Below are 284,070 nucleotides of genomic sequence, written 5' to 3' on the forward strand. Positions count from 1 at the left end.
GGTTTCCAGAGGAGAGGGCTCAGTGCTCACGGAGGAAGGAAACCCAGCCGGCCCCACTGTCTTCTGAGACCAACAAACTTTTATATAAAATAACAGTAATGACAGGTAATTATTTTGATCTCCATATTCAGATTCTCTCTCTCTTTTTAAAAAAGTTTTGTTGTTGTTGTTTTTGTTTTTTTAGTAATCTCTACCCCCAAGGTGGGACTGGAACTCACTACCCTGCAGAGTCGCTCCCTCCACCAACTGAGCCGGCCGGGTGTTCCCCTCCACCGCATCTCTCTTTATTTCTATGCTATAAATATCAAAGAGATAATAATATTTATATTCTATAAATATAAGAGAGAGAGAAATCATGGAAGGAAATATTCCAAAACATTCGCATCAATATGGGCTGTGGCTGCCCGGTGGTATTATAGCAAATTGTAGATTTTGTTTTGTTTTTCCTTTGAGGAACAAGAGCCAACTTTTTCATTTGTTCATTTCTTGCATTTGAAGTAGCCCTCGATGGCATCCTTGGCCTGAGATTCTTTGCCCTCGTCCTTCCCTATAACACAGCTGCAAGCCAGCCCTTTGCGGGGGGCTCTCCCCCTGTGTCCCTTCCACCGAGGCCTCCTCTCTCCCCTGTCTCTTGTTGTCATCAACCTTAATTAGGTTGATTTGGTGTTCAGCACAAAGGGCCTCCCCCAACTTGACATACACAGGCCCGTCACAGTTGGATGCAAGCGCACAAAGGTGGGCTTGGCCTTGTGGAAGGCTCTGGCAGCTTTTGTGAATTCCCGGGGCTAGGGCCATCCTGGACCAGGGCAGTCTTCCGCACCCCCTTATAAAACAGTATTAACGTCCAAGATGCCTGCAGCTGCAGAGCCTTCCTCTGGGCCAGGGCTGGAGCTGAGTCTTGAATGCACCAGAGTCCAGGCTTTGGATCTGCAAGGAGAGAGCTAGCTCTTTATTATACTTTTCTGTGTTTCCCCAAACTGTGCATAACAAGGACGATGAGCGTTGATATTTGGAAAAACAGTTATGAAAACGGTAAGTTATTATTTTTCAAGACTTTATTCATTGACTTGAGAGAAGGAGAGCAAGCAAGAGAGCGCATGATGTGGGGGGAAAGGCAGGCTTCCCACCGAGCAGGGAGCCCGATATGGGGCTCGAAACCAGGACCCCGGGATCATGACCTGAGGCAGATGCTTCACCTACAGAGGTGCCCCGTAAGTTATTATTATTATTTTTTTTTTGTAGATTTTCAACATGTTTCATTTTATCAATAAAAAGATTAATAATAAAAATAAACTTACTAGCTACTGTGTCTTTAATTTTGCGCAGAAATTTAAAGAACTTTCTAGATTAACCTTAGGCTATAACCCTTTAATTTGCATGATTTTTTTTCTAGTCTTTTATAGTTGTCCATCATCCTGATACCCAAAATATGAGAAAACGTTTACATCCGTTTTCTAATTTAACGTACACAAGAATGTTAATATGCCGTATCATGGCTATCTTGAAAATATATTCTGGAATCAGTCACTTCGCTACACCTCCTGTCACGACCTGAGTCCAAGCAGTTGTAAACTCTTATAACCCTGTAGGCATTTCTGGCTAAAACTGGCTCAACCCCCTTGAGTCCTAATCTCCTCAGTGCCTGAAGGCGCTTTTCTTGTTTTTTGTTTTTTGGGTTTTTTTTTCATTTAAATTGCATTACACCAAAATTCTGCTCAAAAGATTTTTTTTTTAACCAGTAGAAATTTTTATTTAAAATGCAGTTTATTAAGCATTATCTAGGGGCTCCATCACCTAGCCTATTTTTAGTTACCTAGCATCTTTTTATTTACCTGGTCTATTTTTTTTTTAATTTTTAATTTTTTTAATTTTAATTTTTTTTTTACCTGGTCTATTTTTATTTAGCATTTAAAATGTGCTGGCCTGGAGCTAGGCACAGGGGCGTAAGGAGATTCATAGGGAAATGTGTAACTGTTTCATTGAGTGCCTGTTATTTTGGTACATCTTTTAACTTATTTATTTTATTTTTTTTAGATTTTGTTTATTTATTTGACAGAGAGAGCACATGAGTGAGTTGGAGGAGGGACAGGGAGAGGGAGAAGCAGATTTCTCACTGAGCAGGGAGCCCAACCCTGGGCTCGATCCCAGAACCCTGAGATTAGGACTTGCGCCAAAGGCAGATGCTTAACTCACTGACCCACCCAGGTGCCCTATGAGGTACATTTTTTTTTCACAGTAATCTCTACACGCGACATAGGGCTGGAACCCACCACCCCGATATCAAGAGTCACAGGCCATACCGACTGAGCCAGCCGGGCGCCCCTAAAAGGTACATTTTTGATGCTTACTCATTTCATCCTCCAACAATCCTGGGAGATCGGTTTTTACTACTGCTAGATACAGATGACCACACTTGGGGTCCCAAAGACCATGTGCCATGGCTGAAACTAGACAGTAAGTTAGTGGAAATTCTGGGCCAGGAAAGCAGGCCCACCTGGTTCAAAGCTTGTGCTAATTATATGCCATTTTTCTCCCATAGTATATACACTCATACAGTATGATTCCTGGCCTTTTAGACCTTACAGTCTAGTTGATGATGAGATAAACACACACAACAATACCCAGCAGCCACTGGTTACGGACACTCATCACCGAAGTCCTCGTGGAGCCCAGCGAGAAGGTCCACTTCGTGAGTGTTTGGGGAGGTTGCTCTGGGCTGCAGTGAATTCGGCTTTCCTTGACCCCGGCCTGGCCTCGGAAGTGTTTAGGCTTGACCGTGGCTGGAACCACCGCTGCTGTCCCAGATCATCCAATTGCAAATGGAGGTTTTATTCCAGTCTGCCTTGAACTATTCAGGCAGGGCTTCTCCAGCCGGAATGCACATACCAATCACCTGGGGATCTTATTAAAATGCAGATGCTGAAGGAGGCGGTGTTGGAGTGGGGGCTGGGAGCCTGCGTTTCTTTCTTTTTTCCCTTTTTTTTTTTTTTTTCAAATAGCAGGACTTTTTTGTTTTGTTTCTGCAAGACTTTTTAAAATTTTTATTTACTTATTTTTAAAGTAAGCTCAATGCCCAATGTGGGGCTTGAACTCAAGACCCCCAGATCAAGGTCACATGTTCTACGGGACTGAGCCAGCCAGGTGCTCCTGGGAGTCTGCATTTCTAGGAAGTTCCCAGATGATGCTGGTAATGCTAGCTTGAGGGTTGGGGAGCAAACACTAAATGGAGTTAAACGGACTAACCCAGACCCAGACCGCCATCCTGTCTCTGAGCCCCAGGCGGAGTGCTGAGCTGCTCTTCGTCTCCCCACAGGCCAGAGGAAGAGCCCCCAACCTTGAGCAGCAGAGGGAGGGGCCTCCCTTCTCTGAGCCTCATCTCAGTGAAAGCGCAAGGGGTCGTCCAGGCTCGAGTTGGGGCTGGAAAGGCAGCCCTGTCCCAGCAGAGACGCCCAGCCTCCCCTTGGCCCACACGTGGACCGGGCCGGCTTCTCCAGCCCCTCCGCAGCAGGCTGCCATGGCCACCAGGCCACACACAAGGGCAAGGAGGCCGCCTCCTCCCTGGGGCCCTCCCTGGTGCATCTGGGGCGGCACCTGTTGGGCCGCTTCAGCTCTGTGCCCGGTGCCTGGCGGGCTGCTGGTCTCTGCCTTGACATCTTCAGCCCCCGCCTGGGTGGGTGGTCGCCTCCCGCACCCGCCTGGCCGCAGGGCACGGGCCCTGGCGACTCTCTGAGGCCCCTTCTCGCACCGTGACCCAATATTCCCGAGGGTCCCCCGAGCCCTGGGCGACAGGCAGGCGGCCTTGCTGGGACCCCAGGGGAAGCCGAGGCTGGGGGGCCACGGGCCCAGGAGGCGGCTAGGCAAGAGGGCACCGCCAGAACAGAGGGGCACCGTCTAGCTTGCTTCTCCTGATGCAGAACGGATCGTAATTATAATACTTGGAATGGGTGGGAGGCCTGCCTTCCAGAAGCTCCAAGCCCAATAAGAGTACTTGAGCTTCTCAGTCAGTCTCTCACACACAGAGGCACGCACACACACTTTAAAGAGCAGGCCAAAAAGTGTTATAAATAAAATTCTAGAACATGAGTGGGAGGAATAAACAGGAAAATTTCACTGTAAAAGATGAAAATGCACTAACTTCTTGAGGGATGGCATCGCTCAGCCAACCCACAACTGTGCTATTAACCAGAACCCAGGGGGCGCCTGGGTGGCTCAGTCGTAGGCGTCCGCCTTGGGCTCAGGTCATAATCCCAGGCCCACATCCAACACCCTGGGAGGAGCCCGCTTCTCCCTCTGCCTGCCGCTCCCCCTGCTTGTTGTCTCCCTCTGTCCGTGTGTCAAATAGATAAATGAAATCTTAAAAAAAAAAAGGAACCCAGGCTATGCATGCTGTTGCTCTGCTCGGGTTCTTTCCTTTCCTTGTCAGTATGTGCTAGAGACCACGTAAACCCTGTTGGTTCTCAGGGTAAGGCTAGCAGGAAGAGAAAGACGGCCTTTATGGGGACCCCCATGGCTCACACTTATGTTGCCAAGCATTCTTTTGGTCCGGCCGGACAGGGATCTGAGCTGCCAACCACATAGGTGTGGCTCTATGCTCTTCCCTCTCTTTCCACTCTTCCCCAAGCTGACTGTCCCTCACTATCCCCCCCTCTGCCCATCTCCCAATTCTCATCCTCTAGACCTTTGTGCGAGGCATGCTGTTTATCTAACAGGCCCACCTAGCCCTTTGAGATCTTCGGTGTGGCTATCTCCCCTCGCCTGGACCCACCCCCAGAAGGCCCAGTGACCTCACCCCTCCACCGATCATGAGGACCCCCAGCTATCTGGAGCCAACACGCCCTGCCTGCCTTGTGAATTAGTGGTGTGGTCCCTGCCGACAGTGGATGCTTCTGGATTACAGTCCAGCCCTGTGGCTTTTTCCCTGTTCATAATTATGTACTTGACACGTGACCTTTTCCAGAACTTTAAAAAGCAGAGTTGTCCAGGAGGCAGTCCTTGTTTTGATGACTTTAATTGGAGACGCGTAATTCACTAGATAGCTGTGTAGATGGTTCATAACTCCTGTGACCTTTCTCCATCAGCTCATTCTCCTCTTGGTCCCCCCCCATTTTTGGTTTAGTGTTTGTGATGGGTTAATAATTCATATTTTGGGGGCCAAGGAGTATTCTCCAGAATAATATTCATAGTTCTAGAACTGCTTTCGATTCTTCTACAAACTCAAGAGACGCACACACAGAGGTTGCTAGGAAGGAAGGAAAAAGGCTTTTGCATTGGCCTCCACAAATTAGAAATAAAAGAGCCCTAGAGAAAAGATTGGTTCTGAACAGCTCAGAAGAACTCTTAGAGAATCTGCTAAATAATATTTTTGTCTGCTGTTTGTAAATGTGACTCGCTTTGAAACCATCTGTCATGCAGTCCTTTGCAGAGAGCTGAGAAGTATTTAAATCTGTGAAAATGAGTATATTTTTGTATATACCAAAGCAGGATTTTAATGGGTCCCTGCTGCACGCTGTCCAGTGCATTCTTTGAAACATGATTTTACCCAATTGTCAAGTAACATTGAAAATGGAATTCAAAGAAGGGATGTGGCAGTGAATGGAGAGGGTGTGGTGCAGTTTGTAGCTGTGTTTCTGCACAGAGGAGCCGAGAGGCTGCAAGGCAGGTGGGGGAACAGGGTTTCTTCATGAGTCAAGGGGCCGGGTTGCAGTTTTTGCTGCTTTTCCTCCTGCTTAGGGAAGCGGCCCTTCCCCAGGTTGGGCGGGGGGCTGTGGGGGGGGCGGGGAGGGAAGTAGGGCGGGACACTATGGCCAGCTGCTCCTCATTTCCTAGTGAAGTTCTAGCTTTGTGCAGCCGGCTTTGGGCATTACTGGCAATTCAGTGCCCCCACCTTTAATGACATCGCTGTTTTCACTGTTGCCCTTGGTCCCTGTGGCTAATACCCCAACCAAGCAGAACCCAAGACGCCTAAATGACTGGCAGTGGCTGCAGCTGTTGCAGCAAAAAATTGGAACATCATTGAAAAGGCTTCCTCATGTCGAATGGAGAAAGTAGGCTCAAAGGAAAACTCTCTCCAAACAACTGTGAGGCGAATCACTAGTGTTTCACATGTGCTGTTGTGGGTCATGAGTTGTCTCTCGGGGGCTATGTCTTGTCTGCCCACTAAAATTGTAAGTTGCAGGGTGCCCAGCTGGCTCAGTCAGTAGAGCACACGACGCTTGATCCTGGGGTCCTGAGTTCAAGTCCCACGTTGGGGGGGGTACTGTTTACTTGATAAAAAATGTTTTTTAGATAAAATTGTAAGTTTCCTGAGGGCCAGGATCTTGTCTAGGGCAAAAATCAAGTATCAGAGCTGCAAGGAACTGCAGAACCCCAGTCGCACAGGTGAGAAAATTGGAGTCAAGAATAGTAGCAAAGTTAGGACTCAGTTGGAGGACTCTGATTCACAGCTCAATGACTTCTTACTGTGCCATTCTCCAAGTTCTGCCAAAGACAGCCTGCTCCACCACTGCCATACCAAAAGCAACAGGATAGAACCTTCTCTTAACAATACCCAGCCATGGGGCACCTGGGTGGCTCAGTCGGTTAAGTGTCTGATTCTTGGATTCAGCTTCGGTGATGATCTCAGGGTCATGAGACTGATCCTGGCATCAGGCTCCACACTCAACATGGAGTCTGCTTGAGATTCTCTCTCCCTTCCCCTCTCCCTCTGCCCCTACTGCTTGTGTGAGCACAAGCTGTCTCTCTCTAAAATAAGTAAATAAATCTCTTAAAAAATAGTAGGTTAGGGCGCCTGGGTGGCTCAGTGGGTTAAGCCTCTGCCTTCGGCTCAGGTCATGATCTCAGGGTCCTGCGATCGAGTCCCACATCGGGCTCTCTGCTCAGCAGGGAGCCTGCTTCCTCCTCTCTCTCTGCCTGCCTCTCTGCCTACTTGTGATCTCTCTGTCAAATAAATAAATAAATAAAAATCTTTAAAAAAAATAGTAGGTTAATACCCAGAAGAATCGGAAATCAGAGGATGAATGGATTAACAGATTATAGTATATAAACACACACTGAATAGCCTTGTAGCTAATGATTTATGCATCTGCTTGGTTATTTCCTTAGGAATTCCTGGGTATGCAAAAAATGGAAACACAAATATCCACCAAGCAATAAATGGATAAATAAAATGTGTGTATCCATATGAGAGAATACTATTCCGCCATAAAAAGGAATGAAGTATTGATGCCTGCTACAACACGAATGAACCCTAAAGGCATTGTGCAAAGTAAAATGAGCCACACAGGGACCAATACTGTAGGATTCCACTGCATGAAATGTCCAGAACAGACAAATTTATAGAGACCTGAAGTAGATTAGAGGTTGTAAGGGGCTGCTGTGGGGCAGGGGGAGGGGGTGAGGGGGAGTGACTGCCTAATGGGGATGGAGTTTCTCTTTGTGGTGATACATATTTTTTGCACGTTAATAGAGGTGGTAGTTTTAAAACCTTGAATGCTTTTATTCATAGTACCTAAAATATCAATTAAAACCAGCAATTTTTCAAGATCATACCATTTGTATACATTTATTAAAGATAAACAAATTAAAATGAATCCAAACTCTAAAGGAAATAAAGTCAGGAGTATAGAAATTAGATTTGATTATTTAAAATCAGAAATGGGACTTCTGAAAATTAGTTTTCTTTACTTTTTTTCTTTTTAAAAAATTTTATTTATTTATTTGACAGAGATCACAAGTAGGCAGAGAAGCAGGCAGGCTCCCCGCTGAGCAGAGAGTCCGATGGGGAGCTTGATCCCAGGACCCTGGGATCCTGACCTGAGCCACAGGCAGAGGCTTTAACCCACTGAGCCACTCAGGTGCCCCTGACTTTTTTTAAAGTAGGCTCCACACCTAGCACAGACCTCCCCAGTGGGGGTTTGAAATCACCACCCTGAGATCAAGACTTGAGCTGAAATCAAGAGTTGGAGGTTTGACTGACTCAACCCTCCAGGTGCCTGAACTTTTTTTTTTTAATGTAAGGTCTGCACCCAATATGGGGCTTGAACTCATGACCCTGAGATCAAGAGTCACATGTTCCACCAACTGAGCCAGCCAGGCACTGCTACAAGTTTCTCTTGGTAAATTTTTCTTTTTAAGCTCTCTCCTTCCCTTGACCCTGAGACGTCAAGGGGAAGAAAGTCAGGGTTCTCTTAGACATGGTGGAAGTGACCAGGCATAAGCCCCTTCCTGGGGTCTGCCCGCTTTTGCCATCCCCCCCGCCCCGCCCCTGGCCCACGGAACCCTGTATGCTGGAATACGGACTGGGTACTCTGAGAATTAAGAGCATGACGGTTTGAATTATCCAAAGTCAGGCTGGGTAGCAGAAGTGTATATACATGAGCATGAGCAGGGAGCGACATGGGAAAACCCAACCCCCACCCCCATGCTGTGTGTACAGCCTGGATTCAGCTAGATGCTCAGAAAGTCTGTGCAGGTTCCTAGTTTCCTCGCTCATTTGAATTCATTATTGTTATAGCAACAGTGCTGTAGACATCACCCATCAGTGGTTAGAAAATGACAAATGTCAAACTATGTCTGACCCTGACTCTCTTCAGCTCTTTTTATCTGTGGTATCTCTTTGGAATAAAAATGCCTACTCCCTGCTGGGTCTTCTTAAAAATGCACATTGTCTCTTCACATAAAGGCAGGGATGGTGGTGCTATGGAAAAAGAAGAAGAGAAAGAAGAGGAGGAGGAGAAGAAAAAAGAAAAGGAATGCCATCTGACTTTGCAGGTTTAAGCTGCAAGTCTCACTACCTGTAGGGCCCGATTGCCATTTCATTAAGGACTTTCTTATGTCGCTTAAAACGTTCTGTCCCTTTCTAACGGAGCCTGTGTTTTGTGGCTGGGTTTTCTGATCCTCACAGCAGGGCAAGGGGGTGGGGTGGCGGGCGGAGACAAGGTTTCATGATGTTCAGGGCCGGAGTTGGGGAGGACACCCTTCAGATCCTTGGAGTCCTGTAAGGGGGGGCAGGGGTGCTGCCACCAGATCGCTGGTTTGTTTTTCCAAACAAGGTAGAGAATGAACATAAAAAGCAGCTCATGCTACCACATGTAACAACGTGTCCTTTGCAATCTCGAGGCGCAAAGTGCTTGAAACCTAGAAACCCTTGTTCCCTCTGAAATCCTGACTAAAAGGAACCAGGATAGAAAACACCATCACTATTGCCCCCGTTCTAGTCAGAACCTATGTTTTGCCTCTGACCGTCTTTCCCCGGCTTGAAATTTCAAATGCAAAAGGAAAGGTCAAGGTTGAGGTGGATGGACCAGACAAATGTCAAGGTCCCTTCCAGATCTCACATTTGAATAGCTTCTGCTTGGACAGTGCTTGGCTGCCAGCCTCTCCTCTGTCCTTTTGCTCACGCAATTTTCTCATCGGCTGCTTGCGACGCGAACAAGCTGTACAAACAATTTTGAAAAATGAATGTTTCAGAAGTACCTTCGCGTGTACTGGTAGTTTTATTGAATCAAAAGGATATGAAGAATTAATTTTCTTTCCATGAATGTTCCATTTATGTCCGATGGGCAAATTAGAGAAGAAACTCTCCCAATTACATTGAAATGCATGTTTTATATCTAAAGCCTAGGTCAAATCGTAGGCCACAAGCTAGAGTAATGAATATCTATGGCAATTGTTTTTGCCGTTATCAGGAAATGCACCCAGTGCAAAGTGAGTCCTTTTTTTCAGTACTTAGAAATGCCCTTTATAAATAGACTATAGATAACAGCTTAAGGATGGAGAAGACTAACCAGCTTTCCATGCAGAGTTTGGTCTTTGTTCTCCCATGAGCGTGAGATATGAGTCGTCGTTTTTTTACAGAAGTTACAAACTTCCTGAAACCTTTGCCCCAGTAGTAAAGTATGAGAACATATCAGTACCAGTGACATGAGAATGTCCATTTTACTCTTTGGGCCTCTGGCATCTCACCAGGAAAATGGGCACAAGAAACATCTTTCCTGTAGTGAAAGGACCCTAGCAGATAAAAATAACTCGATCCCTTTGTGTTCAACAACTCGTATCATACAACGCTAACTGTGGAGACCAATACGGATATAATTCATGTGTTCCGATACAAAATTATTAGACCAAAGGGCGCCTGGGTGGTACAGCCCATTGAGTGTCTGGTTCTTGGTTTCGGCTCAGGTTGTGATCTCAGGGACATGAGATTGAGCCCCGCATCGGGCTTCACGCTAAGCGGGGAGTCTGCTTAAGTTTCTCCCTCTGCCCCTCACCACATCCCCCCCGTTTTCTCTCTCTCTCTCAAATAAATAAATCTTCAAAATTATTGGACTAGGGGGTGCCAGGGTGGGCTCAGTCGGTTAAGCATCTGCCTTGATTTTTTTAAAGATTATATTTATTTATTTGACACAGAGAGAGAGACAGCGAGAGAGGGAACACAAGCAGGGGGAGAGGGTGAGGGAGAAGCAGGGAGAGGGTGAGGGTGAGGGCTTCCTGCTGAGCAAGGAGCCCGATGCGGGCCTCAATCCCAGGACCCTGGGATCATGACCTGAGCAGAAGGCAGATGCTTAACGCCTTTGTCACCCAGGCACCCCCAAGCATCTGCCTTCAGATCAGGTCATGATCCCAGAGTCCTGAGACGGAGCCCCATGTCAGGCTCCCTGCTCAGCAGGGGACTCTGCTTCTCCATCTCCCTCTATGTGCTCACAAGTGCTCTCTCTTTCTTTTAAATAAATACATACATCTAAATATGCTATCATACTAAATAGCATTTCAATGCTGGCAGGGCTGGGTCTGAGCAAATTGTGAAGTGGATGGAATGTCTAATAACCATAAGGAGAGTATTAGCTAATATTTGCTCTATTGAGCCCCAACTTTCAGGCCCCATGAGAAGGGATACTGTTTTATTCATAACTGCGCTTCCAAAGCCTTAAAAAGTGTCGATCCCAATAAATACTTGTTGAGTGAAGGAATGATCAGATGGATAGCAAACGAGGGCTGTGTACCGGGCAGGGTGCTTAGTGCTTTCTGATTAAGTCCCTGTAGTTTCTACTCCATGCCTTGTGCTGAGGGCATAGAAAGCGCTAGGGGCCAAGAGGAATGCTTTTCATATGTTTTCTCTTGTAATCCTCGAGGAGGGGTAGGTGTGAGAAAAAAAAAACGAGGCTCAGGAAGGGTAAGTTACTTACCTAAGGACACATGGTCAGTAAATGGCAGAACCAGGGCTTAACTCTCGCGGTGGGTGGGAGGTAGCCCCACTGCCCCACCTCTTTCACTGCCTTTCCCTTTGTGTCTTTTATGCATTTGTTTTCTGGTCTTCATCTGGAATCCCTGGATGAAGAAATGCTGGGCCCTCACCATGGCTGTGGCTGCTTTCAGTCCATTCTGTGCCCCCTCGCCGCCTCCCCAGATCATTGTTTCTAAGGCACCACTTCTGTCTTTTCAGTTTATACATCATCAGTGTCGATGGGATCAAGATAGCACTGTCATCCCAGGGTAACGTGGCCCCGTTATCTGGCACCTTCTGACGTGATAGTCTTCCAGATGAACCTGGACTCAGCTAAAATCAGGTTTTCACTGGCCCCCACTGGCCCCCTACATCCCCACTCTTCTGCCTGGTAATTTCTCCCTGTTCTTCAGGGTCCAAAGGCAGTCCTACTCTCTCCAATCTTTTACCCATTAGCCTTGCACTGTCTTCCAAGTTTTCCTGGGTCTGTTTCGGGCTTGGGGCACAGTGAGAAGTGACTGTAATTGAACTTGGACTCAGAGGGCCTCAATTTAAGGCTCCGAACCATTTTCCTCACCCATAAATTATGGAAAATAATACATATTTCACAGATAATACATGTGGAAGCAATTCCTAAACTCTGTAGTACTAAGCAAATATCAGTTATTATTAGGAGATTGGCTTCCCACGGAAGAGTTTTTAGGCAAGGAGTGGGAAGCTTATAAATGATGCTATCAGGCTGATTTTGTGACAGCCCCTGCGTGGATGGATGGAGAGAAAGAGAGAGGTCAGAGGCCAGAGGCCAGAGGCCACCTGTTAGGAGGTTGGCTCTACAGTCCAGACAAGAGATAATGGAACCTGGACAGACCCTGATGGCCATGGAGTGAAAAGGAAGACTTGAAATGTCCAGGTGATTACAGAAGAAAAAGAGAGCACAGTGGGGACCATAGGCACAAACAGGAAGTAAAGTGGCTAGGTACCCGCTGCCTATGTTTAAAGTTGTAAACACAGTTGAACTCTCTGAGGGAGAAGGAAAGGTAAGGCAGACTTCAAGTGTTAAAGAAACTGAAGGGAAGTATGAAATTAGGAGCCAGGAACAGACTACACACATCAACTCTTTCCAAGTGACTGATCCTTCAATTACTGGTACTTCTGTAAATTTCCAAAGGGACCAAGAGGAGGCTGACAACCATAGAACAAGGAGTGACTTGGGATACCCCTCCCAGGGGACAGGCATTGCCCTGTGTTACCCTCACCATTGTCTTTCTGCACACGCATATAGATCCCACCTCTTCAAGCAGACAGTCAGCTCTTGAAATGCCTCCGGTCTTCCAGCTTTCCAGGGCCTTCTCGGAACCCACCTTGGTACATAGCAAGTGGTCAGCAGGTATTACTCTCTTGGCTTCTTAAAAAGGAAAGTCACAGCATTGCGGGGTGGGGTGGGGTGGAGAGAAGGTTACTTGATGAAATCTAGGCTGAAGAAGGGCATAGTTTATTTGGCAAACTTTCATCTCTTCTTAAGTGGTCACTAACATTTAAAAATCAGGAGATTTCAAATACATTTCTAGGTCTTTTATTCCCGTGGGAGACTGGCCTTAAAGAGTATGGCAGGTGAACCTGTACTCTGCAGGCAATAAGCATTCAAATAAAAAAGAAAACCTGAGAGAGGGCTTGCAGAGAAAACATGGACAACGCATGGTCGTGCTGGTGCTGAACTGTCTGGGAATTGATCTGGAAAGCGATGGGGTACCATGGGGGGAGGGGCAGGGCTCAGCAGCGGAGGGTTGGGGGGTTGGTGTCAGAGGCTCCCTCTGATGGCTGGGCAAAAGAGGGATGGGGCAAAGGGAGAGGCTAGAGGGCTCTGGGACAGCACCAATCCTAGGAAAGGAAGTCACGTTCTACTCGCCATCCCTGTGTTTGGCAACCAATCTAGCTCCCCAGCAGGCCAGGAGATGTACCCCCAGAGCCGAGAGAGTGGACCTGACTCGTTCTTGGCTTGGAGGAGCGCAGCGGGCAGTGCATACGTTGTTCTCTGCCCGCCAGCGAGCCTACCCCAGTGCCTTATCAGGAGAAATGCCTTGCCTGGGAGAAGCAGGTATATCGTAAATGTATTCTTCTTTTTTTTTTTTTAAAAGATTTTATTTATTTATTTGACAGAGAGAGATCACAAGCAGACAGAGAGGCAGGCAGAGAGGGAGATAGAGGGAAGCAGGCTCCCCGCTGAGCAGAGAGCCCGATGCGGGACTCGATCCCAGGACCCCGAGATCATGACCTGAGCCGAAGGCAGCGGCTTAACCCACTGAGCCACCCAGGCGCCCTCGTAAATGTATTCTACCTAAGAGAGCCTTTTCGTGTGGGTCTGACCCAGTGCATTCGACTGTAAACGCCTTGTGGTGTGTATGTCTTCCCTCCCTCTAGGGATGGGCAGCATTTTGGCACATAGTAGGTGCTCAGTGAACATTTAATTGTCTGAAATAGGGACGCTCCTGCAGGATCTGGGTAGTTAAACTTTCACAGCTGACCCTAAATGAGACCCATGGGATTTGGTCAGAGGCCTTAAATTTTCAGTCTTGGTTCAGCTACTCAAGATTTCCGTGGCTGTGAATGAGCCGCATAACCTTGCCGAGAACGTTTGCTCATCTATTTTTATTTATTTTTACTTTGGATTTTATTTTATTTTAAAGGTTTTATTTATTTATTTGTGAGGGAGGGAGGGAGAAAGAGAGAGAGAGGGAAAGAGAACAGGAGCAGTGCAGGGGAGAGGGAGAAGCAGGTTCCCAGCTGAGCAAGGAGCCCGATGCTTGATCCCAGGACCTTGGAATCATGACCTGAGCCGAAGGCAGAGGCTTAACAACTGAGCCACCCAGACACCCCTATTTTTATTTTTTAAAAAGATTTTATTTATTATTTGGAAGTGAGAGAGAGCACAAGCAGGGAGAGAGGCAGAGGGAGAGGGAGAAGCCGACTTTCTGCCTGAACAGGGAGCCCGATGTGGGACTTGATCCCAGGACCTTAAGATCATGGCCTGCGCCAAAGGCAGACCAGATGCTTAACTAACTGAGCCACCCAGGCGCACTTGCTAATCTATTAAAACACACACACACACACACACAGAAATTTTCTAACAGAGGAGTGCAGCTGAAGTCACTCTGCAAACGGTAAAGTACTATATGACCCAATGTAGCGTATCTGTAAAATGGAACACCATCCAGCCACAGAAAGGAAAGAAGTCCTAATATCTGCTCTCACATGGATGAGTCTTGAAGACCTGATGCTAAAGGAAAGTAGCCAGACACAGGTCACATATGGCAAGACTCCATTTATACCAAATGTCAGAGTGGGCAAATCCATAGATCCATACAGCAGATTAGTGGTTTCCGTGGGCTGGGGGGTGGGGAGAAGGGAATAGACTTTCCTTAATGGGTATGGTGTTTCCTCTTGGGATGATGAAAATATTCTGGAGCTACGTGGTGGTGATATGGCACACCTTTGTGAGTGTGCTAAATGCCACTGAGTTGTGTACTTAAAAATGGTGAAAATGGTAAAATTTACGTTTGCATCTTCTACCACAATAGAAAAGTTCCCCAAAAGTGATATAGGAGAGTTAATCACCTTGAGAAGCTGTTGGTTCTTATATTCTAAGCGCAGAATCCAATCCATTTTTTTTTTTTTTTGGTATTCAGATAACTTACAGAGTGGAGGCATCTCCACTAAGGAGCCTCTTCCTAAGAGAAAAGCTGGAGTTGGGGGTGGGGGGAGGAAAGGAGGAGCAAGGGGCCATCTGAAAAGGGAAGCTGGATGGTATTTGTTTCGTAGATTGCCAGTTGTTCACCCTGTTTGTATTTAAATGAAAGGAGGCTTTGAAGTGGGAGCCGCCTCTGAGCAGGGCTTGGGGTTCCTGTCTTGTGTGGTAAAGTTCAGACTTGTCCAGATCCGTTTCTAGCCAGGGGTTACTGTTTCTGGTGGAAAAGACTCAAGTTTTGGTTAATAATACATGAGCAGGAAAAACAGGAGTAAATTGGGCGGGACGGGAGGGGGTGGGCAAGGAAAGAGTTCCCCCTGGACTTGGGAAAAGCAGCTTTCAGATTTGGGCTCCATGGTTTTTGGGAGGATCTTTTTTCATTTACCGTCACTGGATTTCCTTTTGTTATTACCGTCGGCTGCATCTCAGATTGTATCATCTTTGGTAAAGAACATCTTTCAGTAAATGCATCAATCAGTGAAAGTTAAAAGTGCTGGGCTAAACCCTATCGATAATCTGAATGGTATCAGTTTGAGAAAAAGGCGGACTAATGGCAGGAAATTCACCTGGAGGGGAGTTTGCATATTTAGAAAAACTCCTCTGCTAGTTGCAGGGTTAAATGTTCTGCCCACCCACAGAAATTGTAAGTTTCACTAATAGGTCATGGATCTGTTTACCTTGATGATCTCCAAGAGTTAATAAAATCTAGAATAGTGTGCAGTGGGCATCCAAAACAATAGCTGACCTAAGTTTCTACAACTCCACAGAGCCAACATGTCAACGTGGTTTACAAACAGCAGTGGACGAAGTCTCAACAAACCCTATGAGGGTGATAATTGTAATGATGGTTCATATCTTCACCCTATGTAATTTTATGGGAATTGAGAGTCTAGCCAAATAATAAGTTCCAGCCCCTTTTATCTGCCCAGTTCCCAGCACACTCCCGAGGTGTCTGAGGCACTTCTCACCCTAACCTCTTAAAGCAGATTGTAACAATAACAAGGGTAATGACAAGTTCCCAATCTGCACAGTTCCCTTCATTAAAGGAGCCCTGGGAGCTTCAAAAACACTCATTAATGGAATCTGACAAAGCTGGGAAGGTGGGAAGACTCGCCCATTTCCAGTTTTCTGGTGGCTAAGTGGAGACTGGGTCCCAGAGAGCTGTGAGTCTCTCTCAAGAGGCTTGAGGGCAGAAGGGGCTTGGGGTCTTGGGCTACCTTTACTCCACGTGACCTGGAAGAGTAAATCAGGGTTCTGGACCCACACCCCAGCTGCATGCTATTAGCAAGTCGCTCCCTTTCTCTGCGCCTCAGTTTCCCTACGTTTACGACGAGGATTTGGGCCAGGTTTCCAAAGTCTCGGAGGTCATCCCTGAATGTCCCAACGCCTCTATCCTGGGGTGAGGGGGGAGGGCTCTCCCACTTCGGGGTTTGGTTAGACTTGTAGCAGAACCGGGCGTGGCAGGGGGAAGGCGGGGGAGGAGAATGCCTGCCGGGGTTCGGAACAAGTCGGTGCTCATGGAGCACCGTTGGGTGGAAAGCAGGTCTGAGAGGGCCAGGTGAGGGTCTAGTGCCAGCTGGGAGTCCGAAGTCCCCTGGTGCCTGCAGCGAAACAATGCGAGTCATGTCAGCGCCTTCCGCTCCTGGCCCAGGAGCTGTTAGGGGCGTCCTCGGGGCTGCGGGGCGGCTGGGAGGGCAGGTATCGAGGCGGGAGGTCTCCCCCGCCTTTGGCCCGCGGTCAACGAGTCAGGTGGCCGCGCGCAGATAGCCTGTGACTCGGCCGCGGGCTTCGGAACAAGTGCCCAGGCGCGCGGTCCCCCCAGGACTTCGGCCCTTCACCCGGGAGAAGTTAGCCCTCCCTCTTCGGGTAGGGGGCGGCTGGCATCTCCCGCCTCCCGGGCGAGGGGAGGAGGAGCGGAGGGAGGAGCCCCGCGGGGCGTGTCGCGCGAGGGAGCGCCGCGCGCCCGGTGCGGCCCCCTAGGAAGTGGATTTGGCCGCTCCGGATCCCAGCCCGCTTCCAGGTTTTCTCCCGTCCCGGCCCTGCGTGCTCCCGCCCGTCTCCCGGCCCCCACCCCCCCGCCGCCCGCCGCCCGCCCCCCTCCCCCTGAGTGCCGCCCGCTGGGCCAAGTTTGCCGAGCGTCGCCGCGCACGCCGGCCAGTCAATCAGCGGCGGAGCTGAGGAGGGCACAGCCGCGCGGCCGAGGGCAGAGTGAGCCGAGCGGAGCCGAGCCGAGCCAGGAGAGCGGACCCGCGCCGGGCAACCCAGAGCCGCGCGCAGCGAGCGCCCGCCGCCGCCCACGCCCTCCGCGGCCCCGGCGGCGCCTGCCACCTTCCCCTCCTTCCCCGCGCCCCTGTCCCGCTGCCGGCCGGCGTGCCCCGTCCGCCGCCCCGCGGAGCCCGGAGTCCACCGGCCCGCGCCTCCGCTCCCGTTGGCCGCGCATCGCCTCCACGCCCTCCGCCTCCACCACCCCCTCCCCCGGTCGGGCGCCTGGCACCGGGGACCGTTGCCTGACGCGCGAGGCCCAGCTCCACTTTTCGCCCCGCGTCTCCTCCCGCTGCTCTCCCAACTCCTACCCCAACTCCCTCGCCCTCTCGGTCCGCTCGCGAGTCCCGGCCCCGCGCCGCTCGGCCCGCGCTCGCCACTCTCCCCCGGTTCCCAGAGGTGGGAGCGCGTCAGCCCCGGCCCGCACCATGGCCCGGTTCGGCTTGCCCGCGCTTCTCTGCGCCCTGGCCGTGCTCTGCACCGCGCTGCTGGCTGCCGAGCCCAAGTCGAAAAGTTGCTCGGAAGTGCGACGGCTTTACGTGTCCAAAGGCTTCAACAAGAACGATGCCCCCACGCACGAGATCAACGGTAGGTGGGGGTCCTCGGGAGGCGTGCGCGGAGGCAGGCACCCCGGGGAAGGGGCCGCGGAACCCCCGCGCGGCCGCAGGTAGTCTGGGACGGCGGTGTGTGGGGGGAAAGCCGTGGGCAGGCGGGAGAAAGCGCGAGAGCGAGCCCCGGCGCAGCGCGGCCCCCCGGGACTGCGAGGCGTGGTGCCCCGCCACCGGACCGGGTGCCACCCCGCATCTGCTCCCGCCTCACCGCGCCTTCCCGGACCCGGGGAGTCCCGAGGACTCTGGCCCGCAAAGTGCGTGTCGCCGGCTCCGTCGCCTGTTCCGGGTTGAACTCTTTACTGGGCTCCCCGCTTTGTTGTGTGGGTGACGAGAGGCCGGGGGGGTGGTGAGGGTCGCCGGCGGGGTGTTTGTGTGTGTCTGTGTGTGTCTGTGTGTGTGTGGGGGGGTGGCGCAGCCTACAGCGTGCCAGCTTCCCGGGGACGCCAAACGTGGAACTCCAATGGAGGTTTCATTGATGTTCTTTTAAAAACCCTCTCCCCGCCTCTCCTCTACCGCTGACGCGGATTAGGAGTTTTAGTAGCTACAGCGGCTTTAGAAGTCGCGTTTAAAAAGCAAACGACTCTCTACCCCTCCAAACCCTGAATTTTGGGAACTCTCCTGCCTTCCGGAAGGTGCTGGACGGGAAGGGTACTTCCACTCCCCCCCCCCCTTTCTTTTTTCTCACCTCATTTTCAGGGTTAATTGCACATTCAATTACAAACCTTTGAAAGGACTGACTACAGGAAACCTGAATCGCAGTTTGGAGATGGTTATGCAAATGGAGAAGCCTTAGCCTGTGAAAAAGTTCACCGGATTTGGGCGCTGGGGGATGCGTGGGGTACTGGTGAAAGCCCTTCTCTGAGCTCCGGGGAGGCGGCTTTTCGGCGGGCGCCCTTCGCCCCTCCCTGCGAGGCGGTGGCGGCCGCGGCCGCGGGTCCCCTCCAGGTCGCGGTCTCTCATTCGCGGAGGGCAGCTGTTGCGCGCATCCCCGCGGGCCGCACTGGAGCCGGCGGCGGCGCAGGTAGCCCGTTCGCCCTGAGGGTTCGGAAAGAACCGCGGATCTAGCTGGCGGCTGGCCAGCGTAACCTAACGGAGGAGAGAGCGGTTCGAGCCCCCGGGGCGGGGGCAAGCCTCCATTCCGAACCTTTCATGGAAATGAGGAGAGTGAGCCTTTGCTCGCGGTGCTGGTCACCCGGGTGGGGCGGGCAGGGGGGCGGCAGCCAGCAAAGGAAATACTGTAATTTTAACCAGGCGCTTCCAGAGGCTTAGGAAGACGTGGGGGTCATTTTTTGGAAAGGCTATTAATAACCTTGGAGATTAAGTGCAGTCATCAATTACATATAAATTACAAAGGTAATTGAGGGAAGTCGCTGGGCACTTTCCCAGTGTATTCAGCATCCGTCTAGAAATAGAACTCAAGAAATTGCCGGAGCAGCCTAGGAGCCCGCTGCACCTTGGCAGTTATCAAATGACTCGCACACGACTGATTAGAGACTGTTTGCCCTTGAGCTGCTTGTCTTTTTGCGAACTCAAGTATGTCCTCACAGCGGCACGATTTTATTGGTTGTGGAGCCCTGAAAAGCCCTCTTTCTTTCCCCTCTCCCTCCTGCCCCGCCAGAAGAAGTAAAGTGAACCAGCAGCCACTGAAGCTTGGGGGCTCCACAGGTCAGACCTGGGGTCTTTGTGCCCTGCACGGTTTGGGCCTGGTCCCAGCAGAGATGATTGGCGTGAAGGTTACAGTTGTCATTCCCACATTTTGAAGGGATAGAGGCAGCGATGCACTTAATGGGAATGTGACAAGTTTTCATCTTCTGCTCCTGCAAACAATATGTGCCTTTGAGAGGGACTGGAGGCATTCAGGGAGTGGGCTGTGAGATTGCCCTCCCCGCTTTCTCCAACTTGGCTCTGGGCAGGCTTCTCATGGCAGGACACCTTCCTAGCCAGCATCTCAGGAAAAAGGAAGTTTGAAGGGTGCTCAAGGACTCTGCTAGGTGTTCCCTTCGATTGCCCTGGTGGCCAGCAAACACCTGAGCGATATTTTTGCATATATGTCTATCTGGATATTTCCCCCAAAGATGGGAGAGTTATTAGTGACCAGCAGCAGGAAATGGAAGCTAATGTGCTCACACCCAAAACATTTTATTCTTTTTGTCTTGTCCTTCATCTCCCTCCCAGGGCTGCTGCTTTTATTTCCCCTTTTGAATGACCTACTGGACTGCATTCTCCTGAGGAACAAAGGAAGTGCCTTTTTAGCTGGAATCCTTGGAAGACCACCAAGGACTTTAGCTCATGCAGTGCAATTTCGCACCACTTTCAACAATAACAAAAATGCATGACTGAATGGCTCAAAAATGTGGAGTGTTAGAGGCATTCATTGGAGTCTAGGACACTGTCACAACACAGACAGACCCAAGTAAATACCTTTAGACGGCCAGTATAGAAACAGGGGGTAATCTTTACCATCACCCTGGCCTGTCCAGATGCATATACATGAGCCTTGTCTTCCCTGAGCTACGCTCAGATAATTTTGGTCATTTTGGGGAGCGTAGTCCATACAGTGACTTGTGTACGACCCATGTCTGAATGAATTGCCAGGCACTTTCCCTGGCCAGGGGTCTTTGTATGTGGTGGTGGTGCTGGTGGAGGGGTGTGGGGTGGGAATGATGATCTATTTTTTTTTTCCTATGCAAAAAGTTCAGGATGGTTTTTCAGGCAAAGGGTCATAACACCTGGGTGCCTAGCACCAGCCTTAGCCCAAGTTTAAGGTTTTATTTCTGACAGCCTTGTACTTGCTTTCTAGAGCTTTGAACGGGCTTTAAGAATACTGTATTTTTAAGGAGGCTCAGTCTTTTGAGATCATAATTAAGGTAATTTTGATGTGCTCTCAAAGGTGTCAGGGAGCACATCATGCCAACAGGGCTCCGGGACCCAGGCGAGGTCCCTCATTGCCTATCTGCTTGACCCCCGACCTTCTCAAATAATGGGGAGTTCAGAAGGGATCTTGAACACAAAGGATAGGTATTTGTTCAGCTTTCAATGGGCATATCTTTTTGGAGCACCTACTATGTGCAGCATTCTGTGCTGGGCAATGTGGAGGCAACAAGAAGGGCTGGAGGGGCCTCCGGCGCTAGGACCTTTCCAGGCAGGAGGGGGACAAGCCACACGTGCAGAATCCGAATGCGACATGGAGTGAGAGAAGTACCATCTGAGTGGCACAGATCAGGAGTAAGGAGCACCCACAGACTTCCAACGGAGAAAGGATTTGGGACCAGATTACCAACTCGGTAGTGCTAGTTCACTAGTAAATTTAAAAATCTAACCATTTTCATTCTGCCTTCCATAAAGACAGGGTTAGAGAGAGGCAACCGTTGGCATTTAATTTTATTTGTAATTTTTAAAAAAAAGTTTCTATTTAAGTGATGTTTACTGCCAACATGGGGCTCGAACTCATGACCCTGAGATCAAGGGTCACGTGCTCTACTGACTGAGCCAGCCAGGAGCCTCCTCAGGCATTGGGATTTTATTACTAATCTAATTTTTACCAAAATTGTCTTTAAGTGCGAGACAGTTGGTTAGGGGTGTTCTGAAGCCTGCCATAGGTCTCTTTCAGAGGGACTTTGAAGGATACCAAGGAGAACTTTGTGCCATGGTGGTGATGCTGTTTTGTTTTTTTTTCCTGTTCCCATTCATATTCATGAGCAATGCACTTGCACACATCTGCACATGCACATATATGTGCCTCAGAGGGTTCCGGGAATGACAAGCTATGTTAGGGTTATGTGGCAGAAAGTGTTTGCGTGTGCTGGAGAGGTAGGCATCCTTTTTAATGTAGAGTTGCTTACTGCATGTAAGACACAACATATGTCCTCAAGATTTGCATTTCCTCTTTCCCACTTGAAGTAGGTGGGTTGGATTTTGCAGAGAACTTGCGATCTTCTATTCTGTTGGAATCCTCAGTTTGGTTCCCTTCGTTTTATTTAAGAAAGAGGGTCTAACTGAGCCAGAGGACCTGTCAGCATAGAGATCGTCTCAAGTAGTATAGGAACTACTTCCTGGACATGCTCAAAAAAAGACCTTAATAAAAAGTTCTGGCATATGCAGCTCAATCTCTAGTTAGAACATACAAATATAAAATGTTTGATTCAGCATAATTACTATTTTCCTTTTTTATTTGACTCACATTGGGGTGCATGCAATTTCAGGATTAGCTGGAGACTAGACTGAGGAATGAAAAGGAAGTTTCTTGTTGTCTCTACAAGGGAAACAACATTGGCGTTAATCTAAATCAGTTGGAAGGGAGTGTCTGGCTCCCCAGGAACGTTAACTGTTTTACCACTGAGATTTTTCCTGCATATGTTCACAAAAAATACATTTTGGCCTCAAGGAAAAGAGCTTGTAGCTATTGGTTGCTTTCTCTGGACCTGGTCCTAAGCTAAGGGCTTTACATATTCTCTCTTTTAAATCCACGACAACCATACGAAGTCAGAAGTATTATTCTCTTCATCATCTTCCCCCATTTTATGAGACGAGGAATCAAAGGGCTGTGGAAATAGATTCACTGGCTCCCAGCTGGTTGGTGGTGGAGGTGGGACCTGAACCCAGGTCTAACTTGGTCCAGAATAACGGTCCATGCATTGTTGTATAGGTCCTAAGACAGAGTGCCTTCCCGAATCCCATGGAGGGCCGGCTTCAAAAATAGAAGCTACGAGAGGACCATCGGCCAGCAAAAGACCATCCCAGCCCTATTCTGATGCCTAGGTAGAGCGCGGAGCCAGCCCTGTGCTTTGCAGCGAAGTATTAATACCCAGACACAGACAACCTAGTGTTAACAGTAGAAGGAATAGAAATTGTATTTCCTGGGCCTAGGGGAGCCGGTGATGGTTTCTGAGGGGGGGGAGTGTCCTTAGTGAGACTGTTTCAGGAAGAGAATTGGTGTCCCTGCATGTTAAGTGTCCGTGAGGCCGGGGGCATAAAGGCAGTGAGAGCTGTTTTAAGTACACAGTTCTCCTTAAAAAATGTTTTAATTCCAGTAGAGCGAACATACGGCGTTTCAGGTATACGATACAGCGATTGAACAGAAGGATGCAGTTCTTAACTGGCCTGCCTTCCTCTTGGCTTGTTACCCTCTCATTCCGTGCTGACCAGCACCAGCTTCGTTTCCTTGCCACGCGGCTCTGAATGGAGTCCTTCCTCCGCTTTGAGCTTCAGTGGCTTCAAGTATCACAAATGATACTTTCATTAAGTCACCTCTGAACTCCCCTTCCTCCTAGCTCTTTGCTTGAATCAGATCGATGGTCTTCGCCCGAACTGCCTCGTGTTCTAGTCAATGGTGCGTGTGGGCACCTGTGTGCCTTCTCGGCTGTGAGCAGCTGGAGGACAGAGGGGGCAGCTCCTGCTTTTCTGAGTACTAAGTGGGGCAGCTCAAGGCAATATTCGGTAAATGCCTGTGGGGTGAGGGGTGGGGGCTAGCAGAGACCGTTCTTTCGCTTTCTCTGCCAGGATCCCAGGGCCATAATGGGGTTTAGGCTGCCTTGATGATAGATTGTCATGCCATGGTCTCTTGCTGTCTTGGGGATCTTTTGGAGCTAGACATTCGAAGTGAAATAAATTTACAGTAAATCTCAGTGATAACAGCGGTAAAGCATATAATAAATGTTTTTTATTCCTTTTTGGGGGGGGTAAGATGGAGTGTTCCTCTTAACCACTTCATTAAAAACCAAGTGCTACAGGAATTTTTCGGCAAGATCCAGAATTGTTTTTCTACTCGCTGAGATCTCCTTTAAGGAATAGATAACTGAGACTTCCGTGTTAGGCAATTTGGAGCGAATTTAGAAGAGTGATTTAGCACATTGGATTTGGCATGAAGAGCTGTTCAGTGCACACTGGTTACCTTTTACAAAATAAAAGCTGAAGTTTATTGTCTTTACCAAGCAAAAGGACGCAAGCTTAAGGATATCAGGATATTTTATATAAGCAGACCCACTAAAGCACCCACAGGTAAGAACTAGCATTTCAATTCCACTTGGCTAAGCATCTGTTGCTTACTACAGAGAACATGAAAGTGCAGAAAATTCATGAAGCGATTTCCATCCTGGAGGTAATTTGAAATGTTATATTTAAGTTCTGATGCATTTAATTCAGCAATCTGGTGGGAGAGAAAAATCAAAGCGATCCATCAGGCAGGTATTCAACTTTTGAAAAAGAAACTCTAACAAATGTTAGAAATTAGGGAAAAAATTGAATGGAAGAGTTATCCAAAAAAAAAAAGTCCATAACCTCCAGGAAGCCTGGAAACTATGTAAAAACATCTTATTGGAAGCCCAGATAAATGTGTGCCAGACATCAAAAAGACCAGCTGCTTGGGGGAAGAAAAAAAGAAGGCGGCATGACTAACTGGCAGAGTAAGAGAGGCTGCTTCAGGGGAGAAGGAATCTTCCACAAAATGGAAAGAGCTTTGGCCAGGGGGATAGGGGGAAGGCCGCGAGGTTCGGCAGGGCAGGTACAGACTAGAAAGTGAGCTAGCCGAAGGAATTGGAGGTGCACCTTGCAAGAGGTTTGAAAGGAGGCCGGGTGATGATCATGGGGGAAAGGGTGGGTTGGGAAGTCCAGCCCATCAGAGGCAAAGCAGGAAGGCTTCTTTAAGGGGAAGCCATGCCTGATGAACCTCTCCACTGGCAGACATAGTTTAGGTTTTCACGAATTATGCAGTGGGATTCCAAGGCAAAGAATAGTCAGAAAACGCATTTCCTTTGGGATAGGTGGAAGTAGTTTTTTACACAAGGAGGATGTGGTCTCCTGGCAGGGGCAGTCCTAGTTTGGCCTTGACAGATTCGATGTCTGATACCTTTGCTCGGGTTCTCTCTCCTTTGTCTGAAAAATGGGAGCACGGATGTGAGAATGCTGTATTAGAGCAGAGATTGTCGACCCTGGCCACACCTTAGAATCACCTGGAAAGCTTTGAAAATCTAACGCCTGGGCACCACCCCCAGACAAATTAAATCATGCTTTCTGGCAGTGAGGCTAGGCCGTGATCATTTTTAAAAGCTCCCCAGTTGGGGCGCCTGGGTGGCTCAGTGGGTTAAAGCCTCTGCCTTCGGCTCAGGTCATGATCCCAGGGTCCTGGGATCGAGCCCCGCATCGGGCTCTCTGCTCCGCGGGGAGCCTGCTTCCTCCTCTCTCTCTCTCTGCCTGCCTCTCTGCCTACTTGTGATCTGTCAATTAAATTAATACATAAATAAAAATTAAAAAAAAAATAAAAGCTCCCCAGTGACCCAGCTCCCCAGTACAGCCCTGGTTGAGAACCACTGCCCTAGAATTATGCCTGAGTCCCTTCCATCTCAGATTCTACGATTCTAAATTTTCCAATGAAATTCATCATAAAGGGTTGTCTCAGAGGAGAGCTTTAATTTAGATGCAGTGCGCACTCATTTTAATTTTGGCTAACTTGGATTTAAGAGGAAGGTCTGAACTTGGAAAAAAAATATTTTTTAATCAAGATGCAAGTGACGCATAGCCTGGGATGCTTCGCTGCGGGCAGAGAAGTAAGCCGAGGCCATTGAGAGTACTTTGGAGAGAATTAGAAAGGAATCCAGTCTTGCTTGTCATTTATTAAGTGTCAGTGTGCTAGGTGATATTTCTTTCCTTTCTCTTTATTGGTAAAATAAAAAAGATCTCTTTATCCCTTACTTTAATGTCCTCTTTGCCATGTGTTTATTTTCTTCAAGTATCTTATCAAGAAATAGAAGTACAGTAAATCCCTAGGCTTCTGGCCGGCACAGCCATCCAGAACACAGCTGGGAATGTGGAAGTAAGCAGAAAATCTACAGGATGGAAACAGCTGTCATAAGGCCTGTGCATTCTACTTGGAGACAAGGCCTTTGGGAATTTATCATCAGCAATCGATGATGGAGTAGCTCTTCTATCAAGAGTAAAATGCTAGGTGCTCGGGATTCAAAGAGGTTTAAAAGGAGCCAAGCTTTTGAGGTGCTTGCGTTCAAATTGGGGGGGAATGGTGAGAAGATAGAACAGTTCTCTGCCTTCCCAGTCCCTGGCCGGTGAGAAGTAGCCAGTAGTGCTGGTTGGGGAGTGGAAGGGTCACGGGGTTGTGGGGGGGGGTGCGATGATTTTTAGAGGCAGGCAAGACTTCTGGGAGAACTGAGAGTGAAACAGGGCAGGGACAGACCCAGGACTTGCTGATCTTGGCCGTTCCTTTCGGTCCCTTGAGTGCTTCTGGGATGGGGCCAGTAGCAGAGGGAGCTCCCTAAGTCCTGGGGCACTAGGGTGTTTCGGGCAGTATTCAATCAGAGTGCTTGGTATCATTACCTAGTTAGAGAGTAGACCGGGGAAAGTACGCCTATTTGAAATCCAAACTTGCCCTAGAAAGAGAGGAAGGTTCAGTTCACTTACACATTCACCATGGTAGGGCACCTCGTTTCCCAGCACTGGATCGATAAGGAGTCCATTCTGTGTCATTTTGTCCTTTTCTTAAAAAAAAAAAAAAGTTAAAGACTGTGTATTATTAATTTAGTGGCTTACTCACTTCAGAGCTTTTGGTTGGTGCTGTCCTAAGTCCTCTAGAAGATCCAGGTTCCATTTGGTTCCTAACTCCTGCCACTGCCTGCCGGGCTCTGCTTGGGACATGGGCATTCTGACCTGAAGTCCGAAGAGGCAAGAGCTGGTTTTTGGTTGGAGGAGACAGGTTTAAATATTTGAATATTGATTTCCCTTTTAAACATTTACCAAAGTGAGTAAATGGATAATGATGATTAGAGAAGCACTAGAGGTTATGGATAGGGTTAGGACATTGCATGGTCCTTGTGTTGGACCATGTGCCTCATTGGAACCTTTAAAAAAAAAGAAGCCCTTCTTTGCCCCATCATGCCTGATCTGAGGCCATGGATCTCCAGTTTCTGTCACAGGGCAGGTGTTCGAGCCACATTTGTGGTTCAAAGATCAGTTCGAGCGAGACTTTTGACTTTGGTATATTTTGAATATTTTTCTGTTTCTCTCTTTTCAGTGAACTCAGGCGAAGCTGTTTATTTTAAAATTTCTGCGTTTAGTCGTAGATGCCTAACAAAAAAGGGCAAAAGACAGAATCCTCTTTTCAAACCTGGAAACTGAGTGTTACTTCTTGCTTGGTGGTGGGAGTAGATTACTTGATGTGGTTTGTTTTAATCCTGGGGGACAAATGGTTGCTTCTTCTACTGTCCATTCCCAATGTTAAGAGGAACCCCGCTGTACCTGCAGCAGTGCTTTTAGGAAAGGGAGGCTGCTTTTGCTCCTGGTCCTTGCTTCCACCTTTCTACCGGGAGCTCACTTCCTGCCACGTCCTCAGGAGGGGGGCAGCGGGCCCCTGGGCAGACTTGGTTTCATCTAGTCTACCTCAAGGGCACCTGTCCTCACTTCATCCCAGCCATCCTTTCCATTCCAGTCCTTTCTACCCCCAGCTACTCTCTCCTTTGGCTTTCGCCAGCCTCCTTAAGCCTGGCTTCTTTCTTCTGTGCGGGGTTTCTGGGCTGCAGGGAGCGTGGGCTGGAGAGTGGTGGCTTTTGGACCACAGAACTTTCCTTCATTCTCCAAAGCCTTGACGTGGGCATCCTAGCGAGCCCTAAGCCATAGAGTTTGTCTCCCATTTCTGTTTTCAGCCTTGTGTTTGGTTAGAGACGAAAACAAAGCTCCGTGTCTTTGCAGACTGCAGTGTAAAGCGTGTGGTTAACAGTTACTACTTGCCACGGTCCAGTCTGAGTGGGAGTGTCATTTTTCTTGGCAGTCACTTCACAGAAAGTCCTGCTGCTTTGGTGCCAGAATAAGCAGTCATTACATTCCTTACAATTTATAGTCCAATTATTATCTGCTATTGTTAAAATTGCCTTAATTATAGAATATTTCCCCATGCTAAGATTCTCAATTGCGAAACAAGACAACTTTTCGCGGGTGTACTCTGAGAACCCGTGCTTCACAGTGGCTCCCCGGCCGGGATGCTGGAGGCACTGAGGAGGAACAGTGTTTTGTGTCCATGGGGTTCGTGCAGGGGGTTCGCTTTCCACTGACTTTGAACCAAAGGCTCCCCCAGTTGGCTGTTTGGTTATTGGTCAGCCTCATGTTTTCCCCAGTTGGGAGCTAATTTTTTCTTTTTCCTGCCCCTTCGGGTCTGCGGGGCCTAGACACTGGGAAGAAGGCTCTGCTGGTTGTGGCAGACCCAGTAGATGGCCTTGTATCTCTCCAGATGGAGGGCAGATGAGGAAGTCACAGCCTTCCAAAATAAGGGACTGGGTCTGTTTTCTTGTGATCTGAGCAGAGTCAGGAGACTGGGTGGGAAGTGCGTTCTGTGGAGATGCTCTTGCACAAGCTCTACCTTTGGGCACCGCTTTCAGGATGTGCCCGGAGCCTGGCCTCCTCTCACCACCTGGGCGGCTACTGCCCTGGCCTCCTCTGCCATCCCCTCTTCCCCTGTCCGGTCTGTCTCCGCACATCAGCCAGTACCGTCCTTTTCTGTTAACGCTGACTTAGACCCTATCATTCCTCTCTTCAGAGGGCCTCAGGGGGGCTCCCCTTGCCATCCAGAGGGAAAGCCAAAGCTTATGAGGCCTTCTAGCGTCTGCCCATGGCCCCCTCCCATGCCAGTCCACACTGTCTTCTCTTCTGTCATTTCCCCCAGTGTCCCCCACATGCCGGCCTCTCTGTTTCTTTGCCCTTATCCTTGGCACCTAGAACACTGCTCCCAGATAGCAGCATGGCTCACTCCCTCAAATGTTTTGGGGCTTCGCTTACCTATTCCCTCAACTAAGAAGCCTTTCCTGACCTCTGTAAAGTTGACTCCCTACCCCAAACACACACACTTCGTCCCTCTCTGCTTTAGTCTTGGCAATTACAGTTGTGACAACTGTTTCCAAGGAGAAGGCCTTGGTCTTGGGAATGATGATCAGGGTGGAGCATAGTTTTTCTTCAGCGTTTATCCCAGTAGGGCTCTTCTCTTGGGGAAGCAGAGCAGGGGAGGTGGGCCAGGCTGGTAAGGCTCACATGCAACACTCTTCTCAGGTAATAAACCTCAGTCATCATTTTAGGGGTTGGGGTGGCACGGGCACCCCAAAATGCAGATGAACTCTTGTGCGTTTCTTCTTCCATCCTTGGAGTGGGCTGCAGAGGAACCATGCCAGTACTGAGAGTCCTGAAGCCTTCAGGTTTCTGGGAAAGTTTGGTGTCCATTTTTAAGCCCATAGAGATCACGGAAGTATGAGATTTTTTTGAATGACGAGTGGCCCAAACTGAAGCCCTCTGGGCCAGCTGTGATTGCTACAGGATTCTGGTTCAGCAAATTGTGGACCAGGTGCACCTGTCAATTGCTAGCAATATGCCTGCCCTCTCCAGGGCTGTGTCCGTGGTGACCAAGCATGCAGAAGTTGCCCAGAGGGAAGGAAGGAGCCAGCTTGGGGAGCGAGTGTCCAGGGAGATAGGATTATAAGCAAATACAGCCCCAGCAGTAAATTTGGGAAGGTGAATACCTACTGTGCACCTCAGCTCTGAGAACAGGGCTTTCTTCATTTCAAGAAAGATGGGTTTTTTCAGATGACTTATTATTTTAAGTAGGTTCCAAGCTCAACGTGGAGCCCAACTCAGGGTTTGAACTCACAACCCTGAGATCAAGACCTGAGCTGGGATCAAGAGTCAGATGCTTAACCCGACTGAGCCAGCCAGGTGCCCCTCAGATTACTTGTTTTTAAAATTGAAATAGGATTGAAATTTTTCAGAAGTTCACTTTTAAAAATAATCTCTGTGAATAAAATCTTTAAAAAAAAAAATAATCTCTGTGCCCCAAATGGGACTTGAACTCAGAACCCTGAGATCAAGAGCCTCATGGTCAAAGAGAAAAAAAAAGAGCTACATGAGCTAGCCAGTTGCCCTGTGATACTGTTCAGAAGTTTAGATTAACACGGTAAATAGGACCCTGTTTTTGTTAGTTTGTTCAGGAGCTTAGAGGCCTGATGAGGAACTGAGGCTTGGAGTGTATATGGGCTTGACCTGGTGAGTTTACTCAAGAGGGCTGGGAGGAGTCATGAAATCCCAGTATTTCAGTGTTTCCTGGTGACAAGCCAGTGTTTCTAGTCTTCTAAGTCAGACCCATCCAGTTGTGAAGGGCAGTCTGCGTGGCAGTAACACAGAACTGACGGCGTTGTAGTAAATTGGGGGCATATGTTTATACGCAAGGGCCAAGTCCTGCTTGGACACGGAGATTAAAGTTGCCCTATTGTACTTTATTTTTTTATTTTTTCAAGTAGGCTGTATGCCCTACGTGGGGCTTGAACTCGTGATGCTGTGATTTGAGAGTTTGCTCTACCAATTGAGCCAGCCAGCTGCCCCTAAAGTTTTTACTTTTAATATTAATTGATTACTGGAAAGCACACAGGTTGAGAAGCAAAGAGAAAATATTCAAAAAAAACTTTTTAAAAGATTATGTATATTCATGGGGCGCCTGGGTGTCTCAGTGGGTTAAGCCTCTGCCTTCGGCTCAGGTCATGATTTCAGGGTCCTGGGATGGAGCCCCCGCATCGGGCTCTCTGCTTGGCGGGGAGCCTGCCCCCCCCCCCGCCTCTCTGCCTACTTGTGATCTCTGTCAAATAAATAAATCTTTTAAAAAAAAGATTATATTTATTCCTTTGACAGCACAAGTCAGGGAGCAGCAGGCAGAAGCTCTTGCTTGCTGAGCGTGGAGCCCAACATCGGATTTGATCCCAGGACTCTGGGATCATGACCTGAGCCAAAGGCCGATGCTTTAACTGACTGAGCCACCCAAATGCCACAGAGAAAGTGATTTTTTTTAGAATGGGGATGGGACATCTGGCTGGATCAGTTAGTAGAGCATGTGACTCTCGATGTCCAGGTAGTGAGTTTAAGCCCCATGTTGGGCACAGAGTTTGCTTTAAAAAAAAAAAAAAAGTCTGAAAAATAAAATTGCCCTATTTTAAATATGAATTTAAATATAATGATTATGCCCTGTGCTCTATTTAAAATACTTTGGCTTGCTCTCATTATAAGGAAAAGTTGCCTGATTAAGGCTAGAAATAAGCATTTTTTTTTCTTGTGTGATCGATCAAATGATCTCTGTGCTGTCAAGTTCTCCTGGTACGGGCTAAGATGCATGAGTTCGTGATAGGGCAAGCCAGCCCTTATCGGTCTAAACATAGCTTTAACTTTGGGGAGGAGTGATGGTCTCTGCTTTTATTTTTTAATTTTTAAAAAATGATTTCATTTATTTATTTGACAGAGAGATCACAAGTAGGCATAGAGGCAGGCAGGGGTGGGGGAGAAGCAGGCTCCCTGCTGAGCGGAGAGCCCCATGTGGGGCTCGATCCCAGGACCCTGAGATCATGACCCAAGCGGAAGGCAGAGGCTTTAACCCACTGAGCCACCCAGGCGCCTCTCTGCTTTTATTTTTAAAGCAGACACAACATGTACTACTATTTTCACCAGTAACCTTTTAGTGTTTCTCTTGGAGCCCTGAGATTTCCTTGATTGCTTCTAAGCTTAAGAATGAAGTAAACCCACGTGAGATTCTGGGATAGTGGGGGCTGAAGCCGAGCTTGTTCAGCCCAGCTGGGTCTCTAATAAAAGGTTTTGCTAGGGGCACCTGGGTGGCTCAGTGGGTTTAAGCCTCTGCCTTCAGCTCAGGTGCCAGGATCGAGCCCCCCATGGGCTCTCTGCTCAGCAGGGAGCCTGCTTCCCCTCCTCTCTCTCTCTGCCTCCCTCTCTGCCTACTTGTGATCTCTGTCTGTCAAATAAATAAATAAAATCTTAAAAAGTTTTGCTAAAAGCACATGAATGGCCTAGATACAGTATTAGGAGATGTTTAACACCTAGAGAGGGGAAGAGATTATTTCCGAATATTTAGGAACTGTTTTAATTGAAACCGTTGTGTTATCACTATATCTCTGCTTATTAAAGTAAATCTTTAAGTTGCTTCGGTTGCCGCTGCTTCTGGGGCAGGGATCACTTAGTGCTTGAAAGTGATAAGTGTGCATTTCTTTTTTTTTTTTTTTGAAGATTTTATGTATTTGACAGAGAGATACAGCGAGAGAGGGAACACAAGAGCACGGGGAGTGGGAGAGCGAGAAGCAGGCTTCCCACTGGGCAGGGAGCCGGATGCGGGGTTCGATACTAGGACCCTGGGATCGTGACCTGAACCCAAGGCAGCCACTTAACGACTGAGTCACCCAGGTGCCTCAGACAAGTGTGCATTTCTTTGTAGAGATATTGTATAATTGTAGAGATATTGTAAAATATTAGATAGCTGAGCCCATATTCCCTTTAATTAGCCAAATGTATAGAAGGCATTTCTATAATTGACCGTATTAACACGAGAGACTTGTGGCACGTCTGCTGTTAGGATCGAGTATTTGCTTTCCTTCTTAAACTTCCAACAGCTGTTATGTCCTCGTATTTTGCAGAAAGGGAAAACAGCCCCCAAATTGAGATGTGTTTTTAATGTGAGAGGAATGCAAGCTGATCACTAAGAATATAGGGAAATGATTGCATTTGGCACAGTTATTAATTTCAGAAATGTCTTTGAACCTGTGCTATATGTTTGAGCGTTATGTCACTGCTTTGTGGCTTCCCGGGGTGACATTTAAGAACTGTAGATTTAGAGCCTACATTTCACCAAATAGAAATTGCCTCAAGTATTAAGTATTTTTCCTAACAAAAATTGGTTGTAAAGGCATTTTTTACCATTTGCAACAGTTATTTGATGTGTGATCAGAGAGTTATGTCAAACCTTAAATTTGTATAATGTTGTGTATTTAGTCGCGCTCTTGTGGAAGAAAGTGTAACCCCCAACTGCAGACAGTTTCCAAGGGACCATTAAAATGTACTTTAAGTATTTCGATTGTGATTATCATTCTTTGAAATGAAGGGAAATTTTGGTCAATTTAAATAAGGAGGAATAGCAGGGCATTTTACTCCAGATAAATGTGAAATGCTGGAAATTTCTTCAGATGCCATGTAACATAAGTGGTTTTTTTTAGTTGTATTGAATTTTGTCCACTGAAGTGTTCGGTTTGGTGCTGGTGTTCCTTTTTAAGCAATTTATCGTAACCCTGACCGGGCCTTTGTCATCTCTCTTCTCTTTCTCTCCTCATATTTGTTTCGTTTAATCAGTCAATATTGATCATTTTTTCCCATTTAACAAAAACAGCCAAGAAGAGACTGGCACGATTGGTAATTGCTTTACTAATGGAAATCTGTTGGTTCTTAAACATCAAGGGTGCAGTTTTAAAAGGAGCTAGTGACCCATCCGTCCACCAGATGTCTTTAATTTTTAAAAATCTGGCATGGCCTGACACTTGAAGAAGTCGTGTCATTTTCTTCCAAGGTTTTTGAATTTTTAATTGTGCTATAAACCCTACCTACCTGAAATTATTTGATCCATATTCAACAAGATTCCTACAGTCTGGCGATGAGGGTTGTTGATAAGGGTTGTTAATTATGATCTTAGGAACCATAGACAGCATGTACCGAGCCCTCGCCATGGGTCTTTTTTGAATTCATTATGTAGATGAACCTATTTCATATAAACAGAAAAGAAAAAGACCCATGGAGGGAAGATGGAATAAAGAACTTGAAAAACATTATTACAGGGAATGAACATCATTACAGGGAATGAACCATCCACACTTGACCAGAAGGTTTTGCAGTTAGCGGACGTAAGACATTAAGCAAGTTCTGCATTCTCTGTTTATCTGATCAAAAGGAACCTTAACAGCTCCTTAGGCGAGACATGTCCTTCTTCTTGCTAAATCTAGAAAGTATTTGTTACAGAGATTCTTAGGTCCAGCAATAAACAGTGTAATAATCAGTGTTGTCAGTGATTTCATTTCTTGTCCTGTAAAAACCCCAAGAAACAATCCTTGAGAAGTCCGGTCAGGCTTTCCAGCCCACGTCACTGTCTTCGGTCTAAAGAATCAAACTCTTCTTATCTTTATTGGTAACTGCTTTCTTTTTGTGTATGAATTCATATCTCTTGGTCTCTGAGTCCAAGCTCTCCTGCTAAGTAGCTAATAACCCCATGATAACCGCAAACACAGCCATCTGGAATGACCAGAAAACCAGAGTCGCACACCAGGGGAAAGGTGACCTGAACCCACGGGCTGAAGCCACTTGAGATCTAGGAATTCAAACCGTTTGGGGGATGTGGATAGTACTTCCTCTGCTCCTTCGGCCGTTTTTTTTTTTCCCTTGCCCCAGCTCTGCTCTCTGGACTTTGAACCTGGCACTGAGTTGCTGTAGTGTCATTTGGCCTCCAGAGATTATGGTTTATGGTAGGTTATGTTTTTTTCCAGTTGAGAAGATGGTATGATAACCAATGACAGGGAGTAAATTCTAGATCCTTTGCTTATCGCAGTCAGTTCCCTCGCACGTGTATCCGTTTGCACTTGGTTTGAAGTGTAGAACACATGATTCGGTGGATCTCTTCTTTTTTTATTATTATTTTTTTAAAGATTTTATTTATTTGACATAGACAGTGAGAGAGGGAACACAAGCAGGGGGAGTGGGAGAGGAAGAAGCAGGCTTCCCGCTGAGCAGGGAGCATGATGCCGGGCTCGATCCTAGGACCCCGGGATCATGACCTGATCAAGGCAGACGCTTAAGGGCTGAGCTACCCAGGTGCCCCATAGATTTGTTCTTTTTAACATGATCTGAAAAATGCCTCGATGGTTCTGTACGGTTACAGTTCGAATGGCTGCATAATACTCCCCAAAGTAAATCCACCGTCTACAATCCTCTATTTTGGGCTCCCCATATGGACGTTGAGATTATTTCTGGTGGTTTGTAGGTGTTCATGTTTGTGTGTGTGTGGTTTCATACCGATCACAACAGCGAAGATCTTTATTCCTCCGTGGTTGGCTTCTGTTGCATAACTTCTTGAAGTTCAATTTTATGATGAGTTTCTTGTTTGCTTTTTGTTTTTGAACTTCCAGAAGGCGTAAAAGCATGCAGCTTCCTCTTGAGCCCAAAGCCTAGTGCAGCCCAAGCCAGGTCTTGCAGGGGGAGAGAAAGGTGGAGGTGGGGGGGAAAATCTGAGGTTTCACTCAGGTTGTTGGTCAGCTCTAAGAGTTCGCTTTTTCCCCAGAGTTTCCCAGATGTACCCTCTGAGCTCTTGCCAGGAACCTGCACCTACTTTGGTTCCTAAAAATTTCATTCAGCAGTCTTCCCAGAAACAGATGAAATGTTGGCCAGTGGGAGGGGATTCAACCCGAAGGTGAGCACACATTAGTCGCCTGAAAGGCCTTTATTCTGTGCTTCTTCTTCCCTTTGCAGCAGAATTTCCCACATGTCTGTGTGTCTCCCTTTAAAAAACAAAACACAACAAAGGGGGAAAAAAAACCCAAACAAAACCCTTCCTAAAACATTTGTCATCTAAACAGAACTTCCTAGAAAGCAGTGTCATTGTTTCTAAAAGGAGGAGCTCGTAATAACTCTCCATTCACCCTCCTCTCCCACTTTTTTACAATGAAAAGATTTTATGACTATTAGTTGTGAAATGGCTTAATTCAGCTTCTTATTCTTTATGGAAAATAACTTTGCTATGCCTAATGTCTGCCTCTGGTCAAAGGGCGTTTCCTGTGTCATTGGCTTCCACGGTTTGTCTGCTCGCAGCTTTGTGATGGGTAGGGTACAGTCTCGCCTTTTAAATTGTCTGCTTCGTCTTTTATCTTTCAACAGGTCCTGGAAAGAAATCGTCCAACGGCTTCTTTCCAGTGTCAGTTTTTGAAAGATCCGTGGCTTGCTTTATTTTGACAGGTGGCTGGTGAAAGAGGTGCTTTTAAAGGGCAGGGTGGGGGAGGAGGGGCAAGCGGGAAGGGGGGTGGGTAGGGGGAGGGGAGCTGGGGTAGCTGCTGCTTTTGGGGCTGTCTGACAAGCGGCGGGTGATTAGTATGCTCCTTTCCCTCAATGCGGCCTTGAAAGAGGAGTTTGCCAATAAGGCCTGCAGTTGGAAGACAGCTGGACCCTTTTTAGGACCATTTCTGGCTTTTCTGCCTTTTACCGGGGGACCCTGTACGGAAACAATGAGGACCCAGGAAAGGCGACTGGGTAACTGAATTTCCTGTAATGCACAGGAGTGATAAGTCCTTCACAACCTCGGTATCCTTGTCAGGAGGAGCTGTCCCCTTGGGAGTCCAGGCCAGCATGGTATCCCACTTGGTCCCATAGTCCCCTGGTGTTCAGGGTCGTCTCCCAGTAGCCCTGACTGGGCTTGAGCTGTGCTCTTTCCAGTTGAGACTACCTACCAGGGATAGCAGACTGGCAAACGAGTGGCTCCTGGATGAGTTACCACTTCTTTGTGAAATGCGAAAGCACTCCCCACCTCTTAGAACCTTTGGTTGTTGGTAGCCTCCTGAGGTTGTCATAATTTGTTTTTAAAGATTTTATTTATTTATTTGACAGAGATCACAAGTAGGCAGAGAGGCAGGGATCGTGACCTGAGCCGAAGGCAGAGGCTTTAACCCACTGAGCCACCCAGGTGCCCCGACTGTCATAATTTTTCATGGGACTTAATGATGTTCTAAGAATTGCAGCTATGTAGGTATCCCTTTAAATCTTCCCTCCTGTGCCAGACTCCCCCCCTCCCACCCCTGCGCCTCTCCTGAGCCATTTATGTTCAATTTACGTCTTGTTTTATGTGCACAGCACAGAATTCTACAATAATAATCCAGGTGGCTTGAAGAAAGGTAAAATTTTCCTGATTCCTGTGTCCTTCCTCTGTACGCAATTTTTTTTTGGTACCGTGGACTACAGTACATTTAACAGATTAAAGCCTGTTAATAATTAAGAGCAGGATGTAGGGTGTGAGTGGAGTTAAAGAGGTAACCAGGAGGAACCACGGCAGCCACACTACTGCGTGATAACTAAAAGGATCTGGGATCCAGGCAGTTCTTTTCCAGACCCCCTTTTCTTGTGCTCTCCCAACCCTGGCTTACCGGCGGCCTCTTGGGGAAGAAATGGAATGATCAATGGGTGTGAATACAGGGAGTGAAAGCTGTCCACATTTGCCTTTTTTGTGCTAGAACTCGGTTGCAACAATGATTGGAAAGGGGGCCGTCTGGTGAGGCCGAGAAAGCTCTCTGTCCTTGAAGGGAGGCTTGTTGCATGGTGTTTTTGAATTCACTGAAACTTCTAGAGCCCTAATACTAAAGATGTCTCCATCTCGTAAGTGAGGGCAATTGATAGCAGTAATAATAAAAAGGTGATGGGGGGTGGTTCTAGGAACTTGACAACATATATAGAGCTTTTAATTCCTTGTACTGACGTTTGCAGAAGGTCTAAGCTACTGTCTTTCCAGTTTGATGATGAATTTCAGAATTGTTACACTCTGAGCAGGCTGATTTTTGTCTTGTTTTGTTTCCCTGTTCTTTAAGTGGACACAAGCTATAACACAAGAACATAAGCATATCCCTGCCAGGAAGCTTTGGGCCCAGAGCCAGGAGAGCTGGGTGCTGTTCCCTGCCCTGCCACTGACCGGCTGGGTGATGGTCACTATGATGGTCACATAACTTAGCTGGTCACTAAGATCCTGGCCAGCTCTGATATTCTGGGTTTCACTGCAAAGGCGTTGAGAGCTGATGAGATGATCTGGAAAGATAAGAGGAATAGAAGGAAAGCCCTTTCCTCATTGCATATGTATTCTTGAATACAATCAAACCTTGAAATGAGCAGTTCTGGGTAACTGAGCTTTCTGAATGGTTTTTGTCTCCCTCCTTGCCGTCAGCTGTCATTCTGCACTGCTGTCAGCGTGCCTGCTTTTAGCCACTTCTGTCCCTCCTTCTTGGCTGCTTCCCTTGTGGTCTTAGAAACCTTAGCATTAAGCTTGGCAGAACTCTATGCCAAGTAAGCGCACATAGGTTGTGAGGAAGGGACTCTCCTATGACTCCAGCCCTTGGACTTGGGCTGATCAGAGCCTTTGGGGGTTTATGTTTAGGCTCCAGATAGGCGATGGGTCACTATATCCTCATCTGTCTTAGGCTAGACATTAGTGTAGTTAATAAGCACATTTCTCCGCTGTGCTAATTAATTAAGGAGAGCAGGTGGATAAGAGGAGGCAGGGGAACAGACCCAGGAGAGGGGGCTTGGTGGGGGGAGCAGGGACGCAGCCTGTCCTTGGGGCCAGCCCTCCAGCTAGACCTGCATCAGAAGACACCTCGTTTCATAAAAGACTAAAAGAAGAAACAAAGAAGTTTGCGGTGAAGAGCTGGGCCAGGTTGCTCTTTGAGAAATCTGGAGGCACACTTTTGAAGCTTGGATTCTAAAGAGAAAGCTGGCTGGGGGTGCGGCTCTGCCTAAAGCCGGGCACTGGGCCCTGCAAGCTGCCGCAGCCAGTGTGTGTGTTCATGGTTTGCTTATCTGGCCGGTGCCTGGCCCTTCTCACGCAGACTTCCCAGAGGTCACGGAGACCCCATTCCCCTTGTCTCGGGTCATAGGCCCGAGTGGGAATTGGAGCCAAAGTCTTCTTTCTTCCAAAAATTATAAACCACAAAGCGTCAACATTCAGATATGTACCCTCATTCCAGAGTTTCTTTAAATTGCCCCTGCACGAAACCAAACTCAGATGATCAGCCACCGTGTTCAGAATAGTCTCTCCAGCCGACGGACGCGTCGCGGGATGGACCCACCGGCTGTGGTGCTGGCCACGTGTGTATTTTGTGGTCGCCAAAGTCGCCCTTTACCACCCCTCCCCACCCCTGATCTTCCTACCTTTCCAGTTTTATGTTCCCCTCTTCCCACACCTCGTACTCTGTCTACACGTAGCCAAGTCAGACTGCTCATTTCCAAGGACTAGCTAGGACTGTGGCCTCTTCCTGCTTCTGCCAGTGAAACACTTAGCTCTCACGTAGACCTTGGCCTCCCATTTTCTCTGATACCCCTGGGTGGACATCTCCCCTTCTCCCCCAGAGCATTCTGCTGTGAATGAGTAAGTGGAGAAATGAATGGACATCAGGATAGTGAATTGTTCGTTGATTCCGCAAAGATTTTATTAAACATCTTCTGTGTGCCCTGCTAAGTGTCCAAATAAGATATGTGCTGTATGTTAGCTGCCATCATTTAAATTTAAAAAAAATGAATAAGACAGACACCGTCTTGGTTCTCAAGGAAATAATACGGTATATTAAAATTGACTGTTGGTTTTATTGCCTCTACAGGATTGTAAGCTCCCTGAAGTTCGGTAACGCGTCTTGCTTCGCTTTATAATCCCGTTGTGCCTTGCGTACAGTGCAGGGACTCAATAAGTGTGTAGTAGCTTGATCTGAAAAGTATCCATCTTTTTTCCCATGACAACAAAGGGCATACATTCCCAGAAGCCCTTTCCAAGGCGACATCCTTGGCGGAGTGCTTTGATCTAATGGTGGGGATGTTAGACTTCGAAGCACGTTCTTCCCTCCATATCGAGCGGACTGAAAACACCGAAGATTAAGACTGCTCACTACCAGGTAGAGAGGCAGGGTCCTCTTCCCAGTGTGAAGCCTCAGAAGCAAGGACTTCTGCCCATTTGTGTTCCTGGATAAGTGCCTATTCCAGCCTGCCACCTACCTTGTTGCACCCACAGTTGCTAAAGTGCCTTTAGCTGCAAACCTTTATTTATCCCTTGAAAGGATCTGATGTCATCTACATAAGGAGAGCCCAGCCATAGAATCTTCCCAGGAAAACAGTGGCTTTTAGACCACACGTGCGTGTTGGAAGCCAGCTTCTGATCACCTAGCTCTTTTTTTTTTTTAAAAGATTTTATTTATTTATTTGACAGATAGATTGCAAGTAGGCAGACAGGCAGGGAGAGAGGGGAAGGGAAGTAGGCTTCCTCTGAGCAGAGAGCCCGATGCAGGGCTCGATCCCAGGACCTTGGGATCATGACCCGAGCCAAAGGCAGAGGCTTTAACCCACTGAGCCACCCAGGTGCCCCTGATCACCTAGCTCTTGAGCCTGAGTCTACCATGAAGGCGATAGAGCTGGGGATCATTCACACTGAGTGTAAGTGGATGTTCAGAGTTAGAAACCGACGAGCTTATTGGGGGAACTCTGTTAATGCATTTGAGCTTTCCTGTATCTGGAAAATGCAGGGCTGCAACCTCAGAAGTCTGGCGTACCATGTGATTAATAATCAACAAACATTTCAGAGTACAAATGATAAAATTAAATCCAGCTCTCATTTACAGGAAACCCTGCCTCTAGTACAAATTATAGACTTATTAGGTTTATCTGGCCGTGCCTGTCCTTTAAGTGGTGTATAATTATTCCTAAACCTTTCAGGAAAGAATTTGAGAATAACATTTTAAACCCATAAGCCCTAATTCACTAACAAGGTGGAAATCTCATTTAGTGTTCTTGGACTCTTATTTATTTAGTTGATATTCAGATATTAACCTTTACTCACCAGACTCCCTTCCCATTTGCTGCTGTTTCCACTCTGGTGGTGATAAACAACAAGGAATTAATATCACTACAAAATGCTTTAGGAGGGGCCCCTGGGTGGCTTAGTTGTTAAGCGTCTGCCTTTGGCTCAGGTCACGATCCCAGGGTCCTGGGATCCGAGTCCTGCATTGGGCTCCCTGCTCAGTGGGAAGCCTGCTTCTCCTTCTCCCAGTCCGCCTGCTTGTGTTCCCTCTCTCGGTGTGTCTCTGTCAAATAAATAAATAAAATCTTAAAAAAAAACCCAAAATGCTTCAGGAGAATTATTTGCAGTATATAATTGAAACCTACTGCTGTCTTTCATGCAGCAATAGTACAATAACAGGAAATACTGGGAGACCAAAGGAGAGCCTTTCAGCCCACCCCCGGGACAACTATAGGCTTCCGTCCATGAAGCCACTTTGCTCTTGTGAATGGAGGCTGATGGCCTTGTGAAAACAGGGGCCTGTCAGGATCTGGCTGATCATAAGTCAGTGTGGATTTAAGCAGCCTGTTCACTAGGGGTGCAGGGACCCCTCCTTTATGTGCTGCACGTTCCAACTTCAGCCGCCACCACTGTGCCACATTGCACGAGGAGTCCCTGGGTAAGGGGACTGGGGGCTCCTGGCTGCTTCCCCCTCCCGCCCGAGTATTAAGACAGAATCGGGTCTCTAATCACCATGAGAACGAGCTTGGGGTCCTGAAGCGCCGGGTAGATTAACATGTGAGTCATTTATTTTTTTTTTTCCTCTGAAATCTAATTCTGCATCAAATTAGCTCTAGTCTCAAAAACAAACTAAGCAGACCAGAAACTGGACGAGGGGGGAGTCCTTTGTACTCACAGAATAGGTACTTTTCCTTCAAGTGTGTCAGAGCGAATTAGGACTATTAATGCCTTAACAGCTCTGCCGGTTATTGAGCTGGTCCTTAAAACAAGGGAGGCAAGGGGGGTCTGAATAGACAGATCTCTGACTTAATAGCCACTTCTCAGGTTGTTCTTTAGTCTCTGAGTATATGCACCTGCCTCCCATTTCCATTAATGGCATTAAGAGCTGCATATCGTGTGTAATACAGGATCATCAGGGTCTTTATTGCCGCTCTTTGAAAGGGAATAAAATCATGTCCCTTTCATTCTCTCTGAAACATTACGTGTTAAAATTAAGAGCCCTTGTGCTTTGCCCAATTACTTTCCAGATAAAGTTTCTCGATAATGCGCCTCGAAGTAATTTTAATTTGAACAAGCAAATATGTATTCTTTGTTTAACCATTTTTCAATTCCATTTGTGTCCCTGCTAGAATCCCCTGAAAGAACTGCTTAGATTAAAAAAGAAAGAAAGAAAACAACAAAAAAAAACCCCAAGTAAAATGGACTCCAGTGTCCTCGCTGTTGTGGAACAGCTTCCCCTCCCCCTGCAAGGCCCTCGTGTAGGAAAAGCGGCGGCACAAAGGACCAGCATCAGTGCCCTCAATGCAGCCGAAATCCCAGTCATAGCCCTCTGCCAAGCTGGTATTATTTTAGAAATGTCCTTTAATTTTAGCATTAGCTTAATTATACTGATGCATCTATAATCCATCCACAAATCAAACATTAGCTTTGGCGGGGAGGTGGACAGTGGGGCAGCTTGGCAGTGCGAGGGCTTACGTTTTAGCTAGTACTGCAGTGCCCACCCTGGGTTGAGGCTGGGGAAGGTGGGGCGTGGGAGCGGGGAGTGGCAAGGGCGGGGACATTGCAGTATTTACCTCCTAAGCATCTTCTCCCAGCTTCACAAACCCCTTGGAAGACGATTGTCATCTTCGTTTTTCTGATTGGAAACCGAGCTTCAGTTTCCATGACTGTAAAAACAGGATCACACCTTCAGAGCTTATGGGGAGGCCAGGATCACCTATGCGAAGACACTTTCAGTGCCCTATGAGTGTGAGACGTCGCCGTTGTTAACACAGTTCCTTCTGGGCGCACCTGGCTGGCTCAGTCTGTAGAGCCTGAGACACTTCGATCTCAGATTTGTGAGTTTGAGCCCCACATTGCCCATAGAGCCTATCTTAGGGGGAAGAAAAACCCCAAAACTAGTTACTTCTGTTTTGTTTATAAGTACTTTTAAGTTGAATTCTAAACCAAAGAACTAATTCTTTTGACTGTTCCTGATGTTTAACAACTGAATTCCCGATGTTTAACAAACTGAATTCCTTAGTGTTCCCTAAGACCATGGCGATTATGAACAATTTTATGCTCCCTTTCCCTTGCCACCCCATAAAAATTGATGCGCAAGCGTTACTAGGTCCCCCAGGTTGCGAGTCCTCCAACGAAATGCTCTACCACCAAGTCCAAAAGACCATCATTCCCATGAGAAAGTGCCAGAAGTTGGTAAGAAAGGAATACTAGGCTCTCCGAGGCATCATTTACCCACATCAAGCTACATCTTGATATTTTTGTGCAAGCAGAGGTGCGTTCGGTATGAGTCTGGGCATAGGGTTCCAGGCCCTGGTAGGGGGCTCGGAGATCGAGAGGGCTTTGAGGGGAGGCTGAAGGGCTGTGCTTCCCGGCAGGGCTAGAGACTGTGCTGAGAAAGCCTTCGTTTTTAAGCCAGTCCAGATACTCTTCCTGTTTTGTTGGGAACAGAGCAAGTGGTGGGTCAGAGAGGGGAGAGCCGGCGAGAGCTGGTACCGGCTGGCGAGAGGTGGTACCGGCCGGCGAGAGATTTCAGGAGGGGCGGGTGCGGATGGGTGTGCGCGAGAGCGGACATTGGGGCCCGGAGCTCCTTAGGGCCCTTGGTTCCTGTTAAGTTCTTTGATGACACCCTTGGGAAGTGATTCCTGACCTGGGACCTTTCAAGGTCCCTGCTGGTACACACAGTTCACCAGCCCAAGGTCTGAAGCCTTCCGGAAATGCTTTACGTGTGCCAAAGACAATGCCCAGAGTCTGCTTTTGGCTTGGGCTCTCCCTCCTACTCAGGTAATTGTGCCGCCTTCTGTAACTTTTCAAACCGAAGACAGACACATTTATAGCAACCCTAAAGTTCCTCTCCTCTCTCTTTCCTCTTTCAAAGTTTGAACTTTGAGATCCTCAAAAAAAAAAAAAAAAAGCCTTTCTTTTAAAAGAAATAACTTTAATTCACTAGAGATTTAACAACAGGGTATGGCTCCACTCTGGTCTTCCGCTGAAGAACAAGACTGTGTGACAAGGATCCCTGAGACAGGCTTAACTTTCAAAAATTGGATAGTGCTATTCTCGCCATGGAAAAGAAAGAGAAACAGAAAGATTGTGTGGCTCCCTTTTACACAGGAGTCAAAATTGTCACAATGAGTTAGGCCTTTTACATTTTATCTTGTGCATGGCCATTTGCCCCAGATAGCGTGTTCATTTGGACGCATTAAAGTGCAATTCTTTGTGTATTTTGAGTTCTCTGGAGAGAATTCTCATGTTGCATTGTCACAGTGATGAGTGTACATGTTTCTGAAATGGTTTTCAACTTTTAACTTTGATTTTAACTTTGATTTAAGAGGTCTTAATATTTTTAATGGGCATTAGTTTTTAGAGAAATTTTCGGCTCCTAACAAACTTGAGCAGAAAGTACAAAGAGTTCCTGTGGACCCCCCACATAGCCTCCCCTTTCGTCAACATCCTGCACCAGAGTGGACGGATCTACAGTGATGTAGCCTCATCACCCAAAGCCCATTCCTTATATTAGGGATCACTCCTGGTGACGTACTTTCTGTGGGCTGGGACAAATGTGCAGTGACTTGTATCCATCACTATGCTATCACACAGAGGAGTTTCACTGCCCCGAAAGTCACGTGTGCTCTGCCGTTCATTCCTCCCTCCATACAGCCACTGGCAACCGCTTGATCTCTTTACTGGCTCCACAGTTTTGCCTTTCCCAGACCATCCTATAGTAAGAATCACGCAGTATGTAACTTTTTCAGTTTGGCCTGTGTCACTGAGTAATACAGATTTAAGCTTCCTCCGTGTCTTTTCAAGGCTTGATAGCTCACTTCATTTTAGCCCCGGGTAATATTTCCTTGTCTGGATTGCCACAGTTTATTTCTCCCATTTACCTGCTGAAGGCTCTGTTGGCTGCTTCCAGGTTTTGGCAATTCCATACAAAGCTATAAACATCTGTGTGCAGGTTTTTGTGCAGAATAAATTTCCAGCACATTTGGATAAATACCAAGGTGCATGAGTATCTTTAGTTTTGTAAGAAACTTCCAAGCTGTCTTTCAAAGTGGCTGTGCCATTTTGCATTCCCCCCAGTGACTAATGAGAGTTCCTGTTGCTTCACATTCCCAGCACCTTCGATGGTGTCAGTGCTTTGGATTCTGGCCATTGTCATAGGTGGGCATGCTATAGCATTGTTTTCACTGGCGATTCCCAGTGACCTATGATGTGGAGCATTTTCTCATATGCCATCTGTAGATCTTTTCTTTCTTTTAAGGTTATTTATTTATTTGACAGCACAGCTTCGGAGAACATAAGCAGTGGGGAGGGGAAGAGGGAGAGACTGAAACAGACTCCCCGCTGAGCAGGAAGCATTATATCAGGCTCGATCCTAGGACCCCGAGATCATGACCTGAACCAAAGGCAGACGCTTAACCCACTGAGCCACCCAGGTGCCCCCAGCTATAGATCTTCTTTGAGATACCTGCTCAGGTCTTTGCCCCATTCTAAAAATCAGGTTGTTTTCTTATTATTCTTAATACTGTTTCTTCCTATGACAGATGTGGACTTGGCCCCTTCTGATTGGCAGCTGGAAAGTGTGATTTTGGTTGCTTCTCCCACTTAGATACATAGGGTCTTGAGTAGACCGTGCCTGGTATGTGTTCCCCTGGTTTTGCCAAAGGGTTCACTTTATTAACCCGAAGTTCTGGTGAAAGGTCAGGTAAAAAGTTAGTGATCAACTAAGTGTGCAGCCAGCACTTATCCTGTGGACTGCACAGACATTGCAGGAAAGTACAGTCAGTCCTGTTGTAACACAACATACTCATTCCTAAAGATCACTGTGCTCTGCAAAATCGGGTAGTAAAACCACAGGTGTGGGAAGATTGGGGTTAGGGTACGGCACTAAAAAACTTGACTGGGGGCACATTTGAAAACTAAGGAACCTAATTAAAAACAATAGTGTAGTTTTGCACATGCTAGGTGATTAGGAAGTCCATGAATACTACAAATAAGGTGCAAGGAAGCAAATGTGAAATTCACATGCTCATGGCTTCCTAAGAGATTAATCATATTGGAATGAATTCACATTTTCAAAATGAGCATTAGAGCCTAGCAGACTCATGACTACCCTTTGATGTGTTTTTTTTTTTCCCAAAGATTTTATTTTCTGAGAGGGAGAGCATGCTGGGTGAGTGTTGGGGCATGGAGGGGGATGGGATGGGCAGGAGCCGAGGGAGGGCGAGGGACAAGTGGACTCTGCGGAGCTTGGAGCCCGAATTGGGGCTCAATCCCCGGACACTAGAGATCACGACCTGAGCTGAAACCAAACCAAGAGTCAGGTGCTTAACCAACTGAGCCGCCCCAGAGCCTCTCCTTGATGCATTCTTGAGCATAGTAGGTCCCTTTCATTCTAATAATAGCTTCTCACAAATGACCTCCTTTGTCGGTGCTTCCCGAAGTGCTGCTGTCCCTGACCACAGCTCTCCTCACCAGACTGTCCACTCACCAGGGGCCTCTTGGGCAGCTTACAGGGGGTCAGGTAGCATGCAGAGGTTTTATATTTGTTTACTCACAACTGCTGGTGTGATGAAGCATTGGCCGGTGCTGAAGGGGAGAAGGCTTCCTTGGAGGCAGGAGGACTAGGGCCGGCTGCCTGCTTGGACCCTCTGACGCACGGTCTTCACAGAGTCATTGGAACCGTATTAGCCGCAGTCTCTCCAGAGCTTGGCATGGATTTTTGCAGGCCTGGATTCAGTGGTGTCTGCATCTCTCTTCTGTGCATTTTTCCTCTGATGGATTATAGAAACCTTTTTCTTCCCAGGGAAACTTTCGATCATGTTAAAGACTCATTTTCAAAGGGAAAACAACGCCTTAGGGAGGAATTTGTTTTCAAAAATAGACATTCCCATTGCATATAAATATATAGACAAGCACTCTGACGACGACAACAACATGCTGCCCTTCTGTTCTGGGAAAGAAGTACCTTATTTTCTGTATGGAGAGAAGGGTTTCTCACAAACTGCAAATGCTCCGTTCTCTGTGTATCCATCCCTGTAACCCCCCTCCCCAAAAATGCTTTGGACTCGGAGTGACTCTGCTGTTCTCTGGAAGCCTTGGCTGAGATAGAGTCTTAGCTTTAAAACTTTTTGCCATCCAGAAGCTACATCAAATTTATGAGGCTGCCGTGCTTGATTGGGAAGGGGTCCTCGGAGGTGGGGTCTGATATTGTTTTAAAAGGTTTTGTAGAGAGCATTCTAGATTCTCCAGTCTCCAGGTCAGAGCAGTCCTGTTTTCATGGAGCCTCCCTCCATGAAAGGATTTGCTACTTAGGACCACTCTGCTAAGTAGCAGAAATGTTGACAGAAATGTCACTGTTCTAGGTAGAGAATAGGAGCTGGTATCTTTGCTCAGAGTGAGGGCAGTGGTTTTGATCCTTGGCTCACCGATGGCTTCTTTTACTTGAGAACTTTCTATGTGTCAGTACTGATTTCCATGTGTTCCCTCCTTAATCTCAGAAAAACATGGTTAAATCTATTTTGCACTTAATGGAACTGCGACGTCTGCCACTTGTGTGGGATTAAGCAACATGAACTTCAAACCTAGGATTTAAAAAAAATTTTTTTTTAAATGAAATCTCTACCCCCAGTGTGGGGTGCAATCAGACTCATAGCTGTGAGACCAGGAGTCCCACACACCACCAACTGAGCCAGCCAGCTGCCCAAGGATTTTTCCTTTTTCTTTTTAAAGATTTTATATTTATTAGAGCGCAAGTGCGCACGTGATTGCAAGACTGGTGGCATGGGCGGAGGGAGGGGGAAGCAGACGGCTTGCTGGGTGGGGAGCAGGACATGGGGCTCGATCCCAGGACCCTGAGATCATGACCTGAGCTGAAGGCTGACACTTAACTGACTGAGCCAGCCACCCAGACCCCCAGGATTTTCTTTTGTAACTTTTATTTTTTTAAAGCGTTAGCATCTTTTTGTTGTTGTTGTTGTTGTTAAGATTTACTTAATTGATTTTAGAGAGAAAGAATGTGAGCGAACATGGAGAAGGTTGGAGGAGAGGGAGAGAGAAACTTGAGCAGACGCCTTGCCGATCTTGGAGCCTGGCACAGGGCTCGATCTCATGAACCTGAGATTATGACCTGAGCTGAAACCAGGAGTCAGACGCTTAACCAGCTGTGCCACCCGGGTCCCGTTTTTAAACTCTTATTTATTTAGTTTTTTATTGAGGTAAATTTCACATAACAGAAAATTTACCATTTCAGCCATTTTAAAGGGTACAGTCGTGTGGTGTTTCGTGTGTTTACAAAACTGTGCAACTGTCAACAGTCAACACTCTCTAACTGTAGAACATTCTCGTCCTCTCACAAGTAAAATTCTGCACCTATTAAGCAACCATTCTTCATCTCCCACCGCACAGCCACTGGCAATTATTTTATTTATTTTTTTAAAAGATTTTATTTATTTATTTGACAAAGAGAGACCACAACTGGGCAGAGAGGCCGGCAGAGAGAGTAGGGAAGCAGGCTCCCTGCCAAGCAGAGAGCCCGATGCGGGGCTCGATCCCAGGACCCTGAGATCATGCCCTGAGCCGAAGGCAGTGGCTTAACCCACTGAGCCGCCCAGGTGTCCCACCACTGGCAATTATTAATCTTCGTTCTGTCCCTATGGATTTTGCCTGTCCCGAATATCCTGTGTTAATGGAATCCTACAACATCTGACCTTTTCTGCCCGGCTTCTGTCACTTAGTATATTTTCAAGGTTTATCCCCAATTGTTGCATCTTTTGGCACTTGATTTCTTTTTATGGCTGAAAAAGATTCCATTGTGTGGGCATACCATATTTTTCATCCACGTGTCATTTGGCAGACACCTGTTCCGGCTAGGGCTGCTGTGAACATTCACTGGACCCGGGACCCAGGGATCATGACCCCGAGCTGAAGGCAAACACTTAATCACCTGAGCTACCCAGGCGCCCCTGGCCTTTTGTGTTATCAGTGAGGTTTCTGGTCAAGAGTAGGCTATTAGTAGTTAAGTTTTCAGGGTATCTAGTATTCAGCAGATTTTTGACTGCGTTGTTGGGGGTGGGGGTCAGTGCCCCTAACCCCTACATTGTTCAGGGGTCAACCACGTACATGTAACTAGGAGTGGATGGTAATTCTACGTTTACCTTTTTGGGGAGCTGCCCAACTGTTTCCCACGGTGGCTGTGCACCATTTCATGTTGCCGTCAGTGGCGTGTGAGGTGAACACAGGTTTTCCCGACTCTAGAGGCTGGGCCCATTTTTTTTGGGCCATGCTGTCTCCCTACTAACTTCCCAAGGGCTCCAGCACCCCCTCCCCCTGGCAGATCTCCCCTCCAGCCAACAACAGAAGCATGTGCACAGGTCTCGTGTTTTGGGGAGAAATTGTTGGTTATAATATAGATTTGGCTTGGGGAAGGCCAACCCATATCTATATTATATGGTATATCTCGAACCCCCCATTTTGAGGGTTTGAGATTTGTCAGTGGACATCCTCCTCTTCCTCAATGTCCCGTGGTGGTTGAGAGTATAGGTTCTGAACCACACACTGTACGATTCCAGTTCTAAGAAAAGGTCCACAACGGGCAAATCTAGAGTGTATAGGAGCAGTGACTGCTGTCTAGCTGCTTAGGACCTAGGAAGTGATGTGATGACTGTGGTACGGGGTTTCTTTTTTGGGGTACTCTTGATTGTGGTGATGGCCACACAACTCTAAATGCACTAATAGCCATTGGGTCGCACACTTTAAATGGGTGAATTATGAGGCATGTGGATTCGATCTCACTGAAACGTTACAGAACAGCATAGGCTCTGGAAACTTCCTGCCACTTACTAGCTCCGATCTTAGGCAAGTTCCCTAGTGACTGTTCCAGGCTTCACATTGGTAGAAGGAGGTAAAATAATCGTTAGGTACCTACCTCATAGACTTGTGATGATCAGAAGAGCTTGACTTGGTGCCTGACACAACAAGGGCTTGAAGCATGTTGCTAACTATTAATGTTAGCATCATAAAATATTTTTGAAGGTCCAGCTGATAGATGGCATTCATGATAGTGCAACAAAAGCAGGAAATGGGGAGAATTCCTCTTAAAACTTAAATTCTTAGTTCAGCCCTGCTGCCAAGGGAAATGAACAATACAGGACAATGTAATGAGGCAATGATTCGGATAGTAATGAGAGATGAGGTCATGTGGCAGGGGGTGCTGGGTAGACCTAGGGGCTAGAAAAAGCATATCGGTGGTGATGCGGGAGAGGAAATTGTATTAAAAACGCTTCTCTGCCCTCACTGACAACAGATGTTGGGAGGTCTTGGGCTCTGGGCTCCAGGGCCTCTGACCCCCTTGAAATTCTCTCCAGTTCCTTTGGAGGTCATGATCCCACACTTGGAGGAGTCCTGGTGTAGATTAGCTTCCTTGGGCATGTTTTCCTCTCTCTCTCGAATGCCTCCCTCCCCAGGCTTTTGAGGACCTTAGAGGTAGGTGCCCATACTAGTAAAGAAACCAGCAGCTTTTCAAGGGAAATGGAGGAAAAGTCCAGGACGGGCGACAGGGATCTTGTAAGTGCCAGGAAAACAGAACAAAGCAGTCTGTCCAGGTGCTCTCAGGTTGAAGGCCCTCCCCACCAGAAAGGGCATGCCACCGCTGTCTGCGCTTGTCCTCGCAGGCTTCAGGTCTCCCCAGGATGTGTCGGTCAGCCTCCCACCCCGACCCCAGCTCCTCGAGGTGGCAGGCTTGCGGCACGCATGGAAGGGCTGGAGAACCCTTCCAGATGGCCAGCAGTGAGCGCAAGCGGACAGGGCCTGGGTGGTCAGGGCCCCCTCGAGCATCCTCGGGTCAGATCCGTCATCCAGGTGGGAAAGATTCCATCACCAAAGTGGGAAGGCCGTGTTGGCCTGGATGCGCACTTGGACGGTGGGGGCCCTCGTGGGTAGCTCAGGGCCTGACGGCCGGTGAGTGGGAAATGCCACTGGCAAGGAGCGGGCAGCCCTGTCCCCCTGGGGAGCTGTCTCTGGGCGGTGGGAGAAGGCCCCAGGGTCAGATGTGTGGCTTCTCCCTGCCCTCTCCCCACCCCCCATTCCCGGCCTGCTGTCTGTCCATCGGCTGCAGGGCTGTCGTCCGGAGCATGCGGGCTGCTCCTTGGCTTTGAGCCAGTGGCGAGCTGGGAGCCTGTGACTTTGAGACTTGGCCCTTTTCAGTTCTCTTTGTTCGGAAAAAAGTTTCATCCTGGCTCTCTTCAGTGGCTGCCGAGGATTAGGAGAACCCCGGGGAGACTTGGCTATAGGACAGCTCTCAGAGCTGCGCTGGGAAATTTGAAGAGGGGCCATTTCTCTCCATCTGATTTCAAGTTACATTCTTCTTTCCCTTCCTAAACGAGTTTTTACTGTTGCAAACTCTACGGCGTAATCCCCTGCAGCTACGGAGGGGATTAGACCAGTAACTGGACCAATAAAATATTTTAAGGACCGTTATAATGGACAATATGAAGGAAAGTTCAAATCTAGGCACTCGTTTTTTTCAATAGTCACACCAGTTAGAGCCACTGCTTGCTTTCCTGGGTTAGCATTTCTCATTCTTTGGGGGGAAAAAGTTCCGCTTTTCAGTGGCTGGAAAGCAAAAGAAAGAAGGGAGGCTTTGCTCTCCTGAAGAGAGCTTGGGAATTGGATTGCTAAAGGGCCAAGGGCAGTGGTATTCCTAAGTACAAGTGGGCCATTTTCAAGAATGTGTAACTACTTGTAGTTTTCTCCAGTTAATATTCTTCAGAAATGGAAATTGCCTCAACTGTAAAGTGGTTTCCTAGTAAGCTTTCTTTTTTTAGTGGCAGTGTTTTTTTACCTTTAAAAAATGTTCTTTAGTCTATGATTATGAAAAAATTGTTTTTGAGAATCTGGTCACCACAATAGATGGGCAGGATGGGCAGATTTTTGCATTTTCCTTAAACTGCCCTTTGGTATAAATCTACAAAAAATGCCTCTATCCATCTTGTTACCACGTTTTTTTGGTTCTCGGGGAGAACTTTGCTGTGAACTGCTTCCATTAAAATTATTTCCTTGAGGACACATTAACAAAGCAGAAAGCTGTGGACTACTACATATACACATACCAGGGGTGGGTAGTTGGGTTTTTGTAATCCCACAATACACAAATGTTGGCAGGATTTCAATGATCGTATTAATCCTGTGAGATTCTTTGTCATGCATGATAGATGATATTTACAAATTGAGGTCCGAAATGGTCAGAAGCTTTGAAGACACTTTATTATGCAGTATGTGGAAGTGTTTATATTACTTGTTTTAGATGATATTGGCCAACCAGGCAGCAAAAAATATACAGTCTCCTAATAGGCTGTAACAGTTTCATAACAAACCTGCAGGTTCCTGGGGAGTTTTTACAGCCTAAACCAACAAAGTTTGTCAAAGGTTTTGCCAAGGTCTTAAAACCCTGTGGATACTTGGAGGCTTTTGGTATCTCCTGTGAAATGCTAGCCCATTTATATGCCATCCATATGCTTGTTGAGTGACTTTCGTAGTAAATTTCTGTATTGGGAACTTAGAGTGGAATCTGATAGCCCTGCCGTGAAGAGCTCCTGGTTCTTTAAGGGCTCTGCTTGATTAATGGGAAAGGATTTGAGCATAATTAGGAATCACAGTGCGTTTGAAGACTGGAAGTGGAAGCCCAAGAAGGGTCACTGATTTGTTCGCAAGGTCCTAGAGGCAGATTGACTTGTTTCCTCCCAACATGTGTAACCAACTGTAGGTTGCTTTTGTTTTCCCTTCTCCGCAACCCCCCCATCTCGGCACCCCCCTCTCCATTTTGGGTACTTCCAAGCTTTTAAATGTTTCCATGATCAAAGAAGCTGGGTTCACCCTGGCCGTACTCTTTGTGACTTTGCACATTTTATTTCTCTCTTCTTTCCCTGTCTCTCCCACTGGGCTTCTACCTTCCTGTGACTTTTTTCTTCTTTTTTCTTTTCTTTCTCCCCACCGCCCCAGCCCTTCTCTAGAAAGTCTCTTCCATAGTGTTCTTGAGTTGTATAGAATAACATGGTACTCTGGACACAATCGAATTACCCTTTTGTAGAAAGAGTAGGGCTGTGGGGGGGGGGGAGGTTTTGGTCTTTTTTAACCCCTCCTTGTCATGCCAGGCACTTGCAATCACAACGGTATGATAGATTGGTGGCTTTTTCTTCCCCAGTTTTATTGAAGTATAAAGCATATGCTATAACACTCACTCCCAGTGTACAATTCAGTGGTTTTAGGATGTTTCCAGAGTTGTGTGGCCATCACCACAGTCTGTTTAGAACTTTTTTGTCATCCCAGGAAGAAACTTTGTACCTTTTAGCAATCAGGAGATTGCTTCTCTCGGGCCTAGACAGCCACCAATCTGCTTTCTGAGTGGAGACTGACGTCTTGGGAGCCCAGTAGCAGTCCTTCCCTGGGACGAGAGGAGTCCCTTGGCCGCCCACTTGCTCACCTTGGTGGTGGCCTTCCTGATTTTTGCCTGTTCTTCTCATTAGCTGGGCCTGCTGCTGACTGCTGTAGAGGCAAGTCAACTTGAATGAAGACGAGAGTATTCTGCCCTGCCATTCCTCTGCTACAGGTGCCAAAATAGGGCCTTGGAGAACCTTGGTGAACTTTGTCTCTGACGTCTGACTTCCTGCGACCTCATTTTTGTCAGAGGACTTCTTACTCTTTGCCCCTAAGCTCTGGTCATGGGAAGCCCCGGACTGGAAGCTTTGTCAAGGCACGGACTTCGTAACCCAAGCTCCAAGCTATTAGTACATTTCTGATCAGTGCCCAAAATGGGATGCAACAAGAATTTATTCTGATATCCGCTTTACAAAATGAATTCTATAGTCAGGTTAATGAAAGAAAAGCACCCAAAAAAGCACAACAAGAACAAAGAAAAGGACAACAGCACAAATGAGCTTGATTAGTTAACAGGGACAGGTTTGTGTCAAAAAGCTAGGGTAATTCTGGGGTGTCCGGCTCTTGGTTTCAGCTCAGGTCATGATTTCGGCCTGCCTGAGACATTAATAGACTCTCAGGGTGCACTGAGTGAGTGAACTTCCATAGTGATAGTAACAATCGAATTACTCTAGTTTTCTTTTTTTTTTTTTTTTAAAGATTTTATTTATTATTTGACAGAGGGAGAGCAAGGGAACACAAGCAGGGGGAGTGGGAGAGGGAGAAACAGGCTTCCTGCTGAGCAGGGAGCCCGATGCGAGCCTTGGTCCCAGGACCCTGGAATCATGACCTGAGCCAAAGGCAGATGCCCAATGACTGAGCCACCCAGGGGTGCCCCTAGTTTGTTTGTTTTAGATTTTATTTATTTATTTATTTTCGAGAGCGAGCATGGGGCTGGCAGCACAGGGAGCGGGAGAGTCTTAAGCAGACTTGCGTTGAGTGCAGAGCCCAACATGAGGCTCGATCCCATGACCCCGAAATCATACCTGTCCCTGTTAACTAATCGAGCTCATTTGTGCTGTTGTTCTTTTTTTTTTCTTTCTTTCTTTCTTTTCTTTTTTTTTTTTTGTCGTTGTGCTTTTTTGGGGTGCTTTTCTTTTATTAACCTGATTGTAGAATTCATTTTTTAAAAGATTTTATTTATTTACTTGACAGAGATCACAAGTAGGCAGAGAGCAGGCAGAGAGAGAGGAAGAAGCAGGGAGCCTGATGCGGAACTCGATCCCAGGACCCTGAGATCATGACCTGAGCCCAAGGCAGAGGCTTTAACCCACTGAGCCACCCAGGCACCCCACGTAGAATTCATTAAAAAAAAAAACAAAACACGTAAAGCAGAAATCAGAATAAATTCTTGTCATATCCCATTTGGGGTACTGATCAGAAATGTACTCTTTTCTCAATACCTTTTGTTTCCTGTCCAGGAGCCAACAACATGAGGCTCTGTGAAGTGTTGGCGGGGTGGGGGGAGAATAGTAGAAGGTTTAAAGGACCAGTTAGTTGTGTTTTTCCTTTCCTACTAATGCTGTAGTAATCTGTGTGGCAGGTAACCGCTTTGATTCTTCGCAGCTCTTCTTTATCTGCGGATGAGCATCTGGTAAGGAATGCTTGTACTTGCAATCGACAACATGCCTGTTGCAGTCAGAAAATAAGTGGGAGTGAACAGTTTCTATCCCACATTCCTTGGGTTGCTGTCCCCGAGGGCCTGGCATAGAAGTCAAGAAAGTCCCAGTAACTGTTAACGGGGCTCCCCCAAGAGCTCAGGGCGCTCTGAGCCACAGCACACCCTCCCCGCCCTCCGGCAGCCACAAAAATTCAAAAGTGAAGCCCATCGGGTCATTCGGTTTCAATGTTGCCCAACAATAGGATATTAAAAGCCGCACACTTAGGAGGAGAATATTGAAAATTGCGTTGAACTTTTAAAGCTGACTATCTAAAATATCCCGGCAACTTTCAAAAAGTGACAAGCAGCCAGTGCAACGGTTCCTAAGACATGTGCTTGCTCTTAAACAAATGCCTAAAATGTTCCTAATTTGTACCAGAGACCTTATCAAAGGGCTTTGCAAAACTTCAGTTCGGCAATTACGCTTATTAGTTGAGCTTAACCTCTTGAGTCATGGGGCGGGGAGGAAGGAATTAGCATTTTGTTCTACTTTCAGCTACGGAGGCAGGTGAACCTTTCTAAGAGTAGACAGTGGCCTAGTGGGAAAGGATTTGATAAGAAAAGGAAGGGAATTTGAGAGGATCCTCTTTTAGAAGTTGGCACGGCTCTCCTCCAAGAGCACTGTTCCAACTGTGCGCTGAAGACGCGCGCGCGCTCCGAACAAAAATGTTCAAACCCCAGCAGTGCAAACCACCTCGTGTTAAGCTTTGGATTTTCACTGCTCCCACCCTCAGGCCCCATTTTAGCTCTGATCCAACTAGGAAACGAGCCTTTTTGAAAAAATGGCTTCCACTGGCAATTCTTAGGAAAGAATGTTTAACAGTCCAGGAGACCAAACTGCGTGTTAGGAAAGTAAGTGACATGCATCTTGGTGTCTGTGGCCTTTATGTAATAATAACTTGTTGTCCCAGAATTAAGATCTGTTTTTCTTCAGGAGAAGCTTTTAAGTAGATTATAAAACAGAGGGTCAGAGAAGTATTTTAGGAGCTGCAAGGTATCTTTGTAAAGATAGCTGTCAGCAACCAGATTTTTAAGTATTGCAATCTTCCTTGGGAAAGATAAAGGGATAGTGGTTTCTTTATGGGTGAACGGAGACCATAGCTGTTTTTCTGTGACATGTGGCAGTAGAGCAGTAATCTTTTACCATATTTTGCCATTTAGGAAAACTTATAATTTACTTTTGGGGTGTGTGTTTGTGTCTGGGAGAGGGAGAGCGTGAGGGAGGGAAACATGTTCCCTTTATGTCCTGTGTCTTGATTTTTAATCATTTCCAGAAAATTTTAGGAACTGGGAAAATCTGAGTGAGCTAGTAAGTAGATGTTAGTATTGAACCAGAAACTGCATTTTCTGGTGTTTTCTCTGCGAACATCTCAGACTTGTGGTTCCCAGGAGCAACCCTGAAGCTGACTAAGGCCGGGGTGGGGGGCGCTGGTCACTAGTAGGTGTAGATGGTTGGAGAGCGGGTTCTAAGTGTTGAACTTTGGAGTGGTCAGGAGATTTCTTTCTAGAAAATGAACCCCAGGATGTTATGATTACCCTTAATATATACCCTTGGGGTGTATATTACAAAACAAAAAGACTTTCTGAAATTTAAAAGCAAAATTTGGGTTTCATGTAACCTCTTCCAGGCTGTGGAGTCCGGGTCTGGGTGCAGCAACTCGGTGTTTGGGCACAGTGATGAAGGAATGAATGCACTCATTTAGGCTAGGAACAGCAGTCATTTCTGTGAAATCACCTGCAGCCCCGCGGCTCAATTTTAGAATGACTTAATGACTTTTTTAGAATGTCCTGGGAAGTAAATTTCTTGTCTTGGGGCCTCGGTTTCTGTTGGGTGAGTTAACTGCCTTTTCCTATGAGAAACATGGTGACTGGTCGAGTGGCCTAAGGTTCCTTGTATAACCAATTTGGAAGAAGAGGAATCCACTCAAGCATACTTTTTTTTTTCCTTATCCAAGAATTGATACACCCGTTTGAAATAGAATTGATGCACCCATTAAGGACAAGCCTCGCGTTTGGCTTTATTTATAGTTAGAAGTGATGGTGGCAGGCTTTTATTTGATGTGCTTGAGATGACAAAGTGTGAGCTTGTTTTAGCTTTGGGGCATTCTAAAATTCTAAATTTCTTAAATTCACCCTAAGAAAACCGAGTCAGAGCTGCTTCTTAGCACTTGGTGGTTATGCCCTATCTTGTTTGTTCCCCTGGTCTTGACAGACCCTGAGAAGAAGATAGTGAGGCCAGGCTAGTCCTAAAAGTCAAGAATTAAAGTAGGCTTTTAATTAACAGTTTTTAAATTTACCCTAGTTTCCAATTACATTTATATTTGAACAGGAAGGCGGCTTAGGACTTGACTTCATTCCCTAATGCGCTCCTGAAATGCTGAATGGGAAGTCGCTTCTAAAGGCTAATTTCAGATGTGTGTAAGTGCACACATGCACGCCCGTCCCGACGCAGGGCAGCTACGCTGAGATGGCATAGCTTGATGAATTTTTCAAATATTTTAGCAAAGGTTTCAGAGCACTCATGGAACAAAAGCATTAAGGATTGCTTGTCATAGTTAATAAAGTTTGCTTGGATCTCACTTAATTTTTCTGCTTCACTTCACAAAGTAATTGAAACTTCCTTTTCGCTTCAAGCAAACCCCCCCCTCCACCCAGAGCTACAGTCTTAAAAAGAACATCTCTGTTGGTTAGCAATTCGGTGGAATTTTTCTGAATGTAGAACTAGGTCCTCAAATCGTTATTGAGCTAGTGGTCATTCAATCCTTGGAAGGGAAATGAGTTAAATCTGCAAGTGGCTTCTGGAGGCCAAAGAACATCTAAGGAGCAAAAGGGCTTATTACAGCTCAAGCACTGAAAGCATCTCTTGAGTAAGCCTGGAAATGTGATCCCAGATGAAAAGTAGAGATGATGGAACTGTCCCTCTGGAGCAAAGAAGTTAGGAAAAACTGAGCTCCAACTGGCAGCAAAACTGAAGATGGGTAAAATGACCAACTTCTTGTGCTCCCATGTCTAGCTGTTTGCTGCTTTATTTTAAGTGGTTCTCTAGAAAATTGCCTTTTCCAACAAATAAAAACAACGCTGGAACTCTTAACCGACTCTTGGAAAACCGCTCCCTCCTTCCTTCCTTCCACCCATGTTTTGTTCTGGGTTAACAGTAAAAGACAAAACAGATTGTTGACTTTACCAGAAAATTTTCGGGACAGATTTTGATGCCGTGGCTGCCGAGGTGAACAAAAACCTCAGATTGCACATCCTCTCTTCTCCAGGCAAAAGCTTATTTTTGGAGCGATGTGGGTGGGTTTTGAGGAGCTCTTCTGTTTTTGTTTTAAAGCATTTGGTAAGAAGACACTTGACTTTGAAATTTTATTTTCATGTGTACTGGCTTGAGAGACCTGACCTCCCACCTCCACTCAATCTGCCTTGTCAACTTTCATTTTTAACTAAGTAATCAGCTAGTTGACATAACTTGTGTATTTTAAAAGCAATCATATGGGAGTAATTTGGCCTTTTTTTTTTATCAAGTTGAGTGTTAATTATTTTGATCTGCCTCTTGAATGGTGGGTTGTTAATAGTAATATTAGTCGCAGCTGGGCTGTGAGTGCTCGTCCCAACATTCCTTGGTTGAATGTTTCATAGGTCACTAAACAATTTTCTGTTGAAATGATTTATTTAAACCCCAGTTCTCAACCTGTCTTCCCCCAATCCCTAAGGATAATTAAATAGCCAGTCCTGTATGTCTAACTGGTTACTTGCTGTTCAAGAATTCTCATTTAAATGTTCATATCTTATGCACAGAGAATGATTTATCCTGGGAAGAAAGCTTTGTAAATACTGGGTTTTTTAATTCAATTTAAATAAATTTTGAAGAGAATAGCTCCATGGATTGAGCATAGTACTTTTGTCATCTAAGAAAATATTGAGAAAATTTCTTCAATATAGAGTAATATAATATTGGGTGGCTGACACTTTTTTATTACTTTGACATGGCTTCTTTTTTATTTTTTATTTTTATTTTTTTAAGATTTTATTTATTTATTTGACAGAGATCACAAGTAAGCAGAAGAGGCAGACAGAGAGGGGTGGGAAGCAGGCTCCTCCATGAGAAGAGAGCCTGATGCAGGGCTCTATCCCAGGACCCTGAGATCGTGACCCGAGCCGAAGGCAGAGGCTTAACCCACTGAGCCACCCAGGCGCCCCGGCTTCTTTTTTCTTTTAAAGAATGTATTTAAATATTTGAGACAAAGTGTGCATGTGCATGTGCATGTATGGGAAGGTGGGTAGAGGGAGGGAGGGAGAGAGAGAGTGTGCTCCAAGCAGACTCTGTGCTAAGTGTGGAGCCTGACTCAGGACCCATGACCCCGAGATCCTGACCTGAGCCAAAACCAAGAGTCCGATGCTCAACTCACTGAGCTGCCCAGGCGCCCCCACTTTGACGTGGCTTTTTGATTTTGTTCATATATCCAAGTGCAGAATCCTACCTTACACATAGGTGTGCAGGCGGAAGGGGTCCTAAATTACAGTACTTTAAGGTATGCAAAACCAAGGAATTTCATTGTGACTGCATTATAAGTCACTATGCAAGCGAAGCACTTGAAAAATATTTTGACAGTCTTGACTAGGTTTTCTTGCCATTTTTTAACCAACTGCATCATAATATTAGGTTTCTTAGCTTAGCTCACACTGTCTAAAGGTTACAAGTTCAGTATCATTTAAGACAGACTTGAATTATCTCATGTAAATGATGGTTCTGTGAGAACTGTAACTTAACAGAAATATAAGAAAAATAGGAACTAGAGGCAAAAGCCCCACAGGGTATAAAAGGGTCATAACCTTTCTCTGAGCAGGCGAACTTAATTGATGTTATAGTTTTTCAAGAGCGCTCGATCGTGTGAAGGAATACTGTAACAGGATTGAAAGCAAACATAAAACACTAATAAGGATTAAATTAACTGTACATCCTACTTCTTGGGGGGATTAAGGCTGTGGTTTTCTATGAAATTATTTAATTGCAAGTGGAATAAAATGAATTCCCTGGTTTTGCCTGTCATAAAGTATTGTAATTTATGACACCTTCCATGTATAGACCCATGTATAAGGTAAGATCTTCTCTTAGATGTGTGAACAAAATCAAAAAGCATCCAAGCAGAGAAAGACATTACCTGGGGTGCCTGGGTGGGTCGGTTGATGAAGCATCTGCCTTTGGCTCAGGTCATGATCCCGGAGAGTCTACTTCTCCTTCTCCCTCTGCCTGCCACTTCCCCTGCTTGTGTGCGCGCTCTCTCTCTCTCTCTCTCTGTCTCTGGCAAATGAAAATTTTTAAAAAAATGTTACCTAATATTATATTACTTTATATTGTTCTCTCTCTCTCTCTCTCTTTCTGGAAATAAAAATCTTAAAAAAAAGTGTTACCTAATATTATATTACTTTATATTGAAGTAATGTTCTTTTTTTTAAAAGTGATGTTCTCAATGGTTTCTTAGATGATAAGATCACCGTGCTCTTAAAAATCTTAAGAGGGAAGCTGTAAATGAATTAAAAAAAACCTTCTTAGATGATAAGGAGTAGAAAACATGTCGACACACAGCTGATGTTTTTTAAAGGTTTTATTTACCTATTGGAGCAGGAGCAGGGATGAGTGGGTGAGGGAAAGGGAGAGGCAGAAGCAGACTCCCCGCTGAGCAGGGAGTTGGACCTTGGAGATGAGGACCTGAGCTGAAGGCAGATATTTAGCGAACCGCACCACCCAGGCGCCCCTGAAAGATGGCTGATTTTATGAACAGCCCTTTTGTGAATCGAAAATATCCTCTTAGACTTCGTTGTAGAGGATGGAAGGAATGAGGACCACAGTCAGTGTGGATGTTGGGAGCCCTGGGAAGTGTGCCATATTGTTGTCTCTGGAGTGCCTTGTTCAGGGAGACCTGCATTCTCGTTGAAGGGCCTACATGGGCCTACATTGGCCTTCCTGGTAACTGAGATGAGATTAAGACTTTGTATGCTGTCGGGAAAAGTACCGAGCACACCCAATTCTTCTCCATTTCAAGATGATTCACAGCTGGAAGAGATGGCAAGGAGTTATGTGGGTTTTTTTTTATTTCCTTCTTTTTCTTTGAAAGAATCTCAACAGAAGATGATTATAGGTAAGAGAGGGCTCTTTGATCCGGTTGGCCTGGTGCAGTTCAGGCTCACACCTGTTGTCCCAGCGTGATGGTTAGTAGGGCCCCCTTTCACTCTCGGATGTGTCCTGGTGTGGACTGTCACTCAAGGTCACCCTGAGGTCAGGAAATGGGATGTTTGCAAAAAGAACTTGAGTTAAAAATGATTTGAGATAGTTTTGCTTCAAGAAAAAAGGCTAAGTGAACTTTAAATTAGCCTAAGGTGGAATGAAGCACCAGCAGGTTGACCTCCTGGCCGGGCAGGTTATGCGAACTTTGGGAGAATGCTGCTCAAAGAGGCCAGAAAGCTGTACATACTGCTGCCTGACAAGGAGCCCTACTGAATAGAGTTGAGTCTGATTCTGACGGCATGCCGGGGCCATCGTTGTGAACATCCCTTATGGCCCTCGGCACGCGTGAGGATAGAGTCCCAACTCTGACTCTGTTCTGTTCTGTAGGATTCCTTTTCAGACATCAGTAGAGATGGTTTTGGCTCCCTCCATGGAGCCTGTGTGTGCAAGTTGAATGCATGGTATGCAGCCGTGTCCCTCCAGGGCCTGCCAACATTTTATTTTTGAAACGAGCGGTAAGGCAAATCTGCTCTATGCACCTCCTCCCAGGGCATAAGGAGGAGTAGCAATGAAGCGTTCTTTCCTGTTTTATTTGTGCACTTTGTTTTTTAAAGCTGGTTACAGTGCTGTAGGCTAAAGTGTGAATTATGGTTTTGTGCCCAGCGATCACATATCATCAGCCTCGGGAACACCGTAAGACCCCGAGCCATGCAGAAATGTCCAAATAGTGTAGAATAGGTGTTTTGGAATCAGATTTATGTGTTTATTGGTATGTCGTGTGGTTTAGTGGCCTTGGAGCTAGGAGACTGATTCCTGCACGGTATTAGATGACCATGGATAAGTCACTTAATCCTTCTGTGCCTTCGGTCCCTTTTCTACTTTCTGAAGCTTAAAGAGGATACAGAAATCCTCTTCTGGGGTTAAAGAAGGGAATTGCTTGCTTCTAGGAGATGGATGCACTTGCTCAGCTTCGTGTCTCACTTGCCAACATAGGGGAGGCCCCGAGCAAGCATAACGCGCTTCAGGGTGTGGAGGGTCCCTGGACAAGAATTAGCCCCCAAGTGTAGCGGCGGCTGGAAAGGCTTGCATGATTAGGTCTAGTTTTGGGGGCACTGGGGTGGGTCAACTCCCTTTCCAGCAAACTGGAGCCTTGAGTGGCAGGCCCCCCAGTGAATCCGTAAGCCCGGGCAGGGTGGGATCCCAGTCGAGCCCTTGCTGAGGACAGGAAAACCTCGTTATTTGGGCAGCGGTGGGTGAAGACAGTTAAGCTGCTTGCCAGCAAATATCTCCTGAAGATCACTCGATTCCCAGGTAGCAGCTGGTAAGTGCCCCCGAAGCAGTGCGGTTCGGAGGGGAGTCAGCGCAAGGAGGAAGGATGGAGCCACAGATCTCCGGGTTTTAAAAAGTGCCTGAGCTCATAATGTCCAGATTCATTACGTAGAAGTTTTGGAAGTTTTGGAAACCCTCTCGGCATGCACTCCAGGGAGCCGCGTGCCCCTGTGGTTCACGGTCGAGGGCTTCAAGTGTGGACTGTTATGGTGGTGTGAACAGGCTTATTTAGATCTGCTGACTTCTAGTTTCAGGGACTATTAGAACACTTATTAGGATTTTATTATTTCAGTCGATTGCAAGTGGTTTCCCTGGATTCCTTTGTATTGAAGTCTAGTTGACACACTGTGTTCCGTTGGTTTCAGGTGTACAACCTAGTGATGTGCCCATTGTGTACGTTAAGTGGTGCTCATCACGACAGCTGTAGTCCCCATCTGTCACCAGACAACAGTATTGTTATATTATTGACTAAGTTCCCCATAGGACGTATTTATTCATTTTGTACCGGGGAGTTTGTGTCTCTCAGCCCCATCACCTGTCTGGCCCATCCTGCACACCTTCTTTATCCATTCATTTTCTTTATCCATTCATTCGTCTGTGGATGGGCACTTAGGTTGCTCTGATATCTTGGCTCTTATAAATAATGCCGCTGTAAACAGGGCGCATCTGTCTTTTCCATTTAGTGTTTTCATTTCTTTGGGCAAATACCCAGTATTAGAATTACTGGATTATATGGTATGTCTGTTTGTAATTTTTTAAGAAGCCTCCATACTTTCTCCACTGTCACTGCATCGATTTACATTCCCACCAACAGGGCAAGAGGGTTCCCTATTCTTTTTTCTTTAAAGATTTCATTTGTTTATTTAGAGAATGAGCAGGTGAGCAGGGTGAGGGGCAGTGGGAAAGGGAGAGAGAATCTTAAGCAGCCTCTGGACTGAGTGTGGAGCCTGACATGGGGCTCGATCTTAGGGCCCCAAGATCATGACCTGAGCCAGACACTCAGTCAACTGAGCCACTGCATCACCCCGACAGTTCTAGTTCCTTACATCCTTGCCAACACCCATTATTTCTTGTCTTTTTGATACTAGCCATTCTGACAGGTGTGAGGTGATATTTCATTGTGGTCCTGATTTGCATTTCCCTGATGATGAGTGATGTTTTGCATCTTTTCATGTCCTGTTGGCATGCTGCATATCTTCTTTGCAGGGGGAGGGGGAGTCTGTTCATGTCCCTTGCATATTTTAATCAGATTATTGTGTTTTCTTTGGGTGCTGAGTTTTATGAGGTCTTATGTATTTTGTATATTAACCTCCCATCGGATGTATCATTTGCAAATGTCTTCTTCCATTCAGTAGGTTGGGGTTTCCTTTTGTTGATGGTTTCCTTGGCTGTGCAAAAGCTTACTCTCTTGATGTAATCCCAATCTTTTATTTTCCCCTGGATTCTTTTAATTGAAAAATTGCATAGAGAAAGACCCAGAGTACACTAGAACTGGAAGTAGCCTATAGGGCATCCAGTGTGAAAGGGCAAACTGAGATCCTAAAAGCTAAGTGCTTTGCTTGGATACAGTTTATGAAATTGGTCTTATGGCCTTAACCTCCATCCTGACAGACTTGCACTGAGGGTAAGTTAGTCTGTTAGTGGCCATGGGAAGAATGTTTTGCTTTAATTCATTACTGCTTTTCAGTCCTTCACCCTTTGATAGAATGGGAATCATATTCTGTTTGTCAGTTGTGTAAGTTTAAATTGGCTTCTAAAGCAAAAGTCTGCAAAGGGGCCCGTTTATTATCTCTACAGATGTCCCCCCCATTAGCTTTGGCAGGCTTCCAGCCCTGCAGACGTAATGGACTGAAACCTCTGCCGTTCCCAGCTTTTGGCATTCAGAGATTGGAATGTATAAACTGAACCACCCCGCGGAGGTAGACGTAGCTTTAGTCTCATAATCTATTAAAATACAGCTACCCTATTTAGCCTGCTACTAAATGTAGAATGTAGAAGTTGCCATTGAACTTGGAGAGGCAGGGTTAAGGAAGAGGAAGTACGCTCACTGCGGAAGGAATCAGAAATACTCAGATTTCTCTATGTATCTCTAAGTACCTCAGTCAACTAAGAAATGAAAGCTTGGGTCTATGTCTGTGGTTCTGAAACCCTTTCCAGCCCTCCCCTTCATCCCAAACAAGTATTTATTGAGGGCAACTCGGTCAGCTCCTGTGGCTCTTGGGGTGCTCAGGTGAGTAACAGAAAGCCTTGGCTGCTGGAGAAGCACTCAGTCTGGAGCTCATTTGGCGGCTGATGTTTAACCGCTCTGCCCTCCACGGGAGGCCCCTGGGTGCCCTTGAGCCACAGAAGCATGCGAACGTAAGATCTTAGAGCTCCTGTGAATGTTGGAGCCAGACAGGAGGTCAGAAGTCATGTTACAAGAATGAACTCTTTGAGAGCCAGAGGTGGGGAGACTCTTGCCCCCAATGTACACGGCCACTCTGTGGCCGCCGGTTCGAGGACCACGGTTTCTCATCCCTTCCTCACGGCTCCTTAAATGATACTGTGTGGGATTGCACTTGTTCTTTTGCGATCCAACAGAATGTGGTTTGGTGTCCTCTGTGATGACCATTTGCAGAGTACATAAGTGAGAAGGGATCACCATCCTTTTCTAAACCGTTTTGATAATTTGTCTTCAGTACGCTTGGCTCACTGAATTTTTACTGGCAACTTTATCTGCCCACACGGTCTCAGGAACTGGCTATGGTCTATTTTACCAATGATTGCCCCGCACGGTGTGTTCTGTAAGTGAGACAGTCTTCAGTGTGCAGAGTCCTTGGCGGACCTGTAAATCCACAGACTTTGGAAAATACCTCTAAGACCCACAGGGTGGGAACCACTGAACAGAACCATTGAAAACATATGTGTATGCTTTTATGTAATGATAACATTTGGAGCTTGGGTCTTGGAATTTGATATGATGAACTGAAATGCTTTTAAACTTGAATCATCTCCATGCATACCTGATTCGTGCCTTCACTGCATTTGACCTGAAATGCATGAAGCTGTAAGAACTTGAGAAGGCCGCTCTGATAGCACGTGAACACTCGGAGCTGATGAAGGACCTGCTACAGTATTTCGTCCTTTCTGCACAGCTCCCGAGGGATTGCTTGCGAACATCTCACTACCCAGCCATTTGCCACGTCTGATCTTATTGTCGAAAATGTATGGCCTCTGACCTAACATCTAGGGTAGGACGTGGCTCCATCTTTCTGCAGAGAAAAGCTTGCGAAACAGCTGCAACTATTTAGGAGAGATGAGTAATGCAGAAAATAGTGCATATTTGCAGGTTTTAACAGGCTTGTTTCCTTTTTCTACCAAAAAGTAAAGAAAAACTTACAGGCTGTGATTTAGAGAAAAAAAAAAAAAACCAGCTTTGAAAATAAAATCATTCCAACTTGAGCTTATTAAATAAGGGTAGAGATGCTTAATATTCTCATATTCTGAAGCGATTTCCCTGTCAGTGTTCATATCCCGTCGCAGAGGGTCTACTGGGAACAGGGAACCTCTAGATAGCCAGGTCTCAAACTCCACAGGCTTTCAAGATAGTTTTGATGGGGACACTTGGTAGGATGTTGTCGTAACTGGGATGGAAATGGGAAGGAGAGTGCAGGGCTAGCATGATCTGTACTAGACTCTGAGCTCCTTCAGGGCAGAAGTGGCTCATTTCTTGTCCTCGGAATTTGGCGCCATGCCTGTCATATGTGAGGTAGCCAATAACTGCTCATTGACTAGAGAAAGAAAGGATAGCTCATGGGAATATAGACAGAGCAAGCGTGGGAATGGTGAAAGGGTAATGAAATTGGGATGAAAAGGTGAAGTTGTCAAAATGAGGTGGAAACCGTGGGGGTGTGCCTTCCAGGCAGCCACCTAAACTATAGATGAAATGGAATAAAACGTTAAGAAACAAGAAACTGGGGAGGTTGTAAAGAATCACGTATTTGGCTTTGGGGCTAAAATTCTGCAGCTGTGATCAGGGAAAATGCTCTGCTTAACAGCCTGAGTAATGAATAAAAAGAATTTTCAGAATGAAAAGAAATCAGCAAGCTCTGTGACTTTCCATAGAAAGGCCCATTGCTGCCCACCTCCCCATCTTTGACAAGAATGACCTTTTACCCATCCAGGGTGTCCTCCTAAAATGAATTGATACTGTTTGCATTAGTAGGGTCTCTCAATAGAGAATAGGACGGTCTTAAATGTCTTAGTTACCCTAGGAAGCATAGTTTTTAGCTGTGTCAGAAACAGTGGATATGCTTAGATTTTCAACAGCATTCATACCTAGATCTCTTTGAGATCATTCACTGTGTTCCAATCCAGAAACCTATGTGTTCCTATTACCATTCCTGAAAGATGTAATTCATATGGGAGTTATTAAAGAAAGGTTCATATCTGATTCTTATTTACCATTTCATTTCCACTTTTACAATTATGATGCATGTGTATTGAAGTTCAGAATGTCTTGTCTAAATTTTAGGATGAAAACAGGAAGTAGTGACTAAATTTAAGTGTGTTTTCTTATTTGAGAGATTTAAACCCATGTTTTGGAGTTTGTTTTGTTTTGGTCATCACTCCCAATTTAAATGTCATTGTTGTTTCTGGTGGCCAGAACAGCTAGCTTGTGGAGACTAATAACTTGTGTTAAGCTCATATCTGAGGCCAGTTCGGATGGAATTCTTAACTCCAAAAGGTTGATGAGCGACAGATTCTCGAAGTTCAGCATAGAGTGGTCTATGTGACCCAGGGCTTCCACTGCTAGGTATGTATATACCTAAAAGAATTTGAAACCCTTTGGGCAAAAAAAGAAAAGAAAAGAAACAGAACTAAGGTTGGATATTATTAAGATTTTAGTGTTGCCAAGAGCGTTTCCGGTCAATGTCTGTATCCAACGTCAAAATAAAAATCAACTAGTTTAATAAATAACTTAACAATGATTGTGGCTGCATTATTCAGGATTGTGAAAAGGTAGAAACAGTCGAAATACCATCGACTGATAAACAGATAAACAAAACATGGTATAGTCCACACAGAGGAATAACATTCAGCCATGAAGGGAAAGGAAGCACTGAGACGCTACAACAGATGAACCTTAACAACTTGAGGCTTCACGAAAAAAGCCAGTACAGAAGGACTCCATGTTTTCTATTTCCTTTTATATAAGATGTCCAGAATAGGCAAGCCCACAGAGACAGAAGAGAGATTAGTGGTTGCCTAGACCTGATGTACGTGGGTGGGTGGAGGGGATGGAGTGGCAGTGACTGCTAATAGGTATGAAATTTCTTTTTGGGGTGATGCATACATTCCAGAATTAGATACTAGTGATTGCACAACTCAGTGACTAAACTAAAACCCAATGAACTGTACACGTTAGGTGCATAAGTTGGATGGCATGTGAATTCCGTTTTAATTAAAGAGTAGTTGGGGGAAGATATTAAAAAATATTTGGGGCTGGGGGATAAGCAACAGGTCTAGCTCCATGTTGCACTCATGAATTTCCCATTTGCTTTTTCCTAATGGCTAATGTCAGGGTTCACTGGATTGATAAGGGATACAAAAATTCCAAACTGGATGGCAGGAGACCCCAGGTAACTTAGTAAGCCATGCCGCCTTGGACAGTTTCACCCATATTTACAGGGAACTTAAGCTTTTCTTACATAGACTGAGGGACTCTGATCTCAGGGTCATGGGCTCCTTCCAGTTCTTAGTGGTCGGAAACTTTGATAGCCTTTACTTTACGTGGAACCTTGGTTCACTGTTTTCCATCCTCCAGAGAATGCGGGCAGTGTTTTGGCAGGTGAGGAGCGGGTAAATGGCATATTTTCAGAATAAAGGCCTGAGGGTATTTGGAGAAGTGTGAGAGAAAAAACTAGCTTGTCTTAGTCCGTTTTGGTTCCCATAACAAAATCCCCCAGACTCTCTAGCGTAAACAACAGAAGTGTATTTCTCAGGGTTCCAGTGACTGGGAAGTCCCAAGGTCAGGGTGCCCCAGAGATTCGGTCTGCTGTGAGGGTCCCTGGGGGCCCTTTTATAAGGGCGCTAATCCCATTGATGGGGGCTCCAACCTCATGACCTAACTACTTCCCAAGTCCCACCTCCAACTACCTACACATGTTCGGTGTCAACATGTGAAATCGGGGGTGACACAGGCATATTCAGCTGATACAAAGCTATGTGTTTGAAAACAAACATTATTTGTCAGATCACTGGCTGAGGGCGTGCACGTGTGGTTCATTCCTGCGACAAAATCGTTAATGCTGATGACCCTTACCCAGGCGCCTCTTGACATCTCTGCCGTGGCCTTCCCAGCTGGCTGTCCTGGCCCGGCTTGCTGTCCGAAGGGCGAACCACGATCAGCATTTGTTTTACCAAAAGGCCCCTTCCCCCTCCCCCTTCCTACCCTTAGCCAGGCTCTCCAGACTCGACTTACCTGTTTCTTGGGGTGGGAGACAGCAGTGCGGTTGGAAGGAGCTCGAGGGGGGGCCAGGCCCAACAGCAGCACCCACGGAGCTATGCGAGAGGAAACCAGGAGTTGACAAGCTTTCACTGAAAAGTCACCATTGTGGAGGTTGTTATGAAATAAAGATTGTGTGAGAGCCACTACAGAGGGTTGTTTTCGGGACAGCCCTCACAGAGGATGTTTATTTCTCTCCGAGCCGCCCGCGATATGGTAAGCTTTTCATCCCTTCTTTAGCAAGGCATTCCTCTTGGCGCTTTTAGTGTCTGATCCTGCTAAGAAGTAGGAAATGTTAAGAGGCCATTGTTCTAAAGAAACGATCTCTGAATATCAGTGCGAAGTGTCATCTGTGGCCACACACACGTTCATTTATGAAATGCCCCGTGAGAGACCGGGAGCAATGATGGGTTTCCATCAAAGTTCAGTCTCCAGACCAGGGCTATTTAAAATTGTAAAACCGTTCTTACCGCGTTCTGTACTGTGTTCTATGCAGGGTACGGATATGGCTTGTGACCTTTGTCCACTGGCATTTTTAGGGTGGAAACGAGTGAGCCGCCGTTTCCCCCTGCCCCTTCTCTGTCCAGTTTCTTTTTTCAGTGTCTTTGTTTCCATTATTGTATTTGATGTGTCTGGGAGTCTTTTCCTTACTCAGAGCCCTGCCTTGTCACTTTCTCTTTTCTATGAGAGATGGGTAGCTTTTGCATTTGGGTACTCCGATAGAAAGGAGAAGGAACGGTAGAATTTCTGCAGTTTAGTTTTCCAGAAAACGTTGCTATTTTGGCCTTCCATGCTGTTACCCAGTGTTTGTTCCATTTCATTTCCCAGGAGCAGTTAATACACGTTACAACGAAGGCCAGAAATGGTGCTTTTCTGGTGCGCACCGCGGCGTGTCCTGAGGCATGTGGTTTGAGAGCTGGCTTTCCTTGAGTATCTGGTTTTTGTTTTCTTCTCGGATACGTTGGCTCTTTTTCCTTCATCAAACCCAAGTTGTCTTGAGAGAAAGAAAGAATGGTGTAAAGTGCAGTTAGCAGAGTCTCTCTTCCCAAAGGGGAAAATATGTGTTTGAAGAAATAAAGAAGAAATAAAATAATAAAGAGAAATAAATGTTATTTGCATGTTTATTTAACTCTTTGCTCCTAAGAAGTCTTCTGGGATTAATGTTTTTGGTAATATGAATCGGCTGTTTGATGTCTTTTGAAAGGAAAAAACCGCCTTGCCGCCTGGGTCCGTTCTCTGGTCACTTGTGTCTCTGGCAAGGACACCATGGTCAGGTGGAAGGAAAATGAATGTTCTTTTTTGGAACACAAATTCAAAACATCTAAATATATACAACACAAGTGAATTTTCCTTAATAAATCACCCTGTTGACCTGCTCTCTGAATACATCTAGAACTTTTGTGAAGCTTTTGAGTAGCATCCTGTTCCAACTGTTGACCTTAATGCTTGTGGCTTTAAAATAACATCTTCGTTATCTTGCTTCATCTGAAAAGGAAATATTTTGAGTAAGAGATTTTGCCAGATAATTACCCTTTCACATATCAAACTGTTTTAAAAAATGTTCTAAACATCTCAAAATATTTCTGGAATATTTATTCCCCTGCCTTATAAACAGAAGGATTAAAAACTGTAATCAGTTAAGGAAGACCTACGGTCATCATCATGAAAATCTTGTAAGAAATGGTGCACTAAAGCAGTGATGTCCTCAGGGCTCTGTTTAATTCAGGGCAGAACTGAATGTCCAGAAGTCAGCAGAGTTGGTTAAATATGCAACTAGAATATTTGTGTGCAAAATAAAGGCTGTGTCTCGGAAGGTAGCTCCAATATTCTACAGTAAATTTCACAGATTTTGAATGTTTTTTCTTGTCCTTTTTTTTTGGGGGGGGGAGTGTAGACCAAGATTTCCCTTGCTTATTGGGTTGTTTCAGAAGTTGAAGCAATGTGTGAGTGAGCCATCGTTCTACTTCTAGGGTTGCTGATTGAATAAGTTCAGTGTATCAGGAGGCTATAAAAAGAACACTTTTAAAGCCTCTCCATATGCTTGATTAAAAGAAATAACATTCCCATCTTTCCACACCGAACCTTAATTTATTTTCCTTTGTCTCTGCCGCATCCCTTAAAGAATTGCGCCAGTCTTTTCAACCAACCTTTGAATTTTGCTGATCTCCCCTCTGTACCTTATAAGATTCAGTGCCTGGACATCGGGGCATAGGTACAGGGCAATCTTTTCTGTTGAGTTTTTAGCACCCCTGTACATTTTGTCTTCAGGGTCCCCTTTATCCAGCCGCACATTTTTCTTGGGCTGCGCACCCCAGGAGCTCGGGTTTATTAGATAAAAGTGATCTGTCTCCTTCGCCAAAATATTTGATTTTTCTCTTCCCCCATAGGCTTTATTTTTGTAAATGTGCAGTGATTGCACCTTTATTGTCAAGTTTGCCAGCCTGCTTGATATGGAAATGAGCCTTACTGGTTTCTACTTCCCAGGGTCCCTTCTGGAACCCTCCTCATGAATAGGAATCGAAGTGACAAGCACCAGTCCCTCGGGCACAGTGGCTGTTTGTAAAGACGGCCTACACATGTTGGCCAAAACAATTTCACCCTTGACTTACTTCAGAACTGGCTGGTGGATACCATCTGGTCACCGTGATTTATCTACTCCTGGTTTGTTGATTAGATGTGTTTACCACTATTTGATCTAGTACCTCTGACCTGCCGAGTTCAGTGTTCTGGTTTGGGAATGCGGATCTCCTTAGAAGACAAAGAATTCATTCAGTCCATCGACCATCTCCTCTTTAGTCCGGTGACTGTGACGGAGTGGGTCCGCCCATGCTCTGGATGGCTTCCGCCTTTTGACAGAGCGCGGCCTCGGAGGCTCTTGGCTCGCCACTCTCTTGCGAGTTGCTCCTGCCTGGTTTTTAGTTCTGCGGGCTTTTCTCTCTCCTCCGTCTGGACTAGCCCGTTACCTCCTCAAAGTATACCTTCCCTTCTTTTCACTCTGCCTTTTAGCCACGCGAAAGCTTCCCTTTCTTTTCTCTCTGCAGCTCTCTCGAAATCTTGAGGACTTGGGAGCACTTACTCGGAGGTAACAATAGGTGAGGCTTGTTTTTCTGTCTATTTTTAAACCAGTCTCCAGGCATCTTGCGCGTTGTTTACTCTTGGAACCCTTTCTCCCTCAATAATGCCTGGTTTTGCCAGAGCTTCTTAGCCTAAAATAGGAAAAACACATTGAATCAGTTTGGAACTTTTCTCTTTCTCATCACGGTGTCGGATTTAATAGTTCCGCGATCGCCCTCACGGGCCTGGTGCCCCTCCGTCCTATATACTACTCAGGACCAAGGCCAGGGTATCTCCCGGAGCACCTGTTCCTCCCTCCCTCCCCGCACGCTCCGCCCACACATTCTTCTAGAAACACTTGTTCAGGAAGCCCTCGTTTTTCATCTTGGCAGGTTAAGCGTTATGTTGATGAGTTTTCTTTTTCTTATTCATGTCTGTGGATCTTCTGTATAATTGTAAGGGGGTAAATGGAGGGAAATCTATGGTACCCGTCTAAAACCTAGCAGAGGAAGATGTATTTGACAGAAATATTTAAGAGATAGAGTATGAAGAGGTGATCAGGTGCTAAACTGACAGACGATCTGAGGTCGATACACTCTCATCAGAAACATCAAAAAAATAGGCACTTAAATGCATCACAATTGTGCAGGGAGCTGTCATTTCCATCTTTGTTCTTCCTTCCTTTGATGTGACAGGGAACAAACTCCCTTCATCTCGGGGTGGGTTCATTGTGGTTTTTCCCTTTTTTTTTTCTTCTCTAACATACGTTTATCCTCAGATATTCCAAATTTCTGAATCATCTACCTTTATTGGATAGAGCTTTTGGCCAAGCCACTGCCATGAGGGAGGAGCCAATTTTTTTTTGTCAGGACAGTGCAGAGGACTGAATGCTCGCCCCATACACACACATTTTCGGAAAAGCAAGATGCGTGTTTAAGGAAGGTAAATATTACTGTCGTTCACTCTTGCGAATCGTGAGTGCAGGAATTCTAGAATGCAAATTGTTCATAGTTGATAGGTAGAGATACTTGGATGTTGATACCAAGTTGAGTCCTCAAAATCCTTGGGCCAGGCTATATAAAATTGCTTGCTACCTGACCTTTTTGACCTAAAGCAATGGCAGTTTCATATGAAGCAACCTTTATTTTTCATTAATCTCAAGGTTAGAACAGGCATTTCAGAACTAAAGAAGAGATTGCCTAGCATGTAATCCCAGAGTGGTATTGCAGTAGTCTGGAGTTTTACCAACAGACAGTTTATATTTGGCTAAATAAAGCTAAATTGCTCTTTGGTGGGTAAATTTTAAAAATAAATGCTTCCGAAGATGACGACTGCTTGTAGTAGTAACAGTAATAAGAAAACAACTTAATTTTCCTTCTTTTTTTTTTTTTTTTAGATTTTTTATTTATTTACTTGACAGAGAGAGATCAGAAGCAGGCAGAGAGGCAGGCACAGAGAGAGGAGGAAGCAGGCTCCCTGCTGAGCAGAGAGCCCGATGTGGGACTCGATCCCAGGACTCTGAGATCATGACCTGAGCCGAAGGCAGCGGCTTAACCCACTGAGCCACCCAGGCGCCCCTTCCTTCTTTTTTTTTTTTTAAAAAAGATTTTATTTATTTGACAGAGAGAGATCACAAGTAGGCATAGAGGCAGCCAGAGAGAGAGGGGGAAGCAGGCTCCCTGCTGAGCAGAGAGCCCAACTCAGGACTCGAACCCAGGACCCTGAGACTATGACCCGAGCTGAAGGCAGAGGCTGTAACCCACTGAGCCACCCAAACGCCCCGAACAACTCTTTCTTTAAGTGTAGCCAAACCTGAAGCACAGAAAGGATCCCCCTTCTGGAGAATACAGAGTTCTCTTCTGAGGGCAGTATTTATACTGGCAATAGCTAGCATTGAGGCACCATATACATTTACTGCTTTTCGTGATTCTCTGAGGTAGGTTCTGGTTTTGTCCCTATTTTCTGGAAGACTAAATAGTTTCCAAGTGAAGAGACTGACCCAGAATTAACACAGAATTGAGTTCAAATTCTGTCCTTTTTAACTCTGAAGTCCTTATGCTCTCCGTATCCCGTGGAGCCTGCCTACCCCAGACTCACAGCAGGTACTGTGTGTAGAAAGCTTTTCTAGTCCCTTTATTTAGTGAGTGTCCTCTCCTACTTGCGACTGTCTTCATTTGTTTTTTTACTGAAAAAGCAGCTGGGCTTCTGTCTGCTCTCCCAGGGCCACCAAATTTGTCAGTGCTATTATAAGAGTTTTAACCAATAAGCAAAATGCGTCATGACCTTTTTTTTTTTTTAAAAAAGAAAAAAAAAAAGGTGCCAGGCTTATTTTGTAATAATCCCTGGCATAATTTGTGTTTCTGTTTGCTCCCACAAATCCTGAAATCATGAAAATCCTGAAAAAATCATCTCATAAGGATGAAACCATGCCCCTTTAAAAACAAGTTTTACTTGTTTGAGAGAGAGTGTTCTGGCACACAGAAGAGTGTGAGTGGGGCAGGGGGGAAGGGGTAAAGGGGTAGGAAGAGGGAGAGAATCTGAAGCAGATTCCCACCACTCGCACCGAGTGCAGAGCCCAAAGCAGGGTTTGATCTCCCCATCCATGAGATCATGACCTGAGCCAAAACCAAGAGGCAGACACTTAACCGACTGAGCCACCCAGGTGCCCCCAAACCATGCCTTTTTAGAAGTACGCCCTACGCTAACCCTTACCCATCCGGTCATTTAGGCAAAGTGAAAGCTCAGACTTGTGCTACCAAGCATCTCCCCAAATGTTTGTGAAACTCGAGATTGAACTGTGCTTCTTCCCTAAGCTTATGGTAGTATTATCATTCTGTATGATTGAGTTTATCACAGTAGAGTTACTCTTGAGTTAGGTTCATTGATGTTTTTATATTGGGCCAGGATGATATATTCAAAATAGAGATATCTATGGATAGAAACCTAAGCATTTTTCCCTGTAGCCTGGTCAGACTCATTCTAATTTAGGCCACTCATTTGCAAAAAGCAGGGCTCATAATGCTGGACATTTGCTTTTGCTTCAGCCTTTGAAATGGCCCCTTTCCCCCACATTGAAACTGATTTCCAGAATATGATTTAAAATCTTGCACTCGGGTAATATATGGGTTCCTTTAACCTTGGCTAGACTAGGGATTATGATGTAGTTTCAATGTAAGATTAGGAAGATTAAGAAAAGAATTAAGATGGGATCTTGCATGGTTTGTGATCCTGTAAAAGACAAAGAAAACAAAGCGAGCTCTTCTCTTTCATATTTCTAGTTACTGGTATCCATTTAAGTACATGAAAATATGTACTGAATTCCAACGGATAGGCACAGCACCACCCAGTGTTGCCTTTACACCAAGACTGACTGACTGTCTGTTGCCGATTGTTCTCATCCTTATAGACTTTTATTTTTATTATTTTTATTTGGTTCTTTGAAAGTAGTCTCTACCCCTAACACGGGGCTTGAACCCGCAACCCCGAGATCAAGAGTCGCACGTTCCACCGACTGAGCCGGACAGGTGCCCCGTGACCGTTTTAAAAATGACCTCTTGTTGCTTACTGTGGGAGCAGACAAACCAGGATCTTGTGCAAGTCACACATGTGCCTGCAAAGAGAAGTTTACTCTTTTATTATTTTCCTTTGAAGTACCCCTAAGTATACTCTTAAAATACATCATGGACCACATACCATTATTCGTTTTCCACATGGGATAAAACATCTTGAAGGGGAGAAACTGAAAGCAAGTATATTAAACTGAACGACCTTTTTTTCTGGCAGAAGGTCCTGGTATGAAATTGGTCCTTGAATTTTGCAAAGGAGGCTATATTTGCAGCTTTCCTTTTTCTAAGAAGGGCCATTTTAATAATTTTTGCTCTCACATCAAAGACTTTTCATAATTATAGCCACTAATTGCAGGAGTAATGGTGTGCCATCTGCAGGCTCTGTGTAATGGAAACAAGAGAGGAAAACATGTCCCTCTGCCTACTGAGACTCACCGCGGAACCTGAGGCCCCCGTGGCAGATTGCCACCCCTCGGCCCCGGGTCCGACAGCATCTTCCTTGTCCTTCTCCCTCACCCGGTTCTCATCCGTTCTTTCTCTCTCTCTCTCTCCTGTGGCCTTCATGATGGGTCACGTTCTGGGACTGGGGGGAGTGACTGGAGCTTCCCTTGGGGACCAGATATTCGACTGCATTAATTGCTTTACAAGTGAACAGTTGACCCATGACCCCCAAAATATACGGAAGGCAAGTTGGATACTGACGAAGTGAAACGAGCATCCGCTTACCCAGCCCAGGCCAGCTGTCTGATGTGGGACGATGAGCATCCGTCTCAAGCTTGACTCTGGCCCGGGTTTCTGAAGCTCTGCCGCCTGCCTTAAGTCCTATGATGGCACCGTTTTACAGTGACTCCAGTGTCCGCCCTGTGACAGCGACTTTCATTTCCTCTTAGAGGCTCAAACTAGAATGGCCTCTTTCCTTTCTTCCCCACCCAAAGCAGAAATGGTAACAGGCAGCCCTTCATTTTTGATTATCTGACAGTTCTGCACTCATGAGGGCTGGTCACCTCTGTTGCACTGGTGTTTTTCGGAACATTCGCATCTCTGTGGCCCTGGGGGTAACTGTGAGGTCTCTTATCTGGAGGCCTGCGTCTGAGGATGGCCAGGAATTGAACAGGCCTGTGGGGACTTGAGTGCAGAGCAAATGCCTGGTTTCTTTCTTTTCCTTGTCACTTGCTGGCAAAGCAGTAATCGCTGTTCCATCGTCTTCTGTAAGGAAGTCAATTTTTTCATGTCATCAATAAGTAATCACATTAATACTTGAATTTAGTGCTCAAGATCTGCCTTTACTTTTTGCTCTCTGTGATACTTAAGAAATGAGAGCCAAACAGTAGGTGGTTGGCATGGCAGCGGCCCAGCTGAAGAATTCCCTAATTGATACCTTACATTTTGCTTCAAGCACCTTTTTATCAGAGTTTCAGAGCCCAGAACAAACAGGGATTAATCCCAGTGTGGCGCAGAGGAATTGTGTAGTACCTCAGCTCCTTTGCTGTTTGGTGTGCTGGTCACATAAGGCATAAAAGCTCTCTCTTGAGACCTCGCTTGCAAAAATTGAATGGGGCATGTCAGTGATTTATTGCCTGTTGGAATATAAGTTTAGGGAAGCTCAGCCTTAAATGACTAGAGTCTGATACTTGTAAAAATTAAAGCATTAACACCGTCTGAGAGGTGGGGTGTTTTAAAATACATTTGAATGACTAGTGACCTGACATGTCACGCCAAGTAGCTTAAAAAAAAAAAAAAAAAAAAGCATTTGTGTGAGCAGTTTTCGCTTTGCCGATTTTGCTTTGTTGACCAAAAAAGGTAGCCAAACCCGATCCCCAAGGAGTCTGCTTATTCCGTTTGTTACGGGATCCTGCTTTTGAGTCCAGACGAACATCTCCTGTTTTGGACGCCTCAGAAAATGAACACAGCGCATCTGGCAATGCATGGGTTGTATTTGAGCGTGCACAAGTGCAAACTCTCCCTTCCAGTTTGTCCAGAGGCACCTCCAAAAAGCCCATCTGTTGAAGCCCCAGGGTGAGAAGCATGGGTTACGGTGGATTTCCCCGGGATAGTGTCAGCTCTCCTATCTTTTGAACTTGAGTTGTTCTAAGAGAAGATCAGAGGACCTTGGAGATTCTGAGGGTTAGGAGCTGCAGGAATTCTGATTATGGAGTAAGAGGGAGAAAGAAAATGCCTGCGGAGCAACAATTAAAATCCGTGTAACTTTCAAGAGTAGAGACCACGCCTTTTGCATTTTCTGCGCTGGTGGATGGCACAGTTTCTGTGTTGCCAAATTGGGTCAAAGGTTAGTCTGGGCAAAGTGAACCGTTGTTGATTTAGGCCTAGGGAAAGTTTTAAGGCAGCTTCCTCTTCCCAGATAATCTCTTGCGGTGGACTGTGGAAGTAACTAGTTCCGGAAGTGATAAAGATACTGCATTTTTTTAATCCTAAGGAACAGATCAAGTGTAATCAAATCGACAGATCTGATTGTAAAGGAAAGATTCTGAAATGGGGGATTGAGTGGTGCCAAGGAGCTAGTAGATTGCCATTAGGATAAATCCCGGTCAGACAGGGGCTTCTTTGCCTAACCAGGTAAGCTGGGAGGATCTCAGTAAAGAGTGGGACACCGAGAACTTAAGCAAAGTCAGTCTTCTGGGAAGGGCAACACCATTTCTCCAAGGCAGAATCTATGCTTGGCTAATGAATGACCTTGTGGTTTTCAGGGGACTAAAGCATATGTATGTGGACAAAGGGAAACCAGGGCACATGGTCTCCTTGGCCCTTCAAAAAGCTGTTGCACACCAAGCCAAGGAAACTGGAAGTAATGGGCATCACCACAGGAATGTGGGACTGTTCCATCAAACATTATGCAGCAGCCGACTCCGAGGAAGGAAGCAAAGGGTATGGGTAGAGAATTCTTTGGATAGCTATATTCGTGGTGCCTGCTCCACAAAATTAGGACCAAGACGTTTTACTTAGAGCTCCAAAAAATGACCTAGAAGAGGAAGTATACTCTGCAAACTGTCAGCAGAAGTTTTCTCAGGAGCAAAGAGCCTACTAAAAAGGAATAAATTCTAGGGTGTATGTCCCCAAAGACAGCAGGCCCCCAGGGGTTAGGGTATTTGATAATGGTGAGAAGAGGAGCTTTTTTGAGGGTTGGAGAGACTCAGCCTGGCAAAAGGTGGACCCTGCACCTCCTCCATCTGCCTGTGCTTAAGCAAGATGCCGAATTTTTCCTCCCGTGTTATGGAAGTTGACCCCTGTTCAGCTGTGGCTCATGTCTGTATGTGTGGAATGGAGACTAGTGAAGAGTACCTCGGTGCAGAGCTGTGTTAGAGTAAGCTGTAGCTCACTGTGACCTTGAGCAAGAATTTTGTGAAAGTGGATTTTAAGTGATGCCATGAAGTACAAACACTGTAAATGTAAATGTTTCTTTCCTCCTCACCATTTTATTGATGCCTGCCTAGAATTTTTATTTTTATTTTTATGTTTTTAAAAGGTTTTATTTATTTATTTGACAGAGAGAGAGCACAAGTAGGCAGAGAGGCAGGCAGAGAGAGAGGGGGAAGGAGGCTCCCTGCCGAGCAGAGAGCCTGAGCCCGATGCGGGACTCCGTCCCAGGACCCTGAGATCATGACCTGAGCCGAAGGCAGAGGCTTAACCCACTGTCCTGGCTAGAATTTTAAAGAATGTTCCTGTGGCATGAAATCTGATGTTGGGAATCATTTCTCTTTATGTGAGGCAGCAGACTTTGCTCTCACTTAGTGTAAAAAGCTGTCTAGATAGCCATTTGGAGAAATATCTTTGGGAGGATTCCTGCTTAAGGAGTATGTTGTTCTGCAGATATGTTTTTTGTAGGAAGTAGATTTACTGAAAACCTGTTGACATACTTTTGGAGGGAGGAATTTTAGGTGTGTCATGAAAGAGAGTTAAAAAAAAAGTTGAGAGGGACACCTGGGTGGCTCAGTTGGTTAAGCGGCTGCCTTCGGCTCAGGTCATGATCCCAGCGTCCTGGGATCGAGTCCCACATCGGGCGTCCTGCTCAGCAGGGAGCCTGCTTCTCCCTCTGCCTCTGCCTGCCACTCTGTCTGCCTGTGCTCACTGTCTCTGACAAATAAATAAATAAAATCTTTAAAAAAAAAAAAAAGTTGAGGGTTTTTATTTTCCTAGGCACCCAATCTGAAAGCAATTATGAAAAAAAGAGAAGCTACTTTAAAAAATGTTCATGACCCACATGACCCATGTAGCATATATGAAATGGGACATATTGATATTTGCATTAGGGGAAGTGTCTGTCTGTGAACTCGCCCATCCACCAGCTGCATTTTCTTCCACATCTGTGATAAACTTGGGACTCAGCTGCTGACTCTTTCTGATCTTGCTACTTAACCTAAATGGCTTTGGCAGGTTATCTGAGAACGGGGCTCCGGGGGGGGGGGTTCCTGGAGAGATGATTTAGGAATAATAAGGAAAATCACTCCCTGTTTTTCCAAGGACACTTTGCCCCATCCACTTTGTCTGTAGTTTTAAATGATTGCCTGCAGGAGACTGCTCACGGGGGCAAACATTAAGACTTGTGCATATAGGGGTTGTGCAGAGAAAGAGCGAGATGCTGGTGGCCAGCATTCCCCACACCCTGGAAGTCCCTGTGGCCCTCCAAGCCTGGCCTGACAAGCTGTCTTAGAGATGACCCCACCAAAGCCTCGGTCTGCCAGGGATTGTGATCCAGAAGCACTGTTGGGTGTCAGAGAACAGGGTGTTCTAGCCAATGAATGGGATTTTGTCTCTAGGCTACTTTTTTGTGGGTCGCTGAATATGTAACTGAGGCGTTCGCAACCCTTTACCTCCAAGCAGTCTGTTAAATTGTGAGTCCGGTGAAGATTACAAATTGGTGTTGGAGAGAAACTCCGGACAGGAAAGCCGTCTTTTTGTTCGTGGTCAAGCAAGAGAACTCCGACTTTTCCTGCCTGCCCCTAGCCAGCCCCCCAGCAGCTCCCACCACAGTTCTGTGAGCCTTCATTAGCACGGACTGCTTAGGTAGTGGGCATCAGAGTCCTTGAGTTTTAGGTTAATCCCCAGTAGTGCGGTTTCTTTTGTGAGTCCTGGCCCTTGAACAAAGGGGTTGTAAATGGGCAAAATCTGCCGATGCTCTCTCTGCTCTTAGTGACTGTAACCTAGGTCAGAGTTTGCATTTCCCGCCGCTCGCTCGCTTGGCTGATACTGCATTACTTTAGCAAAGCTTCGGTTTACTACTACTAAAAGGGGCTTCCAAGATGGCCCGATAGAAACTTTGGTTCCTAATTTGCTTATCATTTAAAAAGCGCTAAAAACCCTGCTGATTTCTATCTGGAGTGGACTTGAAAGTGGATCTGAATGCTCGTTGGGTGATGCATGGAGTTGGGAAGTAGCAACCTGACTCTTCCAACTGTACTTCTAGGAAGGTATTCTTGGAAAAATATAATACAACTGATTTTCAAAATATATGTGTTTCTGATTGGCCTTCTTTAGCCCACCTTGCAGGATTAGTGGACCTCACAATAATTGGCAGTCTTAAGCCCTCCAGAGCTGTATTTTGGCAAGGTTTTGCAAAATACTAACTAGCTGCATTTCTCCTACTGATTGGTAGGTGATCTCAAATGCTACATCTGCATAATAACTATAATTTATGTGCTTTCTTATGAAGGCTTGGGTCAAATGACTGAAGGCTTTCGATGTGCCTCACGCGTCCCATGTGGTAATTCCACTCCTTTTTGCAAAGGGGCGGGTGGATTAATGTATATGCTGCCCCCGCCCCCCTGGGAATATTAAAACCCTTTAGAGATTTTCTTTCTTTGTTCCTGTGAAGCAGAGCATTGTATATTCCTCCTGGGGTTCGTAGGTAGGTTGGAGGCAGTGGAGTTACACAGCAACCTGCTTTTAGGCTCACTTTGTGGCTTCATGGATTTAGATCTGAAAGTGAGCAGAAACCATTTTGGTAACTCTTGAGACCGACGGCAAGGAATTGTTTTACTTTTGGAACAAATAAAAATTAGAAAAAGAGTAAAGTAGCAATTGAGGGATTAGGAAAATCACCCCCAGCAAATCATAGCTTAATGTAGCTCCGGCTAATAAAATTACACCAAGTATTCATATTTTTTAAAAGTCTGATTAAGGCCCCCTCCCCCCACATTTACCCCTTTTTCCTTTGGAAACTGAAGTTTGCTTTTAAGAAATAATAATAAACTTTTTTTATTCTAGAATAGTTTCAGATTTACAGAAGCTGGGAGGCCAGCACGGGCGGTTTTCTTCTCACTAGCATCTTACCTTAGTGTGGTGCGTTGTCATAACCGAAAAACCAGCGCGGTTGCATTATTATTCTTTGAAGTCCCCATTTAATTCTGATATTCTGGTATTCTTAGTTTCTTTTTTATTTTACTAATGCTTTTACTGAGATATAATTCAGATCCTAACTGATTTGCCCATCAAATATATATAGGGGCTTTTAATATACCTGCAGAATTATGGATTCACCACCAAAAGCAATTTTAGAAAATTTTCATCATCCCAGAAAGAAATCCCCTTACCTTTTAGCTGCAGTCTCTCCTTACTTCCCGTTCCTCTAGGCAACCCACTAACCTCCTTTCTGTCTCTGTGAATTGACTTATGCTGAACATTTCCTGTAAATGGAATCCTATGTGTGGACTTTGGTGGCTGGCTCTCTCACTTAGCATAGTTTTGAGATTTTGTTTTGTTTGTTTTTAAGATCCAGCCGTGTTTTCAGACGTACCAACACTTTGTTCTTCCTCCTGGTGGAATGATCCATCATACAGATAGGTCCCGTTTTGCTTGTCTCCATGGATGGACATTTCGCCATTAGGTTGATACTGCTGTAAACATTCACATACAAGTCTTTGTGTGATTTCCTTAGCTTTCCCCCAGTGTCTTTTTCTGGTCCAGGGACCCACCCAGAATACCTTGTCTTAGTCCATCATCATGTCCCCGTAAGCTCCCAGGGCTTTGCTTTTGATGGCCCTTGAGATGTCTTGTGTTTCGATTTCATCCGTTCTCTCTCACTTATGCGCACCGTTCAACGCCTCTCATCTGGCTGTCTTGACTCCCCTCAGATCCACCCTTGAACAAGAAACTTTCCTGAACTAGCCAGAGGACAGAAGGTGCTGCCCTCCCGGCCCTTCTTCCCTCGGCTGGTACAAGTCTCTTCCTGGATGACTTCAGTAGCTCATCAGGGTAGAATAGATGTTCTTTCTTCCTGCGTTTCCTCATTGCACTTTTTACATTTCTGGAATGCTTCCTTGTTTACAAAGGGCTTTGCAAGGCTCTGGTGGGTGAGCGGCTTTTCTTGCAGTGGCCGTGCCTGCAATGAAGCATGCCTAGCTTAGACTCCAACCCGGGGCCTGGCTTCCCACGTCAGTCTTCTTATCCCGAGACTACCATTACCACCAGCCTTGCAGAATGAAAGATCCAAATTGCGTTAAGTATTTGGAACCTTTTGAAACTCAACTTCCTAAAAACCCCTTGTAACGAGCTAAGTTTTCTTCAAAGTCCAAGTGAGGCAGGCACTCCGTTTTGGCAAGAAGGAGCAATGTCAAATTATAGTCTTCTTACGTTTGCAGTTGACCGAGTGCTTTCCAGTCTGTTCTCAGATATTCCCCATGGCAGCCCTTCGCCTTAGGGTGCAATTTGTGTCTCTTTTACCAATGGCATCTGGTTGTTTTATTGGTGAAAACCAGTTGGGGTGCTGAGAATGCCCTACATATCATGGTGGTGCAGCCTGGGTTCTCTGCCACCATGTCCCGAAGAGGTTCCCTCCATTCACGGCTCTGGGGGGACCTGAAGACTAGAATCTCCCCGTATCTCCTACACATGCAGGAAGCCAGTGCCTGAGAGGTGACTACAGGCTTCCTCCTATCACCATTCCCCCCCAAATATGTGAGAATTGGAGAGACATGTTCTTGGCATCTGGTCGGACTTCTAAATGAATTTTCTGAGAAAGACGTAGAATATAATTGTAAGATATAGTGCAAAATAGCCGAATTGCAGGGTGCCTGGGTGGCTCAGTGGTTTAGGCCTCTGCCTTCAGCTCGGGTCATGATCTCCGGGTCCTGGGATGGAGCCCTGCATCGGGCTCTCTGCTCAGCAGGGAGCCTGCTCCCCCCTACACTGCCTGCCTCTCTGCCTACTTGTGATCTCTCTCTGTCTATCAAATAAATAAATAAAAATCTTTAAAAAAATAGCCGAATTGGTAGTAAATATAGTAAATAAGCAGCTCTCTGCTTATTTACAAGTGGTGAGAACTGCTCGCCACTTGTAGCACTTTCTAGAGGGAAGTGGGTCCAAGCAGCCGAAAATCCACAGACGTCGGCTGCTCCCCATTTGTACCTCGGAGCCGGCCTTCTGTGAGAGGAAGTGAGCGAGGTAAAGCGAGAAAGCACGTGTCCAGATTGTTTGCCCCCGAGTCTTGGTAAAGGATGGACTAGATTCCTTATCCTCAGGGTCTGCCTCTTTAAGCAGTGATCTGAAGAGCTTCCAAAAGGAACCAATACAGGATCGAGTAGTAATTGATGGTGATTGTCTTCGTTCAGCTTTGAAAACCAAGGCATTGATAACAAGACTAAAGAGAAATTACATAGAACTGGTGTGATTGAAAAAAGTTTGCCTCTTCCCAGGGATTTTATTTATTTATTTATTTTTTGGTTTTCAATGACCTAGAGTTAAGCTTTAAAAGCACGCTTCATTGACTCTCATCCAAGCCTCCGAGGACAGGGCTAGGGGACCTTTTTTCTTTAGAAGGCCACTGACCCACAAAGAAAAATCTAATCAAGGGCCATGTACAAAAAGCAACTTAATTTAGGTGCTTCCTTAGAAAACCATAAAGCATTGAACTTACCTGCTTTTTAAATGAAGATCAGGGAACTCTAAATCAACAAATTGGGAAAAAAAAAAAAGGAAAAGGAAAAAAGCCTCTGGGTTCATATTCAGGGCTGTCCGAAGCTCCACAGGAGGGTGACGAAGAACAGTCCGGGCAGAGGGAAGGAGTGAAAGCAGCCAGGAAGCGATACACGGACCGAAGCCTGCGCACAGCAGGGATCATGGAAGGAGGAGGTTGAGCTAGGGAAACCGAGGAATCAAGAATAGCTATGGGTCATGACCCGCTGTTCACCTGAGCCATTCTCTGAGCAGAGCTGTTCTCTGGCTCTGCTACTTAAGCCTTTCAGGTACTAATTCTTACGGCAGTGTCTGTAGCAGAATTACTTAGGGCCCTTTAAAAAAAAAAAAAAAAGCACATGCCTAGTACCTACCCCATACTGTCTGCCCACCTGAGCCACATCAGGTCCTCTTGTCCCTGTGCTCACTCTCTCAGCCCAAAGCAACCATCGCTCCATGTTTCGTGAGAAAGGATCACCAGCTTTAGAAAGATGATCTCTAGAAAGAATAGGCATTTGTCCTTCAGACACACCATTTTAGGAGCAGTCACAGACAAAGAGAATGTCTTTAAAATAATACTTGTGCCTTTTTAATATAAACCATTTGGGGCACTTCAAGTAGAAATATTCAAGTTCAAGGTCAAGAGTCCTCTTCCAACAGAGCCAGCCAGGTGCCCCGGAAGTCATCAAGTTTTATTTATTTATTTTTAAAGATTTATTTATTTCTTTAAGCGTGAGCTACTGTGTGGAGCTTGGGGTGGCTAGGGGCAGAAAGAGCGGGGATCCCAAGCAGACTCTGCATTGAGCACGGACCTTCAGACGGGGCTCGATCCCATGACGCCGAGATCGCAACCCGAGCTGAAACCAAGAGTGGGACGCTTGACCGACTGTGCCACCCAGACACCTCGATGTTTTAAAAACCAAATGAGTGGTTTTAGTTCTTACCAGAATGTGGAGCTCGGATTCCATTTTCAAGTGCACCAAGACTGACCCACCCACCACTTCCTCCTTGAACTTCCCATCAACCGAAAGGGGTTGCGGCACCAAGCCCCCAGTAGCCTACGTATGTCTAAGGATTTAGTTCACAAGTGTGTCTCAGACTGCATTTGTCTCAGGCAGGGCTTTGGACAGGGATGTCAGATTACATTTTCAAGTAATGCTTTTTAGAAATACAGACCGAATAAGTGGTGTGTTCCAGCCTACGTGGGCAAAAGTGGCCTGTTGGAGTGGGCTTCTTGAAACCAAGAGGAAGACAACTTTGCCAGAGGCAGCATTAGCCCAGTGTCTACCCTGTTGTCATCCTTTACCCAAGGTGAGCCTTTTACCATTAGACAAAGTCTTCCTGGAAAGACCTTCTCTCTGAAATGAAAGCGGACTCTTTTTCATTAGTTATTCTCAAAACAAACATGGACCCCAGTGTTCTGGTATAATCCAGAAGGTCCTGCTAAGGGCCCCTGATGGCTATGAAACAGGCCGAGTACCCCGGCTGTGCTGGGCTATCTATTTATTTATTTAAAGATTTTATTTATTTATTTGTGTGAGAGAGCATGCACACAAGCATGGAGTGGGAGAGGGACAAGCAGACCCCATCCAGAGTGCAGAGACTGACGGGGGACTCCGTCCTACAGCCCCAAGATCCGGTGGTCAGAAATCAAGAGTCAGCCTCCCAACCGACTGAGCCACCCAGTCGCCCAGATAGGCCGGACTTTTTAGATGCTCTGCTGGATACATGTGTCTGTGGAAATAGCAGGTTACTGGTAACTTTTATTGCTATTAGACATTTTTGAAAGGTGTCTTCTCAGTGTAAAATTCCTGTGGGTCAGTTTATACCCATCAATGTCTAGCACCTTCATAAGTATAGAAAATTATTCTTTCCTGCTGGCTCTGAATTTTCTGGTTTCAGGTTGTGTGGGTGTGTGTGTGTATCCGTGTGTCGCCGTGTGTGTTATGCATTAGGGGTGGGAAGGTGTACCTTTCCTTGGGTTTAGAATCCTTTGATAGCATCCATGAAGTGGCCCCTTGATTTATTATATGTGTGAACCCTATTAAGATTCGGTGAAAGTAGATTTTTTTCCAAACTCGTGAATTGTTTTGCCTTGGAAATTCAGTGTATATCCCAATGGAATCTTTGCAGGCGTTTGAAAATCAGCATGTGATGAATTTTAGCCTGTGACAAACTTAAGAAGTAGCTGCTCCCTTAACTATAATTCATTTAAATAGCCCTGTGGTGTCTTAAGCTCTCACTCTGAGCATTCCAATTAGTTTTCTGTGTGGGGTATGAGTGTGATGGATTATTTAACCCAACTATAGTAAGTTGGGGTCCTTCATGTTATTTCACATGTCAAGACCGTGTTGGGGGAAATCCTCAACCCTGAAATCTGGAGACGACTGGAGAGCTCTCTGTTAATTATGTGCCTTGGTACCAAGGGCCTGCTGTGAACTTGTTAAGCCAGGGAAGAGGGAGTTTTGTTTTTGGTTGTAACAAAGGTGTTTGCAGCAAACTGAGCCTTAGCAACCTGCTTCTTTGGCTAATGAGATCTGAGACACTCTGCAGCTTCACAACTCCTAAACTCTTCTACCCAATCTTACCCCCCCGCCCCCTGCCCTTTTTTAGTTAGATTGATCTGTTGACCAAGAGTTTCAAGAATGCCGAAAGAGACTTTCAGCAGTTTCTGGATGAAGTTGTTTGAAGATTGTTTCCCTCCACCTTTTCCTAACTAGTCCTTGATTACTGTAACCACCCCCTTTTTGTGTTGCAGCAATATTCTCCCTACTTTTTAATTGTCGAGAAGGAAAGATGATCAGGCACACGTATGATTATGTAATTATTTGCATACATGCCGTAGACAGTCCTAGTTTAGCCAGATTAAGTTGCTTAAGTCCGTTTCATCTGTAGTGCCCCACCTCTCCAAAGCCACTGCGGTATGTATCTTAGGTCAAGGTTATTCTTCAAAACACAGTCAGCCAGGAAGCAGCAATGGCCAGCTCATGGGCCAGTTCATTTCCTTGACTGGTGGTGGTTGAGTGGCCCCTCATTCTCCAACCCTTTATTTATTGCATCCACTTATGGGAGACAGGTGCATGTATCTTCAACATACTCCGTTCCTGAGTTCCCAAGGTCTCGATTTGTTTTCAGATCCTTTGTCTTACATCGACCGTGGATGGCAAGAGCAGAAGGGGCAATGGCAGTAAGTCCTTGTAAACGTCTGTACAAATTAGATCACACTAATTCATGGCAGTGTGGCTTGAGGGTTAAGAACTATTAGGGTGCAGGTTTCAGTGGCATCCCATCTCTTGGGCATTATGAGGGAGAAGTATGGTCTCCGCAAAGCACAGTTGTGTTCTGTGGCAGGAGGAACAAGGTGTGGGTGAACTTTGGGATCTTAAAAAAAAAAAAAAAAAGAGAAAGCCCTCTAAACCTTCCTGTCCTAACCACAAGCAGAATGTAGTTGGTTTAGAGGGAGGGAGATACACTGTGGGTTGAGCTGCTGTGGAGTGATGCATCTTATGGCATTTCTCTTGACTCCTAGGACTATATCACTGCGTGAAGATGACATTTATTGGAAGCCATTAGTCTATACTGGGATGAGTGGGCACTTATCCCGGGATTATAAGGTCAGATGGTGTCTGACAACTGCACAGGATGTGCTGAACGAGAACATCTGAAATTTAAGGGTCATTTGCCCTTACCCTTTGTGACTTATCATAGCCTGAAATTATCCAGTGTGAACTCCCATTGTTTTCTTTTGGCCACCAACCCCTTGAGATCTACTTACCCCTTAGCTTCCCCACAGTATAACTACTGCTGGTGTGTTCGCTCATCATGTATTTGGCTGTCATGTATTTTATTTATTTTTATTTTATTTATTAGGGGGGGAAGCACACGGGAAGAGAGAGAGAGTGAGAAGCAGGCTCCCCTGCTGAGCAAGGAGCCCAGTGTAGGACTCAATCCTAGGACCTGGGATCATGGCCTGAACCAAAGGCAGACACTTGTTTTTTTTTAAAGATATTATTTATTTATTTGACAGACAGAGATCACAAGTAGGCAGAGAGGCAGACAGAGAGAGAGAGAGGAAGGAACGCAGGCTCCCTGCTGAGCAGAGAGCCCCATGTGGGGCTCAATCCCAGGACCCTGGGATCATTACCTGAGCTGAAGGCAGAGGCTTTAACCCACTGAGCCACCCAGGCGCCCAAAGGCAGATACTTAACCCACTGAGCCTCCCAGGCACCCCTGACATGTACTTTTATAGATCATTCTTCATTAAGGGTACCCTCTCTTGGAATGTAAAGTCCCAAAAGCTAGAAAAACTTACGTGTCATTTGTTTGACTTGTACAGTATTTAGCATAGAATCTTGAATGATTTCTTTAATAAAAAAAAGAAAGAAAAAGTATGGGTCGATCTTGAATGATAGTGTTTATTGGCCACACCGATTTTCCTGTAGTGTAGCAGTCTTCTTGATTCACATGTTCTTTTGTCTGTTGTAGGTGGCTTTGTTATTTTTGCTTTCCCATAAGGGAATGGGGTGCTTTTAGTTTATTTATCCCCCAACATGGAGCTTGAACCCATGACCCTGAGAACAGGAGTTTCATGCTTTACCCGACTAAGCATGCTAGCTGTCTCTATGTATTTCGTTTTCCTAAAACTTTTCAGATACACACGATGCCTAGGCTTTTGCGGGAAAGGCGTGTGTGCACTAAAGCCAAACTCTTCCCTTTTGGACTTGATGAAGGATGATGGAGATTGATTGTCCTACAATTTTATCTTCCAGGTGATCATTTGAAGATCTGTCCCCAGGGCTATACCTGCTGCTCTCAGGAGATGGAGGAGAAATACAGCCTGCAAAGTAAAGATGATTTCAAAAGCGTGGTCAGCGAACAGTGCAATCAGTTGCAAGCTGTCTTTGCTTCCCGTTACAAGAAGTTTGACGGTAGGTACGGGAACTTTGGCCCAAGTAAGCAGCAGTGTGTGCTTTGTCCTTGAATCCATTTGACACCTTTTCTGCTAGTTATGGTTCAGAGGCGACAGTTCAGTTTCCATGACTGCTTTTTCGGAACTCCCAAGACTTTTTCCTTGTTGGATCCTAAGGGCCAGTTAGCCTTCCAGCTTCACTGCTGGGATCCGTCTGGATGCACTAGAATCTGTATGGTAGGCATTATGGAAATATGGTTGCAAGGAGCCAAAAAAGAGATTGAAGTAGTTTAATTTAAGGGCTTTCATTTATTTTCTTGGGTGAACACAAAATAGTGCTGTTGACGCAAGTCACTTAAAAAAAAAATCTCCCTAATAAAAAGCAGGCAGGCATCTGAAGACTTAGAATAAGCATAGAGATTCTGCAGATGCTCGACTTCAAATTAAGTTGCAAACTGGATTTCCCAGAGATAACTAGAATTCCTAGAAGCCCCATAGAACACAGATAGGGTTAAAACTCAGCTCTTGAGTTGGCACGCAGCAGTGGCCTAGGAGTAGCTACTATATTTATAATTGTTGTTAAGCTGGGCTTCATCCCTTAGCTGGCACTTGGGCTTAGTCTATCCATGTAAAACCACGACCAAACCCATTTCAGTCCCCTGTGCCAAACGGGAATTCTCATACACACGCTGTCTTCTAATAGTGAAGAAATTGCCCATCTGAGCCAAATGAGCGGCACGTCAATCATATCTAAAGCAATGTTACAGATGATAGACTTGAAAAACTCTGGAGTATGGGGTCCAAAACACCTCAGGATTCTCTTCTCTGGTGCTCTTCACTCAGTTTGAAGATTGTTATGAAGTAGATTTAATTTTAATAGGAATGATTTCCTTTGTGCCTGTTTTAAAGGCCATTCTAATTACATAGTACCTTTGAAGCATGCTTTTCTTGACATTATGTGTGGTGAAGAAGTACAAGGCAAATTTTCGAGATGTGAAATGTCTTTGAGTATTTCTGCAAAGGGCTTGTTACCATGGTGAGAAGTTGGACTAAATTAGATTTATATAGCTGATAAGGCAGTCCCCAGCTAAAGAACAGGTTGTATTTCAAATGTTGGCTTTTGAGATTCGTTATTTGAAACTTATAACCAATTTAATAGGTGTTAGGTTCCCAGGCTAGGCCAGGAGAGCATATTGAATTTGTAACGTAGTTAGACTAAAGTTTTCTCTATGTAGCATGTCCTTTATCATACCCATTTTGCCACCAGTTACCGTGCAAAATCGTATTCAGTCTTGATTTTATGTCCTTTTCTTCCTGGATGGGTGAAAATGTTCTATGTATCTATATATCCTGTTTATCAGTCCACAGCCCTCCACACACATGTGCTATAACCATTAAAAGTACTTAACAACATGTTAACACCCTGCGAAGGTGGGTGTTATTGTCAAAAGACATCATTAGGCCACCTCTGTCTCTCTTGGGCCCTAAACTGTTAGTGTAATTATTGAGTCTCTCTTGGTCACTAAACTGTTAGTGTAATTATTCAAAAGACTGGTAATTTACTTGATCTGGCATTTCTCATTCAAGACAGTAACCGTAGCATTTTCTTTGAGGAGAATACTTAGAAAGATAATCAGATGGCCATCTCTGAAAACTCGAGATGCTGAAATACAAAAATGATCCCTTGGGTTTAATAAGGGCATTTAGATGGGAAAAAGTCCTGCTCTTCACAAATGGCAGGCCCGTTGGTAGCATGATGGAGTGAAGATCAAGCTGTTTTCAAGTTCTGCCGCCTCCGAGTGGCCCCATTTCCTGTTAGACATGTCTCCTCCTATTGCGGAGTCCATGGACATTGTGACCTCTCTCACCTAAGAGCCTGCTGTTTAAGCTGTTCTTTCCCCTTCCCACTCCCCATGGTTTTCTAGCATTACTCCTATGATTCCAGTGTGTAGTTTTTAAAAAGCCATACAGAGAAACACTATCAGTAAGTGTTAACATATGTTTTTTAAAAACGGACGGAAAAACAGTTTCTCTGGCCTTTCCCTACCAGGTTTCACATTCAGTAAATGTGTTAACACTGTTTCTTTCTCAGTTTCAAAACTGGTCATGAAAATTGATTGTGAAACCTTAGTTTGTTTCTTCTGACTTCAAATTAAAACATGGCGTAGACAATAAAGGTAGTGAGCACAGAGTAAATTTCTTTTGAAGGAGTAGTAGTTGACATGTGTTTGGCCTGGAGATCAGAACAGAGCTGGGATGCATGGGATGCATTGCCTATTTCATGCCTAAAGAGGAGGTTGAGTGAAATTGTACAGGGGCTGTCTTGATGCTCAGAAATCCAAGGACAGGGTGCTTGGTCCAAGAATGGTCCAGGCCATTATAAAGGACAAGCCCGAGGTTATTGATGTGAATGAAAGAGAGGAGGTTGGGCCGAGCAACAAGATGGCCACTGGAGAACCAAGCTGGGGTGGCCAAGGGGCAGGAAGAAGGCTGACAAGTCTTGAGGAAATAGGAGAGGGTCACATGGGAACCTACAAGGTCAGGCAACTTCAAAGGAGCATCTTTTGCCATCTCTAAGCTTATGGTATAAATTTGAAGTGGTGACCCTGAGCCCAGGCAACTTCCTCTACCATCAAAACTCCAAGTCCTGTTGATGAGATACCACTTCTTTCTATGGCTGGAACAGGTTATTTATTTATTAGATAGAGCGCACACGTGAAGCGGTGGGTGGGGGCAGGGGCAGAGGGAGAGGGAGAAGCAGCTGGATCCCAGGAGCCCGAGATCATGACCTGAGCTGAAGGCAGACACTTAACCGACTGAGCCACCCAGGCGCCCTTATTAGAAACTTTTCAACAAAAATAAGGTTCATAGGCTTTTAGCAGGTCAGCCTTCTTTAACTAGAAACCATTCCAGGACGTCAAATTTCTCTCCTTCTTCCTCAAGGAGCTCTGGAGTTCCAGTACGAGTCTTGGCGTTTCGGAGCCAGTTCCCTTTTCTCTAAAGGCTTTCTTTTGTTCTACATGTTTAATTTTTTTTCCATGTTTAATTTTTTATTGTTTGCCCATCTAAAGAGATTATACAGTCTGTAAATCTATTTTCAAGTTATAAACTGTGTGCATGCCTGTGTTTTCAGACCTAGCTAAAGTACAGAAGCATGCTTCCTTAGGCCGCATCCCTCCCCACCAGAATTCTCAGGATTCTCCTATTTTAAACTTGTAGATCTGAGTTTAAGGTCTCACCTCTTTATTTTTCTACACTGTAATCTCCCTTATGTACGCTTGAACTGAGGAAGTTCCATACCAGAAGTGTGCTATCCTAGGGTAGAGACCTAGAGCAAGAAAGGGAAGCGGCAGAGCTAGCTGCTCCCCCTCTTGGTGGGTTCTGGGAAAAAAAAATTTTTTTCTTTTTTTTTGAAGTAGAACTGCTAATTAACATAGCTGAATGGGTTGTCTCATGAATATGCTAATCAGATGCTCAGTTCAGGGGGCTTTGAAAGAATTGCCAGGCAAAGGAGTAGAAATAATAGAAGTGGGGCATAATCCTTGTTTTAGGACCACAACATAAAGGCCCACCCCAAAATGTCGTGTTTTGTGAGAGACCAGTTGTTTTTAAAAGAAGCATAGTTCAATCAAACAACCAAAATAGATGATTAAAAAGATTAGAGCTGCCATGTTAAATATATCTCTGAATCACATAGTAAAAATGAAGTAACAAGTATGAAAATACATTTTTGCTTCACTTCCCGAATCAAATGGTTTGTATGCTGAGGAAATCTTAAGGAAATGGAGATATCTGAGGCCAGCCCATTGCAAAAAGTGTTAATTCCTCATTTTAGGGAACAAATGCAGTAACTTCAGGAAGCAGAGCACATTGAATTGTCAGCCCGGTTCCGTTGTGAACCCACTGTGACCCACGGCAATTAACTGGGTCTCAGTTTTCCCATCCATAAAATGAGGGGGTTGAGCTCGATGGTCTCTATAAAGACCCTTTCAGTTCTAAAACTTCTGTGAATCTTCTAAACATGTGACTGGACCAGCTGCTTTAGTGAAAGGTCTCACAAGATGTTAATTAGCCGCCTGTCTGGTACCCTCTATTTTCCTGCTATCATTTCTTAACTCCACTACTTTCCCCAGGTCTTTGAAAACCCTCCCATGAGCCTGAAGCTTGTTAACTCGAATAATAGTAGAAATTTTCTGAATTAGCTTAAAACGCACATAAAAGAAATAATTGTCTGTCCCATCTATCTGCATGGGCCAAGTGTAAATCAAAGTGGCCACCCTTCCCTTAAGCCCTCAAGCCCCCTTGTTTTCTATCACCTCACAAAGGCAGGACGCGTCGCACTCTGCAGATTTAGCCAAATCTGTGTTTTAATCACTGCCTGGAAATTTCCCAGAGTGCACAGCGGCCAGCCCTTCATTAGGCCGGTCGGGAAACCAGCGACCAGTGCGGAGGCGCAGGGAGCTGACGGCTTTCGCATTCACAGGCCCGTGAAAGCAGTGACCTCAGTGGGAGGAAGCTGGCCACTCACCTTAAAAGGCAAATGTGTCCGACTAAGCTTCATGGCCATTAGCTAAGCTGAAATTTCTGGAATTTTCCTGACCTCTGACCACCACTATTTCTTCAGCTACGTCCTTTTATTCTTGTGCTCTGCCCCTCCATGTCGACTGACTAAAGACCGCTGGGGAAGGTCTTTATGTATATTAAAAAGAGGATATATAAGTATATCCTCTAAAATAAACATGTAGTAGGAATGTAGTACATACATCCATCTTAGGGGTGACTTTTAATTTTTTTTAAATTTTTAAAATTTTTTTTAACTTTGTTTTTTCAGTGTTCCAAAATTCATCGTTTATGCACCACACCCAGTGCTCCATGCAGTACGTGCCCTCCTTAGTACCCACCAGCAGACTCACCCAACCCCCCAACTCCCGCCCCTCCAAAACCTCAGTTTGTTTCTCAGAGTCCACAGTCTCTCATGCTTCGTCTCCCCCTCCGATTTCGCCCCACTCCCTTCTCTCCATCTCCCCATGTCCTCTGTGTTATTCCTTATGCTCCACAAATAAGTGAAACCATATGATAATGGACTCTCTCTGCTTGACTTATTTCACTCAGCATAATCTCTTCCAGTCCCGTCCATGTTGCTACAAAAGTTGGGTATTCATCCTTTCTGATGGAGGCATAATACTCCATAGTATATATGGACCACATCTTCCTTATCCATTCATCCGTTGAAGGGCACCTTGGTTCTTTCCATAGTTTGGCAACCGTGGCCATTGCTGCTATGAACATTGGGGTACAGATGGCCCTTCTTTTCACTACATCTGTGTCTTTGGTGTGGGGTGACTTTAATCCTCACCTCAGATTTGATCCATTCAGATGTTTAAAAAAAAATCGTTGCTTTTTTTAAACCTCTTCTGTAGTGCAGTGGACAGCATTTCACGGGACAAGTATCTTCGGAGTTGGAGAGAGAGGCAGAGACACGTGCTAGGCCTTCTGGCCATCCTGCAAATGTTGCGCTCTTTCCAGATCCTAATGTCGGGGGTCTTTGATTTCGTTGGACGGCACTACTCCTCTTTTCTTTACCATTCTATTTTCTTTTCCTTCCCTGTGAAGGGGACTAAAATGCCAGGCATTTTGGCTAACTCTTTTGATAATCTCTCTGTAAAACTCAATGAAAAAGAGACATTGGCAGCTTACTGTAATCAAATCAAGAGCTCAGACAACACACATTTCCGTATTGTCAAAGGTTTTCTGTCCTGTGAGTTGTTATCTGAAGTGTGACCAATTGTGGCGCTGGCGTTGGCTATCTCGCCGGGTTGGGAAGGCTAGTGAGGCTCGAGGGGAGCCCCGAGCCCCAGCGCTGTGGGCCTCTGCTGTTAGCTTTGACTTCTTAAGGAGTCACAGCATCAGCAAGAGGCAGCTCCTCTGTTTGGAGGCAAGTAAATAAAATGGAAGAGCGTCAGCTGAAAGCCTTTTATCTACTTTGTTGGTTCACTGCACTTTGAGCCTGGGAGTGGAGAACGCTGTTGTTCCTCTCTGCCCACCTCCTTCTCTGTGTCTGTCTGGCGAGGCGAAGAAAAGGGCGTATTTGATCTAGCACTGCCTCCCAACTGATTGACTGGGGGAATTCTCCAGCCTTCCTTGTTTATTGTCCCGGCCCAGCTCCATCCCCCTCCCCTGGAAAGCCATCGAAACTCTCAAAATAAATATGACTCAGAGTGTTACGTTTACACACCTTTTTCAGAGGTCAGTGTGTCAGAAGTCTTGAAAACATTTATACCCTTTGAGTTAGTCATTCTACTTTTTGGTATTTATCTCAAGGAAAGAAAGATTTCTGTGCAAGCGTGTTCATCACAGCATTACTTCCAATAATGACAAACAGGAAATCTGTCTAAATGTCCCATGATGGCTCTGGCCCATCCACATGCAATTGTTACCGGCGAAGTTTCTGAAGGATCTCTAATCACACAGGAAACGCTAAGCTCATGGTGTCACCCGAGAACGGGGTACAGATACGATACGATCTCAAGCCTGTAACAATACATATCTTCATAGGAAGAAGAGAATTCAGTAAAGCATCATTGTTGTGCTTTAGTAGTGGGGTTATTGGCAGTATGTTTATATTTTCTTTGTATCTTACCAGACTTTTTAAATTGCTGCAATTTGAATGGGACACTTAAAATTGTATCTTTTTAAATGAAAGAATGTAAGAAATGCTTTGGTGGCGTTTTAAGAAAATATCTGGGTGGGGTTTTTTTTTTGTTTGTTTGGTTTTTTGCCCCCTAACATATCACACTGGTCACTATAGACCCTATGTAGACAGAAAAATGCATGGAAACCTCCAGCAATTAAGTTAAATGAATGGAATGAGGGAAATAAAGTACTTTGTGACTACATGAGGGTACAGTATTTTTCTGGTTATAAAATGTCACTGAAAAATTTGGGTGAACAAATTCGAGAAACGTCTGTTGAAAAAAATTACCCCAGGTCCGTAACACCTGTTATATTTGCGTCAACATTTTTGTCTCGTCTTTTTTGTGCAGGTAGATGCAAATTGGAATCCTAACAGATTACAGTTACCGTGTGTCCCAGTTTTCTCTTGATAATAGGTCATGAGCACCTAGACCATATGAGAAGGTTTCTGTGGGAGTTTGTAGAATAGATCCACATAAAGGTTAGTATAGGGAACCTCTGGGCTGGCTGCTCCAGCCTCCTGGCTTCCTTAACTTCTTGAGTCCACCTCCTCTGGGCACCTGAGTGAGAAGGAGTACGTGCGTCAAAGGGAACTGGCTAGCTGGTGCTGGTGTACCCTTGGTACGGATGACATGGGGTCCAGGAGAAGGCTTAAGAGCTACGACCCCATGTCTCCGGCTACAGTAGCCTGGGACGGGTGCCACGGGAGATACCATAAGGACCTTTAGCATTCGGAATGGATTACCCAAGAAAATGAGCCTTGTGGGTGTTCACAGCCCCTCGTGAGGACTGCAGTTGGCTGTGGCGCTGTCATCCTAGGGGAGGTCTGTGTATGTGCGGTCAGTCGATGAGCATTGGTCACGTACGTGTCCTCTTAGTACATCGCACCCTAGCAGGCACTTTGGAGGGAGTAAGATCATGCCAAGACAGAGGAAAGTGCCTGCCGGAAACTTCAGCAGACATTCCCGAAAAAGCAAGGCAGAGGGGGAAGATTATCAGAGACCGAAGTTGGCGTTTCTTTGCGTTTCATTTCAGTGGGTAAGATGCGTGTTTCATTTCCTTTTTCTCTTTCATTTGTAGATGCTTACGTTAGCCATTCTTGCTTAAATGCGAGATCTCCAATGAAGGGGTGACTAGAACTCGAGTTTTCTTAACAGGGAGAAAAGTATGATTCGTAGCACTTACAAGGAGCCCGCTTTTCTCAGGAATTTTGTCGAGGTGGTAACTTACTGTTCGCACGCCGTGCCAGGGCGGTGAACACAGTCTTTACAGTAAAGGAGAAATTAATCCTTCGACGGAAAAGGAGGTTTCCTAATAATATAAATACAAGGTGGCAGTTTATAACACGCAGCCAAGTGGATTGAGTAGAAAGGGCTTCCAGTCTCTTAAGGTTGTGGGTTAGTTCTAGAACGTTTTCTAGCTCATTAATCAATAGCCAGTCGATTGTTTATAATGGAGTAACTGATGGTGTTTAATAGTAGAACTGGGGCCTTTTGACCTCTGTCAAGAATTTTGAATGTTTATTTGATGCAAGACAAGTGGCTGGGGATAGAGAGGAACAGGATGTTCCTCTTCGTTGTTTTAAAAGACAGGATATTGCGTAGAAAACTTTTATATGGAAAAGGCGACCTCTCGTTCTAGTTTTTCCCATGTTAAACGGATACTACTGACATTCAGAATAATCCATTTTAGAGCTGGAAAATATTTGCAGTCCCATAGCTCAGCCCTTGTACTGAGCGGACTTCTGGCAGATGAAATACGTGGGGAGGGTTGGGGGTTGACCTGCCGCTTCATTCTTAATTTTCCTTTCCCCGTTTCTTTGCTTAAACTTTAACCCTGATCTGTGTTTATATGTGTGTGATGTGTGTGATACTCTCTTTTAATATAAAGCCTCTCCCATGGGCTGAGGTTTCTCCCTTCGGTGTCTTTCTCTTGGTGGTCGCCGCCACCCTTGCAGATGTCAGGGACATTTCACCGCATTGGAAGCTGGGGCCATTAAGCATTTCCTTTGCCTAAATTGCTCCCAGTTTTATACGGCCGTGGGTCTTCTCAACTGACCTCCAGCAGCTTTGGCTTAATTTATGTTCCCCGAGCTGGATACTATTCGACTCTGCCAAGAAGGATAAAAACCAGCCTTAAGAGATTTTTAAAGTGACTGTAGATAGGAAGAAACCCTTCTTCACTGAAGTGAAGAACACTTCACTGATTATAAGAATTACCATTTATTGAGATCTCTGGTGTGCTGGCCATTATCCATGAGGTGAGCAGTAACAGCCTTATGTTATGGGTGAGGCCCAAGAGAATCAGTGACGTTAGATCTTCCGTCCAAGGCCACACAGCTCATAGGTGAGGGATCCCACATTTCGCCCATGTTTCACGCCTGTTTCGATATGCACCCACGAGTCCTGGGAGTAGCAGTTGCTTGATCCTTAGAATGTAAATACTTTAGCTGAAAGCTGAGGGAGAAATACACCCTGATCAACTTTGACTCTGTCTTTCAGATACCTGTAGCATCCCTTGAAACAGACTCCCTCCCTGGCATTTTCCATGAGTACAAGCAGTTGTCACAAGGGAGATCTAATTCCCGATGATCTAAGCTTCTGATCGTTGTGGAGTCCTGGGTACACTGTTCTGGCGTGTCCTCTCTTAGCCACCAAGTGTCTTATAACTGGCTTCAGGCCGAATGATTAAGAAGGAGTCATTGCTAGGTATCTGGGGCCTGGACAGTTGTTCAGTTAAGACCAGACCCTAATCCTAAATTCTGAATAATGGGGGAGAAAAGTGAAGATGAATGTTACAGTGATTAGTGAAGTTGCTAATGATGGCCGGGGACGGGGACCAGGACCCGAATGTCTAATTCTGCTCTATTTCTCATTGAGAAGGAAGTATCCTAGTAGGAAAGGAGGAGTTATACACGAACCTGTGGAAGCTGGTAGTTTGATAGGAGGAGATCCCCTACCCCCTTTTCTCCTTTTTCCTCCTTACAGCAAATTATTATGCTTTGGGGGCGCCTGGGTGGCTCAGTGGGTTAGGCCACTGCCTTCGGCTCAGGTCATGATCTCAGGGTCCTGGGATCGAGTCCCACATCGGGCTCTCTGCTCAGCAGGGAGCCTGCTTCCCTCTCTCTCTCTGCCTGCCTCTCTGTCTACTTGTGATCTCTCTCTGTCAAATAAATAAATAAAATTTTTTAAAAAAATTATTATGCTTTGGGTGATATTGGACGTAACCAGTATGGATTTTGGAATTTAAATTATGTCTGCCATCCTTACATGGTCTCTGGGGCAAAAGGCATAGATCGAATATTCTCATTTAACAGGGTCAGTAAAAGTAAGGGAGTTTGGGTCCTTCAGGTCCCTTGGCTTTTGTTCTGTTAACTTCCATAGGCAAAAGAGATACTTTAAAACTCGCTGTATGAAATGACGGATTAAGGATTTTATAGGTGCTTTAAAAGTCTCTGCACGTGAAAGCATGTGTGGAGTGTAGTAAAGGTGAGCTGGATGAAGGAAGTAAGTCTTCTTGGGAATGTTGATTACAGCCTGATTGGACAAGAAGGTTAAGATGCATGATACAACTGTGTGCTTTGATTTGAGCCCATAATAGCCACTCAGTACGTACTTGTCAAATTGTGTGGCCATTAGGAGGGATTCATGGATCAGATTTTAACTTGTTATGTCAATTTTATAGAATTTTTGCATATAGCCCACTCAAACAATCTTTGTATTTGCAACTTATATGGCTATACTAAAGAGTCTTAAAGTGGATCAGAAAGGAAATCAATGTTCTGAACAATCAAAAGAATTAGAACATGTATGTAGCACCAAATTAACTCCTGTTTAAATTAACATCACGCACAGCACACACGCAATCCTACGTGCTTGCACACAACCCTTCCTAGACAGAATTTGAGTCATGGGAAACAGAACAAGTTCCCTGGTGGTACTGGACAGAAGGCATGCTGGTTTGAAATCCGTTCTCTTAATTAGATCACTTCTCTTACACTCCAAAGCAGCTACGTTACAGAGAGTAACAACTAACCCATGGGTTCTTGATCTCAGTGAGGAACTCTAAGACTTTTATTCCCCCCCCCCCCATCAAATGCTCAGTGTCTTGGCATTTCTTTGACCTGGAGCCCTTTGGAGCCTGAATAATGAACTCTGACACTGTACAGCTGTTTTAAATTAAAACACCTCTGAAATGCCTCCCTGCCCCCACCCTTAAAAGCTATACAATTGTGGGTGCCATTCCCTAGACATGCTAGTGTGTATTCAGAGTTCCTTATTACATGAGTCATCAAAGCACAAGGCAAATAATTTCCAACATCCTACTTCTACCCTAAATGATGTGTGCCTATTTTATGAGCAATATAATAAAAATCCAATATTAGGGAAGGACCTGTGGTTGCCTTTGGAATCCTCTCTTCTGGATTGCGAAATACTAATAGCAGGGGATTGACCCAAGGCTCGCGAATAGATCTCAGTGACCAGCCTTTAGTTTTCCAGCGCGTGCAAGCTACTTGTGCAGCCTACCAGGCGCGTACTGATGTGGCTCGGCATACCTTCTTTATCGTGTCCCCAATGAACCGGCAGCTAGGGCAGGGCTGCTAGGGAATCGAGCAAGGTATGGGAAGTGGACCAGATGACACTTTCATGTTGCTTCTTACCCCAACACGCCCCCAGCTTTGAATTCTAGGAAAGTGCTACCTGCCTTCTGGACACTTAGTTGAGAGACTTCTGTACAAGAAAATTTATCCCCCCACCCCAAAAATTATAAATGACACCCAAGAATGCAAGAAAAAAATGGAAAAACCCAAGTCATTGGAAAGATGTTTTCCTCTAATTAAAACGCTTAACGTTTACAGTGGTTCCCTAACATTAGGGGAACCGGAGTCCCAGATGGCTGGGCTCCATGCCCGGGGTCTCTGATCTGGTGGGTTTAGGGTGGGGCCCAAGAACTTGCATTTCTAACAAGGGCCTTGCTGATGTGGTGTTGCTGGTGGCCTGTTGTGGGACCGCACTTGAGAATCACTTTGGATTCTGGAGAGAATTAGAGGCCTCTCAGGTACCTGATTTGAGTAATGCTTTTCATATGGTGCCCCTAGCTCCTTGCCATACTTTCTGGTCTTCTTCCAGGGAGCGACCTTGGGTAAAAACACCAGGCCGTGCTTGTCATGGAGGACACGAGTTGACTTGCGTGCCTCTCCTCAGGATCCCCCCCGCCCCCGCCCGCCCTTTTTAGCCCTTCAGAGGGACTCCATTTCTCCTCTCCTCCTTGAAGAGCGCCCAGGAAATACAAAACAAGCAAAACTTCAACCAAAGGGAAAGGAAAGAGCCCTTCTCCCCACAGAAATACCCCACAGACAAAACACACATAGTTTGGGAAGCTGGAACCCAGAAGACGGTGGCCTTTTGGGCTCAAGGCACCATGTGGTAATGAGCTGCGGGCACAAGTATGGAAGCTCTTGGAAGTACGCAGAGTCACCCACACCCCTTCCAAAAGGCTTACAGTGTTTTCAGTGCAGGTTTTGAGAGACTACTGGAAAGTAGTTTTCAGCCTCTCATTTGCCTGCCGGACGTGAGAAGATAATGGATAATGGCTCTGCCACGCTATTGCATTTCGAGAAGATTGCTAATGTTCTTCTGGCTTCAAAGGAGGCACCAGATTTTTTCTTCTACTCCATGTTCTCTTGGAGGTACTTTCTTAATGTGGTCCTTATAGTTCGCTTTAGTATTTATTACATTCTCTGCTCGTAAACTTAATATCTTGAAGTGTTTATTTTTACACCAGCCATAGATTCATTAAGAATGATTGTTACAGATACACCATCAGCTCTTTCCTTCTTTGAACTGCCTCACAAAAGCTTCAGGAAAAACGAATTTGCCCTTTGTACTTAAGAGATTAAAATCTTTCAGCATTCAGGCCAGAAAGTAAATGTGGAATAACCAGGTATTCTTACGTATTTTTCTCCGTTATTTTCCTGTAGCCCTGTAAATGCACGAAATCCGTGGTGGAGTCTGCTAGGCATTGCGTGTCTCTCTCCCTCCTCTCCCCTCACTCCACCCTTTTCCCCCTCTTCCCCCAACAAAGAATCTCATGATGTTAGCATATGAATCCTTTAAGAACCCACATTCAACTTGGATACCCCAATTTGTGCTAATGTCACAGGGAACCCCCTGAGAACTTCTTTCCAGAAAACCTCAGCGCTAGCTTTTGTGGTATTTCATTATGTTTCTTGGCCTCCAGCATGTACTAGGCAGTGTTCTTGCGTGTCACGTAGATGTAAGGAGAAAAGGAAAAAAAATGGGTCCGAGTAAAACAACATGTTTTGAAAATACCTGTTAGGTGTCAGGTTTCAGTTAGGAGGCATCGTTAGCTTTGGTTTCGATTCTTGCTGTAGAAAGTACTTTTATCCAGCTCTTTATTTACCTTGTGACTGAACGAGAGATGTGTGTGTATATATGTGTGTGTGTGTGTGTGTGTGTGTGTGTGTACATACATGCATGTGTGTGTATTTTATATTGACTCCTGAGAAGCTGTTGGTCTAAAATAATTATTTTCCCCCTCTCTTAGGTGTAAACACGTGTCCATGACTTTGTGGCTTGTGACCTGGATTTCCTTTCACTGACATGAAAAGATATCCACCTTATATAGGAGTGTGTTTTCCAATTTCATTTTGTCATTTTTTTCCCCCAGCTTTCAGACTGACCTGAGAGACCCTTTGATACTTAATTACTGAAAATGTTTTCTTCCTTTTTTTCTTTTGTCTTTAGAATTCTTCAAAGAACTACTGGAAAATGCAGAGAAATCCCTGAATGACATGTTCGTGAAGACCTATGGCCGCTTATACATGCAAAATTCTGAGCTATTTAAAGATCTCTTCGGGGAGCTGAAGCGCTACTACGTGGCGGGAAGCGTGAACCTGGAAGAAATGCTAAGTGACTTCTGGGCTCGCCTTCTGGAGCGGATGTTCCGCCTGGTGAACTCCCAGTACCACTTCACAGACGAGTATCTGGAGTGCGTGAGCAAGTACACGGAGCAGCTGAAGCCCTTCGGAGACGTCCCTCGGAAACTGAAGCTGCAGGTTACACGTGCGTTTGTCGCCGCCCGTACTTTTGCTCAAGGCTTAGCAGTCGCGAGAGACGTAGTGAGCAAAGTCTCTGTGGTAAGTGCTCTCTGCATCCCATGCCTATGTTTCTGTTGTTTCATTTCAAAAGAAAGTTTGGGGGGTGTTAAGGGGGCGCATTCGATTGGGCGTCAGACTCTTATTTTTGGCTCAGGTCATGCTCTCCGGGCCGCAGGTTGGAGCCCTGGGTCGGGCTCCACGCTCAGTGGGGAGTCTGCATGGGGTTCTCTCCCTCCTTTGTCCGTCTTGCTTGTGCTCTCTCTTTGTCTCTCTCTCAAATAAATAAGTTTAAAAGGAGAAAGTTTGGGAGGTTGGAAAATCAGTAGAATTCCATGGGCTGGATAACCATTTTCTCCTGTTCTGCTCTCTTCTTTCTCTTGGCGTTTCCCTCACACACTTTGTTCTGATACAGGTACATCCTGGAGTTAGGGACCGTGCTGTGATGAACACCATCCCATAAATGTCATTCTTTCCAGTGCTTTCTCTGGTAGCGATTCTTGGAAGCAGAATGCATGTTCACTTTGGAATCTTAATTTTCCGAAGTGGGTCTACCATGGCCATGCTCTTCAGCTCCTGTTCTCCTTCCCCTCCAGAGAAAGAAGCAGGCGGGCTCCGTGTTTGTTTGCTTTGAGTGACTGGGTTTGGGGCCCCCGCCTTACAGTCTAGAGCCGTATTGAACATGCGTTAGTATGGGTTTCCTTGTTTTAAGGTGTACTTAGCACTCTTTAGAAGGCAGAGCTTTTTATGACAGTTAGTGGGTGCCCCATGCTCTTGACCTGCAGCTTTGTTTATATAAAGGGTTACCGATGGACAGAATGAAAATCGTACTGTGTAGGCAAGAGCAGGTGCAGTGGGGCACATTTCCGTCATTTGTAAAGTAAAAGAACTGGACAGTGTTCTCTGAAGCCAGTAAGGAGGTCGTTCAGGGGCCTCCTTCCAGAGACGAGAGGCAAGGGAGATGGGTGGAGCCTTCCTGGAATGGAGACTCCGCCTCTGTGCCTTTCCCTCCTGGCTGCACCAGAGGAGCTTTGCTATTCTCGCTTTTCAAAGTAGAGGGTTGTTTTATTTTGTTTTGTTTTTAAGATGTTGTTTATCTATTTTAAGAGAGAGAGAAAGCAAGCAGGGGGAGGGAGAGAGAATCTAGAGCAGACTCCCTGCGAGTGTGGAGCCTGGCACCGGGCTCCATCTCCCGACCCTGAGATCATGACCTGAGCCAAAACCAAGAATTGTACAGTTAACTGCCCGAGCCACCCAGGTGCCCCTCAAAGCAGAGTTTTGAGCAAAATTTCAAGAGAGGAGAAAGTTCTCTGACTCCTTCAGTCCCTGCTCCCCCAGAAAAAAAAATGAAATTTGAAAACTTCCTGAAGGCCTTTCTTCCTCTTACCCTTCCGTGACTTGATATCAGCAAAGAAACCGTAATCTGGGGCACGTTACCTTAGGAAGACTGATCTTGGTGCTGTTACATTTCAGCTCTCAAAGGAAAAGTCAGATTATGATCTGTAGTCTATGTTCATTGTATTTTCTAATATCGGCGTAAGAGATGTTTGTGTAGTTATATGAGAATACAATGAATACAAGGTATAAGGCTTAATTTACTTTGAGTAAACATTGCTTGCCAAGTGTTCAAAAACTTGCAGACAGAAGGATAAGCAGCTCCTTGTTTTGAGGCCTGAAGGGAGTGGTCAGACAACTGGAATATCAATCTGATGGCTATGAGTGACCAAGGAATGTATGGTCCAAACCAGGATGCTTGCTGTCTAAACCACGAGGTTCTTATTTGCTGTCCCACCCAGACGGCATGTGCCGCTAAGTTTGAGGCAATCGGGGCTGCCTTGAGCAGACCAGGCTTCAGCGTTACCCTAGTTAGAGAGGAAACTTTGAGGTTAGTCCAGTGAAGGTGAGATTCTAAAGAATTGTGTACCATCAGACGTAGGTGTTTCTAGGATGTTCCATCCCAGGACTGGGTGAGAAAGGAGGCTTAGCTGATTGGTCGCCTTCATTCTGGCAGGTCTGTGTATTCCCTCTCCTCTCCAGGCACCTGAACTCTCAGGGAAGGGCAGTTCTTTCCAACATGTTCTTGTTGACTCCTTTTCTTCCTGATACTCTCCTTATAAATGGTGGGTGAGAGCAAGTTTGGGGGAGGGTGATGGTTATAATTAAAGGAATAATCTGATTCCTGAACTTCGGCCAACCTCAGCAATCATTAGGAATCCTCCAGATGCTCATCTCAGAGCCCTGAAACAAGGCACAGTTGTTTACATGGTAGCTCACCTAACACACCAACAAGTCCTTGTGTTCATCATCAGCTGAACAGGCAGGGAGGCAGGGCTGTGTGCTTTGAATGAGAGAGAGAGAGAGAGAGAGAGAGAGAGAGCGCGCACGCGCGCAGACACTTGAGCCAAAGAGAAAGGTATGAAGTAGAATGTCCTTTGCAAGCATCTAAAAAATGGTTGCTTTCCATTAGCCATCCCTCTTTCAGCTCTTGTGAAGAGGAGACCAAACCAGCGGAAGTCTGGTTCACTTCACTTTGCCAGCTGGGAGCCCCGCTTCAGAGAGCTGAGGTTCCCGAAACTCCAGCTCATGGTGGAAGGCAGTAGATGAAATAAGGAAGTGATTTAGAGACCCTTCATTGCATATTTATTTATTTTTATTTTATTTTTAGGAATTTTATTTATTTGGGAGAGAGAGAATGAGAGAGCGAGCCTGAGAGGTGGAAGGTCAGAGGGAGAAGCAGACCCCCTGCTGAGCAGGGAGCCTGATGCGGGACTCGGTCCCGGGACTCCGGGATCATGACCTGAGCCAAAGGCAGTCACTCAACCAACTGAGCCACTCAGGTCCCCTCCCTGCAGATTTAGAAAGTCAAGGGCTTAGAAGGCTTGCTGCTGTCCATCCTACCCCACCTCCCAGGGTAGGGAGAAGGGAGCAGTTGTGGCTTCCTCGTGTCCCATTCTTCTTGACATGGTTCTCAGAATTCATGGTGGGAAATCCATAAGATTGGCTTTTGTATATAAGATTCAAACCCGCTTAACTATACAATAAAGAGTATGTGACTCAGAACAAAAGAGTCAAAAGTTCTGGTGTTTTTTCTGGTATGAATTTTTTTTTTTAGCAAGAGATTTCCTGTGGACCTTAGTATTGTTAAGTTGTTTGAGAAAGTTCCTTTCTAAATATAACCCTAAATTTGCTTCAGAATTGATCTGTAGTCTATGTTCATTGTATTTTCTAATATCGGCGTAAGAGATGCTAGGGTAGTTATATGAGAATACAATGAATACAAGGTATAAGGCTTAATGTACTTTGAGTAAACATTGCTTGCCAATTGTTCAGTTAAAAATACTCTTTTGTGTCTACTTGAAAAGTTGAATTTGTAACTGGAAACTTTTTAGTACTGTTTTGCTTCCCTACTGAGCTTCTTCTAGACTTAAGGACTGATTTGAAATCAAACCGTCCGACTAAGTTGGGTCATGCTATCTAAATGACACAAGGATAAGATACTCAGACTTCAGGTCAATTTCTAAAGGAGTTAAAACACAAATTCTTGAAAAATTTCTCATCTATGCAATGTTTCTGGCTAGAATTATGTAAGGAACACTTGGATATTTGAGGAAATACTTATTAACGTTAATTTCTGGAGTATGACTACCAAATAGATTTTAATTTAAGATACAGTGGTATGGGGAAGACAGTAAATGATCCGCCTATCAAAACCTTATTTCAAATTGTACATGTTGGAAGCAAAGTCTGCAGTTGCTGTCCAAGGGTGGTCTGCAGGCAGGACTAGAGCAACTGAAGAACTAGACATTCCTTCTTCTGGTGTCAAGTAGAATGAATTACCTTGGGCTTGGAAAAGACCACTCAGAGTGAAGAACATTAAAGACAGTCACCTCACCCGCCTCATCTACAAAGATGTCTCTGAAAGTCAAGTAGGAGAAGCACTGGGGTCTTGGCTTAGTTCCCACCTACTTAAACCATGTTCCCACTTTCTCTTTGGAAGTGGATGCCCTGTTCTTCCAGATTACTTTTGCCACACAAGGGTTGTAGGTAAATGCTGAGCAATGACTTGATTATCACTAAGCCTTTTAAAGGCCATTGGCACCAGTAAGCTAAGCTTAACTTCAAGGGAAAGTCATGGCGCCGTCCAAGTATCCTTGCCTTGCTTCAGATTTTTGGGGCCCAAACATGGAGTGACTGCAGCTTACTCCACTGAGCTTTACCATTACAACTGCAGAAAAGTCCCTTTAATGAACAACAAATGGTTCAAGATCACCCTGGCACTACACGTCTCTGTATGACTTAGCCCTTCGTTATTTGTCATGGTTCATGATGCATTGCTTATTTACCTGCTCTAGCAGCAGTTTTGCCTGGAAGGGTGAAGTCTGTTGCGGTCTTTGAAGAATGCACGAGTGGTTCCATGCACCATGAAAATGAATAGCTCCTGTGCCAAAGAGAGTTGCATTCTCATGGTTTCAATTAACACTGACATAATGGGACTATGTCTACTCCCCCACCCCAAACTCCAGGGGCTATAATTAGAAAGCAGTTCCTTACCATTGTGATGTCTAAGTGATTGTCCTGCCTCAAGAACAATTTCCATTCCCCCCACCACCCGCCCTTTGATCCCGTCTGTTCACAGTGCCCCAGCACCTATAAGAGTACTACACAAGTTATTTTGCCATTTCCTGCATCATTATAAATGTAAATTGTAATAAAGTTCTATCCAAAAAGCTTTTAAGAAGCTGGGTGTAGACACTTGTTCAACCCTGAGTATTTGTTTACACTCATAACCTTAAACAACCAGAAGAGGAAGGTGGGACTCTAACTGACAGTGGGGGACGAAGTGGGGGACGAAGTGGGGGACGGCAGGAGCGGGTGGAAAGGGTTAAGGACTTGAGACCGCGTGCTCTCAGGACAAAAATCTCTCTTTTTTTTAAAGGTTTTTTTTTTAAGGGTTAATATAAGGATACTTCTGTTTTATCTACAGCACATGGACAAATACTCCTGAATGGGCCCTGGTTTGTTCCACATATTTTGTTATGTCTTTAAAATTCTGTTATCAGGGCACTAGGAACATCTCATCCTTCTTTTTTTGTGTGTGTGCAGTGAATTCAAACTGGGAAGTTGTTGGGGCACAGGGGTGGCTCAGTCAGTTAAGCATCTGGTTAAGCATCTGCCTTCGGCTCCGGTCAGGATCCCAGAGTCCTGGGATTGAGCCCCACTTCGGGCTCCCTGTTCAGTGGGAAGCCTGCTTCTCCCTCTTCCTCTGCCTGCTTGCTTGCTCACTCTGTCTCTCTCTCAAATAAATAAATAAAATCTTAAAAAAAAACCCTAGGAAGTTGTTGAATAAACTCATCACATCTCACAGCATGTTTGGGTCCCCTATCTTTTTTCCCCCCATAATTTTGGGAAATATTTCCCCTTATTTTTATTGGGTGCTTATGTTACCAAGCAACAGAGAAAATCTAGGTCTTTTTTGTTTGTTTGGGGCGATTGGCTTTGCAGACCAAAAAAATGTTGCAGCAAATGTATGTAAGGGACTGGAATAAACTAAAAGGAAATGTGTTTTTAACTTGAGTGCAGCGTGTTGACTGCCATCACTGTGCAGTGTGGCTTAAGGCTCGTTCGGAATTACCAAAATGAAATCCAGGCTGCACGGAGAAGTCTTCTCCAGCAGTTTTCCTTTTCCAGGCCGCTTGCAGTAGTTTTTAATGTGGTGGTTAGAAAATGCAGGTTATTGAGTAGAAAGTCTCGATCTATATTAAAAGTCTTTGCAGGGAAGGAGACTTTTCTGTAGAGGCTTTTTATAGCAAAAATGGTGTGCAGATGTCTATTGGGGGGCAGGAATGAGTGTCTCACAAAAGGGAAATGAGGATTCTAACCCCCGCTCCCCCCACACTCCTACTGACTTTTTTTTAACTGTGAAACATAGACAGCCTCCTAAAATCCTAAGGCACTTCAATGCTTAGAAAGACATTGATCAGTTTTGCAGGATTTTATAAGACTTGGAGATTGGCTTTTAATATCTTGTCATTATGGGTCAGTAACTTAGATAGATTTTGATTTGAGGACATAGAGAAGTATTGAGTCCAGAGGATATCCTGTTTCTACCGTACTGTCCCCCCAAACTAAACAAGTCAGACCACCTCATTCTTATATAAATAATGTCAAACCCCTTTTCTTACATAACATCCCACTTTTTAGTAGAAATTAATCACCTCTACTGCATTTAGCCCCAAGTCTTTCAAAATATTAAAACTTTGGTGAGATAGATGTACTGTTTGCTGGCATTTTTGTTTAAGTGAGCTCTTTTTTTTTCTTCTCTGGGCAACAGTGTTTACTGGAGCTTTTGAATTCTCTGTGAGCAGGAGCCGGTGGGTGGTATGTGTATATATATATATATATATATATATATCCCCCCCCCGCCTCTGTGGTATCTCGACCCATTGTGAAGATAGAGCATTGGCTGAGTAAGTCCTTGTTGTTCATTAAACAGTTATGTCATCTTATCCAAGGGGTGTAGTCAAGCACATCCGCCATGTGGGTGAATCCTAACTTGCCCTCCAACGTAAAAATGATTTCATTTGGTCACTAAATTTGTAAACCGCAAATTCTTGCCAGAAAACCATCCAGCCTCATAGCTGAGCGTTCGCTGTGTGTGGTTCCCCTGTGCTAGGTCTGGGTCCCTACGGAGAAGGACCATGTTCCATGTGCTGCCCTCAAGTTTCTTTTCATTGTTCCTGAAATGCAGTTACTCAAGGAAGCCATTCTCATGCACATCAAGGAAGCCCAGGGCATGGGCTCTAGAACCAAAATGGCCACATTCAAATCTTGGCCCTGCCCTTGAAGATCTCCTGTGAGTCCCTTAATCTCTTTTGACCCCTGCTTTCTCGTGTGAAATGAAATGGTAATACGCCTCTCATAGGATTATCGGGAGGTTTAAATGAGTTAATACACGAGTTAATACATGGAAACTTAAATGAGTTAATACATGCAAAGTACTTAGAAGAGAGCCTGGCACATAGTAAGTTCACTTTAACTATCATATATCAATAAAATCAATAAAAGCTCTCAGTAGACAGGCAATTCTGACGTAGAATATCCTTCTCTTTGGTTTTGACATGAAGATTCTTCATGATCGTGAAACCATAGAAGCAAAATAAACATTTTTTCCTGAGACCATGCATTCATTCTTTGTGTTAGTGGTTCAGAGGGGTAAGGGAGGAGGGTACAGTACAGTTTTGCCTCCTTTGTTTCTAAATGTCATTTAGAGAAATAACTACTCTGTAAAAGAGGTCTGAAACATGTGCTTTTTAGCAAAGACTCATAACCACCCCCCACTCCCAATCCTACTGGCATTGGGGCTCAACAGAGGCTTCTAAACAGAAGGAAGACTTCAAATGTTAGTCAAGAGCTGTGGTGCAAAGGAATAATTATGTTGAACATTTTAAGCGGCATGTTGGGCCACGGAGTATCAATATATAACTGACGATTAAAAGGTGACCTTGGAGTATAGTTGCCCCTTGTGTTAATCCCCATGTGCAGGATCTACCACTTGGACTTGGGTCCCCACATAAATGTACTTTAGTAAGTTATTTAGGGACTCCAACAATTGATTTGGGGGCTTACGAGGGAGTGAAATGTGAATGAACTTGAGTTTCTTTTTTTTTTTAATTTCTAATTTTTTAAGGGTTTGTATTTATTTGAGAGAGAGCTTGCAAACGAGTGGGAGGAGAGACAGAGGCAGAGGGAGAAGCAGAGTTCCCTCTGAGCAGGCAGCCTGACATAGTGCTCCATCCCAGGACCCTGGGCTCATGAACTGAGCCGAAGGCAGATGCTCAACTGACTGAGCCAGCCAGGTGCCCCTGAACTTGAGTTTCTATTCAAAATAAATAAAGCCCCAGAATGAAGCCCTTGAGTATTCCAAAAGATAAGCAACCATTTTGTTTCTCCACTGGGTACTCCAGAGCCAAAAAGGAGAAGTAGTCCTTGGCATCCTGGGTTTGCCATCCTGAGCTTGGCTGGGTCCATGAGAGTGGGGACCTAGACCTAAGGCCTGGGGAGGTGGTCACAATATTGGTACATCTTGGGGGTGAACATCACAGAGGATCCCTGTTTCTTTCCATTTCCTGTGTTAAAATCATTCTCCAGGGGTACCTCGGTGGCTCAGTCAGTTGAGCGGGGAGCCTGCTTCTCTCTTTCCTTCTGCCCCTCCTGCTCACTTACGCTTGCTCTCTCTTTCTCTCTAATGAAATTAAAACAAACAAACAAACAAACAAACACGGTGCTTCTCTGTGCCAGAGCCTCATTCCCACACAAGGGTCTTGTTTCCCAATCTGAATAATGTGAAGTCATGCATAGTGTTCTAGGTAGTGGTCCTGAGGCCAAAGACTTAAGTCTGATTTTCTCCAGCTGGGTATTGTGCAGCACGTCCTTGCCCATCGCTGTTTTCTTAAAACTTGCCCATCTCTCTTCTCAGTTCCGGCATTTAGTATTTCCGTAACATGTTATAGCTGAGTTCTTCATGATCGCTTTTAGTAGTCAGACAACTGGTCACATGCAGAGCATGAGCCAGTACTTAGCCAGCGAACGAAGTGGAAACTGTCCACCAAGCCCAGTTTCATAATCTTCCTTTAATAAAACTCTACTGTGTCATTTCGTCTGGTCCCGGGCTTTAAACCTTGAGCAGACACCAACCTGTGTAGACCTGCTGCAACACAGATTTGACTTAGAGTGGAACAAAGAATAAAGCGGACCATGAAGAGTTAAGAAAAGAAAGCTGGTGGTGGGGAGGGGGGAGGGGCGCATTTGTTGAATGAAACTATCACGATTTTAGATTTTGTGCTTATTTCCTACAGGCCCATACCGTTTTGGAATGCATTTGTGCTTTCGAGAACAGGTTCCCTGCTCTAATACAGAGATTCCTGCTTGCTACCTAATCACAAGTACATTCCAGAATAATCCCCAACACGAGATAGGTGCTCAGTGACTAGTTGTTGACACTTGAGCTTTGTGCATGTTTCCGTAGTAGGGCATGGTTTCTGCTGAAGCAGAGGATCCAACAAATGCCACAGGTTCTTCTCCAATTTCTCGTAGGCATTTACCCACTAACTCTTCACCTCTCTGAAATCCAGCCAGTTAGCGGTATGGTCAATGTGGAACCGAACCCTAGCAATGGAGGGGAAAACAAGTGTGCCCAAGATGAGAGTTTCACAGCCTGTGCTGAAGAAGGCAGGGAAACGTGATCTGTCTGGGAAATGTGTGGCCTCGCTTTTCTCATCTCTTAAATGTGAGAGTCATACGGTGTGACCTCTTAAGGCCCCTTCCAACCCTGACTTCTGTGCTCCTGGGCTTTTCCAACCACCTCCGCCCTCCAGGCTTCTGTGCTCCTCTGTAAACTGAGGGGGTGGGACGGGCAGGTGTTGAAGTCCTAACTATTGGTGACTATAAAAGAGTGAACTTTTGGTTATCCAGAAAATCTAGCCCTCCAGACTGGCCATCCCCCCCAGGGTATCAGGTAGCCAAGATTTCACTGCCCATTAAAGCACAATGAAAAGACTCATTTGGGCCTGGGTTCAAACTGCAGCGGCAAAATCCTCCTTCTTGGGAGGGGATGTTGACTTTGACCTACACAATTAGCGGCCTCGCAGTTGGAGGCTCCGGCCCCGCCCACTTCAGGCTGGCGTTCTGGTGGGGATAAGAGGCGGGGTGTGTGTGTCCATCAGATAGGAGCCAATGGTGTTCAGGTTTCCTCCTGACAGTTCTCATCCCTTGTTCCTGTTCCGAAGGGCAGTGTTGATAAGCAGTGTCCCAAGTCACACTCCAGGGCAGGTGAAGTTCATCCCAGCATCTGTTCCCTGCCCGGTATCTGCTATCAGAAGTTTGCTCAGGACCTTGGTGGGTACTGATAGCAGGGGAATGCACTAATCCTTTGATAGCGACTGGGAAAGCCGAGGGCGGGGCGGAAAGATCAGGAGGGCGGGGGGCGGGGGGGGGGGAACACCCCCCCACCCCCACCCCCCCCCCCACCCCCACCCCCCCCCCAACCCCCCGTAGCTGCCTCTGCGGTGTGTGATGGCTGGCCACCATCCTTCCTACGCACTGATGAAGATGCAGGGCAGGTGGCCTGCGCTCCTGTGTGCCTCAGTGTCCCTGGAGAGAAGTGGAAGAGGACAAGAAGCCTCTTTTCTCTGTGGAGGGTGGCCAGTACCACTTTTACCCTTGTTGCTTCCCTTCCTCGTGAACTGCCCAATAGTATCTGTTTCTGCCTGGTCTTCATGTGCCTTTCAGTTCTGGCCATGCACACAGTCCTTCCTGGGCAGCCAACCCCAGGCACTTGGCCTTCTCCCTGGTGGTGGTGGTCTCCCTTCAGCTGGCCAGTTAAACCCAACCCTTTCTCCCCAGTGTAACCGAAGTCTCCTCTCTTCCATTGAGCCTTGCCTGAACACTCTGCTTTACTGTTCCCAAGCCTCAGAAGGGCTTCACCTCAGCCCAAGTTTAAGTGTATTCATGTTCTTTTTTTAAAAAAAAGATTTTATTTATTTGACAGAGATCATAAGTAGGCAGAGAGGAAGTCGGGGGTGGGGGACAAACAGGCTCCCCACTGAGCAGAGATCCCGGGATCATGACCTGAGCTGAAGGCAGAGGCTTAACCCACTGAGCCACCCTGGCGCCCTGTATTCACGTTCTTGCCCGCAGAAGACATTGAGTTTTGCCTTCAGCACAGCTACTGGTGCTGAAGGGATCACACACTAGGGACCCTGCTACACCTCGATGCCGGTGGGCTAAGTGTCCAAGGCAGACACTGGTGGTAGGGGCCACAGCAGGCCATGCACAGTGGGCAGGAGAAGGTCATCTCTCCTGTGTCTCCTGGCTGATCCTGGAACCGTGTGTGTACGAGGACTTGAGGACTTCAGAACAATTGAGCCACATAAAATGAGCGAGAGTGAGCGTGCATGAGAGACAGAGCGAATGCAGGGAGCATGGGCGTCTCCGGGTTGGGAAGTGTGTGCCCCTGGGTTATTAATGGTCAAGTGTTGTTCTTCCCTCTCTCCCCACCCACCTTCTTCCCAGCATACCCTTTCCTTCTCTCTAATCTGCCTCTTACAAGTAACAGGCCAGGCCTGCTTGGTGTTATCCATCCCAACTCATTCTAAGTTGAATTCATGGCCAAACCTTCAAGGTCATCTGTTGCTGCTGCCTCACCACTGTATTTGTCTTCCCCTAAACTAGGTCAATCCCACAGCCCAGTGTACCCAGGCCTTGCTCAAGATGACCTACTGCTCCCACTGCCAGGGGCTCGTAAGTGTGAAGCCGTGTTACAACTACTGCTCCAACATCATGAGAGGCTGCCTGGCCAACCAAGGCGATCTTGATTTTGAATGGAACAATTTCATAGGTGAGTGAGGGGGAGGGAGTTGTGTCGCCAGAGAGAGCTCAGCTTCCAGGCACGGGGAATATTGTAATTATCGTCCATGAAAGTTCTCCTGTGCCTTATTTATGGGATGCCAGGGTTCTACGTGTACTTGGAGTTCGCACTATTCTACAGGTAAGTGTTCCCTTGAACTGATGGTGCTGGTACTCAAGACCTCAGACCTAGCAAATACCAAGGTATCAGAAAGAGACTGTGACTTTTTGGCATCTCCTCCCCGAAAGATCTGTTTTAGTTACGCATCATAGGCTTGTGTTCCTGTAAATGCTGGAGTATGACCGTTACTGACTGAACTTTGAAATCACCTGTCACCCTGGGACCGAACCTTCTATATGGTGGCCCGATGCCCGTTGGATGTTTGAACCAAGTGAAACCTGACTGGGGGGAATCTAGGGGTTCTCTTTCTCCAGAGGATTTCACAGTAGCCCGAGTGCTCTAGACAGCTCAGACAGCAGTGTAATCTAAGAGGATTCATCAGCACCAGTGGGAAAGGACAATTTAAGGATTGTTTACAGGTCCGGCCGTCGAGTTTGTTGATGTGCCCTTAACGCACAGCTTAGTCCTGAAAGCTCCATGCCGGGCATGGCGGCTCCTGGTCCTCTGTGCTAGTGGCGCTGTACATGCGCGCATGCGCGCGCGCACCCCCCCCACCCCCCGCACCCCCCCCACCCCCCGCACCCCCCCCCACCCCCCCCCGCACCCCCCCCACCCCCCGCCAACGGCTCCCGAAACAGACTGGGCTCTTCCTCCAGTGCCCAGTCACGTTTGAGTAATTGCAGAACCTAAGTGGCTTTAGAAGCACCTGTTTTTCACTTCCTTGTTCACGTCATGGGAATGTGTGTGCAATTTGCTGTCACCTTTCGGACACGGGATTGCACTCGGGAGAGAAGGCTGCTTACTTTTTAGTCTGCATGAGAGCTAATTACCATATTAACTCTGTTTGCAAATGCATCAATAAATTGTCTCCAACAGATTCTTGAGAACACTGATGGGGGGCGGGGGGGTTGGGGAGAGACATAGGACTATGAAGCACTTCAACACAATTGTAGCCTAAATAGCTCTGAGTGAGAAGCCCTGTGAAAGGGTAGCCAGAGGCAGCGGAAGCTCTCGCATGGATGGCCCATCGTGCCCAGAAGGAAGCCATGGGAGAAATTGTGATTTAAAATCGTTCCCTCCCTCCCCCCACCCCCAGCCCCGGGAAATAAAATCTCATGGCATTTCCAGATCGGAAGTTGATGTTTCAATTTTCAATTTTTCAATCCCACCCTCACCGCCCCCCCCCCCACCCAGATGCCACATTTGAAGTTCCCTTCTGCTAAATTCATTTTTGTAAATGTTGGTTCGCCTTTTAACTTTATAGCATCTAATGTACTCGTTCTCCAGGCAAAGGAGGAGAATTCGCCATATACTACAAACAGTGCAGAGCGACAGCCCCTGAGTCTTGCCAACCTTTCTCACACTGGTCACGAGTGAGGTGCACAGGGCCGTGTTCCTTGCGCTGTTCTCTTGTTCCAACGTGTCTGGCAGAAACTGTAACTCATTGTATTAAAATATAAATTCTCTCGTGCTCTTTTTTTTTTTTTTAAACATTTTCCCAAAGACTTTGCAGATCGACGTCAAATCAAAACCGCACTGTGGCTCGCTTAATTAATGTTTTCAAGCAAGGAGGAGTGAGTTGCGGTGGTTGTTCTTGTTGAGAGTTTTAAAAACTACGTTTGTTCTCTTTCAAGAAACAGAATTAAACCCGAGTGGAAATTGATAGGATTTCTGAATCCATTTTCCTCAGTTCTTTGAAATGATCCTCCTTGGAGGGATGAGGTATATAATTGTATCTAAACTTAATTTTTAATGGGTATTTTATTCTTTCTGTCCCATAAGCTGATCTCACAGGCCAGGGGTAACAGACATTGTTAATCCCCAGTGCTTTTTTATGAATTTTCACCAGGGTTTAATTTGCTCTGTGGTTGTAGAATTCAGTCCCAATTTACATGCCTGTGCTCTAAGTTCTTTTTTTTTTTTTTTCCTTCGCAAAGAATTTTTCTTTCCCCTTTAAAGGACTGCAGTTAATGAATGGTGATGGGCTTTTTCCCCAACTTCTTTAAAATCAGATCTTGGGGTTAAGTCGGGAAACTGCCTTTTGTTTTCCCAGTGGGTCGTGAGCCTGCAGATGGGGGTTTGTGAGTCCTGGCGGCACAGCGCGAAAGGATTCAGTTTGCCTGGTGTGAAGGGGATTCTCTGTGGACGGGTGAGGATGACCTCGTGCCCATAGCCTGAGCTCCAAAAGCCTGTGGCTGGACCAGGCCCCCCAAGAGACAGGCTCAGTTTTCCACATCTGCCTTCTTGCTGCTGTGTCCTCCTTTCCCTCTCTTGAATTGCTACCAGCCTTGATCCAGATGGATTCAAACAGTTGGAACACCCCAGACTTGGTTTTGTAAGAGGCCGGCTCAGAAGGTCAACGCAATACTCGCCACTGCCACCACCAGATGAAGATGAAGTCAGTTTCCGGACGAGCTTAAATGCAGCTCAGTTGCACCTTGCTTTCCGTCACTTACTGTGGTTTGCCTTAACCTTCACCTGACGCCTAGCCAGCCTGACTCGTGTCGCACATTGTGGCCTGCAGGACTTCCATGCTGGGATGTTGGGGTGTCAGGGCTGCCGGCAGGAGGCAGGGGCCGGTCAGAGATCCTGGAAATAAGAGACCTTTAGCCTGGACTCACCATCTTCGGCTCTTCCTCGGAGCTTCTGATCAGGGCTGGCCACTTGTAGGGAAGGGCTGCACTGAAAGCTAAGCGGGACTCCCCCCGGGGATGGGGGGGCCACTGTCTGCATTCCTCAGCCGCCCCGTGCAGGACGCCATGGCACCGGCCCCAACAAAGGCCCGGCTTCCCTCCATTCCCAGAGTTGACAAAGACGCCAAACAGCCAGAAGAATCGGGTTTATGTTTCCTTTCAGTCTTTCACAAACACATTAGTGATCCGCCTTTCCTCACCAGTAGGGGAATGAGTAGTTCCAAAATGCACTGGATCCCCCACCCTTGCTTAAACCTCTGCATTTTGGATGTTGATTATCTGTCTATTCATAATATTTTTATTTGGAGCAAGCGACTTCCTCTACAAAGAATGTGCTTTCTGGACGTGGCAGTCCTTGACACTTTGACAAGGATGAACACGTTGAAGCGGTGCTCGACTTGTTTACAAAAGTCTCCCTTTGCCCATCAGAAGCAATTTCCCCTCTGGTACGATGCTATGTTCATGCCGGCAGCCTTTACTAAGAGGTAGGAAGCGTTACTTTATTGGTGCTTACCACAGTGCAGTCTGAAACTTCATTTGTGACTGCTTTTCAAAAAATGTGTGTTTCAGGGAAATCTGCTTGTGGTTTCTGACATCGGAATTGCAGCTTAGAGAAATGACGCCTATGTCTTCAGATGTTGTGTTGGGGCTGTTTTAGGTGGAAGGTGAAATGTTGATGATCAAATTGGGTTTCATGGACAGGCTGCTGCCCAAAGTCCTTTACACCAGAAAGCTGAGGTAGAAGATGGTGGTGGCCTGCAGTCTTCTCTGAGAAGGGCATAGAAGGTTCTGGAAACTAGCCCTCCTTGCTAGGAGCTATCCTCGGCCTACCTGAAGACTGTGGATAACGTGGGCCTAAAGAGCCTTCCCTGCCGGGCCTTAAGCACCAGAGTTAAAAGGAGAGCGGATAAGTGGAAAAGTTCAGTGCTTGTCCAGAGTGAAGCACCCTTTTCCTCATTTCCAGTTTCCTCGAATTTTGACCAGGAAATATCAGGCAACAGTACTAAGCCTCATGATCCCCACGAACACGTACGGCAGAAAAACAAGTACCGCATATTTTGTTTAAGAGATTCAACGTGTACTAAAACATTCTGGACTCCTCCAGAAGGCCAAGGTGACTTGCAGAGTCATCCACGAAGACTCACACTGGGAGCATGGGCTTTTTGCGGACTGTGTCTTCTGTTGTCATTTCACCGAAATGAAAAGAGGCACACGTTTTGCTTTAACTCGAGGCTCTTGTGTTTGAAATGGGAAGTTTATCTTAATACAAAATTGCATCTTTCAAATTTTCATTATTTGAAAAGTCATTAGAATTTCTCGGAACACTGTCATTTGTACTTTCCAACTGTGCGCTCAAGGAGCTGAAAGGGTTTCATTTAAAAAATGAAAGAAAGCAAATGATATGCCAGGATTTTAACGGATTTAGGTTTCTGAGTCTTGTAAATGGAACCTAAATGAAAAGATCCCAGGAAGTCACTGGCAGAAGTGGCATGTTGTTGTGCCCCCGGCCGCAGGTTTGTCTGTGGGAGCTAGTACAGAGCCTCACAGCGACAGCCAGCGACACACACAGGGAATGAATAATCAGTGTAATAGAATGTTCCCAATTGGGTTTCCTCTCTGTGGAATAAAGCATCCACCTGGCCATTTCACCCTTTAGAGAGCTAGTGATACACGGTGACTAAATGCAGCTTGGTGTTAATAGAAACGGATGTAAAAACCTGAGTCGATCAGGACGCGTGCGTTCTCCCCTAACCCCCCGTGCCCCCCAACCCCACCCCGGAAACAAAGATGGTGTGAGATAAAGCAGACTGATGACCCACAGCCGAACTCACGGTTTACATTTTGTGCTGTATTGTTTTTCCCCGAATGTCCTGTTAGATGCGATGCTGATGGTGGCAGAGAGGCTCGAGGGTCCTTTCAACATCGAATCAGTCATGGATCCCATCGACGTGAAGATTTCCGACGCTATAATGAATATGCAGGAGAACAGTGTGCAAGTGTCTCAGAAGGTAATGAAGGCAGGATAACTGGCAAGGAGAGGTAGAGCCCTCCCCGCCAACCCCTCTTCACAGCCTCCCCCATCCCCCCGACCCCACCCCAGGTTTGGGACGCACCTTCCCTAATGTGACCATGTTTGCTTCGATGCAGGTTTTCCAGGGATGTGGGCCCCCCAAACCCCTCCCGGCCGGCCGGACCTCCCGTTCCATCTCCGAGGGGGCTTTCAGTGCTCGCTTCAGACCGTATCACCCCGAGGAACGCCCGACCACGGCGGCTGGCACGAGTTTGGACCGACTGGTGAGCACTTTGGCGCAGGAACGGGCGTGTTTAATGACAAAGAACCGAAAGCATTTGCTCCAAATGCAGTTTTAGTTGGAAGTCTGTCAACTGCGGGTCTTTCAGGTGAAACTTTCCAAGCAGATTGCATGTGGATGTCCATAAATCTGCCTCTCATTTTCTGGCTCATAAAATCCGTACGTTGTTAGGAAACGCGGCGCATCTACTGTGCACCCATCACTGTGCCCGTTAGAGGGAGGCACAAAGCGATGGGACGCCTCCTCGTTCTCAAGAAGCCCCTGGCGCAGCGGGAGAAGCAGGCATCCCCGGCTTCCCGAGCGGAGGGGCTGTGCGGGGAGCGCTGGGATGGTGGGGAGGTGGGAGACAGCTGCTTGCCCCGTGTCACCAGCGCGAGGGCTGGGGGGAGGCATGGTGACAGGCACTCACAGTTGCACAGCGGGAACGGTATAGACGCTACAGCCAGAGGAGGAAAGTCTTCTCATCCCGCGGGGCCTGGAGGCTGGCGGGCCTCAGACGGTAGCTGCGAAGAAGAGGGAGAGTGGACGGTGGGTCATTCCAGCCATTAGTTCATTGGAGTGAGTTTGTTCTTTCTGGGTAAATTTGATCTGCATTTTTCTCTTATGACTCGAGTTGAAAAGGAATTGCCTAGCCCTCTGGAGCTACTTTAGAGATGATCAAAAGACACGTGTAGGCTGTTGCATGTTTTTACAGAGGTCTCTTTCCCTCCCCCTCCCCCTCCCCCATGAGGTTACTGATGTCAAGGAGAAGCTGAAACAGGCCAAGAAGTTCTGGTCCTCTCTGCCCAGCAACGTTTGCAGCGATGAAAGGATGGCCGCCGGCAACGGCAATGAGGACGATTGCTGGAACGGGAAAGGCAAGAGCAGGTGAGCCGCGGGCAGTGGGGTGGCAGTCTCCCTTCCCACCTGCCTGGGGGCTCGCAGGCCTTTCAGATGGGGGTCACTCAGTTGTCACTCGAGGGAGGCATCATGAAGTACGTGACAGTGGGTAGCAATAGCATGGTTGGCTTCTAAATGTTCTAAGGAACAGGCTTTGCCCTGCAAGCCTTGGGAAGGCACCCGGCTGTTTGCGGAGAGTACTGGGCCACAGGTCTGCGATGGTGGCTCTGGTCCAGCACGAGGACTGCAACTCAGGGTTCTGGTAGCATCATCTTTCCAGGGTTTTAATGCCTGTGATTCTCAGCCCCCTGGTCTGGCCTCCTAAAGCTCCAGTTCCCCCAAAGGCCTCATTCTCTTCTTGGGTGATGTCTTCTGTAGCCACCCCTCCATACCCAGTAACTTTCCTAAGTCCCCACTGTATCGGCCCTTGACTCTGACCCACCAACGTCCATTAAAAGGGGTAGCTTTCCAAAAGGTCCCCGTCAAAGTGGAGAAACAAGAAATGGGACAACTTTCCCCTGAATTGCACTCAGTGGGAATACTAGAATCAAGGCAGAATTGTCTGATCTTCGGCGACTTTGAGCTTTACTGATCATCTTAACCGGGTCATTTTCCATTTCAGATACTTGTTCGCGGTGACGGGAAATGGCTTAGCCAACCAGGGCAGTAATCCGGAGGTCCAGGTGGACACCAGCAAACCAGACATAGTGATCCTTCGCCAGATCATGGCTCTTCGGGTTATGACCAGTAAAATGAAGAATGCTTACAATGGGAACGATGTGGACTTCTTTGATATCAGTAAGCACCTGTGGTTTGAAACTTACACCTTGTTCTCGTCCACCGTGTGATGAGAACAAGGGGAATGAAATGTCTGTTCCTTTTTTTTTTAAACTAGGTGATGAGAGCAGTGGAGAGGGAAGTGGCAGTGGTTGTGAGTATCAGCAGTGCCCTTCGGAGTTTGAGTACAACGCAACCGACCACTCCGGGAAGAGCGCCAACGATAAGGCCAGCGGCACAGGCGGCCTTGCCAGGGCACAGCCCTACCTTCTCGCTGTCTTCTGCATCTCGCTCCTGGTCATGCAGAGAGAGTGGAGATAATTCTGAATCGTAGAGAAAAAGTTCTCTTCAAAAAGTTAAAAAGGCACCGGTTATCACTTTTATACCATCCTAGTGACTTTGCTTTTTAAATGAATGGACAATGATGTACAGTTTTTACTATATGGCCACTGGTTTAAAAAATGCCGACTTTGTGTTTTCATTCAGTTTTGTGGGGAAAAGGGACTTGTATGTATAAAGGCGGTTCCTGCTCTCCCAGAATCATGTTAAACGTGGCTAACAGTGTAGGTACAGAACTGTAGTGAGTTGTGCATTTGTGATTCTATCACTCTTGTTTGTTTGTTTGTTTGTTTTCTTTTTGTTTGTGGGGTTTTTTTTTCTCCTTCAATTATGATCTCACCTTGTTTCTTACAAGAAAACCAGGGTCCTTTCTTGGCATGTAACATGTACGTATTTCTGAAATATTAAATAGCTGTACAGAAGCAGGTTTATTTATCATGTTATCTTATTAAAAGAAAAAGCCCAACAAGCAGTAAAATGTCCATTTATCCCTGTTGATGGGTTGCCTTCTCTGGAGAGGAGTGGATATGATTTTTTTTTTTTATTATTATTAAGTTAGGACCGAGTGTGAAGGCACAAGGGGGCTTCTGAGCCGCTTGGTAGGTTGGATTCAGGCTTTAATGCAAGAAGGCTCGACTTCCCTGATAGTTGGGGACTGGAAGACACTGCAGACCATAGCCGTCTTGGTTGAACTGAATTACATAAACTAAGATCACAGGTCCGTTTCTCGAACCCGCTTATACTTAGAGCAGAACCCACTTAGAAGAAGATTCCTTTTCAGTACACTCTCCCTAGGAATATAGAAGGTGTTCCAGATGTCCGAGTTCTCACACGTTCACACGTAGTTTAGGGGGTGGGTTTTTGTCTTTTTGTGTCTTATCCAAGCAAGTTAGCAAACCGCTGTGTGCTGGTCTTCATGTCCACACTGACCTGCTTTGATTTCCTATCCCGGAGGCAGAAGTAAGTGACCAAGAAACTCATTTGGTCCCCCTTGTTACAGCGTCCCAGATTTCACACCCCACCGTGTAGAATAGGGAACTCTCTGAGGGCCAGCCAGAACCGGGGTACAGTCTGGGCGCCCCAAACATCTGTCAGCACTCCTCCAGCAAACTTCTCGTCTGTGCATTTGCGTCTGGTTTTGGATCCCTGTTTTTGTAAAACAAGGTTTCTAAAGTGTCCTACTTGAGTTGGCTTCCCCAGGCCCATATGATCAGAACGGCAAAGGGCTTGCTATGGGTCATGGCCATGAGCTACCCTGTCAGCCAAGAAGTCCGCTTGGGGCCGTCTGGGGTCCAGGCTTTTTTCACATGTTGTCGTTGTTGGCAGGCGGACGGGAGGGACTAGCGAGCCCAGAAGACAATAGCTTAGTGGTGACCCTTAGCCACGATTCTGGGGGTGGTGGTGGGGGGGAGGTGGCACGGGGATCTGGCAAAGGCCAGAGCTGTTGGCCCAGGCCAAAGACAACCCCGTTCCTTGTATCCTTACCAAATGACAGCTTATAAAACCATGAGAATGGAACAGCTCCCTTTAAAAAGGAGTTCCCAGAAAGTCTTCAAAGAGAGAAGATCCTGCAAGTCTCTTCCTGTGTTAGGCAGCCAGATCTCTGACACCACAGAAGCTAATACCCACGGAGGGGTGGTTTGTGTTCCTGTTGAATCTTCGGTTGTTAGACTAATTCTCTATTTTTATATTGAAACATAATTACTTGATAGCTCAGGGTCTACATTTCATTCAGCTTTTCACACCAAATTCTTCAAGAATGGTCAACATGGAATATTGGGGGCTGTTGTAAACAGAGGCTTAATTTTATTAGAAGTATGCAGTTATTTATTAAAGCATGATGTTAATAAAATAGGCATATTCTGGCTGGTGTGTATAAGTGTTTTTTTTTTTTTAAATCACAGAAGACCTAAAATTGAAAAGGTGCTCCATTTATGTATGAGGAAAAATGAATTGTAAATAGCTAAGCTGCCTTGTGAGAACTTGGAAAATGTGCTGATACTTAGTAACTACCTCAGTTGTGAGGAATTTCCTTTTTAGCTTAGACTGCTATTACTTTGACTTGGTAGAAATGAATCTGGTCTCCAAAATGTGGCTCAAAGAGTTATCCCTGTAGACCTTGTGAGTTGTTTTTAATTTAAAACCTTGAACTCTGCCCAGCTGTTTGCTTTCAGTCAACTTCTCTACACCAATAACATTTTCCGAATTAAATATTCTTGAAGGTTCTTCTGGACTCTCACTGATTTGTTTTCTTTCTTTGCATTTTTTCCTGTTACCCTTTTATTATTTAAGTTGTCTCTTGCTTTTGAACTTGAACTATGAAATAAACAAATCATAGATTTTTCCATTCAGATCTGACTGGATAACTCTTGGCTCCTAACCAGCTGGCAGGGTCACCCTTGCACCCTGTCCCACCCCTGCCCCGTAAGAAAGAATAAACGCAAGCTGAATATTCTAAAATCTTAAGAGTTCAGAGTATGAGGTAGAATAAAAGCTTTGTTGGTAGACCTGCCTTTTCCAAAGTCTCTGTTAATAGCATGTGACTTTGTGTTTTACAAAGTCATTTGGAAATTATTTTTTCTTTCCAACACTTCACCACCCTGTACCTCAAGAAAAAAACATTTTTAACGACTCTCAGATTTACATTTTATTTCAAAAACAGTCCGTAATTAGCACCTATTATTTGATAAAAGACAAAAGTACAAAGAATTGACGTGCATTTAAAAACTTTCGTCCCTGCATGTTCGAAACCTAACAGTTTACGTGAAGAAGATTTTGTCGTTTGTGATTCTAGAATGGACATAAAAATAGATGTGGATGATGATGTGCAAAATTCTGCTTGCCCCTTGGTGTCTGCAGAATGCACCCACTTGCAGAGCTAGTGACCGGACCTGTGCACATGCGCAACTACCAAATACAACTTTCTTCACTGAAATAAAGGAACAAGGGCTGAAAACTGTTTTTCTCAACTTCAAACCTAGTGGGGAAAATACACCTGTGCATTCTGGGATACACTTTATTGCACAAGTTCAATTTCTACTTTTAATCTCCTAGTTATTTTCTTCTGGAAGTCTTTACAGTGGTGCAAAATCCCTGAAAGATAACCTGTGGCAATCTAGGAATTCCAGCCCGTCAGTAAGGCCAATCCACATAGTATTTACTTGTCTAATTTTGCTTTCCATTAGGTAATGTTATGACAGGGTTTAAAAACCAAAATCTACATAAAGATATAGAGGGAAAGTTTTCCTCCTGTTCCCACATCCAACCTGTCCAGTTACCCCACACTCTAAGCTTACTAGTTGATGTGTGTGTATGTATATGTATATGGAAAATTTGGAAGAAAGCATATATGTATGTATATGTATATGCCTATATATATCTTCCAAAGTTTCCTTAAACATACACAGGCAAATATGGAGATTTTCCCCTGTTTTCTAGGTCAGTTACATTATTGAGGGATTCCTAAAGGTGCGGAGTCCCATTTTTAAAGACCTGGCCGCTCAGTGGTACCCTATTTGGGATTTTTCTTTATTTTGGCCCAGTTGAATTGAGGTGATTTGTTTTCAAGAAACAAACCTTGAACTGAATGACTCCCCTTAGAAAAACATAGTCCAGTCTATGGCCCTACCACCCTGATTGTGCCTGATCTCTGATTTCGGAAGCTAAGCAGGGTTGTGCCTGGTTAGTACTTGGATGGGAGAATAATGTAGTCCTTTTTTTTTTTTTTTAAGGTTTATTTTAGAGAGAGCGCATGGTGGGAGGGGCAGAGGGAGAGGGAGAGAATTTCAAGCAGACTCCACACCCAGTGCGGAGCCTGGTGCCAGGCTCGATATCAGGACCTTGATCACAATGTGAGGCGAAACCGAGAGTCCGATGCTTAACCCACTATACCACCCAGGTGCCCCCAGGGTAATGTTTCCTCAAGCCCAGAGGCCTTGAAGCCACAGCCGCGTCATGCAGGCTGGAGATGAGAATATTAGGGAAATGCATACGTAGATCTATAAAGGAGCTGTCTGATGGCCAAGGAGCCATTAGAATATGCAAATGATTGTCAAAGTTCTGTCATCACATTAGGTTGAATCTTTATTCATCAGTGTTTGGAGACACTTGAGTCGGTAAAATCTAGGCGAATCCTCTACTCAGCACGAGTGTCCACATGTGGCGTTAAATGCACATTTTACTTTTGACTTTCCCTGGAATCCTGGGCAAAGGCACAGGGCTGTTGAAAAGCAAAAAGGTTTTCATGCGTCGGTCCTGCCAGGTAAAAGCTGATGGGAGTTGACCGATCGGGTTAAAGAATAAAGAGAACACGTGTGTGATGCCCACGGTGCTTTTCAAAGGGATTTTAAGGTATTGTTTTCAGGTGTCTGGGGAAGTTTTGTAGTAACTGTGTTACTGTGTTTCTTACACGAGGCAGAGCTGGGAGAGAGAGAGAGAGAGAGAGAGAGAGAGAGTGTGTGTGTGTGTGTGTGTGTGTGTGTGCGCGTGCGCACATGCGCACGCATACCCCTACATACCTATATCCAGGTTTGTGTCTTTTCAAACACTTAATCCCAGGCAAACCTTACCTTTTCACTTACGGGCTGCCTTCCCTCTGCTGTCAGTGGTGTGTGCTTGGGGAATGCAGACTAATTTTAATAATAGCCTAAGGGAAACATAATTAGGAAGGTAAGCCTCCTGCCAAGAACAAACTACACACACGCACATATAAAATGCATTCCAGATAGAATTGCTTCGGTTTACTACAGCCTGGGCCTTGCTTTTTTGTACCAACATTGATAACCCGAAGCTCAATGTAATCCACTGTTCTCGGGGACTCCCCACACAGGGCAGTTGGGGCCGGGTCGACCACAAGGGAAGAATGCCGGTTGGTGGGTAATCTGGACAGTGGCCTTGGGCTCTGAACCCGTTCGCTGCACTTGCCTTTCTAGGTCTTGAGGGCCCCTGCCCTCATCTCGCTTTTAAAATGTAATGAAAAACTTGTTTCAGTTCTGAATAATTTGCAACAAGCTCTAGCCGCAGCAACAGAAAGTCATTTAAACGTATTTACTGTAAAATAAAAAAAAAAAGTTCTTGTTTATTCACGGTGAAGCAGGATGAACCCGGGTGAAGGCCACTAAGGCCAGGCCACGTCCATGGTCACCAGTAGAAGTCGCTCCATTTTGCCCCCGAGTATAAGGACTCAAAGACATTGCATAACTTTCCCAAGGGTGACCTACAGGTAGGAAATGTGAGAATCAGATTTGAAACCAAGGTTGGCTGGCCACCTGAGACTCTTTTCTTTTATTTTCTTTTTTTCCCAAGTACCACTTTTTCTTCCATTATCCTCTTCCCCTTACTCTGCTGTCACAGTCCTCAGGAAGGGACAGGCCTGTTGGGCATGCTGTAGTAAGCACTGTCCTGGACGTGCAGAAGGCCAAGTTAAAGGTCATGGCAAACTCTGGCTGACCAGTTGACCTGAGTCCAGGTGAAGGAGTCAAGGGCTACCTGCAGACAAAGCTTCCTTTTCTTTTGTCTTCTTTGTTTGTTTGATTTTTTAATTTTGAAAATTTGTTATTTTTTTAGATTTTTAGAGACAAACCTGGTCCAAAATGTTTTCTAATTGCACATGGTGACTCTTTGCTCGGTGAACGTGAAAGCAGGAAGAGCTCGGTTGATAGTGCATAGGGACCACGTGCTCTTTATGCTAGTTCTGAAAGAACAGGCCTGAAGTGACCCTGTTCATCCTCTGCAGGAAAGCCTCCCGTGACCTTGTGTGGCAGGGCTCTGCAGCTGCCCAGGCAGCTGCATTGTTGGGAAGGGGCCCTTCACTGAACACTTAAGCAAACACTATCTGTTCAGAAAAATGCCACGGTTTACATATGGTAAATTCATACCTGCTTAATCAGCTGGAGCTTAGCGAGGGGGTAAATACATCTTTGAGATGAATGGCCCCCGGTGAGTATAATCTGGGTTTCTTAAAGAACCCTCAACAGGATTTCACTTTAAAAGTTATGTGTCAGTCAGGAATTGGACACAGAGAACCAAGATCACAGGCAGTGTCGCAATACGTGTGTTTCTTCAGGACTGGTCTCCGCGCACATTAGAAAAGACCATGTCCAAAGCCAAAACCTGTGCTTGAGGGACAAGAGAATTCGACTCGCCATTTCCCACCCAGAGAGGGAAGCTGGAGGCTTTTGTTGGTTGTCCTTTGAACGCCTGTACTGGCGTTCCCATCAGGTAGTATGTGCTGAAAACAACCGGACAGGTGCTGACCTAGAGGTGCTCACACTCTAGCGTTTGACCTCAACCTTGATCCAAGGTCCAGAAAGAAACCTGGAAGCCAAGGGGAGACCGTGGACTCAGCCTCCAGATGAAAGCCAAGGGATGTCTCGCTCGTCTGCTACCATGTTATGCGTACCTAGGGAATCGAGTAGTGACTTACGAAATCAGTTCAACACAGGTGCCGAAGGCTGGTGGTGATGAGCTGATGGCGAACAAAGTCCCTGGATTCCAGAGGTGGGTCTGGGTGGTTGTGGGTGAAGCAGGCAGCCCCTGAGGTGGCCATCAGAGATGGTGTTACTCTTTCCCAACCTGCCCCTTGGGCCATTGACCCACATGTTCAGGGCTGGATGGGCCCTTATGTGCCGCACATTGTCCAAGTTCCTTTTTTGAGAACTATAATTTATGTCCAAAGAATTCGAAGGTCCCTAATCTGTTGAAACAGATCACAGAAGAAATTATCAGAAGAGGCCAGACCTTGGTTAGCCGAGATCACTAATGGCAGTCACTCTGGCTCTGGGTGTGTGTGTGTCGGTTGCCGAAACCACATGGGATCTGAGGCAGTAATAGGATTTATTCATTTATTTAGAAATGTACAATTATTAAAACATTTTTTTAACATTCCGGTATCGGTCATGTCCAGTGTCATAAGAATTTCAGGCACGCGATAGAGAGATTCATTGACTCTATATACCACTCAGTGCTCATCACGATAAGTGTCCCCTTGGCAGTAATGTCATTTATGACACATCTGGCTTTGGTCTCTGTGTGGGAGGACAAGTGAGGATCTAAGTGGGGTCCTCACTCTCAGGAAGCACGTCATTTCACCAGGGACATGAGGGTCACCCAGGAAACATGCCAGTGAGTACAGAAGTTCTTGGCTGCCCTGCTGGTCAAGGGAGAACAGCATACAGTGTGGGGGACAAGGTGACTTTGGGGGGACAGGGCTCTAGCTGGACACTAAAGGAAGCAGGGAGAGGGAATGATCCTGGGAGCTCCTTGTGGGCAGGGTCCATCATTGGTTCTTAGTACACTTTGGATGCTACAGGTTGCCCTGGAATTGAAGGGCTAAGGGCAGACAGGTGGTCTGAGGACGGTGGTGGGCTAGATGTGGCTTGACAAGGGGTGGCAAAATGAGGTGTCTAAAGAATGAAGGTAAAAGGGTACCCGTCTGGCTCAGTCAGTAGAGCATGCGACTCTTGACTCAGAGTTGTGAGCTCAAGCCCCACAATGGGTGTAGAGATGACTTAAATAAATAAAACTTTTTTTAAAAAAAAAAGTAAAAATAAAGAATGGAGGGGTGACTGCGTGGCTCAGTGGATGATGCGTCCACCTTCAGCCCAGGTCATGGTCCTGGGATTGAGCCCAGCTCAACTACCTGCTCAAGTCTTCTTGTCCCTCTCCCTCTGCCCTCCCCCTCCCTCCTGCTCCGGCACGCCCTCTTTATCTCAGATAAAGAAATAAAATCTTCTTCTTCTTCTTCTTCTTCTTTTTTTTTTTTAAGAATGGCGGTGAAGATTTGTTAGTGCAGGGCCAGAGAAGAATAGGATCAGAGTCTGAAGTCCTCAAAAGCCAACCAAGGCAATTTAAAATTCAAGTGGGCACCATCTAATGGAAATTCTTGCTTAGGTCTTGACATGCTACCCAGGGTGTATAAAGATAAACTAAGACACCTGTGGCATGGATCCCATGGCGTTGACCTTGGGCTTGACAGGGCTCAGCACTCTACTGTCCTGAAGGGGCTCAGCTCTCCTCCCACCCCATAAGCTCTGCCCCCCGATCGTCCCGATTAGGAGATTTGTGGTAAAGACAATCCGGTTCCACATGGTGGGTACTTTCTGGACGTCCAGGCTCACAGTGCAATCAGACACATTACGAGTTGTCCCCCCGGCCTCCCGCCCCGTCACACCCTTGGACTGCAGCCAGCCACCTGGCTGTGTTATCTCCATTTCTTCAAGCCTTGCTTCCAGCTCACCCGCAGAGCCCCAACCCCACAGGCATCCCACACTTGCCAGGCATCTTAGGCCACTCTCTTCGGCTCTGGCCTCTTGGTTCTGGAGAGAAACAGAGAGAAGCATCTCTGGACTCTGGTTCTCCAGACACCATCCCGCAGGGACTTGGGATTTCAGGGAAGAAGGGAAAGTTCCTTCAGCATCAGACAGCTAGCCCGCAGGATGAATGGATCAAATATGTACCAGATTAAAGAGGGGCTCCTCTGATGAGGGGGTCAAAGGGGCAAGTCCTCGATGGCTTATGTCACGTTCCCCCTTAGGTGGCCTGGATCACAGCTGGAAAACTACAAAGGAGCTGCTTGACTTCTTTTTGTTTTTTTTTCTGAAATGAGGTCTCTCCATGATCTGGCTATGGCGCAGGATGGTCACGAGTAACTGTTAGAAAGATGCACGTGACGGGGCTTTGGGGGCTGGAAAATACCATGGAGTTCCAAGGGGGAAAGTGCCTTTCTGGGGGCCTAGGGTGCTGGGAGCAGCTCCATGACCGGGTTGGGCACACGAGGCTCCATGACCACTCAGGTCCCTACATGAGGGATGACTGTATTTCCGAGGACGGGCTGCTGAACCCCACCTCGCTCGGGCCATGGGCACAGGTTGGAGCCTGGGCAGGAAGGAGCTCCTGCTGAGGACTCGAGATGGACCGTGGCCCCGTCGGCACTCTCGGCGCCCCCTCTGGGGGCTACACACCACATGCATTATTCTGGCCCTGAGATCTTTGGTGTTCTGAGGGCTAAGATTTTGGGGGTGTGTGTGGGGAGGAATGAAGGAAAATGGACTTCCACGCATATCCTGTAGTAAACAGTAGCCAATATCCATGGTTCTTTAGCACGACAGCCTGCTGAGTGGAAGTCACTTTCTAGAGGAATTGGAAGGTGTCTTCATTGCTTCAAGCTGGGCAAACGTGAAAGCCAGTGTGGACCATTTGTACCTGGCTAAGAGAGAAAACAGTGAAAAGTTGGAACAGCTAGGCTAGATATTACTGTGAGAATTGGCTGAATTCAGTAGGGAGCAAAATACTTCTCCCGGTAGCTTATGTGGCCCATGGGGACCCTTCTTGACCTAGTCCACAAATGTTGACAGAGAACATGCTATGGGCCAGGCGTTGTTCTAGGCACCGGGGATACTGTTACGAGGCAAAGTAGACTCGGTGACCATTCTGGTAGAGCTCGCCACGAGAGAGGGAGAGAGACAATCAGATAGTCAGAGCGAAGAAGGTCTAATTACAGAGGGAAAGGGGACCCTTGCAGTGGGGAAGAATCAAGGTAGAGCCTCCAGGAAATGGCCACACCCTCAGTTCCGGTCACGGTACCAGCCAAGGTCTAGGGCAGCGGTTCTCCAACTTGAGCGTGCATCAGGAAGTCCTGGAGGGATCGATAAAATACAAGTGGCCAGGGTTATGCCCAGAGTTTCTTCGAAGCTTTTTGAGTTTCAAAGCTTCGAAGAGTTTGCAGTCCTACCAAGTTCTCAGGTGCTGTTTCTGGCTGGAGGCTATGCCTTGAGGATTATTGGCCCAAGCAAAGCAGGTTTTTTAAAAAAAGATTATTAATTTATTTATTTATGAGAGGGATAGCAAGAGAGAGTACAAGCAGTGGGCAGGGGTAAGAAGGAGAGGGAGATGGAGGCTCCCAACTGAGCAGGGGGCACCATGTGGGGCTTGGTCCCAGGACCCCAGGATCAGGACCTGAGCTGAAGGAGGACGCTTAACCGACTGAGGCACCCCGGGGCCCCAAGCAAAGCACTTTTGAGCCTGGCCTTTGATACAGGGCACACAGCCCTGTGGGCACTCAGTCAGGGGCAACTCCAAAGAAACACCTGGAAGAAAAGAATCAGATAAATTGCCCAATGCCCAAGACTGTAATCGTCTTGCCCCACTGACAGGATAGGTAGGCTTTAATATTCCCCAAAGGAGCCCAATTCTTTTTTTTTTTTTTTTTTTTTTTTGAGCCCAAGTTCTGTCCACCACACGTCAGACTCTGGAAAAGGCCAGGCAAGTGGGGTGCGGAGGTGGGGCGGGGAGGGAGCGGGGAGGGAGGTCTGATTGCATTAGGGATTAAGGATTTCCCACCACAAGGGAAGCTTGAGTAAGGTATGGGGATGCTTCCAGAGCGGTAGTAGAGGGCAAGGATGATTCAAGCACTTGCCTTGTCTGTCTTGCTGGAGAGTTTAAGCCCAGAACACATGGATGAGAAGACTGGCTTCACCACATCTCTATACCCCGTTGAGAGGACAAGATCCTCTCAAAGCTTGTGGTACTAGCTAAGATGTTCTTGGCTACAGCGAGGATAAATCCAACTCAAAATGAGTTAAACAATAAGGGGTTTATCATCTCCTATAACAAGGAGCTGCCATGTAAGGATCTCCAGGGATGGTTATTTCTTGATGTTATTATCAAGGATCCAGATACTTTCCATATTTCAACTTTGCCAACCTTAGCACGTTGGATAGCTTCCCTCATGGTTGAGAGTTGGCAGAAAACATGGCTGTCACGGTTAAAGTAAGAATACATCTTGGCACACCACTTTCTGCTGGTAGCAATAAGAGACTTACTTATTTTGTTTTTCCTCAGGTCTCTTTTGAAGAGCTAAGAAATCTGTCCTTGAAGGTCCCCTCTTCCTACAAGCATCTTCTCAGCTCTCGTTGTCTCGAATTGGCTCACCTGCCCTAAGTTGTTGAGTAGAAAGGCTAACCAAGATTCATGCCCTGGGCTGAGGCCAGTCCTCTCCGAAAGTCATGGCTTCAGCGGGGAGGAGAGGCACTGAACAAATCAGGGGCTGACTGACAAGCAGGAAGGGAGGAAAGGCTATAGGGTAGGCCAACAACCAGCTTGGCTAGACCTGTGCACTGCTGGAGGGTAACACTAGTTGGAGCATAGGATGCTCTTGCTGCATGCCGGTCGCAGAAGCGGAACATTACATCAGTGCGTTAGCCAGCAGCAGCTTTGGCTGGGATAGGAAACTTCATGTTGATTTGGGGATTCTGGAATGTATGCAGAGCTACACGGAGATCAAGTTATCATCTTTTTTTTTTCAAAAGATTTTATTTATTTATTTGACAGACAGAGATCACAAGTAGGCAGAGAGGCAGGCAGAGAGAGAGGAGGAAGCAGGCTCCCTGCTGAGCAGAGAGCCCGATGCGGGGCTCGATCCCAGGACCCTGAGATCATGACCTGAGCTGAAGGCAGGGAGCTTAACCCACTGAGCCACCCAGGCGCCCCAAGTTATCATCTTTTAGACATACATGAACTCAACTCAGTTCCCCCAGTCCCTTAAAGGTCGGCCAGGTCAATCTTGAATCCTGGATGACTGATCGTCCTCTATAATAGTCCTGCCACATGGTTGTCCGGCCCCTGCTTGAACACTTCCAGGGATGGGGATCTTACTACCTATCACACCATTCTATCTCTAGGCAGCTCTAAATGTTAAAAAGTGTTTTCTTCTGACTCCATAATGTACACACATGTACTGTTTGCTCAGGGACTAGGTGGCAGAGTCTTTGAAGTTGCTGTCAGTGTTTCCACTGTAAATGGAACTTTTCAGATGTTCCTAACTAAAATTTCCTTGCAGATTTGTACATGTTGCCAAGAGATACTTTAAAAAATAAACAATCAAATAACTCTGGGAAAATTTTGGCTTGTCTCCTTTCAGATCTTTAGATATTTTTCATAATTCAAACCTGGTTTTGGTTTGAATGGTTTAAATTTTAACGAGAGATTAGACCATAGCATAACGTAATAACTAACATTTTCGGGGGAAATGTTTTAAGGAAATGCCTTGTGGTATCAGCTTTAAAAGCAGTTGTTGTGGGGCACCTGGGTGGCTCAGAGGGTTAAGTGTCTGCCTTTGGCTTAGGTCCTGATCTCCAGGTCCTGGGATTGAGTCCCCCATCAGGATTCCTGCTCAGCGGGGAGTCTGCTTCTCCCCCTCCCTCTGCCTCTCCCCTCCACTCCTGTGTGCGCGTGCATGCACTCTCTCAAATGAATAGATAAAATCTTTTATTAAAAAAGAATTCATTGTACGTAGGACTCACACTGCTCCTTCCTCAGTTAGACTGGAGAAGGCCCGCTGAACTGCTGGTTGTCCCCATGGGAGGAGGGGTCATTGCCCTTGGTGTCCCCTCAGAGCGAGAGCACGATGGTGTATTTGGTGTGTTCACATGGGCCAAGACAGATCAGCGGCTTGGTTGGCAGCATTGACTGCCATGTTAGGGGCAGGGTCCCAGAGAGGGCCAAGCAGACGTTTGTGCCCCGGGGACCCTGTTCTTCTCTGACTGAATAGATCACCCCTGGCTGGCCAGACCAAAGGGAGTTGTCAGGTTCACCAGGTCCTGGATTGTGGCCAGTTGTTTTCAAACGTCAGTATGATGCTGTGGAAAGACGGTTTCCTATTTCCAGCAGGGAAGGGTGCCCGTAAGTACGCCTGCATTGTCAAAAATGCAGAAACTTTTAATTTCAAGGTTGCTTCCATCTCTAATGCTATCTGCTCTTTCCCCCACCTTCCTGATCCGTGTTCCTTTCCTCCTCCAATGTGGAAGCCGCTATCCTCCAAGCGAAGCAGCCTCTCCTCTCCCCCTCCCTTCTTTGCGCCCACCCGGCCCAAGTGCAGATAAGGCTTTGGCTTTGGCTTTGGTTTTGGTTTTGTCAAAATAGGGTTAGTTGGTTAATGCAGACTCACCCTTCTCTAGCAGCAACCGAGAGCTTGATGCGGACTGTGGAATCAACCTTGTGAAAACTGCTCCCACCTTCCAAAAATTACACTTGACCTTTCTTCTTTAACAGGTGTACCTTCATTTTTCCAGGGGTGTCTCTTTAGGTTGACGCTTCAGAACATTAGCCAGTGCTCCTGCTACCCCTTAGGGAATGCCTTCCCAGCTTGCAGTGTACTTGGAGTTGTCCCCACTTAGGGGCATATCTCCTGCCACTGATGAGGGATATAGTTTTTTTTAATAGCCAGAAGTTAGTAAAGGTCATGCCTAGAGCGCTGGCCAAAGGGCTCCCTCACCAACCAGATCTGTTTGCGTGGAGTACAGGTGCCAAGAAAGCCAAGTACTCATGGAGGTCCCTCAACCTCAAGGTCAATAATTTTGCTCAGGGGTGCCTGGGTGGCTCAGTGCATTGTTGGTCCTACTCTTGGTTTTGGCTCAGGTCATGATCTCAGGATCGAGGGATCCAGGCCCTCGTCAGGCCCCGTGCTCAGTGTGAGGTGTGTGTTGGGGGGTGTGGGGGAGTCTGCTTGAGATTCTTTCCCCCTCTCCCTCTGCCCCTCCCCCTACTCATGCTCTCTCTCTCTGTGTCTCTCTCTCTCTCTCAAATAAAAAATAAATAAAACTTTACACACACAATTTTGCTCAGGAATGAGATGTAGTTCTGAAAGGAGAGGGATTTTCCTCAGCTGTTTTCTCAGAAACGGTTCAGGAGGCAGGTCACATGAACAGTGCCCCAGGTCACAGGAGTGTGACAGTCTGGCTGGAGCTAGTCAACGACCTCTCAAGGCACCCCTGCCTTTGGAAGGAGCCAGCACTCCTTGGACTTGCATGTTCTGCTCTTTCGTGACAAGTCATCAGTCTGGCGCCGGCTGGGAGGATGCCTCAGGAAGGCCTGTCAGCTTGGTGGCAAGCTTCCTCACGAGGTCTTATCCAGCCCCCTCCAATGCTGGGCTCTGTCATCTTGTCCTCTGTGACATCCTGCCCTGGCAGGCACCGCTGGCCCGGTCAGACCCATCAGAGATGCCATCTGTGTGATCTCTCAGTGACAGATTCTGAGACTCTGAGGAAAAAAATGTGAGGAAAAGCAAGTTTCATCCCAGGCGCCCACCCCCCAAACCCCAGGGGCTCTGATGGCCTGCTTTCTCTCCTGGAGCATCTGCATGTCGACTGGGAGTGAAGTATTCGGCTGAGGCCATGACATTGTCATTTAGGGATTTGAGGCAAGGGTGGACAGGAAGGTCAGGACTCGGGAGGTTCCTTCCAAGTTTCCCAAATCACTCATTAGCTCCGAAAAACCCCAGCCGCTGGACCATTTCACGTCAAGAGATCGTGCCGCCAAGAAGGTCTCCAGAATCTGGTCATGACTGACCAAAAGGAAGATGGTTTCCATGCAGTCTCTACTTCCGGCTGTCTGCTGAGGGAAGGCACGGCTCGCCCCTGTTCACTGTTTTAATAACAGGCAGGGCCCTGTCTGGTGACGTGGCCAGACTTGTCGGGTGGCTCGTGGAGTGAGCTCTCAGGGCTGAGGGCACCGTGAGTGGACGCCAGCCAGACCACCGTGGCCCAGGCAAGCTGATTATACAGGCAGATCCCTGCTCTGGGGCGGGCTGGGCTGGTGGGGAATTGGAGGCCGGTTTAGCATTCGACCTAATTTGAGGCCTAAGTAAAAATGCGTGTTCGGTAATGGAGGCACTCATATTGAAAACAGGTGGTGTTTGGGCTCTTGCCTACGCTCTGAAATGGTTTGTCTGAGGCCCACAGGCTTTTCTGGTTCCAACGTCTCAGCCTGCTGTGGGTTTGGATTTCCACTAAGGACAAGGCCTACTTGAGCCTCTATTCTGAAGGGGCTCCTTGAAGGTCACCAAGGATGTGGAGTTATGGTCAAGTTGCAGGCCTTGCCTAATGGAGGAAGAGCTGGCTGGGCAGCAAGAAGCTCATGTTCTGCCCTATTGGCCCATAGGTGCACCTCGAGATTTTGGGGAGCAAATTGGTGAAGCAACTGCAAAACTTGAGCCCCAACTCCATGCCGGGTGCCATGTGGACATGTGGGAGAGAGAAAGCTGGGCTTCTCTGCTAACGGAAGATAGAAGTAATCCGGAGAATGATAACAGTGGAAGGTAACACAGCTGCCAACCAAGTAGTACTGATAGGGCTTTTTAGACACTTCTCTGTTTTATAAGCGGAACTGATGGACCCCTTGATACACTGAGATACATTCCTTCCATGCAGAAAGATGTCAATCAGGTAAGAAAGAAGGTTTTTGTTTTTTTTGTTTTGTTTTGTTTTGTTTTTTAATGAGAGCCGGTTATTATTTAAATAATGCATTCCTTTCTTTTCTCTGCAAACCATAGTCTCATCTTTACCCTGTGGTGTATTTATTGTCAAGGGCAGTCGAGAATAAGAGTGTGATCGGTCCCAGTGTTACTACTTATGAAGTCTATTGCATTTATATGCCCACTACCCCTATGCTAGCTGATGTGGCCTAAGCATTTTTCTTATTTCATCATTTCTTAAAAAGAGAAAAAAAACCACCTGTCATTGTACATTGGGCTGAAAAAAGGGAACGTGGGGACTCTGGCACCCCCAGCCCACCCCGGAAACCTACTTTGGATCAAAAAAAAAAAAACAATTAGGTTTAGGTAATGCTTGGGCGTTTGAATGTGATGTTGAAGGTCTCTACCTGCTCTCAACTTTGGTGATTTGAAGACCACTCAGTGGGTTACATTGAGCTCTACAAAGTAAGGGGAGGGTAGCCAGGGGATTAAGGCAACCTGGCATCACCTTTGAGTATGGCTTTTTTTTTGAAGGCTTTGAACACAATGAAGAAAATAAATTTCCCGTGACATTTTCCAATGTGTTGGGCCACAACTGGCCATCTGTTTGGATGAATGGAATTTCTGGGAAAACTCGTGAGATTTGACATGGTTCTGGTCTCCAGTGCTTCCTTGAGAATACAAAATGTCTGCCTTGTACAAATCCCCACGAATCTGCAGATGGATGTCTGCAGTGAGCTAGGCAAGTCTCTGCCTTCGGTTCCCACTGGGTAGTGGTGAACTTTGTTTCATGTAAGATGAGGGGCAAGTTTGGTGCGACTTTCTGGTTCCCATCCAAACGCCCTGCAGCCTCTCTGTAGCCCGTGGCTCTGAGTCCCCAGTGGGAGAGCAGAGCTGTGTAGCCTGAGGGGATCTGAGATTGGAAGCCATTTTGTTTATGACCATTTGGGGGTCTTAAACGCTCCTGGGACGGAATGGGTCTTTTTAATTTTGTTGCTTAGTTGGGTAAGTGCTTCAAATTCTGTTTTGTTCTGCCCGGGGAATCCTGCTCTTGTCTTTGTTTCTTGAGGACTGTACTCGATTTTCTCTCTTGAATCTTATAAAGGTGCTCTCCACAGTGGCTCCCAGGGGCCCCTTCTTGGGCCATGTTTTCTGGTACCTGGGAGACCACCGCTGAATCCTGGTCCTCATCAGTGACTGATGGAGGATGAATTTTGATCTCGGTCATGAACTTTTCTGTTTTTGAAAGATTTTATCTATTTATTTGAGAGAGAGAGCACGCAAAAGCAAGGAGAGCAGCAGGCAGAGGGAGAGAGAGAATAAGGCTCCACGCTGAGCAGGGAGCCCAATACGGAACTCGATCCCAGGACCCTGTGATCAAGAGCTGAAGGGAGATGCTTAATTGACTGAGATACCCAGGCACCCCACCAAGTCATGAATTTTTCAATGAAACCTACCCAAACCGGCTTCTGGAGGACACCTCCTCGTCAAGAAAGGACCAAAGGTCTGAGGGTAGTCTATGCGGTATGTGAACAGAGGAAGGAAAAATGGGGTGAGAAGTGCCTCATCTAACTTTTGGGAAGATTTCTCTTTCGGGAAGATTTTGGGAAGCTTTCTCTCGCAAATGTGTATAAAAACATACATTGTGGATTTGCCTTCTCTAGTATGAATTCACCAAAGTCACCTAAGTATTGAACTACATAGAGTATATTGGAGACCTTTTCTGGTTTCTTTATGCTTCATAGAAATTCCCATATTGTTAACCAGTCATTTCTAAATCCAGGAGAAATTAGTCATATTTGTAGACATAAAGAGTAGGGGCACCTGGGTGGCTTAGTTGGTGAAGCGTCTGCCTTCAGCTCAGGTCATGATCCCAGGGTCCTGGGATTGAGTCCTGCATGGGGCAACTTGCTCAGTGGGGAGCCTGTTTCTGCCTCTGCCTGCCACTCCCCCTGCTTGTGCGCTTGCTCTTTCTCTCCATCTGACAAATGAATAAATAAAATCTTAAAAGAAAAAGAAGTAAAGAGAAAAGGTAGAGGTATGGGCACAGTATAAGCACTTCCATTTATTTTTCCTGAGACCATGAAAATAGAAATGAAGTTTTGCATTTACCAAGTTTATTAGGTTTTCCGATTTCAGAACAAGATAAACTAAGTTTTTCCTTCCCAACTGTAAGCTAGAATTTAAATTGAGGCCAACCTCATCTTCTTGGACTTAGAAACTATTTTCCGGGCAGAGTATTTTAATGCACAACTTTCCTTGTAACTGATCAGTATATACTAGAATGTTTGCACAAATGCCTTCTTCGTTCCATGGCAAATAAGGTGCTGATAAGACAGACGCAGAAGCAAAAATATAACCACCTGTTCAATAAGGAGTTCCAGAGGGGAGAGAGAGGGGAGGAGAACGTGTGTGTTCCTGCACCCCTGGTCCAAGGGCCTTCCTGGCCCAAATGACCTAAGTCACCAAAAGAAAAGTTGGCAAGTCCCAATCAGTATATTCCCAAATTTCGTGGCTTTCTTAGGAGGTTGCAACCAGACAGTGGGCAATTCTCCTTGGCTTGGGTGGGCATTGTTCATGGGTTCGTTGGCAAAAGTAAAGTGAATGAATTGCTTGAATGTTCTTTGAAGAGTGCTGGGCAGGCCACAGCTTCAGAGAGATTTATCTAAGCCTGGACTTCGGTTCGGGAACAAAGGTGCACTCCCTAAATCATATAAACCCAGGACGGCTGGGTGAAGGTGAGGCCATTTTCGAGAAGCCAGCATGCTGTGTTCACAGCTCCCCTGGTCCTCCCTTCTCAGTAATAGACTTGGCCATGACAGGATTGACCCAAAGAATTTCCCGAGAGCAAGGCCTTGTTATTGGACAAATAATGGTCGTTAAGAATGTGAAGTTCCGTGCTCACGTTGTATTTGGTTACACTGACTCCCTTCAGAGCCAGAGTCCTGACGGTGTGCACAGCTTTACCATGAAATGATCTCTATGAAGAATTTCCTTTTCCCAGGATCTTTGAATGAAATGGATACCTACCCACTATTGTTTTCTCCCGGGGTGGACCTGGAGGGAGAACAGAGGCACTATAGAAGGCGTGCTCTTTCTTTGGAGGAGAGATCAAGCAGATAAGAGCAAGGGATCTTCAACCAGCCAGGAGGGACTGCACTTGAGAGCAGGAATGTGAGCGGGGTCAATGAATCCCTCCAGCTCTTGATACCCCCAAGTCTCTGGTGGAGGGCTTGGGGTAGGAGTTTGTGTGTATGCCCCTGTATAGAATCAAATAAGCCAGCCCTCTCAGCTTGGGGTGGTGAACAAATTTGATCAAGAGACGGTTTTTGTTTGCATCTTTCCTGGACGAAGCACGTTCTTCAGCACAGGGCTGGCCTTCTGGGCTGCCCAGTCCTCTCTCCTGCCAGACACGGCCTTTAATCAGTTCCCTGCGTAGAGTTAGCCTACCATGAGCAACAACCCTCCTAAAACATTATCAGCCGGCCCACCACTGCACTGTTTTATTGATGAGATTATCTTCAAAGACAACACAGAGAAGATCAACAGAATTTAGACGATACAAGTTAGGGGTACCCCGCTGGCTCAGTCAGTAGAGCATGTGACTCCTGATCTGGGGGTTCAAGCCCCACGATGGGTGTAGGGCTTACTTAAAAAAAAATCTATGTAAGTTACAAAAAGCGTACTTATTAAACCAGACAACCTGGAGAAGGGAGTTCACGGTTTTGTAAGGAAGGAAGGAATTACAAGTCAGTATCAGAAACCTCCTATAAACTATTCTAGGTTGTTGCTTGTAGTTTTGTTTACATATGCTTGTAGCAAAATATAACCCATGCCATAGGTTCAGTCATGCTCAGTGCTCCCCATTATCTTTGTGACACCCTGTCTTTACAGCCTCCTCCGGGTGTTGTCATAAAAATGACCCCACCATGGCCCTGCCTGCCTCCCATCATCAGGCATCGTTCCTTGACCAGAGCTGCTCGGAGATCTCCTCTTTAACCTTTTGAAGCCCAGTAGTGTGTGGGCTCTGCATTCTTTCCCAAATACGCAAAAGCCACCTGTTTGATAATGTGGTCCAGAGTCTTGCTGGGGCTCAGTGTCAAGTTCACCGCTCTGCACTTGCTGGAATCCACCCATATGTGCGTCTATATTTAGTTGCCACCATCAACATTTTCCATCTCTTACGTGTTTTGCCAACTTTTGTGTGGGCTGTTGCTTTGACCTTGCCATGAGGTTCTACGCATGCAGGGGACCCAAAATAAATAATTCAAAGATCCCCTGTTCACGCAGTCGGCAGCCTCTCCAACCTATCTCATTTTAGCTGTGGGTGGGACCCGAGACGGGCATGCTAGAGAGAGAAACAGCTAGTGGGCAGCAAGGTGGCCAGTGGGTTTTGGGCGGCCGAGGGTCTTACACCCACACATTGGGCTGTTGCCCCTCAGCAGAACCGCTCCCTTACAGAGACACAGTAGGGTCCATTCTCACGAGGTGGGCTGCAGGTGATGGGGTAGGAACTGCTCACAGACACCAGAGCCACAGCATTCTAGAAGAGCCCCACCTTTAAGCTGCTTGAGTGGGACAGATTGGGGATAGGGACTATTCCTGGGACATCCGGAAGAGGGAGGAAATGAGACTGTGTAGGTGTAGGTCCCTCTTCTTAGATAATTTCCTCCGCATCTGCTTCAAGTAAATATCAAAGGCCGAGGAGCAGGGAGAGAGGATGTTACCAAAGGTGAGGCTTCAGGGGCAGGGGAGCGTGGCGAGAAGGGTCTTATTTACGGAGCTCTGTATATGGATGGTTACATGGTAGCATCTGGAACAATGCCCCCTGTTGAGACAGCCCGGGCTTGTAAACGGCAGGAGGCTGGGGCCCAGGTCTGTCTTACTCTCAGTTGCAGTCCCAGTGCCTAGAACCACGCCTGACACACAGCAGGAGGCCAAAAAGTATTTGTTTAATCCATGACAATAAATAGGATAATGTTGCTTAAAGAACAAAGCAAGAACAAGACAATAAACTGGTTGATCCCCTTTGAAGATGTGAGGTAGCTAACTCATTTGGGAAGCTGTTCATGAAAAGAAAGCCTAGAGCCTTTATCTTCCCTTCCTACATAAACCCTACCCCAGAGGGTAACCAAAAACATTAAGAGGGGAAGACTCATTTAATAGAAAGCATTCCAGCTAATAAATGAAGAGAGAGGCAGGGTTGGGACATCAAGCGCTTGTATCCACTAATCAATCAGTGGGTCTAGGCATTGATTACCAATTGTATTAGCATCCCAGGCAGAGCGACAAGAACATAATGTGTGTTTCCTGATGACCCCTGCGACACCACCACTGAGGTAGCTCGGCCCAAACAATTGAACCTGAACCTGATCAAGCTTCTCTTTCTAACGTGCAATTGACAAGAAATCTGGGAACAAAGGACTGCGTTGCAGTTAGTAAAACCCAACCTAGGGGAAACAGGACAGGACAAACATAAGAGAGAAAACGGGAGAAAGAGGAAACGGGGACCTTATCGATTTTAAAAAGTCTTAAGAAACATATTGATCAATTACAATGAATGAATTTGAGTTTGATCCTGCTTTGAACAGGTAAATTATTTTTAAATGTAAAAAAACAAGGTGAAGTGTAGAGCTGTCAGCTTGACCAGCTCAGGGACTGACCCAAGGCACAGGGCAGCCGGACTAATTTTAGTTCCCACCTGCTGGTGCAAGTATTCTGCCAGGCTTGACTGGAATTAGTATCTGCTCCATTTCAAAGCTGCAAAAAACCTGGATGGGAATCTTTGAGCAAGCAGAGTACACATCTCTCTTCCTTGCTGCTCTCTTCCCAGTGCCTAGGAAAAAACACGAGGCACAGAGTAAGTGCCCTACAATATTTGCGGAAGCGGGAGAGCTGGATTCTTGCCCTGGCTATGCCACGAATTTGCTGTGAGACTGGCAGATGGTTGCTCCTTCTCCGGGCTTCATTTCTTCACACAAGCAATGAAGGGACTGGTCCTGTAGCCCGTAAAATCTCCTTCCAAGTTCACATAGTCTGTGATGAGAGAAGCAGCACTGCATTTTCCAGAGATCTGACCAAGCTTAACCCTGGATTGATGCATCAGAATTATTTAAATGACACGAACACCATGACTCTTCCTACCTTACACCATTAAACACCCTCCCTGACCCCAGGAGAAAGACAAATGCTTTTGTTCAATCATTGCACCCTGATGGGACTCGGGTTTTCTTGTGAACTTCAAGTTTGCTTTCTGCTAACAGGAAAGGGACCACATTGACCCAGAGGCATTTCGGTTTGTTCCCCCCAGGGAGCCAGCTGAGTGAATGTGGAGCTCCCACCGTAAGAGGCTGGAGCTCATTAAACCAAGGGGTGAGGGGCGCCTGGGTGGCTCAGTGGGTTAAAGCCTCTGCCTTCAGCTCAGGTCATGATCCCAGGGTCCTGGGATCCAGCCCCACATCGGGTTCTCTGCTCAGCAGGGAGCCTGCTTCCTCCTCTCTCTCTCTCTGCCTGCTTCTCTGCCTACTTGTGATCTGTCTGTCAAATAAATTAAAAACAACAACAACAACCAAACCAAACAAACAAACAAACCAAGGGGTGAAATTTCCGAGTTTCCGGAACTGCTCAACAGCCGAGTGAGTGAGTTCTGCCCTAGGGAGCGTGCCCATGGGGGTTTCCTTAGCTAGCCTCGGGGTAAGTCTAACTCTGTACCCAGGAGCAGCTTCCCGGGTCTTAGATCAGAGGAACTCCCAGGGAAGAGGGAGGATCACAAAGCCCTGGGCCGTAGGCAGGGCAAGCAGTCCTGGTTTTCCCATTTATGGAAACAACTTTAAGCCTCCCTCCCCACTCCTCAGCCAGGCACCTGCTCCCAGCTCCCAGCTCCTCTTTATTTATGGGCTGGGAATGAGAGGAGGGCACAGTGATCTCAGCAGACCCCTTGAGGGGACAAGGACACCCTTTGGGGATGGTGGTTTAACTGCAGCCCACCTAGAGGCTTATTTCAAGGCCAGCATTGGGTCACCCAGAAAAAACACTTGTAACTCCACAGGTTCTATTTGAGAATGTGTTGCAGGATCGATCCCCCTACTCCGGGCTTAGGGAAGCTGCAGCCTGACGAGTGGCCCAGAGCTGGACACTGGTGGCATCTTTGAGAGTGCAGGGCAGTTGGAATCGATAGTCCGAAAGGGAATATTAAAATGGAAAAAGGTGTCCACATGAAGCAGCCAAGTTCACTGGAAAGCTCAGACAGGGTTAGGAGAAAGAAAATGTGAAAATTCGCCCAGCAAGTGATTGGTCCTGACTTACTGCACTAATTGGCGTGGAACTTTCCTGAGGGTTACCTTCTAGTCTGGTGATGGAGCATCATGTGATTGAATTGTGCTGGCTCCAAATTGATTGCTTACTTAGTTTGCTTATTTATCATTTGGTTTCGACCCCATCTGCTTCCCCCAAAGGATTGGAGGCGGCTTTCTTCCCTAGTTAATTTTCAAAGCAGAACCATTTTGAAAGACCTTTTCACACTGCGGCCAGCAGCAGGAGCCGGGCCCCAGTTCTGGTTACTGAACTATTCAGCATGATAAGTATTTATGGGGCACCTGTGTGCAAAGCTCTGTGGGGCTACAAAGGGGAGAGAAAGGCTGTCTCTGCCCTTTCTACTTGGCCCAGTCTACTCCGGGGGCCTCGGGAACTTTAAGGGGTGGGAAGCAAAGGTGAGAACCTCAGAACAAAAGGGGACATGTGGCAATTAGGAACTCAGGAGTTTCCTATAGAAACTGAAAGATGGAGGGGCCCTTTTAGAGATCACCACCTGTGTTTCCCAAACAGAGGTCAGCCGACCCCCAGGACTCCAAGACAGTGTGCTGGGGTGGGGTCAGACTTGAAACCCCAGGAGAAACATTATGTCTTCTTTACTTAAAGATATTGATTGGCAAGTGGAGGCAGGGAGAGAACTTTTTTTTCTTTTAGACCTGTCGTTTTTATATTAAAACGGCACAGAAGCATTTTAAAACTGAAAAGAGGAGATTTCAAAGAAACCCCCTGCTTTTAGCAGACTGGTTCATATTATGCTCAGAGCCTGCCACCCTCCACCCCCCTTCGGGGGCACTTGTATAAGCTTTTAGTGATATCTCAATGGGAAAATTTAAGAAGCTTTGTAATGATTGTGCAACCCAGCATTGTCCAATAGAAAAACGTGTGCCACATGCACAATTTACATTTGCTGGGAGCCACATTAAAAAGGGAAAAAAAAAAGCAAGATGAAGTGAATTTTAGCAATATATTTGCTTTAACCTGATATAACCAAAATATTATCACTTGAACACATAATCAGTATTTTGCAACTTACTAATGAGATCGTCTGCCTTCCTAGGCTTTCCCTACAAACCTCTAAGTTCTTATCCCAGCTCTTTTCTCTTCCTTTATGGTGTGACTGTTCTCTTAATTTGAGAAACAGGCAGGCAAAGAGACGAGCGCGCATGGGCACTGCACAGTCTTGGCTCATAACGCTTTGCTTTTTCCTCTCCGCACTCTGTACAGCGCCACCTGTCCAGCCCCACCAGAACCAGAATGCTCTATGCTGTGGCCTGGTGCCGCAGGTGCTGCCTTCCAGGCTTCCAAGCCAGACAACCCCACCCCGGTCAGAAAGGAACGGGTGCCCATGGGTTCACGCTGCAAGCGCGCTCCGCCCCTCCACTCGCTACACAGACGCACGCTTGCATGCGCGCATACACGCTCAGTCTCATGCATTTTTTTTCCTTTTTTTAAAAAAGATTTTATTTATTTGTTTGACAGAGAGAGATCACACGTAAGCAGAGAGGCAGGCAGAGAGAGGAGGAAGCAGGCTCCCCGCGGAGCAGAGAGCCCGATGCGGGGCTCAATCCCATGACCCTGGGATCATGACCTGAGCCGAAGGCAGAGGCTTTAACCCACTGAGCCACCCAGGCGCCCCTCACTCATGCATTTTAAAAGAGGCTCCTTCTGGAAATCGGAGCCTCATCCCAGCCCTCCTCCTCCAGTACGGGACCCTTTCCACCCTAGGACTGCAGCGCTGGGAAGTGTCCGTTAAAGGTGCAGTGGGGAAATGCTGCATGTCATTGTTAAAATAAATGAGAAAATACAGTGACTAGAAGGGAGGTAAGGGAAACACACCCACAATCCCTCTCCCCAAACATAATCACGGCTCATAGGGTTTCCTTCCTGCGGGAGGCCTTTGGATGGACCTCATACACTTCCAAGGAGGCCCAGCTGCGAGCGGGACCTCGGGGGGCAGTCGGGCTCCTTCAGTGCCTTGCCCACAGCATGGGCTGCCGGCCAGGGCTTCCTAAGGAAGCGGAAGCCTCCCAGCCCCTTGCCACAGGACTCCCCTCCTTCGGCTCGTGAAACTGAATTGAGGCTCTCCCATTTGGCTTCTTTGCGAGCTCCAGGGGCAGCCGAGGCCGGAGGGGTCCTCTGCAGGCCAGAGCCCCTCGCGCTGCGGGCTTGTGAGGGGGCGAGCCTGAGCTGCTGAAGCAGGAAGCGCTTTGGTGGGGGCGCGCATTGTCCAACTCCCCCAGGCAGGGGCGGCCTGCGGAGGTTCCTTGACCTCAGTGGCCCCAGGCTGAGCCCCTGCCAGAAGAGAGGAGCCTGACTGCCAAGAATGCAGTGGGATCCCGCTGAGGCTGGAGCCGTGGCCGAGAAAATGTGCGGAATGCCATTTGTTAAAACACACTGGCCTTTGCACAGAAAAGCTCTTCGGGCTGCAACAAAGGTAGGACGCATTGTTTCAGGACTAAGGGTCTGACCCAAGTTCACTTGTCTGTCTCCAAAGGAGGACGGCAGCTCATTAAAAGCAGAGCAAAGTAGCGGAGCTGCAGAGATGACTTGAACTTGACAGACTTCCCACCCTGTCTCCATTTGGAGCCGGATGTCAAACCTCCTGTTAAAAAAAAAAAGAAAAAAAGAAAAAAAGATGACAAAAACCCCTTGGGCTATTCACAAAAAGGGGTATTCTTTTAAGGATCAGTCCACTGATAAACGGTGTAAGGAAAAGATTTCAAAATTACTATTATCGAGAAAATCACCATTATTATTACTATTCTTTCAGGAATGATCAGTACTATTAATTTTCATTAACTTGGGTTCCCATTTTGGTGATGGGACAGAGTGTGTGTTGGGGAGAGGCACCTGGTAGAATAAAGTCATAAACATTTGCGGAATACCCTCCAGTTGACAAACCTTGTTCAATAAAATCACTTTTTCCTATATTTAAATAAAGTGCAACCCTGGGTAGAAGCGGAGAAGTATGGGCCAATATTTCGGTGACATAGGAAACTGAGGCCAAGCCCGTGCTCACCAGGCTTAGAGAGTCAAGATACGGTTATTCATACACGCAGCGTTACCATCATCATCCTGTCGCTAATAGGTGTGACAGATGGTGCTTCCTTTGTGCCAGATAGTGTGTGTTTTTTTAAAACATTTTTTAATTTAAATTCAATTAATTAACATATAATGTATTACTGGCTTCGGAAGTGCAGGTGTGTGATTCATCAGTCTTCTATAACCCCCGGTGCTCATTCCAACATGTGCCTTCCTACGTGCCCATCCCCCAGCCCCGCCATCCCCCTGTCCCCCTCCCCTTCAGCAACCCCCAGTTTGTTGCCTATGCTTGAGAGTCTCTTATGGTTTGTCTTCCTCTCCGGTTTCGTCTGGTTTCAGTTTTTTCCTCTCTTTCCCTAGGATCCTCTGTTTGGTTTCTTAAATTCCACATATCAGTGAGATCATACGGTCATTGTCCTTCTCTGGCTGATTTCGTGGTCTAAGGGCTTGGGATGTATTTGCTCATTGCACTAACCATGATGCTATGAAGGAAGGTTTTCTTACCCTTCCCATTTCATAAAGGAGGAAACAACAGCACAGGGCTGTTGGGGACCTTGCCTGAAGTCACATAGCTGATAGGTGTCAGGTCACAGATTTGAACCCCAAACCTGGACAACTCCGACTTCTGGTTCCCCTCGTCCTTTCTCCTCAGCAGAATGGAGAGAGCATCTGAGGCCTGTAGACCCTGGTCCATGGCGGCGCTGTCATGTGTGACCTCAGCGCATAGTTCTTGCAGCATTTACCACGTGACTGCTGTATGTCTAGACTGTGTGGGTGTAGGGGCGATGGCCGGTGGTGACAGATAAAAGAGAGCTTTGAGAAATGTACTTATTGTCTTATGATAAGTGTATATATTTATTGCTCCTGTCCTCACTGTGTTTATGCTCTAGGGTGATGGACAAATGTGTGAACATCTAATGAAGTGGAATGGGAAAGGCTCAAGGGAGGTGTTGGTAATCTGCTGGCAGAACCGGGGCCCCAGCTTGATGCACGAAGGGAAGAAGGACTAGAGGTTGAATGGAATGCTGAGGTTAACTTTCACCTGTAGGTGATGAGGGACCGTTGAACGATTTTGAGGAGAATAAGAGAAGGACGTGATGGGCCCTGCTTTTTAAGGAAGAGGATAGGAGAGACAGGGCTGCATTCCTTCTGGAAACTTCCTTGGAGAATCTGTTTCCTTCCCTTTGCCAGGTTCTAGAGGCTGCCCGAATGTCTTCTTGGTAAATGGCCCCTTCCTCCATCTTCTGAGCCACAAGTACAGCATTTTCAAATTTCTCTCTCTGACCTATTGTCTCTGACTCTGATCGTCCTGCCTCCCTCTTATGAGGACCTTGTAATGACATTGGGTCCATCAGAATAATCTAGGATAACCTCCCCAATTCAGGATCCTTCACATAATCACATCTGCAGGCTCCCTTTTGCCACGAAAGGTCACAGGCCCTGGGGATTAGAACCTGGGCATCTTGGTGGTGGGTATTACTTACCCTGCCATGCCTAGGCTCCCTGAAACTACCTATTTCTCAAATAACTTACAGATGAAGGGGTGCCCATCAGCTGTAAAGATTTAGGTTTTCTTCCTGACACTTGATGAATCTGTGGCAGAGACATCATATGGGAAAAGAGTGGTCACTCCATGACTTTCCCCTGCCACTCACAGGGATCTCTGACAATGACACATGTCACTGACCTCAGAAATGAGCCACTTGGGGGAGCACCTGGGTGGTTCAGTCATGACACGTTTGCCTTTGGCTCAGGTCGCAATCCCAGGGTCCTAGGATCAAGCCCCGCATCAAGGTCCCTGCTCAGCAGGAAGCCTGCCTCTCCCTCTCCCACTCCCCCTGCTTGTGTTCCCTCTCTCACTGTCTCTCACTCTCTGTCAAATAAATAAATAAATAAATAAAATCTTTAAAAAAGAGAGAGAGAGAGAGAGATGAGCCACTCCGGGCCCGTGACTGGGCTACTGCTGAGCTCAGAATGAAAAATTTAAGAATTGAGGGAACCTCAAAAGAGCTTAAGTCAAAGACTTTCACTGAGCTGCTATTTTTTTTTCTTTTCTTGTCTAGGGACTTTGCTAGCTGCTAGATACATAACCATGATTAAGACTTGGACCTGCTCTCAAGATGCTCACGGTTTAGTGGGGAGGGCAGATAAACAATGCGGTATCATGTGACAAGTGTCCACATGGCTGCATAGCCTCTAGAAAGTTGAAGCCTCTCTGAGGCTTCAGGCCGTCTGGAGGGGCCAATCTGACCCAAAGGAAGGAGGAACCAATAAAGAGCTAACATACATTGAGAGCTTTAAAATTCACCTAAGTGCTTTCCATATGTAAGCTCATTCGCACCTCATACGTCTCATTGTGTCTGTGTTACAGACGTGGCGCAGAGAACTTAAGTGACTTGTCCAAGGTCACACAACTGGCACGTGCCAGAGCTGCGATCCAGGCCGACAAAAAGATGGCTTCAGAGACCTTCTTTTTAACTACCATGGGATACGCGATCTGCTTGAAGATATTCTGCTTGGGTTGGCTCCCTGGGGGACTGGGATGACTGAGGTAGATCTCCAGACTAAAGCAGAGCTACCCTTGACTTCAGAGTCCCTGAAAAATTTGTTCTTGGAAATAACCAGCTGGCTCTTCTATGAATGACTCTAGCCCCTGAGGAACTCTGGGAGTGCAAGCCAGTCTTCCCGTGTCACCGGAAGAAAACAAAACAGCAGAGGCAAATACGGTGGTGAAAAGAAAAATCCCCCCCGCCGTATCCCTGGGAGAAAGCAACGTACTATCAGAACTCCGTGTGCACGCTTTTCGTCTCCTTGCGGGGTTAAGGAAGAGTTGACTAGATAAATATCTTGACTCGATGCTGAGCAAATGAATGGTGTAAACCCAAATGCCTGGATGAATTAAGGAGAATGTCTCAACCCCCGTCAAACACTGCTGATGTATACACTTACATAAAGAAATAATATGCTAATCAGCATAATCATTCTTCATCATCCAGTGGACCGTCCGAAGACTTCTATGTAATCGTTGTGTTAGGCTCAACCTAATGACTGTATGAAAATAACCTTGGAACGAGCTCATGGGCTCTGGCACAGCCCACCGCTGCTTCCGATCACTTTGTGTATGCATATAATAAGCTTTGGGGCTTTAGCATTCCTGGACTTTTAGTTTAGTTATTTTATCAACTGTCTTCAAAGGGGTCTTTGAAAGACTTCTTCCCTCCACCTCATGTTTCATAGCATTATTTGAGCTCAGCGTGTTTTGAATATATTACAGCTGAGCTTCTGGAAATAAAGTGGAAGGTTTTGAGTGGTGTGGTCTCTGGGGCCTCCACGAGCCTGCCACCAGATAAATACCTGTCTTTGGAGTCAGCCACCAATGGCCACTCCTTCTCATTCCCAGGTGGAATGTGCAGTCTGCCCTCATGCCTGCTGCACCTGGTACGGACCCTGTCACAGCACCTAGCACATCGCCCAGCACATGCCGTGTGTGCACATCTGGCTCCTTCCCTTCACTCTTAATGGCTCCAGGGCAAGGGCTCTTTCAAAATTTATTTCTAAAGCTTTTTCTTTAAAAAAATTTATTTATTTATTTTTACATCATTTGTTTTAAAGTCATCTCTATGCCCATTGTGGGGCTTGAACTCACCACCCCGAGATCAAGCGTTTCATGTTCTTCCAACGGAGCCCACCAATACCCCTTCTAAAGCTTTTTTTAAGTTGAAGTATAATTGATGTACAATATCTTATTAGTGTCAAGGGGGCACATCATGGTGATTTGATATTTTTACATGTTAAATGATCCCCACAATAAGCCTAGTTATCACATGTCACCATACAAAGTTGTGATGATATTTCTGACTATATTCTCTATGCTGTACTTTTCATCCCTGTGTCTAATTTATTTTATAACTGGAAATTTGTACCTCTTAATTCCCTTCATCTACATTGCCCACCCCCAACCCATAGCCACCAGTTTGTTCTCTGTATCTATGAGTCTGTTTCTGTTTTGTTTTGTTTTTAAATTCCACATATAAGTGAAATCATAGGATATTTGTCTTTCTCTAACTTATTTCTCTTAGCATTATAGCTTCTCTTTCCATCCACATTGTTGCAAATGGCAAGGTTTCATTATTTTTTATGGCTGAGTAATAGTCCATTGTTATATATACCCCTTCTTCTTCATCCATTCATCTGTTGATGGGCACTTAGTTGGCCTCAAGTTTTTTTTTTTTTAAAGATTTTTATTTATTTATTTATTTGTTATACACAGATCACAAGTAGGCAGAGAGGCAGACAGATAGAGAGGAAGGGAAGCAGGCTCCTCGAGGAGCAGAGAGCCCGATGCAGGGCTCGATCCCAGGACCCTGGGATCATGACCTGAGCCAAAGGCAGAGGCTTTAACCCACTGAGCCACCCAGGCGCCCCTAGCCTCAAGCTTTTAACAGCCCTTTCAATTATACAAGTAATACCTGAAAAATTCCCTTATAACAAAAATAAAGATAAAACAACATTTCTTTTTCATTCCCCTATTCCTGTTCCCTCCATATCTATCCTAATCCTTCTGTTTTGTTTTAAATTTAAATTTTATTTTTAATTGTGATCACAAGGACATGACATTAAATTTACCATCTTAATCATTTTAAGTACAGTCGACCTTTGAACAGCCCAGGTGTTAGGAGCACCGATCTTATGTGTGGTCAAAAATCCGTGTGTAATTTTTGATTCCCCCAAAACTTCACTAAAAGCCTCCTACTCACTGGAAGCCTTACAGATAACATAAACAGTCGATGAACACATATTTTGTAAGCTGTATCTATTATATACTGTATTGCAATAAGGTGAGCTAGACAAGAGAAGAAAATCATAAGGAAAAGAAAATACATTTACACGACTGCCTTGTATTTATTGGAAAATATTCACATCTAAGGGGACATGCACAGTTCAAACCCGTGTTGTGCAAGGGTCAACCGTATACAGTGCAGTAAGTATATTCACATTGCTGTGCAACAGATCTCTAGAATGTGTTGCTCTTGTAAAAGTGAAAACTATGTCCATTAAACACTACCCCCACCTCCCCTACCCCTGGCAACCACCTTTCTACTTTCTGTCTCTGTGACTTTCACTACTCTATGTACCTCATAAATACGACTGTACAAAATTTATCCTTTTGTGACTGCCTTATTTCACTTAGCATAATGACTTCAGGGTTGCTCCATGGTGCAGCATGTGTCAGAATTTCATTCTTTTTTAATTTTTAAAAATTTTTAATTTTTTTTATTTTTTAAGATTATTTATTTATTTGACAGACAGAAATCACAAGTAGGCAGAGAGGCAGAGAGAGAGAGGAGGAAGCAGGCCCCCTGCTGAGCAGAGAGCCCCATGCGGGACTCGATTCCATGACCCTGAGATCATGACCTGAGCCGAAGGCAGAGGCTTAACCCACTGAGCCACCCAGGCACCCCCATTCTTTTTTAAAAGTTGAATCTTTTCCCACTATATGGCTATTATTGCATTTTGTTTATTCCTTCATCTGCTTCCGCTTCTTGGCTGCTGTGACCCGTGTGCAATCAACACGGGTGTGCAAGTATCTCTGAAATCCTGCAGTAAATTCTTACTGGGTGGAATTACTGGCTCATAAGGTGATTCTATTTTTTAATTTTTTGAGGAGCCACCAGAATGTTTTCCGGAGCCGCTGCCCCAGTCTGCATTCTGACTGACAAAGCATGAGGGCTCTGATTTCTCTGCATCCCTGCCAACACTTGTTGTTTTCTGTTCTGTTGATAGTGGCCATCCTAATGTGTGTGCGGGGATATCTCACTGTGGTTTTGATTTGCGTTTCTCCAATGATTACTGATGCTGAGCATCTTTGCATATGCTTTTTGGCTGTTTGTGTAGCTTCTTTAGAGAATTATGTGTTGCGGTCCTTTGGTTATTCTTTTAAATTTTAAAAAAATTTTTAGACTGGGGAGGGGGAGAGAGAGCGGGAGAGAATCTAAGGCAGGCTCCATGCCCAGCACATCCGAGCCCCTTGCAGGGCTCAATCTCACATCCCTGAGATCAAGACCTGAGCTGAACCAAGAGTCGGATGCTCAACGAACTGAGCCACCCAGGCGCCTCTGCTTTTCTTATGTATTTCTTTTTTGAAGATTTATCCATTTATTTGAAAGAGAGAAAGAAAGAGCATGAGAAGGAGGGGCTGAGGAAGAAGGAGAGAGAATCCCAAGCAGACTCCACACTGAGTGTGGAGCCCACCTCGGGGCTCGATCCCAGGCCCCTGAGATCATGACCTGAGCTGAAACCAAGAGTCAGACACTCACCCAGGGACTCCTCATTTTCTCATTTTTAATCAGTTTATTTACTTTTGTTGTTGCTAAGCTGGACCAGATGCATGATTCACAAATAATTTCTCCCATTACATAGGTTGCTTTTTTATTAATTTTGATTATTATTGTTTCCTTGGATGCACAAAAGTTTTTAAGTTTGATGTAACCCCATTTATTTTTACTTTGGTTGCCTGTGCTTTTGGGTTATCCAGACAATCACTGCCCAATTCAATGAGCTGAGGCTTTTCCTGTGTGTTTTCTTCTGGGCATTTAGAGTTTCAGGTCTTAAGTTTAGGTCTTTAATCCATTTTGAGTTGTTTTTTTTGTGTATGGCATAAGGTAAGGGTCAACCTCATTCTTTTATATGTGGATATGGAGCTTTTTCTCTACACCATTTGTTGAAGGAAATATCCGTTCCCCACTGTGTCGTCTTGGCACCCTTGTTGAAGATCATTTGACCATATATGCAAGGGTTTATTTCTGGGCTCATTATTCTGTTCCTTTGGTCTGTATGTCTGTCTTCATGCTGATAATGTACTTTCTTAATTACTATTACTTTATAGTAGGTTTTGAAATCAGAAGTGTGAAACCTCCAACTTTTCTTTCTTAGTTTAAGGCTGTTTTGTTTGTTTGAGGTCCCTTGAGATTCCCTATGAATTTTACCAATTTTTCCTAATTCTATAAAAAATGCCATTGGTATTCTGATAAAGATTGCTTTGAGTCTGTAGATCCCTTTGGGTAGTATGGACATTTTAACCTTACGTCTTCCAGTCCATATACATAGGATGTCTTCCATTTATTTGTACCTTTTTTGATTTTTTTAGAAAATTTTTTTTTTAGTTTTTAGTGTACAAGTCTCTTACCTCTTTGATTAAGTTTATTCCTCAGTGTTTTATTCTTTTTCATGCTAGTGCAAATGAGATTGTCTTCTTTTTTTATAAATTTTATTTATTTATTTTGCAGAGAGAGATCACAAATAGACAGAGAGGCAGACAGAGAGAGAGAGGGAAGCAGGCTCCCTGCTGAGCAGAGAGCCTGATGTGGGACTCGATCCCAGGACCCTGAGATCATGACCTGAGCCGAAGGCAGCGGCCTAACCCACTGAGCCACCCAGGCACCCTGAGATTGTCTTCTTAATTTCATTTTCAGATTGGTTATTTTTTAACTTATAGAAATGCAATTGACTTTAATGTGTTAATTTTGTATCCTGTCACTTTGCTGAAATTGTTTATTAGTTTTAACAATTATTTAATGTGGAATCTTTAGGGTTTTTTTTTTAAATCTGTGAGCAGATAATTTTACCTCTTTCATTCTAGTTTGGATGCCTTTTATTTCTTTTTCTTGCTTAATTTCTCTGGCTAGAACTTTCAGTACTCTGTTGAATAGAAGTGGCAAGAGTGGGCATCCTTGCCTTGTTCTGATCTTAGAAGAAAATTATTCAGTCTTTCACTGTTGAATACGATGTTAGCTATAGCCTTTATTATATTGAGGTAGTTTCCTTCTGTTTCTAGATCATTGATTGTTTTTACTATGATCAGGGGCTGAATTTTGTCAAATCCCTTTTCTGCTTCAACTGAGATGATGTGGCAGTTCTTTGGTCCTCCATTCTGTGAATGTGGTGTATTACGTTGATTGAATTTCATCTGCTGAATCTATCCTTGCATTCTAAGTATCAATCCAATTTAGCCATAGTGTATAATCCTTTTAATGTGCTGTTGAATTCAGTGTGCTAGTATTTGGTTGAGGACTTTTGCGTCAGAATTCATTGGGGATATTGGTCAGCAGGGTTTTTGTGGGGTCTTTGTCTGGCTTTGGTATCAAGGTAATGAATGTTGACCTCATAGGATGAGTTTAGAAGTGTTCCCTCCTCTGCATCCAGATCCTTTTCATGCACTTACAGAGGTGTGTATATGTACAGAAGTCTGTAGTCTTGTTTAGAATCTTTTCTTAAAACTTAAATGATCTTAGACTGGACAGATTTATTTTGTTTGGTTTGGTTTTCATGCAAGGGTCAGGTGGAGAGCTTTTCATGGTGGTACACACTGAGGCCTCTCCATTCTTTTAGGTGGCCACACAGTCTTTAATTCGTGTGTAATTTGTCTCCTATGTCTCAGGCACTGTGCTAACCTTTAGGTGTCATGGGGGAAACACAGTGTTAGTATATACCTGTGAACAAGACAAGCAAGACCTCTGCCCTCAACGAGCTTACATTCTAGTTGGACGAGAATGACAGTAGCCCACTGTGTAAGTTAATTTCTGATTATGGTAAATGCTATGATGAAAATAAAAGGGTCATGTGATGACATGGCCTGGAGGTTGGACGGTTCTTGAGTTGGTCAGGGAAGGCTTTGGGGAGCCATCGATGTGACATGTACATATTTGTTGAGTAAATGAATGGATACATCAATAAAATATTGACTGAATGAATAAATAGAAGTGAGTTGGTTTCTGGTAGGAACATGTTTATCATCCCATAATGGATATAGCTTTATACAGCTATAGCTTTCTATAGACAGTTAACTGTCTTCCAAGGATAGACCATGGGAGAGGTAAGACCAGATGTCCCAAGGTTTGATGATGTTCTAGCTCAAGAAAGAGCCATGTGAGTCAACTTTGGAGACCAGGGTTTTTGCTACTGGGTAATTTGAAGCTTTGAAGTTCATAAGCAGATGGCCTTCTGCTAAAGGGAGGGTTTTAGAGATGAGATTCCATGAGTTGAGTGTGGCTGACGTCACCTGCATACCACCACCCGGCAGAGATAGATACAGGACGTGTACCTGTAGGGAAGGTTGAACTGAGAAAAAGGGATGAATTGAAGGGCACTGGAAAAAGTGAGGAGTAGCTAAGTGGCATCAGACCTTCCCAGAACAGGGCCACCACTGGGGATCATGGTATCAGCTCCCTCTTTTTATCTAAGGTTGGCTAAGAGTGAGAACGCCCTGTTAAGCCTCCATTTCTTCCCTCACTGAGAGGGACACAGATAGGAGGAGCTCCGTCAGGAAGGCGGGAAAGCCATGGGAGCCACGGAGACCCAGCTAATGTCAGGCCAGAGACACCATTCTAAGTGACACTGTAGCCTTTTGGCCCCGGGCAGATAGGAGTGGCTAAGGACTGAGTGGCCAGCCCAGAGCATATCCTGTGGCTTTGCCCCTTGAAGCGTGACAGTAGCAACTTCTGGCCAGAGATGAGACTTCTCACTTGTCAAGGTCTTGTGTAACAGCACCCACGGGGATTTGGCTGGGTTTTCATGAATTGCTAACCTCATGGGGGTGTTCGGATGTTTCTCTTTGGATCCCCAAAGGAAGTTACATATCCATGGAGACAGACACATTTTTTTTCTGAAAACTCACTGTGTGACTATGGCCTCTTAAACATATTCTCCCATAATCGGGCATGGATTCAAACCACTTGAAGTATGGCACCATTTGGAATCCTCCAATAGGGATGCCTGGGTGGCTCAGTTGGTTAAGCCTTTCACTTCCACTCAGGTCATGATCTCAGGGTCCTGGGATCACGCCCCTGCCTCTGGCTCCGCACTAGGGAGGGAGTCTGCTTCTCTCTCTCTCCCTCTTCTCCTCCCTCCACTCCTGCTCTCTAGCTTGCTCTCTCTCTCAAAACAAAGCAAAACAAACCTGGAAAGGGAGCTGGGAGTCCAGGCTCCCAGCCTGTGACATTTCACATGCCTCCCAACCTCTCTGGACAGCAGCCCGCTCACCTATAACATGATGAGGCTGGACTAGAGGATTTCAACTGCTTCTTCCAGCATGAGATCCAATGATTAGATGATTTTTGAAAAAGTAGATAGAGTCCCCTGGGGCCTGTGGCGATTTCATGAAAACCACAGAGGTCAAATAGGTCCAAGCCTCTTGGGTTCGGAGGAGGAAATGTAGGACATTATTTACAAGATTTGCGAGATCCTGAAGTCGTTGGGTTTGTCAAATATGCAGTGAAGAGGGAAATGAGAAACCAAAGATTAAACATGAAGGGACAAGAAGAAAAGATCAAAGCCTTGGTGCTTTATTCCCCAGTTGCAAAGTGCAGCTGTCAGGACTTCCCCCCAAGGCGCTGCCCCGCCCCCGCCCCCCACTCCCCTCGGGCTATTGGGAGCCGGTTCTTGAATGCAGCCGCTGAATAAAGACCCAAGAGCCCCGCCCTATTCAATGGCATTTCTCTACCCTTTAGGGACTGTGCTAGCAGCCAGTTGGATCCTGAATCTCAGGGAGCCTCTCATCTTGTCGCCCCTTTTCCTTTGTTCCTAACTCTGGAGGACAGGGCTTCATTCCTGGCAGAGTCCTGCAGAAGAAGACATGGGTGGGCGACTCTGATGGTCAGCGTTTGGGTTATCTCTAGTTTTTCCAGTTTGGGACCAATTTGTTCCCAATTCTCTTTTCAAGGAATTGTTCCTGAATATTTGGTAGGAATAAGAGATGGCTGCAGAGTTGGCTCTAGTTCCTTCCACTGCAGATGAAGCTATGGTAACATTGAACTATTTCCTCAATGCAGTGGAGCACAGAAGCTAAAGGGAGCTGTATCTCTCACTCTTGGCCACGGAAATTAAGTGCAGGGAGCAGAAGTTTGGGAAATTGGGTTTTAATCTTTGTGATAATTTTTTTGCAGTAATTAAAAAAAAAAGAATAACAACTTGGAATATTCTGCTTTTTATTTTGATGGTAGCCATAGGTAGCCAATGGTGGGAGCCCTTGCAAAGGACCCACATTCCATATAGACCACGGCGTCTGCACTGTAAAATCGAGGAAGGGATGCCCAAAGTCCTGGGTTGTGGAGTTGCAAACATCGTTCCTGCCAAAGTGGAAGGCCAGGACCACCCTGGACAGCACCATGACTCAAAAGATTGGGTCCTGCCAAAGCCACCTGTATTCATCAGTCAGCTCTCTTTAGGGGTGGACTTGCAGTCTGGGCCATGGTGGCCACAGGGAAGGTGAGGCCAAGGAAAGGGATGTGGGAATAGTTATACGTCAGAGACAGTGCAAGTCAGGTCCATACCATCATAATAATGTGAGTCAAATGAATTTTTTCGTTTCCCAAGTGCCTATAAAAATTATCTTTACACTATACTGTAGTCTCTTATGTGTGCAAATAGCATTATGTCTGAAATAACAATATACATACCTTAATTTAAAAACAATTTGGGTTTAGGTCCCGGCGGAGTCGCCAAAAATAAAAAAATAAATAACAAATAAAAAGAATTTCGGGGTGCCTGGGTGGCTCAGTCATTAAGCAGCTGCCTTTGGCTCTGGTCATGATCCCGAGGTCCTGGGATCGAGTCCCGTATCCGGGTCCCTGCTCCATGGGAACCCTCCTCTCCTACTCCCCTTGCCTGTGTTCCCTATCTCGCTGCCTCTCTCTTTCTCAAATAAATAAATAAATTTTCAAGATAAGAAAAAAGAATTTGTTGCTGAGAAATGTTAGCCGTCATCTGAGCTTCCAGCCAGTCGTTATCTTTTTGTTGGTGGAGGGTCCCGCCTCCATGGTGACGGCCGCTGACTGATCAGGGTGATGGGTGCTGAAGGTTGGGGAGGCTGTGGCTGTGGCTGTGGCCGTTTCCCAAAATAAGACAGCAGTGAAGTTTGCTGCATCGATTGGCTCTTCCTTTCACAAATGATTTCTCTGTAGTTTGTGAAGCTGGCTGATAGCATTTTACCCGCAGCAGAACTTTCAAAATTGGAATCCATCCTCTCAAACCCTGTGGCTCTCTTATCAACTAGGTTGGTGTAATATTCTAAAAATGTTGTTGTCATTTCAATAATCTTCACAGCATCTTCACTGGAAGTAGATTCTATCTCAAGAAACCACCCTCGGGACACCGGGGGGCTCTGTCGGTTGATTGTCTGCCTTCAGCTTAGGTCCTGATCCCAGGGTCCTGGGATCGAGCCTCATGGCAGTGTGGAGCCTGCTTGAAAGATTCTCTCCCTCTGCCCCTCCCCCCAAGATAAAATAATAAGTCTTAAAAAAAATAGAATGGTGAATCCTTTCCAGAAGGTTTTCGATTTACGTTGCCCACATCCATTAGAGGCATTATTATCTTCGGCAGCTCTAGCCTTACAAAATGTATTTCTTTTGAAAAATATTTTATTTATTTATTTCTTTGAGAGAAACAGATAGCAAGAGAGAGCATGAGCGGGGGGGGGGGAGGGGAGAGGGAGAAGCAAGGTCCCCGCCGGGCAGAGAGCCTGATGTGGGGCTCGATCCCAGGACCCTGAGATCATAACCTGAGCTGAAGGCAGAGGCTTAACCCACTGAGCCACCTAGGTGCCCCCAAAATGTATTTCTTAAATAAGACTTAAAAGTTGAAATGACTCCTTGATCCATGGGTTGCAGAATGGACGTTGTGTCAGCAGGCATGGAAATAACATGAATGTCATGGTCTATCTCTGTCAGAGCCCTTGGGTGACCATGTCCCTTATCAGTCAGCAGTCACATTTTGAAAGAAAAATTTTAATTTCCTGAGTAGTCGTTCTCAACAGTGGGCTTAAAATATTCAGTCAACCATGTTGTTTGCAAACAGCTGTGTTGTCATCCAGGCTTTGTTGTTCCATTTATAGAGCACAGAGTGGATTTAACATATTTCTAGGGTTTTTGGAATAGGAAATGAGCCCTGGTTTCAACTGGAAGTCAAAGGCTGCATGAGCCCTTAACAAGAAAGTCACACTGTCCTTTGAAGCTTTGAAACCAAGACTTGACTTCTCCTGTGTAGCTACAGAAATCCTGGCTGGCATCTTCTCTAAGATAAGGCTATTCCATCTACATTGAAAATCTGGTGGTTAGCGTAGCTAGCTAGATCTTCTGGATAACTTGTGGTTTCCCCTCATACTTTTCTGTTCTGGAGACGACTTCTTTCCTCACACCTCATGAACCAACCTCTGCTAGCTTCCAACTTGTCTTCTGCAGCTTTCCCACATCTTTCAACCTCCACAGAATTGAAGAGAGTCTGGATTTTGCTCTGAGTCAGGCTTTGGCTTAAGGGAATATGGTGGCTGGTTTGATCTTCTCTCCAGACCACTCAAACCTTCTCCACATCAGCAATAAGGCAATTTTGCTTCCTTATCATTTGTGTGTTCATTGGACTAGCATCTTAAATTTCCTTCGAGAACTTTTCCTTTGCCTTCACTATTTGGCTGCGTAGTGGAAGAGTTTTATCTTTATTTAGGTAGAGCTCAGCCTTTGGTGTTCCTTCCTCACTAAGCTTAATCATGCCTAGCTTTTGATTTAAAGTGAGAGACATGTGACTCTCCCTTTCACTTGAACACCTAGAGCCCACTGCAGTTATTAGTAGGCTTAACCTTGATGTCACTGGGTCAGGGAATAGGGAGGCCAGAGGAGAGGGAAGCTGGTGGCTCGCTGGTCAGTGGAGCAGTCAGAACACATGCTTTTACCAGTTAAGTTTGCCTTCTTATAGGGGCATGGTTCATGGTGCCCCCAAAATAACTACTGTAGTGACATACAAGGTCATGGATTGCCACTCGCCATTACAAATATAATAATTAAAAAGTTTGAGGAGTTGTGAGAAAAAGAGAGTTTGTGAGAAAAAGTTTGAAGAGTTTGTGAGAAAAAAAAGAGTTTGTGAGAAAAAGAGAGTTTGTGAGAGAAAGTTTGAAGAGTTCGTGAAAAAAAGTGAGAGTTTGTGAGAAAAAAAGTCTGTGAGAATTACCAAATAACGACACAGAACCACGAAGTGAGCAGATGCTTTTGGGAAAATGGCAACTATAGACTTGCTCGACACCGGATCACCACAGACCTTCAGTCTGTAAAAAACACTGTGGTCACAAAGGGCAGTGAAGTGGGGTGTGTAAACCGAGGTATGCCTGCCGTCTCACGAAGCAGCTGTGGGGATCAAGGGCCCGGGCACACCCCATCCTGGGGTAATAAGGGAGTGGCAACTGGAAACTCCATGGATGAGAAGGTGCTTGGGGAGCTGCCAGGTTAGGAAAGAAGAAAGAGATGAAGGCGTGTGTTGAGGGGGTATGCTAATGATATGACAGCGCTGGAGGAAGGGCAAGAAAGAGACTCACAAGGAGAGAAAGAGAGAGACAGACAGAGGTGGTGGTGATGTGGCTCCAAATAATGAAAATATTTAAAGTAAGAGCAGAACTATTTATCTTTTTCCTCAGATTGGGCTGGGGAGACTTGACTGGGGGTGTGGCTTGAAGGCCTGGCCACACTGGCCTCCTTCCCCATCCTGCCTGGTCCTGTTAGGCTCCTGAGGCTTTGGTCAGAGGATTCTTGCTCTGGTGGCCTGCCTGTCCTTCCTCGATCCCCCTCCCTGCCAACTTCTGGTGCCTTCTGTGTCTCCTCTCTCTTTCTTTGGTTTTCCTCAAAACTTGGCTGGCACTATCTCCCCGGGAGCTGCCCTAAAGTCTCCCATGTTTAGTACCTCTACCAAAATTGAGGATTGGGCAGGACCCAAGGCTTCCAAGGCATGGTGACAAGGAAGGACATTGAATATGTTGTGTGGGCAACAGGAATGTTGGTCTTTCTCTGCACAACTGACAAGCAATCTGGAGCCTGCCCAGTTTGTCAAATGTAGCTCTTACCCCCTGCTGACGTCCTCTGGGGCCTCCCATGAAGACGCTTCAGACCATCGGCTCCCAGTCTCGCTGCATATTGGCTTTAATAAGGTCATGCTAATGGTATTTCGTCCATCGCAGTAAGATCTGTAGACGGCCCGAGTCGGCACACATAGGGGAAACCCCCCAAAAACCAAATGAAGAGCCACCTCGGGTTTACTAGCCCCAAAGTGAACATGCTTTATAGACTCCAAATGCGTAGACTAGGGTTGTCAGCTCTTCATGCCTCTAGCCGAATTCCCAAGCCTAATAACCCTATCAGCAACGTGTGGCCCTTTGGGCCCCTCCTGGAGGTGACAACTGTGGGTAAAGTTTGCCAAGGGTGGCAGAAAAGGGACCACACTTTTCGAGACCTCAGCCCAGAGAGATGGTGAGCCTATTGCCAAGCAAGCCCCTCAAATAAATAAATAAATAAATCAGGACCCGTGCTGTGACCAGGCTGAGTGTGCTTACATGAACTGCAAGGGGGAAATATTTGACATCGGGACTGTTGTATAAAGTACAGGACATGTGTTTGCCAGAATTATGACAACCACTACTTTCTGTAAACCCGGGGAAGGGCCTCTGCAGGATTGCCAGGAATGCTTTGGAAACCTGGTCTTATTCCTGCAGCTCTGTGTCCCTGTACCACCCCCCCACCCCTACCCCTCCAAGTCCTCACTCAACTTCTGGTAGTATTTAGAAGGCCTTGGTCATCACTGAAGGCAAATGATAGAACACAGATTTTGAAAAGGACAGCTTTGCCGTTGCCAACATCATGGGCATTGTTTGTTAGAGTTTATTGGTTTTGGATGAGAATAGGAAGGAGGAGGAAAACCATCAAGCCCTTCCTGCTAGAACTCCGTGAGCCACAGGACCTGGATTCTGCTGGGCCAGCATCTGCCTGAGCTAAAGCAGGCCGTTTCTTTCTCGGTCTTTCTCTGTGCACTGTTTCCTGGTGCTCGCTTTCTCTGCATAGACAGAAGCAGACACAGAGATTCTAAACGGTGTTTGGGCCCCTCCTGGCTTTCTTGTCATGTTGCTTAAATGCTTTAAAAGAAAAAAAAAAAAGAAGAGCAAAGCTGAAATTTCAGAGAGATTCTTACTTAATGCTGCATTGTAGAGAAGAGTTTCTGGTATGACAGTGGGTTGGGTATAAACTAAAGGTCTAGAAAGTCTCTTCCCCTATGACCATCCTAGGATTCTTTGATGTCAGTATATCCTAAGGAAGAAAAAAAAATATCAATGTTGTCTTCAGGGAGAAGAATTTAATCATGTTGTTCATGTTTCATTGTGAAATTATGAAGACTAGTGTAAATATTTCAACCAGTCAGGATGTCACACCCGCGTGGTATACGTACGGATGTCACGCACATTGTGTCTTTGTGTATATGTGTGACTGTGTTGCGACATGAACGTGAATCCTGTCCAGGACTGGGGTACTTCTTAAGAATCTGGTATTTCTTCAGATAAACACTAGGTGGCATGGAGAACTTGATAAATAGAAAACACTAATATCACAAATTGGAAAACAGAGGAAACTCAGTTCGCAGCCACTGTAAAATCTCCCCGTCAAAGTTCAAGAGAGACACATCAGCAATACGGGGAATGTTGCCTAATGACACGTTCCCAAGGAGAGCTGGGCTGAAGGAATTCGTTCACAAAGTCTCTTCGTATAATCTTTTTCTTGAGTATCACTTTATAAACACGATGATAAATTCAAAAATATAATTGTTACCATGACCAGATTCCTTAATAGAAAACAGTCTATTTCTGTCAGTGCGGACGTGTTTTTCATTTGAGAAATCTGGACAGACTTTTCTCCTCCCTCTTTTCCTTTATGAAATCAGCCAAGGGAGCGGGGGTGGGGGTGGGGGCCAGCGGGGAGAAACAAAGCAGACTCTGATCACTCTCCTCCAAACATCCGTTTGGGTGAAAAAGCAGAATTTTCCGTGCCATTTTGACCTTCCTAACATGTTCATTTCCCTGCTCTCGGGGCTGAGAGAGGCGTGACTATCTTTGCCATGATCTGAGTGGGAAAACCTAGGCAGCAGGTGTCCTCGCTAGAGTTCAATGGCTAGACCACTCCTGCTTGGCAGATCCTGGAGGGAAAAGCAAAGCTCCATCACACCAAGACATGCTTCTGGCCTCCTAGTCCTCAAAGGTGCCCGAACATGCATCGTTTGCAGCCACGGAGCAATGCCATGGCCTGACCCTTGTCAGGCAAGCCGCAGGCTCGAGTCAGAGGTTAAAGTTGTGTTCCTTCGAGCAATGGAGAGTGACATCTTCCAGGCACAATTTCTGAGACGAGGAGGCAGGCAGAAGTCATCCAAAAGGCTTCAGCTATGCTAAGGGCAGCTCTCTTGAAATCCCACACCTGCTCGGAGACCTGCAGTAGATAACCGAGACCCTCAGGTCTGGTTTTCTTGGAGACAGCGCTCAGGTGCCCGGCAACTCGAGTGTGTGGCTCTGCTCTGCCCTTGACCAGCTGTGTGATCTCTCTGACCTTCGCTGAGCCTCTGCATCCTCTTCTGTGAAATGGGAACAAGATGGGTCGTGTGGAGGAGCAGATCAAAGGGGAAGGCACTTTGTGGGCCGTGTCATTACCACAGTGTCATTTTTTCCAGAAGGAGTGGGAGAATCCAGACTGCGCTTCTCTTGCCTTCTCAGTCTGAGCAGAAGCAGCAAGAATGGGATAGTCCAAGTGGGCAGCCTGATCCCAGGAACGTGACCCCAGCTGACTGTCCTCCCCTCCAGCATTTAGAAGATGACACCCTGAATTTTTGCATTTTCTAAGTCTCTCCCTCTTGTCCCCTCACAGAGGAAATTTTGCGCCCACGATCTCTTTTCAACCCGCTTTAAAGAGCAGACTCGTACCTGTCCACTTTTTGTTAATTAAATCATGTCACTCTCCAAAGAAGAGAATTTAAAACACACAAATAGACCAGCAGAAGCTAACAGGTGTTTTCAATTCGAAGGAATAGTTGACCAGCTGTGTGATCTTGGTTTTGGGGACATTGTTTTAAAAATTGTTATCACCTGGTAGCATTTTCTCTGCCACTTTGGACATCTCTGTTTTTCTGTTTCTTCTCTAACCCTGGGAAGGAAGCGTTTGCTGACACAATTTCAGCAAGGACTATGTCCACTTTGTCAGTTACTGCATCCTCAAAAGGGATGGTCTGGTTTAAAAATTAATCAGGGACACGTAGGTGGCCCAATCAGTTAAGCATTGGCCTTCAGCTCAGGTCATGAACCCAGGGTCCTGGGATGGAGTCCTGCGTCAGGCTCCCTGCTCAGCAGAGTCGGCTTCTACCTCTCCCTCTGCCTGCTGTTCCCCCGCTTGTGCTCTCTTGCTCTCACTCTCTGTCTCTGGCAAACAAAACAAAACAAAAACCCTTTAAAAAAATAAATAAAACTTTATCACATAGGGGTTCCTGGGTGGCTCAGTTGGTTCCTCTGCCCTTCCCCTGCTCATGCTCTCTCTTTCTGACAAATAAATAAATAAAACCTTAAAAAAATATACCACATGCTAAATTACAAATTTGCTAAACTGCAAATGTGTTTTGCAAATGTGGATTTTTTTTTCCTGAGGGAGAGTCCCTCTTTTCCCCTCAACATTTTACAGTGAAAAATTTTAAACATATAGCAAACTTGAAGTATTTTTTTCAGTGACTATCCATACACCAACACCTGGATTTGGCCCTCAGCGTTGGACTGTGTTGGTTTTGTCATTGATGGATCCAAACATCCCTCTGCCATCCATGAATCCACCTTCCTTTCTTGACCCACAAGAGTGGGCTTGGGCCAATTGAATTTGCTCAAAATGAGAGCGATCTAAGGGACTCTTGCAAAGCTTTCACTCTTTTCCTATTTACTTTAAAAGAAAAATTGGGACGCCTGGGGGGCTCAGTGGGTTAAGCATCTGCCTTCAGCTCAGGTTGCGATCTCGGGGTCCTGGGATCAAGTCGGCTCCCTGCTCTGCCAGCCTGCTTTTCCCTTTCTTCCTATGCCTCTGCCACTCTCTCTATCTCTCATGCATAAATAAATAAAATCCTTAAAAAAGAAAAAGGAAAATCACTGTTCCCCCAAAGACTTCATTTTCCCTGGTGAACTTCTGCGTAGATACAAATACAGGGGCTTTGTGCCTCCTTGGGCAAAGGATGAGGTGCAGCTGTGCTAATGGACTGTTAGCCTTGGCCCAGTGAGCCCAAGGTCAGACTGTCCCAGTTCTGTGCTGGGCCTGTGGCTCAGACTACATGAAGAGCTTTCCGGGGCTCTGGTGGCTTAGATTACCACCTAGGTGACCACACAAGTGACTGGCCAGCGGCACGAGTGTACCATTGCTGCCTCTCCTGCCGCTCCATTCTCCTTGAAGTCAGATTCATGTCAGTTTCACCATCATTTCCCTGGGTTAGCCATGGGTAGTTCGCAGTTTGCATCCCCCAAACTGTCAGGCTTTTCTTTGGCCTACAGGGATAGCTGGCCACCTACCCTGGGGTGTTGCCCTTCACCCTCCACCTGTATGCTTCGATCTTGCTTTTTAGTGGCCCTTCTTTATCATACCCACAGAAAAGGTAGTAGGCGCTGTCTGATTATCTGCTCTGAGCTAGCTTACCCCAGCTTACCCCCAAATACTCTATAAGTATTCTAAAAAGCTCAAAAAGTTTTTCTTTTTTTGGAGTTGTTGTCTTACTGCTTAATATGTATTTATAAAGTATTCCAGCAAAAGAGGCTGTAGCTTCTGGGGAAAAACCAACCTATTACAGCGGGTTTTTGTTTGCGATTTGTTTTGTTTTGTTTCATTTATTATTTTTTTTAGTTTCAGAGGTAGAATTTAGTGATTCATCAGTTGCATAGAACACCCAGTGTTCATTGCATCACGTACCCACCCATTTACCCCATCCCCCCACCCCCCAGCTCCCCTCCAGCAACCCTCAGTTTCTTTCCTAGAGTTAAGAGTCTCTCATGGGTTGTCTCCCTCTGAATTTTCACCTTATTTCATTTTTCCTTCTCTTCCCCTACATTCACCAGTTTTGTTTCTTAAATTCCACATATTAGTGAAGTCATATGATGGGTTTCTCTGACGGGTTTATTTCCCTTAGCATAAAAGCACTTCTTAATAAAAATTTTTAATGTTGCATTGTAGTAGATCTCGGAGAGGAGAACATGACTGAGGGTTAGCTAAAGACATTTATACTAAAGTGTGAATGGCTGATAGACTCTTGTCTTCCCAGGGAGTAATTGCATTTTAAAGGAAAGGGGCTTATCAGCTCAAAGGGGTCTTGAAGTGGTAGTGTATGTGGGCTATCACAATGAGGCTCATCCTAGTGACCCTTGCCTACTTCTGGACCTGTGCTCCCTCAGTTCCCTTTACCTTTATGTACATAGAACAAGGACTTGTTACCTCTCTTTTCAGAGCATTTGCCAATCTCTGCCCTAGAGCTTCTCCCTTTGTTTTGGGTTTGCTTCCTGTGCCACTGCCTTGAGTAAATAACATCTTCAAGGTCTTAGGTAGTTTCTGGAAAGTTTAGGAGTTTTCTAAGCATGGAACAGATGCATAGAACATCTGGATGATAGGCTCTTGGCAATGCTTCAGGGGTCCCATTGTCACCAACAGATGGGTCCCATCTGCCGGGATGGGCATTTGGAAGCCCTTGAAGTTAAAAAGTCTCTGTATTAATGGTTTATCTCAAATGAAATTTGGGAAGTATAGATCCCAATATGGTGCTCCAGCTTTCTGTGCCGATTTCCAAATCTTCACAAGGCACCACATGCGTGTTCCTCTTTTAAAAGCGATTACTTCTATATTAGAAAGCTTTATTCAGGTTTCATTGCCAACATAACCATAAGGGCCCCTCCAAAACCAAAATAGTTACAATGATCTTTTGTACTTGTTATAATATATGGTTTTCAAAGCACTTTTATGTATATTATCTTGTTTGAGACTCACAGCAGCGTTGATGGATATGCAGAGCAGAAATAGAGTTAAACACTTTATAGAAGAGGAAATGGAGCCCCTGAGAACTGAAATGACTCACTCAGGGTCACACAGCTAGTGAGTAGTGGAACTCAATCTCAGATCGCCTGTCTTCTCTACTGTAGGACCACACTAACTGAGTTGATAAGGAAAGCCAACTTCTGAGAATACTGCTTGTGTAAAACAGGAAGATTTGGGTTGCAGACAGTTGGTATCTGGTCTTGAGCTTGGATGGTAGTACTTCCAGTCTTCCCCCATAACTGGGCTTAATGATGATGTAAACTCGGCAGAATGCTCTAGCTAAGAATTATTACAGAAGAAGTATGTTGAGCTCCAGGGCCAGCATGTTGTATGAGATCCGGGTGGGATCTTTGCGCTGTCCACTCCTACAAAACAGGATTAATCCCATGCCAGCAGATGACTCGCTACCACACATCTCAAGACAGCATGGATTAACAGTAGTCCAAGCTACTTGGCCATCGTAATTCTCCACTTGGGTCACCTTGTGAGCCTCTCAGACCAATCACTCCACCTACCTTAGTAGACCAGAGGGTTCACAGGGTCACATTGTTTCTGTCCTCTCTATAGAGAAGTGACCCACTTTGGATGCTGCGAACAAACTGGGGAAGAGCTGATTTCCAGTCTTCTCTGAAGACTCCATCACATGCTGTTTTCCCAAGAGCCTCTCCCTGGCATTCAAGCCAAACATTATAGACAGGGCCTGATTGCAACACTGTGTTTGCTGTGATTTCAAAGAGAACTTGAAAATCAAACCCAATCTCTTATTGCTGACCTTTGAACCCTTCTTTACTGTGGTTGAGTCACTGAAGTGGAACAGATACAAATAATATTGTTTATCTTTAGGCTGGATCTACCTGTCATTGAAATAATTGGTTGAAAAGTAAAAAATGTAGCTAAAGAAGTTGTATGTATGTGTGTCTGAACTAGCTAGAAATACAGTGAAATCATCTGTACCTACACACCGAAATCAGGAGACTGGTTTGTAAGCAAAGATGCAACCTAGTTTTAGAACATCTGTCATTTGCGTCTGACCCTAGCCCATCAAATAGGATAGCTAAAAGAAGGTCACTTCTTTTGGGGGGGGGTCAGATGCAAATGATAGATCAAACTAGAGAGGAAGACTTCATTTTAAAGAAATGGCTTTATCAAAGATAATCAAAAGAGATTTCGATATCGTGCCCTACTCTAAAACCCAACTCCTGCCACTCTGCCCCAGGATCTGTCTTTGATGCTGAAAATCTTACATGATCAGAACTGATTTGGGTCTCAGCATTCAGCAGCAACCACCAAGTCAACCTGTGATCCAAATCATTCAGATACCGTGCAAAAAACCGGTCATAGAAAGCTTAATTTTTTCCCCTTCATCCCCAAATTTCTCAACCTCGTTTGGACAGAAATGGAAAATGACATTTCAAACTTTAATCCCTTAATATGTAGTCTGGTTCTTTCCAAAGGTTGCAAGGTTTCCAAGTTCTGGAATTCATAACTAACTAACCATATGGAAACAGAATGTTCTACATATCTTGGCTTCCCAAATATTGTCAGAGTATGAGGGACTCTCCGTTGACACTGCCCAGGACCATGCGTGCAGGCAGTCCAATGTGCAGCTTTGCTCCTTGCCAGGGCAAACCCTTTCCTCTCATAAGACTCATGTCCCTACTGAGCCAAGTTCATCGAGTGTTACATTTCTACCACCAAGCCTCTGCCCTTGCGGTTCCCCCACCTCCTGGCCCCCCATCCAGGATGTCCTCCTTGCTTATCTTTCTAGATCCATCCCTGATTCTACCTTCCCGTGATGATGGCTTTGATTGCTCCAACCAATAAGGATCTCTCTAATGCCCCTGGCTCTTGGAATTCATTATCTCTATCACACAAGTCAAGATTCCTTCTTGGTCTTGCTGTCCCGCCCACCCTGCTCCAGCCCATTTCAAATTACATGATGACCACACAGCTCAACTCCCAAACTAGTCTCTCAGACAACAAGAGTGGGCTGGCTCTATCTTCACTTTGGGGCCCCTCCTCTTTCTAGAGCAGTTTAAACGCCTCTCTGCTCTTCCCTCAGTTTCTTCATCTAGCAGGAACAGTGGTCTCTTTCAAAGGGTTGGGAGAGAACATTTGCAAATGTGCCACCAGCCCAGTGCCTGGCATGTAGTAAGCAGGTGACCACTGGTGGATATTTTTATACTTCTCCACGGTATCTACTCTGTGCCGGGCACACACCGGGTAATGGATCAGGCCTTGATTAACTGATAGATGCTTAATGCAGTATTCCTGAGAATTTGACAATAAAATATTTCTAGCATTATAAGGCTGGGAAAGCTCATTAAGAAGAAGTCATCTCACTATGATGTATTTATTTATTTTTAAAGATTTTATTTATTTATTTGACAGAGACAAGAGAACGAGAGCATATGCAGAGGGAGTGGCAGGCAGAGGGGGAGGAAGAAGTGGGCTTGATCCCAGGACCCAAGGGTTAGAACCAGAGCTGAAGGTACCTGTGTGTGTATGTATGTATGTTTGGATGGATGGATGGATGGATGGATGGACGGATTGATGGACCGATGGATGGATGGATTTATTCAATGATGTATTTATCGATAGGGACATACGTTCACTGTTACTAAGCCAGAAGGCAGTTTCTTAAATAGGATGTTTAGGGTGTGTATGCATTTATGTGTGTGTGTGCATGTGTGTATAGTTTTTTTTTAATTGAGAAATACACACCAAAATGCTAACAGCGGTTCTCTCTGACTGGTAGAATTAGAACCAGTTCTAACTTTCATTTTGCTTATCTGGATTAATTTTCTATTATGAATATATACTACTTATATAAGTAAGACATCATAAATGATTTTTAGATTATCATATATGTATTTTTAAAAGTCTGAATATAGATCAGCGTGGGAGGTAGGGAACACGCAAAAATGGAAAAAACTGGGGTCTTTGGACATGGGTGCTTTCTCTCCACCCAAAATTTACTCTTTTGTTATTGTTTCATTAACTTTACAAATCGAGTTTTTAGTTTATAGAAGTCATGCTCTATGACTCTTCTCTCTATTCCTATGCTTTTATGCTGATCATTCATTTCTGGTCAGTAAATGGTTAGGTTCTTGACAAATACTATTCTGAGAAAAGAATCTTTCTCAGCTTTTAGAATTACCTCAATATATAAAATGGACTACCTATGTCTTGGCCAATGTGGTAAAGTTTCTTTCTGGTGGACCCTGATTATTTTGACTCTGTTGCTCGCTCGGTGCCATGTGGATCTTGTCAAGATTTTTCTGAATGGTTCCATGGCTCTGGATACAAGCAGCTCTTGTCCCTGGTAACCCAGTCAGGAGTCCTGCCTGTGCATGTCACCCCACTTGGGCTGCTCTTCTGTAAGGCTAGAAGCACCATGTCCACCAAGGCTGCCAACGCCCTCGGGATGCACGCCGTCTTTTTTCTCCATTGTCTGCTCTCTTGGCCAATTTACTGCACTAGACAGCGTACCACTACCCCCCATCCCAGCTGTGCCACCTCATCATGGTGGCCAGTTCAGGACAAGGATACACAACTTTGAACTAGATTTGTAGCAGGGGTTTGAGAAGTCAGTGAGGCCAAGACCAAGAAACACAGGGGAGGGGTGAGGAGTCTCATCCCTTTCTCTGTTCTTTGGCTTCAGGAACAGCTGAGCCTACGCTCACAGCCACTGTCTGGATTTTACATTCATAACTGCTTTCCAGTTAACAGTAACACACAGGAGGCTACTTAAGATGGCAGCATGGGAAGACCCTGAACTCAGCTCCTGCAACAGACACAATAAATCTATAGCTTCAGGTGGAAAAAATTCCATCTCGAAAAGACCAGAACAGTACCTGAACAAGCTCCTCCACAACAAAGGATAAAAGTACATGTAGGGATGAGTAAGAGAGAAAGAGAAAGAGAAAGAGAGAGAGAGAGAGAGAGAGACAGACAGACAGAAAGACATGGCCTTGCCAAAAATACCACCCCAGGTGCCACAACCCACAGTCAGGAGTGATCTCACAAATGTGGAATGTCTCCCTGAGGAGCAAGAGGTTTGTGGCCCACATCAGGCACTCCAAACCTTGGGACCTGTCCTCAAGAGATGGGTGCCCCAAACATCTGGTTTTGAAAACCAATGGAGCATACTTCCAGGAAAGCCACAGGACTGGGGGGAATGGAGGCTTTCTTCCCAAAGAGCTTGTGTACACATTGACTCGTTCTGGGACCCAGCAAAGAAACTGCAGTTTGAACAGCATCTAGACCACAAGGGAAGGTGATTCATCTGCAGGAGGGGCAGGAGGCTGCAGCGTCTCCCTCCAGGCAGGAGAGGTGGGTGGGTGTCTTTTTTTTTTTTTTGCATTCTCCCTCTACCCTGCTAGTGCCAGTGGGGGTGATGTCCCCCAAGCATTACCCCACCACAACCTACTGAAGAGGAGAAGATATTTGCAAGTCGCAATGCAATAAGGGGTTGCTGTGCTTAATATATAAAGAACTCCTACAACTCAATAATATAAAACACCAAACAGTCCCATTAAAAAATGAGCAGAGGATTTGAACAGACATGTTCCCATCAGTGGCCATCAGGAGGCCAACAGACACATGGAAAGGTGCTCGGCATTACTCATCATCAGGGAAATGCAAATCCAAACAACAATGAGATCTAACCTCACACCTGTCAGATGGCTAGTATAAAAAGACAAGAAGCAAGTGTGAGGATGTAGAGGAAAGGGGACCCTCATACACTGTTGGTGGGAATGTAAACTGAGGCAGCCACTATGGAAAACAGAATGGAAGTTCCTTAAATAATTTAGAATTAAACCAGCACTTTGAGCCAGCAGTTCCATATCTGGGTATTTATCCAAAGAAAACAAAAATACTAATTCAAAAAGATACATGTACCTATATGTTCATTGCAGCCTTATTTATAATAGCCAATATATGGAAACAAACTAACGTCCACTGATGGATGAATAGATAAAGAAGATGTGATAGACACACACACACAGACGCACACACATACACACACACAATGGAATACTACTCAGCTGTTAAAAAAAGAAATCTTGCCATTTGCAGCAACATGGATGGACCTTGAATGTCTTATGCTAAGTGAAATGTCAGACAGAGAAAGACAAATACCATATGATTTTACCTATATCTGGAATCTAAAAAATAAGGCACATGAACAAAGGAAACAAAACTCACAGAGAACGGATTAGTGGTTGTCAGATGGGAGGTGGGTTAGGCAGTGGTTAATATGGGTGAAGGGGATCAGGAGGTATGAACTTCCAGTTATGAAACAAGTAATGGGGACATAAAGTACAATATGAGGACTTCAGTCAATAATATCGTATTGCAAATCTGAAAGTTGCCAAGTAAGCCTTTACAGTTCTCATTGAAGAAAAAAATAATGTTGTAAACATGTGACAGAGGGCAAAGAGACAATGTATGATTATTTCACAATGTATACCAATGTCAAATCATTATGTTGTATACCTTTAATATAATGTATTTCAATTATACTTCAGTAAAAAAAGAAATAAAAAAACAACATGAAGTATTTATTGAGTGCTTACTATGCGTAAGTCACTTAACTATACAAGGGAACTATCCAGTGATCAAAACTGACCAAACTTCATTTCCCCATGGACTTTATTTTTCTTTTTTCTCCAAATTTCCATTTGCATTCTAGCTAGTTAACATATAGTGTAATTTTGGATTCAGGAGTAGAATTTACTGATTCATCGCTTACATATAACAGCTGGTGTTCATTGCAAGTGCCCTCCTTCCTCCCCATCCCCCATCTGGTCCAGCCCCAACACGTTCCATCAACCCTCAGTTTGTTCTCTAGCGTTAGGAGTCTCTTATGGTTTGCTTCCCTCTCTCCTTTTCTTTTTCCCCTTCCCATATGTTCATCTGTTTTGTTTCTTAAATTCTACATATGAATGAAATCACATGATATTTGTCTTTCTCTGACTGACTTATTTCACTTCTCTCCACATAATACACGCTAGCTCCATCCACGTCATTACATATGGTGAGATTTATTCTTTTAGACAGCTGAGTAGTATTCCTCTGTGTGTGTGTGTGTGTGTGTGTGCGTGCCACATTTGCTTTATCCATTCATCAATGGACATTTGGGCTCTTTCTGTAGTTTGGTTATTGTTGATAGCGCTGTTTAAAACATCGGGGTACATGTGCCCCTTTGAATCAGTATTTTTGTATCTTTGGGGTAAATACCAAGTAGTACGATTGCCAGACTATAGGGTAGTTCTGTTTTTAACTTTTGGAGGAACTTCCACATTGTTTTCCAAAGTGGCTGCTCTAGTTTGCATTCCCACCAACAGTACAAGAAGGTTCCTCCTTCTCTGCACCCTTGCCAACATCTGTTGTTTCCTGTGTTGCTAATTTTAGCCATTTTGACTGGTGTGAGGTGGTAGCTCATTGTGGTTTTGACTTTATTTCCCTGATGATGAGTGATGTTGAGCATATTTTCATATGACTGTTGGCCATCTGTGCATCTTCTCTGGAAAAATATCTATTTATGTCTTCTGCCCATTTCTTGACTTGATTATTTGCTTTTTGGATGTTGAGTTTGATACATTCTATATAGATTTTAGATATTAGCCCTTTATCAGATAAGTCATTTGCAAATACCTTCTCTCATTCTGTAGGCTGCCTTTTAGTTTTGTTGACCATTTTCTTTGCTGTACAGAAGCTCTTTATCCTGATGATGTCCCAATAGTTGATTTTTGCTTTTGTTTCTCTTCCTCTGGCAATGTATCTAATAAGAAGTTGCTGCAGCTGAGGTCGAAGAGGTTTCTGCCTGTGTTCTCCTCTAGGATTTTAGTGGTTTCCTGTCTCGCATTTAGGTCTTTCATCCATTTTGAATTTGTGTGTGTGTGGAGTAAGGAAGTGGTCTGCATATGGCTGTCCAGTTTTCCCAACACCTTTTGTTGAAGAGACTGTCTTTATTCCATTGGACATTCTTTCCTGCTTTGTCAAAGATTAGTTGACCATAGAATTGAGGGTCCATTTCTAGGGTCGCTATTCTGTTCCATTGATCTATGTGACTGTTTCTGTGCCGGTACCATACTGTCTTGATGACCACAGCTTTGTAATAGAGCTTGAAGTCTGGAATCATGATGCCTCCAGCTTTTTCTTTTTCAGAATTTCTTTGGCTATCTTTTGTGGTTCCATACAAATTTTAGGACTGTTTGTTCTAGCTCTGTGAAATGTGCTGGTGGTATTTTGATAGGGATTGCATTAAATGTATAGGTTGTTTCAGGTAGTATAGAAATTTTAAAATAATGTTTGTTCTTCCAGTCAGTGAGCATGGAATTTCCCCCCATTTCTTTGTGTCCTCTTCAATTTCTTTCATAAGTGTTCTATAGTTTTCAGAGTACAGATCTTTTACCTCTTTGGTTAGGTTATTCCTAGAAATCTTATTGTTTTTGCCCTCATGCACATCACATACTCAAACCCAATAATGCCTTTCCAATTCTGATCAAAAAAGAAAATAAAGCAGATGAACTCAGAACCAACTGACTACAATTTCTCAGCAGAGCAGCAGATCTCTGTGGCCTTATCTCCTTGTTTCACTTAGGTTGTGTTTCTGCCAGGAAATAAGTATTTTCTTTTTTTTAAAAAAGATTTTATTTATTTATTTGACAGAGAGAGATCACAAGTAGGCAGAGAGGCAGGCAGAGAGAGAGGAGGAAGCAGGCTCCCTGCTGAGCAGAGAGCCCGATGCGGGACTCGATCCCAAAACCCTGAGATCATGACCTGAGCTGAAGGCAGCGGCTTAACCTACCGAGCCACCCAGGCACCCCCAGGAAATAAGTATTTTCATTATGAACATTGCTTTTAATCTACTCTGAAAAATCATTTCAGAAGATAGCCCAGTGGCTGGGATTTCAGCTTGTGGAACAAGGATGAGCATCGGAGGTAGACAAACTTCCTAAATGCCCTGAGGAGGTACATGAACTTGTAACCCATCTTACTCCATGTAGGTATACTGCAGGGAGTACAGTTTTCTAATAGCAGTAAAGGAGAGCAACGTCTGGGTGCCTCAGTCGGTTGAGATCGGACTCTTGATTTCAACTCAGGTCATGATCTCAGGGCCATGAGATTGAGTCCCACAGTGGGCTCCATGCTCAGTGTGGAGTCTGCTTGGGATTCTCCCTCTCCCTCTGCCTCTACCCACAGCCCGCCAAATAAAGAAATAAGATCTTTAAGAAAAACAGTAAAGGAGAATACATGAATGCCACACAAGAGTGCCGGGGGGGTGGCTCAGTCAGTTAATTGCCTGTCTTTGGCTTAGGTCATAATCCCAAGATCCTGGGACGGAGCCCCACATCAGGCTCCCTGCTCCACGGGGCTGCTTCTCCCTCTCTCACTGCTGTTCTGCCTGCTTGTGCTCACTCTCTCTGTGTCAAATACATAAATAAATCTTTTTTAAAAAAAGAATGCCACACAAGAAAATATATTGCCAGTTCGATCGGTAGCGGGAGCGGAGAGCGGACCCCAGAGAGCCCTGAGCAGCCCCACCGCCGCCGCCGGCCTAGTTACCATCACACCCCGGGAGGAGCCGTAGCTGCCGCAGCCGGCCCCAGTCACCATCACCGCGACCGTGAGCAGCGAGGCCGAGACCCAGCAGCCGCCCGCCGCCCCCGCCCTCAGCGCTGCAGACTCCAAGCCCGGCACCACGGGCAGCGGCGCAGGGAGCGGCGGCCCGGGCGGCCTCACATCGGCGGCGCCAGCCGGCGGGGACAAGAAGGTCATCGCAACGAAGGTTTTGGGAACAGTAAAATGGTTCAATGTAAGAAACGGATATGGTTTGATCAACAGGAATGACACCAAGGAAGATGTATTTGTACACCAGACTGCCATAAAGAAGAATAACCCCAGGAAGTACCTTCGCAGTGTAGGAGATGGAGAGACTGTGGAGTTTGATGTTGTTGAAGGAGAAAAGGGTGCGGGGGCAGCAAATGTGACAGGCCCTGGTGGAGTTCCAGTGCAAGGCAGTAAATATGCAGCAGACCGTAACCATTATAGACGCTATCCACGTCCCAGGGGTCCTCCACGCAATTACCAGCAAAATTACCAGAATAGTGAGAGTGGGGAAAAGAATGAGGGATCGGAAAGTGCTCCCGAAGGCCAGGCCCAACAGCGCCGGCCCTACCGCAGGCGACGGTTCCCACCTTACTACATGCGGAGACCCTATGGGCGGCGACCACAGCATTCCAACCCTCCTGTGCAGGGAGAAGTGATGGAAGGTGCTGACAACCAGGGTGCAGGAGAACAAGGTAGACCAGTGAGACAGAATATGTATCGGGGTTATAGACCACGATTCCGCAGGGGTCCTCCTCGCCAAAGACAACCTAGAGAGGATGGCAACGAGGAAGATAAGGAAAATCTAGGAGATGAGACCCAGGGTCAGCAGCCACCTCAACGTCGGTACCGCCGCAACTTCAATTACCGACGCAGACGCCCAGAAAACCCTAAACCACAAGATGGCAAAGAGACAAAAGCAGCCGATCCACCAGCTGAGAATTCGTCCGCTCCCGAGGCTGAGCAGGGCGGGGCTGAGTAAATGCCGGCTTACCGTCTCTACCATCATCCGGTTTAGTCATCCAACATGAAGAAATGAAGATGAAACTCCAGCAATAAGAAATGAACAAAAGATTGGAGCTGAAGACCTTAAGTGCTTGCTTTTTGCCCATTGACCAGATAAATAGAACTATCTGCATTATCTATGCAGCATGGGGTTTTTATTATTTTTACCTAAAGACGTCTCTTTTTGGTAATGACAAACGTGTTTTTTAAGAAAAAAAAAAGCCTGGTTTTTCTCAATACACCTTTAAAGGTTTTTAAATTGTTTCTTATCTGGTCAAGTTGAGATTTTTAAGAACCTCATTTTTAATTTGTAATAAAAGTTTACAACTTGATTTTTTCAAAAAAGTCAACAAACGGCAAGCACCCATTAATAAAGGTCTTAAATAATAATAATTAAAAAAAGAAAATATATTGCCTACTAAAGGAGAAATATTTTGTATAAAATTTAAGTGACTATGTTACAACATGATTCCTATATAATATTCTGATTATGTTTATATCTTGATTTAAAAATTACTAGAGTATGGGGATTTTCAATGGAAATATAACTAAGATGTCCTGTATTTAACTAAGGTTATTCACAGTTTGGCTTGGAAAATGATGTATCAAAAGGTACAGATTCATCTATTGGTCAGTTTTCTTCAGTGACAGAGTGTGTGTGTGTGCGCGCGCGCACGCGTGCGTGGTGTGTGTGTGTGTGTGTGTGAGAGAGAGAGAGAGAGAGAGAGCAATCAGAGGGTATGGAGAATCGTTTTGTTCAGAGAACTTGGCCCGAAGCTTCTAACAATGTCTTAACGAATCTCCTGGCATTGGAATCCAAGCATTGATTTTTATTAAACTTTGGAGGTTTTGCAATTCTTGCTGAGCTGAGGTCAGAGCTGGTGGAGGGTTGCCCAGCTGCACACCCTGATAACCACAGCCTCTTAGTATATGGTCTTAATAGCTAGTGGCACCTCCTCTTCTTCCTCCCTACCGTGACTGTCATTGCTTCAGAAATGCCCCCAAAATGGCACTAAATGATGTGCAAACACACCAGATGGATTGCTAATCTCTTTTCGAGGCTTCCTTAATGGTGCATTCATAGCCCCTTGGAGCAAACTCAATTTCTCTCTGTGCACTCTATTTCCACTTTTACCATTCTAGAAGAAATCATTTTGGCAAACGCATTTTGTGACTTGGATGAAAGGTAATTTATACAATTGCTTACCTACTATGACAACAAGCAGCGACTCGAGTCACAGGAGGATGGATGGCTATTCATCAGTCACAGCTAAGACACATAAATGGTCCCGAGCCTTTTATGAGGCTTGAAGCTGTGAACTTGAGAGCTACTTCCGGCAAATCTGGTTTCTTCAGATGGGGGCAGGGAACAGGAAAAGAAAAAAAGTCGGCTCTTTGGATCTTCACCTTTACACTGATCAGCAGATCTTTTTTTTTTTTTTTAAAGATTTTATTTATTTATTTGACAGACAGAGATCACAAGTAGGCAGAGAGGCAGGCAGAGAAAGAGAGAGGAGGAAGCAGGCTCCCCGCTGAGCAGAGAGCCCGATGTGGGACTCGATCCCAGGACCCCGAGATCATGACCTGAGCCGAAGGCAGCGGCTTAACCCACTGAGCCACCCAGGCGCTCCCTGATCAGCAGATCTTAAGAGAGCCTGAGATGAGCCCAAGAGAGGATAAAGCTTAGATGGTACCAAGGCCAGATGCCACAGCGCTAAGGTCACCTGGGCCAGGGACGGAGCTGTGGTCCGGACCCTGAGCCACCCCCAACAGAATTCCAACTCTGCTCAGAAATGTTGCTTTACACATCAAGCCCAGTAGAGCTGAACATTTCTGAAATATATTTGTATTGATAATTAATTAGATTTCATGTATATTTTATTTTTAATATATATTAACAGATAATTATAAATATAATTATAAATATTTTATTCTATATTACATATAATTTATGCATATAGACGTATTTAAATACATACACATGTACAACTTTGAATAGAGTAGCTCTTCTCTAGGGGGGCTGGATGCGTTTGTTCTAAGCCAATGGTTCTCAAATCTGACCGCACACCTGGGAAGCTTTTAAAGATTTATTTATTGGGCGCCTGGGTGGCTCAGTGGGTTAAGCCGCTGCCTTCGGCTCAGGTCATGATCTCAGGGTCCTGGGATCGAGTCCCGCATCGGGCTCTCTGCTCAGCAGGGGGCCTGCTTTCCTTCCTCTCTCTCTGCCTGCCTCTCTGCCTACTTGTCCTACTTGTGATTTCTCTCTGTCAAATAAATAAATAAAATCTTAAAAAAAGAGATTTATTTATTTATTTGACAGACAGAGATCACAGGGAAGCAGAGAGGCATGATCCCAGGACCCTGGGATCATGACCTGAGCCGAAAGCAGAGGCTTTAACCCACTGAGCCACCCAGGCACCCCTGGGAAGCTTTTAAAATTCCTGAAATGTCCAGGCCTAACCTCGGACCAATTGAATTACAATTGCTGGGGGTGAGACCCCAGAAGCCAGTAGTTTTCTGAGCTCCGCAAGTGATTCTGATATGCATCTAAGGTTGAGAACCACAGATTGAACCGGTTAAGGCAGATAAAGGCACTGGGTCTATAACTTTAGTGCACCTGGGAAAGTTGCTAAAGTGCAGATTCGGTAGAATTGGCTTTGGGGCCCGAGATGCTGTATTCCTAAGAAGTTCCCTAGGTAATTCAGAGGCTGGTGATCCATGGACCACAGGTTGAGAACCCTGGCTAAAAAATTCTACCCCGGGGGCACCTGGCTGGCTTGGACGCTTGATCTCAGGGTCGTGAGTTCGAGCCCCATATTGTGTGTAGAATTTACTTTAAAAACATTCTGCCCCGGAGCTTGTGTGCTTTTTAAATTGTTTAATGTCATAATGGTCTTCTCCTCTCATACAGCTCGCTCTTCTGCCAGTGCCCACGTGGGAGGTTATGGTATGTGGCAGTAATCAGGTGGATAAATTCAGACGCTTCCCCCTCTCACCTCCAGAAGAAACAAGACAATAGACCAAAGGGGTGCTGAGGCACAGAGTGGAGGGTGAAGGGGGACAGACATGAATTGAAGAAGAAGCCTGGCTTGAGTAGGTGCTGGAACGGGAACCCAGACTTGGAGTTAAGAAGTCAAGCTCTTGCAAAGCCAGAATACGGAGTGTGAAAATTAATAAAGGCAAACCTTACTTAGAATGGCATTGAGCTACAGCTTACTTTACATTCCTGGGCAGGAAGAAGTTCACTTTACTACCTCAGCAGGAGGAAGGAAGATTTTCTCCTAGTCCAGCAACAGCTTAACCAATGAGGCACCATCACCCGCCTGAACTCCCCACTTTTCTCCAATAGGCTTTCACTCAGAGTGGCCCCTCCCTATTTTCTCTTTTTTCTCTCTGAAGTGATGTTCTTCTCCCTGGTTCCCTGGACTTGCCTATGGTTTGTCCCAGCTTGCATGTTCCAAATTGGGATCCCTCGATTCCCCCAATAAACCCATTTTGCTGGTAAGGTAACCATGTGTTTTAATTTGAAGCTTAACAGAAGGATTGGACAGCAACACCTCCCCCCACCCCCCTGCCAAACAAAACATAGGATCGACTTAGCCTGGACCTAGGGAAAGGCATCCAGACCAAGGATTCCTGAATAAGCCTCCTCAGCAGTATCCAGCTCTGTCCCCAGCATCTCTTACCTGTACAGCCCCGACAGCGTTTTCTTGCCCAAACTTATGTTTTGCTGACCTCTAGGAGAAAAGTCTGAGCATTGCCATCACTGAGTTACTACAAGGTCAGGGCAAAGGGCTGGAGTGGGAGGAACTGGAGCCATAAGAAAGAGATCCCAAGCGGATCTCCTAGTCGCCTGTGCTCCCAGTTAGATAAGTGTCACGATTTAGAGGATTAACATCAACAGGCAGTCAGCAACCACCTAGTTCAGGTGTTGGGGCTAGACATGAATGGTAGAAACCCCAGAAAAAGCTGGTAAAAAAGATTTCTGGAATGATAAAAAGGATTATTCCATATCAGAGCCCCTTTAAGACAATTGGTGTGTGGTGGCCTTGGAATGAACTTTCTCATATCATGTCTCATCATCACCAATACAGAGTTAAAACATTAGTCGCTAAGCCTGAGGATAGAAGGCAGGTTAATTAAGGTAGAATCATCTTACTAAACTGGATATTATAAGAAGGGCCGAGAGGGTACCTGTGAGCGGCAGGGGCTGGGGGTTAGTATGTGGTAGGTCATTAGGTATTATCATGTAGATAAAGGCTCACAAGTAGGGTGAACACATAGCCTTGAATCAAGACTACAGTGAATTCAAGGATACTTAGTAGGATGGCGTTAATGAAAGGCAATCAGAGCTATGGTGGGGCTGACGTTTATTAAACTCTTTTTTTTTTTTTGAAGATTTTATTTATTTTAGAGAGAGAAAAAGAGCAAGTATGATTGGGGGAAGAGGCAGAGGGAGAGAGAGAATCCCAAGCAGACTCCATGCTGAGCATGGAGCCCGATGCTAGGCTTTATTCTCATGAAACGGAAATTACGACCTAAACCAAAATTAAGAGTCGGAAGCCTAACTGACTGAGCCACCCAGGCACCTCCAGGGCTGATGTTTATTAAGGTCAAGGATGCTCACTCTTCTGATTAAATGAATGTGTGGGTGGTCATTCTGTGTACTTCACTGCTCATTCCACAGACTCCGTTGGTATGGAATTGAAGTGTATAGTCTTTGATGTCAGGGTAATAAGCAAATTGTTACATGGAAAGGAGCATGGATTTTTCAGACTATGGCTCCAATCCTGCCTCTGCCACTTAAGGATGGTATGCCCTCCCCTGGTCTTCTGTTCTATAGTAATACCTCTGTTGGTTGCTTCTGTTGGGAGTGGGGAAGCATGAAATTAGGGAAGGCTTCAGAGAGCATACGCCTAGGTTACTTTCTTGTTTACCCTGAACTTTCCAGAATTTCTACAACCTCAACACAAGTGGAGACTTCTAAGTACAAGCCTTTTGGGGCCTTTCTGCCATTTCCAGCCCAGGGCTAACTGATCCCAGAGGCCCCAGCACTTCCCTGCTCCCTGATCTCATGTTATTCCATATTTTCCACCTCATGACAGCAGGAGAGAGCCAACTGCCTGTGGGCATGGGAAAAGAAGATCAGGAAGGCTTCATACAGGAAGCTGAAGGGTGGACACTGAAAGAAAAGGACATTCCAGGAAGAGGCAACAACACAAATGGTATGATCCGTCTAGCATAGAGACCTAAAGTATGGACATTGGTGCTAGAGAGCCATGGGTTCAAAGTCTAGTCTGGCCATTTTCTAGTTCTTCTAATGATCCCATCCCTCGGGCCTCTCTCACCCCACACCCATCCTCCCTATTCTATGGATACTCTCCTGGCCGCCCATGCTCAGTCACATAGTTGCCCATTCTGAGTATCTGGTCTTCAATGACTGGACAATGTCCTTCTCCATTCCACTTACACTGCGTGGTAAGAACAGTCAAACCATGACTTCCTAGCAATGAGGTCTTGGGTAAATTGCTTAACCTCTACAAGTCTCAGTTTCCTTATTTGCAAAATGGATATGAAAAGTACTCCCTTACAGGGTTGTTTTAGGATTCAATAAAATGCCATGTATAAAATCCTTAGTATCACACCTGGAACATAATAAAGTCTTAAGACATTAACTCACTATAGTATAGTTTTTGCTGTTGAATTTTTACAATATGGGATGAATGTGTGAATAAAAGCTGACATTACTCTGTGAATGAGAATTAGAGAAAGAATTTCCAATCCTGTACATGCAGTTAGGGAGTATTTCTGAGGACTCCAAGGGTCCAAGCTTATTATAGCTAAGTTCTCACTGTCTTCATTCATTCTACAAAGATTTATTGAGCACCTACAGCATGCCAGGGATTGTGGTGATTGTTGGGAGCATGGTGAGAAAGATGAAGTACCACAGTACCACCTTCCACCCACCTGGATCTTACATTCTAAAAGAGAGAGAGAGAGAGAGAGACAGTCCATAAACAAATGAAGAAATAAGCATTAAATCAAGTGACCACAAGCACTAAGGCAGAAGCCAAGCAGGAAGTATCATCTGAGCTGAGATCCAAAAGCATGAGACAATAAGAATGAGTCATGGGGATATTTGATGAAAGAGCCTTCTGGACAGAGGGAAGAAGGAGTGCAAAGCCCTTGAGTTTGGAACACCCTCGATGTGTTTAAGGAACAGCAAGGAGGCCTTATGAGTTGTATAAACTCAGTGTTTCCTTAAAGGGACACAGGGCCATCGATATCTCTATATTTATTTCGAAGTCCTGGATACTGGGAAGTCCTGGAGAAGGCTCAGTGTGAAGTCTGATGATTCTTTGTGGATTCTCCAGTTGCTGGCAGGCTGCTCCTTTCCTGTGCCATGGACCTTGGGGTTATGCCTGCCTTTGCTGCATGTAGTGGGCCCAGGGTACCCAGGAAAGTGGGGGAGGACTTACTTTGGTTCTCACTGTGAGGCTAAGGACCCAAATGAATATACTGGATTTTTATGGGCCAAGGACTCATCCTTCATTCATTCCTCCACTCAACAAACATTTATAGTGTACTTTATTGGGTATAACTGTGCTAAATTCTGTGAAAGGCAGAAATAATTCTAAGACAAGAGGCCCATCCATCTTGAAGTCTTTTTGGAAACATTTGGGATAAATCATAATGTTTTAGAACTATGCAATCCCAGTCTTTAAGGACTAAATGGGGTGAGAAGACATACATATCTGAACAGCTAATGAAATAGTAATTAGTGATAATATTAGCCCTAGATAACTGTAGCAGAAACAGCAATGCAGCAAGTGACGATATATGCTAGCTAAGTTGCTCAGATAATGAAGACTCTAGCAGTTGGTCAAGAGAAGCTTCCTTGAAGTAGAGTGCCTCGGGTTATGCCTTGAAATACATGCAAAGGCAGAGAAGAAGAGAGAAGGAACAAGAAAGCAAAATGCCAATGCTTTGAGATGATTACTCCTGGGAAAAATGTATGCTAAATCAGTTATGCTGGCCAATGCCACATTCTCTGCCATTAGGACCCATGGTCTAGAGCTGTTGTAACTTTTCTAACACTTTGTTCTCTAAAATCTTTATTTTTAAGATTTTATTTATTTATTTGACAGACAGAGAACACAAGTAGGCAGGGAGATAGGCAGAGAGAGAGAGGAGGAGGAAGCAGGCTCCCTGCCAAGCAAAGAGCCTGATGTGGGACTCAATCCCAGGACCCTGAAATCATGACCCGAGCCGAAGGCAGAGCTTAACTCACTGAGCCACACAGGTGCCCTCGTTCTTTAAAATCTTAACAGTTTTGGTGCCTGGGTGGCTCAGTGGGTTAAGCCACTGCCTTCGGCTCGGGTCATGATCTCAGGGTCCTGGGATCAAGTCCCGAATCAGGCTCTCTGCTCAGTGGAGAGCCTGCTTCCCTCTCTCTCTCTGCCTGCCTCTCTGTCTACTTGGGATCTCTCTCTGTCAAATAAATAAATAAAATCTTTTTAAAAAAATCTTAACAGTTTATGCATTCCATGTAATAAGTGAACTCTAACCAGCAAGATAATAGTATCGCCAATTTCCCAAGAACCTGGGCCTAAGGTAGCAATTGACCTCAATCCTAAGTTGCTTCTGGTTTATACAAATGGCTCCAAATGGCCATAGAAAGATGGATTCCCTTTTCCCAGCTTGACAAGGCTGTGAAGGCAGAGGTGACTAGGGCTTTTTTTTTTTTTACTGTCTGAGCAGAAAAATATCTACAAAGACCCAGAAATACCTAGGTCCAGTGGCTTTGGTTGGCTTGATGAAGTTCTTGTTTTGCAGGGTTCCAAGCTGTATGGATGGAGTGGCTATGTCTGGTCAGCTCAGCTCTGAGGGCTTTTCCACAAAGAACACTGCACTCTAGTCTCTTGGACAAAGCTGATCTTTGCTTTTAATTACAGCAGCATACTGAGAATGGACAGGATTCTTACTTTTGTTCTTATGTTAACTCATACCATTCCTTCAGTTTCCTTCCTATTCTTTTTCCTAGAAGATACTTTTGGAAATCCAAGTTCTCAAGATGGTGCCTAGGATAATGAATTCCAGAGATGAGGGGAGGGGAACTCATCTGTATTAGTACTGTTAGTATTTGTGTGCATTGGGTTTTAGCTACTCAAGCTGGGCAAGGAAGCCAAAATCTATCAAGGACTCCTGAAGTTAGAAGCCATAAAGCCTAGTGGTGGAGAGTCTGGTCATATTAATAGCCTATTAATATAATAGCTACCATTTATTGAATTACTTACATGGCACCAGGCTATCTGATAATCTGATCTTTCCAGTACCTCTGGAAGGTAGGTACTATTCGTATTCCCTTTTTGTAGGTGGGGAAACTGAGGGTCAGGGAGGCTAGTTGACATCCCAAGTTATTTTTTTTAAGTTTGTTTAGTTGTTTAAGTTTGTTTAAGTTGTCTACTCTCAATGTGGGACTCAAACTCATGGCCCTGAGATCAAGGGTTGCATGTTCTTCCAACTGAGCCAGCCAGGTGCCCCATTGCCCAAGTTCTTTTTGTTTTTGTTTTTAAAGATTTATTTATTTCAGAGAGTGAGAGAAAGAGGGTGATGTGAGTGGGAGGAGGGATAGAGGGAGATCATGTCAAGCCGACTCCGATGTGGGGCTTGATCCTATGACCCCCTGAGATCACCACTGGAGTCAAAACCAAGAGTTGGATGCTTAACTGACTGAGCCACACAGGTGCCCCTGCCCAAGTTTTTATAACTAATAAAGAGCAGTTCTTCTGGTGGCTGGTTAGTTTGGAGGTCTGAGTCCTGGCTTGATCTTTCTAATTTATGAAGAGCTTTATCCCACTTTCTGCAAAATTGTATGATGAAACCCCTGCCCCATAAAGCAGCTATGAGGATGAAATTAGAGAAGATTTGAGAAGTTTCCTGGGGGCTTACATATAGTAAGTCCTTAGTAAAAGGTAGCTGCTCTATTTTATTTTATTTTTTTATTTTTAAAAATATTTTATTTATTTATTTGAGTGAGAGAGAGAGAGAGCATGCACAAGTGGGGGGAGAGACAAAGGGAGAGGGAGAAGCAGACTCCCAACTGAGTAGGCTCAATCCTAGGACCTAGAGATTATGACCTGAGCTGAAGGCCGATGCTTAACCGGCTGAGCCACCCAGGCGCCCCAAGGTAGCTGCTCTTATTAAGAATCTGAGCCTCAGGTCTGGAGACCATCGTTTCATGATTGTCTCTATGCTGAACCATGTGCAAGTTTCCCTGAGTGGCCAGAATGCACATCTGTGTGTATCTCCCTCATTTGCTGGAACAGCATGCATGCGCCAGTGCAAACACTGGGGTCGGTGCCAATTCCATTAGCCTGGGTAAATTGGGTGGGGAGCTTTTGACAATTGAAGGCATTCATGTAATATTCCTATTGGAATTTGTTATGTGTTAGCAAATTGGTCCTATGGGAACAGTGCTTCTTCAGAAATCCAACGGTTGATACAAAAGACACTGGGCTCTGCAGTGCATTCGGTGATTCCAATCGTAGGGGAGAAAAGGTCCCTTGCAATGAGACATAAGTGCCTTTCTGTGTAACACTTGGTGACTTTGATGGGCAGCTCCTGGCACCCATAGCATTAAGGATTATGTCTCACTCCATCATGAAAATCCTGTTATGCGGCATATGGCGCTTGTCTCCAGATCCACAGACTGTGATGGGGAGCTTATGCAAAATCAGGCCCATGGAAAACCAAACGAAGACTCACAATCGTGCTTTTTCCTCCAACATTGAGATTTCACTTGATGAAAAGCTCGGGGCATGACACCTGACATGGGATGAAGCAGAGTGAATCAGCAAAACCTTCCCTGCCGACTTCCTCTCCCTCTTCACGTTCTCCTCTTAACTAGTCTTTCCTTTATATCAGCTACGTCTTCTGAAAAATATTTCACGTACCAAATCAGTTGTCTCTTCAAGAACATTCAATGGCTCCCTGTTGCCTCCAGCACCAAGAACAAACACTTCAGCCTGCCTCTTTTCCACAACTGCGATCCTCACTTCACTGACCCATTCGGTAATTTTTAAAATCTGGTACATATTTATCATGCACCTACTATGTCCCAGCACAGTGCTAGGTACTAGGGCCATGTCTGTGAACCAGGGACCTGCTGTCTTAGTCGGACTCTTCCGCTTCTCGCTCGTCACCTGGTACCTGCTTATTCTGTTGGGGCACCTGTACACACTGCTGATCCCCTATGGAAATGTCTCCCCTTCTCCTCTCTGCCCATGTATGCTTCTCACCACAGCGGCTAAAACCGCTATCAAAATGCAAGCCTCCCCCACACGCCCCACACCTAGAGGTAGCAAGCAGGAGCCCGGGAGGGCCTGCCTAGCGCAGAAGGCTGAAAGATCCGTAGTCAGAAACCATCTGTCTAAAGCCTTTGTGTGCAAGTAAAAGAAAAAACTCCCAAAGACTTTACATGTGCTAATTCATTTCATAAAGGCTCATTAAGTAGGGAGGAGGAACCCAGGTCCAGGCTAGAATGATCCCTGAAGGTGATAGACAGAAAGTACAGCAAAACTTTTGTTATCACAGACTGTGTATGTGTCTTGGGGTGGGGAGGAGAAGATGCAGGTTGGATTGATGGACCAAAACTCTAGCCATCTTTGGTATGCCATTTTAGTAACATGAATTGCTTTGGAACAAGTGGATAGGACTTTCTCATGTAATTGCATTTAGACTCGGTGATAGAAATGGAAATCTGAAATGGAAACAGCGGAGCCCGTGACAGTCATTCAGCTAATTACATACTGAGTTGTTACTATATGTCAGCCAAGCCTGCCCCCAAACATATGTGGGATCCAGGACAAATGTACAAAGGGAATCCCACGTACCATATGTCTAAAGATTTACAAGTTATAAATTAAGCTAACACTGTTTAATAGAATGTGTTCTGCCTTCCTACCTCAAACAAATACAACCTATCTTTATCACGATGTGGAAGCTCAGGTTCAAGTTTAAAATTCTTGGATTCTGGGGCTCCTGGGTGGTGCAGTCGTTAAGCATCTGCCTTCGGCTCAGGTCATGATCCCAGGGTCCTGGGATTGAGCTCCACATCGGGCTCCCTGCTCTGTGGGAAGCCTGCTTCTCCCTCTCCCACTCCCCCTGCTTGTGTTCCCTCTCTCTCTTTCTCTGTCAAATAAATATATAAAATCTTAAAAAAATAAAATTCTTGGATTCTGTAGCATTCCAGACTGAACAGGACAGCACAGATGGGTCAGCTGTAGGTTCCCAGTCCCCAGCCTGACCTGCTGACCCCCTTCTCTTCCATCCCATCTCTGTCCTGTCTTATGAGGGGCCTCACACATGTGTGTGGATTCCCTGGCCCTCCCGTGCTGTGTGTTCCACCCTTACAAGGATGGACAGGGAACAGGGACCTGCAAAGACCCTAGAAGCAGGCACAAGGCCATTTATTTAGGTAGGAAATTCCTAGGTCCTGGGCACTAGAAGGGAAGGGCACGACTCTGGCTGGGCATGTTTCTTTGATCCAGGGGATTCCTGCTTCCGGGAGCAGTGCAGCCAAAGGAGGGACAGAGCGAGGCTTCTAAAGTATGGGGCCAGGTGCCTGCCACGGCATGGGAATAAGGTGATTCCAATAGGCGCCCTCTCCCCCAGAAACTTAAAACATGGCCAAACAGACATACAGGTATGTAGCCCACTCTAATGCAGTGGGATAAAGAAGCGTTCTCTGGGCTGAAACCAGGAACAAAGAAAGGGATGCAGCAGGGGAGGATGGATCTGGGGAATGGCAAATCCAGGAAGAAGAGCCAGAGAGCAGGCTATCAAATGACTTTTCTTTTTTTAATGTTTACGTTGGTGTTCATTGAGATGTGATTAACATTCGGTCAAGTATTCAAATTGCTACAGCATCTGCAAATTCTCTCTTGCCCCACCCCTTGCCCGTCAACATCCCCTGCCCAGAGGTAGCCACCATTTCCACTTCTGGGGCTATAGATTACTTCTGCCTCTTTTTGAGCCTCATAGAAATGCAATGGTATGATATGTATCTTTGCTGGTTTCTTTCACTCAACAGTGTGTCTGCGAAATCATGTTGTTTTGCATAGCTGTAGTGTGTTCTTTTTCACTGTGGTGCAGCATTTAACGACATTAAAATATGACCTTTCATTTGTCCGTTTTATGTTTGATGAACATCTGGGTTGTTCTCAGTTTGGGGCTGTTACGAATAGTGCTGCTACAGATTTTCTCATTCATGTATTTTAGTGAACATTTATGTCATTTTTTAAAGTTTTTTTTTAATCATTTCAGACTTTAAAAAAAATAGTCTAATTGCCCCAAAACACTTAAAACCTTAAAGTTTTTAAATTTCTTTTCTGTTTTCTGTTATAGAGATATAAGCAAAATATATAGTTAGCCAGTGATCTGTGTTTATTGTTTGAAATAAAAGAAACAGTTGGTCATCAGATTTACATTTTATCAGTGCCTTTTAAAGCCTGTCGTCCATAATTTCCCATTGCTTGCTTGTTTTTCAGAAAAAGCTATAGTTCTGGGGCATCTGGCTGGCTCTGTCAATAGAGCGTGCAACTGTTGGTCTTGGAGTTGTGAGTTCAAGCTCCGTGTTGGGTGCAGAGATGTCTTAAAAACAAAATCTTGGGCGCCTGGGTGGCTCAGTGGGTTAAGCTGCTGCCTTCAGCTCAGGTCATGATCTCAGGGTCCTGGGATCGAGTCCCGCATCGGGCTCTCTGCTCAGCGGGGAGCCTGCTTCCTCCTCTCTCTCTCTGCCTGCCTCTCTGCCTACTTGTGATCTCTCTCTGTCAAATAAATAAATAAAATCTTAAAAAAAAAACAAAAAAAATCTTGAAAAAAAAAGAAGAAAAAACTATAGCTCCTTGTATTTCTAATCAAATATTATTATTGAAACTCCTTTTATCCCTTCTGCATTCTTGAAGCCAGAATGCTTTCTGCCCCCACCCCCTTGAAATGTTGGAGAAATTATCCGATTTCTCCCATGCCTGCTTCTGCTCATGAGCCAAGGCCATGAGAAAAATTCTGGGTTCGGGTCTTCACAAGCCTCTTTCCAAGTGAGTTAATGGTAAGTCTGAGAGTCTGGCTATAGGACCTATAACTCGTGATTTGTAAAGGCCTCGATTTTTAAATGTCCATTGCCAAGTGAATAACCAAAACATACACACACATGTACATGGATGTGTTGAGACCTCCAAAGCAGAAGCATCTTTGCTTCAGGTAGCTTTAATGCAAAAATGGATGACTGACAGGCCAGTTAACAGCAAGTTCCTCCCGTCCAGGATGTTTTATGTATTTCTCACGCTTGCTCTTCCCACCCCAACCCTACAGTGTAATACTTAGTGTGCACAATGGAAGTTTGCTCTGTTTCCCAGAAGACAGTGGTGTTCACATTGAACGTGTTGCGCCATTGCTGCTCTTCACAGTTGCATGTTGCCAAAACACAGGATATTTTCTTCTTCAGGATCAGAAGCCTATCTCACTGAGATAGGCTTTTAACTGCCACCCAACACAACAGGTGCTGAAAATCTGTGGATTCTTACTAAATACTTCTTGCTTGATGGGAAGCAAAATACCTAGGCAAAGGGAAAGACAGAATAGACTATCCTTTGGAAATCCCTGCTACACCATTATTCTAAGATTTTCTCATTGTTTGCCAATCCAACAGCATCCCTAGCTTTTTGTACATTTCATCCATATGTTTCAGATGCATGTATGTTTAAATTACTAAAAGGCAGATTTAGAAAAGCAACCTATTGTCAAAGATCCCTTAGGATCCATCTGATTTAACTACGAACCAGATGTCTCATTTTCCCAGTAGGAAATAGACTTTGAACTTGGAAAGTTCACATTCTGTTTTCTACCCATCTCAACACAGTGAGAGGATTTGCAAATTGGTCAAGTGAGCCTCTTCTATCCCAGAGCATTGGAGCATGGTTTGCATTGTGTGGGCTGTCACAGGAGAATGGGCTCTGTTAGGAAATCTGTGTTCTGCTTCAAATTCCTCTACATATTCAGGATGACCTCTGGGAAGTCACAAGTTCTGGGGGCCTTTGTTTCACCATTAGTAGACAACCATGCCTTGACTACAATGTCAGGTGATAGAAAAGAGAGGTGCAGGATGTTTTCGGCTTGCTGAGGGAAAGATAACCACATAACCCCCAAAGGCAGGCTCTCACAGTAAATAAATCTTTTAAAAGATTTATTTATTTATTTATTTAAATACTCTCTACAGCTTTTTTTTTCCCCGCAATGGGTTTGCTGCCAGAACACAGGTGTCATGAAAACCACCACTCAACCTAAACCAGAATGGGGAAGGAAAAGATTCATATCAACATTGTTGTCATCGGACACGTAGATTCGGGCAAGTCTACCACTACTGGTCATCTGATCTACGAATGTGGTGGGATTGACAAAAGAACTATCGAAAAATTCGAGAAGGAGGCTGCTGAGATGGGAAAAGGCTCCTTCAAGTATACCTGGGTCTTGGATAAACTGAAAGCTGAACGTGAACGTGGTATCACCATTGGTATCTCCCTGTGGAAATTTGAGACCAGCAAGTATTATGTGACCATCATTGATGCTCCAGGACACAGGGACTTTATCAAAAACATGATTACAGGCACATCCCAGGCTGACTGTGTTGTCCTGATTGTTGCTGCTGGTGTTGGTGAATTTGAAGCAGGTATCTCCAAGAACGGGCAGACCTGTGAGCATGCCCTTCTGGCTTACACACTGGGTGTAAAACAACGAATTGTTGGTGTTAACAAAATGGATTCCACTGAGCCACCCTACAGCCAGAAGAGATACGAGGAAATCGTTAAGGAAGTCAGCACCTGCATTAAGAAAATTGACACAGTAGCATTTGTGCCAATTTCTGGTTGGAAAGGTGACAACATGCTGGAGCCAAGTGCTAATGTAACTGACGTCAAGACTTCTAGAGAAAGTGATGGGCCAAATTTTGACATTAAATGACAACTCTTTGGGGAATGCTAATGGACAATCTTGTTTTTAGATGCCTTGGTTCAATGGATGGAAAGTCACCTGTAAAGATGGGAATGCCAGTGGAACCACACTGCTTGAAGCTCTGGATTGCATTCTGCCACCAACTCGTCCAACTGACAAGCCCTTGCATCTGCCTGTCTAGGACATCTACAAAATTGGTGGTATTGGTACTGTCCCTGTGGGCCGAGTGGAGACTGGTGTTCTTCAGCCTGGCATGGTGGTCACCTTTGCTCCAGTCAATGTTACAACTGAAGTCAAGTCTGTTGAAATGCACCATGAAGCTTTGAGTGAGGCTCTTCCTGGGGACAATGTGGGCTTCAATGTCAGGAACGTATCTGTCAAAGATGTTTGTCGTGGCAATGTGGCTGGTGACAGCAAAAATGACCCACCCATGGAAGCAGCTGGCTTCACAGCTCAGGTGATCATCCTGAACCATCCAGGCCAAATTAGTGCTGGATATGCACCTGTGCTGGACTGTCACACAGCTCACATTGCTTGCAAGTTTGCTGAGCTGAAGGAGAAGATAGATCGTTGTTCTGGAAAAAAGCTGGAAGATGGTCCCAAGTTCTTGAAATCTGGTGACACTTCCATTGTTGCTATGGTTCCTGGCAAGCCTATGTGTGTTGAGAGCTTCTCTGACTATCCTCCTCTGGGCCATTTTGCTGTTCGTGACATGAGACAGACAGTTGCTGTGGGTGTCATCAAAGCTGTGGACAAGAAGGCAGCTGGAGCTGGCAAGGTCACCAAGTCTGCCCAGAAAGCTCAGAAACCTAAATGAATATTATCCCCAATACCTGCTACCCCAGTCTTAATCAGTGGTGGAAGAACGGTCTCAGAACTGTTTGTGTCAATTGACCATTTAAGTTTAATAGTAAAAGTCTGGTTAATGATAACAATGCATCATAAAACCTTCAGAAGGAAAGGAGAATGTTTTGTGGACCATTTTGTGTGTGTGTGTGTGTGTGTGTGTGTGTGTGAGTTTTAAGTTATTAGTTTTTAAAATCAGTACTTTTTAATGGAAACAACTTGACCAAAAATCTGTCACAGAATTTTGAGATCCATTAAAACAAAAGTTTAATGAAAAAAAAAATACTCTCTACACCCAGTGTGGGAAGCAAACTCATGAACCCCATGATCAAGAGTTGTAAGCTCCACCAACTGAGGCAGCCAGGTGCTCCTAGACTGGGAGCCTGCTCAAATGTGATTGGGTCCCATGCATTCATATAGACTCCTATGGTATTAGAAGGATCTATAGAGAAACTGTCTATCTCAATTGTCTATCTGGCCAATAAGCTTTTTCATAGCATTTTAATAGACAGACACAAGGCCTCTACTTAAATGCTACCTGCCAACAGACTTCAAGTGGCCCTATTCTTTGTTGAACCACTTTTGCCTTTAGTACCATTTTTCTTAAATTCGGTTGGAACCCACACCTGTGAGGCTTCTGCTTCATGCTCCTGATCCCTTCCTCTGGACTCACGAAGTTCAAGTTCATGCTTTCTTCCACACAATGGCTCTTCAGATATTTGAAGACTGCTCTCATCACATCTCTCCTTCTGCGGAAAAAAGTTACTTTCCATAGCATCAAATTCTATCCCCATCCCAGAAACTTGCTGAACTGAAAATGGTAAGACTCAGGGATCTTTGACATACTCCCGGATATCCCCCTAACAGGAGTCTCATCCAAGCAACATCACATGCACTGTCCTGAGCCAAGGGGATCAGAAGGTGAGACACACCTCCTTGAGCCGTTTCTCATGTACGCTGAAGGGCCAAAAGGACTTTGTGTTGAAAATCCTGTTTGAACCCTGTGGATTCTCGGGTGGACTTGAAATTTATCTGCAGAGAAATTGTTGATAGCAGACATTAAACAAAGCATAAGCTAGACTGATAACCAAATGATGGCCAATCTTTTATGCAAATGAAGGGGCAGATACTTGTTGAGCAGCTGCAAGGCTTAACATTTTGTAAATGAAGATGCTAAGGCATAGAGAGGTTAAGGTGACTCTTCCCAAGTCAAGGACCAAGAACTTGGAAACTGTCTTGCAAGACTTCTGTCTGTTCCACTAAGCCAAACTACCTTCCCTTTCATGTGGGAGGTCAGGAAATATCTTTTCCCAATTCAATCCTTCTTCTTATAGGTGATCTGAGGTTGTTTTGCTCCATAGAAGCACTGGGTGTACCTTTGCTTTCCTGAGCCCTGGGACAAGCTTCTGGATCCTTCCAGTAACCAGCACCTGCGTCACTCACCTCAGTAATGGCTCTGCTGAGACAAGAGGTGTCCGCAAGGTCTGGAAAGCTTTACTTATATCCCAACCCAAACAAACTCAGAGGGATCAGAATCTCTTGGGAGGGTGGGGGTATCAACCAAAAGTTTAAAAGTCATTGACAAGGTCCAGAAGGTCCAGGGCTCACATAGGTCCTTGTTCTCAGAAAGACCCAGCACTAATTTCAATGTTCCATTGCCACCACTTTAAAATTCTTGAAAAAAAATTTTTTAAAAGACATAGAGAGAGTGTGTATGTGAGTGAGGGGGGAGGGGCAGAGGGAGAGGGAAAGAAGGAAAGAAACAAACTCCCGCTGAGCACGGAGTCCAATGCAGGTCTCGATCTCATGACCCTGAGATTATGACCTGAGCCAAAATCAAGAGTCAGACGCTTAACCAACTAAGCCAAACAGACACATCCTGAATTGTTGAGAAATTTTTGAATAAGGGACCCCCACATTTTTATTTTGCATGAGCTCCACAAATCATGTAATCCGTCCTGATAAGGCCAGTCCTCTGCTGACACAGGGCAAGAAGGACCTCTGTCCTGGGCCTCACACTTTAAAAGACCCCACCTACCCAGTAGTGTGCCAGTAAATGTTTAATAAATGTCTGTGCAGAGGAATTGGGGGAGGGGTGCAGAGGGCAAGAGGTCTGTACTGTTTGTGACTTTCATGGTGTAACCAGTCCCACCACAGCTGCCTTCCAGCCATCACTGTGATGTCGCCAAGCCCCCATTGGGAAGAGATGTCCCAGCTGGCTCTCCCAAGCTGGCCTGAGCCAGTTCTGGTACACTGCTGTGACATAGCTCAAATACCAAATAAATGAATGAATGAACGAGGGACTCTAAGAACACACTGATGTTTCCTTAACTCAGGATTCATAATTCTAAACAGCCACTCTTATGAATAATTCTATTCATAGACACTTCTCCATTTCTTGGCCTAGTTCCCAAGCCAACAACAATCACAACAGCAAAACACATCTGAAAATCGTGAAGCTTCCTGGGTTGTGGAGCTGCTGAGGTCAGAGAGGGACACCATCTTGGAGTCCAGAAGGGATTTGAGTGTGAAGGTTAAAAAAAGGACAAATTAATTTCTAAAACCCTATTTTCTGATAGAGTAACCACAGTAGACTCTTCCATAGCAAATTGTTTCCTGACTTTCACCTCGTGGTTCTGGAGCCATGCTCACATTAGCACTGAAGTCCCACCACTTGTGCTTGGTGGCTGAGGGACATTTTGCAATAGTAAATCACTCATTTATCACTCTTTAATCTTTGAATATGTAGGTCTACATACAGTGGGTGTAGGAAGATTCCAATGGGTATTGAATACTACAATTGCAAATAGTTTTTTAAAATTTTTTTAAAAAGATTTTATTTGACCGAGAGAGAGATCACAAGTAGGCAGAGAGGCAGGCAGAGGCGGGGGGGGGAAGCAGCCTCCCTGCTGGGCAGAGAGCCTGACGCAGGACCTGATCCCAGTACCCCAGGATCATGACCCAAGTTGAAGGCAGAGGCTTTAACCCACCGAGCTACCCAGGTGCCCTACAGATAGTTTTATTTCTATAAATGTATGTAGTAAGATTGAGCCCCAGGACAACTGACTTCTAGCAAAATAATTTAAATATCATTTAATTATTATTATCATTGATTTAATTTAGTTTAAAACTTGAATACTCTTTGCTATTTAGTTTGCCTTTTTAAAAATTTTGGATACTTTAGAAAAGCAACTTTTTTTGAAAACACAAAAATATTTTAAAGAATGTGTGCATGTATTTTATTTTGGGATCAAAATGTGTTGATAATATATAATATATTATATATATAATGTTTTATATATTTAATATATAATATATATAATTTAATTATATATATAATGTTTTATATATTTAATAAGATTACTTTTTTTTTTAATCCTTTGGCATGGGTTGGCAAACTATGACCCACAGGCAAACTGCCCTGCCTATTTTTGTAAATAATGGTTTTTTAAAAAGACTTCATTTATTTATTTATTTGAGAGAGAGTAAGCAAAACAAAGAGAGAGAGAACATGAGTGGGGGAGGGCAGAGGGAGAAGCAGTAGACTCCCTGCTGAGTGGGGAGACTGCCACAGGGCTAGATCCCAGGGCCCTGGGATCATCACCTAAGCATCTTTTTTTTTTTTTTTAAACATATTGTCTAGGGGCGCCTGGGTGGCTCAGTGGGTTAAAGCCTCTGCCTTCGGCTCAGGTCATGATTCTGGGCTCCTGGGATCGAGCCCCGCATTCGGGGAGCCTGCTTTCTCCTCTCTCTCTCTGCCTATTTGTTATCTCTGTCTGTCAAATAAGTGAATAAAATATTCAAAAAAAATAAAATAAACATATTGTCTATCAGAACATTGGGTTACAGTGGCAACAGAGTAGTTGAGATAGACCTTATGGTCTGCAAAGCCTAACATTTTTATTATCTGACCCTTAACGGAAAAACTTTGTGGACCCCTGCTTTTTTTTTTTAAGTTTTATTTTTACTTACGTAATTTTTACTCCCTACCTGAGGTTGGAACTCATGACCCTGAAATCAAGAGTCACATGCTCTTCTGACAGAGCCAGCTGGGCGCCCCGGCTGATCCCAACTTTAGAGCGTAACTGACAATTCCACAAGTTATATGAAGGACCTTGATTTTAATAACATATAATACAAACAGGGAGTTCACTGTAATAAAGGCAAGAAAAATAAATTTTATGGAAAAAAATAAAAAATAAGTTCCCCATTACGCATGTCCATAAAGTATTGTTCATCTAAATATTTTTGGCCCATCAAAAGAAAAACCAGGGGCACCTGTCCTGCTCAGTCAGTAGACTCTGGCCTGCAGAGTCTCAGGCTCTTGATTTCAGGGTCATGAGTTCGAGCCCCAACTTGGGAGTAGAGTCTACTTAAAAAAAAAAGAAGAAGAAGAAGAATATCCAGACATGCATAATCACAATTAAATTTAATCGTTGATATTTTGATGACTTCCAGAAGTAGAAAAAAATCACTTGATACATATTCATTGATCTTTTTGTTATAAAGGTGTCATTGTCAAGGTAGAAGATGGAACACAGAACTTATAATCTGTTGCCTTGGTTTACAGTTTTTAATTATTAGGTGTATGTTACATGGGCCTCTGTTAGTGCACTTGCTCTGGGCCCCTCAGATGTTAGGGGGTACATGCAGAGGCTTGGTGAGGGTGTCAACAATTGGTTGTCAAGAGCCAGTTCTTGGTCTACTGTGGTCTTGTGCTCTGAGAAATGTTGCTAATGCCTGATGAGAACAGCAGAGCCCACCTGCCTGCAGAGCCCACCTGCCTGCAGCCACCACAGGACATTGACACAGACCCCAGTAAAGCACTTGCTATGGATTGCATGGTGTCACCTCAAACTTCATATTTTGCAGCCCTAACCCCCAATGTGGCTGGATTTGGAGATAGGCCTTCCAGGAGGTCAAGAGGTTAAGTGAGCTTGTAAAGATAGGGTTCTAATCCTGTAGGACTATGGCCTTGTAAGAAAAGAAAGAGATCTCTCCCTTTCTCTTTCTCTTTCTCCCTCTGTCCCCCCTGTCTCTCTCTTCCCCATCTCCTGCCTTGTAAGGACACTTTGAGAAGGTAGCCGTCTGCAAGGTGAGCAGAGAGTGCTCACCAGAAACCGATCTTGCCAGAAACTTGATCTTGAACTTGGCAATTCCAGAACTGTGAGAAAACCAATTTCTATCGTTTAAACACTCCCCCTGCACCCAACTATGTTTTGCTGTTACAGCATGGAGAGAGGACTACCATGTGTCTGAGACTGAGACGCAGGTGTGCGTGCACTTACACACACACCGTGGGAACCACGAGGGGAAGGTGTTGAAGAGGGGAGAAGCAAGCCTGAGGAAGGAGAACCTGCACAACCCAGTCATTAGCCCACTTGGTGAGTGGGGGGAAGTTGTGTCTAGAGGTGGGAGGGAGAGGCTACTATTGGGCTTTATCTACTCCCTCTAGTTCTCTTTCAGGTTGGCAACTTGTGTAGCCTCCAGAGTGAGGTGTAGATTGTGGCCTTAGTCTATTGATTGTCCCACAGCCTGACAAATAAATGCTACTGTGTCTTATTAACTCCTTTTCTTCATCATCTCCATGCAATCCCTCCAGGAAGCCTTAGGGCAGGTATTTGGGCAGAGAGAGGAAAATCGGATTCCTCCACGGCGACTTTGTTGGCCAGAACATGAAGATAAAAACCTTGCAGGAGCCCAGATCCAGCTTTCCCTTGAGGAACAATGGCTGGGAAGAAATGATAGATGGCCCTAGGGGGGACAAACACATCTGCTTCTCATCAGTCCCCTTTGGGTGGCTGGAGGCTCCTGGCTTGCCATCAGAGCATATCTACCCAACAACCATTTGTTGCCTAGAAGCAAGATGAGTGTTTGATTATTTTCAAAGCAGGAGGAGAGAGCAGTGATGAAGCCTATGTGGATTCGTGGTTGCGGTGGGAAGAAACTGGGTCAGAATCTCGGTGGGGAGACCTTGGTTCCATGAGAGAGGAAGTATGGTCAGGGGTGGGGCCAGCACAGGGAGCTGTTGCTTTCTTCAAGTCCAGTCTCTCAAAGAAACATCTTTCCAGCCACAGGTTGACCTGTCTTCAGTTAAAGCCTTGAGAAGAGGGGCATCTGGGTGGCTCAGTGGGTTAAGCCTCTGCCTTCGGCTCGGGTCATGATCCCGGGGTCCTGGGATCCAGCCCCGAGTCGGGCTCTCTGCTCCGTGGAGAGCCTGCTTCCTCCTCTCTCTCTGCCTGCCTCTCTGCCTACTTGTGATTTCTGTCTGTCAAATAAATGAATAAAATCTTAAAAAAAAAACAACCTTGAGAAGAAGACACTAAAGTATTCCATCAGACAGGGAAGGCAAGTGATCACAATGAATAATGAGCTGCCACTGAACCTCAGGATAGCTATCATTAAACAAGTGAAATAAACAGAAAATAGTAAGTGTTGGCAAGGATCTGGCAGACCTGTTCTGGCGGCACCAATATAAACTGATTAGCTGCTCTGGAAAACAGTTGGGTGGTTCCTCAGAAAGTTAAAAAGAATTATCATATGATTTAGCAGTTCCAATTCTGGGACTGTAGCCAAAAGGACCAAAAGCTAGGACTCAAACAGGTATTGGTACAGCCATGTTCCCAACAGGATTATTCATGACAGCCGAAACATGGAAGCAGCCCCGTGGCCATTGACAGATGAACCAATAAGTGCGATGTGCTCTACGCACACAGTGGACTGTTGTTCAGCCTTAAAAAGGAAGAAAATTCTGACAGGCCCTAAAACGTGGATCAACTTTAAAGCTATTATGTTACAATAAACCAGTTGCCAAAGGACAAATACTATATGATTCCACTTATATGGGGTACAGGGAGGAGTGAACTGCATAGAGATGGAAAGTAACATGGCAGTTGCCAGGAGCTGAGGGGAACAGAAACGGGCAGTGGGCACCAAGTTCCTGTTTTGCAAGATGGAGGATGTCCCGTGAATGGATGATGGCTTTTGTTGCACAACAGTATAAATGTACTTAATGTCTGAGCTGCGCACTTACAAATAATTAAAATGGGAAATTTTATGGTATGTATCTTTCACCACCATTTTCTCAAAGGAGAAAAAGAGAGGGCAGGCAGAAGGAGGTACCTTTTTCCTATGCCATGACATTTGTCAGCTGGCTTCTCTGGATATCTGGATATCCAAGCTGGACCCTGGTTATAGTCACCTATGGAGCCCGTAAAAATAACAAGGGTTATGAAATCAGAATCTCTGGAGTTATGTCCCTGGGCATGGATATATTTTTTTATATTTTTGTTTATTTATTTGTCAGAGAGAGCACAGTCTTAGAGAGCGGGACACAGAGGGAGAAGCAGGCTACCCTCTGAGCGGGGAGCCCAATTCAGGACTTGGTCCCAGGACTTTTCTTTTTAGGTAGGCTCCAGGCCCAGCGTGGAGCCCAATGTGGGGCTTGAACTCACGACCCTGAGATGGAGACCTGAGCTGAGAGGAAGAGCTGGATACTTAACTGGCTGAGCCACCTAAAGGCCCCTGGGCATGGATGTTTTTAAACGCTGCCTGGGTGATTCTCACGTGCAGCCAGGGTGGGGAACTGCTGCCTTAGATACTGCCTGCAGACCCCTGCAACTCAAATTTCAACATTTTTGGTGGTAAAATATACTTGACATGAAGTTTACCATTTAAGCCATTTTATTTTTTTAAAAGATTGCATTTATTTATTTGGCAGAGAGAAAGCACAAGCAGGGGGAGCTACAGGCAGAGGGAGAGGGAGAAGCAGGCTCCCTGCTGAGCAAGGAGCTTGATGCAGGGCTCAATTCCAGGACCTCAGGATCACAATCTGAGCTGAAGGCAGACACCTAACCCACTGAGCCACCCAAGCACCCCTAAACCATTTTAAGTACAATTCAAGGACACAGGATATGTTTGTGTTATGTGAAGCTATATTCCACCATCTAGTTCTAGAAATTTTCTGTTACCTCAGAAGTGAACTGGACACCCATTAGAAGTTACTCCCCATTCAGTCTTCCCCCAGTCTTTGGCAACCACCATTCTACTTTCTGTCTCTGTCAAATTGACCTATGCTAGATAGTTCATATATGTCGAATCACATGATACCTGTCCTTTTGTGTCTGGCTTATTTCACTCAGTGTGTTTCCAAGGTTCATCCATATCATAGCATGGATCACTACTTTGTGCCTTTTTTATGGCACCATAGTATTCCTTTGTGTGGATAGACCACGTTTTTGTTTATCCATTCTGCCAACGGACACTTGGGTTGCTTCCACCTTTTGGGTATTGGGAATAATGTCACCGTGAACATGGTTGTGCAAATATCTGTTCAAGCCTCTGCTTCTAGTGCTCTTAGGTATATACCTCAGAGTGGAGTTGATGGCCCATGTAGCAGCTCTGCATTAAGCCTTTTGAAGATTCTCCATTTTACATTCTCACTAGCAACGTAGGAGGGGTCAAAAAGATGGTGGCAATCCACCCTAGGAGGAGAGAGAACACTACCAAGGTCCCTGGTGTTTAGGGAAGGCACTGGCTGGTGCTTACTCTTGAGCCACTTCCCTTTGGGTCTTGTCTTCATACCTTTAAAAATCGTGTTGAGAAATCTCCTCTTTTTAAATTAAGTCTTACCATGGAGGTCCCACCTTGGAAGTCTTTTAATCCCTAAAAAGAGTTTGGAGAAACCCCAAGGCACTGAGAAGGCTGCATGGCACCTCCTGGTGTCCCGTCCCAGAACTCCACTTGCCCTCAAGTTGCTACCCTGGTGTTATGGGCATCTGAATGAGCAATCTCCCAAGGCGTGGAGGGAAGTCTTCCCAGCCAAGCAGCAAGAGACAGCACCTCTTCCTGCCTTCTGGCCTCCTAATATGCTTTGCATTAAAATACCCATTTTGGCTTCACCTTTGAGTCAGTTCTCAGGGGAGCAATAAAAGATGAGCCATTAACATATGGCCCATGGAAATGTTGAGGATGGAGAAATGATGATAATTTATTCAATTTAGTCCTTTTCTGCACTTTTCCCACACACCAGCCTCGCCTGTGGTGATAAGCGTCCTAATCTCTTCCCTCTCTGGGTCTCAGTTTTCCTATCTACTAAAACAAGCAAGGAATCTGCAAGAAGCACCTTCCAACTCTAAACACTGCATGAATCACATTCAGGCAGAGCCTGGCTCTCACCAACTCCGGGCTCCCACTCGCTGCGATGGAGTGGTAAGCAACGTTCTGGGAGACATTTTCTTTCCCGGGTGAAATGGTATGAAATCAATTTCTTTTATAATGATACCAGGCTCAAACCCTCCAAAATTGAGCTCCACCCTTGGATCTGTTGTAGAATAAGGTTTTATTTGCAGAATTTTCGTGTGACCTTTTCTGAGGCAGAACAGTGTGTTGGGGGGTGGGGTGGGGGAGTGGGAAATGGGGGTGGGAAATGCTGGATTGTGATTAACCAGATAATGAACCCCGTCTGCTTTTAATCAGCCCCTTCCTGTTCTCCCAGACCTCTAAACTTTTAATATTAATGGAAACAGATTTGAATTCTGGAAAGAGCTATTCTGGAAAATAATTGGATATTTACTAGGTGAAAAGTGAAATTGTACAGGCATTTCATAGGGTTTGGTATTTGACAGGTGCCATTTTTCTTTCCAATGTCTTGCATACCTCTGTTTTATAAACCAATATGGATAGTGGCATAAAAAGATTACAGGTTTATGTGGTGGTGAGGCCTGGGAATATGTTCAAGGAATTGGGGGTTGGTGGGTAGAGAGAGAGAGAGATCTTCAACTGTGGACAAAGCTGAGGTGCTGGAATTAGTAGGGCAGAATTATTTGAAGACAAAGAATGGTGGGTCTTTAAAAGAAATAGAGCTGTGTTCATAAATGGGGATTGTGCCCAGAGAGAGAGTGAGAGATGTTACCTATGGAACCTACCTATGGAAGCCTGACTCCATCTAGGAAAGTAATGACTCCCTTGGTTTCCAAAAGGACTTTGTAGTTACATGAAGTAGGAAGGCATTAGAAGGAAGTGGGGAGTTTTATTGAAACAAAGGGCGGACCTCTCCAGGGTTTTAGGCAAGCAGAGCAAACTCTAGGCAGATCTGCTACAAAGGGAAGAAAGAGGGCTGCGCCAGTGGGTTGACTCAACCCTCTTGGGTTCTTTGCCTTGAGGTCCTCTCCCTTCAGTTGTTACTGCTGGGGGCATCATCACCCGCACGTGTTTCTCCTTTGTGTTTCTCCTTTAAAGGTCTGGCCCTAGTGTGGACAAAGCACTTCTTTAAAGAATTCCTCTAGTTGTAGTTGGATCAGGCAGATGTGTTAAACAAATTATTTTGCTCTCCATGTAGGAGAGAACCCAAAGGAATACTTCATAAAGAGTACAAGCAGGCTTTCTGTGTCGACATTTTCCTGAGGCTGCTAGAATTTACCTGTAGTCCCGGATAACTGGGACTTTACCAGAATCTTAGCTGCTTTTTGGTCCTACTGGCTCCCTGATAGTCTCCACAGGGTGGTTGCCATTTTATTGCCCCCACAGAGAGTGGGAGCACCTGGTCCTCTTTTCCTTTTTGTTTTCACAGCCTTATTTTTTTCCCTCCCTGGTTCTGGTTTTCAAGCTGTAGGATGCTTCTCGTTTTCCATCTATTGGCAGGATGGGGTGTGTCTTTCATCTGTGAGTGCGACATTGGTCACAGGCAAGCCTGGGCAGGAAAGTCTGGATGGCTCAGTGCACACCGAGCCACCGCTTGGAGAACAATGGAGCCTCACACCCACTGATGAAATAACATATTTAGGTTTTGAGGGAGACAGAATTACTTTGCAGGACTTTATTCATGACCTTTAGGGAGGACATGTAGGAGACTTAGGCAAGTACCCCAATCATAAAAAATGGCTTTCTTCTGTGAGGCAGCCTTGGATGGCCATATGTATCATTTGGTCTTTTCAAATATTTTTAGGTGGTTAGTTGGAGCAAAAGACGAAATATTTTAGTTTCCGTGAATTCAAGAAGAAGACGGTGCGTTTTCAGCTTATCCTGGAAACTAGGTCTTTCAGAGCACTATTCTTGCAGATGTGAAAATTGAGGCCAATATGGAGGAAAGAACTTGTCAAAGTCACTTGGTAAATCACCAACAGAGCCAGGCCTAGCCTCCAGGTTGCTTGAGCATGAGGGCAGTGTACTGCCAAGTAATGAATTTGCGGGGACAGAATTAAGGCAATAGAATTAAGCTTTTGGCTTAATACAGACATCAAACTGAGGATCAAGGACATCAAAATATTGCTTTCTAATCTATGGTTCTAAAGGTTCCCGATTGGTACAGGAATCTTGAGCAAGAAAAGCTCTCTTCATTCCCACATGTTTCAGCTTTATCACTTAGTCTCCGTTGGTTACAGCCAAGAGCTAGTCCCTGCTGGAAAATTTCTATTATTTTCTTCTCCAATTATTGCTTCCACTCCTCTAAACTTATACAGGACACTGTGTTCATTCCATAAAATTCACAGAAGGTATGTCTGGAGTGAATTGGGTGGGGGGTCGAAAAGGAGAGGACAGAAAGGGAGAGACTGGGTTTCCTTGCATCCATGGGCCAAGCTCAGCCAACCAAAGGCAACAGCCTGGGTTATGTTTTCTGAGTGCTCATCTTCAATACACTATTTGGAGAGACCTGATGTTGACCAGATCCCCTCTGAGGACCACCTCCCCTAGTCTGCAACTTTCTCACTCTGTCAAAACCCAGCTGAATAAACCACTGCCCATCTTGTAGTTGGAATAATAATACAGCTTATCTATGTGCCAATGATTCACTTTGTGGAACATTTATGGCAGTTTTTTTATTGAGGTGAAATTCACATAGCATGATATTAACTATTGTCAGTGAACAGTGCAGCGGCATTTAGTACATTCATGATGTTGAGTAACCACCACCTTCATCTAGTTGCAGAGCATTCCCATCACCCCATTCCCCTCTTTCCCTGTCTTTGGCAACCACCAGTCTTCATTCTTTCCTCTGTTGCTCTACCTATTCTGGATATAGCATATAGATTGAATCATACAATATGGGATCTTTGCAGTCTGACTTCTTTTACTCAGCATAATGTCTCTAAAGTTCATCCAAGTGGTAGCACAGATCAATAACACTCCATTCCTTTTTATGGCTAAATAATATTTCACCACCTGGGTATCCTACAATGTATTTATTCAGTCATTCTTTGATGGGCCTTTGGGTCATTTCCACCTTTTGGCTATTGTAAATAGTACTGCTTCTGAATATGTGTGTACATATGTTTGCTTCAGTAGCTGTTTTCAATTCTTTGGGGTATATATCTAGGTGTGGAATTGCTGGGTCATATAGTAATTCTAGATTTACCTTTTTGAGGTACCATATGGCAAATTTTTAATATCATTTGGACTTCTCCTGACCTCTTCTCAAGCCCCTAATATTCCCACATGCACAGCTGGTAAATCCTCAGGGCATAGTAACTGAATGATTTTGTTTTTTAAGATTTATTTATTTTTTAAAAAAAAGAGATTGATTTACTTGAGAAAGAGGGGGGGAGGCATTGGGAGAGGGAGAGAGAGAATCAGAAAATCTCAAGCAGACTCCCCACTGAATGCTGAGCCCAAGACAGGGCTCCCTCTCATGACCCTGAGATCATGAGCTGTGCTGAAATCAAGTTGATGCTTAACTAAATGAGCCCCCCATATGCCCTTTAACTGATTTTAAAATCAGTCTATTTAGTCCAAAATTAGTCAAATATAACTTTTCAAGTAAGTTTTACTGCAAAGTCATCATTAAACGCTTTCAAAACCAAACAGGAAATTCTTTTTGGGTTTTAGACCAGCATACTAGAAATTTTTGCACCATCCAATAGGGTAGCCATTGGGCATGTGTAAACATTGAGCATCTGAAACGTGGCTGGTGAAACTGAAGAAATGAATTTTAAATTTCATTTTATTCTTGTTCTTTGTTTTACTAAAAGGCAAATTTAGGTAGCCACCTGTGACTAGTGGCTATCCTAATTATGGTTCAGTATCTCCAATCCTTTTTAGCAGAATAAAAACTGAAGCTTATTCCCAAAGAGCATCTATTTTTCACATTACTGAAACATGATGATATATTTGGACATGATGAAAAATAACTTTACTTTTCCTTATAGATATCAAGCATAAATACCCAATGCTAGTAAAAGTAGTACAAAAATAGTATTTTTACACAGTGTTGGTGATGGTATAGATTTTTTTTCAACGAGCATTTGTTCACACCCCCATTCATTTATTTACATTATTGAATCAATGTTTTAGTTGAATGCTTATTATGTGCCAGGCAGTGTGCTATGTGCTGAGGACACAGTGATGACCAAGGCATGATACCTCCCTTCAAAAGTGCACAGCCAAATAGGTAACTACAAAATAACAACACACTGTAACAATAATGGTTTACATTTTTTTCAAAAAGATTTACATATTTATTTGAGAGAGACAGTGTGTGTACAGGGTGGGGAAGGGGAAAGGCAGAGGGAGAGAATTCCAAGCAGAGTCCCTGCTGAGTGTGGAGCTCAACATGGGGACCGACGTGGGGTTCAATCCCACAACCCATGGGATTATGACCCATGAGATCACCACCAGAAAGGAAACCAAGAGTCCAAGTTAATCAGCTGAGCCGCCCAGGCACCCTGATCATGGTTTTCATTTTTTAAGCACTAGGTCCATGCTAAGGACTTTGTGTACATTATTTCATGGAATTCTCACAATAGCCTTTTGAGTCAGCCTCATTTTACAGACAACGAGACTGTGGCTTAGAGAAGTTAAAGACGTTGACTTCTGTTGTCCTGTGAATGCCACAACTGAGGTCTATACAAGATGCACTTCCTGCACAAATAAGGGAGGAATTCACTATGCACGGAGTGTAAGAAGGAGTGGAAGGAGGGAAACTGAGCTGGATTTTGAAGGATGAGCAAGAGCTATGCCTAACAATGAGCCATTTGGTTCTGTAGCTTTGAAATTTTTTGCACGTAATTGACCCAGCAACTCCACTTAAGGGAATTTATCTCGAGGAAATATCCAAAAGTAAGAGGGAAAAAAAGCCCTACATGAATGAGAGTGTTCATATGTCTATTATTTATAATACTGAACTGTTGGAAACAACTTGCAGGTGTAACAACAGGGGACTGGTTAAGTGAATTATGGTCCCACTACTCTATGGAATATTAATGCAACCCGTGACAAAACTTGAAATGATAATTAAAAAGGCTAAGGAGCAATACCAAAAATATGCATTGTATGATGTCAAGTGATAAAGGCAAAATACCACATTGTATATTCACTACGAACACAATTACAAGGAACATGATTACGTATGGACAGGGCTACAAAAGACTGACCCACATGCACAAAGAGTGGCATTCAGGCCATGACATCCAGGGTAAGAGTTTATTTTGTTGTTGTTTCCAATTTTTGTGTACTATTATTTTATCTTTCACTATAAAATAAGTGGAAATTGTAAAAGCAGACAGCTAGCCTTTTCCCCTTGGCTTTCATGTGACTTTTACTTGTTCCAAATAGTCATTTTCACTGGAAAATGTGAGATTCCTTTTCAAATGAATCAAATATGGAAAATATTGTGTGGTCCATTTTGTCTTAGCCAACTCAGAATTGGTCTCTGGGTAATGAAAGTAAGTTGAGAACTGTTTTCTTTGCACATGTTTGAGCGGTCTCGATTTCACTGTGATGTGCAGCAGAAATCACGTTGCTGTCAAATATTGGCTGGTGTTTATGAGGCCACGGATTTGGAATAAGAGAACTCGGGAGTGACAGTCATTCCATTTGTAAAGTGTCTTCCTCCTGGGACCAAAGTTGGACTCTGAGTGTATTTCTTTCTCATTTATGTGATGACATTAATATAAATCCAAGTCTTGATGTTGATAATGTGCTGCTGTTTATAGACAACAGCAGTTGTTGTTGGGACAATATAACTACACAATACAATGACAGTAATGCTGTCCCCTTGGTGCAATCTGTGGTAAGGCTTTGAGGCACGATCCTGTTTCCTGTAGGACTGCCTCAAGCCTGAGAGAAGCAACGCAAAGGTCACATTTTTGTTCAGGGTTTATTTCCCATCAACAAAATAGGTCGACAAGGAGGCTTGGCGTGCCACAGAGGGCAAGGGTGACACAGAGAGAGCCTAAAATCCTGGCACGCCCGTTCACTGGCTGTGTGACCTCGGGCAAGTTACTTTACCTTTCTATGCCTCAGTTTTCTCGTCTGCAAAATGGGAACAGTAATAGAGCCATCTAATAGGTTTGCTTTCAGTATTAACTGAGCCAACACATAGTGCTTAGCCTCGTATCTGACAGTAATAGCTTAATAAGTGGTGAGTGCTGGGGCGCCTGGCTCACTGAATCCGTGGAGCATGTGATTCTTGATCTCGGGATTGTGAGTTCAAGAGCCACCCTGTGGGTGTAGAGATGACTTAAAAATAAAATCTTAAAAAAAAATAAATGGTAAGGGCTATTACTAGCATGTACAAGATACCATGCTAAGTAATAGGTTGTTTCCTTGTCTTTTTTCTTCCATTACATTATACGTTACTTGAGGACAGGAACTATGTGTGACTTGTTCACCATTGTAGCCCCTGTCCCTAGCACATGGTTTGGGACACAGCCAGCTGCTCAAGAAATATTTGTGGAGGGGTGCCTGGGTAGCTCAGTCTATTAGGTATCTGCCTTCAGCTCAGGTCATGATCCTAGGATCCTGGGATCGAGTCCCATACTGGGTTCCCAGATCAGCAGGGAGTCTGCCTCTCTCTTCATCTGCCTCTCCCGTGGCTCATGCTCTCTCTCTCTCTCAAATAAATAAGTAATCTTTTAAAAAAAGAAAAGAAGTATTTGTGGATATTCTGTATTCTTTTATGAGATGACTAGTCAGCTATAGCCCCAAGAGGAGGCTGAAGAGAGGCTCAGGAGCACAATCTATTATACTTACAGGGGCTAGAGAGGGAGGCACATGTCCCCAGGGTCCCAAGGGAGACAGCACGTGGTCAAGAGGCAGAACACAGGAGCAAGAAGGGGAAGACAGGAGTGGCCATTCTTGTGTTCCAAGGTGGGGCAGGGTGAACAGTTTCAGCTTGTTTGATGTCCATAGGCTTTGGGCTCCAGGGGTGGGCACTGGTTGTCTGGCCCCTGGCTCTGATATTGTCACCTGTGTGTGTAGGGCCCAGATAGAGGAGAGATGGCTTTGGACTGGTTGGTTTGCATATCAAAGGCATGCTCCTGATTAGGTCCCTGGCTATTTCTAAGAATTGACTACTCCAGGAGGGGCAGTTTCTCCCCAGACAGAAACATTTTCTAAAATGTGAGAACATCATAATGTACAGACAATTAAAATTAGTTTTAGACAGTGAAATGAATCTGACGATTGCCTAGTGCTTTTCAGAAATACCAGGAAGCATGAGATGTGGTCCCTAACCTCCAGGAGTTTATAGGCATTGTGCAAAGGGGCTGGAAGAGGGCAGGGAGATCTGGCTAGGCCTCTGGGGATTTGAGGGAACAGGCACTCAATTCAAAACCAGAAAACCAGGTCTTTTTTATTTATTTTTTTTAAAGCAAGCTCTAAGCACAACATGGGGGGCTTGAACTCATGACTCTGAGATCAACAGTTGCACACTCTACCGGCTGAGCCAGCCAGGCGCAGCTGGGAAGCTGTGTCTTGAATATTAGTTCTCCCTACCAGCTATGTGGCCTTTGGAATGCCAATTAATCTTTCTGAATTTCAGGTACTTCAACCCTAAAATGGGAATAATAATAATAATTTCAAAGCTCACAAAGTGTTATGAATTTATGTGACAAATGTATATGAATGTGCTTTGTGAACTGGAAAGCAGTATATATAACTAAAGAGATGTTATTATTCTAAAGAGCAGGCAGAGCAATGCTGGGGATGGTAAGTTTCAGATAGGCAGAACTTAGTCTTTGAGGGATATGGCAGGTCAAAAAAGAGAAAGACACCAGCTTCAGCGTTAGGTTTATTACTAGACTGGCTTATCAGTTAAAAAATGATATTCATGATTCTTCACCCTTTCCAGATAGAGAACAAGCCCTAGAAAATGATTTTCATTTTATCATGTCTAATCTCTGCTTAAGTTGTTTCTAAGATTGAAGCAATTGATTGGGAACTCTAGAGTTTGACAAATTTTTCCTTCTGCTGAAATAAGGAATGATATCAAAGCCAATTTGGAAGTGCGGTATTGAAATGAAAGTTTGGAGGGTTGTTTTTTTTTTATTATGTCCCTCCCCTTGTCCTCAGCCTCCCACAGTACTCTTTACATTGTTTAGCCCATGAACTATGTTAGAAGTACCAAACTGGGGCGCCTGGGTGGCTTAGTGGATTAAGCCGCTGCCTTCGGCTCAGGTCATGATCTCGGGGTCCTGGGATCGAGTCCCGCATCGGGCTCTCTGCTCCGCAGAGAGCCTGCTTCCTCCTCCCTCTCTCTCTCTCTGCCTGCCTCTCTGCCTACTTGTGATCTCTCTCTGTCAAATAAATAAATAAAATCTTTAAAAAAAAAAAAAAAAAGAAGTACCAAACTGATTTACCCGGAGGAACTGGAAGGAAAAGCAGACGCACAGATAGGCACAGAAGGGTTCTAACATTGACTTGGTTACTGGGTAAAAGAAAAGCAGGTAGAAAGAGAGAGAGAGAGAGAGAGAGAGATTGATTGTCAGGGAGCAAGAATTCCTGTCCATTCAGAGGTTCTTCTAACTGGACTAAGAAACAAATTGACATGGGACAGATGAACAGGACATCAAATTTAATAGGCAGATGTATGGGAAATCCATATAGACATGGAAATTCCAAAGGCAGGCAAAAAGAGGTCTAGATGTCATCCTGAGCTAAGGAGAAGGGGGTAGGGTCTGGGATTGCAAAGGAAAGGAATGCATTTCACAGGGCAATAAGAAGAACAGATATTGCTAATTAGATGTTTGGCCTGCCATCCAGATAGGTCACTCAGATAAAATAAATCTCTGCTAATAACACTTATTCTGGGAAAGGTCCCAAATTTAGAGTTTTCTATGTGGTTAAGGGTGGGCAAAAGTTTCCCTGGAGCCGGCAGAGTCTCAAGGGCTTTCAGCCAAAAAAAATTCGTAGTGGCTACTTTCAGGCATCTGGCTTGAGCAGTGGAGACCTGAGTGAGGGTCTCCCCTCAATATCTATGTATCTATACAGTATATTCTTCCTTAAGTAAATGCTTCGCGTCATCAAATCCTCTTGGTGGTCTGGGCCCACAGTGGCCCCAGAGCTGAATGCACACGGGCTCATTAGAGGACCCACCTAAAAATAACCATAGGCCCTAGCTGACCCATGGGCTACTTACAATGTGGCACAGGTACCAAAAAAGGAAATTCTGTACATTTCCATGCGTCATCACTCCCCTCTCCCCCATATGTAACCCCCCACCACTGCCTCCTGGCAATCTCTCTTTTGCCCTCCTGCCCACTGCTCCCTCACTGTATATTCAATAAACTTCTATGTCCTTTGTCCTGCCTTGGGTGAATTCTTTCCCTGCCAGTGCTGCTGGCCTCCACCAAATCAATCGATCAGTCAGTCGATTGAGTCGCCCAACATAATCCACATGCCAAAGTGGCACATTCTTGAGAGGGTCTGTCCTGAACCCCTACAATATCTATGTATCTATACAGTATATTCTTCCTTAAGTAAATGCTTTGTGTTATCAAATCCTCTTGGTGATCTGCCATCACTGTTGGAATCACTAGGCTGGTGCTTTGTGTTTGGTCCAAGAAGAGTGGCTCTAATGATTCCCTAGTGCCTGGCACCACACACTTTCAAGCTGATCTGTTCAGAAAAGAAAACAATACAATGGTGACATGCAAATCAATTTCTACTTTAAGCATAATAACAGAAACTGCTTGATTCCGTGGGGCAGGAAAAATAATTTTCCCTCTACCTTTTTAGGTTCTTGGCTGAGAATCCTCCCCACCACCTTATAATAAAAGAGATTGGCAGGAGAAAAAAAAAAGTTTAATAACATATGTACATCCCACGCACATGGGAGAGACCCAGGAAATTGGAGTAACTCTCTGAAATGGCTGAAGTCATCACCTTAAAAAAACATTTCCATCTAAAGACAAAAGAAGATGTTGGGATGAGGAGTCAGTTATGGGAAGTGACTGGGAAAAGTAAGGGAAACAAGGGTAAGGTTGTTAGAGTTAAGCTCATGACTTCTCCACTGACAACAGTTTCTAGAGATTTATAGTCCTCTTCCTCTTCTTGGCACAGCTGGGAAGACACCCTTACAAATGGAGATTTCCCTTATAAATGCATCTTCTATTTGGTTCTCAGAGCTTCATCTGTGCCTGTTGTTCCTTAAAAATGATTGGCTCAAAATAATCCTTATGCTAAAGGGACATATCCTGTGGTGCCAAATTCTGGTCCCCTTCAATCTGATTACTTTTAATTTTCCTTCCTCCTTTGATGAATTGAGCTGGGACGCCATGTTGCTGTGGTAAGACAAACACCAAATTTGGGGTCAGATAGTTTGGGTTCTGAATTCTTGTACTACTCTTTGTTAGCTGGGGAATGTTGAGGAAAGTCCCTGAGTGGACTCTGAGCCCTAGTTTTCAGCTGAAAAATAAGGGAAGTTTTGTGAGGACTCAATGTGATACTGTATGTAAAGCAACAGGCACATAGTAGGGGTTCCAAAAATAGTTGGTGAGGAAAGTAAAAGTATGTTTTGGTTGTGTCTTCAAAAGAAAAAAAAATCACTGGAAAGAGAGGTAGTCTCTCTTGGGGCCTTTAGTAAGTTTTTGATGGTGGCCTTGCTCATCTATGTTACTCAACAAACACCTTTACACTATGAAGAGAGTATAAGTATCTTCCCTGGTCTGACTGGGGTCCGTGTGACAATTGTGAAATGTTGGGGTCTGGGAGTGAATGGTCAAGAAAGAATTCTTGAGATGTCTTTGGTGCAAAAAAGGTAGTATTATTAAAGCATGGGGACAAGACCTGTGGGCAGAAAGAGTTGCACTGGGATTGTGATGGGTGACTGATTATATCCTTTCAAGTCAGGAGGGAGGTAGGGATAGCAGAAGTCTCTAAGGAATTTGGAAGCAAGGTTTCCAGGATGTTGAGGAGCTAGCTGCTGTTAGAATAAGGTCATTCAGGGGCACCTGGGTGTCTCAGTTGGTTAAGTGGCCAACTCTTGGTTTTGGCTCAGGTCATGATCTCAAGGATATGAGATAGAGCCCTGTGTCAGGCTCTCTGTTCGGTGTAAAGTCTTCTTCAGATTCTCTCTCCCTCTCCCTCCAGTTTACACACACACACTCTCTCTTACTCTATCTTAAATAAATAAAATCTTTAAAAAACAGAGAGAATAAGGTCATTCACTACTGTCTAGTAAACCGTAGTCATGAGACCCTTCCGATTTATATCAGTGTGCCATATGCTTAGAGGATGATTGGTAATATATAAAGTAGGGTGGGGATAGAGTTAAAGGAAGTTTCTAAAGGCATTTTCTTATAATAAAGAAGACTTACAGGATCCTGGAGACGGGGCTCATGTCAAGCTAAAGTTGTCTTTTGCCTCTAGCAAAATATCATCATTGAGGCAGCTGGGTTCCTGAATGAAGGTCACTGCCTGTCCCAAGGACTTGTCAATGGGCTGTAAATTGTGAGAAAGTTTAATTTTCCCCCATATGTCTTTTGCCTTTGTTCTCCACATCAACAGTCTATTTCCTCCACATTATAAGCTAATTCAAGTTTTTTGTGGAAATACATTAAGTTTTTAAATAATTAAAAAAAAATTCTTGTCTCCCCATCTTCTGCTCAGGTTGCTTCTTTGAAACATTCTAAACAACACCAGCAGATTAATTGTCCTGAAACACCAAGCTGAGAGTTGTATTTCCCTACTCACTGGAGTCCAGTTGCTCCCCACTGCCTACCAATTTCAGTACTTCCAAGCCTGGCAGTCAAGCCTATGTCTGGGACCTTTTGACTTATATACTATGCTGCTCTCGCCTAAGGGGTTGATAGATGGCTAATAGTCAAAGTGGACCTTTTCTTGTTTCCTGTAGCATTCTCCTGGAAAGTGCTTTGGAAGGGAAAAATAGAAGGAGATGGGGGTCAGGGCGTGATGCTGCTAATTTGCCACTTTGGCATGTAGGTTATGTCGAGCTGAAGATGATTAAGGTCCAACAGACTCAAGAAGAGCTTTTACATGCCCCCCTTTAAGGTAGGGAACCTGTGCCAGGAAACAAGGAAGAGAGCTATTACCAAAGATATATATATATTTTTTACATTAAGGAAGATTTCTCTCCTTGGCATGGCCAATATTTGTTTACCAAATGTTTGCTCTTCCCAACTTCCTGTGAATTATCTTCCTCCCCTTTGAAATCCCAGGTCCCTATCCTCTTCTTCTTAGCTCAAGATGGCACAGTAACCTCAATTGCCTAACCACTGGGGAGCCTGTAATGTCTTTGTGAAGTTCCTACCTGTACATAATTAATTTTTTCCCCATGAATCTGTCTTATGTCAATCTAATTATTGGGCCAGCCAAATAACCTAGAAGGGAAGAAGAGGAAAGTTTTCCTCCCCTACAAAGAAAAAAAACTGGAGAATTACTATGGAGAATTACTATGGGAATTACTATGGGGAGAATTTACTATGTGTACGTACACACATACGTACACAATATATGTGTACGTAGGTTCGCGTGCACCTGTGTGTCTATGTATACGGATCAGCCAACTTTTCTCATGTTCTAAGAAGAGCGTAAAGGGGAGAAAAATATACCGCCCCCAAATATGTCTCCTTGGTACACTGACTATTTTAAGCTGGTTATTTTTTTAAGAGGGAGGGAGGGGCAGAGGGAGAGAGAAAATCCCAGACAGACTCCATGCTCAGTGTGGAGACTGATGCAGGGTCCTATACCATGACCCCGAGATCACGATCTGAGCCAAAACCAGGAGCTGGAAGTCCAACCGACTGGACCACCAAGGTGCACCTAAGCTGGTTATTGTTAAGCAACAGTAGACACAAGTATAGCACCCCTTTTCTGAGGGTTGATTTTGTGTGCCAGCTTGACTGGGCTAAGGGATGCCCAGAGAGCTGATTAAACTTTATTTCTGGGTGTGTCTTTCATGGTGTTTCTGGAAAAGATTAGTATTTGAATCAGTGGACTGAGTAGAAAAAGATCCGTCTTGACCAATGTGGCCAGGCATTACCTACTTCACTGAGGGCCCCAGCAGAACAAAAAGGCAGCTGAAGAGCAAATTCTCTCTCTTGCTTCTTAAGCTGGGATGTCTGTCTTTTCCTGCCCTTGGGCCTTGGAGCTCCTGGTAGGGACTTAGACTGAATTTACTACCAACTCTCCTGCTTCTTGAGCTTGCATGGGTCCTAGTGAGGCATAGCTCAGCTTCCAAGGTAACATGAGCTGAGTCCTAGAATAAATTTCCTCTTATGTATCTGTATGTATACCATTGGTTCTGTTTCTCTGGAGAAGTCTAGTACACTTTCCCACACACCAAATCTGATTCATCACCCTGTCCTGTCCATTCTATCTCATAAATAATCCCTCAAATCTACCCGTCTCTGCACTTCCTTTGCTGTCCCCTCTAAGGTATTGCCATCTTGGGGAATCCATCTGGTTTAGTCAGTAGAACATATGACTCTTGGTCTTGGGGTCATGAGGTCGAGCCCCACGTTGGGCATAGAGCTTATCTAAAAACAAAAAACAAAACGACAACAAAACAGATAAAAAACAACAAAACAAAAAGCTTCTCAGCCTCCTGTCTTGCTCCCTTTCTACACATTCTTTTCACAGCTGCCATGTAATCTAAAATAGAAAACTGGTCACGTCACGCCCCATGGCCATGCTTTCATGGTTGGTTTCTACTCCATCTTCGTCTCTCTCTCTCTCCCCAGCTGCCCCTTTCCTACCCCAGGCTGCCTAATCTTTCCATTCCTCAAAGATTTTATATTCTCTTTTTTATCCACACTTTTCCTTCTGCCTGAAGGTCTTCCTGCCAGCTCCTGCCTTTAACTGAATAGCTCCTATTCATTTTAAGGTCCCAGATTGGACATCATATTCTCTAGCATCCTAAATTAACCTCAAGTCCAGGCTCAATGCTCCTCCTAGAGGCTCACACATACACACAACCTGCACTTCCCCTATTTCACTTTATGGCAACTGTGCATTTATGTTTGTGTCTCCTCCACTAGACTGTGGGCTCTCAGGGGACAGAAAGAATATCTGTCTTATTTATGGTTATTTCCCTCCCCATCTCTTCCCATAGTCCTTGATACAGTAAGAGCCCCGTAGTCATTTGTTGAGTGAATACTTAAGCTCCAGAAATTTATTTTGTTTTCATCTGGGAGAGCTTTTTTCTTTTTTAAAAGATTTTAAAATTTTATTTCAGGAAGAAAGGGCAGTGGAGGGGCAGAGTGAGGGGGAGAGACGGACTCTGAAGCAGACTCTCCATTGAGCACGGAACCTGACACTGGGCTCCATCTCCCCTGAGACCATGACCTGAGAGGAAATCAAGAGTCAGATGCTTAACCAACTGAGCCACCCAGGCGCCACCGCCAAGGACACCTTTTTGACACACGAATTCAAATGCTACCTGTGGTAAATTTAACTTCATAGAAGAAAAAATTTTTTTAAAGGATTGGCTATCATTCATCAGCAGTGAGTATAATGGTATATACCTAGCTATACCGATTCAGATATATAGATCAGAATAATGAAGACGGTTGCAGGGAGGCGGTGGGCCGGAGGATAACAAAAAGAAAACAGAACACTCTGCATTGTTTGAATTTAGACAGTGTATCTAGGAACCCACCCCCCCCCGCATATTTAAGCATTCCTATAACTGTGTTTACTCAGTGACTATGGTTTCCTTGATTTGGTGGTGGTGGTTTTGTTTTCCCCCCATGGTTTAAAATACCTTCAGCCAAAGCAGCATTTATGAAAGCCCCCAACCAGATGTGTCGTTTCCATAATCTGAACTCTTCCATAAACCCCTTACAGGGTTCTCATTATGATACCTAGTTGTTGCAATGATGAGGGTATGAGACTTACCCCTTTCCTACTTTGTCAGCTCCTTGAGGGCAGGGATTGTTTTCTAGGGCATATATATTGAATAAATGGATGCAATAGTCAAAAGGATCCACCTTGAGAGCAATCGTTGGCAGCTCAGATGGAGGCCGAGACAAAACATCTCATGCAACAGAGAGGATGCAGTCTCTAGTTTGCTGGTCCCTGTTCCGGCCAGCAGCCATTGGCCTCTAAATGTTGTGCGTAGCCCTTATTTACTTAATTGGAACCTAACTGCATTGAAAGAAACAAATGTAGGTAAATTGGACTTCATCAAAATTAAAAGTTTATATTCTGCAAAGGATTCGATCAAGGGGGTAAGATAAAAACCCACAGAATGGCAGAAAATATTGGTTAAGCCCTTTATCTGTTAAGGATTGAGCATGCAGAGTATATAAAAAACTCTTACAATGCAAGACAAAAGACAATCCACACAGGGGTGCCTGGGTGGCTCAGTCAGTAAAATGTCCAGTTCTTAATTTCAACTCAAGTCATGATCTCAGGTTGTGGGATCGAACCCCATGACAGGTTCCATGCTCAGTGCAGAGTCTGCTTGTCCCTCTTTCTCTGCTCCTCCCTGACTTTCTCTCTCAAAAAAATAAATCAGATCTTAATAAATAAATAAATAAATAAAACCCAACCCACCCAATTAATATGTGAGCAAAGGATCTGAATAGACCTTTTCTCAAAGAACATATACATATTTCCAACAGGCACCTGGAAAGATGCTCACATCATTAACCATCACTTCATGCCTATCAGGATGACAATAATAATAGTAATAATAATTAATGTTGGCAAAGATATGGAGAAATTGGACTCCCCTACATTGCTGGTGGGAATGTAAAATGGTGCAGCTATTTTGAAAAATAGGCTAGCAATTTCTCAGTTTTTTAAAGATTTTATTTATTTATTGTTTATTTGAGAGAGAGAGAGAGAATGAGCAAGAGCAAGAGCACAAGCCAGGGAGAGGGGTAGAGGGGGAGAGAGGAGCAGACATCTCACTGAAGAGGGAGCCCAATGTGGGACTCGATCCCAGGACCCTGGGATCATGACCTGAACTGAAGGCAGATGCTTAACCCACTGAGCCACCCAGGTGCCCCAATTCTTCAAACAATTAAATGGAGATCATATGACCCAACAATTCCATTCCTAGGTATATACCCAAGACAAGTGAAAATGTTAACACAAGAACTCATGGGCGAATGTTCATTACTTATCATGTTGCAATAGCTAAAAGTGGAAATAATCTGTAACATATAAGGAATTCATGTAACTCAATAGCAAAACGCCAAATAACCCAATGAAAAAATGGCCAAAGACTGAACAGATATTTCTCAAAAGGAGACATCCAGATGGCTAACAGATATGTGAAAAGGTGTTCAATATCACTCATCATCAAGGAAACACAAATCAAAACCACAATGAGATATCACCACATACCTGTTAGAATTATTATGATCAGAAAGACAAAAGGTTAACAGGTGTTGGTGGGGATGTGGAGAAAAAGGAACCCTTGTGTACTGTTGGTGGGAATGGAAATTGGCATGGTCATTATGGAAAATAGTACGGAGTTTCCTCAAAAAATTAAAAATAGACCTACCTTATGATCCAGCAATTCCACTTCTGAGTATATGGCCAAAGGAAATGAAATCAGTATCTCGAAGAGTAACCTGCACTCCCACGTTCACTGAAACACTATTCACAACAGTCAAGGTATGGAACGATTCTAAATATCCTTTGACAGATAAATGGATAAAGAGAAAATATATATGGTAGAATATTATTAGTCTTTTAAAAGGAAAATCTTGCCATTTGTGACAATATGGATGAAACTAGAAGATATTATGCTAAGTAAAATAAACCAGATGCAGAAAACCAAATACATTATGATCTTACATGTGAAATCTAAAAATGTCAAGTTTGTAGAAACAGAGAGTAGAATGGTGGTTACCAGGCCAGGGATGGCAGGGGGGTGTAAGTGTTGGGGGGCAGGGAGATGTTGGTCAATGGGGGCAAAGTTTCAGTTTTGCAAGACAAATACATTCTGGAGATCTAATGTACAATAATAGGAGTATAGATAACAACATTGTACTGTATACTTGCAATTTGTTAAAAGGGTATTTTTTTTTTAAAGATTTTGTTTTTAAGTAAACTCTACACCCATGTGCAAATTGAACTCACAACTCTAGGTCAAGAGTCACATCCTCTACTGACTGAGCCAGCTGGGCACCCCGAGGGGGTCCTTTTTTTTTTTTTTAAAAAAGATTTTATTTATTTATTTGACAGAGAGAGAGATCACGAGTAGGCAGAGAGGCAGGCAGAGAGAAAGGAGGAAGCAGGCTCCCTGCTGAACAGAAAGCCCGACGCGGGGCTCGATCCCAGGACGCTGAGACCATGACCTGAGCCGAAGGCAGGGGCTTAACCCACTGAGCCACCCAGGCACCCCGAGGGGGTACATTTTAAGTGTTCTCACCACACACACAAAAATAATAACTATGTGAGATGATCGATGTGTTAGTTTCATTAAAATGACTATTCCACATTGTATACTATGTCAAATCAAGTTGTACATCTTAAATACATGTAATGTTTAATTGTCAACTCTACCAATAAAGTGGAGAAAAATGTATAGACATATACAAATTAGACTGCCAAAAAAAAAAAAAGTGGAAACAACCTACTTGTCCATCAACTGGTGAACGGATAAACAAAATGTGGTATATGCTCACAATGGAATATTATTAAACCATAAAAAGGAATGAAGTACTAACACATGTTACAGATTGGAAGAGCCTTGAAAACAGGCTAAGGTGAAGAAACATGTCAAAGAAGATCAGGTAGGCTGATCCGAGTGCAGTAATGTTTGCAATTAATTGATCACAACCAATTACAGATTTCTTTGTTCTTTCTCCACTCCCACTGCTTTGATTGACCTGCCTTAAAAAAAAATCAGGGAACCTTGGGTGTCTCAGTCAGTTGGGTGTCTGGCTTCAGCTCAGTCATGATCTTAGGGTCCTGGCATGAAGCCCTGCGTCAGGTTCTCTGTTCAGTGAGGATTCTGCCTCTCGCTCTTCCTCTTCATCACCCCCTCGCCCACCACTCTTTCTGTATTAAATAGATAAAATAAAATCTTTAAAAAAGAGATAATGTAATATATTATATATTATTCCATTTATATGAAATGTCCAGAATGGAAATCTACAAATGCAGAAAGTAGGTCAGGAATTAAGGTCTCACTGTCTCATGGTTTCTTTCTGGGGAGATGAAGTTCTAAAATTCGATGGTGGTGGTAGTTGTACAACCTTGTGAATGTACTAAAAGCCACAGAATTGCAGAATTCAGGAGGGGAAGGTTCACCATATGTGAATTATATCTCAATAAAGCTGTTATTAGAAAAAGAGAAACAAATATAAATTTCCTATCACCCCAATTCACTTCCAGTCCTTGTCAGTGCTTACACATATATTTATTTGTGTATTTATAATCAGGGTGTGTCTAGTATTGTGTGCCATGCTTTTTTACTTAATGTCATTGCACATACATTCCAATGGGTCATATTAACCTAGTTTATATGTTTGTCAATTTTAAAATAAAATTTAACCAAAGTGTAACAGATTTGCTACATAGAAAAATGCACAAGTAACATGAGTATAGCTTGGTGATTTTTCTCAGAGTCACCCATCTACTTGTCATTTTGCAGAGCGGAAGTTACGTGCATCATGGTGCTGTATTATACTTTGCATAGCTAGTTCCTTATTTGAGGGGACCTTCCAAGTTGTTTTTGACATTTCAAAATTACAAATAACAATGCTAGGATCATCTTTATATGTGTTACTGTCCAATATACAGAGAATAACCCAAGTTATTTCTATATTCTCCAAACCAAGATTATGAGATCAAGAGTATGTAAAATATCAGTAGACTGCTTTTTCTGAAAATACAAATTAATTTCTAGTTCCATGAGCCATATGTAACTGTACCTAACTCACCACAACTTCACTAACATTAGGTTTTCTCATTTTACTCTTTACTACCCTAGTGACAAGGTGTCACTTTACATCTGTTTTGATTTCTACTCTGTCATTGCCAGGGTGACTGTTCATCTGTGGGGTGATTTTTGTCTGTAGTTCTCCTGCAGAAGCTCCCCATCTCCTTTGGCCACTTTTCTAGTAGCATCTGGATGTCAATTTTGTGTCTTTTTCTCAATTCCAAATGTATTTTATTATTTTATTTTATTTTTAAAAGATTTTATTTATTTATTAGAGAGAGAGCAAGTGCACAAGCAGGCAGAGGCAGAGAGAGAAGCAGGCTCCCTGCTGAGCGAGGAGCCGGCTGTGGGACTGGACCCCAAGCCCCTGGAATCATGACCTGAGCCAAAGGCAGCGGCTTAACTGACTGAGCCACCCAGGCATCCCCCAAATGTACTTTAATAGCATGATCTCACCGATAATGTTTTCACATTTGTGTGTCCATCTTGCAGCTTTGGAAATATTTGTTTTACTTACTTAAATTGAAATACAATTGACTATACTTTATTTTATGTCGTTGCAAAGGTGTCTATTAAAATGTGGTAAATGATAGCCTCCATTTATCTGATAAACTGTTTTCCCTCTTCCACAGCTGGGGTAAAAATGTGAGTACATTTTCTTCTTAATATTTTTATTATACTTAAGTCTTTCATTCACCTCGGATTTATTTTACTCTATGACTTAAACTATAGATCTCAGTTACTTTTATCCATACTGAAGTCTGTTAATTAAGTGGTGATTTCTTTTTCTATTATTGTTTCTGGTTTGTCAGATATTGAGTTACTAAATAATCAGTTGTATTCCAGAGTATTAATAGTTCCTTGAGCATTTAAAATCCAAGTATATGTGTCAATGATTTGTTTAAAAATATATTTTTTAAAGATTTTATTTATTTATTTGACAGAGAGAGATCACAGGTAGGCAGAGAAGCAGGCAGAGAGAGAGGGGGAAGCAGGCCTCCTGCTGAGCAGAGAGCCTGATGTGGGGCTCGATCCCAGGACCCTGAGACCATGACCTGAGCTGAAGGCAGCGGCTTAACCCACTGAGCCACCCAGGTGCCCCTGATTTGTTTAAAAATCTTAAAAGGAGTCTACAATAATTGTGCTCTTTCAGAAGAATTTTTCTAATAAGTTGTCCAAAGTCTATAAAACTGCTTTCATTTTTATGGTGTTAAATTTATATACAAACATAGCTAACTTTACAATATTTGGTCCCTCAAGTATTATTTCTTCTTGGTAAATATCATCATTTATTCATGTCCTTTCTCTACTTCTCCCATCGGTATTGTGCCATTTCCTTTTAGTGTATTTTTTTTCTCTCAAATTAAGCGAATGACTAAGTATTTAATATGTTGTCATCATCTTGAGTGTCCTTTTGCATTATATTGTCTAGCTTGGTGTCACTCTTATTAGGAATGCAACTGGCTTTTGTCATTTATCTTCTATTATACTACTTTGCTGAATATATTTATTTAATTTTTAATGAATTTTGTGTTGATGCCTGGGACTTCATTATATAATCCTGTCATTTGGGAGGAGTGATATTTTTATTTCTTCCTTGCACATACTTATAACTCACTTTCAATCTTATTTTATTACCAAGTTAATTAAGACTGATGAGAGAGACATCCTTGTCATATTTATGTTTTTAATAGAACGTCTCCAGTGCATCTGGCTCTTGATTTTATGTGCGTGTAATGATCCTGTTAAGAAAGATAATCTTTCGTATGTCAACCACATTTCAATAAAAAAAATTATACAAGACAGTCCTCAAGTCTCTTTTCACACTAAACATCATTTGTAGAATAAATAATTTACCTCAGGATAAAAAAATAAAGAAAGAAAAACTTCCGTGCCTTTTTATTTTGTGTAACCAATGGAAGTTTTGAATTTTGAGAAAAGTCTCCTCACCATCTTCTGAATATCAGGCCTCAGCTCAGACAGCCCCAGAGAGGCCTTCCCTCCTTCATGACTTTATCTATTGTGCCCACTCACCTCTGGCCACACTCTTATGTCACTCTGTCTTATTTTCGTCAGAGCACTTGTCACCATACGAAACTCTTCTAGTTAGCTTTTGCCTCCCTGGCTTCCCTCCCCCATGAGAACAGAAGCTGCAAGAGAGGTGGGCTTTTTGTTTGTCTCCTTCACTGTTGCCTCCCCAGTGCCTAGAACAGTGCCTGACACACATGAGGCAGTCGATACATATTTTTGGAAGGTATAAATGAGTATAATTTTATACTTTATCCATTAAACTGATATGTTTTCAAAGTGTTTCTATGGTTACAACATTTTTGTACCCAGCTCACTCACAGTTTCTTTTTGTTATGATGTTGTTTAGAATGTTAGTGTCCATAGTCATAAAACTAACCTGTATTTTACTTTCCTGATATTGTTTTTTTTGAGTATTTAAATAAAAATCATATTTGCCTCATAAAACAAATTTGGTGGTATACCTTTTTCTATATTTTTATTATTTAACTTACAGATTGTTTAATAGAAGAATTGTTTCTTGGAAAAATTCTCGAGTGAATCGATCAGAGCCAGGTGCCTGATTTTACATTCTTTTCTTTTCTTTTTGTTTATTCTTAAATTTCAGCTTTCTTGAGGTATAGTGACTACACTGTTTGAATATTCCTTTTTCTGTCATTTCCTTTATGAATAGTCAATTCATATTAACTTTCCTGTGTCATAATTGGTATTGTATATATTGTGTAGGTCCTCTTTCCTAGCTACTGTTATCACTTTTATTAGCACATAGCTGTTAGTGATAATAACTCAGCCAAGTCAATCTTCAACTCATTCAACAAATACTTTGGAATCATTGCCCTAGGTTCTGGTGGCACAAAAATGAGGAAGATACAACTGGACCACAGTTTGTAAAGTGTGCTAGTTAGTCTCTTGTTTGTGGTCCCCTCAATCCCACTCCAATCCATTCTCTGCACTTCTCTGTGTCCTGGGAGTTTGACCTCTATAGACTCAATCATCAAGGCTCTCCTGCCCTCTGACTTCAGGTAAGATTCCGTCTTCTGGAGGCATGGGAGGTTGATGTATTTATTCTCCTGGCTTCCTGTCTTCTAGGCGGTGTTTTGATGGTGGCTTCATTCTTTGTCTAACGCCACAGCTCCTGTTAGGCAGCCCCCCTGTTACAGCTCCAGTTCTTGCCATGGTCCCCGTTAACCTTAAAAAATAAAAGTGCCAATTATTTTACCAGCTAAATGGGTTTATTTGGGAACAGCAGAGAATTACAATGTGGGACAAGCAAGTTAGGGCAATATCATATCATAGATAAGTCTAGAGAAAGAAGGAGGGGAAGGCTCTTTAATAAAGGGGGGCAGTGGGCAGGGCTCTTGTAAACTAGAAGTCCATTGGAGTAAACTGGGAGTCCTAAGTATAGTGGCTTCTCATTGGCTGAGCTGTTGCCAGGGGGAAGAGGAAGTCTTCCTCCCCCTACTGGGATGGTAAAGCAGTATCCACCTGAAAGGTCCTTCTCTTCATGCTAGGTCTGCAATTGACCATGAGTAGTAGGTAGGGAGTGAGAGCTGCCCCTGGCCACTTCCCAACTCCATTTTAGAGAGGTTTCCCTTTATTCATTTTCACATCCCCTAAACATCATTTTTTTTTAAGATTTTATTTATTTATTTGACAGAGAGAGATCACAAGTAGGCAGAGAGGCAGGCAGAGAGAGAGAAGGGGGAAGCAGGCTCCCCGCTGAGCACAGAGACCGATGCGGGGCTCGATCCTAGGACCCTGGGATCATGATCTGAGCCGAAGGCAGAGCTTTAACTCACTGAGCCACCCAGGCGCACCTCCCCAACATCATTTCTAATCCTTTCCCCTTAGGGCTAAGGTAGTATTGTTGCGGTTGTTAGCCTCAGAGAGCTTCAGCCTCCCTTGTTAGGTCCTTTAACCCTGGGGGCATTATTACAAACAGTGCCTTTATTAGTCTCCAGTAAAACCTTTTGGAGTGTGCCATCTGTTTCCTGCTGGGAGTCTGGCTAATACAAGGAGACAGACAAATAAATGAATAATTAAAGTATAGTACAAACGTGTTTTAATAGAGATATACATGGGGTGCTATAGAAACAGAGAAGAAGGCCATGCAGTCCCAAGTGTTTTAAATTTCTCTCCTATGTGTTGTTAAATTGCTTTTATCGTCTCTGATTTATTATGGTTTTTTTTCTTCTGTCTTGTAAAGCATTTGACCAAAAATTCTGTTAATTTTTCAAAGAAACAGCTACTAATTTGTTTACCAAATATTTCTTCGTATCTGTTCCATTTTGCTTATTTTTTATTTGGATCCTCTATTTCTATATTTTGGCTGGTTGCTTCATTTCCTTTTATTTTATTTTTTAAAAGATTTTATTTATTTTAGAGGGGGTAGGGAGGTGCAGAGGCAGAGGGAGAGAGAGAATCTCAAGCAGACTCAGTGCTGAGCACGGAGCCTGATGTGGGGCTGGATCTCACGACATTGAGGTTATGACCTGAGCTAAAATCAAGAGACCCCTGCTTAACCCACTGAGCCACCCAGGCGCCCCTATTTCCTTTTAAAGGGCTTTAGTTCATCATGTTTCTCTCACCCTCTCTATTTTACTTATTAATACAGGCATTTACAATGACAAGTTCTCCTTTAAGTACTAAATTGGCAGCATTCCATATATTATAAAACTCTTTATATTTTCATTTAAAAACATTCTGTTATTTTGTATTCCATTTCCTCCTTGACTTGGAAGTAACCTAAGAAAGTCTTAAAAATTCGACATTGCTGTTTATTATTTAGTTCCACTCTTGCAATATACTTTTAATGTTATTTCATTATAGCCTGAGAATGTGCTATATAGATTTTTTTATATTTACCAAATGAACATTTGCATTTTCTGTGTATGACTGATTTTTGCGACGTTTCTGTAGTAACTAAAAATAAAGTGTTTTCTACTGCTTGATCATGAGGTGATCTCCATGTGATAATGCTGTCCAGCCCTGTGAGGCACCTTCAGAAAGTTATCCCAACCTCTGCTTCCCTCCCCAGGTGCCACCACTTAAAGGGAGATCACTGAAACATACGCTCTTTTTTTTTTTTTTTTAAGAGACCTGAACAAAGAACTAATCAGACTCAAACTTCAAACCTTGTCCTCTTTTTGTTTGGTTGGTTGGTTTTTTCGGGTGGGGGGTAAGGAAGCTGCTTTTTTGTTTTTACTCTCCTAGTCACCGACTTTGTTAGTTCCTTTCTGTTGTGCCTTGACCGAGTCTTGGGAATGAATGGATGATTGCTTCTTTCTTCCCTCTGACCACTTCAACTGCTCCTTTGAGTCTGCCTCAGGCCATGTGTCTCCTAGTTGCATCTGCCCTTCAGCATTGCAGTGAACTCCGGGACAAATGCCACCTCTGCATCTGTGTTTGGCTTTGTTTGTCCTTCACCTGCCTGGAACAGAGGTGGCTATCTGGTCCATGAAAAACAATCCTGTTCCCTCTTGCACAGTGTGGAATTGTTCCTGGAAGGTTGCTGTAAATCCAGGGACTTCATTTCCCAGCACCCTTTGCATCCAGGCGTGGTCGTGTTCTCTGCCATGGAATGTGAGCTAATATGCAATGTGTCACTTCTAGGCTGGGGTCTCTGAGAGCTGGTGGGGTTATTCCACTCTTCTTTTCCTCTTCTGATGGCCAGAGGACTCTGGGATTCTTTGGCAATGGTAGGAACACAGATTGGAAGCAATTCGGTTTCTTAATTATCATGAAAGAAAGCTGCCCGTGAACCAGGAACATGCATGTTCTACTCTTTAAGTCAGTGAGAATCCTCTAATGTCTTAGGTCACTGAAATGTTGGGGTTTATTTTTATTACATAAGCCACCATCGCCCTAATATACTGTGGACCATTCTACCTCAAGTATTAAGATTGCTAATTAAATTTAATTGGACTCTTCTGATATTTCTGTCAGTTTTTTTTTTCAATATATGTTGTTGCTTTGTACTTTGGGACCTAACGATAGAGACTATTAGGTTTTTTTGACTTTCTCTTCATCTTCATTTTATTTTAAAGTAATCTTGCCTCCCAACATGGGGCTCAAATTCACAGCCCTAAGGTCAGGTGTCATATGTTGTATTGACTGAGACAGCCAGGTGCCTCAGGTTTTATTAACTTTTTATTTTGGCTTCCTTGTTCAATCTCCTATTCTTTTGCTGTGGTATCTATATTGTCTTATATGATTAGAAATTACTGTTTTACTGGCATTGGTATCAACTATAACAGACCTTAAGCCAGCTCTTAACTTTGAATCAGTTCATGTATTTCTATTTAAAATAAATTTCTTGGGGCACCTGGCTGGTTCAGTCAGTAGAGTGTGAGACTCTTGATCTCAGGGTCCTGAGTTCAAGCCCCACGTTGGGTGTGGAGCCTACTTAAAATAAGAAAATAAAATACATTTCCTTTTTTTTTTTAAAAAAAAAGGTTTATTTATTTATTTTAGAGAAAGAGAGCATGAGCAGAGAGGCAGAGAGAGAGGGAGCGAGAATCTCAAGCAGACTCTATGCTGAGCACAGAGATGATGCTGGGCTTGATCTCACGACCCTGAGATCATGACCCGAGCCAAAACCAAGAGTCAGATGCTTAACTGATTGTGCCACCCAAGGTCCCTGTCCCCCCTCCTTTTTTTTTAAAGTAAGCTCTACACCCAACATGGGGCTTGAACTCACCATCCCAAGATCAAGAGTCACATGCTCTACTGAGCCAGCCAGATGATCTTGTCACTCTCCTTTTTAGAAGAGAATTCAACCCACATATGTTGTTCCTATAATGGATACTCTGCCAGTGGGATGCACTAGGTGTGTGACCTTGGCCAAGTCTTCTACTTCCTCTCCACTTCAATTTTCTTATCTATTTTTTAAAAGATTTCTTGTTTTTTTTAAAATATTTTATTTATTTGAAAGAGAGAAATCACAACTAGACAGAGAGGCAGGCAGAGAGAGAGGAGGAAGCAGGCTCCCTGATGAGCAGAGAGCCTGATGCGGGGCTCGATCCCAGGACCCTGGGATCATGACCTGAGCCGAAGGCAGAGGCTTTAACCCACTGAGCCACCCAGGCGCCCCTCAGTTTTCTTATCTGTTAAATAGGAAGCACATATTACAGGATAGCTATGAGAATTCAATGAAATCAAAATCCAAAACAGCCTTGTTGGACTGTGTTGACAATTTGCTTTAGTTTTTCTAGAATCTAAACTATATTCCTTTTCAAAAGAAACTTCAGTTTAGGTGGATCCTTGTGATAATAGCTTCCCTTCACATAGTTTTACATAGATTTTCCATTGTGATTTTTTTCTTCTTTAGAACATGAGGGACAAGATTTCCAGGCATCCTTTAAATATTTTTTTAAAAGATTTTATTTATTTGAGAAAGAGCACACATGTGTATGAGTGGGAGGGGAAGAAACGGAAGAGGGAGAGAATTCCCAGCAAACTCCAAGCTGAGTGCCCATCACTGGGCTCCATCTCATGATGCTGAGATCATGACCTGAGCCAAAATCAAGACTTAGACACCCAAGTGACTGAGCCAATATTTAAAGGCACTCTCTAAATATATATTTGTATCTATAGATATAGATATATATGTGTGTGTATACATACATATATATATGTATATACATATATATATATATTTTAATTTTCCTTGGGTAACTGCATAATGTCCCCCAACTCAAAGTGGAAATAGTTGATATTGTAGGTAGCAGGATTTGAACAAAGATTTTCTGACTTTTAAATCCAGAGCTCTTTCCAGGGCATTAAGATTGCTAGTAGAAGATGAGGCAGTAACTTCCCTCCTCATCTTTCATTACCACCACCATTAAAACAAAGCCCAGAAACGAGTGACCCTTTACACAACTCAAAAAAAAAAAAAATCAAGGTGTGATAGACGGTTTAGCACCATTGAAGTTTGATTGAAATCTGGGATTTCCCCCCCTTCAATTAACGTGGTAATCCATAGATATAATAGCTCTTTGGATGATTAAGAGATTTGGAAACAATGATGCAAGAGAAGTTATATGAGACACAACCCTATAATGCCGCTGATTCGTTATGTAATTGTCCTAATCCTGAATGCTAGTGGCACCAAACAATGCTTGGTTGTTCTCAGAAACTTTGAGAGAGTAATTCTGGCATAACATCTTTCGCTTCTCAGAGAAAATATAGCTTTCAGTGAGCAATCCAATTGTGGGTTAGGAAGAACGTTTTCTGGGGACAGAGAATGAGTATCCAGTGTTGTGGTTTTGCAGTGAGATCCATAATTGTGTGTTCCCAAGGGAAGAGGTTCAAGAAGGGCATCTCGGAGGGAAATTTCTGCCCTTCTCTGTGGTTCAAGCACGACCACGGGGGCTGAAAAGTAGATGCATGAGAGGCTAGAGCCACGCCTGATCACTGAGGAAGGTCGTCTCTTACACGGTATGCTTTGAGGGGCAGTGGCAAAGTCTCCCCCTCCCTTCACACTACTCCCTCCCCACTGATGCTGGAAACTTCTGAGCATCCTTGTGTTCAGCCTTGCCATCTTTGAGGAGGGTTGCTTGTTGTGATGAGTCCCGGCTGATATAAGGAATTGTTGAATCACTTTATTGTACACTGGAAACTAATATAACACAGCATGTTCATGAGACTGGAATTAAAATTAAAAAATAAAGTAAGAAAAAAACCCAATACAAATGGCCCCAACACCACCACCCATTAAGCTCCCAGCTCCTCCAGATGAATGAGTTTCTCAGACCTATTTCCTTTTTTTTCCTTTCAGAAGCAAGTTTTGGTTGCTTCAGGAGGCAGGGTGGGTAGGGAAGGCAGAGAAAGATTTTAGCTGCCTGATTCACATTTCCCCCAGCCATTTTGGACCCGGTTCCCTTGGCCTTACTAGAAAGCCCTTTCACACATCATCTGCTCCACAAAAGCTTGAGTTCCTGGAGACTTGGGTCTTCACCCAGGAGCCCGGGAGACCTTTGTAGGAATTAACCTTTGCGGGCGCGTGGGTTCAAGACCCTCAGTGGGCCTTGTGTCTGGGAATGTGTGGGGCTGCGGAGCTGGCTGTGGAGCAGCTCCTTCATGGGCCAGGCCTGCCTTTCCAGTCCCTCTCTTGTTTCTCCACAGAGGGTGCCCTCTTGGGAAGAAGGGCTCCCATCATAGGAGCTGGCTGATGGGGAGGGGAACGTGCCAGGAAATGGAAGACGAATGTTCAGATTCCAAAAGGGAAGGGTGGAGTTCAGAAGGAAACCACTGACTTTTGTATATGATTTCGTGTGTAGAAGAAAAAAATGTTACCTGACTCACAGCTGGTGGAGGGGAGAAAGGAAACGGGGAAACTGTGAGGGGCAGGGACTCTCTTTGGTCCTAGCTCCTGAGAAAACCAAGGCAGCTGGCCTGTGCGGGTTCCCTCCCACCCCAAGGCTTAGGCCTACCTGTGCCATTAGATCTCCAGGGGAGGCCCCGAGGCCAAATCATGAAGCACGGGGAGTTGAGCTTTGCTATTCTTACTTCAGCCTTCAGTTCCCATCTCGGGGCCCTTTCCTTTCTCTTCTGTCCCTTCTCCTTTTCTCATGATGAGTTGAATGCTTCTGAAGTGTCTCTAGTACCTTAAGAAAAAGAACCTGAGGCCTCGTTCAAAATTTCGGGGTGACAGGGTGACTGGCTGGCTCAGCCAGTAGAGCCTGCGACTCCTGATCTCAGGGTCTTGAGTTCAAGCCCCACGTTGCATGTGGAGCCTACTTTAAAAAAAAAATAGGGCTGACATTTTCAAGTGGCATCTTTCCCAGGGGAATTTGCCCCCCCCCCAACCCCCCCCCCCGCGCCCCCAGAAGACAGTGGAATCGGAAGACACTACCTTACCAGGAGCCCTGACTCAGGAATTTCAGGACAGGTGGGGGTGGGGCTCAGTGTCCCTGGAAGGGCGGGGCCCAGTCTTGAGAAGCTCAAGGAACGTTCAAGAATTGTTGTGCCGGGAAGAGGGAATTCTGAGCCACTGTCCAGCCCACGGCTGTGTGTCCTCGGCTCTCTACCACCTCCCAGAATGCACCTCTCCGGCATTCAGACAACAACATCCAGCCTTTCTTTCCGTCGGCTCCCTTCAATGTACATAAGGATCCTTCAGGCGGAGGCTGTATTTGAATGAAGTCCAAATTGTGGGCCCTGCCTTCGATCAGAATTCAGACAAGCAGGGCAGCCCTCCAAGCCTCACCTGTTTGTGGTTAATCTCCACCAATCAGAGCCCGACCGTCTCAGCGCCCTTACGGAGAATGAAGAGTATCCAAACAGAAGGGAGAAGCTCCTAATCCCCTTTCCCAGGCCCAGAACCAGACAGAGGTGAGCGGGGAAGATGGCATTTAATGGACTCCAGGAGGCTCCTAAACAAATGTCAAGTTTAACATTAATGTGTTTAGAAAAGGCACCCAAGATCATTCTTTTTAATCTGTTTTGTAAACTGCCAGCCAGCTGGCCTCCCAGGATCATTTTCCATTTGTTGGGTTTCATAGATGACAACGGTCCCTCAGAGGCCCCCAGGGCAGCTGGAATCACCCTCCTATTGATAAGAAAAAAAGGCAGAAGGAGAGAGAGGGGCAGAGAGGGAGAGGAATCGTGAGAAGAGAATCTTAGAGCAAAAGTTAAATGTATTTAAAGACAAATTAATATTAGGAGTCAGCCTGGAAAAACATATGGCTTGAAAATGACCATTCCAGCCTCCGTTGGGGAGCCTTCCTCTCCCTCCGCCCGCCCCTTCGTGCCTCCCTGTGGAACCAAACAGGGGTTCCCAGGCCCCGTCTTCAGGCGATTGTGTGAATCAATTGCTTTCTTGTTTGGTGAAGAGAGTAAGCCATTATTTACAGCTGTCTCTCAGGAGCCTTGGGGAGATGCAAAATAATTGTAGTTCCCAGCAATGTGATTAAAGTGTGTGTGAGAGATGCCCCCGCAGCCAGAACAGAACAGAAAAGTGAGGAAGTACTTGATTCCAATGGGTGTTTAAATTGGAAAATCTCACATATGACTTTCCAGCCAAACAAAGGAGGCGACTTGAGGGACATCTTTAAAATACATTGTTAAAGCTCGTTGGGGCAAAAGCCTTTCTTGGATGTAAGCAATAGCTTCAGATTCGGGTCCCCAGGGCTGGCTGGAGCCAGGGGAAGCCCGAGCCCTGTGAATTATTGGCCTGGCTTGCATCTGGGAGGAGCCTAGCTTTAAGAGTGGGCCCTTCTGGACTCTTCCAAACACACAGCGACTCCAGGAAGGTAGTCTCCACCCAGGCCTTTGCAGCCAAGAGAAAACCTGGGGCCCCTCATGAGTGAGAAATGAGGAGAGGGGAGAAAGGGAGGGGAAAAACAAGAAGATAAACATTCCAAAAGGCCTGAGAAGAGCCTCCAGAGAATTCCCACTTTTCCCTAAATCTACTACTTGAATTTTCAGTGCATGTGCATTTTTTTCCCCTTCTACAATTTCTTCATTAAAAACACAGGGGCAAATCCCTTTGCTGTGGACTGAGTTCAGGCTCATCAGCTAGAGAGCACACCTGCAGCGGGGTCGGGGGAAAGCGCATTTCCTTCCCTCTCAACATTTGTCTTTTATTTGGGCAAATCAGGAAAGGGAATTCCTCTCAACCCAACGGACTGACTCTGTGGAGGAAAGAAGACCACTTCCCCTCTGGGGGCTTTTTTCCTCATCTTGAAAATGGAGAAGTGAATCATCTTTAAATCTTCCCAGCATTCAGTAGGTTTCCCTAGGGAGTGAGCTCTTCGAGAAGACACCAAGAATGTGAACCGATTTGCATTCTGGGACAGCTAATGTCTTAAGTCAGTCTAGTTTGATTGTCATCTCAAGGAATCCCCTAACAAGTAGTGGCATACTTAGTCATTTTATGACCACTAATGGTTTTTATTAGACTGCTCTTCTAAATAAAGAGTCAGTGCATCTCTCTATATAATCTGGTGCTGACAGATTTCAAGTACATAGAATTGGCACAGGTCCAAGGTGCATCTGGAGCATGAACCTTGGAGGTAGGCAGATCTGAATTTGAATCCAAGCCTCTCTGTGCCTCTTACTGGATGAGTGGCCTTTGACACATTATTGGATCTCCCTAAGCGTAACTCCTCATTTCTGCAAAGGGTTGTGGTGAAGCTCTTCTACAGTTGAGCAAGCACAGATGAGGCACTAGCACAGTACCTGGGACATAGTACTTAAGCAATATGGCCGCCATCAGCATTTGCCTGCTGATATCAAGCAATTACTTGTGTTTGCAATGGTGTGTTGTTAAAATGTTCTTTCAGTGTTGAGTTTGCTGTCGGGTTCTATGCCTCACTCCTGCTCTCCCTCTAGCCCTGTCTATCCCTCTACCTGCCTTGCTTTCCTCTCTCCCCTCCTCCTCAACCTTTCTATTTTCCTCCCTCCCCTTGTTCTCTCCCCCACCTCCCTACTCCTCTACACCCTCTCTTACAAGCAGCCTTTGTACTGCTCTTGGCTGCTTTCCTGGTTCAGTCTAACTCAGGATGTGACCTTAATGTTACTAACAATAGCAGTTCACTCCCACAGCCCACACTGCAAGCTTTCTCTGAAACAACTCATTTTATCCTCACAGTCCTAAGAGGTACACGAGTATCCCCCTTTTACAGATAATGGCACAGAACACAGAGGGAGATTAAGCAACCTGCTCAAGTTCAAGTAACCACTGAGTGATGGAAATGGGATTCGAGCCCAGAGAGTGTGGCTCCAGGACATGGGTTCCAGATCTGTGCTCTTTGTCTCGACAGGACACTGACTTCATGAAGCAAAGAGAGGTGAGACTTGTGTGTCTCCACAGATGACCCAAACCACGAACAATGCACTTACTGATAATTGAATAGACTTTGAATACGCATGCTTTCCAAGGTTGTTCTGCTCTAGTACTTGAATCTTTGCTGCTGTAGGTCATAGAGGCAGGAAGGGAGAGGGCAAGATAGAGTTGTAGAGGACAGTGGGGTGTGGGTAATGGGTCTCAATCAATGTGAGTGAAAATAGCCCTGTGATCCAAACCTTCCCAAAGTTGTATCCCTAAGCAAAGCCATAAGAGCTCATTTACAGGCACCAGGAAGCTGAGCTTTCTACTTCCCAGGCATGTGTGTTCTTGCTTGTCACACCTTGAATGGACCTTGCCCCTCCTGTGGCTTCCTGTGCAAAGGGTTCCTTCCCCACTAGCATTAACAACTGTTAGTAAGTCTTTTGTACCACTCAGTCAGTTGTCTCATCTGTAAAATGGAATAATGCTCCCCTCTTTTGTAGGGTAGAGTAATTGTGTGGACTTAGGACAGGGTGTGTAAAGCACACTCAATACTATGCAAACAAAAAAGAAGAAAACAAAATATTCCAAGGCTCACAGTCACTGCTCCTAACAGGCTTCCAAAACGATTGCTTGTATCTCTTAGGATTTTTACTGGTCCACTTTATCCTCTAGCTGATCCCAACCCTACTCCCAATCCCTCCTCGAAATTCTGGTGCTTGGGGAGAATTCCTTGCTCATCTGGGGCATACTCTTCTTCACCTTTGCCAGTAACCTTTGACCTTTCTCTATGGGAGCTTAATCCAAGTGTCTGCTCCCCCCTCCCGAGGCAAAGTGTGTGACCTTATTTAAGTCATTTCCCTTGAATGGGCTTTAGTGGCCCTATATTGGATAAAAGGGTTGGACTTGGTTCATGGCACTTAACTCAGGGTCCCTGGAGGTCCCTTCTTACTGGGAAGTTATGTCCATCTTTAAATGTGTTAGTTGCTACAGGCTCGGGGCCTCTTACCATTGGTTAGTTCTCTAAATTGGTTCAGATTTCATCAGTTCTGTTCAATGAGTTGTTTCTTAGTGTAAGAGTCCCTAATTTATCTGCTGATGAAACTTACCTTATTCATTCTCCAAATTCATTAACCTTCAAAAACAGATTCGGAAATTGGAATTAGAAGGCAAGATTGATATTTCTTTGACAGTAATTTGTTAACCCTTTGGTTATCTGACAAAGTCAAGCAACAGGGAATTCAGGTTATCCAATGAAGTGCTGGGTTTTCTCCATTTACAGAGAAATGGCTCCAGAGGAGAACTTTCCTCATGCAAGAGTGGGATCCGGGGTCTCAAGCACCTTACTCTCCACTGTGCCTCAGTCCTTTCTAAGCCCAGATACTCAGTCCTGTTGGTAGACCAGTGGTCAGCCAACTGTGGTGCACAGTTCAAGTCTGGCCTGCCACCTGTGTCTGTATACCTGTTTTGCAAGCTAATAATGATCTTTACCTTTCTTTCTTTTTTTTAAAAATGCTTATTTAGTTTAGAGAGAGAGCAGGAAGAAGGGCAGAGGGAGAGAGAGACTCCCAAGCAGACTCCCCACTGAGCTGGAGCCCACTGCGGGACTCAATCTCATGACCCTGAGATCCTGACCTGAGCTGAAATCAAGAGTCAGATCCTCAATTGAATGAGGCACTCAGGCACCCCTTTACTTTTCTAAAATGGTTGAAAAATCAAAAGAGTACTATTTTGTGACAAATGACAAAGCTTTAGGGGAACACAGCACATGCTCATTCACACACCTGTTGTCTCAGGCTGCCTTTGCACCACAACAGGGGAGGGGATTAGTTGTGAAAGAGCCAGTATGGGCAGCAGACCTCCCAGCTGGCCTATTCCATAAAATGTCTACTAGCCCCATCAGCTCTACTCTCAGAGACTTGGAAAGAAGTTTATGAAGATGCCAAGTTCTGGCTACCTCTGTACTACTGGAACAAGCCCAGAGGGGGACTAGCAACCCCTCAAACCCAGCCCATCTAGCCTCACCCTACCCTACCCCTACTCCACCACAGAGTCAAACCTCGAACAGGTACAGGGCACCAAGCACTAAATCTCTAACTCCGTCATATCCCTGGGCAGCCCGTTGTTTTGAAATGTTCTGGTTTGAGGTCCACAGGCAGACGGGAGGTACATTTGGCTTATGGAGCTCACCTCTGCCTTTGTTCCCAGAAGCAGAGAACCAAGGGGTCACACTGCTTTTTGCACTGATTTGTGGAAGGCGGCCTCAAAGAACAGAGTTGAGTCATTCTGAGAGCTTCCCGGTGGCCAACGGGCTTCCACATGGAGATGGTCAACGCGAGGACCCTTTTGCCTTGCAAAGCACATGACTAAAGCCCCAGCCATTCCTCCATCCATGGGCAGGTATAAAACCCTCATCCTTTCATGAACAAAATTCATTTGATTTCAGAAATAAACTTAGAGGTTTAGCAAAAAGGCAGAAAATCTGCTTCCAAGAGCCAAAAAAAGCAATGTTATTTCGAAGAGTGGTGACAACTTCTTCTGATGGCCAGAATTTGAGAGAACGGCAGGAAATGGTGGGTCACTCCCCCAGTACCTGTGTGGCCTGTAGCCCCCTGTTTATCTCACCCATTCCCTCTGGACTGTTTTTATCCTCTGTCTCTACTTGTGTCTCTGCCCCTTTCTCCTTGTCTTCTTTCACTTCCTTACCTCTGCATCTGTCCTCTCTGGTCATCCTCTGTTTCCCATCTCCCTCTCTCCTGGTCTCCCACCCCTCACCTGTCCATAATATAAAATGGAAGAAAGCCCTTTAATCATTTGTAAATAGTATTTGTGGTTTCAGGTCCTTATTTTATTTTATTATTTTAATTGCCTATGCCGTACTTTTCATTTCCATGACTTATGATCTCTTGATTTTAAAAACAGTTGAATGAAATGTCTTCTGTTTCTCAAACTAAACAAAAGGGCTTTTTGCTCATCCATGTGCCTTGGTAAGAAGGCTAAGAGCTACTTCTAATGGAGAACTTACTAAGTGCTGAGCCCCCTTTTAGGCACTTGAGATGTTATTTTATTTTGAGAAAGAGACAGATAGAGCACAGTGGAAAGAGGGAGAGGGAAAGAAAGAATCTCAAGCAGACTCCATGCTGAGCATGGAACCCATCATGGGGCTCGATCTCATGAGCCTAAGATCATGACCCTGAGATCACGACCTGAGCCAAAATCAAGAGTCAGACGCTTAACCCACTGAGCCCCCAGGTACCCCACGCACTTGAGATGTTATCAAGTCATTTAATACTCACAGGATGAAATAGGTACTGTTGTTATCATTCTCGTTTCAAAGGTGAGGATGTGAGACACAGATACTACATGTCTTGTCCGAGGCCCTCCATCCTGTGTCCGGCAGAAAGGTTGAAATGCAGGCAGTCTGCATCCCAAGTTCATATCTTTCACCATGAAACTTAACTAACCACCTCTGGGGCTAGAAGGCCCCCAGTTCAAAGAAGGCACAAAGGTTTCCCCATTGATTACTCAGGCTCCTTGGCAGGACTTCATGCTTTGGGCATGTACATCTTCCACAGATATAAAGGCCTACATTTATTTTCCCAGAAAACATTGATAGAGATTAAGGGAAAGGTTGGAACCCTCCCACTGCCTCCTTTAAGTAAAAGGTGCCAATGTTTTTCTTCTATTCAGGCTCCCCATGCCCCACACTAACCCCAAGTAGAGCCCCTCTTTTATTTATTTGTTTTTTTTAATCTTTTCTATTTTACAGGAAATGAAAAAAACAGGTTCATGGCTCTCCTGTGCCATTTCCAGACCATTATTCCATGGCCATTGCTCACCAACCATGTTGACTTTGAAGCCTGATGATGATGATGATGATGATGATGATGATGATGGTAAAGAGAAAACCTGGAGAGGGCAAACATTAGCCCAAAGTAATGGATTTATTTTTCTTTTATTTGAGGGGGGAGGGTCAGAGAGAGAGAATCCTAAGCAGGCTCCATGCCGAATGTGGAGCCCAACACAGAGCTCAATCTCATGACTCCAAAATCATGATCAGAACTGAAACCAAGAGTCAGACTCTTAACTGACTGAGCCACCCAGGCACCCAGGGAATGGATTTCTTAGGGTAGAAACATCAGTGTTTCCACAGACTATGTAGGAAATATTCTTAGAAATAATAATAACTTACTGTTTACTGAGCATGTACTATGTGCCAGACTCTGCTCTAAAATCTTTACATGTATTAGATTCTTAAACCTTATTAAGATGCTTATGACAACTTTGTGAGGGAGACTGGGTGACAGATGTGGAAAACAAGGCCCAGAGAAGTCAAGGGACTTGGTCAAAGTCACACAGCTGCAGCCAGGGTTGAAATCCAGATCAGTCTGACTTAAAAGCTTGTTCTTAGAAAGCAAACTGCTATATTGATGACCTTCCAGTTATACCATGTAGATGAGCAACTCCTTTTTTGTAAAGATTTATTTATTTGAGAGAGAGGACGAGAAATGGACTCCCCACTGAGTACAGAGCCTGACATGGGGTTCACAGTGGGGCTCGATCCCATGACCCTGAGATCACGACTTGAACTGAAACCAAGAGTTGGCTGTCCAACCGACCGCCCCACCCAGGCACCCCTAGATGAGCAACTCTGGCTCACTGCCATCTTTGCCACTGATTCCAACTGCCCCCCACCCAAGGTTCCCGTGGCCACCGCCTACTTAGTGGCCCCTCGGGCAGACATCTGTTCCCGTAGCCACCTGATTTAGATGAGCTTGATCTGCTCTTTCTCAGTGGGGAGCAAGGGACTTAACCTGGAGCCAACATGCTCTTAAATTCTTTTCCTGCCTCTTTTTCTTGGTCCCTGGAGGCTACTAAAGTTACTTTTCTCGGAGGGTGATTTTGTTGTTTTTGCCGTTTTTCCTTTGGAGAATTGTTAAAAAAAAAAAAAAAAAAAAAAAAAAAAAAAAAAAGCTTTCTTTCCTGTGTTGAAGGTCTACCGGGCAATCTTTATTTTGGTTTGATTTAATAAAGGAACCTTTCAAATTACAAAAATCTAGCTACAATGAAGAAAAACTGGAAAAGAAGAAAGACACGTGGTGTCCCATCACCCCAGCCCAAGCGCTGTCATGGTTTGGCAAAAGGGCGCAGGGGAGAAGCCTAGGCTCTAAAGTCAGACTGAATGTGTTTGGCTCCTTAGGCCTGCGTTTATTAGCTCTGTTAATTAGCCTTTCTCACCTTCTTAGTGGCTTCTGATCCCAATTTCCAGTGTACGGAGGCAAGGGCTCCCCCCACACACACACTCCGAATTCTCTGACGCCAGCTGGGCTGTCCTCCAACTTACCTCAGTTCTGACACTATTTAACCAGAGATTCCATCAGATTCCACACGTTAAGGGGTCAGTCTTACAAGTCTGCCCCCACCCTGCACTTCAGAAGGAAATGCAAGCCCAACTTGTCACCTGGGCTTCTGAGCGATGAGCTATAGATTGGAGGTTCCAAAGACCCGCTCTTCAGGTTTGATTAATTGGCTAGAGTGGTTCACAGAACTCAGAAAAACATTTTCTTGACTAGGTGACTGGTTTATTATGAAAGGGTATGACTCAGGAACAGCCGGAAGGAAGAGATACATAGAGAGGGAATAGGGAAAGTGAGTGGAGCTTCCATATTCTTCCCGAGCTCTGGTCTCCCCAAATCTCCATGTGTCCACCAACTTGGAAGCCCTTTGAAGCCCATCTTTCTGGTTTCTTAGGGAAGCTTCATTACGTAGGCATGGTTGACTAACTCATTGGCCATTGACGATGGATTCAACCTCAAGTTCCTTCTCTCACTGGAAATCAGGAGGTGAAAATGGGGTTGGCCCCTCTAGCAACCAGCCCCATTCTCAGGTGTGGTCTAAAAGTCACCTCATTGGGGCACCTGGGTGGCTCAGTGGGTTAATCCTCTGCCTTCGGCTCGGGTCATGATCTCAGGGTCCTGGGATCGAGCCCCACATCGGGCTCTCTGCTTGGCAGGGGGCCTGCTTCCTCCTCTCTGCCTCCTCTCTGCCTGTGTCTCTGCCTGCTTGTGATCTCTGTCTGTCAAATAAATAAATAAAATCTTTTTTAAAAAGTCACCTCATTAATAGGACAAATGGCACATTTATCCCTTTCCTCAACTAAGAAATTCCAGTGGACTTAGGAGCTCTATACTAGAAACTGGACGGAGGAAGAACAAGTATCAATTTCTTAGTATAAATCACAATGTCACACCTTCATTTTCTCTATCTGTAAAATGGGGACCACATAATAGTGTAAGGATCTGACGAGAAGGTGGGAAATGCATATTTCTGCATCTTGAATAGAAGAGGCACTCAATAAGTATTTGTTCAGGCAGTTTATTTCTTTCCAGTCTATTTTTCCTAGGCAAATTCTGAATAATTTCAGTAATAATGTATGTGATCTCTTATACTGTGTTTCTTCACTGCACCTGTTTCCATGGTGCCTATTTTGTCTGCATGACCATCTGTTTTAATGACTACATGAATGACCATCAGATGGAAAATCATTATTTAGCTTCCCCCCCTCACTTTTGGGGGCACTCAGGTTGTTTTCAGGTTCTCAATTTTATGATGAACATCAGTATACGTGTGTGCATGTGATTTACTGTTTTCATAAGGTACCGATAGATTCTTTACACTGGGATTTGTTTTCAGTTCAGTTTTTTTAAATTAGACATCTTAAGAACATCTTAAAATAACCAGAATGAAAACCGCTCTGGTTCCTGTGGGCTTTCCAGGTGGGGGCAGGGGCTGGATCCTTCCTGTGTGCAATGCATTTGGGGACCCGCAGGAGGTAGCTGCCTAACCCTGCACTCAGCCCCAGAAGGCGGCCATCGGATAAAGAAGCAGGAAAGAGATCTTCCCCACTCCAGCTCAGTCCTGTGTTTTAAGCCTCCCCACATGGAAATCATTTACCTGAAAGGAAGGCAAGAGATTCTGGATGGAATTTTCTTACTCTCATTCTTGGTCTCTATGTTTGGGAGAAACTTTAATTTTCTGGCTCTTGTGGAACAGGCTTCTGATGGACTTAGAAGATCTCTCACTGAAAGCTTCTGAAATGAAAGAAGAGGCTACGATATCACTTGCATTAGACTCTGCACTTTCTTACCCTTTGATTCTTTCCCTTCCAGTCTCACAGCTACTGCTGTGATGTTAGTAGATGGGGGAGGGCGAGGCCATGCAGGCGCTAGGCTCTGCTGCAAAGATCAAGGGGATGCCCAAACCCTCACATTAAAAAAAAAAAAAAGATTTATTTTTAAGTAATCTCTACACCAGTGTGGGGCTTGAACCTCCAATCCCGAGCTCAAGAATCTTGTGCTCTGCCGACTGAGCCCGTCAGATGCCCCAAAACGTCATGTTTTAATGCAGTGTTTTAAATATCCAAATTAATGCAAAAAAATCTATAATGAACAAAGTATCAGAAATTTAAGTACAGAATCTGACAGTGCCGTTCCAAGCTATGTTGGAGCTGAGGAAAAAGAAAAAAAAATGTGTGTCCATGTAAACATGATCCTATATATTTTTAAAGGTGTTTTTTTCCCCCAGAGGTAGATTTTTGAAATTATCATTGATGTGTTTGTTTTAAATCCAAAAACTTGAATTAAATTAAAACCAGGGCCCCCCGCCTGGCTCAGTCAGAGGAGCATGCATCTCTTGATCTCGGTGTTGTAAGTTCAAGCCCCACACTGGGCATAGAGATTACTTAAATGAATAAATAAATAAAATCCAAAAGAGTAAAATTATAATTAGTAAATCCTGTTTTGGGTACAAATAAAACATTGAAACCGAAAATAATGTTGGGAGTTTGGATATTCCTACTTCTAAATTTTTCAGTGTGGTTTTTTTTTTTTTTTTCCAACTACTTTAGTTTCCATTTGATGAGATAATTTTTCTGTTTTCCTTGCCTTGCAAAATTCATCCCAGCAAACCAGCAAATATTCAGCTTGTTTTAGGAAGAGGGCATGAGAGAGAAAGAGAAAGAAAAATCCCAAGCAGATTCCCCGCTGAGCCTGGAGACATGATGCGGGGTTCGATCCTACTACTCTGCGATCATGACCCAACCCAAAATCAAAAGCCACCTCAGGTGCCCCAAACCAGCAAACATTTAATAATTCCTATCTGTCCAGCCCTGGGCTGTCGTGTGAATGACACAAATATGAATAAGGTGGAGCCATTGCCTTGAAGGAGCTTGCGGTCTTCTAGAGAGTTCAGACACCGCACCCTGGGGCTCCAGAAGAGGGAGAGGCTATAGTAGGTTCTGCAGCTAGAGAAGACTTCTTGGAAGAATGGCAGTTTAGCTGAAGGCAGAATGTGCCAGAGCCTGCGGTCTGCAAGAGGGGGCTTGTACAGATGGAGCTGGAAGGAGATGAGACGGGAAGCCTAGGGGAGCCCAGATAGAGAGCATCTGAAGGAGGAGCTGAGGAGGGACTTTCAAGTCAGACAGTTCTGGGTTCAACTCTGAGCACACCCACTGCCTCCCTGAACAGTGATTTGTCCTCGTTTTGTTTCCTTGTCAAGTGGGGGTGTGCTGGATATCCCCTGTGTGCCCCCACCCCCCAGCTTCTCTATCCTGCTGGTACCAGAGGCAGATCTCAATGGATGGCGTCAGCGGGCTCCTCTCCCCTCTGGCTTCCCGCTGGATTGGGCCAAGGGAGGCACTGGCTGGAGGCGGAGCATCGGGAGAGTGGGGACAGTGTACTTCCTCACCTGGCTTCCTCCTTGCTGCACAGGTGCAGGCCATCGGCCTCCCTCTCCTCACAGCCACCCACAGCTTCTTCGGGGCCCAGCTGACCTGAGCCATCCGCACCCTTTTGCGCCCCCAGCCTGGGGCGGTGAGGGTGCCCGGCCAAAGCTTCCACAGCCTTTGTGAGTTTCCCTAGCTCTGCCCACGCTTTGGCAAGCATTCTCTTCATTAAACTCCCCTTATTTAGCTGTTTTGAAGGTGCCATCTCTTTTCCACTGGCACTCGGCGTGCAGTAAGTGCTCATTAAATGTTCGCCCTTACACGGCACCGCCTAGACAAAAGCTTCTCTGGGGAAGGCTCTGTCCTTTGCAGAGGTCTGCCTTGGGGTCCTGCCTAGGTGTCAGCAAAATAGAACAAAGGATCCTCCTTTCAGAGTCAGCAGCCGTGCCAGGGTAAACGTCACGATCGGCTTTCCCAACAGCCTGGCTTGGTGACACCAGCCAGATAATTATTCCAGGCAATTTCTCCTGCCACTGTTCCCGTTGGCCTGAGTCCATCACTTTGTCACCTGGTGCTGAGGCCTCAGTGAGCCGTGGCTCAACAGGCATTCCAAGCAGCTGTGTTTCCGTTTCTGTTTCTGTCTTTGGATCAGTGTAGGTCAATGCTTCACTGTGCTCATAGTCTATAAAATAAAGACCTTGGCTGAGGCCCCCTCGCCCTCCCCTCGCCCTCCCTCCTCCCTCCCGTGTGTGAACGCAGCAATGTGGGGAAGTCGGCGGCGGCACCTTCGGGCTCTGCATCAGGGACCTCCCTGGATGGACTTGGCTGTTGTGTTGATCAATGGAGAGGAGTTTTATTTCTGAGAACGTTGTTGCATCAAAGCCATCACTCATGGCCTTGGCAGGGTTATTCCACCGACCTCCCTTTTCCTCCTAAAGTTGCCAGAAATCCCAATTCTGTCCCCCTCCCTTCATTGCTGGTGTCATCCCTGAAGATGCTGTTCCAAGAATGGTCCTTCTGATTTATCCCATAAATTTAAAGAAGCTACAAACACTGCTCTAGGACAATCTACATCAATTCCTCCGGGCAGGGGGAGGGGGTGATGGTTACAAAGCAGGTGTTGTGCTTAACACCTACTGTGCATCGAGAGACTGCTTATTGTTGGCCTGTCTGTCCCAGTGGCTTCCCGTTAAACCCACCGAGTCCTAGCAGTGTGAGGGGTGACTCCAGGGCTATTGCTCAGGTCGCTCCAGTGGGTGTCCCAGCTCTCTGGAGACAAAGTCCAAGGCCTTGGGACTCAGGCCTGATGCTTCTGTAACAATTGCAATTCTTCCTTAGGTCCATTTGCAAAAATGGCTATCTACACACAGGACTGGGAGTACGGTCCTAGGAGAAGTAAACAGTCCCCCTTCGTTCTAGGGGCGGGGGTGCTGTTCAAATAGAATGCACACAGCTCGAAAGGGTCCAGCACATCTCCCCTATCATTAACATTCCCGTTGAGCCCAGCACCATCTCAGTATTGTTTCTAGGCAAGTTCCTTTGTCTGCTGTGTCACTGTGTCATCGTTCCACAGTTTGCCCCCTTCCTGGAATTGTTGGACTTGGATTTCAATATGTGCTTCTCTGCTACATGGGTTTGGAATCACAGTAGGATTATTTTTACCTCATTCGTCCATTCATTCATTCAGTTCCATGCCCAGCGTGGAGCCCAATGCAGGGCCTGAATTCACAACTTTAAGATCAAGACCTGAGCTGAAATCAAGAGTCTGACTTCTAACTGAAGGAACCATCCAGGCAACCCTCATTTATTTTTATTGTGAGCTTGAACCACTCGACTAAAAAATAAAAATAAAAAGACTCAAAACCGAATACCCATTCAATCCTATCTGTTTCACTTCACGTTATTGTGTACACACATCTCCATAGATAAACGAAGTCCACGTACTTGTCATCTTTCACTGGAGAGAATTCCGCTACAAAACCTCAGCACATTAGAAGATGCCAGATTTGCATCTTTTTCCATTGGCAGGTGGCACTTCAGTGTGCACGAGCTGTAAAGAGAGCGCTGCTTCTCGCTGGCCACAAATCAATAACGAGACACGATATAAATTAAGTCACATCGGAAACAAAACTCGGCAAGTTGAATTTAATTAGTATACATTGTTAGAAGGCAGCTTAGTCTCTCTTGATGTTGCCTGGTTCCAGGTATTATTTACTTAGCCGGGTACAGAAGATGTGATCTGAAACAAACCTGAACTGTTTTGAACTGTGGTTCTAAGTGAGCTTGACTTTCATTTACCTTTGAGACACCCACCTTCTGCTCTGTGCCTCCGTTTGGATCCTTTTCATTTGTACCACGGGGAACTGGATCGCCATTGTTCCCTCTCCCAGTGTTCATTTCCTTCTAATTTCCTGGCTCCTGTGGTCCGACAAAGCTTCACTGACCTTAAGCGCCTTGAGAGCAGTGTGTTACAAGCGGGCAAAATACCACCGCGTCTTACTTATTCCCGTGGCTGCTGGTTAGTCTAAAGATTATTAGAAATATTCTGCTACTGGCTTCGTGGTGCTCTTTACTTTAAGGGAGCGCTTTGCTTTGTTGGAATCTATACGTTTTGTAGCACCCACCACAAAACAGGGGTAGGTCCTGGGTTCATTCCCCTCCCAGTGAGAGGTACGTATATAGTCTCTTGCTGAGGGGTGGACGAGTCGCCTAGATAATGATCATCGAAGGCCATTCAATGCCTTTCAACTTATCTACCTGTTTCGTCCCAATTCGACCTTGGGATAGCATACTTCATATCTGTGGCAGATTCTAGCGCAGCAGTAACCTCTCTACCTTCTTGAAATAGCGAGGAGAAAGACTACCATTTGCACGACAAGTCAGGTGGATGGGAGAGGGCATTGATGGGTTTGCTCAGAAGAAACCACTCAGGGGCTATGGGCTGCATTGTGTCTACAGTGACTGAGTATCTCGCGTTAGAGCAGAGGCTCCAAAGAATGCCCGGCCCCATGGTCATCTGGACCAACACTTTTTTTGGGAAGCACTATGCCCAATGTGAGGCTTAAACTCACGACCCTGAGATCAAGAGTCACATGCTCTACTGACAGAGCCAGCCAGGCGCCCCTTGATGGTCTCTTGTAATAACAGGTTCACACTTAACAAGTTCCCTAGCTAGAGACAGAAAATGCATTCTATGGGCAGACTACAGAATTAAGTAGTCTACTGTGAAAACCAAGCCATGACCTTGACTTCCTTTTAAACTCTGGTCTAAGCAGCTGAACTTACAGTTACGGCTTATAAGCCATCCCTGCTCCTTGAAAAACAGTTCATGCACCCTTCTGGCTGATAGCAGGATGTAATAACCCAATAAAGTGGGTGGTCCAAGAAATCAATCTTTGCAAGTCTGAAAGAGGCAGTTACTAATGTGGTAGTCGTTTGCATTGTTAGGGAGCTCAGTTTAGCATGCATAGGAACCTCATGCTAATAAGGTTTATTTTAAAGGTTTAATAACCTTTATTTGCTTACTGATCTATGAATTCGTTTATTCAATGATTCATTCATTTACCAAATATTTATTAAGCACCTTATGTGTGCTGGGCATTGCATTAGGCTTAGACTACAGATATAAATAAGGCAGTTTCTATTCTGGAAGACCTCACATGTTAATTGCTACTACTACTACTAATTATATTACAATTGTTTTATTACTATTGCTGCCATTATTGGATTGTAGTGTGATAAATACTAAACTCTGGCATATACATGTACTATGGGATCACAGATGAAGTAACTACTCTTGGGGCAGGAGGTGGTGAGGAAGGATGTCACAGACTTGGTGTTGAAGACTGTGTAGGAGTTCACTAAACAAAGAAAGTCAAGGATTCACTGGGTTATTGAGATCAGAGAATTTTTCATTTTAATGCAACCAGAGAAGAAAAATTTTCTCATACAAAGAAAACGGGTTCATATTTGTTCTAATTTCATTTGCACCCATGTTCATGTACTCCTTCATTTATTCAATATATTTAAAAATTTTCCAGTTTTATTGAGAGGTTGAAGCTCAGAGGGAGAAGCAAACACCCCCCCCCCACCCTGAGCTGATCAAGAAGCCTGATGCGGAACTCGATCCTGGAACTCCAGGATCATGGCCTGAAGGCAGTCACTCAACCAACTGAGCCACCCAGGCACCCTCTCTGCCTGACTTATTTCACTTAGCATGATGTCCTCAAATCTGTGTTGTCACAAATGGCAGGATTTCCTTAATTTTCATGGCTGAATAGTATTCCATTGTGTGAGTGTGTGTGTGTGTGTGTGTGTGTGCGCGCATGCATGCATGCACGTGCAACATTTTCTTGCTTGTGCAACATTTTCTTTATCCATTCATCCGATGTTGGACATTTAAGTTGTTTCCATGTGTTGGCTGTTGTGAATGACACTACAATGTGGATGGAGCAGTCACTATTTACTGAGTATGTACTATGTGCTCTGCTCTATTCTAGCTACTGAGGAAACAGCTTTTAAAAAATCAGACAAAAATTTCTGCCCTCCTAGAGCTTATCTTCTATTAGGTAAGGAGACAAACAACAAAGAAATGAGCAAAGAATATATATATATATATATATATATATATATATATATGAAATTCATATACACATATATTTCATATATATTTATATATTTTATATGATTTTTGTATTTATAATATATATATGAAATATATATATATATATAAATATATATATATATATATTTGGAAGGTAATGGTAATAAGAAATAAGGTCTCAGGGTAGAGCAGGAAAGGGACATAGGGGGCACTTGAATAAGGTGGTAAGGGAAAACCTTGCTGCGAAGGTAACATTTGAGGAAAGAGGCAAGTCCCCGAGCAGACTGGGCGGAGTGTTAGCAGGAAATGAGATCAGAGAGGGAGCAGGAGGTCAGGCCGCGTACAACCTTGTCAAATCTAGCAAGACACCTGGCTTTTACACAGAGACAAGAAACCATTGGAAGCAATAAAATCATGGACGCCAGTTGAAAATTTGGCTCTCAGATTTTTGGGAAACTCCTGTACTGAAACAAGCATTAATATTTTCCAGTGAGAGGGGCCTGGGAGCACAGTTGGTTGAGTGTCCAACCTTTGGTTTGGGCTCAGCTCATGATCTTGGGGTCCTGAGATCAAGCCCCACACAGGGCTTTGTGCTCAGTGGGGAGCCTGCTTCTCCCTCTCCCTCTGCTCCTCTCCCTGCTCTTGTTCTCGCTCAAAAAAAATAAATAAAATCTTAAAAAAATATTTTCCAGTATGAACAATAAAGTGTTTTTTTAAAAAAGATTTTATTTATTGATTTATTTGACAGACAGAGATCACAAGTAGGCACAGAGACAGGCAGAGAGGGAGGGAGAAGCAGGCTCCCCGCTGAGCAGAGAGCCCGATGCGGGGCTCGATCCCAGGACCCCAGGATCATGACCTGAGTTGAAGACAGAGGCTTTAACCCACTGAGCCACCCAGGCGCCCCACAATAAAGTGTATTTTTAAAAAGCTTTTTTTTGGCAATGAGTTAAAAACTTCCTTAAGAAAACTTTTCATGAAGTTGAAAAATAAAGAGTTTTTCATTAAAGTTATGATTTTAGAATATTTCGTGCCATAACTCAGTGTTTGCCTTGATGATACCTCCTGATTCTACTGCTCCGTCTGTCCCCTTCACCCCACATTTAGAAAATGCCAACATTACAGATGGGCCGACAGGAATGGGAGGTGTGTCCCAAGAACATCGCCCCCATGGAAGGGGCACAGACAGCACAGGTGGGATGACTTGGCAGGGAGTGGGTGTTCGCGGGGCTCGATAGAGAAAACAGTTGCAGAAGGATCCTTGAAGCTCTTTCTGAACCTCTGGAAAATACCCATGATGAGACTTCTAAATATATAGACACCTAGGTTTTTAAGATGGATAATGGCAAGATCAGATCCTATCCTTGAAGACTGTTACTGCTCAATGTTGAATAACACTAACCTAGATTCCAGCCTGCTTTTTTTTTTTTAACAAAGAAAATGAAATGTAGTTCAGACATTCACATTTGGCCCTCCCTAAAGACACTAGAGAATTTCCAGAACGGGCAGCTCTCTTCTGGGTATTTCTCTGAGCGGCCACTGAGTGGCAGTCCAGGGAAAATTATTATAAAGCACAACCTTGCTTGAATACGAATACGTTATTTATGAAACGGAAACTGACATGATGCGGAGGGTGGAAATCTTTTCTGCATCTGGGCTCTTCTTCTCTATGAGTCCTGCCATGGACCCACTGGAGACAAAAGCAGGGTCATTTGTCAATGGCCCGCCGTTAGTGGAGGCCACACATCTTTCATGGCCCCTCCGGGGATGGGGCGAAGGTATCAGAAGCAGGTGTGTGTGTATGTATATATGTGTAGGTCACGAACATTAATCTGCCCGTGCTATTCAAATGGCACCTGGAGAGCTGCTTGTTTGGCTGCATAATGCGCTCTTTAAACAGAACTAGATCAGTTTGGGAATGCAGACCTCTGCAGCAGTTCGGTCGGAGGGCTCCCATTTCCAGCCCTAGTCCACCCCTAGAACACACCTCAGCTGATGGCCTCACAAGCAACTTGACTAGTATTAGCTGTGTTCTGGGTTCATTTGTGTCCTCTTCAAACACATATGTCAAAGTCCTAACTCCTAGTACCCCATGAGGGGACTGTATGTGGAGATTGGGTCTTTACAGAAGTGATTAGGTAAATTGAGGACATTAGGATGGGCCCTAATCCCATATGGCTGGTGTCCTATGAGGAACAGCAGGTTAGGACACCGACATGCACAGAGGAAAGACCACGTGAAGACTGAGGGGGAAGATAGCCATTGACCAGCCAAGGAGAGAGGCCTCAGAAGGAACTAAGCCTGGTGACACCTCAGGCTCAAACTTTTGGCTTCCAGACCTGTGAGAAAATAAGTTTCTTTTGTTTAAGCCACCAGGTTTATGGTACTTTGTTATGGCGGTCCCAGCAAACAGATAGAAGCTGCAAACAGAACTGTTTCCCTACTTCTTAGTTAATGACACTTGACTCAACCCAGAGCCATCTTAGCGTCCTCCTTCTCTTTTTCCTCTCCCTCCAAATTTCTTGTTATCCCCATATAAAGGAGCCCAAAGCTCTATTTATTCAGTCACTGAAATGTCTCCTGAATCCATCCAGACCTCACTTCCAATTGTCTTAATTTAACCCACATCATCTTCCATCTGAATTGTGCAATGGCCTCTTAAAGTATAATTTGGCTTCTCATCTCTCTCTTCCTCCATAGCCCTTCACTTGATTGCTATTTGGCACTTTAGATGGGAGAAACAAGAGCGTGATGGTCTACTGATGGCAACAATGCAGTGGAGAAGGAGAGACAATGAGTCAGGTAGTAGAATTTCTGGTAATGACTGGCACAGGTGAAATGGGAAAGGGTCTAGTATGCAAGTATGCTAGGGGCGTCTGGGTGGCTCAGTTGGTTGAGCGTCCGACTCTTGGTTTCAGCTCAGGACTTGATCTCTTGGTCATGGGATCTAGCCCTGCATCCAGCTTCACACTTAGTGTGGAGTCTGCTTCAGATTCTCTCTCCCTCTCCCTCTCACTCATTCTCTCTCTCTCTCTCTCTCAAAATTCTTAAATAAAAGCTATAAAAAAAACAGTATGCTAGCACGCAGGAACAATCTTTCATAGGAATACAGACAGCTCATCTATAGGGACAGAAAAGGAAGTAGAGAACATGACAGATAATGAGGTAGATTTGGCGGTGGGAGTGTAGAAGGTGTCTTCTGACAGCTATTTTTTTTCTCAGTGGGAGAGAAATCATGGTTGTCCATCAATCACCCAACAGTGAGAACAGTAAGGATAAGTAGCAGGCTTGAGAAGCATAAAGAAGTTATGAAATCAAAGAGGTACATAGGAGAGAACTGGTCTGGGGAAAGAAAGATAGCATGATGCTGGGCAGTGCTGGAGGTCTGTGGTCTTGGAGGCCAAGTGGGAGCTGTGAGCAGAACTTGGTGCTCTTCTCTAGCTATAGTAGGCTGCACAGAAGCAGGTCCAGTGCTGCTGGGGGTTTGCCAGGTGAGAATAACAGAGGAAGATGGAGGCCAGGGGATTGAAGAAGATGACCAGAATGATGGACTGCAGCTTTAATGCCAGGAAGGAACTGAAGCTTTGAGGGGCCCAGGATCAGTGAAAAGATGGTACAACCAGCAGACTTTAGGATGCCATGCAGTTGAGGGAGTTTGGGTTTGAAAACAAGGGAGCTGGAGGGTTAGGAGATGGTCCCCAGAGGGGGGAAGCTTGAAAATAAGTTTAGGGTGGGGTTCAGTAGTGGCAGTGAGATTCCGGGGAGAAGGGCCAAGGCAGGGTAGACAAGATCATTGGTGGAGAGGAGTTCAAGGAGTGAAAGGCCAGATTGGGAGGCCAGAGAGGAAGGACTATCTATGTGTATATTAAAACCACTAAGAATGATGACTAGTATAGAGTTTTAGAGAGATTACGATCCCAGAGCTAAAACTGACATCAGACATTTGTAGTTTGGGTCCTTTGGAAAAGACAAGACTCAACCAATACCAAGCAAAGCCATCTACAATTTCTGACAATGTTGCTTCCAATATCTTTCACGTCCCTCAACCTCACCACCTCTTGACAAAAACAAAGTTCTGTTGACTTTACTGCTCTGATACACGAGGCTTTGGCTAATGTGTCTCTAATTCCCAAAGCAACTACTTTCACCTGAACAGCAATTTTTCTTTTAAAATTTCCCAAAGCATCAATCCAGCTTTCTAAAAGCATTTAAATGTTTTCTTTTTATTTTTTAAATGTATTTATTTGAGAGAGAGAGAGAGAATGAACAGGGATGAAGGCAGAGGGTAAGGGAGAAGCAGACTCCCCACTGAGCAGGGAGCCCAAAGTAAGGATCCATCCCAGGACCCCGTGATCATGACCTGAGCCAAAGGCAGGTGCTTAACCCACTGAGCCATCCAGGCGCCGTAATGTTCTCAAATGCAACGTGCCTTGGGCACTCACAGACTTAATTTTTGTGATCTCTATGTTTAGGGGAAACTCGGGATGTCCATACCATGTAGTGATTTCCTGAGACACAAGTCTGAACTTCATTTCCTACCGGGTTGTGGTGCGGAATGAGACACTGGTTGACCAACATGTATTAAGCCCAGCCAATCGCCCAGATTCCGCAGCTCAGAACAGGAACACCAATGAAGTCAATACAATTTTGCTCCTGCCTACCCATACCCCCCACTGTGTAAAATAAAGAATCTGAAAAGAAAGCCAACTGCTGGGGCTGGCAATGAAAGTGAGCAGAAATGAAAGAAATCTAAGAAGGCAGTGATTCTTTTGCAGAACACAGAGGCTTTGTGAGGGAATCACATATCACTGTGATATTTCAGAATTTCAAGGACCTCCAGTACAGAAGAAAGACAAATCTGCATATTCTTTCTCAAACACTTCCACTTTGGAATAGGCAAAACATGTCCTCCTAGCTATACTCCCCTAACACTACCCACCCCCCCAACACTTGTACTCTTGGCAGATCAAGTATAATAACAAACATTTGCTTTGTGTAAGAAAAATTAAAACCACAACCGGTTGGCTCTTCCCTTACCTGTAACAGTAGGTTTCCCTCTTATGGAGAGTAGGATAAAACTAGCAATTTGGGGGGCGCCTGGGTAGCTCAATGGGTTAAAGCCTCTGCCTTCAGCTCAGGTCATGATCTTAGAGTCCTGGGATCGAGCCCCGCACCGGGCTTTCTGCTCAGCGGGGAGCCTGCTTCCCTTCCTCTCTCTCTCTACCTGCCTCTGCCTACTTGTGATCTCTGTCAAATAAATAAAATCTTTAAAAAAAGAAAAACTAGCAATTTTGGTGTCTCATCAAGCTTGTTAAAGTAGGATTCTCCCTGTACGGGCAACTCTCACAAAGGCCAGAGAAAGATTTAGGTCAAATGGACCAGGACTTTAATTATCAGCTGTGCACGTTTTCAGCTCCTAGAGCCTTCTGTGAAACCCCAGGCCGCTTGCCCCAGGTAACTACTCTATTACTGAAGTGATTTGGAGGGGACTCCTCAGGGAGAAATTATAATTGGAATTGTCATTTATCCTAAACTTCTATCCTAAAAGACTAGATCCTGGGCACAAAGCCAAGAACCCCATATATTTAGAATATTTCCAAAACCCTTGAACAAGGAAGCATGCTTCAGTGCAAGTTTAATGTTCAGGGTTCTCTTGAGACAACATGTTTAAAAGGAGGGCAAATAATAGATACTTAAGTTTATTTTAATGATATCTTCTTGGAAGTCCCTAAGGTCCCTTCCAGCCCCAAGCTCCCGTGATTCTAAGTCTGATGAAACTAATTTAAAGGACTCACTGAAGAGATAACCACAAATGACCTACCCCTAGGGGAATTTCTAATGAGCAATTGATCTGCATTGTAGGAAGTGTGAGACCACATCTTGAGCTACTTGGGTATCTACCGCAGAGTCTATCAGGAACTTAGACCCATAGAACTTTATCTATGAAATCTTGTTGATGGATGACTTAAGGATAATGAAGTTGGAGAGGGCATTGCATTATTTTTGGTGAGAGGCCATAATGATGAATGATAGAGTGATAGATCTTCAGAGTTTGATGAGACCACTGAGATCATGTAATTCAGCATTTTCCATTTGTAAAGCCATGGAAGCTCTTCTTCTAACAGAATATGTTGGTTTGTTTGCAGTAGGGATGGGGATCCTGGAGACCTAGGCCTCTGCAAAACACAATTTAAAAAGATACTGATCAAGTCCAAAGCCCTCATTTAAGACATTAGGGAACCAAGGCTATAGAGGGATAGACAGTGGACATCATAGCACATCAGGGCTGTAGTCCTTGACTCTCCTTTAACTCTTGGTTTTTCCTGGGTTATTTTATAAGTACTTTGGTTCTTCACAATCAGGTCCTACCTCTGTGATCATTTGATCATGATACCCCAATTGAGCTGAAATATTTCCATTCAACTCAAATTTATTTCCTTTGGCAGACCAAAAAAATTGAGTTTCATAGGGTATTTGGTCTGGAATTCAGAGGGTTTTTTTGTTTTGTTTTGTTTTGTTTTGTTTTGTTTTGTTTTTAGCTTAAGTAGGGTCCACTTGCCCATCGTCGTTCTCTGACTCACGAGCCTGGGACCAAGAGTTGCACATTCTACTGACTGAGCCAGCCAGACATCCCTGGAATCTGGATTTTTAAGGGCCTCTCCAAACCATGTGAAGTCTAAATCCAATACTGAAAGATGATGTCAGGAAGCAATCTTAATAGGTTATTGTTGCTTTTTCTGAAGTTTATAAGTACTGAAATTAAAGGAAAAGAGAGGGTTTCATTGTGCACATAATTAAGGGAAATTAAGACAAAAAAAGACTAAGTGTTGTGAGGACAGGGATAGTGCCTATTAGATCACTACCACATTCCCAGCACTTAGTACAGCACCTGACAGATAGTGTGATGGTTAATTGTATGTGTCAGCTTGACTGGGCTAAGGGGTACCCAGACAGCTAGTAAAACCTTATTTCTGGATGTGTCTGTGAGGGTGTGTCTATAAAGAGATTAGTCCTTCAATCAGTAGACTAAGTAAAGATTACCCTCACCAATGTGGGCGGGCATTATCCAATCCACTGGGAGACTGAATAGAATAAAAAGGCAGAGGAAGGGAGAATTCCCTCTTTACTTGAGCAGAAACATCCATCTTCTCCTGCCTTCAGGCATTAACACTCCTGGTTCTCAGACTTTTGGACTCAGGCTAGGACTTAGACCATTGGTCCCCTAATTCTCAAGCCTTTGGACTTGGACTGAATTACGTTAATGGCTTTCCTGGTTCTCCAACATGCAGACAATAGATCAGGGGACGCCTTAGCCTCCAAAAGCACGAGAGTCAATTTCTATAATAAATCTATCTATCTATCTATTATCTGTATCTTACTGGTTTTATTTTCTGAAGAACCCTGACTTAATACAGATAGCAGGTATTCAATGAATATTTATTGAATGAGCAATGACAAACTGTCCTTACACTGAATTCTGAAAAAGGTAGAGGACTATTTGTTCCCCAAGCCACCCAGGAACCCCTCGCTCTTTCATCTTTTATTTTCCAGATATAAGGAAAGCTTTCTTAAAAAAAAAAAAAAGATTTTAGGGGCGCCTGGGTGGCTCAGTTGGTTAAGCATCTGCCTTCAGCTCAGGACATGATCTCAGGGTCCTGGGATCAAGCCCCACATTGGGCTCCTTACTCAGCAGGGATCCTGCTTCTCCCTCTCCCACTCCTCCTGCTTGTGTTCCCTCTCTTGCTGTCCCTCTCCCTTTCTGTCAAATAAATAAATAAAACCTTTTTTAAAAATAAAAACCACTAGCAAGCACCCAAGAAACAAGCACACACACCATGAAGTACAGGATTCAGCCTTGAGCAAGTTCAACAAAATGGTGGGTTAGGAAGTTCCAAGGTCTTGTTCCCTGTGGAAACACAAAATCAAGAAATCTGGCTAAATAATCTTACAGTAGCAGCAGAGCACAGACAAAGGTCTACAACAAGGAAGTGAACACCCAATCAAGAAAATGCTACATTCAAGAGAGAAGGAAAATCTGTAGCATTTTTGTTCACCCTTGCCCATCTCCTCCCTGGTGCGACATGGTTTTGGCTTAGAGAAGGTGGCAGCCCAGTTCCCAATTTCCTCCCTAGAACCAGAAGGAGCAGCACAGACTTTATTTGTAGCATTGTAACCTGGCTGCAGGATGCCTGATGAACTGGTCTCTGTTTGGCTCAACTCAGATCGCAGGTGAGAGGAAGCAGTTGGGTTTAGGAAATCCGTAGGGAGACTAAGACTCTTTGGCAAGATATTATGGGTGCAGATATATAATAGGCCCGCTAAGGATTCAGAAAGAAGCTGGCGTGAGAGTATTTGAGAAATTAACACATTTTAAAAAGCAGCTGTATATACAGAAGAATCAAAAAAGCAGACACAAGCCCACATAAATTGCATGCTTAGAAAAGACTGGAGAAGATATTTTTTAAAAGATTTTTATTTATTTATTTGACAGAGAAAGAGACGCAAGAGAGGGAATGTAAGCAGAAGGAGTGGAAGAGGGAGAAGCAGGCTTCCCACTGAGCAGGAAGCCCAATGTGGGGCTTGATCCCTGGACCCTGGGATCATGACCTGAGCCAAAGGCAGACATTATTTATTTGACAGAGAGAGAGAGAGAGACAGTGAGAGAGGGAACATAAACAGAGGGAGTGGTAGAGGGAGAAGCAGGCTTCCCACTGAGCAGGGAGCCCAATGCAGGACTCGATCCCAGGACCCTGGAATCATGACCTGAGCTGTAGGCAGATGCTTAACCACTGAGCCACCCAGGTGCCCCAAGACCTGAGAACATCTCAAGTTTCTCCATGAGCTGACCCCAAGTTTCAGGGCACATCCAGATAAATAGAAAAGACTTCAGCACAGAGCCAATGTGAAAAGACTGGGAGGTGGATTTTTTTTTCCAGATGCCCAATCCCCCCCCCGAAAAAAATCATAAAAGATATAAATAAACAAGAAAACACGGTCCATTCAAAGGAAGGAAATAAAGTAGCAGAAACCGTCACTGAAAAAGCAGGCATCAGACTTAGTAGAAAGAATTCAAATACAGTCAAAGAGCTAAAAGAAATACAGACAAAAAACTGAAGTAAATCAGGAAAATGATATATGAACAAAATAAGAATTGCAAGGAAGGGATTGACATTATTAAAAGGAAACAAATTCTGGAGCTGAGAATGCAAGAATGGTTCAACATAAAGGCCATATGTGGAAAACCCACAGCTAACATCATATGTAATGATGAAAGACCAAAAGCTTTTCCTTTAAGATCAAGAACAAAAGAAAAATCTTCCCTTCTGCCACTTCTATTCAGTGTAGTATTAGAAGTTCTACCTCATACAATTAGGCAAGGAAAATAAATAAAAGACATCCAGATTATAAAGGAAATAGAATCATCTCTGTTCACAGGTGACATGATCTTATGCGTAGACAACATCAAATATACCACAAAATCTCCCCAAACTACCAAATAAACTCAGCAAAGCTGCAGGATACAAAAAACAGTTGCATTTCTAGACAACGAACAATCTGAAAAGGTAATTAAGAGAACAATTCCATTTACAATAGTGTTAGAAGGAATAAAATAGGAGTAAACTTAACCAAGAGGTAAAACACTTCTACACTAAGAACTAAGAAAAAATATTGCTGAAAAAGTTATGGACAACACAAATAAATGGAAAAACATCTTATATTCATGGGTTGGAAGCCTTAATGTTGTTAAAGGTCCATACACCCAAGACAACATGCAGATTCAATACAGTCTCTATCAAATTCCCCATGACATATTTTGCAGAAATAGAAAAAAAAAGTCCACTCTAAAATTCATATGGGATCTCAGAGGACCATGAATAGCCAAAACAATCTTGAAAAAGAAGAATGAAATTGGAGGACTCACTTTCTGAATTAAACCTTGCTATAAAGATATTGTAAGCAAAACAATACTGTTCTAGTGTAAGGATAGACATATAGAACAATGGACTAGAGTAGAGATCCTGGGCACATCTGGCTGGCTCAGTTGGTAGAGCATGAGACTGACTCTTGATCTTGGGTCATGAGTTCTAGTCCCACATTGGTGTAGATATTACAAAAAAGAGAGCGGGGGAGAGAGAGAGAGAGAGAAGGAAAGAAACAAAGAAACAAAGAAAGAGAAAGAAAAGAGAGAGCCCAGACATCAGCCCTTGCATATATGATCAAATTATGTTTGACAATGCCAAGACCTTTCAATGGGTACAATAGTCTTTTCTACAAATGGTGCTTAAAAACAAAAACAAAAACAAAAACCAGAATGAAAAACAAAACAAAACAAAACAAAAAACCTAAAAATCAACTTGCAAAAGAATGGAACTACCAGGTAGGGAATACGAGCATCAAATAGGGGGTTGGACTATAGTCCAACAACCAAAAGTGTGGTCTGTATAGCAATAGTGTTGGAGTCACCTGGAAGCTTCTAAAGGACACAGACTCTCAGACCTCATCCCCTATCTGCTGAAACAGAATCTGAATTTTAACAAGATTCTCGGATGATTCAATGCCCCTTACAGTTTGAGAAGTAGTGCCGGATATGATCTTTGATGTCTCTTAACCCTGAGAAATTAAGATCTCTCGTTGCTACATCTGAAAACTGGGTTACTTAGGGATAATTAACTAGAAACTGTCTATGTTACTAGGAAAATGTTTCCTAAAGTTATGGTTCAACTTTCAGACATAGGGATGGAATGAAGGAGTCTCAGGGAAATGAGAACCCTACTCACTCTAAGGAATGGCACACTTGCTCTTAATGGCCATTTAAGACTTAGAGTTCCCATCCGGAGATGAGGCCAACCCCAACTGCCTACAACACAGGTTCTTAAACTTGAGCTTGCATCAAAATCACCTAGAGGGCTTGTACTCTAACAAGCAGGGTGTCCAATTCAATAGATGTTGGGAAAGGCCCTCGCATTTGCATTTCTAACACTTCTCCAGCGAATGCTGTTGCTGCTGGTCTGGGGACCACGCTTCTGGAAGCACCTGCCCAGGGTGAAAGGCTTCAGTCCGCTGGAGAACATCAGATCAGTAACCTCCTCGGGGTTGAAAAAGGCCTGGGTGCAATTTAAGCCCCTTGCCAAGAAATTTGATGATACTTCAGGCATAGTATTCAGCCTGGCGTCACTTGACTACAATGAGTCAGGCTAACCTGCTTGCTAGTGATTGTTGTCCGGGGATGTGAAAGGCTTGATGTGTTGGCCTGGGATTTTCTGAGGTCTGCTCAACAAATAAGACCTGTTCTGGCTTTCTGTTGTGGTTTTTATGTATGGAGTGATCCCAAAGGGAGATATTAAATTGAATCCACTAATAATCAATCACAGGTGAACTTGGCCTTTATTACATATTACCTTGCTGAAAGCCATGTAGTCAAGTGCCCTTCTTTTTTGAGTCAGTAGTTTCAGATCCCCCTGGCCTTCTTTTTCTATAGTTGTCTGAATTCTGAAAAAAATTACAAACAACTTATCTTTTGGAGGAAAGCTGCCTTTCTGTGACTCTTCTTGCAGAAACAGGCCAATCGCTGGGAGCATCTCACTAGAATGTAATATAGAATTTTTGAATTTTCTTGAGCATGTCTCCTTCCCAATGTTTAACTGGTGAGTCTTTCATTTGAGTTCTTTTCTACCTTCCTGTACTAGAAGCCTGTGGTAATGCCACTCTGCTTCAGTTCATTCTGATCAAGCCCTTCAGTGTGAAACTGGGCAAATAACTTCTCCAGGTGGTCTTTGAAAAGGGCCAGATTTATAAATGATTGGTGTGTCTTCTTTTTTTTTTTTTTTTAAGTTTTGTGAAGTTGTGTTTTTTTTTGTTTTTTTTTCCAATTTATTTATTTTCAGAAAAACAGCATTCATTATTTTTTTCACCACACCCAGTGCTCCATGCAAGCCGTGCCCTCTACAATACCCACCACCTGGTACCCCAACCTCCCACCCTCCCCCCCTGCCACTTCAAACCCCTCAGATTGTTTTTCAGAGTCCATAGTCTCTCATGGTCCACCTCCACTTCCAATTTACCCAAAAGCACATACTTTCCCCAATGTCCATAACACTACCCCTCTTCTCCCAACCCCCCTCCCCCCAGCAACCCGCAGTTTGTTTCGTGAGATTAAGAGTCACTTATGGTTTGTCTCCCTCCCTATCCCATCTTGTTTCATGGATTCTTCTCCTACCCACTTAAGCCCCCATGTTGCATCACCACTTCCTCATGCAAACTTGATAAGCCAATGATTCTGAAAGCACAGAGTGTTTTGAGATTTAGAGCAGTTTAAGTGAAGGTTTACCTTGTAAAGATTCTGTTTTCATTAAAGGGTCTACTGCTGATCTTTTGCTGTGTAACTACTCCCAGATAAGGGATAAAACATTTTAGCTCAAGATTCCCTGGATTGACTACTGGAAGTCATGTGTGTTCCATGCTCTCTCATCTTCCAGCAAGCTCATCTTTGATGAGCTTTGTCAGAAGGCCTTGTCACTTTGCAAAGGGCTTTGTCAGAGGGAGAAAGAAAGGATTGTGGCCATGTTTGCAACCAATTGCAAGGAGTTACGTCAGAGTCCTAGAGCATGCTGCTCTCTTCTTCTGAAATGCTTTTGTCTTCACCCTTCTCATGGTTGGCCCTTCTTGCCCTTCAGATTGCAGCTTAAGTATTACCTCTTCTGAGAGGTTTCCCTAGCAGCCTGTCGTCTAATTCATTAATATAATGCTCTATTTCAAATCCTTGCTTTTCTCCTTTTAAGTACTTATCACATTTTGTAATTGTATTATTTGGGCTTATCTAGTTCTCTCAATTGCACCAATAGAATGGTAGTTCTGTAAGGTCAGGGAATAAGTTTTGTTTTTGTTTTTTGTTTTTTGTGTTTTTTTTTTGTATCAATAGTATTTAGTCTAGCGCCTGACCCAAAATAGACCCTCAGTGAATATATGTCTAATGAATGAATGAATGGAATGGAAGAAGGAAGGGACATAATCTGTCTAAGCGTTTCAGAAGAGGGAAGAAGGGTTGGTTGGGTGTTGTAATAAGCAGAGCATAGGAAAGAATCAAAGAAGATCAATAAAAAGGTCCAGTGGCTGGAGGGGGCAGGAAGCCTGGGTGGCTCAGTGGGTTAAGCGTCTGCTTTCGGCCCAGGTCATGATCTTGGGGTCTTGAGTTCGAGCCCCACATCGGGTTCTCTGCTCAGTGGGGAGTCTGCTTCTCCCTCTACCCCTGCTGCTCCCCCCTGTTTGCATTCTCTCTATCTCAAATAAATAAGTAAAATTTCTTTAAAAAAATGTCCAGTGGGCTCTCACCACCTTGTGTGATGTCCTTAAAGGGATCCTGATAAGGGCTTTCTTCCCAAGATGGTCCTTCATACCTGGGGTTAAAGCATCTAGGGACTTGGAACCTTAAAACCTAATATGACTTATTTCAAACGAAGAATCAGGGCCTGTGGTTTGCCAAGGGTCATTTTTCTGATTTCATGATTGTGTTAAAATAAGAGAGCTAGACATGTAATAGAAATAGAAAATTTTAAAATATTTTTAACAAATCATTATCACCAGATGAATAAAATGATGAGAAATGATAACTTATTTGGGGAAAGGGGGCATGGATGATTGGCATGTTTCAAGGAATCTGGAATTTCAGCTCAGAGTATCAATCCTTTAAGCCTTGAGGCTCTTAGCATTCAAGCCACTGCAAATCTATAATTTTTCCAAGAACCAGTCCTGTTCTCAGCCCTACTTTGGTAGATTCTAGGGGAATGGCTCTTACCAAGGCTGATTTTCCACTTCAGGGATGTTGACAATATTTTCACTGACTTTTGGTTGTCACAATTGGGAAAATACTACTAGCATACAGTAGGGTGGAGGCCAGAGGGACTTCCAGACATCCTACAATGCACAGGACAGCACCCACAACAAGAATCAGCCAGCCTCTTCGCAGCATCAGTATTTACAATAGCCAGGATGTGGAAATAACCTCAGTGACCACTGACAGATGGACAAAGATGATGTGGCATATAGACATAATGGAATATTATTCAGCCATAAGAAAGAAAAAATCTTGCCATTTGCAGCAACATGGGTCAACTTTGACAGCATTATGTTATGTGAAATAGGTCAAACTGAGAAAGACAAATGCCATGTGATCTCATTTGTATGTGGAATCTAAAAAAAAAATCTCATAGGACCAGAGATCATATCTGTGGTTGCCAGAGGTGGGTATGAGGACTCAATGGGGGGTGAGGGAAATTGAGTGAAGGTGGTCATAAGTTTTAAGATAAGTGAGTTAGGGGCACCTGGCTGGCTCAGTTGGTGGAACATGTGATTCTCTACCTTGGGGTTGTGGGTTCGAGCTCGAAGTTGTATGTAGAGATTACTTATAAATAAAATCTTTAAAAAATTACTTAATAAGTTCTTGGGGATATAATGTATAGCATGGTGACTATAATTAATAATACTAAATTTAAAAGCAGCTATGAGTATAGCTCTTAAAAGTTCTCATCACAAGGAAAAAAATTGTAACTGTGAGATGATGGATGTTGAATAAATTTAATGTGGTGATCATTTCATAATACGTAAGTACATCAAGTCGTTATGTCATACACCTTAAAGTTATACAATATTGTGTGTCAGCTGTATGCCAATAAAACTGGAAAACTTTTCTGCACAGTGAAGGAAACAATTAACAGAACTAAAAGGCAACCCACTAAATGGAAGAAGATATTTGCAGATGACATATACAATAAAGGGTTAGTATGGAAAATATTTAAATAACTGACACAACTCAACACCCAGAAAACAAATAACCCAATTAAAAAGTGGGCAGAAGACACGAACACATGTTTCTCCAAAGATGATATTCAGATGGCCAACAGACACGTGAAGATGCTCAGTATTACTCATCATCAGGGAAATGCAAATCAAAACTACAAAACCGTACAGAGGTTACTCAACAAATTAAAAATAGAACTACCCTATGATTCATCAATTACACTACTGGATATTTACCCCAATATATAAAAACACTAACTCAAAGGGATATGTGAGCCTCTATGTTTATTGCAGCATTATCTACAGTAGCCAAATTATGGAAGCAGCCAAGTGTCTATCAATTGATAAATAGATAAAGAAGAGGGGGTATGGGGGTGCCTGGCTGGCTCAGTCAAGCATGCAACTCTTGATCATGTGGTTGTGAGTTCAAGTCCTATGTTGGGTATATATGAGCAAGATACATAAAGCTTATATAGAGAGATATGTATAGATATATATTATATATAAATAAATTATATGTAATATATTTACAGATAATATAATAATTATATAATAAATTATACACACACAGACATATATATATAGTGGAATACTGTTCAGCCAAAAAAAAAAAAGAATGAAATATGGCCATTTGCAATGACATGGGTAGAGCTAGAGAGTATTATGTATTACACAAAATAAGTCAGAGAAAGACAAATATTGCAAAATTTCACTTACATATGGAATTTAAGAAACAAAACAAATGAGCAAAGAAGAAAAGGAGAGAGAGAGAGAAGTCAAGAAATAGACTCTTAACTCTAGAGAACAAACTGCTGGTTAACAGAGGGGAGGGAGGTAGGAGGATGGGGAAAATAGCGGATGGGGATGAAGAGGGCTCTTATCAGGATGAGCACTGAGTCGTGTATAGAATTGTTGAATCTCTATATTGTACACCTGAAAGTAATATAACATTGTATGTTAACTATGCTGGAATTAAAATAAAAAAATTAACAAAAAATTATAAAACTGAGTAAATATAAATTCACAAATGTGTAAAAATATAAATGTAAAAAATATTTATGTATAACCCAAAAAACCCTAGAAAACAAAACAAAACAAACAACAACAAAAGAATCAACCAACCCCATATGTCAATGGTGCCCAACTTAAGAAACCCTGCTGCCAGGGACAAAGCCTAGAATGAAACGCATTAGTGGGTGTGAGGAAGGGAATCTGACACAGCTGCACATGGATGAATCTGGAAGACATCATGCTAAATGAAATAAGCCAGTCTTGAAATGTTGAATACTGTATGATCCCACTTACATGAGGCACCCAGGATAGTCAGATTCATAGAGACAGAAGTTATATGGAATTAGAGTTGCCAAAGCCTGGGGGAGCGGGGTGTGAGTTGTTGTTTATTAAGTACAGAGTTTCAGTTTGGGAAGATTAAAAAAATGTTCTAGAGAAAGATAGTGGTGATAATCACACAGCAACAGACATAGGCTTAATGCTACTGAATTGTACATGTAAAAGTGTTTTTTAAAATAGCACCTCGGGGTGCCTCACTAGCTCAGTGGGTTAAAGCCTCTGCCTTTGGCTCAGGTCGTGATCCCAGGGTCCTGGGATCCAGCCTCGAATCGGGCTCTCTGCTCAGCAGGGAGCCTGCTTTACCGCCCCCCCTCCGCCGCCTGCCTCTCAGCCTACTTGTGATCTCTGTCTGTCAAATGAACAAATAAAATTTAAAAAAAAAATAGCATCTCAATAGACATTCACCCAAGAAAGACATACAAATGACCAACCAACTACATGAAAACACACTCAACAGGATCAGTCGTTATAGAAATGTACATCTAAGCCACGACAAGATACCACTTCACACCCCGCAGGATGACTAAAATCAGACACAGACAGAAACAAATACTGACAAGGATGTGGAGAAAGCAGAACACTTACACTTTAGTGTTGGGATTGTAGAATTGTGCAGCCCCTTTGGAAAATAATCTGGCTGCTCCTCAAAACGTGAAATCTATTGCTACCATCTGATGTCGCAGCTCTGCCCCTCTGTATACACACAAGAGAACTGAAGACCTAACCACACGACTTGTACACAAAGGTTTCACAGCAGCTTTCTCCCCAATAACCGCAAGAGAAAAATAGAAGCAGCCTAAAAGCCCATCGGCTAATAAATGGACCTTCAAAATGCAGTATAGGTACACAGTGGAATATTATTTGGCCATAAAAAGGAACAAAGTGCTGATCCATGCTATCATGTGCCTGAATATGGAAAACACAGTGCTAAATAAAAGAAGCCAGTCAGAAAAGACCACATATTATATGATTTCTTTACTTTTTATTTATGTATTTTTTTTGGTGATTTTATTTTGCGAGACAGAGAGAAAGCATGCACAAGCAAATGAGCAGGAGGGGAGGGCAGAGGGAGGGAGAGGGAGAATCTTAAGCAGGCTCCATGCTCAGCGGAGCTTGATGGAAAAAACAAGAGTGGGAAGACTCACCTCAAGTTTTTACAAAAGTTTTGGTAATGGCAACAAAAAGTTCAATGTCAGAAGTGCAAGTAGACAATGGACTTGCGCCATCATATTTCAAAGAGCCTATGAGTGTGCGTGTGTGCATGTGTGCGTGTGTGCATATGATTAGGTATATGTGAGAGATATGTCTACACTTTGGATCAGCACAGATGAAAGGAAACCATCTTTTGCCCAAATACTCCCAGGAAGCATGTCTCCCAAATACAAAGGTCATCATGTTTGTCAGTTTCTCCCAGTGTGGGCTGGACCAAGTTATAAGAGTTTGACATTTTGTTCACAATGTTCTTTTGCATGAATATTGATATTTCAGCAACGTTGATTTCAGAGTGTACTCATCTTGATTGCTGAGGCTTTGGTGTCACCTCCAATTCTGTGCGTGACTCACTTGCCCCTGCCTATTCTCCCCGCTGTTCCGGTCTTTTCTGTCGTCAGGCTTGGGCCATCTCCGGCTCGATGCCACCATATTTCAGCTTGGAGTCTGCTCACTTTACAATCTAGAGCAGTTACTCCAAAGGGGGAAAATGCTGGCAAGAGGAAAGCTCTGTTGTTCTGCAGCCCTGGGCCATGTGAGGCGGGCAAGAGTCAATGGTTAGAAGGTGTCTGTTTCCAGTGCTCCTGGATGAGGTAGGTTCTGCTATAATCGCGAATCATGGAAATGAGTCTAAGATGAGTTGAGCTGTTTCTGTTCTCCCACCTTTAAAGGAACTGTGAATTGTTTGCCTCAGAGAGCCAGAGGTCTTCCCAGAGGCTGTCTCCAGCTCTCCTGTTGTTGAATAGCTTTCTAAAACATATTACGCACTTTTTTTTTAATTAAAAAAGATGGGGGTTGCTGGGAGTCTGCTTGAGATTCACTCTCCCTCTTCCTCTGACCGTCCCCCTGCTTTCTCTCCAGTGCTCTTTCTCTCAAATAAACAAAATCTTTGAAAAAGTGGGGGAGGGGACCAATCACTGAAGTTACATTTGAACGTTTGAGAAGGAGTAGAGTGAGGTGGCCGAGATCCACTGGTCTCAGAATGAAACAGGCCTGGGTCCTCTCCTGGCTCTGGCTGTTACTGGCTCTGCATCTTCGAGATACCTTTCTTCAAGCTCTAAGTTTCTGTTTTTGCATTTTTTAAATGGGGTCATGACAGGACTTACCTCATGGCTGGGTGATTGGTGATGATGATGAAAACGGTGGGGCTGTTTTGAGGCAGGCTACATCTCTGCTGGTCGGGGAGCTCTTCGGGGGAACTTGGTGCTGGGATGGCCCTCAGTGGCCCATGAAGGCAACTTGTCAATCCCCTCAAAACTCCCTGGCCTTAAAATTAACAAAACAGGAAACAACATGTGTTGGAGAGGATGTGGAGAAAGGGGAACCCTCTTACACTGTTGGTGGGAATGCAAGTTGGTGCAGCCTCTTTGGAGAACAGTGTGGCGATTCCTCAAGAAATTAAAAATAGAGCTTCCCTACGACCCTGCAATTGCACTCCTGGGTATTTACCCCAAAGATACAGATGTCGTGAAAAGAAGGGCCATCTGTACCCCAATGTTTATAGCAGCAATGGCCACAGTCGCCAAACTATGGAAAGAACCAAGATGCCCTTCAACGGATGAGTGGATAAGGAAGATGTGGTCCATATACACTATGGAGTATTATGCCTCCATCAGAAAGGACGAATATCCAACTTTTGTAGCAACATGGACGGGACTGGAAGAGATTATGCTGAGTGAAATCAGTCAAGCAGAGAGAGTCAATTATCATATGGTTTCACTCATTTGTGGAGCATAACCAATAGCATGGAGGACAAGGGGCGTTAGAGAGGAGTAGGGAATTTGGGTAAATTGGAAGGGGAGGTGAACCATGAGAGACTATGGACTCTGAAAAACAGTCTGAGGGGTTTGAAGTGGCGGGGGGGTGGGAGGTTGGGGTACCAGGTTGTGGGTATTATAGAGGGCACAGCTTGCATGGAGCACTGGGTGTGGTGAAAAAATAATGAATACTGTTTTTCTGAAAATAAATAAATTGGGGAAAAAAAAAAAAAAACTCCCTGGCCTTTTGACACTGCCCAATGGGGCTCTTCCTTTTCCAGGATGAGTGCCTTGTTCACTATTGGCATCACCACTGTAGAGCCCTATGCTGCCTGTTTTCGTAGAAAGAATCAAAACGTTTCCTTTTCAACTTTCTCTCTCTCTTTTATCATGTCCTTACCCAACAACCCTCCCCCCCACCACCAATACCTACTTCTCTATGTCCTGGACACTCTCATCTCAGGCTTCTCCCTGTGGAACAAATCAGGGATGTGATTTTCACTCTTGAACTCTGATGTGTCACCTCCTCTCCCTTCACCTCTAATAATAAGGTCTCAGACATTGACAATCAGTTTTTCTCTCTCTTGTCTCTCTATCTCTTTCTTTCCCCATGTGTGTCTTATTCTTTCATTAAAGAAGTAGAAGTAGTAGAAGCCAAGTATTTGAAATGCTGGAAACCTGCCCTTTCTAAATATCCTCACAAAAAGAAAAACCGAAACACTGTATGGAGAAACACCCTTTTAAAAGAAAATGTGATATATATATCACATTTAAATATATATATATATATATTTAATATATATATAGACACACACACATACACACACATTGGGATATTTTACATATATATGTATATATGGTATATATATGTATATATGGTGTATATACATTTATGTGTGTGTATACATACACAATATATTATACATACACACAATAAGTTATTTCTCAGCCATCAAATATTTTTAAAAAAATGATATCTTTCCATTTGCAATGATGTGGATGGAACTAGAGGGTATTATGCTAAGTGAAATAAGTCAACCAGAGAAAGTAAATTATTATATAATCCTACTGATATCTGGAATTTAAGAAACAAAACAGAGGATCATAGGGGAGGAGAGAAAAAAATAAAACAAGTCAAAACCAGAGAGGGAGACCAACTGTAAGAAGTTCTCTATCAGGGGCGCCTGGGTGGCTCAGTGGGTTAAAGCCTCTGCCTTTGGCTCAGGTCATGATCCCAGGTCCTGGGATCGAGCCCCGCATCGGGCTCTCTGCTCAGTAGGGAATCTACTTCCTCCTCTCTCTCTGCCTATCTCTCTGCCTACTTGTGATCTCTGTCTGTCAAGTGGATAAATAAAATATTAAAAAAAAGAAGCTCTCTATCATAAGAAGAAAACTGAGGGCTGTTGGAGGGGAGGGGTCTTGGGGGGATGGGGTAACTGAGTGATGGACATGAAGGAGGGCACTGGGTAATTATGTAAGACTGATGAATCCCTAACCCCTACCTCTGAAGCCAGTAATACATTATATGTTAATTATATGTTAATAACATGCTAATGAATTTTAATTAAAAAAAATAAAAAATTTTTAAAAATAATTTTTAAGATTCCCCGGGTGGGAATCCCCAAAGTAAGATTTCTAGGTAGGAACACAGTGCAGCCAGAGTGGAGGATAGCCAGCTGGGAAGGAAGAGGAAACCAATGTGGCCTTTGTCACTGCTGTCCGGAGTTAATTGGAACCCAGCAAAGCTGTTGGAAATAATTACTGACATCTCCATGCATGAAACAGATAACCTGATAAGACGGAGCACGCCTGCCCTTCAGATGATCTCAGTGTAGCGGGGGGGATGTGACCGTGTGTTGTCAGCAGACCGCGGTGTGGCTCGTTCCCAGTAGGCCTTAATGAGACGCCTCGTACTCACGCAGTACCTGGGCTGGGGAGGGAATGGAAAAACCCAAAATGGAAGCAAAAATGCACACTTGCCTGCTATCATTTCTTCACTGAAACCAGGCCAGGGTCACTATTGGAACAAATGCCCAAGGAAAGGGGGACAATGGGGTGTCGTGCGTCTGTCCGCAGGCAGGAGCAACATGCCTTCACCTGGCTTCCAAGAGTCTTTGGAGAACTGGATGAGGTTCTTCTCACAAAGTCCTCACACTGGAAGCTGCATCTCTCCACATCCTATTTTTGCCTCTGTGCCTCCCTCGGTCCCTCCCTTCCCTCAGACCTCCACTGTTGCCCGAGCTGGGATTTCCAGTGTATTTACCTTGCAAGCAGCTAGGCGGTGCCAGCCAAGTCTGCTTATTCTCCTTACCTTTGGGCGAGGGGAGTGGGTTGAGGAGGGAGAAGTGCTCAGACAGGTTTTCTGGACAGTGTACTGGAGCTGCCCCTGTGGCTTGGATTGCCTGCTGGAAGTGATGAGTCTTCTGAGCGGACAGCCCACACAGACAGCATTCCCCATTCTCTGTGAGCTTTGGAAGCATGCAGAAAAAAGTACCAAGACTACCAGGCCAAATCCCTCATTCTGTCCGGAGCCGGTCTTCGACATCAACAGGAGAGAGACACTGTCAACTACTCTTCTGCCTGGCAAGGAATCTAGAAATGTGTATTACAATATGCCAGTGGTTTTAAAAGCAGATTTTGGTTTCTTCTTGTTCTCCATAGCATACAGAGCAAAGCCAAAAGGAGTGTTTTCCATTCAGCGGAAGCTCTGTGTCAAGATGCCCTTCAACGGATGAATGGATAAGGAAGATGTGGTCCATATACACTCTGGAGTATTATGCCTCCATCAGAAAGGACGAATATCCAACTTTTCTAGCAACATGGACGGGACTGGAAGAGATTATGCTGAGTGAAATCAGTCAAGCAGAGAGAGTCAATTATCATATGGTTTCACTCATTTGTGGAGCATAACCAATAGCATGGAGGACAAGGGGCGTTAGAGAGGAGTAGGGAATTTGGGTAAATTGGAAGGGGAGGTGAACCATGAGAGACTATGGACTCTGAAAAACAGTCTGAGGGGTTTGAAGTGGCGGGGGGGTGGGAGGTTGGGGTACCAGGTTGTGGGTATTATAGAGGGCACAGCTTGCATGGAGCACTGGGTGTGGTGAAAAAATAATGAATACTGTTTTTCTGAAAATAAATAAATTGGAAAAAAAATTAAATTAAATTAAATTAAATTAAATTAAAAAAGGAGCTTTTATTAAAAGGTCTTGTTTTATGTGGTTCCTTTAATTCCTAGGGTCTGTGCCCACGAAAATCAGATAGATCAAAAACATTAATGGTGGTATAATTACCAAGTGACCTCCTCCTTGGTATTTGGTATGTTCTTGGTTTGATGAGTGAGAACTCCCCCTGCTAGCAGTTGTCAATAAAGAAACTTTTTTGGGCAGTGGCACCTTGGTGGCTCAGGTGGTTGGGTGTCTGACTCTTGGTTTTAGCTCCGGTTGTGATCTCAGGGTCCTGGGATCAAGCCCCAAGTTGGACTCCGTGCTCAGCTTGGAGTCTGCTGGGGTTCTCCAAAGAGTGTTTGCATTGGTCTAATAGAACGTAAAGGGGTGCAGCCACTATGGAAAACAGAGGCAAGATTCCTCAAACCATTAAAAAAAGAATTTCCGTATGGTCCAGTCATCCCATTTCTGAGTCTATCCCCACAAGAATTGAAAGCAGGATCTCAAAGAGATATCTGCACAGCCATGTTCATTGTGGCATTGGTCATAATACCCAAGAAGTGAAGCAATCCACAGGTCTGCCCTTGGATTAGTGGAGGAACACAATAGTGGGTAGGCATACAGTGAAATCTTATGCAGCCTTAAAAAGAAGGAAATCCAGGGTGCCTGAGTGGCTCAGTGTCACATTTTCATGCAACAGATCTCTAGAAGTTTTTATCCTGCAGCTGAAACTCTATACCCATTTACATCTTCCCATTTCCCTCTCCCTTCTGCCCCTGGAAACCACCCCTCTATTTTCTGTTTCTAGGAGTTAGACCACCTTAGATACCTCATATAAGTGGAATCATACAGTGTTGTGGCACGTAATAGGATTTCCTTCTCTTTTTTTAAAAAGATTTTATTTATTTGAATAAGCTGGAGAGACATGACCAGAGATCATGACCTGAGCTGAAGGCAGATGCTTCACCCACTGAGTCACCCAGGTGTCCCGAGATGGTAAATTATAGGTTACATGGTTTTTTACTACAATTAAGACTTTAAAAACTACTGAAAAATAAATAAAATCAAAGCTGTACTGTGAAGTTTATGTTTTTGTGTGGGTTTTAGTGTTCATTTTGTTCTAAATACCCCTCCAGTGTGCTCTGTCTGTAAGAACTTCAGGAGATAGGCTCTCTCCGAAGTGCTGATTATACTGGGGGGAGGTTCCTTCGGGCATTGCACTGGGTCCTGCTCTGTCCCTTGGTCAGGTGTGGTCCGGCTGACAGCACTCCCACGTGCCTTCTGAAGGCCTGGCTTTCAGAAGATTCAGGCAGAAGGTGTGCATAGAAATGTCTCCACATCTGGCCAAACTGTTCTGATCTCCAATAGTGCATATAACACCAGGAGAACGTCATTTCCTTCCCCCTCGCCAGGATGCACTACAGCTGCTCCGCACACTGCTCCCTCCTCCTTCTCACTGTGTTTTGTTCTGGAAGAGAGAATGGTGGTCGTTTCTGTTTCTGCTTTTCAGTTATTTGCCTGAAAGTGGCCTAGGTCAACATCTCGGGGAAGATGTGGTAAATCGTGTCAAATGCAAGTCAAGTCTACGTGTTTTTTGTCACCACGATGTTTGTTCTTTAAAATGATCTGAAATATCACTCCTTCACTCCAGTGGATCCTGAATCCCAGCCTAGGAATCCAGACATGGATTCAATAAAATTGAATAAAATTAAATAAAATAAATAAAAAGAAAATTAAATAAAATTCTCCTTTTCTTCAATATCTCGCCCTTTCTCCTTTTTAAATTTGTTTTTCTCTTCCCACATGATTGTTTCCTCTATTTTTCTTATTTCTTTTGGTTCATCTCCTTTCTTTCTCTCTTTTTCATTTTTTGTCTCTATTCATTCTCCTTTTCTCTCCCTTCTCTCTCCTCCCATTTTTCCCATGGCCCTCCGGTCCATTCTCCTCCCATTCCCTTCTCCCCTCTCCCCTTCCCACTCTGTTGCTGCCTCCTCCTCTCTCTGCTTACTTCCAGGAAGTTTACTAGAACCTTGGAGAGATTGGAAAGGACCACTGAACTAGCACCCACTAGACCCACTGGAGGGAGCTAGGCTCCCTGGGTGTTGGGCTTCCTTCTCAGTGGCAGGAGATACCAAGAAATTGTCCTTTACTTTGGAGGGAACATCCCAGCAAGCCACAAACCACAGGACATCTAAAACCTTAATTGCAGTGGCATGATCTCTTGTTTCTCCCTGTGTTTTTCTCTTGCCCTCTGGATACCCCTGTGTCTTACCCGGGCTTCTAATGCACTTGCTACTTCATACTTTTCTGGTCCAATTACCATGATGTCATCACTAGAGCAGACCAGTGATGTTCTGAGGAATGTTCAGATCCCTTTGGACTATAATAAGGCAGAGGGATGGAACGTTAATAGACCCTGGGGGCAAGATCATAAACACATTTTACTGTCTTGTCAGTTCCATGTCAATGTGAACTGTCTCCTGTCATCTTTCTTGATAGGAGCTTGCTTTCTAGATCTCACGCCCCCATCTGGCCCAGCAGCCACAACTAAGGCTGGGTGTATTTGGCAGGCCACTGTCACTCCTTAGGATCTGTCTGGCTTTTGCTGTGTCGAGACTGGTGAATTAGTTGGGGGCAGGTTGGAGAGAAGTAGGCCTACATCATTTAGTTGTCCGAGGCTGGCACTGATCTCTGCCCTTCATCCGGAGAATTGTAACTTACCATACTTCCAGGGGCCAGAGGCAGGTCAGTAATGCACATTGTCTTATAAGACAGAAGTCTTCTCATTGTCTGTAAGGTGGGGGGAAGATGGGGGGAGCACAAACTTTTCACAGGGAGGAGTGGAGTACTTCTGTAGGCCTGGAGGGCCTGCATCTGGGGAGTCAAGATTTTTGAGTGCATCAACCCACATTCACCAACCCAAGTCCTAGGGCTCCTTCCTAATTTGGGTCCCAACATCTTGATGCCAGGGGCACCTTGGTGGCAGATACCTTCAGCTCAGGCTATGATATCAGGGTCCTGGGCTCAAGCCCCGCATTGGGCTGCCCACTCAGCAGGGAGACTGCTTCTCCCTCTCCCTCTGCCTCTCTCCCTCGCTTGTTCTCTCTCTCAAATAAATAAACAAAATCTTTAAAAAAAAAAAAAAGAACATGCCAGAAGCATCTCCATGCCAGACCTGCTGGGGATGAGGTCTCGGGCCTGACACTTAGCTGCTTCTCCCACTGGAAGGAGCAAAACAGTCTTAGGGCCCTTAACGGTGAGTTCAACCTGTTACCGCATCTCTCTCCCTAGTAGTGAGATTCTGAAGAGCAGGAATGGGTTGAATTTATGACCGATGCAAGTGGGTCCTCAAAGGAAGGATGGAGATAAAGGAAGAGGGGGCACTAGAGGGAAAGGTGGACAGCAAGGCCGAAATGAAAACTACCCAAACTTGGAAACTTTTTGTTCTGTTGTGCTAATGAACTTGTGCTAACGAAGCTCCAGGCTTGAAGGGTGAAGAAACACCAATCTTCAGGTCTGTCAGGGGCCCTGTGGGAGATGAAGCTGTGTTTACTGAGCAGTCTGGGGGCACCGAGGCTCCTGCTTGCAGTTCCAGGACGCTTGGCCTGAAGACCTGCATGAGTTGTCAGTACAGTACGTTGTCCCCGACTCTAATTGCCATCGGAACGAGTGAGGCATTTAGCTTGGGTGCCTGTGTTTTCATTTTCATAAATGAATAATTACCCTACCACCCTGAAGAGCACAAGGCTGGGCACAGTTGGGGACAAATGCATACCTTCGAGTACCTTATTGAAACTGCACATCAGAAGGAAAAGAGCCAAGGGGGTAAGTTTCTCACTGGGCTGCAGAGCGGGCTGGGAGACCGCCATGAGTTTTGCTGCCAAGCGATTGAGTGGCCTTACTGTCTGACTCCTGAGAAGGATGCAAACAGGGAGCAGAAGGGATATGCTTATGCCGTAGTGGGTGGTGGTCGTTGTTCCAATCAAGAAGAACCTAAGAGACCTACCTAGCCATTTCTGATGCCTGGGCAACCGGCTCGACTATTTCTCAGCCTTCCCCTGGGCCACTACCCCAGTCCCCCAATCGGTCTCCCTGTCACTCGTCTCGTCCCCTTTGAATCCTTTCTCCCAGTAGCACCAAACAAATGGGGCTGCCCCATAAACATGCTCGCATCGCTCCCATCCTTAAATCCCAATTGTCTCCAGGCTAAGGGTCCATTATTTTGACCTCCACGCACAGCACACATTTTTACTGAGCACATACTACAAGCGAGTAGCATCCGAACTGCTTTATGGGTATCATTTCGTTTTAAGCTTCACCACAACCCTGGGATGTGAATGCCATTTTACTGATGGGGAAACTGAGCCATAGAATCCTTAATCTCCTTGCCCAATATCACGAGGCTAGGAAATGGCAGAGTTGAAATTTGAACCCCGATCTCCCCTTCAGCAAAACCAGTAACTGTGACCCCCCGCCTCTGTACTGTCTGGCTCTCCAGCTTCATTTCCTGCAGTATCTGCCTGCTGTGGGCCCAGACCCTGTGCTTTAGCTCTTTGTTCACACTGTCATTTAAGTTGTCTTAAGTTTAAAGTTGTCTTTTTAAAGTTTTAAGTGTCTTCCCTCTTGACTGAAATTCTTGCAAGCAGAAACCATTGTTTACCTTTAAGTCTCTACTAGTTCTCTATTGCCACATAACGACGCTACCACAAACACAGCAGCTCAAAGGAACACACACGTGTCATTTCACATTTTCTGTAGGCCAGGGCTCTGGCCACAGCTTACCCGGGTCCTCTGCTCAAGGTCTCACAAGACTGGGATGCCTGGGTGGCTCAGTCAGTAAAGCATCGGCCTTCAGCTCAGGATCCTGGGATGGAGTCCCCCACTGGGGTCCTTGCTCGGTGGGGAGCCTTCTTCTCCCTCTGCCTCCCACTCCCCCTGCTTGTGCTCTCTCTCTCTGAGACAACTAAATAAATAAAATATTTTTTTAAAAAGGTCTCACAAGACTGTCATCAAGGTATTAGTTGCGACTTCTGTTTTACCTGAGGTTTTACTGAGAAAAGGATGTACTTCTAAGCTCATGTGGTTGCTGACATGGTTCCGTTCCTTCTAGGCTGCCAGGCTGAAGGCCTGTTTGTCATTGGTTGTCAGCCAGAGGTGACCCTCAGGTCCTCCCCCGTATGGCAGCTAAAGACACAATAGCTTTATTCTTCAAAGCCAGCAAGGGAGAACATCTCTCTTAGCAAGATGACCATTAAAATCTTACAGCACGTAATCATGTACATACCATCACACACATCGTGTCACCTTTGCTGTATTCCGTGAGTTAGAAGCAGTCACAGGTCCTGCCGGTACTCAAGAGGAGGGGTCACACAGTGGTGTGAACACCAGGAGGTGGGGATAATGCGACCACAGTATCTCACCATCTAGATTTAGAACTACTGCGTTTCGCAACTTGCCAGACTCGTCCATTAGTGCGATCCTTTACTAGGTGCTCAGCTCAGTATTTGCTGGCTGAAAACACAACCAAATCAGAGCTAGACAAGCTGAGGAACAAAATTAATCGAGGTGGAGCATTATAGAAAGAGTTATGACATAGGAATACAGAACTGATCTCTAAGGTCCCTTTCATCATTACAAGTCTGAAATTCTAGATCGTCTTTAGGACCCCCACTTTCTTCACGACATAATAATAACCAATGCTTCCGTAGCATTTACTTGCGCTAGATATTGTTCTAAATAATTTCTATGTTTTAGATTCTCACAGTAACATTATGGGGTGGGTTCTTTTGTTTTCTCCATTATATGGATGAGGCCGCTGAGGTTCATCATTCTGGCTCCAGAGCATAGGCAGTAAGCCCCAGGCAATTGTTAATCTTAAAAATAAGACATTCGATTATTTTACAAGCAAAAATGAGTTTATTTGGGAATAGAAGAGAATGACAATTGGGGACAAGCAAGCTATTGCAAAAGCACAGGTAAGCCAAAGAACAAAGTAGAGGAAGTCTTCTTTATAGAGGAAAGAGGGGAGTTGGGAGGGCTGATAGGAATGAGAAGACCATTGGGGTAACCTGGGAGTTGGAAGGGTAGTGGCTTCTCTTTGGCAGTGCTGTGACTGTCTCTCATCGGCTGGGCTGTTGCCAAGGGGGCAGGAAAATCTTTCCTCTTCCAGCTGGGGTCATAAAGCAGTAGCTAAAGTAGCAAGACCTTGGAGGTACCTCTTGCTATTGGGTTGGCCACGGGTGACAAATGGTAGGGCACGAGAGCGCCCCCTTCTGGCCGCCAGACTTCATTTTAAATGAGGTTTCCTTTTATTAATTTTCACACAGTACTGTCTTTCTAAAAGAGAGGCAGATGAGGGAACGAAGGGGAGGAAGCATTTTCAAGGCATGGCTGGTCATATTGATTGAGAATTTCCTTTTCTTTCAAGGTTCAAATTTGAGGTCTTAGTAACAAAGGAGGGAAAGGGAAAGCCGACCATTATCGTAGCTCTTTTTCCAAGCTGGCATCCCCCCAGAGCTTGAAAGGCGAATGGGGAGAACCAGAGCTCGGCACAGCCAGCAAAGAGTGGTGGGAGAGAGAATATTGAAGACTGTAATAGGGAATTAGAGGACTCCGAGTGGACGCCCTCCTCCCTCCGTGCCCCAGGCAGTGACAGGCAGGCACTACTTCCCTTAGGTCCATTCTGTATCCGCCTTGGCTGGACAATGCCCCTTCCATGTTTGGAATTTCCAAGCAGAAAGACAACTAGGTAGGCGCCATGCTGGTGTGGATGGTGGGAGGGAGCTGGGGGAGAAAGGCAGTGGAGCAGAACATACCCAAGAGTGACAGTTTCTTATTCATTAAATTATCAAGTCCCTGACGGAACAGACTGAGTTCAAGTAAATTCTTATTGGGCCTGAACTGGACTGGTTCAGTCCTGACACTTTGCTCTATAAGTCATTCCTTTATTTCTCTACCAGGTATAATCCTATATCAAAGAGCAAGGGAGATTCTGAGTTTTTATTGCTTTCCTGTGAAGTGGGGGTTTCTGGTGCAGGGAAAGATGGCAGGCTGAATCATGCACTCTGATCTCTCAACCCCTTTCCGTCTAAATTAAATAGAAAGTCAGAATCACGGCAAGCTGCCTACTTGGTCCCCCCCTTGGAGACTACATTTTAGCTTTTATGGAACAGAATCAACAATTTAATGGAGAGAAATAAAAATTTATGCCCTTGATGATCACCTTAGAGAGAATGAAAACTCTGTTAACCTCCTTGAGCCAGCCTGCAAAAGGGGAAGTGTAAGCTGACAAGGCTTTCAGGCAACACCGTGGGATGTAGGGCCATAGTAGGTGGGCTCTGGGGCTCTGGGACCCCATATCCATTGACTTAGCAATGGCCCCCGGGGCAAGTCATTCCTGGGAGGCAACATAACTTATGGCAGTGTTTCCAAACACACTGTCTCCTTCTTCTTTTCATATCAAAATCTCTTGCAGAGGTTTAAAATAAAGTGCAATGGGAAGTCCTTCTCTTCAGATGCATCATTAGAAGATTTTAATGGTAGACAATTCAGAAATTCCAATGTAGCAACACGGTTAGTAACATCTTGGTTAGGAATGTGAACTTCCAAGCTAGCCTGTCAGGGTTCAAGTCTGCATGCTCCCATTCACTGGCTTTGTGACCATGGGCAGATCACTCAACCCCTCTGTGCCTCAGTCTTCTCATCTGTACTATGAAGGTAATAATAGCGCCTACAGCCATGGGGTTGTGATGACGATTAAATGAGTTAACATTTGTACAGTATTTGGAATAGTGCCTGACAGAGTAAGCGTAAAATATGTAAGTCTTAAAGAAATAAGCTAATTTATTTATTCACTGGCTGATGGGTCTTATGATGTAGATTTTCTCTTTTGCATCACTCGACAACATGGAAAAGTAAGTATTGTTAATTCCTCATATACTGATACGAATATGGTGCTCAGACAGGTCACGTGACATCACATAGGTTGTATGCTTCAGAACAAGATTCAAGATCATGCAAAGTGGAGGCTTTCCCTTTCCTGGACTACGGGGTTTTGCTGCCCACTTTCTTGAAGGATGTGGACCTTGAACAAACTTCTGATACCGGCCTTTTCAGCTCCCCTGCCGCAGTGGCTGGAGGGCCTTCTAGCTGCCGCAGAGCTCACTGTAGATGCTCCCTGCGTTCGTTGCTTCTCATTTTAGGAGTATGCTTCTGGAAGGCACACTTAAATGAATGGACCATAGCCTCTCTTGTCTCCTTAAAGAATTTAGATAGTTGAATCTGGCCTGACTTCTCCTCGGAGAAACCATATTGTCTTCCTTGAGCAGGTTACATTGAATGACAAGCTCATGATAGCTTTGACAAATTTCACCAGCCAACTTGGTATTTAGAAACTTGTATGATCCCGGCTGCTATTCCTCACTCCCAGTTTTCGCTGTACATCTATGAATCCTCACTTCCCTTCTTTATCAACATCCAGGACCTCTATTCCGGGCCCTGCACTTTCAGGAACCCCTCTCTGACCGCCCTCAGCCTCCACCTCTCTTAATGGGATAAGGATTCTGTGGGGCCGCTCTTTTTAAGAAAAAAAAAATTTATTTATTTTGAGAGAGAGAGAGTGCAAGTGAGGGGGAATTGGTGGTGAGGGAGAGGGAGAGAATTCTCAAGCAGGTTTCCTGCTAAGTGTGGAGCCTAATAGGGGCTGGATCCCAGGACCCCAAGGTCATGACCTGAGCCAAAATCAAGAGTTGGAGCCTTAACTGACTGAGCCACCGAGGTGCCTCCGGGGCCTCTCTTTGCATAGCAAGGGTATAGTGGACATAGCAGGGGTTTCAGAGCTGGACATACCTGAATTTTAAGACCATGTCTGCTGATTTAATAGCTGTGATCATTGGGCAAATTCACCTAACCTTTCCATACCTATGTTCCTTCACCCGAGGAATCAAGACAATAAGACAGACCTCAAAATGCTACGAAAATTAAATAAGTCAATGAATATAAAATATTCAGAAGGGTATCTGGCACCAAGACACTTCAGAAAACTTGAGCTCCTTTTTGCATAATAACCTTCTAGAATCACAGACTATGCAGTTTGACAAACATCTCCACAATTTCTCCCCTGATTTCCTTAAAGTTCCCAGATTTGCCCGGTCTCATCCCCTTGACTGAGCTACACTGACATAGTTTGTTAATTAAAATCAGAATATCTTGTGTACCTAGCATTGTCTAATCTGGTACATCTATGGGATTGATTCAAAATCCAGTATATGGGGAAAATGAGAAGGAAAGCAGCAAAGGTGGGGGTAGAGAGGGGAGAGACATGTCTTGACTATGGTAGAATATGTTTCCAATGCTGGCGGCAACACTATTTCCCAGCCCACACGCCCATTTGGCATGTGGTCTTGCCATTGCTCCCATTGACAGGCCAATTTGTACTGGCCCCATGACCTGTTCTGACCAACAGAATGTGGCAGTAGCGACAGCTGAAACTTGAGAGATCTTCAGCTTCTGTCTCCTTGTATGGAACACTTCTTGGAACTCAGCCACCATATTGTGAGAAAGCCCAAGAAGGCTTCCAGGGAGGCTCACATGGAGGAAAAGCAAGACCCTGAACCAAAAGTTTCAGCTGAGCTCTTAGTCAGAAACTAGTCGCAATGGCCAACCCTACAAATAAGGCCATTTTGGGCCTTCCAGCCATTCCCAAAACCCAGCCAATACTCCGTGAAGTAGGAGAACCACCCAATCAATCCACATAAGAAATAATAAGTTGATGTTGTTTTAAGCCAAGAAATTTTAGAGTTGTTTGTTACACAGCAACAGATGACTGCCACCCAAAGCTTAATAGTCATGTTGTGTCCATGTACACTGTTTACCTGAAAGCATCTTTCAATGATTAAAAACACAAGGAGAAGGAAACACATCATATTCCCTTGTCACAGATTTGAGAGGAGAAAAATTACTGGCCCTTTGTATCGGTAGCACATCGACCTATTCTTCACATCTGTAGAAGTGGCTTTTTTAATGATTTTATTTTAATGTTTTTAACAGATATGCACAGTGTGAAGAATGTATATCTAGCTCCTAATTGTGTTTTGAATTGTCAGCCATCCATAAGAAAAGCCAGCTGCCGGCAAGAGGTGGGAATAATTGAGTTCTCCATGTGACATTCATCTAGAGGGACAGAGGCCTGCTCTGTGACACAATGTGTGTCTTTTCGTGCAACAATTTTGGATGCTGTCCTTGGTTTTCCTAATCTGTGCATCGAAACGTTATTTCCTGTTCTGTTCAGATATTGCCTTCAGATGCTTGATAGTTTCTTCTTCTCTGAGGGCTCAACAACACTTGTAGTGTGGAAACCCTGAACTTGAACGTACTGTAGTAAGAAAAGATCTTTCTTTCTCGCTCCACCATTATGCGAGGCCGCAGCCCATGGTTTCATGGTCTTGAACACACGATTATACTAACGCAAACCAGTATCTTGCATAATTAAGGTGAGATGTGCCACAGTATGTGCAAGTAGAAGTCATCATTTGGCCCTGGATCCCGTGAAGACCAAGGGAGGGGTTCCTCCTTGGCTATAGCATCTGCCAGCCCATATCTCTAATTCTGCGTCCAGCAGCTGAAATGCACAACAGGAAGTGGAAATGGTATTTTTGTAGAACTGCCCTCTGTGGAAACCTTTTCTTGGAAAACACATTCTTAATCACCATGTATTGTTCACTTCATTATGTTTGGATGGCAGAAGGTGTCTGTCTGATCAGAAGTAGCCAGAATTTTCAATTGCTGTTAAAAAATTCTGAGTAAGAGTAAATTTGTTTTCCTGGCAAAGGAGCAAATGTTCACTTGATTCAGTGTTGCAATTAAATAATTAGAACATTGTGTCAAAAAGGAAAGAATTCACAGTGAAAAAGCATTTAAATACTGACCCTACTCAGTACAAGCCCTGTGCCCCAGTGTTTCTTCACTTAGCCTGTCTCTCTGGCTTACTTCTTTTTTTCTAAAGGACATTTTCCCCAAATGACAGTGCTCAAAGAGTAGATAAAGCAAGTCTGTGATGCTAGCCATTACATCCCAATTTCATTTAAACTACAATCCATTATTTTCTCCCTACACTTATTCAAGAACTCATTGTTCATAATTTTTTCATCATTCTGTGATTAGAACAATTCGTATATGTCCCTTGTACGTTGGCCAGATAATGAAATAATCATTTGTGCATCTACACAGTATTTTATACTTATTGTTCACAGTCAAATTCACTCTCTAAAGACATTTTATCATTCTCTAACAAGGACAGGAGTCTTGGAGGCATGTGGTCAATGGGGACAGTTCATTTATTCATTCAACAAATATTTATTGGATATCTATTGTGTGCGAGGCAATATTCTCCACACTGGAAAACCAGACAAGAATCCTTTCTTTGCTGAACTTACATGCTCAGCAGGAGAGACAGGCAATAAACAAATAAAGAAATAAGATACACAATGTGTAGGAGAGTAGAAAGTCTGATATAAAGATAAATGAAGAAGCGGGCAAGGAGTATTTGGCAGGAGACATGTGTAATTTTAAACAGAGCTGTTGAGGAATGCCCATTAATAAGATGGCATTTGGACAGGGGCGCCTGGGTGCTCAGTGGGTTAAAGCCTCTGCCTTCAGCTCTGGTCATGATCTCAGGGTCCTGGGATCGAGCCCCGCATCGGGCTCTCTGCTCAGCGGGGAGCCTGCTTCCCTTCCTCTCTCTCTCTCTCTCTGCCTGCCTCTCTGCCTACTTGGGATCTCTGTCAAATAAATAAAAATCTAAAAAAAAAAAACGATGGCATTTGGACAAAGCCCTGAAGGACGTGAGGGAGCCAATAAGCTTTGTGGATACCTGGAAAGGAACTTTCTGGGGAAGGAGAATAACAATACAAAGGCTCTGGGGAAAGAGAATAATAATGCAAAGGCCCTGGGGCCTGAGACTGTTTAGGTGTGCCTGAGGAACAATCAAGTCCTCTGTCTGTGATGCAGTGAGAGAGCAGAAGAAGAGGAGACAAGTCACAGAGACAATGAGTGAAGGTATTGCTTAGGTTCCAAGGGGGGAGCTGTAAGGGCTTTGTTTTTTTGTTTTTTGTTCTTTTTAATTTAAATTTAAGTCAGTGAACATACAGTGCGGTATTGGCTTCTGGAGTAGAATTCAGTGAGTCATCCTTGCCTAAGACTCCCAGTGCCCATCACAAGTGCCCTTCTACTAATAAAGAAGAGATTGCTATCTAGGAACACATTGGTGGTGTTTTGGGCCAAGGTGGCAGCAGTTGGTGAGGCCAGAAGTGATGACATTCTGGCTGTATTTTATAGGTTGGAACCACAGGATTTGCCAATGGATTGGCTGGAGGACATGAGAGAAAGAGCAGGCAAGGGTGACCCCAAGGTTTTGGTCTGAGCAACTCTTAAGTACTGGCTTAACTAAGATGGGCGGGGGAAGGATCTAGCTTTGGTGAAAAGGGGAGGAGGTTCTTTTGTGGTAAGTATGCAGTGCCTGTTAGACATTCAGGAAGAGATGTCTAGTAGGCCGTTGGGTACCTATGGCCTGGGGAGATCTGGCCCGGGAAGATACATTATGGAGTCGTCCTTGCTTTGATGGCATTTCTGCCCATGAAAACAGATGATATCACTACAGGGGTAAGGGTGGAAAGAAAGGCTCATAGAGCCCTATGTACTCCAAGGGAGAGAATCAGGAACCAGCAAGGAGTCCTTAAAAAGCATAGCTAATTGCAGCTGTTTGGATGCTGCCCCCTGTGAATGGACAGAAGTACTTACGACCAGAATCTCTTGGTCCAGCTGATGTTCTAGCAAAGATGCTCTAAAGGAAGGGAAATGAAAGAAAGGGAGTGAATGATTCTTTGTAGTGCAAAGGTGACCTTTATAGAATGCCTGAATTCAAAGGAACCTTAGAGAGGACGGAGTTCATCTCCTTCAGTGTGCAGAGAGGGAAACTGAGGTCAGAGTCACAGGGCTGACAGGAACTCAAGCTGGATATTGTGATGTTAAGTGGTTTCTAGGTCACAAGATTAGATGTCAGTGCCTGTCAAGAAATTGCCCGTGAGGGTGCCTGGGTGCTTCAGTCATTTGGGTGACTGACTCTTGGTTTCGGCTCAGGTCTTGATCTCAGGGTCATGAGATGGAGCTCTGGGTCAGGCTCTGTGCTTAGAGGGACTCTGCTTGGGTTTCTCTATCCCTCTCCATCTGCCCGTCTGCCCTGCTTGCTCTCTCTCTCTCTCTCTCAAATAAATAAATAAATCTTAAAAAATAAAAAAGAAATTGCCCATGAATGACAGTATCAAATTCATGCTTGTTCTGTTTTTAATTTAATTTTTATTTTCTTTTTCCTTCTTTCCTTCTGTTTGGTGTGAAAAATAAAATAGAGATTTCACTCCTCTACTCACACCAAATGGCTAGCCTGTTGTCCAAGCAAATCTGTTCAATAAGCCCATTTTCTTCCTCACATTTGAAACTGTATAACAACACATTTGTTCAATGCACATTTGGGCCTATTCAGAGAATTTTTATCATGTTCCATTAATTTGTAGTTTATTCTTGCTAAGTAACATAGTTTTTATTATTATATTTTCATAATGCATTTTAATATCTGCTAAGCCCCTATTTCTCTTTCTGTTCAAAATTGTTCTGGCAATTTCCTCATGCTTATTTTCTGGATGAATTTTGCAGTATTAGACTCAAGCTCCAAGTGTTTGTTGAGATTACATCGAATATTTTGAGTAATGTAATTGATTCTTTTTAAATCATTTACACCTTCTCAAAAAGAATAAGGTCTGTCTTCTCATTTACTAGAGTCTTCTTTCATGGTTATCAGTAGAGTTTCACAATTTTGTTTTGTTCATATGGGCCTTGTCCATATCTTGTCAAGTTGATTTCTAAGAAATTAATCTTCACTATTACTTTTACAAATGAGACATGCTCTTACATTAAATTTATATTCATGTAGTATAAGTGTTATTGAACTTTTATTAATAATTCTAACCAATTACCTTATAAATTATCTTCTAATAATAATTCTAACCTATTACCTTATAAATTATCTTCTAACTTAAGTCATTTCTCTGAGTTTTTAATGATATATAGTTATTTCCTGCATTCATAACTATTTTTCTTCTTTCCTTTTTTATATATCTTATTTTCTTCTCTCCTCTAAATGCAATGGCTAATACTTCCAGAACAATGTGAAATCATAGTCAACACAGCCATTATCCTTACCTTGTTCA

General features: G+C 44.8%; 1 protein-coding gene and 3 pseudogenes across 1 annotated transcript; 3 read left to right on the forward strand and 1 right to left on the reverse strand.

Moving 5' to 3' along the window:
* Window positions 1-479: 479 nt before the first annotated feature.
* LOC122896498 lies at window positions 480-17,655 on the reverse strand (annotated as a pseudogene).
* On the forward strand, window positions 17,282-123,595 carry GPC4 (glypican 4). Its single transcript, XM_044235865.1, has 9 exons — window positions 17,282-17,813; window positions 88,897-89,055; window positions 102,497-102,888; window positions 114,076-114,241; window positions 118,942-119,072; window positions 119,212-119,358; window positions 120,106-120,242; window positions 120,877-121,052; window positions 121,150-123,595. The coding sequence occupies exons 1-9, from the start codon at window positions 17,654-17,656 to the stop codon at window positions 121,350-121,352; spliced, it is 1,671 nt and encodes a 556-aa protein (XP_044091800.1). The 5' UTR covers window positions 17,282-17,653; the 3' UTR covers window positions 121,353-123,595.
* A 52,200-nt stretch (window positions 123,596-175,795) lies between these two features.
* On the forward strand, window positions 175,796-177,716 carry LOC122896499 (annotated as a pseudogene).
* A 14,115-nt stretch (window positions 177,717-191,831) lies between these two features.
* LOC122896300 lies at window positions 191,832-193,464 on the forward strand (annotated as a pseudogene).
* Window positions 193,465-284,070: the final 90,606 nt, after the last annotated feature.

This window comes from Neovison vison, chromosome X (genome assembly GCF_020171115.1).
Source record: "Neovison vison isolate M4711 chromosome X, ASM_NN_V1, whole genome shotgun sequence".
NCBI lineage: Eukaryota > Metazoa > Chordata > Mammalia > Carnivora > Mustelidae > Neogale > Neogale vison.

What these genes read in the sequence shown, in the direction of transcription:
- GPC4 (XM_044235865.1), top strand. Translation starts at nt 17,654, where the DNA reads ATGGCCCGGTTCGGCTTGCCCGCGCTTCTCTGCGCCCTGGCCGTGCTC. An exon ending in TAGTGAGCAAAGTCTCTGTG is followed by an intron (nt 102,889 to 114,075) that starts GTAAGTGCTCTC and finishes CCCCTAAACTAG; the next exon opens with GTCAATCCCACAGCCCAGTG. An exon ending in TGTGGACTTCTTTGATATCA is followed by an intron (nt 121,053 to 121,149) that starts GTAAGCACCTGT and finishes TTTTTAAACTAG; the next exon opens with GTGATGAGAGCAGTGGAGAG.